This window comes from Tyto alba, unplaced genomic scaffold (genome assembly GCF_018691265.1).
Source record: "Tyto alba isolate M040663 unplaced genomic scaffold, T.alba_DEE_v4.0 Super-Scaffold_14, whole genome shotgun sequence".
NCBI classification, from domain to species: domain Eukaryota; kingdom Metazoa; phylum Chordata; class Aves; order Strigiformes; family Tytonidae; genus Tyto; species Tyto alba.
This window is the reverse complement of record NW_024881276.1, coordinates 798025-1086382: the sequence shown is the minus strand read 5'-3', so window position 1 is coordinate 1086382 and position 288358 is coordinate 798025. Positions and strand designations below refer to the sequence as shown.

The 288358-nt window shown below is 45.1% G+C and overlaps 1 protein-coding gene and 1 long non-coding RNA gene across 2 annotated transcripts; both read left to right on the top strand.

Annotated features, from left to right (window-relative positions):
• The first annotated feature begins 120793 nt into the window (after positions 1 to 120793).
• LOC116959008 lies at positions 120794 to 124670 on the top strand. Its single transcript, XR_004405596.1, has 2 exons — positions 120794 to 120991; positions 124243 to 124670. It is a non-coding gene; the product is annotated as an uncharacterized LOC116959008 (long non-coding RNA).
• Positions 124671 to 156509: 31839 nt separating this feature from the next.
• Positions 156510 to 279124, top strand: ATP10A (ATPase phospholipid transporting 10A (putative)). The gene is made up of 21 exons (XM_032982462.2): positions 156510 to 157053; positions 200750 to 200954; positions 223282 to 223367; positions 229949 to 230055; positions 230155 to 230286; positions 234856 to 234989; positions 236526 to 236778; positions 248599 to 248816; positions 250335 to 250529; positions 251942 to 252503; positions 257975 to 258078; positions 258250 to 258376; positions 260410 to 260594; positions 261973 to 262294; positions 264196 to 264272; positions 268078 to 268203; positions 272541 to 272741; positions 276334 to 276414; positions 276506 to 276610; positions 276938 to 277125; positions 277823 to 279124. Exons 1-21 carry the CDS (start codon positions 156611 to 156613, stop codon positions 278529 to 278531), a joined length of 4560 nt encoding a protein of 1519 aa, XP_032838353.2. The 5' UTR covers positions 156510 to 156610; the 3' UTR covers positions 278532 to 279124.
• Positions 279125 to 288358: the final 9234 nt, after the last annotated feature.

Below are 288358 nucleotides of genomic sequence, written 5' to 3'. Positions count from 1 at the left end.
AGTGGAAACAAAAGCGTTTACATAATATTGTATCAATGTCACGTGTGAATATTTTTTGGGTGTTTGCTACTCTGTATGATACTGAACTCATGAATCTTTTAAAGCTCCTTCCTTTCGGTCTCCTTATTTGCCTGATAAATTTATTATAGCATTACTCACTAGCAGCCAAAAATACTGTAGTAAGCCTATTGTAGGTTTTTATAGCTACAATCACTCTTCTACAAAATTTTATTCTTGATAATAAGAGTAGCTGTAGTTTTTGACAATTAAAGGCTGTACTGGATGCATATCTTCCCTTTACAGCGCTATTGATTCCAGTGTGTCGTTGGTAGTTCTGCGTACCATTTCTCCTTCAGTTTGTCTTTTTTTCTGTCTTTAGGCTCTGCCACCTCTACCTGACGCTGTCTTTTCCAGCTCAACTCTGAAAGAGTTTGCATCTGCCAGCAACAGGGGCAAGGTTTACGAGCTTGGTAGGATCTGACTTAGGAAAGTCCTTGAATTTCAAACATCTTTTTGGAGAGGCGACAAATTCCTTGTCCCCTTGGAACTGCCTATATGAATTTACTCATTCATAATGGGCTGGTTTTAGACAATTAATTCTGAGGGAACATTTCATACACCATATATTATGAGTGCAGACAAGTGGTCAGATACCGATGAGAGAAAACAAAGGCTTTTGCTTCTGTACATCAACTCTCTGATCATTCTCATATAAGCTGGGACAAAACCTCTTTCTGTTGTGCCCCAGAGGATGCTGTGCCCCTATATCCTTGCTTAGAATTTCCCCTGTGACTTTAACCCTGCATTGCCTGCCTTACCTGTTTCTGCAGAGCAGGAGCAGTTACGAGCTTGCCAAGGACAATTCTGTGTGACGACCTGCTGTCTCTTTCCACTGCTTTCCAAGACCTGCAGATAAAAGACCAGGCTCATTTTAATATCTTTATACAATTCTTGCTAATCAAGAGAACTACATTTTTTACGTACAGGTTGTTTGCTGCTATTGGACCGTGCTTTTACTCTTAAATGTTCCTGCTTGCCTTCGGTATCTGAGATAACAGTTACCAACTGAATTCATTAACCATTTACCTTGTCTTGAAATAAAAATTGTTGACAGGCCTCCACGATATTCATGAAAAGCAGTGTTTATGAGTGAACTTTAAAGGTTCAAACCCTAAAAATGCAAAGTATACCATTCGATGAAATTATTTTTAGTCTTTTACACTTCAAGTGTCACTCTCAATGGTAATTTATTTCTACAGTCTTCTCTTCATATAGCAACGCTGTGGTAAACAGGATAAATTTGTCTCCCATAAACCTTACAGTTCCTGTTCATTTATATTCTTTTTTTAGGAGATGGAAGAGAGTGGAGGGAACATTACATTGGCACAACTCCACCAGAAGCTCAAGAATTAGTTACAAATATTTTCTACTTTCCAGTAGTCACCTGTTCCATTTTTTGAGTCCCTCGGACTGTGTCATAAGTCATAGTGATCATGAGGGAGCCATATGTCATCAGAAGAAAAAGGGAGGTAAACATGCATCATCTGCGTACAAATAAGCTGAACTTCTTTCTAGATAGACAGTCCAGTAATAAAAAAAAAAAAAAACAAAACAAAACAAAACAAAACCACAGTCCGAACCTTTAAACCAAAATGCTGTTATCCCATTTATGATCTCCCCTTTTCCCATTTTGCTTATTCTAAAGAGGGATTATTGATCCTTTACTCAGGGGAAGAGTCTCTTCTCAGCAGAGAAGGAAATTTAAATTTAACTTTACATTTAAAAAAATAACTTAGCTTAATACTGAAAATGTAACATTTCTCTAGTTGTAGAGAATAATGTCAGTGTCACTGGACCCTTTGAACTTAATATATACCCCTTGGATTAGGCCACTTCACAACCCTGTTTTATTGTACATGAGAATTTAGCTCTGTTACTTTTAAAATAAGAGAACAGCATATTGTATATAGCTCCATAACGATTAATGATGTATTTCCTCCATCATGATTAATGATTGAGGAAAGTGATTCTATTTAGTCAAGTGTGATATTTAAATACATTTAAAATCAGAAATACATAAACAATCACCCATTTCTTGGTCTCTTATAACCAAACTCCAGGACAGAAAACTGATCCAGCTGATGAAATTCCAAGTGCTGCTTTTATTTTGAATGGAGGTGAAGAATGTCTTCTGGCAAAGATTGCATCTCAGTGCTGCTGCTTGAGCCTTTGTTCATGGGAATGGAAAGAACATCAAGCACACTTGGTTTCTGGCTGATCCTGATACTTAAATGAGGTTCTGCTGCAGACCCCTTGGTTGAACAAAATGAAGCAGAGCTTTTTTTACAGCTAAGTACTGTGCTGTACTGCCAAGAGGCACCTATCATAGTAAGAGGACATTTCTGGTCCATCTCTAGGATATATTTTATGGATGAATTATTATCTTGAAACCCAGCCTGCTTTAACAATTATGTATAAAATTGACTTTCTATTTACCTGGCTTGTAACTTTCAAGAGCATTTTCCAACTTGAACATCATTTTGAAGTGGCACAACGGTACTATGCACAGTTGTGTACAGCAATTACTCATGGTCCCAACATGTACAAGGTTTTCCATAATTTTCATGTATTTCTTACAAAGCATGATAAAGATTTTTGTAGGATAAAGACATTAAGAGAGATTTGATATAAAAGATCAATTTCAGATGAAGACCATGCAGTTGTTACAGAAGCGTGTGGGGAAGAGGAAGGAAAAAGGCAAAGGTTCAACAAACACTGGAAAGTTGTTCCTTGCTCAGTCTGCCACTCCTCTTACTTACACTGATGTAACTGAAGTAGGAGAAGCCAAGAGTCAAGTCTATAATGCCATATTGGAATATATTTTGAAATGCAAGCACACTGCTTGCTTCTCTAAGATCCTGCAAAGATGTTAACGTGTGTTTGTGCCAACAGCAGGACTAGTCCAGCCATCCACACAGGACCAGCTAAATGTAGTTCAAATTTGCACTGTATGCCTTTATTTTCCAGCATGTCTTCTTTTTATAAAACCTAATGTTACAGTTGTCATGGTTTGAGCTCAGAGGGCAATAGAGCACCACTCAGCTGCTCACTCCCCTTTCTGCCCCCAGCACTGAGAAGGAGAAAATAAGTAAAGTCTTGGGAATCAAGATAGGACAGGGAGGGATAAATGACCCATTACAGTCATGAACAAAAGGCAGACTCATTAGGGGAAGAAAAAAAGAACATAAATTTATTACAGACACTAACAACAACACCTAACAGACAGAGTAGGACAGTGAGAAGCGTTACCACATCTTGAGAACACCTTCCCCCCACCCCTCCCTTCTTCCCGGGCTCAGCTCTGCTCCCGATATCTCTACCTCCGCCCCCCGTGGCGCAGGGGCAGGGAATGGGGGGTGCAGTCAGTGCTGCCGCTTCTGCCATCTTTGGTGGGGGGAGCTTCTGGAACTTCTCCCCCTGCTCCATCGTGGTCCCCCTCTCACAGCAGACAGTCCTCCACAAACTTTCTCCAGCTGGAGTCCCTTTCTGGCATTGGACATCAACTTTTCTCCAACTGGATTCCCTCCCACGGCTGCAGCCCTTCCCGAGCTGCTCCAGCGTGGGACTCCCCCGCATGCTGCAATCCTCCCAGCACTGAATTACAGCAGCGGAGCTGCCTTTTCCCACGAGACCCCGGCCTTCTTCAGGCCCAGATACCTTGATCATCCAGGTGAAAAGCACAGGCCATAAATCAGTGTCTGCTCCACTGCAGATCTCCATGGGTGGCGGGGGGGGGCCGCCCTGCCGTCTCCCCACAGGATACAGGGGGGTCTCTGCTCCGGCACACCTCCCCCCTCCTTTCTTCCTCCGTTCCTCCACTGACCTTGGTGTTCACGCAGCTGCAGCAACTCCTCCTCACCAGTCCCACTCCTCCTCACCATGTCCCTTCTTAAATACGTTCTGGCAGAGGCGCAGCTGATGGGCTCAGTTTTGGTGCAGAGGTGGAGCTGACTTGGAGCTGGGGGAGCTTTGAGAAGCTTCTCACAGGGGGCCACCCCGATAGCCCCCTCCCCTGCCACCAAAAAACAACATCACCACTCACTCAAACCCAGGGCACAGAACGTATGAAAACAAATTCATAAGATGGCAGGTTTCTTGAAAGTACCTATTCTTCATTATTGAGTAACCATCAATCCCAAATGCACAAAGAAGCTGGAGACAAGAGGAGGGGGAGGAGCGATAGTCAGAAGCAGTGGAAAGAAAGAGAAAAACAACTTCAATGGACTGAAGCAGTTTTGTGTATTTCCCTTCACTGGAGGTCTGCATTCACAAGAACCATTGTCAAAAACACACTGGAGGATTAAAACTTCACATTTCCACAAATATTTTGTGTATGTATGGTGCAGCAGAATACTTCCAGAAAAACCTGAACCCAGAAAAAAACAAATCTAGATGGAAGGCCTTGGTGGAATGGAATGGTGAAATACAAGAGCAGGCAGGGGACTTAAGCAATCACATGGAGATTTTCAGGCAGTCATAAAGCTCAACTTGTAGGGCATGAGATGGTGTGGGTGCTACACGCTAATTAATTGCTCTTGCAAAAATCATCTTTTCCAGCTAGGTACAGCAGAGTCCAGAAATTTCTGAGAAGGGTATAGACTTATTACATGCAAATATTCGGGGCACTTTAAGAACGAAAGCAATCATATTTCAATGATTGCACAAAAAGACCCTGGGCCACTTTTTGTTCCCTAATACCCTCATCTAGGGCAAAATAGGCATATGATATTATATAGAGAATCTCTGCATTGGCTTTAGTATACCTTCAGACTTTTCTGTTGGACCAAGATTGATTGTCTGTTTACAAGTTATAAGACAAGTAAATATACTGCAGATCACATGTGGGTTAAGATTATAGAGGCAGCTACAGCAGCTGATGAATTATTTTTTGTAGTGGAGAGCAATACACGATGCAATCCAAGAGCATTATTCATAATGTATTAATATGTAAGTCTTAAAAGTGAGCTAGCAAAAGATTTACTGGCTGAAGCCGCTCTACTGCTACAGCATGAGACAGCTTCCAGAGCAGCTTTTGTAAACACAATAAATGGTAGAGGAGTCAATATTGACTGATGGGGTTCAACACATTCAGTTTCAAAAGGATGTGGAATACTGAAAAAATTGTTTGGCTTAACAAATAAGTAGTGAAAGCTTCTCTAGACACACAACAAATAAAAGAACTTAATTGCCAACCTGGTTGTATATATATACAGAGTGCTGGGCTTTGAATTTCCTTCAGTAATGTTTTAGTAACATGCCTATGTTTTAAAAGGCACATAATGATCTTGCTTTCACTGGTTTTATTTAGTTTCTGGGCCAATCTGACACTGCTGGCTTTAATTCTTGAACAGTGTTCATTTGTTTCCAGAGGTTACATAAAATGCTACATATATGCATTTCAAAATAAATAGTATTAATTAAAATGCCAGTTTCATCTATAATTTAACAGTGGTTCATATTAAATTAATATGCCAGGGCTATACACACTTTTAATAAGAACATTAGGAGTGAAAAATTCTTTATTTTAACATGTCACTGTTCCTTTACCAGCTTCACTGAAATCAAAGAGGATCTTTCAGTGAGTAATTTCTCAACATTATGAGTTTGCAATCTACCTTGAATCAGTACTCACTTTTAAATAATAGGGTATCAGGAATCTCTGGACTCATTTATGGTCTAAGCACTGAATGACTCGTACAATTCTTCTGATATTACGCCAAGGGAAATTTAAAGAAGAAGAATAAGTAAGTAGTTTAGAAAACGATGCTATAAGGACAAGTTGCAAGCTCTTACTCAGTTTTGGTTAACTGGTGAAGAAGCTGGGCTAAGGAAAAGGAACTGGTGCTATTTGGTCCATTGGTTATATTTCATTTCAACTATGTCTATACTATCAAGTAACTACGCTAAGGACCACTCTCGGGCATCGAGGTCAAGCGGCACAGAAGAGCCCGGGTGCACACTATTAACGCTCTTCGTTCCCAAATTACAGTGGCTGCACGCAAACCACCCTCCTGGAGTTGTTGCTTGGCCGTGCTGTGACCCGAGCTGTGCCCAGGAATTTGACCCAGGCTGTGTCAGTACTACGCGTCTCGTTCCGGGGCCTGGAGGTGTTTTCTGGCACCAGTTAATTTGCTAACGTGGAACTGGCTTCGTAGACCAGAGAAAGCAAAGAAGGAAACATACTGTTCAGAAGGCTCTTCTCACCACTCCTCACTCTGTCACTCCATCAATGATGGTCAGGACCTCCAGTTTCAGCCCTTCACCAAATTAGGCCCCAGGAAGCCAATCCCCCCAGCCTGTATCTGTGTGCCTCACTTTTCTGAAGGTGCAGGAGGTTGAAGCCTACATGGAAATGGGCACCTAAATATCTTGGAAGGACCAAACCAAGTTCATTAACGTGACTAGTTGCACAACAAAATTAATGAAGCAGGAGGATTGTGATCAGCACAACTCCTGAGCAACACTGAAATGAAAATAAACATTTTAAGGCCAGACAAGACGATGAGAACATGCATTTTGTTATCCTGAAATGGATTTGCCTGTGTTGCTTTTTGCTGAAGGCCTTCAAACAGGTAGTGGGTACAACTCTAACAGTGTTTATAACTTACAAAGTCACCAGGTACCTACTTCACACATACAGAACATTTTGTGTGTGAGGACTGCAGAGAAGTTTTCCAGATCTCCTATAATGTGCTTACATACATTTTTGGAAAAAAGAGGAGAAAAAAAAGGTTCCAACTGTGAGTTTTATAATGAAGTGAAGAGCCTCTTCTGCTTTCACTCAGCTGTATAATGAGATGATCCTGTGTCTAATCACAGCAGAAGAATGAAATGTACCTATGTCCTGTTATGTAAGATACTTTATGGCTGATCAGATATGTGAAAACAGCAAAATTCGCTTTCATCTGTTAGAATAAGCCATTGCTCATATACGTATGAACTTATTCCTCAGTATTTTGTAGACTGATGAACGTTCAATTATTAGGCAGATGTTATTGCGTTCCACCTTTGAACAAAATCATCCCTAAGGGCTACAAAATGTTTGCACTTCAGCTTTTGTTCATTTTTTCTTCAAGCTTTTCAAATAGTTCTGTGAAGACTGCTAGCTTATTCGAGTAGTAAACAGTCTTACTCATGATTTCAAGCTTATTTTTTATGTATATATATTACAGACCATATAATTTTCTCAATTATATAAGAACCAATTCATTAAGTTCAGTAAGATTGCACTAGTGAAGCCAGAGATATTTCTGTAAATATACTCCTACAATTAAATGCTCCCAGAACTGCTGCAGCTTAGGGACACTCAGATATCCTCCAGTGGATTATGAAAAAACAAATACTTAAACAAAATACTTTGTAAAGCGCACCAAAAAAAAAATATTTTTTTTTTTTTTTCACAAAATTTAGTATTTAAGTGATGTGAACAAAAACCTTTCAAAGAGAAAACAGGTAAGTCCTGTATCAGCAGGCGATGCTATTAAGTTAATGCAGTTAAGTGCAGGCATTAGTGAGACACCACAATGTGAGAGCTACAGCAGACACAGTATAAATCACTATTTTAACGGTATGAAATTAGTTATAAACTGACAACATGTCACATAACGTGCTTTTGCATATCTAACATTTTTGCAGATTGATTACATGAATGAGTGAAAATAATGATAATAAATGAAATTCATACTCACTTGAAATTTTATATTTTTAACAGAAAGTCAAGACAAACATTTCATTTCCTATGTCTTTAAAAACTGAGTTCTTGACAAAATAAGTTTGACAGCTATGAAAGAAGTCATTGTCCTCATTATTATTGGTTTGCTGGATGACACCATGGTACCCTAGGACACTTTACAAGAGGTTTTAAGATGTGACAGACAATGACCCCAATTACTTCCTATCTAAACAGTCGAGAGGAAATATACCAATGAAAAGCAAAGGATGGAAGTAGAAATAAAATAATATAAATAAAAATAAAGGAATGGGGTAGAAATAACATTTATAATAGTGGTGACTGGTGTATCTGGAAAGGTTTGAAAGAAGGAAACGACAGCAAGGTGGATTTAACGCTACTAGAGCAAAAAAGGACCTCTTCCCTGGTACGCAGTGAAATGGAGGGGTGAGGAAAGGAGGCCAAAAAATCGCCAAGAATTCAAGAAGACTGGCTGGACACGAGGGCAAAGCAGGGAGGGAGCAGCCAGGTGCGGAGGCGGCTGGCCTGGGGCTCACGTGAGGGACCCCCTAAATAACTCCTGCCTGCCGCGCCTGCGGTGCTGCGAGTGGGGGGCTGAAGCAGAGAGCCCCCGCGGACCCCCCCCCAGCATCAGCTGAAGCAGAGAGCCCCCGCGGACCCCCCCCCCAGCATCAGCTGAAGCAGAGAGCCCCCGCGGACCCCCCCCCAGCATCAGCTGAAGCAGAGAGCCCCCGCGGACCCCCCCCCAGCATCAGCTGGCCGGCGGCTCCGCCAGCCTGCTCTGTCCTACGGCAAAGGCTTGCGAAGGCAAACGGCGAGGAGGAACGGTGGTTCCTCTTCACCTGGCAGGCCCTGTGCAGCTCGCCCTCCTGCCACGATGTACGCCGGGCATTTCTGAAAAGCTTCCGAACACTTGGTAACAGCTAAACACAGAGAACCTGGTTTGATAGTGAGCAGGACTCGAAAGGTGGCCAGCTTGATGTGACTTCTACACTTCCCTACAAATAAAACTGGCTATTGTCATGAGTGGAGGAAACAATATCTGTCCGGTAATTGAGACATATCTGGAAGGACAGAGAGGGAGGCGAGAGAGGGAAGAGGAGACACCAAACTTAATCATCTTTGTAAAAGAAAATCATTTAGAAGCCTATATAAATGATTCTTAATCGTTAATAACCTCAGCCTCTCAAATAATACGCAAAAGTCTCATGCGTAATTGTAAGAGTACAAATCTCACATAGAAATCTCATTTCACTATCTCTGCACTGCAATGTATCTGTAGGCCTGTGAGGCTTTTAATAGCTGTACCTTATAAAAAAGCAAATTAATCTCCATTTTGCAGCTAAAGAGAGTTGAATTTTAGCAACAATTTGCTCATTAGTTCTGCACTGCGGCCTGCCTCTGCCCTCCCTGTGAATTTTTATTGCTGTGGTATTTATTTGGTGATAATTATCTCATCTCTACCTACACTAACCTGTCAGAGAGAGTGCTAGCTTTTCTTTACTGATTTGTAATTCTACCACACAGCCCATCGGCAGCTTGTTTTCTGATTACTGCAGGCAGTATGCTCTTCTGGTAGCAGCTGTTAATATTTGCCCCTGCTTTATTAAGCAACAAGTACTTGTTGTTTGCCCATAATAATGTGGAGCTAATAATGTCATCCCAGGCTGCTTCCTGGGAAATTATGTTCTCCCTGTTCCCTCTCTTTATTTGTCTAACATCAGCCAGGTAGTTAACCAGCTATTTAACATATCCATCATCTTGACAAGTCACAGGAACAGAGAAGGCCCAGCAGATGTGACAAGAGGGATTCCAAGAAGCAAAGATTGCATTAAAAACTCTCTGGCGGGGTTCACAACCCAAAACCAGGAGGGAGATCCAAGTACCGGGGGGAAGTCATGGCTCCTGCTAAGCGAAGAGATGTTGACATCACGGTACAGCCGAGACCCTGGGTGTGCAGGACTCCTTTTAGACTGGTATATTCCAAGATCTATCTCTCGGGGACAACGTTTTGAGAGGGACAGTGCCAGGCTAAGCAATTTGTTATTTTCTTTTAGGATTGCAAAAGGCTGAGAGGGAAAATTTTACGGAAATTTATCAAATATTGGCAAGCTACCAGTTCCTTTTTAAGACTTGGAGGGGATTTTTTACCTCTTTCTTGATCAATGCAATTTTTTGGACTTTTGGAAGATCTCAGCCCAGGTCACAGAGAAAAACTTAGTTTTCTTTGAGATACCAATGACTGATAAAGGAATAGTGCTAGTAGCTGCAGACAGAATTTCATCTCTACTTATTCATTCACAGCTGCTGTTATCACCTTTGAAGAGTATTTTTACCAGAAGTTTCAAACTGCTGATTTTTAAACATATGTTCACACTCCAGATGTCTGCAGATGAGGGGTTTCAAGCTAAGCTACTGCGATTGTTTCTAAACATCTTTCTTTCTAAGAGGCAGAAACTTTTCAAGTTACACTCTTCAAACCTATTTTTTAAAGTTATGCTTCGTTATCATTTCAGTCAGTGGAACTGATGCAAGTGTTGATTTGAAAATACTTAATGCTGGGAATTTCACAGCTGTCTTCTGGCTGAATGTCCCATTTCTTTCTCTTCCTCACCCTGTCTGCCCTCCAGTCCAGGAGGAACTAGTCCAGATAATGATTTATACAGAGGTTAAAATCTGTTTGTGTTCATTTTTATTTTTAAATTTTACACATCTTTTTACACATTTTTAAGTTTTAGGTGTTCAAATGCCAAGATTTTAAAGAAGAAAATTGGTTTTTAAAATTGTACCCTCTTTCTTTCATGAAGGAATTACAGCATGGATAAATCCATTACATTAATCTTAGTGTATATTTCTGAAGTGGCCTTAAGCACCTTTCACATCACAACCTTTCATTTACCTTCCTTTTTGGAATATGGCAGAAAACCCTCAGAAGCATGAAAGACACCTGTGAAAGCTATGAAAATAAAGTTCGTCAGAAACAGAAAATAGGAAAATGAAAGAAAAGTTACTTTTTGTACTTGTCTTCTAGTAATGAATGACGTTTGTTGGAAGGAAAGTGTCAGTTCTAGAAGGAAATGAACAACCAGGTCAAGAGACTTTTTCCCAAATGCAATTAGGTAATAATTTCAAACTGAGTTGCTCTCTTCAGTAGAAAGCTGAAAGTTTGGAATACATAGAGAAACTCGAGAAAGCTCATGAAAAATGAGTGGCCCTCTCTTTCACTCTATCCCAGCCAAAACCAACACAACTTGGTAGAAAATTTGCTTCTGATGTCCACTTCTGTAGTGTCAGTCCCTAGAGATGTGACTGCAGGAAAATTGAAAGTGATGTGACTGCCTAAAAATAATTGATAGCCAAAGGCTGACTGCTGAGTTTATTAAAGTGTTGAGATCCAAGCATATCCTGCAGTCATACTCAACATTTAGGAGAATACCAGCTTCCTATCTCAAAATCCTATCTTAACATATCCCATTCAGAAAATCTTGTCTTAAATATAAGGAGTTTTGGACAAGTAGAAATCAACACTTTGCGTTTGAAATAGTGGCAGCATAAAGCTGGTAAGTCTGAAGAGAGATTCTGCAAAGCTGCAGAGGTTTATAGCCAGAAGCAGTGGGATATAATTAGAGCAAGAAGAGTTAAGCTGCACATCACAGAAGATCTATTAGACTGAGACATGGATTCCTGTGGGAATCGGTGGAAGATCTACTGTCTGGGAGACTTGGTACTGGAATTAACTAAACTTGAATCCTCTAAGAAATGCCTTTTATTGTAGGGAATGAAGAATTAGAAAGGCTTTGGACTAGATGACTGAATAAGCCTTTGTAATATCTCATTGAAATACTTATACAAAATAGCCCATAGAAGGAATGAGGAAAGGAAAGAAAGGACAAAGGAGAAAGCCCATGGTTGAAAAGTGGAATCTCTCATCTAACATTTCCAGACTTGGTGTAAAGATGTGCCAGTGGGGTATTTACCTTTGTCCTAGGTAGACTAATAAAAGGTTTTCCTTATTGCACACTAGCAAAGGACAGGTCCCTCCAGATGAGTTTGCTTCCTCAACATCTTACAAGGAAATTAAGGAATTTAATGTTCTGCTGCTCCACTTTCTTCTGTTGTATTACATGATCTCCGGGACTGCAACATACCTTGAGGTATTTCTAGCACTCATTAATAAGAGTTCTTAAAATAGGGTCTAGAGCCAGCATTTTCATCACATTCCTTCAAGTGTCACGCTAAATACTCACTAAATAATTAATTCAGCAGTTGGCATCGTGTCACAAGTTGTTATGAATATGCAACAAAATATTGCCAAAGCAGTAATTTGGATTTTAAAATCTCACTGTAAACATTTCTGAAAATAGAAGTCTTTATGCAACGAATAGGAATACAAAAAAGTGCAAGGACTGTAACTGTGAATGTGTGTCTGTTACACCACTATGCCCGAGGGGGTGTGTCACTCAAAATATTCTTAATGATCTTAAAATGTAGAAAAGGTTATCTGCATATTTTTTTTTTTTTTTTGTGTTACAGCCGTCTATATGTCTATGGGCTCAACTGACCAGCCTTTCTAAAACAGGCATTTGTTCACAACACTGGCAAAGTTTTCCTGGGAGCATTAGGTAGAAGGAGATTTACAGGTAATCTACAACAAGGACCCCAAAATATTTGAACCTTAAATTGTGCTGGGTCTTATTTCAGGATCTAAGGCCTAATCTTCTGTTCATGCACCTTATGAAACCATCAGATTTTGAAATGTATGTGTATCACTTGAGCTCTAGAAACTGCAACTTCTAGAGATTGGGAGGTAAGGCAGATGAAAGGCACATAGAAGCCTTATCAGACAGAAAATTGGTTCAAGCTGAGGAACTGTCATCTCTACAGTCTAATTTCATAGACCTTCAACACACTTGTGAGGGCAGCCTTTTACAAAAGCCTCACGTGACTCTTTTTTTTTTTTTTTTTTTTTTTTTTTCCCCTCACTCAACATTTAATAAAGTTTTTGTTCTTGAGCTCCTTGGCTCAGATTCCCCACCCCACTTATGTTTGGGCATCTAATTTGACTCCTCCGTGTCGGATCCAGGCTCCCAGTATTGCCAGTTAAAAGAAATTATCTCCTTCAGAAGCTATTCAGCACTTGGGAACTGCTTCACCCTCCGGTGAGCCTGTGTGAATGCCCATCTTATTTTGGCCATGCCATAAGCCAAGGGAAATTAACTCAGAGATTAAATTAATTCTTCTCCCTCCCTCTGCTCTTGCTGTGTGTATTTTTTGTGAGATTCTGAGTACCATTGTACCGCTTGGCAAATGTGTCCTCTTAACTAAGAACAGAAAGACTGTGAAGACAATATATAGGATGTTGCATTTCCCCTGGAAATGTCCTCAAGTCACTGTAGAGCGTCTGAGATGTGAAACCTGAAGTAAAGCAGATAGTCCTGCAGAGATCTGAGCCATCATTCCTGGCAAATATTGCAAAACCTGATATGGCTTGGTTCATTCTAAGTGAGTATTTTGATGAGACTTGGGTAACATGTTGGAAGGTGATGTGATGTGAGTAGCATCCAGAGAGAGACATAGCAGCTCTCTCTGGTGACAAAGCTCCCAAACAGGTTCTCTGAAATGCTCAAGACCTGTTTAACCAGCTACGAAGTGGTACAGCCTGGTACTGGAAAGCTAACAAAGATTTCTCAGGAGATACACGCAGTCAGGAGCACTTTATATTTCCAATAAGCTAAAGTCTTGCAGTACTCTTGTCTATTAGCAGACCAAAACAGGTTCATAGAAACCCTTTTCCTTGTCTTTTTCCCTCCATGTTAAACCGCCATCATGAGGTGGGACATTGGTAAGGAAGAGAGTGCCCTAGTGGGATTTCATGACTGTCCAGCCAAGAGGTAGAAGTCAACCCTCTTCCTTTTCAGGCTTGAATTCAAAGTGCTTCAAGCAAAGACAGAGTCCACAGACTGCAGAAAATAAAGCAGAACCTCTAAACAACCTGAGCTAATTGGCCTCTGCCATCACTGTTCTCCTCATCTCCTCCTCACACTCCTTTGTGACATCTTCTCCTGGGTTAGGTGTAAGACAGGCTGTCCTCAATCCTTTCCCGGTTGACTTATCTACAAGAGGCAGTGAGACAGTTGGGGCTGATGATGATTACAGCCTGCATTGCTGTTTTTATCCTGAGCTCTTGGTCCTTCACATAGCAGCTTTGCTCTTTACCCTTCAGTGGATGGCAGGTGGGCCTCACAGGGGTTCTGTTTGCACTGGGTTGCCAGTAGCCTTCAAAGACCCTGCTGTGCTGTTTATGCTTAAAAAGAGGTGTTATGGCTTTATATATACTGTGCTGAGGTGTCCTGGGCCTCTCCCCACCTCTTCCAGGAAGGCTGGTTTCTGTCGACACCAAGAAGAGCCCAGGGGAACCAGGAAACAATGGGAAATTGAAGCAGCAGTCACTTCTTAAGAATAACCCAATTTAGGCAAATAATTGCACTTGGAAGCAGCCTGTGGCTACAAACAGCAATATCCAAATGAAGGGCTCTGCAATAGTGAATGGTTTTATTGCAGGGAGGAAATGCAAGGGGGCAGCGGGGCAGGCAGGTGGGAGGGTGCCTCAGCTTTGGGAGCCTCCACGGAGGGCTTGTGCCGTTAGCCAAGGCCGGTTAGCCACTGTGGCACAAAGGGAGGACACCCCTCAGCATTAATATCTGCTCAACTCACCATCTCAATGAGACAGACTGCAGCAATGTTGAGTCTATGCCCCTCCCGTGGCTTTTCACTTCCTTTCTAGAACTGTGTCTAGAGAGGGAAGTAACATATATGAACCCTAATTCTCTATTTATTTTCTTAATAGTATAAAGATGAGAGGTCTTTAGACAAACAATGTGAGAAGGAAAACAGAGTAAGAAATAAATTTGACCTGCATTTCTCATATTCCATCTCCTTCCCACTATGAAAACAGCTGTTAGTTGTTTCGAAAATTCGGATAAATGGTGCAGTAATTTATCTTTTTTTTTTAATCCACTATGCAAGCTAGCTATGAAACAGATGTAGAATATTGAGCTATATTTAGACGAGGTGTGAATGTTTGTTCTAAAATTATTATCCCTCCTCTTCTGGTATGTAGCAATCAGAAACAAATGATACATTTTACCAGATATGAAATTCTAATTAAAGGAAGCAGGAAAGGGGTCAGTTAACAAATACATCAAAGTGCTTCATGCAAATTTGTTTTCTCTCCCTGACAAGAGTGTTAGACATTAATTTATGCCGATGTTAAATGATTTGTATAAAAATCTTCCTTCATGCATTGTGGACAAATAAAAGATGCTTTTGAGGTTGTTGGGTTTTGTTTGTTGTTTTGCTGTTTTTTTGAGTTAGTTTGTTTGGGTGGGTTTTTTTTCAAAATTAATCCTATTTTAGTCAACTTTCCATGACATTCATTGTTTGCAATATGTCAGTGCCTAAATCCAGCCCACAGATCACAACCCATCATGCTGGGTGCTGTCAACGTTAGGATGGTTCCTGACCCATTACTTTATGTTTTGCAATTTGACTAGCCAGGCTGTTTCCTTGACTGTTTAGACAGGGGAGAACAGAAATTCGGGGGGTGGGAAACGCCTCCATTTTGATCAGCAGAATAGACTAATGTCTTTATTCATCCCAACTCCCCGGTGCTGAGGAAAGGCAGCAGGATGTGAAAGTCACAAAAATTGCAGAGGACATGAGCAGAATCACTTCCTTGTTACTTCCAGAAGAAAGCAAGAAAGCATTTTCCAGAAGCACCAGGAGTGAGATTCTCTTCCCACGGATCTTAAGCTGTGGGATGGACCGGACCCTAGGAGGACAGAAATCCAGCTCTGCAGGACCCACTTACGTTTTCAAACACAGAAGCCTTCCTTTCATGCTGCACCAGGAATCTCCTTCAGTCCACAAATGAGCAGAGCGCATCAATCATTACTGCACTGGCACTCACAGATTTGCTCAATAAAAACGGACCGCCGAATCAAGGCCCGAGCATCTTCAGTACTTCCCTTCGTAACTTTTAATGTTTTTCTCTTTCTTTTCAAGCTTTGTTCATGCAGAGAAGTTTTTTTCCATTTAAGGTGAGCTTTTCAGGGCCACTAGCATGCTGGGTATCAAGACACAGAACTTCTGCCTGTCTTTGTCCTGCCCAGGTCCTCCCTGTTCCCGCAGCAATATTAGCTTGAGCGGTCGTGGTTAGTGCAAGGAGTGAGCTAAGCTAGGTAGAAGGGCTGTGCATTTCAGTAGTGACTGATGCATGTTTTAAACGCTGAATGTGAGCTCCACCCTGGTTAGTAACAACATTTCCAGTGATTTGAGCTGGGCTGTGATTTCAGATCTAGTGTTGATATCCAGCTCCCGAAAAAGAGATTGTTAACTCTTCCTATGAACCCAGGAAGACTTGGAGAAGTACAGTACTTTCCCTTCCACTGCTGTGTAACGTCTCTACAGTGAACTTTTGCACAGTACCACCAGCAGCATTATAACCAAAATAAGGTTCACTGACACCTTTTCTAGTTGTCTATAAAATTCAGACCTGTTGTGGTTGCTTATCTTGTGAATGTAACTATAAATTCAAGGCTCCTACAAGGAATTAGAAGTTACAAATTATACCATTTACCTAAGCTACTCTTTCAAAGCTCTGTGATTTGTGGACCGTGGGTGCTTGATGGGGGCACCCGCATTTTTTTGGAGATTGTGCAGATTATGCAGTATAAATAGATAGTTCAATAATATTGTGGTCATTTGGAAGAACTCTAGTCACGAAACACCTGCTTCTCCCTGCTTCCAGGCGGTTTTGCAGATGTCTAAAATGGAAATATTTGTAGCTTGGAATTTTTCAAAACCAAGATAATTTTTCCACCAGAAAATGTTGATTCACTTAATGATTCTTTCTACAGAAATGTGACATACAGGACAAAAATACGTCAGAGATCATTCCTAGGTCCAGTATGATGAACAAACACTGAATGCTTTTGATAAAAAAGTAGTAGTCCCAATTCAGAAACTGCAAGATTTTGTTCCATAACCTAGTGTTGCAGAAAAGGTTAAATATAATTATTTAATATATAACCTACTGTTAGCAAGAGCCTTAGTGACCAGATTATTGCCAATTGCTTCTACCCATCAAAAGTTCCCAGAACAAAAACCCATGACAGACTTTTGACATATTACGTAAGCAAAATATATTGGTTTTTTTTCCAGTCCAGTGCTAGTTAGCTTGGAACAAAGAGCTGATTTTGATGCCTTTGGACAAGACATGAAAGAAAAGCCTTCATCAAGAATACCAGTCAAGAGAGGGGCTGGAAGTACTCAGGAAATGCCAGAAAGGGGTCCAGCCTGGTTTTACTTTAGGCAAAAGAAAACAAAAACTATTGCTATCATCTCAAATAAAATAATAATAATTCAGGCGTGCAACGTAAAATTCAGATTTCTTACTCTGTCATATTATGATGTCTTTGGTCCCCAGGAACTGGACCCGAACGCCCAAGCAGCTCAGATGATGTTTCCAAGTACCCAATCTACCAGCCATTCTCTGTATATCTTCAGAAAAAAGTGTGAATCTCTCTAACCTTTTTCTGCTGACCTTACACCTTTCTTTCTTGGGAATAGTGACCTCCAACATTTCAGTCTCACTCAGCTAAATTACATGCCATATAGTTTCTCATTCATTTCCACCTTGTCACTCAGACTAAAATCAGAGCAGCCATTTTGCTGGTAGCTTCTTTTCCCCAGGTTTTGGATGCAAAAGTACTTCTGTAGTTCTCTATTATTGTTTTCAGATAACAAAATCACCACAGAAGTGTTTCATAATAGAGACGGGATTGTATTTGAGAGCTACACGGGAAAACACTCTTGTTGGATGTTGTCCATACTACATAAAACTGAAAATCCAGGATAATAAAATGAAGCAGAGATAAACAAAGTTCTAAATAGAAAATTGTTCAAATTATAAGTAAAAATGACTTATCCTCATGTCTCAAGTCAGAATAATTACAGAAATATGACGATTTTTGAAAGGAACATTGTATAAAGTTGCAGCATACTGGAAGTCAAGTGTAATAGAAAATTGATTTGATAAGACTAGCTCTGTTTAATAACTGCATGGCCTTTGAATCAGTCGTCCATATATTGATTTTCATGAAGACCAGCTGAAGGAAATGAATACAGATATTATTAGAATAACAGTTTTAAGCAACTGCAGTCACCTCGTTTCTGCAACATTATCTTTTAATTATATTTGAACTATATGACAAACAGAGAAGAACTTGAGAGGCTTATTAAAAGAGATAACCTGTGCTACAGATACAATAGTTGATTGTTGAGGTCCATAGTGTAATGTAAATATTGATGCCCTGGTATGGGTATCTTTGCATCGGCACAAGCAATTAAATTAGTACTTCCAAAAAAGTTGCTTTCCTTGCAAGAAGTTTGTTTTTCCTCAGCTAGGGTGTGGTAACCAGCTATCTTCCTTGGCTGTGGAACGGTGAAGTGGTTTACTGTTGATTAGCTAGTGTCACAACATCCATTTTGCTTACCACACAACTTTAATGTGCTTCAAAATGCAAAATGTTGCACGTCACAGATGGTTGCAATCTGATATTCCACTAACAGCTCCATTAAGACTCTTGTTGATTTAAATACTCCATATTACTTTATGTCCCAGTGGACTCTGAAGGCCAGCATGGTCACCTGCTACATCTCAGCTAGGGAACAGTGTCTTCCAACTATGGGGCTGCATCTTGGTTACTTTTGAGCATGTCCCTAATACACTGAGACTTCAGTTATTCTTCCTAAATGACAAAGAAAGCTCAACCAGTGACACAATGAAATTGTAGAATTAACCCCTGTCAGAAACCACCTTGGAATCAATCCAAAGGCTTGCTAACCTTAGAGAACTTCAGTGTGGTCCTAACCAAACACAGAAAACTGTTCGTCACTCAAAAAAAAAAAAAAAAAAAAAAAAAAAAAAAACAACAGGGGGGAACCCTACTCTACAACAATTTAAGTAATTCTTCCCATTGCACCATGGTTCAGCATTACCTTGCTAGCCTCCAAAACCAGAAATAAGCAGGATGTCATCAGGAAAAGGATTATCTCAGACAGATAAGTAGGTTTTCTTCAAAAATTAAAACATTTTTTTCTTTCCCTAATCAGTCTTATGTATTTCATGCATTATTATTTGGTTAGTTTCTTTTAATATAACTTTTGATTAAACAAGGAAATGCCCTTCTGTGGCTTAATACAATGCTTCATAATTTTGTGTATTACTGGCTAATTACAATAAAGCTATTGTGGATCTTAAACCTGTATATGAAATTATTTACAGATCAAAAGCATGCAAACTGTACTGTCTAAGTGCAGTGCATCTTCATTTAGCTTTACTTACACTTTTGTTTCATGAAAACTGACTGAAAAATGTGGGCTCACAAGCTGCTGCACTGGATATGTCATTGTTGTGCAACTCTCCAAAATAGGAGAGACTCGAAACCCTTAAACCAGGCTGCTGCTGAATTAAGTTCTCCTCACTTTGGGGATATTTTTTTTTTTTTTTTTTTTTTCCCCCTGTAATTTATGTATCTACTTCTACTGCATTTGCTAAAGTCATTAAATATTTAATTTGTATCTGATTCTTCTCCCATGGCTGGAGTTCATCAGCTACCCTTATTTGGAGTAGGGTAGTAATGCTAACATATGACAAACATTTAAAGGAACACTCCTGTAGCCTTGTTACTGGAATGTGAGTCATTATTAACAAATGGTAAGGCCAGTTTCCATTCTGATTAAATGTCATTTGGGCTCAATTACGTGATACTAAGATGAACAGGTCATTAAGTTCGCTACTGTATTGATTCTAGTTTTAGCTGAGCTCTGTTCGGTTTTTATTTGAGTTCATTTGCTTTGGCTTGAACTTTGACTGTGTTATTTGATCGAAAGTTAACTTCCATGGAGATTATTGAGAGGATGAGGCCTTATACTCCTGCATACATCCCTGATTGTGCAACATCTGTTTGTTAAACAGAACATCTTTAACAAGGTACAAAAATATCACATTGTATTGCCTGGAACTGCCACCATTGCATGCTAGAGTGTTTGGCAATTGAATGCAAATTGCAATCCAAATCCTTTCTTCAGCTAGCTTTCTCAGACAAGAAGATTCTTACATGAACTACATAATTTTTTACCATGGAGAGGAGCAGTGCTTCTGGGAAGGTGGGCCTGTCATGATTTTGACTTCAGAACTCTTCACCTTCTCTCTAAATGGAGGAAAAGACTGACTGGTTGAGATAGTTACACACATTGTCTGTCCCATCACCATGAAACATGACTGTTGATGATGTAGGGTCCCGATAGGAATGTATAAAGAAACACTTGCCAAATAAATCACTCAGTGGCCATCTGAAATTCCCTCTTCAACACTGCATTGACAGGCTGGGTACAAACCTGCAACGCACAAGAAAACACGTTGGCCATGTGAATCTCTTCAACACTTTGCAGGCAAGTTATCATACCCTTGGACTTGTGCAAGAAGTGCCAGCATCCTCTGATAAAGACCAGAAGACTTAAGCTGTCCTTATCATCTTTGTCTAACCTAGAAGGTACTAGAAATCAACCAAACGTTTGCCTTCAAAAAATCACGGACCCTAATGATTGCAAGAAGGGTTAAGGACTACATGGGTTATTCTTGGATGGTACTAGAGGTAGAGACAGACGAGCCATTCCCAATCTGGTTTACTGTAGTGGTGCCACTTGCAAGAAAAAATTCAAGACTAGCAGAAGAAGAGACATGCGGGAATGTGATGCTGTCACTGTTGGTTGGCCGTGCTGCTGGGACATGAAGCTGAAGTTTTTCAGACAGCAAAGAAAGGGAAACGATTGCCCCCAATTTCTCTATTAGCCTGCTGTAGAGATTGCTAGTTCAATTATTAAACAGATATGTGAAAAGAGGTTCTCCCTTTTTAAACTGAAAAAACGGACGGAACCAGCCACACGCTCTCCCTTCACCTCATTTGGTACTTTGAATAAAAGAATACAGCTACTGCCTCTGTGTGTCCGTGCTTTCCATCCAGGGCCAGCAAAGCTACCTAACTCCCAGAGAGGACCAGAGATTTCATCTTTTTCCTTAGTGTTTCCTACCGGCTACTGCCCACTTGCCATGCTGTCTGCAGGCCTGCCACAGAAAGCTTGCTGCCTGTATTTCTTCTGGCATCTCCCCTTGCATGGCACAGGCATGTGTGGCATGCCATCCATGGGAGTGGGATGCACTGCAGCTCCTGAGCATCATCACACCCCTCTTTCAAGACTCCAGGTGTTTTGTTTTTTTTTTTTGTGTCTAACTCTAAGGCTTCATACCTGGAGGCAATATTTACTGAACAATATCCAGAAGCAATTCTGTCTAAAAGTGATGCTTATGTTGATACCACCAGAGATTATGGGATTGCATAGAGATTTACCTTTGTAGATGAAAATCAGACTTTGTATGTTTGGCAGCTTACAGAAAGGGAGGGAGAATAGGGAAAGTGAGCAAGCGCTGACAACAGCCTAAAAAGTATGTTCCAGTCAAGGGGCAAACCTAAGCAAGTCAGATATGGAAAGGAACCTCTCACAGTTTTCTGTCGCTATTTCAGAGAGATATCACTTCAGGTGATTCACTGGAGCAAGACAAAAGTACCTGCCTGATTTTCAGGACTCTACAGTTTCCAAGTCCCTTTTCTCTCACCCTACTGCATGTTTTTCCTCTTTCCCAGGGAGAACTAGAGCAGCATGTAATGAGCCACGTTTCTCATCTACTACTAGCCCTAGGAACCCTATCGATCTCATCAGTGTTAAATTAGCCTTGATAGCAATATGGTATTTTAGACCCTACTAAGCTGCAATGGTACCACTTCCTAAGCAAGCCATTGGCTTTGTTTCAAATGAACGCAGCAACTGATTAATCAATACTGAAAGGTTATCAAAGTCTTCCTCCTGATAGCAGGCTTTCACAACATCCAAGGCCTTTTTTTTCTCTGTTATACAAAAACCAAGGGATTTTTTAGTGCTTTTACTGCCTTCTCCTGGAGCCTTGTTTTTTCCCTCTGGAAGTCCACCCTGTTCCAACGCAGCCTCCTGGCTCCAGTGGAACTTCCCCATTCCTGCACCCAGATGGATCCCAAGCTGGTCCAGATCCCCCAGGAAAACCATAGAAGGCTAACTGCTTCCTAGGGTCTCACTCAAATATCTACGTATGATTGGCACGTACAAAAAATTCCCCACTGCCTGAGGGGGTCTCAGTCTCCAGGTACCTGCTTGCCTGCTTCCAGAGAGCAGACTAATGAGGCATAAAACCCCCTGGGGACCTGCCAAAGTAAACAGGGCCATGGCATACTCCCACCATCTACCGGGTGTACTCAAAAATTTATTAGGTTGTGTCATAAAAACAGACTTGCAAAAGGAGCAGGGAGGCCCAAGGTTGTGAGGGGGAGCCCCATTAAGCACCCGGGGGGCCAGTGGAGTCCCCTGTCCTGGCTCCTTCTGTGAGTTACGGGGAGCAGCCACCCCACGGCCTGGGTAAGACTGGCCGAGGTGATTCCATGGCTCTGCTGGGGCACTTGGCAGATGGGGAGGGGCTGCCTGCAGGTACGGGACTGGATCGAGCATCTTGGATGGGATGTTTAGAGGAGGGAAGAAAGGTGGTGAAAGAGAGGGTTCAAAGGGTACTGGGGAGGAAGAAGCATAGGGAAACAGAGGGAAAATGGGATAAAGGGGGCTGATGGCATGTCAGTGCTAGTCAGTCCATGTGTCCAGACATGCCTCTTCAGGCCAGCACAGCCTCCCCTGTCTCATTAAACTGTGTTTCTGCACCCTGGGTGCGGTCTCTGCATTTCTTTTTTTTAATGAAGCCTCTGTTTTAACACCTAACTCTCCCTCTGTGATGAGGGATTTGTGAATCATGCCGGCAAAGTGTGTGCCTGCAAAAGTGACTTTGCTTTCAGCTGTGCATGGGTTCAGTCCCCTTCAGATGGGAGAAATAAGCTTTTTCCAGTTTACATGGCCCATATTATGCTTTTCCTTTGACTCACTTTTAGGGAAACCAGCTTGTCTCCATCAGGTGTAGAAGCAGCACTGTGATTGCAGCCCCCTCCCTTGGGCATGCGAATTTGGAGGGAGAGGGAGGGGTGGCTGCCCAGATTGCTCATACACCCTCACCCACAAGATACACTATGTATAAATACCCCTGGCTAGAATGCCATCCTGTCATTACCATATAACTTTGCTACAAGATTTTCTTTCCTACAAAATTTTATTTGCTACGAGGGTGTCACGGTTTAACCCCAGCCAGCAACTGAGCACCATGCACCTGATGGCTCACTCCTCTGTGCTCCCAGTGGGATGGGGAGGAGACTCGAAAAAAAATTCACTTGTTGAGATAAGAATGATTTAACAACTAAAATAAAATACAATAATAACAATAATAATAAAATATAATAATAATAATGATGAAAATGAATATAATAAAAAAGAGCAGGAGAAATAAACCCCAGAAAAGCCAAGTGATGCACAAGGCAATTGCTCACCACCTGCTGACTGATGCCTGAGCAGCAATCCACCCTCCCAGCCAACTCCCCCCAGTTTATATCCTGAACGTGTCACCGTATGGGACGGAATATCCCTTCGGGTAGCTCAGCCCAGCTGCCCTGGCCGGGCTCCCTCCCAGCCTCTCGTGCAGCTCCTCGCTGGCAGAGCACGGGAAACTGAAACGTCCTCAACTTAAGGCAAGCGCAGCTCGGCGACGGCTAAAGCATCGGTGTGTTATCACCGTTATTCTCACACCAAATCCCAAACACAGCACTGGACCAGCTACTGGGAAGAACATTAACTCTGTCCCAGCTGAAACCAAGACAATGTCCACCCCTTTTTCTATACCATTTATGTCATGCCCAGGTCCCACACTTTTCAGTACATTCCAGGTAATCACCGCCACTTTTCTAATATATACGTACATATATCACTCCTGCAGCCCATGGGCCATCCCTACAAAATTTCTCCCGGGTTCGGTCAGTCCCTGGCTTTGGGCTCCATCAGCCATAGCTGCCTGCCTGGGCAGGAGGGACGGTGCAAAGTCCACTCGGCCGACGGAACAGGATCCGGCTTTGGGGCAGGGGCGGGTGACGCTGGGCTCAGCGGGAGGACGGTGCGTGGGGCTGGGTCGCTGCATGCTGAGGTCAGCTCTGGTTCCATCACTACTTCACTGCGCTCGGATTTGCCAGAGTTCATTCTTCATTAATCTAAGTGATTCTTATTGGAATGCCATTGATACGGCATATAACAATTACAGTGATGATGACATACAGTGGCAGGGTTATATAGCAATTAACACCATACAATTTGATTTATTGACTATTCTCACCGAAAATCAAATCCCCTTGAGGCACATATTGGACTTCCCTACCCTTCCGCATCACCCACCAACTGCACCTTAGTGCACAGACTGGTTTTCCTAGCATTGATCTTTAATTCCCATTCAGACAGGTCACCTTTATAAACCATCAGCCTAGTAGTCATGACATTTTGTCAGAGCCACAGCATACACTATAGTCCTTACACAAGTAAAGCTCCCTTTCATTTCAGCAAGAGTTTTACCTGAATATGAAAGACAGTGTCATCTTTGGCTCTGATTTAAGAGAAGAGTAAGTTTTATAGTCTACTAAATCCCTTTCTAGGTTAAAATAACTTGATTGCAATTCTAATAAACGCTTTATTATGAAGGCTGGAAATTTAACATCCATGCCAAGTAGACAAAATTGAACTAAATTTGCACAGAATAAATGCCTTCAGCATTACAGTTAGCTTTTAACACAGAAAATGTATTCTAGGAAATTCAGGTTATCATTGGCACATAGTAAGTGCCTTGGAGGTGGAATTATCCCTAGCGTACCCTTACTATAAGGCTATTTTAGGTCACTGTTGCTGAAATCAGCTCAAGGTCCTCTCCAACAGGTTTTTGGAGAAGGGATTTTTTTTTCATTTGTTTGGGCATCAGGGCACAAAATCAATAACAAACCTGAGGAACATATATTTGCAATTCCAAAGTCCAAAGCCTGGGATTTCACACTCAGGTGTTCCCTTTCTCTGAGAAAGATAGCTCTCTGCACTGCCCTCCCTCCTCTCACACTTCTGAGAGACATTTTTGGCACCAAAAGGCCTTCACAGTAGCTACCGTGGTTGCCAAAGGCAAGGAAGAAACTCAGTGAAGTTTCATACAGAAGTCTCAAGACCTGTTCAAGAGAGCACCCAAAGGGACCCAGGAGAAAGTTCTGCCTTAGGAGGAGGACAGGACAGAGACACCATCCTTGTGCCTGGCATGAGGGCTACGGCCACGGAAGTGGCATTGCCAATATAAAGCCGAAAAATGCCTGAGAATAAAAAGACATCTGCAGCAAAAGTAAAGATGAAAATATGGTGGTGGGTTTTTTCTTTCACACAGGTCTTAGCTTGAAAACCGTGGAAGAGACAATCAAAATATTAATTCCATCATATTTGAAGAGTCTCTGATACTGTTGGCCCATTTTCTACTTTTTGCTGGTGGAATCGTAAGGCAAAGGCAGGATGTCACAAATGTACTTCTGTTGCAAAGCTTTTTCATCCGAGTTCCTCATCTTCTGTTATGCAGTGATTTAGAAGAATTTTTATGGAGGAAGAAACGTAACTAGTTTATAAGATTCCTAGCTAAGGTAATAAAGTGGATTTGAGGTGAGCCACCACAGTCCTTCTTTGCTCCCCTATGTGACAGATGTTTTTGAGCAGTGTAGACTTATTATGCACATTAGGGGGAAGGGGAGGCTTTGGATACTGGAAGGTTACAGACACTGGAAGGCTACAGAGTAAAAGAGGATATCCTGAGAAATGTCAGAAAGTGGAAAACAGAAAGAGAAGGATTCCCAATGCTACTTACCTTCAAGATGGAAATCCTCTGCAGATTTTCAGCCAAAAGGAAAGAATGAAAATGAGAGAGAAAAGGAGAGAGAAAGACGGGGAAAGATAAAGCGCTGCACTAATCCTCTCAAAAAAACCCTCAAACAAACAAAGAAAAAAACCCCAACAAAACCAAAAAAGCAATACAATTATCCTTCTCTGAAAATTTTAATATTACTAAATTTGTTTGTATCATTATCTGTGATTTTAATATGTCTTTCAGCTGATTCAAATTGAATATTATCACTATCCTTATGGGACTCTCCTCCACCTTGCCACATAAAGAGGATTGGTGAGAAAGAAGCTAGTCAACGCACTACCGAAACAAAAGTGCTCCAGGGTGAAAACATTCCTGATTTTCTCTATTGACACGCAGCCACTGGAGAAAGAGAACATGCACAGCAACAGTGCAATTCCAGGGCAGGCATTGCCTTGGTGTCCCGGACGCAGCATCCTTTCAGATATCCACTCAAGTTACCTGCACCAGCCCTGCGAAACCAGCAGAAATATCAGTCTGCTGCAGACTAAAATACTCTTGCAGCCTTTAGCTTTTCCTGTAATAAGAGCATCATCGAATAGACTGACATTCGAGGAGGTGTATGAGCAGTAATATCTTGTAACTCTTCCAGCTAAACACTCCTCCACCTCTCTGAAACTATTAGTTTAGTTACTCAGCTGAGCGGGTTGCTAAACTGTCTTGCCAGCCAGCCTCCCTCAAATGCTTAATGAGCCCAAAGGAAAGTCTGGTGGGCACAGACACCTCGCTGACTGCCTGTGGAGGGCAGTGGAAGGAAAGCCCCAGATCACTCACAACAGTAGATGCTGGATCACCTTCGCATCGTGAGACACTAAAACAGGAGCTATCAGCCATATTACACTGGTGCCTGTTAACTCTCTTCTTGGAGTGAGCAAGGCTTGCTTAATGAACAGAAATATGTCTAGCTGACATATTTATAGCTTGGGCTCTCAAGTCATTTGTGACAGTGATAGCCCCAGCAGACCCCTGGAGCACTGTTTGCTATTATTCTGGAAACTCTAACACTGCCCATGGTTAAATGACAACGTGCCTGCTTGACCACTTTATATCATCCAGCACTGACAGTGATTTGCTGGAGTCAGATAGTGATGCTAGCCTGTTTTTTTTTCCCCACTGATAGGGCTACTTATCTGCCTGACCTGGAAACAAAGGGAGAAAACTAAGTCCAAGAAGATACCTTTTCCCATCAAATACACCTGCAGTCACAGCTGGTTCAGATCCAGATGGCTATGCAGACCCAACACAGAGTGTTGGGAAAACCGAGCTCTCACTGAGGGGTTGTGAGATCCACAGCTACAGAGATTTTTCCATCTTAGACCTACAGTTGCATGACCTCCTTAGTAGGGAGAATATCCTTTTGAAATGCACTCTGCCATATACCCAGCAGGGCTATGGCTATAAAGCATGACAAGAATGAATGCTAGTTCATACTTGGGTACCCACATTCAGGACAGTCCTAGTGGAAATAACCAGGTGGGTATGAATTTCAAGGCAACAAGTGGCTGTCTTGAGAGAGCAAGCTGAGAAGAGGGTTAATAACTATGGAGGTATTTTATCTGAAATGTCAATAACGTAGGTAGTCTCTGAAACGTAAACACTCATCTTGTGTGGCTTAAAAATAACAATAAGCATATAGTTAATGTGAAGAATAATTGTAACAATGCACTGTCTATATTCTTAGTTATGCCCTGACAATAAAAGCATTGTACATAAGAGTAAGCCACGCCTTACATCACCATTGCAGCTAATGGTGAGGAATAGAAAATCTTTTACTCTATGACAAGAGTAAGGATGGGAACTGCTGAACAGAAATGCTGCACAATACGTTTCTGTACGTCAGTGTAGCTGTGGCAGCTGTTTAGCAAAGGGATTAGACAAACCCAAGCTTCTGGATGAGGTTGGCTGCAAAGTGTCAGAAAGTGTGCTGAAGCAACCGGCCTCCCACCCACTCGTCCACCCCTGGGGTTTTCTGAACAGAGGACCATTGTGCAGGAGATACTTACGTTCAACCTAATAATCTGGAGCAACAGTTCCATTTGCGTTTTGTCCTTGAGAAGTGATACAATAAACTGTAAACAAGGTAAACACCCTTCCTCAAGAATATGTTATTCGGACATCATATCCAAATGAATAAAGCATTGCTGAAAGGCAGAAGCAATACTACTGCTGAATTAGTGCTGGATGCTCTTTTGTTAAATTGTATACAATCAAAGCAAGGTGCCACATTGCCAACTAACTGTCTGGAGGTCGATTTTTAGATTCACAGATGAGCTAATGCATTTGTGGCAGTGATCATAAAGGGAGGAGTTCACCTTGCATTAGCCTTGACTCATAACTATAAATTCACAATGCTTCTAGAAATAGATGTCCTATTTCTTGTCATTGATCTGCAAGCCATAATTTAAACATTTACATGTCCTAATGTTGAGCCTTCCAGTTGCCCGAAACTTGTCTCTCTAGGGAATGCTTACCACAAGGACAGGGACTGTAAAAATAAGAGCATCTTCAATAAAATCTGGGAGCCTTTGGCATCCTAGAGTATATCAAATGTCTATAAGTCAATGAGAATCAAAATTGAATGACAAAAGGCTATTGATAAGGGTCAAATGAGAACATAACAGAAGAAAAACAAATGTATGTTAGATTATAGTGTTGGTGGGCAACAGAAAGAAGTGAAAGAATTCTGCATGACTATTAAGCAAAAAAGCTGAAGAAATTACTATAAAATTAACTAATGCATTGTCTTGTCTTTCAGTAAAACTAACATTGTTACTGTAGAGTCATTCATCAATAGAAAAATCAGAGAAATGTTGTTCCACTTGAAGTAATGTTGTTTCCCTGAAACCGATATTTTAAAAAAAATATGTATGGGAAACAAGTGAGTCACCGGTTACAAAAATATGTATTCATCCAGGTGAATTGAAGTACGTAGCAAATCCAAAGGAAGTGGTTTCAAGGCAGTAGCATGACTGAATAGCTATCATTTGTAGAGGAGAGGGGAGAGTGCATAGATTAATTTCCAGACATGTTTGCAATACTTCCTAAGTGCACACGCAAACTTCTTGCCTGTTTCTTGTGGAGTGCTCCCTTTCCTAGAGTGTGGAAATTGCTGTTAGATAACTAATTAAACCAGTGCAGTATGTCCAAACATCCAAGCAAGATGTCCAAATATCAATGTGATTATTGAAGTGTTTTGAATTCTATCATTTTTAATAGAACTATTACAGACATCAGGTCAAAAAACTGAAGGAACAAGGAGCATGAGAAATTCTGCAAGCAGTGTACTGAAGTATTTTAGTGAGCTTTAAATCTCATATTTTTTTATACCAACCTGAATACTTACTGCTTCTTATAGGTTTTGGTTTTGGTTTTTTTTTTGTTTTTTTTTGTTTTTTTGTTTATATAATCTGCAGTATAATTGTGTTGAGTTCTGCTGAGGCCTTGTCGTAGTTTGGGCCTGGTCAGCAGCCAACCACAATGCAGCAGCTCTCTCTCCCTTTCCCTCCAGCAATGAGAAGGGACAGAGAGCCAGGCTTGGGGTTCAAGATAGGACTGGGATGGGGAAAAATCCCCCTTTATGATCACGAGCAAAAGGCAGACTCGTTAGGGGAATTAAAAAAGAACATACATTTATTACAGACACTAACAACACATAACAGAGTAGGACAGTGAGAAGCATTGCCACATCTTGAGAACACCTTCCCCCCACCCCTCCCTTCTTCCCGGGCTCAGCTCTGCTCCCGATATCTCTACCTCCTCCCCCAGTGGCGCAGGGGCAGGGAATGGGGGGTGCAGGCAGTGCTGCCACTTCCTTCATCTTCGGTGGGGGGAGCTTCTGGAACTTCTTCCCCCTGCTCCATCGTGGTCCCCCTCTCACAGGAGACAGTCCTCCACAAACTTTTTCCAACTGGAGTCCCTCCCACGGGCCGCAGCGTTCCCCACACTGCTCCGTCATGGGTCACTAACTTCCTCCGACTGGATTCCCTCCCACGGCTGCAGCCCTTCCCGAGCTGCTCCGGCGTGGGACTCCCCCGCATGCTGCAATCCTCCCAGCGCTGAATTACAGCAGTGGGGCTGCCTTTTCCCATGAGACCCCGGCCTTCTTCAGGCACAGAACCTTGATCAGATGAGCAGGAGCCACAGGCCATAAATCAATGTCTGCTCCACCGTAGCTCTCCATGGGTGGCAGGGGGAGCCACCCTGCCATCTCCCCACAGGATACAGGGGGGTCTCTGCTCCGGCACACCTCCCCCCTCCTTTCTTCCTCCATTCCTCCACTGACCTTGGTGTTCACACAGCTGCCCCAACTCCTCCTCACAAGTCCCACTGCCCGTCACCACGTCCCTTCTTAAATACGTTATCGCAGAGGCGCAGCCGATTGGCTCAATTTCCCAAACAGAAGTGGAGCTGACTTGGAGCTGGGGGAGCTTCGAGAAGCTTCTCACAGGGGGATGCCCCAATAGCCCCCTCCCCTGCCACCAAAAAACTCCACCACTCACTCAACCCAGGACAGGCCTTTAACTGAGGCAAAAAAACAGATAACGATAGAATTTTTAAAAGCGTCGTGAAATACAATAAGATTTTGTGGTCTTTCATCATGAGGCCATTTATGAACATCAGTGCTGCAGGCTTAATGCCTACCTGACTTCATTTTTTTAGTTTGTGTTTTGTAGTAGTGGCAAATCAATAGAACAAACCTCTCTGCCTTCTTGTTCAGATATAACTGGAGTCTAGCAATTTGACCTGTAAGCCCTTAATAACCTGTAAATTTTAACCAAATTACTTATTAATGGTTTCTGGTTTACTGCTTCTTTCACACAGTCTTTTACACAGAAAAAAATTATGAAGTGTCCATGTATGCCACGGTGCATCAATTGTCTGCATGGCCTGAGTCTACATTTAAATACCTCTCGTGCTCTCTTCAGGTGTACATGCATACCTGAATTTATTGTGTTCAAATTCTCTGATATACTGAGTAATAACTGCACTATTTCTGTATTGGAGGAAGGAATAATTCACCATGGATGCTCTTACCTCCCAGACAGACCTTCTCCAGGGGTGACTCCCTTGGTGGTGGCCCTGGGGAGTCCTGCAGACTGGGGGACCTGCAGGATCATGCTCTTGTCCTTCCTTGTCCCCACACCCGGGCTCCATCTAATGAAAGCTCAAACTCAAGAAACCTGGGGAGCTTCAAGGCTCTCGATTTTATCTGCATGCCCTGGGGCCAGGAAACCCCACCCAGGGCTGGGAAGAGCTCCCAAGCCCCAGAGCTCAGAAACACCTGTGTCCATATTTCCTAACAAAGGTTTATGACCTCAGCGTGGTATTAAGAGAAACAGAGTGGTTTCAGTCCTTTCTAATTAATCAATTAATCAATAGAAAAAGGGAAATTTCTGAGCATGTCTGTTAGCTGTAAGGAAAGAAAACTTCAGTTATTACTTGAAGATGTCTTTGTCCTATATATTTGAGTATCATGTCTTTCTGCAGGAAAAGCTCGATCCTGTTTTATAAAAACTTGTGAGCACTTTTCTATTGATTTGGATTTCCTAAAGCATAAATTCCTGTCTGGGACTGCTGAAAATATTCTGCAGTAGACACCTGAAGATTAAGTTGCCCTGACATGGACTTTATATGAGTTGCAGATGTTTAGAACTTCTTTAAAACCAAAATGTGGAGTTCTGTGTCTCTTCCGATTTCCCTTTTCTGGCACTGCAACTAATAAAGCTCTTCTTATTCTACTTTGACTTGTAACTCTCCAGACACCTGTATCAATCTTTTAAAACTGTGACTTCAGTGTTTTATCTAATAATTCATAATGCAGGGAAAAAGCTCTGTTTTTATCAGTTTTGAGTTTACCACCTTTTATTTCATTGACAGTCCTTGTTTCTTCATGAGACCAAGAAGAGAAAAGCTATTATCCATCTTCCTTAGACTATAATTATTTCAAACATATTTATAATTCCTTCTCTTGACTGGCTTCAGGACTAGGTGAGGTGGCTCAGTGCCTTCTCTCATCATGTGCTGAAAGTCTTCAAGCTGTTCCATGACATCCTGAGGCAACCTTGTACAGTGCTGAATCACACTCACAGGAAGGCTTTTTTTTCCCCTGTATCCAAGTGAAGTTTCCCTTACTACAACCTGTGACCACCACTTCTTGTCCTTGCACCTTAGGAAAGCACCCGTCTCTCTTTTCCTGCAAGCCCCCTTTACAAAGTAAAGGAAGGCAGTTAGACTCCTATTTTTTTTTCCCTTCTATTTTCCAGGCTGACCAAGCCCAGGCCCCTCTGTCACCCACTCCTCATGTGCTCCATGGCCACTGCCGTGGTACTCCACACACTCTCTTCTGCTTATTGATGTCTTTCTTGCATGGGGAAGGCAAAAGCTGGGCACAATATCCCCCACACAACCCCACAAATGCCAACCAGAAGGGAATAAATGCTTGCTGGCTATGTTCTTGATATTACAGCCCAGTCTGCAGTAGTCTTCACCACAATGCTCACTCATGTTCATCCTGCTGCATACCAGGTTCTCCTGGGTCTTCTTGGGCAAAGCTGCTCCCTAGCCCCTTGCCCCCTTGCCTGCACTGTTGCATGGGGTTTTCCTCTCCCAGGCGCAGGATTTTGTATTTTAACCTGTTGAATTTCATGGCTTCTTTCAGCCCATTCCTCCACCCTGTTGAAGTTTTTGTGAATGGCAGCTCTACTCAGGGGCACATCAAGCTCCCCCTCCAGTGTGGTGCCACCTGCTAGCTCAGTGGGTGCCTGCTCCTTCCCAGGGCCCACTTTGTTCATGGAGATGGTCAGCACTCAGCCTCAGTATCAACCGCCGTTAACTGGCCCATAACGGCTTCCAGCTCCTGACAGAAATATCTTCCAGTTTTGGTATCAGAGGTCTAATATTCAGACAATTCGTTCTTTGTAAATTAACAGCGTGCACAAAGGAGGACTACCTTGACAGCTTATTCAGGTACATCTGAGACACTATGGCATTGATATACATAGATCCAGCCTAGCTTTGGATGCCTTCAGCAGTGTGTTCTCCTCCCAGCTTCACCTGGGAGAAAATTCTGTGGTTTAGAAGTCACTGTTGAAAATTTTTATTTGTCTTGCCTCCTCTTTTGCTTAATGTTCATTAGTTTTGCCTTGTGTCACCCTAAATATTTAATTTTCCCCATTGTTTGCACCTTCGAATTTACATTCAGTTACACAGATCCTCAAAGCCAAATGTATTCAAAATACAGCTCCGTGCTCAAGGAATGCAAGAATATACTAAGAATAAAGAATGAAACTTCAGTAGCTTCTGATATATTTTTTGGCTCAGTGCTGACAAGGTCTGAAACAAAGTTCAAGGATCTTTCAAACGTACTAGCTGCATATTCAAAGTAAAGTTCTGCTATAACCACACAGCAGCTTATATTGCAAAACCGTATTCCACAACCATAAACAATTTCCACTTTTAGACAGATGTAAATTTATGTTTAAGGGATCCTTCTAGAAATAACACATAATTAGCTATGAAATTCATGCTCTACTTCAGAAACAGAAGGCTTCTTTCCTTAAAGGCTACTCAGTAGCTCATATTAAATGCACAATACATTGCTTATTTAAATGAAGACAGAACACACCCCACTTGCACACATTTAGCTAAACTTCACCAACTTTGAGGGTTTTTTTGGAAAACCACGATGTCTCATGATTTCACTGTGACCAATTAGGATGACAACCTCCAACTTGGCTTTGCCATTTAATAAACAAATCTGACGTTTAAGTGTTCCCAGACCTCAACATGCTCTGAAACTAACCATGGCCAGAAGCAGCTAGTATTCAAAAACGTAGAGCCCAAACCCACCAAAATGAATTACTTTTGGACAAATAATACAGAAGCAAAGTTTCAGTTTTTATCCTTTCCAATCATGGTAGGCTTCTAACTACAACAACTGTTACTCTCTGGGGAGATATAAGCACTACCTTATTAATGACAATTAAATCCCATTCTACAAAGGGAATGCAGAAAAATAGAAGCAGGCTCAGTTCTAAAAGCATACAATGCTGCTGCAAAAACAGTGATGGGATTCCTAAGGCACTCGCTTTTGTACAACAGTCAGGAAGACACAGGTATGCTACTGCAGGACTACCCACCAAGGCTCGGGAATTGATAGGAAGGTTTGGGGCTCACGTTCCTGCTAACGCTTCATACCTGTTAAGAGCGAGGAAGCCAAACATCAAATCGGGGTTAAGAGCAACACTGAATCCAAAGGACCCCTAGCAATAAAAGTGGCCCAGAAATCCAGGCAGTGCATATTATAATCAAGGGACTCACAACCCAGAAAGCCAACCAAATCCCAGGCTGCGTCAGAAGCATGACCAGGTGATTCTCGTCCTCTGCTCCGCTCTGCTCTGGGGCCCCAACATAGGAAGGACATGGACCCGTTGGAGCAGGTCCAGAGGAGGCCACGATGATGATCAAGGGGGCTGGAGCAGCTCCCCTGGGAGGCCAGGCTGAGAGAGTTGGGGTTGTTCAACCTGGAGAAGAGAAGGCTCCGGGGGGACCTTCGAGCGGCCTCCCAGGGCTTAAAGGGGGGACAGGGGAGGGGGGGAGGGACTCTGGGTCAGGGGGTGGGGATGGGACGAGGGGTGACGGGTTTAAACTGCCAGAGGGGAGATTTAGATGAGCTCTAAGGCAGAAATCGTTCCTTGTGCGGGGGGTGAGGTGCTGGCCCCGGGTGCCCAGAGCAGCTGTGGCTGCCCCCTCCCTGGAAGGGTTCAAGGCCAGGTTGGACGGGGCTGGGAGCCCCCTGGGCTGGGGGAAAGGGGCCCTGCCCGGGGCAGGGGGGGTGGGACTAGGTGATCTTGAAGGTCCCTTCCAACCCAAACCAGTCTGTGATTCTATGAAGATGATTACTGCAGCATTTTAGCTCAGATAAAAACACCCGGGCAGGGTGCACGCCTTACATACGTTTATGTCAACTTGACAAAGGCCACTGCAAGTGAAAATTCTGCAGCAAATGCTATTCTTCCACCTTCAGGCACTGGTCATGTTGTTGCAGGGAGTTGTTTCCTCCTAAGGAGCTTTGAAAAGGAGTTTTCAGGAGATGCTTGAAGTCAGGTGGTTTCCTTTCTCCATAAACTCCTATCCGGAAAGGGAGTCGTCAATCAGATCCTTTTGGATTGTTAAATTTTCCTTCAAATCCGGTAGTTTCTGTTACTGTCAGTGACTATGTAGCTCAGGGCGTGAGGATACACACAGAGACAAGGAAACACCCGTATTACACTGTCCCTTTTGCTGCAGCTGGTGGGTGAACCTGGGAAGTGCTGGCACAAAGCTGAATTCCCTAAAACATACCTCATAGTCAGCTGCTAAGGGACTTGCAAGAAACTGTTCCAAAAGGGCTACACCACACCACATGAGTGCTTGGCACTCTAATTTTTTTGTCTCTGTTTTCGTTCCATGTCCTCTAGCAAAACTGGATGGAACTGCACTGTTTATTTCCAGGGTGGGTTTACCAGACAGACAGGAAAAAAAATGGTCAGAATGAATCACACCAATGGCTCATCTCATCACTCCTGGCTCCCCACAGAAAGATCTGCTTCATCTGAGGACATTAATCATAGTTCTGCGCTCTCAACACATCCATTTTAGGTGAGAGAAAATACTAATCTAAAATATATTTTTTGCTACCTGGCAATAAATTCTCTCTGTTTTTACTGTTATACCGTTGGTCTCCTTCACAGTTTATGATATGATTTGATTTAGAGTATTCATAATGTCGCTAAATAGACTTGCAGCTCTGACCTATAAATATTGAGGTATGTGACTTCATTTATAAATGGAGTTGGAAATGAGAGCAAATTGGATAAAGTGTTGTGGGCTACAGGAGGTGTGAACTGAAGGGCTATCAGTCTGCCTTCCTAATCTAATCTTAACATTTATCACTCCGCTGGTCCCCTCCCTTCACAATATCTGCATTGCAAAGCTTTTAGATTGTTAATGTTTCCCCTGAATTGTTATATTGTCCCTTTATTCACTATTCAAGGCGATGGGGAGGTGTGAAGAATGTAAATGCTGACCAATGTCAAAAAACTTACCATTCATTTGAATGGGGAGAAGAAAGCCACACATCAAACAGTACTTTCAGTGACTTATTTCAAACTCTGTCCAGAAAGTTCTTACTTTCAGTCAAGATTTATTTATACTACAGTGTATGTTCCCATCAAAAGCAAGAGGAACATCTTTATTTCCCAGAAAAGGCCGTGGCATTTATCACTTTCAGAAGTAACTTCATACTACGGTGGTGACCATCCCTTGCCTGGTATTAGTAAGGGCCCCAAAATATTTAAGAAATGAACAGGAGAAAAGAATGACAAAAAATTCTGGCCTTACTGGATTTTAATGCCCGTTTTAAAAATCTGTGGGGACAAACATTATATGATGATGTGAAGGGTTGTAAAAGTTTTCCTGCTCCTGACCTAAGAAATGTCACTAATGAGTAATGTAACCATCTCAAACTTATAATAAAATTTTTACAGCAACCCATACCATTATAGGTTCCTTTTAGCTACATATTTTCTGTAGTTCTTCAAACCATCTGCCAACACTGAGGTTCTAGAAAAGGTGGCCTTATAGAAATTGGGTACCATTTAGCAATCTTACGCCAGCAGCTACTGACTGGAAGAAATCATTTCACACACTGGGCAGGCAGCTCAGAAACATCTTTGCTCTCTTAAACACTGGTACTTGAGAGGATTGACTCAAATCACCACCATCCCTGGCAGACCTTTTAACCTCTCTCTTCTCTGGCTCTGCCATGCCCCAAGAGTAACAAGATCATCAGATGCCGAATGGAAGTTACTGCTCCATTGAAATGGAAACCTGCAGCAGAGAAAGTTCATTTTTGATCCAGGTCACAAAGCACACTTGAGGATGGCTTTCAACACTGAGCTAACAGAGCCCGTGGGTCTCAAATAGCCTGCAAAGCATTTGTTGACACACAGCCATAAGCCAGGCCAGAGCTAAGAAATATGTGGACGAGAACATGCTACCTAAGTAATTTGGAAACTAACCTTCCCTGTCTTCTTTCCCATAGTGTCATTCCTTTTTGGAGAATCCATTAAAGCCTCAGAGGAAGTGAGGAGGGAACAAAATGTTACAAGCCTCTTTGACTTGTCTTGGGCTTCTCTCTTGTCAAAATTAAGTTAGACAGATGTATAGAAAGCAATTCTTAGGTCTGGCTTTCCAAAGATTTTCGGTAGTTACTATTTTTCCTTTGAATGACACTTCAGAATGTACTGTTCTCTGTTTTTTGGGTGCCATGTGAATCAAGGGCTGTATTTTCTGATTGAGTTCTGAGCTAGAGCTGCCCAGCGTTCCCATGCTGTGCTCAGGACTCTCCCAGTTCTCATCCATTTCTCTTTTTGCCCCCATTTCTTCCAGACCTCTTGTGCCAGCTGAGAGCAACTTACTACTTTTATAAAACTATAAAGCATAAAGTGAATAAAAAAGGAGAAAAAAAAAAAAAAAAAGAAGTAAAATAATAGTCAAGATGAAGTACAACCAAGGAGAATGTTATCAATTATTGTTTACAATATAGCTATTAAATGGGAGCTGGTCAGCTAGCCCAGCCAAGGCTAACAAAATTTTCTCCTCTCTCTAGGCCAATGCCTGGGGTCAGAGGGACACTAATCTATTGGATTTTCTGGTCTAGTAAAAAAGAGTAGTGTGTGGGCAGCAGCAATCAGAGGCACCACTGACGGAGAGACACTGATGTACAGCTCCAGGGGTTTCCTAACTCTTCCTATCTGGGGTTAAGGAACTTGGATTTAAACCCAGCAGAACTCTCTGAATTGCAAAGAAATACAAAAGCGGCACTGTTGAACACCCTCTCTCTGACATTGAATAAATAATGCACTGTTTTGAATTGCCTTCCCTTAGAGAACAAGCCCAGGTGAGCCCACAAGGGTCAGACAGATGAGGAGCTGGGACCCTGGCAGTGGTGAAGTTCCCCATCAAGGGGCATAAATAACAAGATCTTCCACAAAAGAGTGTTCCTGGAATGAAAGGGTCAGAGCCGTAGTTCAGACTTTTCCTATCTCTTTGAAATGTCTTCATCTTAAACAACATCGTCAAGTACCTCTGGCTACCAGTGCTTTTTGAAAATAACTTTATTTTAGTAGTAAATGAAATCATATGCATAAATAAAGGAGAGATTGGCCCATCTCACTCAAATGCATAGGGACTGTCCAAAATGAGAACTGTAGTATTTCAAATATGAGCTAAATTTAGACTGGATTAAAGAAACTCAAATAAGACGCTTGCACTGTCTTGAGAGTTATTTACTTCAGTGGTGCTTAAATAACTCATAAACAGGGTAAGTGAGGAATGGGAAATCACCATAAAATTGAAAGATGATACACACACACACTGCTTAAACCAGCCCAAATTTGTGTTTATAGATGGAGATTTAATAATTTAGGTTTCTGACACATTTTAACATTTAACACCAGGAAAAGCCTCTGCTATGCCAATTACCTGCCTTCGATTTTTACAGTTAGTTACTGTGCAGAGCTAACAGTGGGGTCTGTATCTGTAAAGGCTCTGTTTTCCCTTCTGACAAGAAAACTGTGATAGAAACAAAATCTATCTACAATTTGTATGTGTGTGTTGTGACACTACCTAAGCACCTCGTGAAGAAAAACATTATTTAAAATCTGGGCTGCTATATTTACAGCGATCCATGTCCTCTCAATCCCCTGTTAATCCCCCACACCCTGTTTATGTCTGCACAGGTGGTCAACCTTTCACAGCACCCCAAAGGAATACACCTCCTCAGCTTTTAAATGGATGAAATCAACCAAAAAAAAAAAAGCCTTTCCAGCTTAAACAAAAATAAAAATCACGAGCGGAGCACAATGAGAACTTCATGTCTTGTGGAATATAATTACAACTGTCAGGAGCCTCCTGCCGTGTTCACGGGATTTGAACGTTCATTATATAACATCGCTACTTAAAACCCAAGGGACTGGCTGTGCCAGTGCAGCAGTGAGTGAAAACGTGTTGCATGGCGTGTACATGTAAAGAAATGTGCCTGTATTTATAACAACAAAAGAAAATTAAGGTGAAAGGAAGGGAGAGGAGGTAGAAGTCTGGCAAGTCATAAAACCAGATGTCTTGGTGGGACGGCTTGTACGAATGGCAGCTGCCCCTTCATCTCCCTGTGAAAGCCTGGACACTGGTGGGCGAGGGATGAGAGAGGCCGTGGACATCCCTTAAGGAAGGACCTGAAGGATTTTGTCAGGAGGTACCGAGCTCTACGTGACCTGGCAGTTTTAGGACACCTGTCTTCCCCAAGCAAGATACTCTGGTGCACCTGAGATCTGTCCCCGGGGCTGGCAGAACAAGAATAACATTATACAAACAGGGCTTGCTCATCTTGCGTAAGAATTAGAGCTGGCACATGGTTGCAGCTGGGACTCCTTGTTGGCTGCACCTACATTACAAAATTTGTTTACTCTTGTAAATGATCTTCAGTTCCTGGCCAAGTGATGTGGAGTGACTCAAAGCAGAGTGCCTTGGAGTCCCCTCCAGAGCAGAGCAGCCAGGGCCACGTTGCAAAGCACATAGCCCAGGCTCACTCCTGGGCTGCACAGGGTATCGTTTTAGCCATCAGGCACAGGTAATTTTTTCTGTGCTGTCTACTGCAGGTGCAAATTTCTGGAATAACATGGGCTGTCCTTCAGCCCACGTTAGCATGGAATACTGGGGAGGCAATGTAAGTCCTGGGGCACGGTACAAGAACAGGCGGGTTTTTGGATGTGCAAAAATTGCTATGGTAGCGTTGAAGTAGGTTGGACAGAGGGACACAAGTCTGGGACTGACTCTTCCATGGTGCCTACTGGGAGTAGTACCTGGGCTGGACTTCCCTCAATAGCAAACCCAGGTTTTTGTTTTCATTTGTTATTATTAATGGGAACACATCAGCTCATTCCAAAAGAGAGTTCCCATGAGCAAATTAACATTTCTGCAGCATGAGTAATTACGGGATCCGTTCACCCCTGGGTGAACTGAGGAACTAAAGTATTAGATAGTGCAGAGGTACCAGTGATCCCGATTTGGCTCCAATAATATATTTACTACATCTTTCAATTACATTTGGGAGTATTTAAATGTTCAGTTAACTGTTTCTTGTCTGGTAATCTTGTTGAAGTAGGAGACAAAGGATTTTCACACACATATGTAGAGTTGTTTTCAGAGAAAGACAATAAGAAAAAGTCCCTGTAAAATCAGAGAGTGAGTAGCTGTGCCCTCCCTGTCTGGGCTCTCCAGTGGCTTTCTAATTGTCCAGACCAGGACACAACATAGATCTCATCCAGCTCTCAGCAAAAAAACCTCTAGTTCATTGTTTAGTTGAGATCCTTTAATAAGGAATCGGGACGGAGCACTGAGACTGGGGAAGGAGGAGGGCTCTGATGCAGTAGCAATAGCATTTTCCACCAGAGGGAAGTCCTTGAAACAGTTTCCTATTAATCAAGGCATGCAATAACTTCTGTGATATGATGTAAGAATAATTTCCCTCTTTAGTATGTTTTTGGCTAACGTAATCTTTATTACTATCTGTTTTTATTAGCCCAGATATTTGTTACTCTGAAACCAGGAAATGTTGGGTCAATTTATGAAACAGAAGACCATTACTCCTTTTTTTTCTCTGGTATCATATAACATGCCTTACCATGTTCATCTTGGTTCACCTTCCTGATCTCTTGAACCACATACAAATTGTTCTGTTTTTGAATAATAATATAATTAGCCTGGGTTAGCTCTCAGGTTAAATGAGTTAGTAAAGATAGAACAAAAACAGAAAAAAGGTTAATAAACTGGTTAATAAAAATAGTTTCAGAAAGAAAAAACTTCCTATTACATCTAACTAAAAGCAGTAAAAAATTGTTCTGTGATACATAGGCTGAGAGATGTGCCAACCGTTTAATGGTTTCCAGACTGCTCTATCCATGTTATACACTTTGCTGAAAGAGCTGTACTGAAAATGGGGGAGGAACAATATAAAAAAGAAGAGGGTGTTTAGGAGCAACATACAGCCATACCTGTGCTCTGAAGGAGTCTGTGCATGACAATTGCTGCACACTAGCCTCCTGAGAAATCTTCAAAGATCCCCCACACAAAGATCTCCTGTTTGTCTGTGGCACAGACAACATCTTCAGTTGTATAATTAGAGAGCAACATGCTGGCAAAGAGTCTGTGTAATCTATATAACAATAACATCAAGAAAAAAAGTCAACATTCTGGGGACTATGCCAGTGATCAGGGCACTATAATTGCTATAATTAAAAGCAAGGCAAATATTGAAGGGAAAGTAGGTCACTCTTCAGGCTGGTGTATCCCTGATGCAAATGGAAACGAGATAAAGAAGGTTGTGTAATGTGATCTAAAGCAGACAAAAACTCTGTTGTTCCGAGGTTGCTAGAGACCCTTCATTAAATGCCTTCGATTTTCACATGCCCTCCCAGCAGGCGACGTTTTCATAAACAGAGTGAAGCCATCGCAGTCTAGTGTAAGGACTGTCAGAGGAGTCTGTCATGAAATCCAGTGAGCAGAGCATAATTAAGACCTATTTTATAGAAGAGTGATTTCAAGGAGGCTACAGTACTGCGTAGTTCAGAGACGATGAACTTAAGTGCTGGTGTTTTTTCTGACAGTAGCTTTAGACACTGAACTTCAACGCACGCGGCTTGGCACTGTCAGAGACATGGAGGCTCCGGTCAGTATTTAACATCTGTATGAGCCACCTGAGAACTGGTTTCTGAGGAAGGGACAAGGCACTGTAACAAGAAAACAGAAGGAAGTTTCCCCGCACCATTTCCAGCACCACCCCAGCGGTGGCAGGGGGGTGGCCCTGCCTTGCCGGCCATTGCTGCCCCCCTTCTCTGCTCACCTCCCTCACTGGCTTCTCCCCTTGCCCAGGACTCGCCCAGCTTTTACAAAAAATACTCATCAAAAGGAGTGGTTCGTTCACAGGAAGAGTGGTTAGAGATTGCCGTGGCCTTACTGTTCAGCTCATGTAATTTCCATCTTCTTTTCCCCCCTCTATCTTCTCCAACAACTATCTCACCACCTGACTTCCCTCCCCAAAGTAAATTTACTTTTTGTCTGATCCCTACGGGCACGTAATTTCCCCCCGTGCGCTAACACCGAAGCGTATAAATGCTGGTGGACCCAGACATTCTCGCCGTGATGTCCCCTGTGCCGTGAGGCTCCCTTCTCCTTCCAGGCTTCTGGGTGACCCCTCTTCCCCACTGCCATACCCTGGGCTCCGGGCTGCACACCGAGCACCGAGTGGGCACCCTGCCCTCCCCCCGTGACAGACTTTACCAAGCAGTGCATGGGAAGCGCCTGCATGCATTGCAATGAAAAAGAATATTAAAAATCATAAAGACGTTTGCAATACTTATTTTATCTTTCCAGTAAAAAAACTCAACTTTTCAAAAATCTTTATGTTTACCTGCTTCCCCATGCCACTGCAAAATTAATCCTAGACCAAATTCAGGGTTACAAGAATTTTGCAGTAAGAGAGGGTATACTTAAGTCTAAATTGAATTAATTTGAAGGAATTAGCTACCTGGGATCTCCGTTCCTCTTAACTGTAAAGATTTATAGATAACCTTCGACACTGTCTCTGTATTTTAAATAGTTTGTATATTTATAATTTACTTAACAAGGTGATAGGAGTGACAAGCAAGTTTCAAAGCATACAGATGTTTTACCTTCATAAATAGAACAGGAAAGCAATTTCTCTGGATCTCTGTGAAACAATGGACTTGATTTAGTTAGCATCTCGTAATGAAACCATTCAGGTAATCAATTCAAATTAAGGTATGAAGTTTCTTGGGTAAACGACCAGATTTTTAACCTTAATGATGGCAGAGTTTGGGGGTTTTCTTTTTCCTGCTATCAAACTCAAATTATTAGTGTCCAAGGTAAAAGCCACAAGTGTGTTTCATACTGAGAAATGTATTAATGTCCATAATTAAACACAGAAACCAAGTAGCACAATGTGAGTGAGCTGGAAAGTTGGTTAAAATTTAGAGATATACTGCAAGGACAAATTGATCCTACTAAGCTTTTTCCTAAAGGTCTGTTCGCTGTGATTTGGCTTGACACGCTGAACTGACAGGAACGTGTGAAGGTATGGAAAGAACTGACAATTCCAATTATTTTGACTACACCTGTGGAAATTATACGCGTTGCAATGCCCTACAGTAAAAGGCATCCAGAGGTAGAACTTGAAAGTGCTAGCTCGGCGTGCCGGGTTAGCCTTGGCTGGCTGCCGGGTGCCCGTGCAGCCGCTCTCTCAGTCCAGCTCTTCACCAGGGCAGGGTCAGGACGAAGGGTACCCCCACCTGCTGCAGCGTGGGGTCCTCCCCAGGCTGCACTGTGAGTATCTGCTCCAGCACGTCCTCCGCGGGCTGCAGGGGAACCTCCTCCTCTCACCTCGGTGTCTGCAGGGCTATTTCATTCCCATCCTATATTCCTGTCAGCTACAGTGCAATGGCTTGCGTGAACATCCGTGTTTCCTCTGGCAGTCACGCACCGCCTGCTTATCTCTTGCTTGTGGCTTAGAAGTCTAAAATACATCATCTTCTGCTGTTTTTCATAATCATTTCTGACTCTGGTGAGCATTTAGGACAAATTGGTTTGACTGTGGGAATAACTCTCCTTACAAATCATCTTCCCTAGTAAATCTCATAAATCTTGGAGTGAAATGGACACTGATGGAATGATAGTCTCTGCAAGAATTACTATCCAGAAATGTTACTACTCCAGACATGAAAATTTAGTTGTTTTCACTGCTTACAGTTATACCGACTGATTAAAGCTGGGAAAAAAAATGAAGACCGATGGATTGAAATGGGATCGTGTAAGAGGACAGTCACAGGACACCAAATCTGATGTCCTTCATTGCTCTGCTCCCAGAATCTCACAGGTCCCATGCAAAGCCTGAGAACCTGTGCTGGAACTAGAAAGTACCTCCAAGAGACCGAGAATATATCTATATCCTTTGCCAAATGGTTTTGTGGTAATTGTACCCCACCTTCCTAATCACACCTATTTAAATTCCATGAGCTGCAATAAGTCTTTGTTTCTCAGTATGTCTTTTCTATTAGTGTATGATGTTCCAGCACAGGTATTTCAGCAGGTGATTAAGTTGCCTCATAGTGTCCTTTTTAGTGTCTAAGCGCATATCATTTGTCCATATTTTGATTCATTCTTGTAACTTACCTCTGAATGATATATTATTTTTCAGTATCTTTGTTAACTTAGAAACACAAAGAATGACAACAGAAAATTGTTTGGTTTAGGGACTTCAAAGTGATAGTCATGACAATAAATTCAGCACTAACGTTTTTGAGGACCAGTCAATATCAACTATGTCTGAGCACCCGGGGAGCTGCAGTGCAGAGCACAGCAGTGAATCACTGAAGAGTTTTTTCTAAGGCAGTTTATGTAGGATAATTTTAGCACAAGACCAGCTTGCCTCTGAATTAAAGAATGAGGTATTTGTAGAAAGTTTGACAATGCCTTCATGATACAAGGTGGTAGGCAGGCATATTGATGCTCCTTCCAAATTCAGGTGCAAAGGCATCAGCCTGCTGGTAAAGGCTCGGGTAGATTTAGCAGCTTCTGAAGTCCACCAGTTGATTTTACGACACATAAATTTGGCATCATACAAATGAATTTGCTGCTTGAGGAGACAGCAGGGAGTGCAACCTAGAGGAAGAACTCACAAGGGAAAGTAAATAAGGAATCACTGAGAAGGGATGAGGAGATACCTGAGGCCTCAAGACAGAGTTGTCAGGACTGATCTAGCTATTTGCTAAAATTGAAAGGTAAGAGCTGTGTTAAGTGTACATGTCCCACATTGCAGTAAGCATTTAGCAGGTCAGGACCGCCCAGGAATGGCAGGTCTGTCTGGAATGAAAATACGAACAAACATAGTCAAGGTGCAAGCCTTTCCAAGGCTGATGCTTACAAACATTAAAATTGCAGATCTGAGGAGGCCTGTCAGATACAAGATCCCATTCACTTGACTAGTCCAACAAGAACATCTGTCTGTTTGGCTAAATGGATTTGTATTTTCTAAATAACAACCTACAAAGTCTGACTCTTTTTTAATGTGCTTTTCACATCATATTAGTCATTTATCAGTAGTCCTGGCTAACCGGGGAGGTCCCAGTTGACTGGAGGTTAGCAAATGTGACCCCTTTCTACAAGAAGGGCCAGCAGGAGGATCTGGGGAACTACAGGTCTGTCAGTCTGACCTTGGTGCCAGGGAAGGTTATGGAGCAGACTGCCTTGAGTGCCATCACAAGGCACGTACAGGACACGCAGGTGATCAGGCCCAGTCAGCATGGGTCTATGAAAGGCAGGTCCTGCTTGACTAACCTGCTCTCCTTCTATGACAAGGTGACCTGCTTAGTGGATTAGGGAAAGGCTATGGATGTTGTCTACTTAGACTTCAGTAAAGCCTTTGACACCGTTTCCCACAGCATTCTCCTGGAGAAACTGGTGGCTCATGGCTTGGACGGGCACAAGCTTTTCTGGGTGAAAAATAGGCTGGATGGCCGGGTCCAAAGAGTTGTGGTGAATGGAGTTAAATCTAATCGGTAGATGGTCACGGGTGGTGTTCCCCAGGGCTCAGTATTGAGGCCAGCTCTGTTTAATATCTTTGTCAATGATCTGGATGAGGGGATCAAATGCACCTTCAGTAAGTTTGCAGATGACATCAAGTTGAGGGGGGCTGTTGATCTGCTTGAGGGTAGGAAGGCTCTACGGAGGGAGCTGGACAGGCTGGATTGATAGGTCAAGGTCAGTTCTATGAGGTTCAACAAGGCCAAGTACCAGGTCCTCCACTCGGGTCACAACAACTCCAGGCAACACTACAGGCTTGGGGAAGAGTGGCTGGAAAACTTCCTGGCAGAAAAGAATCTGGGGGTGTTGGTCAACAGCCGGCTGAATATGAGCCAGCAGCGTGCCCAGGTGGACAAGAGGCCAAGAGTATCCCGGCGTGTATCCGAAATAGTGCGGCCAGCAGGACCGGGGAAGGGATTGTCCCCCTGTATTCAGCACTAGTGAGGTCGCACCTCAAATACTGTGTTCAGTTTTGGGCCACTCACTGCAAGAAAGACACTGAGGTGCTGGAGCATGTCCAAAGAAGGGCAACAAAACTGGTGAAGGATCTAGAACATAAGTTCTGTGAGGAGCAGCTGAGGGAACTGGGGTGGTTTAGCCTGGAGAAAAGGAGGCTGAGGGGAGACCTGATCTCTCGCTACAACTACCTGAAAGGAGGTTGCAGTGAGGTGGGTGTCAGTCTCTTCTCCCAAGTAACAGGAGATAGAGCAAGAGGAAACGGCCTCAGGTTGCACCAGGAGAAGTTTAGATTGGATATTAGGAAAAATTTCTTCAACAAAAAAGTTGTCAAGCACTGAAACAGGCTGCTCAGGGAAGTGCTTGAGTCACCATCCCTTAAGGTATTTAAAAGACACGTAGATGTGGTGGTTAGGGACAAGGTTTAATGATGAACTTGGCAGTGCTAGGTGAACAGTTGGACTTGATCTTAAAAGTCTGACGGACTTTTAATAGAATCATAAATGATTCTATGATTCTATAATTCCATGATTTATAGGCATTTTTTTTTCTGGAGAGAAGCTGGGGAGAGGAGATGAACTCCTGAGTCATTCTATGGAGATATATGTATAATCATTGCATTTGAGAACCAGACTTGAAGGTTTTCAGTTTCAGTAAAATATTTTTCATATTCTAAGGTTAAATGACAACACTTCTTTCCCTAATAGTGCTCTCTAAAAATCAGTCCTTGGAACAAAATATTCGATTTTTGCATGAATAAGTCTTCTATCATCCTATTCTGGCGATAACCAACACCTTCTACAAAAACACGACAGACAAAGCAGAATCAGTAGACATAGTGCATACTGCAGTGAGCCCTGTTGCAGCCACACCCGTGCCTTGACCTGTTCCTTGATGTCCCTGACCTGCGGCCTTAACTTCCCAGCCTGACCTCAGACTTGCCTTGTCACTATGACTTGTTTGGTGACCTGACCTGTATCCGTGTTGCCAGACCTGCTTTTCTCCCCCTGCTTGTGCCTGAGGCCATGGTGCAGCTCCTGATTCCCCTTCCCATGAGGAGCAGCTGCCCTTGCTGCTCCCTGGTTTTGAATAGCTGATGTCTATCTGCTCTTTCTGCTCGGAATTACTTTAACAGTAAGGTATCCAGCTTCTGTAGGCATTCTTAAAGAATAAGGCAGATCAAATGGAGAGAGTCTAGAAAGGAGTTACAAAATTATCGTAGGTCAAGAGAACCACACTGGCAGGAAGAATTGAAGGAAATAGAGTTTTTTAGTTTAAGGATAAGAGGAGTCAGAGGAGCAGCCTAAGTCTCTTTAAAGGACTGTGCAAACAGGAGGAGAATATTCTGTCTATACATGTGATGGATGGGATAAGACCTTAGTAGCAGTAAGAAAAATACCATTTAGATTTGCTAAAAAGTTATCTAATGATAATGAGAGCAACGGAGTAGAAAAAGTGGCCTGAGAAGACAGTGGAGTTTCCATTTCTGTGGCTTAGATAAATAGTCATCGTGAACACTGAACACATATTTGGTCCTGCCTTGGGATGGCAATGGATTATGCCATCCTCCAAGGTCCGTCCTAGGATGTAAAACCTTCAGTTCCATCACTGAGGACTGATGTTCTGAATCCAAGTCATTTCTTGTAGTCCACAGCTCAGTGCTCAGCTTCCACACCATCCCACCTCTCAACAAGCTTTCTTTTACATTCTTCTGCTTCTTACTGTTTGGTCCTCAATGAAACCCTGACATTCTGAAGACCGCTTGTGTACAAGTGATCTTTTTCTCTTCCAATTAAACCTGATGTGAATTTATTGAGCATATTACCCTATCCTTCTTCAGACAGGGGAAAAGCAAGTTGAAAATATCCCTGAGGGGAAGAATACTGAACAATTTCATAAGAATTACACCGCTTTTCAACTGAAAAGTAACATGCTAGGTGAAATAGGCCTGGTAACTTCTGTATATTTGAAGGCACAGTCCCTGCATCTCCCATTTTCTGACAGCTCCATATACAGTAGTAGCTGCACCTATCACAATATTTTCAGTGCATCCTGTGATGTGTGACAAACTGATTAATAGTATATACAAGCTGTTTTGGCTGTCAGTGACTGAGACATAATCAGGGTTGTCTTATGGCCTCTTTTAGCTGATTATCTTGGTGGAAGCAGCCATAGCAAAGGCACAAATCCTTCTCGGGGAGCAGCCTTCTGCCTTCCCAGCAGAAGATGCTGCTCTTCACCACCACGCTCCATCACACCACCTAGTGAAGCATGGGGGCAGATTTCTCTGTATCAGTGTCTTCCTAGGTAGCCCAACTATTTAGAGTCTGATCTTTGAGTTTTTGCTCAAAGGAAGCAAAGACTCCAGAACAAAAACCCTTTAATTCTAATAGCTGAAGAGCTAGGTTTGTTCCACTTTAAGCAGGATTTACTGTGGAAAAAGAATTCACAGCACATAGAGCTCCAGAGAGCTATAATTCAAAACAAGCAAGAAATGTACAAGTAAAAACTTGCTTCACACAAAGGCAGCAAGCCATGCAATACCTTCAGTGGGTTTTCTGCATAAAAAGAAACCTTTCAATGATTTCTTGTCTGGTTAAAAATCATTTTCAGCACATATTGGCAATAATGTTTCTTTTCTGAGCTCTACCACTAAGGGCTATTCCCCAGAATGGAATCATTCAGAAGAGTGATGAATTCTTTCCCTGATCTCTGGTTTGAAAATCTGAAGAAAACAAAGTAAAATGTATTGGAAGATACATGTCTTCTGAATTTGAAGCATCAGTACTGCTTCCTCTTTTCTTTCTTTCTTTTCTTTCAAAACACATCAGACCTACTCCCATTTAGCTTCTTCTAGTTTAAGTTGGAGGGTTTTTTTCAAAGTCTATTACAAAATAAATGTTCAGTTTTTTACAATTAGCAGAGAACACTGGCCAGTTGCCCAAGTAAGTAATCAACATGAAACTTTTATCAAGACATATTGCAAAAGATATAAACTATTATCTGCCAGATTCTGTCACTAGCTTTAAGGTGATAAGACGAAATTTCAGCCACATATCAGTTTCTTGCTGCTAAACTCTGTCTCATTTGAGAATATGATAACTAACATTAAATCATATTTTGAGAGTCCAGAAAGAAAATGTTTTACAAATGCTAATGTCTTCACAAAAGTAAGTACTGTACAGTTATCTTCACTTATTGCTACCCTATCCTTCAGATGAGCAAAAAAAGAGTTCTGGTTTAATCGCACAGCAACAGAGCCAGAAATAGACACAGATAGTGACATCTGTGTCACAATTTCTCAGCTAGTCTGAAAATTTCCAACAAGTGCATAGTACTGTAAGTGGTTCCCTGCTTGCTAACTCGATGCTAGACCACTTTTGATTGAAGCAAATTTCAGGTGCTTAATAACATCTAATTCATCTCCTTTGGTCAATTTTCTGTGTTTCCCTAGCAATCCAGGATATTAAGGATCTCTTTATCACCCTCCACAGGAGCATTCAGTCCCTTGATTTACTTTCAGCTTATGGAAAAAAGGGAACACTTGCTCTTTCTCTTTAATTGTGTGTGTGTGTGTGTGTGTGTGTGTGTGTGGAGACCCCTCAACTTAGAGCCACATGAATTTCTTACCACCCCCCCAAAACTGGGAGTGACAGTAGGTCACAAGCAGCCTGAACGTGGCATTTTCTGTACCACAGTTTTGATTTCTGTCTTTTTGTCTTACTCAAGAAATAAGTTTTCTACTAGATCCTTCTTATTGGCTTCTTCTTTTGTACAATGGGCCTTACAAGAAGGAGAATTCATTAATGCCATTAGATGCATCCTGTAAGGCTCCCTGACAAGCTGTAAGTAGGTAGTCCAAGGATGCATGGTTATATAGTCCTTAGAAAGGATGCCAGGTGCTTCCTTTAGCTTTGGGTCACTTCTCAGTCCTCCATCTGCTCCAAAACAATTGCTGTATCTAAGAGGCACACTGAGGACTTAGATGTATGGATAGTCTAGTTATTTGTTGGCTCTTTGGATCTATGACAAGTTTTGAACATTTATTGCATATAAATTCTTGTTATTTTCTCCCAAAAAAAGAAGTTGTTAGAATTTTTTAGCAGGCGATACTCTATATCATAGCGTGTCAGCACATCTGTGCCGATAGTCAGACAAAAAGAAAACATTCAAAGAAAAATACCTGAATGCTTAATTCCCCTCTTCAAACCTCCTTGTGGCACTGTGCACTCAAATTCTGCTCCTCCCCTGAGCCACTGCTCTACTCCCTGATGAGAAATCATATTTTGTTTGGATCGCAGACTTTTTTTCCTCAAGGTGCGCCAAGGTCACTGGCTTACACGTCAGTAGCTGGTGACAGCAGTGTGCCCACCGGCTCCCGAGGATCGCAGCTCTTCGTGCTCTCCGCTGCTCAAACTCACACGTGCCCACGGGACCTGGAGGAACAACGTTCAGCGGAATATCTGGGGCTGTGTTGGACAATACATGGTCTAATCTCAACGCTGTGGTACACTGGCTTCCCTAGGAGGCTTTCTTAATGCAGTCTTGCTGCTCGATAACACGCCGGTGGCTGCAGCGCGCTTAGCTCACTGGGAACGTGGCAAAGCAAAACCCTCTGAAAACAAACACCGGTCACCGCTGACGGGGAGAGGAAAGAGCCAGCAAGCACGGACCGTGCTGGCGGTCGGGCAGGATGGGTCGGGCAGCCCCTTCTGCCTCAAAGGCATCGGCAGCCCCCCCACTAACTAGGATGCAAACGCTGCCTGGCCCATCCAGCTGGGGAGCGGGTGGTGGCCAAAGCCTGTCTACACCGTTCGGATGCTCTCAGTGGGGACAGCATCCGACACCTTCTGTGCGCCAGATGAAGGGGGCAGCTGCTCCAAGCGTGACTCCCAAAGAAATTAGGGTCTTTTCTTTCTGAGGAGACCGGCAGTGCCATAATGGCATCACCCCCCGAATGTTTTCATCTGATGAACACAAAAAAAAATAAAGAAAAAAAGGAGGACAGGGCTATTCCGTAACGCCGCTGCTCGTTACAACCATGTTTTGAATCAATGTATCACAGCAGGATATTGCCTCCATAATATATTGCATCAATACATCAACAAAGCAATGTAAGTCTGATACTGCACTGTGCCATAAATCATCCTCCCATCACCAGCTGCGGAATTTATTGATTAGCAGGATGAATATCTGGGAGGAGAAACATGCAAGTCTCAGGATGTTCTCGCCTAGTGCTTAAGGAATATGAGAAAAACAAACTTCTAATTTCCTTTTAGAGGAGCATGTGTTGCACCTGGGAGAGAGGAGCAGTCTCAGAGCTTTCTTCCCCCGGTGCCCCGTGTGCTGCCATCTCTGCAGAGCAGCGTTTCCCATCCCCATGGCAACAGGAGGATGAACACAATTTGGTTCTCCACAGACGACCCTCTCCATAAAGCTGCCCAGGGGTTGTTTGTTTTTGGTTTTTTTTTTTTTTTTCTTGGCTTCCCACAATCCAGATGAGTACGAGTATTCAAGTGCGTTTTGGCGGCACGTTTGAAGGAGCGCCCGTCCTGCCTCCTGAGGCCGGTCGGGAGGGCAGGGGAGCCCCCAAACCCGGGCCAGGGCTGGGGGGCTGCCTGTGCCGAGGCTCCTCGCGCTGGCACCCAGCTGAATCCGTGCTGGGGGCTGGGAGGGGTCAGAGCTCCTTTTGCACCTTTCCTGCCCTCTTTCCTCCCCTCACTTCCAGACACAAAATCTTATCGACAAGCCACCCATCACTTTCCTTCCACCCTCCAGAAGTCCCACTGCAGGACATGAAGCAACTATGATTTTTCCTATGAAGCAGTGAGGATACCTGCCTGCAGCCTCTTCTGCCAGTCCACCTAACAACATCTTCTCCCTGGATATTTCACCCCTCTTGTCTGATCCGGGGCCTGGAGGGGATAATGATTTCCATTAGGTCTGGAAGGAAACAGAACAAAAACTGCAAATCTTGGATGCTGCTCTCTAAATATGTCTCGATAGACTAAATTAAACAAACGTGATCATTGAACTCCTGACTGGCAGGAGATGATGGATCCAATGGTCAGTCTCTGCCATATGTGAATGATAAAACCAGTGCTGTGGGAGAAAAAGGAGAGACACTTTGTGGTGCAGGAAGGAAGCGGGTAAGGCAGATTCCAGACCGCTGCTACGCTACAGGGAGATGGACCTTCCTGGTGGAAACGCTGGGCTCTGGTACTACAACATCGTCCTCGAGACCTTTTTAAACACACAAGTAAATCTTTAAAAACAAAAGCTCCGAGGAAGAAGCCTTAATCAGCATGTTATTCAGAGATCCTCTTAACTCTTCGCGTGACCACAGACAGTTCTAATGCGCAGTACTTCCTCCCTGGACTGCCAGTGTCTACACAACCGTTCACAGAAACGCCGTGGTCTTTCGTTCAAGAAGAGAGGGTGGGTGCCAAGCATCAGGTGGACGGCTGCGGCCAAACAGCTGGTGATTAAAATCCTTCAGAAACATGAGTTCCGAGTAAAGAAGAGTCAGGCATGGTTGCTCCAAAACTCCACTTTCCTCTAGGTGAAGCCAAGTCTTAAGACTATTTTTCAGAAGATTGGAGAAGGTTGGAACAGGATATCAGTAAATCAGCCATTAGGTGGATTAAGAAAATTTAGTGGATTAACAAAGGAGGTTATTAGTGTGAAATAAAAAGACAGTTAAGAGAAATTTATACAAAATATCTGTTCTGAAGCAGCTTTAGGTGCAGGAAGCCCTTTACTATAAGCAAAAAGAACACAAAAGAAAAAGTCTAAAGAGTCCATGAATAAAATATGAATAATAAAATATGAAAAAAAAGTCAACATAGGAGCAAATAAATCCCAAACCAGTTTGTGATTATTATGTCCCTGGTAACTAACAAACAGCAAAAATAATTAAATTATTAAAGTACATGTTTTCATTGAAATAACTGAAAGCAAAATCTTACTAATTAATTTTCAAAATAATTTGTGCTTTTATATTTATTTTCAAAATTATCAATCTAAAGATTTTATGTAGTTTGACTTTTTTAATATTTAAAGCTCATAATATTTTCATTGACCAAAATGTACTGGAGGAGACATAACTCTGATACTCTTTATTTTTGGCAACAAAATATTTGGTCCTTTTATGTTCTCTTGAAATTTAAATATAATTTGAAATGGCACGAATTGAATATATTTCATGGTCTTCTTTTATGTATTTGAATAGTTTCAATTATTAAATTTACTAAATGGCCATAATATACTTCCTTACAGGAAGTACTTTTTCATGCTAATTCCCTGATTTCTGCAGCACAGTACATGTTCCCAGCAAGGAAGAGGAAGTTACAGCAGCTTCTACCATCGTGCTGCTTTGTTCTTATTCAAGTATTTTCATTCCAGAGTCACAAAATCCATCAGCAGGTGCAAGTGGACGTTGCTTGAGGGTCTCAGTAATCACCTAGTTCCATTTCCTACTCGTGTGCCTTTGCAGAGCACAGATGAACAATAAATAAGCGTAGCCCACCTCTCATCCTCCAACCCTGGGTCTGGCCTGCGGCTCTAGCCCAACCTGTGAAGCTAAACCTGATCGGCGTTGGCGTCATCCCTCAGGGGACAGCAAGGGCTTTTGACAAGACTCCTCCATCTGCTTAATCTTCACATGCACTTCCCAGGAAATGGATGCAGCATTGCAGTATGCTGGTCACACCAAAGATGGTTTTAGTTCATGAGTTACGACCGCTTCCCAGTTCCCCTCCGGATGCACGTGTGCCATGTAAAACACGTTTTTCACTCATTCAGTCCATGACTGATTAACTTATTGGAGAATTGGACCATGACTTTTCAACAACTCTGCAAACATGCAAGCAGATAATGTATATTCTTTTTATCCTTTTCTATTCAGTTTGATGAATGAAGTTGTCCCCGTGCTCCCTGTGAGGGATCCTCACCACTTCACACGACTGGTGTGTGTGCAGAGTCAGTATTTCACGCTGCTGCCCCAGCCAACGCCTCCCATTATGGAAAAAAACAGAAGAAAGGCTGATGTCTGCTCTCCATTCCAGGTCCATTTTTCCTTTCTGACTGTTTGCCAGAGGAGAAGGGAACATTATGACTTTTCTAACTACTCCAGACTACCTGGATACCCTGTTGTCTTCAGAGCAAATATCCTTGAAAAAATGGAACTTCAGCTAAACTGCTGCTGCTGAGGGGCTCACAGGCTGCTGGTTTGGCTACACATAATCTTGACTATTTTTATCTCTTCTCTCTTGAGCTAAACCTGCAGCTTCCCACTAACACATCAGACAGTAAATATGTTACCTCAGATTTTATCAGAATATGTGCAATTGAGTGGGAGGACAGGAGGAATGTGCAGGAGTTGGTCCTGTTGCTTTACGTATGGTCTCTGGATTTTGTTTCATTTCATATTATTTTGGAGTTCCACGGGTTAAAAATAAGCTAAGCCATTGCCTGCTCTGCAAATCTGAAAGCAGCTTTAGTATAGTCAAGACTAGTGGTACCTCCTGTGAGATTTAACTTCTTCTTCAATTTACATCCCATAGTTTGACCAGAATAAATAAAAAAGACCCTTTAAGTGGTTTTCTGACTGCAACCACTTCTGCTTTTTCTTTTCATTAAAGTTGCGGATTTATGTATTTTCTTCCCAGCAATTTAATCTCGGTAGGACTTAACATTTTACCTTCACTATTCTACAGCACAGGAAGTACTGTCACTGCTTAAGAGCTAAAAATGATAATTCTATAGCAGCCCCCAGCCATTATTATTTTCACTGGAATGGAGTTTTCATTTTTGTTGCCTTCTGAGATACGAGTTATTTCTCTAAATATGTATGCCTGCACACATTGTCTCAGGAAAACAAAACAAAACAGAACTGTTCAGATCTGACAGTGTAACTCAAAGGTGTTAGTAGATTTGTTAACAACATGTTTCTAATCATCAATATGTATTAGAGCCATGACATTGATTTTAGCTGAAAACTTGGCTTATCAATGAATTTCCACATTTATATATACGTGATAAAAGCTGTCAGTAGAAATTCCTGTCAATATTTCAAAGTTGTTTCTCCAGGTGTAAACACAGAGGTGATCTCGTCCACTCCCACTGGTGTTACTGGGGTACCCAAAGGCCTGTTGTACCAGTTGTTTGCAATCATCCAGGGCAACTAATCTCACCTAACTCTGGTCACCTAGAAGCCATTCTGGACCTGAACAATGTCTCAATAGTCTCATGAGTGAGGATCACTAGTTAATAATGGGAAAGAAACCCTGTGGAAGTGTCTCTCTCTCCCTCCAATGACAACAGAAAGGGTCTAGACACCACTTTAGATACTTTATGTTTAAACAATATAAATAAAACAAGATTATGAAAACTGGGAACCAGTCACCCAGATGTTGTCATTAATGAACTGTATTTCTAAATCCCGAGCATTCTGTCTTCCCCCCTCTGAAATCAGTAGAAATTTTGTTCTGGTTTCAGTTGAGATAATGGGATGTTACTCTAATTAAAAGTGAAAACCTGAAAACTCTTGCCTTCCCTTGTTTCATTTGTTGTTAGGGTTATGTCTGGAAAAGAGTATTCAAGTACAAAATTCAGGACCAGTTTTTAGACAATAAGGTGTCTTCAGTATAGGTATTTATGTGTGAGTTGGTGTTTAAGCTCTTGTTACAGTCAGTGGACAACAGATTAATACCTCTTAAACAAAACAAGACTAACACTGGTGTCACCTGAATACCTGAGTAATTGTCCAGTCTAGATAATGGGAAGATTCAGTTGCCTAAATATCAGTGCTATATTAGGCATATTCAGCTACTGCTTCAAAAATGGCTGGACCCCCCAGAAGTTCTAGATGCCTTTGATACCCCAAAGCACCTCATATGGCAACAGGTGACACATTTAGGTAAAGAAGTCCCACAGCATTGACTTGGGCACCTTTGGCTGTGCTGGAAGCTTGGGGGCGTATTGACACCCATACGCAGACACCTGAACTTTGATGCCTGTAAAGTGGAACAGAAGTGCATCCCATTTTATATGCATAATACTACGCCTTATCATTAAAACTTGGGTTCACCTTTATTTCACAGCTGCCTTTAGCCTCCCAATGTTTCACTTCTACGCTTGCTTCTTAACCAGTGCCACCCATAACCCTCCAGAAGGATGTGTCAGGTCTCCTCCCAAGGACGTGACCGCTGGCAGGCTAATTTGTCAGGGAGTGGCTAGTGGAACCAATCAAGCAAATCCATCCTGATGATTTGTAAGCTCAGAGGGCTGGCTGGGGTAGATTTATAGACCTCAAACTTCAGCCCAGCACAGATCAGAAAGAAGAAAATGGGAAAGCATTATACATGTTATATCTCCCAGCAAGGATGTTGAAACAAATAAGTAAAGGAACTCACAGAAACTTTTTTTCCCCCACAAGCCTGTTTCAGAATATAGAATGCTTCAGATGTTAAAAATATGGTTTCCTTCTTGTCACTGTGATAACATTAGCTTTAGGTTGATTCCTGCTGCTGTGTGACAGCTGGTGCAGACGTCAGTTGGAATGCACAGAACAGAAGTTTGTCCTATAAGTTTAAGCTAACCAATCACTCATCTTGCTATAAAACCTAACCCGGTCATCTCCCATGTGATATCTGGCCACTGGAATGTTAAAGCCACTGCAGCAGCATCTTGGCTAATTGTATCCATCAATAAAAACAGATTCCACACGAAACGGCATCAATTAAACCTATGAAACTACAAGAAAGGCATCACTTTTAATGCATCATTTATCACAACAACCTGGTGTTCTTTTCTTCCACAATTTTTAGAACTCCTGTTGCCATAACAACCAGATCCAGCCTTTACACAGTGTGGGCCAAATCCTGCCCTTGGTGACACAGAAGAAAATTCCGAATACCTTTCCTGAAATGCCTGGAATAACAGTGATGTAAATACAGAATAACAGAGGCAGAATGGGACCCACTATCTCCTTTGTATAATCATTTTCTTCTCCTTCGCCTTGTCAGGAAGACAAGATGTTTTTCTCTTCTACTCTGAGTAAGCTCATAATGTAGTGGAATAATCAGACATAACGACAGGTTAAACCACAAAGGAGTGTTACATCCTAAATACAATACTAACTTAAATTTTAAATTTGTATATTAACAGATATTTAAAATGCCCAAGGAAAGAGCAAGTCTGAGATAGGAATAAATTCCCTCTATTCAGAGACTATAGCTAAATCATATAATATAATGAATATCTTGCCTAGTAAGAAGACATAATGAAGCATAAATTCAGACATGTTTGGCTAAACAGAAGGTCTACTCTCACAGAAAGAAATGCACAGGAGGGTCCTGGGTCTCACTACCTAGAGCAAGGCTCCATGCAGACAAACCCTGTCTATTTGCATGGAAAATAGACATCATCAAAGACATCATCATAAAATGTTCTCCGACTTGATGCTCTTCCCAAGGAAATAAGCAGGAATTCGCTGCCACATCAAGGTCTATATATACAGATCACTACAACCAAAGAAAGCAGAGTCCAGAAGGGGAGTGTACAGCTATTCTGTCTGAATGGTTCTATAGAAGTGTTTTCCAGACTGCCAACCAGATAACATTTTAATTAATTATAATAGCAATCAGAAATTCAGTTGAACAAGTGCTTTGGAAATCGCAAAAGAAAAATCTGGTAGAGTCATGCTCTAACGACAGCTTTAACCTCCATTCCTGCTACAAAACCCAATGAAGCCACCAGGTGAATTCTGTAGGTAGGCTGGAGAGAGGGATATGCAGAATTTAAAAGGCAAGGAATTCTTTACATGCAGTCCGCACATCTAACCAACCTGAAAAATTCTATACAGCAGAGATACATTTCCCCTATTAAACTCAAAAAGGACAGAGCTGCCATCCTTGACAATAACTCTTCACATTTTAAGACTTTCTCTGGATGAAAGGATAGACAAAGATCTACAAAACCTAGCAGCAGAAGGGAGGTGACTTGCTACATTCAGAGCAATCTTAGAATAATGTCATTGTAGAAATGACTTTTGCAAGCAAACCTAATAGCAGGCATTACTAGTGCTCAGACGTGACTCTGGAGATTGATGCATCAACATTGCACGGAGGCAGTACAAGAGCCTCAGAAAAACAGATTAGCAAGGTTTGTTACCCAATGAAAATGCAAGATTATAAAGTAAAAAAATGTGCCTGGCCAGGACATTAAGAGGTCAATTACTTTGTCTATCTGCCTAAAGGCAGGATCATCTGTAACTACATCATTCCAGATAGCTTTTTATTCAGCTCCCATTTAAAGACTTTCAATAAAATAGGCTTCAAAATTTCCAACCACTCAATTTTGATGGCTCGTTATCTTTATCGTCAGAAGGCTCTATGGTGCTTTGGAGGGTGTGGTTCCATCACGGACAGGTATTACTGCATTATCTTTACTGAAAACTCAGGCATTAAGAGCAGTGAGACCATATCAACACAGGGAGCACTGGACAAGCTTTGACTGGATGTCCATTAGTATCAGCAGAAGGCCACTACAGTTTTGCTGGGATTTATTAAAACCAGTTGATCTGCTGTGAGTATTTTGCTCTCACTGCCTCTCTTCTTTCTTCAGGTCGATTTGGAATCAACTTGCAGGTGAGTGACCGGTGCTGTACTGCACAGTGTGTAAACTACGAGGAAGCAGGCAGAATAGTAAGATGAAATAGTTATCTCATGTTTCATGGCAGATTAATTTCTCTGAGTCTGTGCAATGATTTTCACTGTATTGTACCACAAGGGGGAAAATGGATAATTTCACAGAAGGTGAGCCTAGATTGGGATCCCTCCTTCGAAACATTAAAAGAGGGACGTTAAAAGGAAACAACCAAGCACATAATCAAATTTGATACGGGTACTGGACTAGACGTGAACCATCTCCCACAGCAAGCCCAGTCCTTCAAAGCAAAATCTGAATATCAAAACAACAGTGGAAGACCAACAACTTTTCAATAGTCGAAGAAAATGCCTAATTAATGGCACATTGCTGGCATTAACACGGGGATAAGGCCCCATTGGCAGCAAAATCTATTCTTGGCATCTTACACCTGCATAGTTATAGTGCCCATACTCCTGCCTGATGGACAATTTTACCAGACCCAAAACAGATGTGCAAAGAGTGAACATAAATGGCAGTGAGTGGAAAGATGATGATTCAAGATAGTTTGCTACAGAAGCAGCTGTTGGTAGAATCTTCATGACAGGCATGAGAAACACAAGGTCTGCACTTGACATTGCTGATAAAAGATGGAAAATAGAAACACCACTGGCGAAGAAAGAAGCCACAGAACCTGTTGAAGAAATGGAGAAAACATCTCACAGAGGAAATATAAAGACTAAATCCATCTTAAAAACCTAACAGCAGGCTGAAATTCCTAGGTTAGGGGTTCTGATATCTGAAGTTCCCTACATACTCAATGGGGGCAAGGGGAGGGGCATCACCTCTGCAAGGCAACACAGACCTCACAAGCCTTAAACCATCACCTGCAGGTACCTCCCCCCTTTCCTTTCATCTAGCAAAGAGGTGAGGAACCTCTCAACATCAGCATCTCTGTTTCAGGGGGGTACGCTCAGGAACAGAGTCAAACCTGCATCACTGAGCAAAAGCACTGGTGTTATTAGCGCAAGTACTTTCAGAGGAAGAAAATAGGAAGTGCAACAGGGTTCTCCAAATGGACCAGAAAGACATCACGTAGACTGGGGGGCAAGAGGGTGATTCACTGCTTGACCAAGCTACCAAAGGCTTCTTAGTCCAAAAGCATCAGAGGAGCCAATTCCCTAGTGCTTGCCGAGTGTAACAGTGCCGTGACACCGTTCTTCGTTAGTCATTAGGCACTGCTGTAATAAATGTGATGAAGGGAATCTTTACTTTATAACGCTTTTAAAACCAAACCAGAAGCCAAATATGAGTCATTACATTCTGTACAGCAGCAGAGAGTAAAATGGTGTGACCTATAGATTAAAGAAAATCATCAGATTGGAAAAAAAAAAAAAATAGAAAAGATATCTAGAAGGGATTTCAAGACATCCTTTTGTCTGCCTTCCCTTCCCAAGTCAAGATCTGCTTCTTCTTTTGAAGTTTCTTAAAAACGTTTATCTAACACCTACTCTTAAAGACTACTACTAATGAAGATTTCACAGCCTCTGGAGACAAACTATTTCCCAATTTAATTTCAAATTCCCCTGCAGGAATTTAAAATGGTTCCTTCTAGCCCTAAGATCTATACACATTTCCCTCTTTCTAGTCCCCTTCTTTTGAACCCAGCTTCCTAGTTCAAGGAACGCAGATCTGAATTCAATAATATACTAATTTATACTCTTCACAGCCCTTCTGAAATCAGTTGCCTCTAACAGTGCCAAACTCAGAATGTAATTAAACCTGTAAGATTCTATCTTAACACTGAAATAAAGATATCATTTCATACAGACCTGTTCTTTATGCCCATCTTGATATCTGCTATGTAATTCTGTTACAATTTGTCCACTACATTTTATAATGTCAAATGATTTATAATCTTCTATCTCTGAAATCTAAGCCTTCAGTAATTTTCTGTTACAACAGACTTTCTCTTCCATATTTTTTTTTTTTTTTTTTAACACAAAATGACTTTCAGCTGAACTTCTTTATATGGCCATCTGCGTAATTACTATGACTCTTACTGAACCAGCAGCTTGCAAATTATTAATTGGATTCTGCTCCTCCTGGTATCATTGGGAGTTCTGCCACTGACTTCAATGGAAGCAGGACTAGACCCCCTGCAAGAGCCTTATTATTGGATAACTCAAATCTCTGGTGAGAATTGACATTGTTGTATTGTCAACAGCTTGTTTCCTTTTTTTTTTTTTAATTTAGAATCTCTTAATAGGCTTAACCAGCCACTTTGTTTTGTGTGATGATTCTGTATCTCTGAATGCAATTTTCTATGATTAAATAGGAAATGTTTCCTTCCTTAGTTGACATACAACAAGAATGGCAAGCAGCTTCTGAGCAAAAGGACAAATACCAACTTGTATGCTGCAAAAGAATCTTTTCACGTGCCAGGGATTTCTGGGTGAAGAAGGAAATATTTTAAGTGAGGGACTGCATGGAGGGAGGTGTGAGGAAGAGGGAATTCAGCATGGGAACGGGGAGTTCCAGAAGAATTAACCCACTCTATTTCCCTTTCAGGTTTGTGGCTCAGAAAGAAGCAAAAGGGATTCCATAAGGCTGCACCGACTGTCCCTGCTCTGGGCAGGCGCCAGCTTCGCAGGTCTGTTCTCCTGACGCCTGCGTGACTCAGCGCGGTGCCGTTGGCTAAAACACCGGACGGGGACGGACAACCAAAGGCCGGTGAGCAGGAGACGTTTGCTCCCCGAGCTGAAGTGCAGATCCTTCACAGGCACCAGGTGAGGAGCCCCCACGCGCATTTTGCTGAGATAGCCCTTGGCTCAGCTCCCACCCGCCTTGAGTTGCTCTGGCTGTTCTCCTCATCGAGTGAATCAGGTTTAGGTCTTCTGCCCTAAAAGACAAGCCAGCCTTCATCTCTTCCATCGGAACAGAGGAGCGGGCAGGAGAGAGCTCTCGCTACGCCACAGCTGCAGCTGCCTGAGGAGGGGGGATGCTACGGCCCTCGTGGACGGAGGGGATCTCGGTCGGCTCCACAGCAGCAAGCTGCAGACCTCCAGATGAGATTCAATGGCAGGCAATAATGCTCAATTTGTCTTTCAAAATCCAAAGAAATTTTTTTTCTTTGGACTGGGCTCAGGTTTCCCCCTGTGACGGGCACTGAATAACAAGAGAAATTATATTTGCTGGTTTAAGGGCTCTGGGGTGCCTAGTCAATTTTTTCTATTTTCTTTTTTTTTTCTTTTCTTTTCCAATGTTACCTTATTTTTAACTTGATTCACACCAGTGGAAAACATGCTCCAGAACAATGCCATATCCAGTTTTCATTGTTTTCAGCCACTCACATACTGGCCAAATAGGTTCTAAATCATCCATATGCTACCTCACTTTTCATCCATAATTTACTCTCAATAGATTCAGGAATACTTGCTCCAGTCATTTCTCTGGCAGTGATCTGGCAAGTGTTTCAAAATCATTCATAGTCATCATTTATTCTTATTACAAACAGGGAAGAAAGTTAACAATAGCTCAGATCTGGAAATTCTTTAAACCAGCCTGTTAGGCTTTTTTGCTCTTACTTTGTTCTTCTTTGAAACAGACACATTCTGCTATTCATGACACAAGAAAATAACTGTCCCACCGGTCTTGCAACACATAAAAAACTGGAATTCTACATCCCCCTGCTGGAAAGATATTTTGAGTACGCATAAGGCATTACACCACCACCTGATCCTTAACCTGGCAGTTTGGAAAGCAAAACCGACTGATATGTATTGAATTCCTCCACTTTCTCAGATCAGTTACTGAGGAGTCCACCTACAGGAATGCCTTTTACAGAACCAGACCATTTTTACTTAAAAAGACATACTTGTCATGCAACAGAGCACAGGAATGCTTCAGATTCTGTTAGGTAGAATCTAAAAAAATAATGCATTTACAGGGTAAGAAAAATAGTTAAAAATCAGAGCTACCAAATTAGGGTGATAAAATTGCCTTCCAAATATTTTTGATGGAAGAAAACTCCTGTTAAGTGGATCCCATATGCTCAATTAAAATTAATTTTATAAAGAAGTATTTTTAAATGGCTGTCTGTTAAAAGAATAAGAAAGCTGCGTGGTTGCAGCATTTTTCCCCAAAGATACTGCTGCTGTAATGCGTTATGTTACTGGTTGTGTTAGGCTAGTTGCGACATCCATCAAGATCAATGTGTTTACGTGCATACGTGGTGACATGGTTTGAAGTGGTATATTGTAGGTATAAAATCCTGATCAAACTTATCTACAATAAATCCTTATGCGGTAATTGTATTGCTTTGTTCCTTATTAAAATTGGAGCTGCTGCCTGAAAGCACGCAAGCATTTAATTTTGTCACATAATTCCCTCAATTTCAGGCCATGGTAAGTAACACTTTTGGTACCCGTCAGCTGTCAGTTCCTGTTAGAGCATCTAGCTACTACATGGTTCAGCCGTAGCTGCCTGGCAATTAATGCTGTATGCTGTGAATTCATCACCCCAAAAATGGCAGAGGAAATTGAAAAGTAAGGATTCTGTATGAACTAACTCAACCTGAAAAATATTCCTGAAAGCTTTATCAGTGCGCGGGCTTCTGTTGGAGGGGAGCACAGAGCACGGTCTGCAGGCAAGTGCCTTGGAGGATGGGAGATGCGTCCTCTCCGACCAGGTGAAGAGAGACCTCTGCAGGTGTTTGGGTTTTTTCAGTCCAAAGACCTTTGGAAGTTATTCCCCGGAACTCTCAAGCAAAAGATGTGCCCCGTGTTCAGCTGCCAAGTCAGAGGAGGTGGGGGAAGACCCTGCCCGTGCTTCTGAGTGGGCCCGTGCTGCCCACCCCAGGGCCCCCCCCCGGGGCTGCCACGGTGCTGCCCTGGGCCCCCGTCTGCCCTGGGAAGGTGTGAGCAAGTTGCCCCCCACCCCAGAAGCCAGAAGGGTGGGAAGCCATGCTCTCCCAACATCTACGGGGCTGTGCCTTCCCGGGGCAGGGCGTGCTCGGCGCTGCGACGAAGCTAATTAAAGGCCAGATGGGCTTCCAGAGGGCCAGCTTCGTTACACTTCTCTGTGAGGCATAGTGGCACTCGTTGCTTATTATTATAACTGTTTTGAAGTATGCACAAAGGCCCCAGAGGCAGCAAAAATAGAAAGAAGCACCCATTCCTACGGTTTTGCAGCACCTAATTTCTTCTTCTAATTCTTCTTCTAATTCTTCTTCTAATTCTTCTTCTAATTCTTCTTCTAATTCTTCTTCTAATTCTTCTTCTAATTCTTCTTCTAATTCTTCTTCTTCTGATGATGATGATGATGAGGAGGAGGAGGAGGAGAAGGAGGCGGAGGAGGAGGAGGAGGAGGAGGAGCATAATCTGTTTCCACAGCCAGCAGCCCCTACTGACAATACCCTTTGCTGCTTGAACAGCTCAGTAGGGTGTAACCTTGACGCAGCTCTTTTTGCATATTTTGTAAAGCCTGCTGTCTTCCTGCAAAGCTGATGTTCATTGACAGAACTAAAGGCAGCCTGATGGAAAGCATGAACATCATTTACAACGGTACTGTCTGCACCAGTCTTCAAGGTGTTCTTCTCTCACAGGCATCAACAAGACTTGCATTTCTAAAAGTGCTGGCAAGTAAATGAGACATGTAAAAGAAGAGAAATATTAAATGGTATTTCTCTGGCAGGAATACTAAAGACAGTGGTGGAAAGTAGAGATAAAATCTGCTGACCCTTTACAGAGCTTCTGCAATCTGGGTGCAAGAACAGAGCCTGTGAGAATGCCATCAGCCTCCTTTCTAAATTTCCCCAAGATTGTTGGGTTTAAATCTATATGTGCCAATATTTTTCCAGAACTAAACGGGTCACGGATGCTACAGAAAGTTATGGCCAAATTAGGAGCAGCGTTTACTTTTCATAATAACTACTTGTGCCCTGTAAGATCAGTGTTCTGAAGTTTCTCATGCACAAACAGGATCGATGGGTTGCTGTTGGACACTTTTCAGTCATTGAGAGCAAAAACATTTATTGATGGAACCACATACTGGAGACTATTGAAAACCAAATGTACTGTTGCAGAGAGAAAAGATGAAAACACAGTACTCCAGGGAAAACACAAATTAAGAAAAAATGAAAACAAATAAACTCTGAATTATTAAAACTAAGAATACCAAAAGCAAAGGGTTTTCTTTTTGTTAAATCTGGTTTTCTCTTTGGCATCTCCATAGGCTCCACAGTGTTGCTATTCCTGTACACACACAGTGCCCTTGATGATACTTGGAATTGCCTTATACATTTTTTTTTTTTACGTTATTGCCAGCTGTCTAGGATGTGGCTGTGTTGGATAGGAATTCACTAGACCCTTGTTAAAACTCACAGCCCAAGCATTAATGTCTGGCCTTGAACAAGCTGTCCAACCAGTCCTCTGTTCAGCAGCTCAGCTCTAAAACCAAACGAGCAATTCTGCCCTGCCCTTGGTTGGTTTCTGTTTTCTTTTGTCAGCTGAAGCTTTTAGGAAGGGTATTATGAGCACTTAGATAAAGTTCCTTGTAAACTTCCCACAAATTTAAATACCAATTAGTAAACAAGTAATAAGATAATTACATTAGTATACTCCCTGGTCATGGTGCTTATTCGCAGGTATGCCATACTATGTAGCACCATGTTCTCACAGGTTATTTTATTTTTTAATGAGTTTGGCTAGGTAAATCACTCTGCTACGCCGTCACGAATCACAAAATCAACTGGAGAAAGCCAGATGTGCTCCTGTGTAGAGTCAGGTCTAGAAAGAAGATGGGGGCTCACGCACGTGGACCCGAGGGGCTGACCCCGGGGACCTGCAGGCACAGGCGTCCCCTGGAGCAGCTCCAGTTACAGCACTAGGAGAGGTACACCACGCAGCAGTGCCCTATGGACTGTCTGTAATCACATGCCATACGTCACTGGAGAAGGTGTGATAGCATCTTTTTTATTTCATCTCATTCAGAAAATGCCAGTTTCCAGTCTGCTTAGGCTTGCTGCTTCTTTGTTGTGCTGCGTCTGGATTTCCTACCTCATTCTCTCAGGACGTTTTTCAAGTGAGACTGTGCACTAAGCCAGTGTCGGTGTGAAGTGCATGAATCTCATGGGATTTGCATAGACGTTGCGCCGCCAGACACCGCCTGTGTTTTCGGGGCTGGGAAAGCTAAATCAAAACAGCCACCGCAGCGCACTGTGCTGATAAGCATGGATAGAGCACATTTCACAGTCAAATTTTGCGTGGCTGCATTCCTTCTCAAGGGGGTTGAACGTGTCGTTTTTAGCAAGGGGCTGCTGATTTGGGTCCGTTAGCCCCACCTGAGTGCTAACAAACTGCTGTGCTGGCCCGTGCTGCTGCCCCGGAGGTGTCTGGGGACAGGCGTCGCGCTGGGGGTAGGTGCTGTGAGGAGGTGACAGGGGAGCTGGGTCCACAGCTCCTGCTGAGGCTTTTACAGCACAGCGTGAGGACCACGTCTCCCAGGCTGTTGTTTCCACCAGCCCAATGGTAGGCTGCTGGAGGGTTTGAAACTGCTCCCTCATGACAGAGAATACTGCACCCTGTGTCCCCATCTGTCTATGCATGGCGTCCTCGCAAGCAGCAGGGTTTTGATCCTCTTGCATATTTTGTCGTGCAGCAACACTTCTCCAAGCCAATGTGTTGACCAGTGGGTGTTTATAACGATGTAATTGTTCATCATTCACGTAGCTTGGTAATCAACTGTACACTTGGAATTCTATTACCCGATATTCATTCAAGCCCACCCTTTCCATTCATTTAAATGAAATGCTTGAATTCATACTCCAAACCTTTATATTCCTGTACTTTTTGATTTAGTTGCTAAAGGTCAGCAATAAAGTTTCCAGCATCAGTAGTGATCTAAATATAGACCCCTACATTTGAGAGTGGCGTTCATGAAAAACCTACTTAAGTGCTTAAGTACTTGAGAGACCAAGGACATCAAAGTTTTGCACGGCTTGAGATGTTGTGGTTGGGCTGAGCATCAGCCTCAACACCTGCTTGAAACTGAAGCTTACGTGGGACACATGCATTGGCCTCCTAGTGCCTATATGTCCTGAGATGCTCACTCCAGCAGACACGTAAATTATGTCCAACCATTCTGATAATGTGACATTCAGTCCCTTACATTAACTGGTGAGCACTTCAGCTAACAGGAGTTACCCTGAATCTGTTTCTCTGTAATTCAAATATATCATCGGTCAGCTATCAGCTAGCTGACTGTTTATTTAAATGAATTATATACTATGATACCCCAATATTTATTCACACCCCTAAAATCTGCTCCTTCAGAGGAGTTCAGCAATAACATGAAAGCTGTCATAATTAACCAAGGGAGTCAACAGCTAACAGCGTACCTTGTCCCAGAAAGCCATTTCACAAAAAGTACCCTATCCTGTGCAAACATACTCAGGTTTCTATTTCCTGCAGGGATTTAGTAATGAGCTGCATTTATAGATATCCCTTATATGGTTGTATAAGACTATAATTTGCAAAGTCTGTGTTTTTCAAGGGTTTTATAGTTCCAGTTTTTGAGGAAAATGTCATCTACTGCAGCTAAATGATATGTTTAAAATCCAATTAAGTATCAGCCTGGCCATATTGTCTCGTCCAAACCACAGTGAGGAGCAGAATTAATGCTTAAGCAGATATCATATTATTATGTAAAGGATCAGAGGTCTGTACCTGTTAAAGCCCACAAGTATAAAAGCATCTGCAGTGGCTAGAAGTGTTGTGCATTTGCATTCTAACTAAAGACCTGAAACTCCTTCAACTGCAGCGTGGATAACCTCTGTTATACTGACACAAAGCATGTGGGAACACTGTGCCATTTAAATAACCCATGCTCATACCTGTAATCCTTTAGGTTTACTGTCACACCTAGAGTGATAACTATAACAAGAAAAATTCCTTAGATCTTATGCATTTCGTGTCTCACGTCAAAGTGGATCAGTCTGTCTGTCTGTCTACCTACCGATTGCTGTACCTATATGTCATGTTTGAAGGACCCAGTAAACAGAACAAAACAGCTTGATGCCTACAGCCAGCTCTCTGCTACCTAACGTTCACAGTAGAAATGTGAATCAGAACTGCAGCCCTAAGAAGGGGGGAGAACCTGAACACAGGATTATGCCTGGTCCTAAGAAAAGGCAAAAAAAACCTCCAAGGGCAAGGATATTCTAGCCTGATCCCTCAGCCTCAGCCAGGAGCAGGAAAGACCCAGCTCTGGGAAATCCCCAGCACGTGCCCATCCTGGGGCAGGTTGCAGCAGCCAGTTTGGGCTGACCTGGAAAGACATGGCAATGTTGGAGCAGCCCTTAAATTAAGCATAAACCGAATAACTTTGCTGTGTTTTTTTGTATCTTTATTCCACAGTTGCAAATTGGTGCTTTCAAATTAAAAAAGTCCTTTTATCTCTCAATCTCGCTTAATGCTAAATCTGACCGTGACTAGTGTAACACTGGCTTGACATGACACTCCCTCCCACTTGTCGCAAACATTATTTCAAAGTGAAGAAGGGTGTCTCTGGCCCACTAAACTGTGAGATTCTCAAAATTGTCTGTCATTACCAACCCCTGAAATGCAGATGCCAGCAAATTTTGAAAAAGTGTCTTTCTTGGCAAGAGTCAGCTTGAATCTCTTAAGAAAACGGCAAGATAATGAAATAATAAGATATGTGAGTCTTTTTGAGATGAACCTATGGACGTCCAGACCCTCACAACTCTTACTTCCCTGGTCGTGTCAAGGTTTAACCCCAGCTGGCAGCTAAGCCCCAGCCAACCACTCACTCACTCCTCCCCCAGAAAACTCATGGGTGGCGATAAAGGCAGTTTAATAAGTAAAGCACAAGCCTCATCCACAAATAAAGCAAAACAAGGGATTCCTTCCTCTTCCCCCAGTTTTATTGCTGAGCATGACAACACACGGTGTGGGCTATCCCTTGGGTCAGTGGGGGTCAGCCATCCCGGCTGTGTCCCCTCCCAAATTCTTGTGCCCCCCCGGCCTCCTCGCTGCTGGGGGGGTGTGAGAAGCAGAAAAGGCCTTGACTCTGTGTAAGCACTGCTCATCAATAATTAAAATATCCCTGAATTATCAACGGTTTCCAGTACAAATCCAAAACGTAGCCCCATCCCAGCTACTACGAAGAAAATTAACTCTATCCCCAGCCAAAACCAGCACAACTAGATGTGATTTTTTTATAAAACTCATAGAAACAAAACTATGTTTGAGACACAGATCCCTCCCTCAAATGAGGTAAATGTGCATGGACACACAGATCTGCATAATTTTTGTTTCCTGGGGAAACCGGGATGTAAAACATAGGAGGAAAAAACAGAGAAGGGAAAAAAAAAAAAAAAAAAAAAAAAAAAAAAAAAAGCAAAGTAGCATCTTCTTTTTGCATAGACATGTAGCTGGTACTGAAATGTAGTGGAAGATGGCCACACTCAACACCTTCATCAACAAACACGGGACTGGATCCATTCAATTCACCGGGCTCCGGAGAAGAGAAACTCTCTGCTCCTCCTTCCCCCTGGAAATTTAACCAAGACTGGGAAGCTCAAAGAACCACAGAGCACATAAAAGAAAAGCAGCTTTTTAATGAAATTCTTCCTTGGGGCGTTACTTTTTTACCTGCATTCCCAAGGTAATTAGATGTATTTGATCACTGCCTGCGTGCCTGCGCCTCTCCTTGCATCCCAAACATTTTCTGAACCTTTTGGTCAACTTCAAACAAATCAAATCTGATTAAAAAATCCCCAAAGCTCCACGGAAACAGGTGGCGAAGGGGGACCCCCCTGAGGTCCTTCCTGAAGAATAGCAGCAGCTGGCAGAGTGGGTGATGAGCGACACTCTGCTCACCTTCAGGGGATTTCTTTGTGGGAGCACCATGATTCCAACCTGCTGCACCTCGCACCTTCTCGGGCATCTCCTTGACCAGCCAGGGGAAGGAGGGCTGCAGAAAATCAGCCTCTGGTTCTGCCACTTCTAACTCATTCCTATCCTGGTGCTTCATATTTCCTTATTACCATATTTTTTTTTGCCTGGACTATGTTTATCTCTAGCTGTAACCATTTGTTTCCAATCCCCTGGTTCTTTAAATAAGGCTGCCTAAATGTATTACTGTCATTTTTGCTATTATTACATCATTTAATATTTTTTTGTTGTTGTTATGCCAGTTGCAGGCATAGCTCTAGCCACTATATGACTGCTTCATTTGAAGTATAAATGTACCTAAAACAGTTTCTCTTTTCTCTTCTGGGGCTTATGAATTTCTTCTAAATTATGAATGCTTCCACCCTGTTTTTAATTTAAGATGTATTTCACTATCTGAATAGCTTTTTCAGTTTTCTGTCAGCTGTATCATACGGGAGTTCTGAAGTCTTACAGAGTTTATCCAAGGCTTAGTTTAGCAAGCTGTTTTGGCTATCCTTATACAAAAGTCAATGGTCAATGGAAAAATTCCTTGTTCGGTGGCTCCCACATTCAGAAAGAATTACACGCTTTTGGGCAAGGGGAAACTTTTTACTCTGAATAATATGGCACGTGTAAAGAATGTTTTTAATAAGCTTAGAAACTCATGTGATTTTCCTTTGGAAACATGAAGACGTTTCTGCAGCGGAAATATGACAGGGCTGCAGCACATGTCAGGCAAGAGGATCCACAACATTTCAAATGAGGATTTCTAGAGAGAAGCCTTGGCAGAGTGGTTCCAGGTATGAGTGTGTTATTGTCTCCCGCTGTAAAGAGGAAAGGAAAGACTTAGTAAGGTAGCAAAATCCAGGAGTATCCCCAAGATGGAGCGCCAATGCAGTCATTTTGTGGCAGGGCAAGGGTCTGGCCTCCCTGTGCACACAGGCATGTGTCTCGCTCTGTATTCTACTGAAGGGAAGTGCCTCAACTGAACGAAGCCAGAGCTGAATTTTCCTCACAATTCTGCTTTTCTCCTAAATCTCCTGTGCTTAACTGTGCAACTACTTCTTAGTAAAATGCAATAGTTAAGGAGAATAATTTGATTTATACCTGTCCTACTTTGGACTCAAATACACATCTCGTTATTCAAATATCCCCTGCTCAAGCTGAGGTATGACTGGGAAGGAAGCAATGCTGACTATATGGCTCCACAGTTACATCTGCTTCTCATGAGCATCTAGTGGCAATGAACTGTTATTAATGTTATTATGTATTTTGTAGTTGCCAGAAGCATGCTGGATGCGAAGCTCTACATAACAAGGTGTATAGGAATGAAGTGGCTTTAGAAAAGGCTTCCCTGTTGGCTGCATCTTCTCAGGAAAGGCTCTTTTTCTTCATCTCTCGCTTCAATCTGTGTTAACAGCCAACGACTATTCCCGTCATTCTCAGGATGCCAAAACCGTCCCAACCCTGGAATCCTCTACTGTGATGCCACATGGCTGGGCCACCAACACCAAACATTAAGTGTTTCAGGAGAGAAATCCCCCTGCTCCTCCCCTCTGTTCGTGCTTTCCTCACATAAAATCCACAGTCTTTCCAGCGCTCTTTTTTATCATCAAGAGCAAGAAGTACAGACTGCAGAGACAATCTTTATGATACTAAAGTCTTCTCTGTAAAGCCTTCAGTGGTTTCATGCTTGTGATGAACGGCCTTTAACGTGTTACTGGGTCTTCAGAGATATTTAGGATACCCCATTGGCCCCTGAAGAGAAAAGGTGACAGTAAATGCCAATTTTCTTCTGGTTTTATTTCATATCCAGTGGACTATGAACTGGCTTGGAGTTAATGAAACATGCTGGAGTATTGTACAAATCAAGCTGCCTATGCAGAAATAGGACATGTACACCTTTCTTTTCCTAACAAATTCATAAGCTAAAAGCTTTTGGGTCTGTAATGTGTTTGTGTGGATCAAATGATCCATTGAAATGAAAAAGAGGAAGATAGCCAATTCATTCAATAATAGTTTGGAAGCAGAGGCTGGTACTCGGATTTGAAAGCTGGTGTATTAGTCTAGAGTTGCAGAACTGAAGACATTAACAGGTGTCCAATGTGACACCAAAGTCCTACAAAGGACATAAGATTGAATTTTTCTCTATTTTTCTCGTGATTGTAAATGGTTACAGGCAAACAAAGGCACTCACATTCCTTTATTCTCTTGTGCGTTAACTCTTTGTGAGTGAACGTATACAAACAAGAAGGACTCTGAGCCAATGTTTTGACAGTTTCATCATTACTTCAGTGGCATGAATCTGCTGGAGAGAAATAATGATGGTACCCTCATCAAATTTTGAAAACATCTATCTTCCTTTTAAGCTTTGAACAGGAAAACATGTTGTTCAGACAAGAGTCCGTAATCGCCATCAACACCACGATTTCACCTTTTTTTGAAACAAGAGCAAGCAGCAAGAGAAAGAACTCCAAATAAATTTAATAGTAGAGTCCAGCGATGTGTCTCATCATGGAGCCTGGATTAATTCAGTTTGTTAACCACCTCAGCAAGCAGTTTGGAGTCACGGCAAGCGAGACGGCAGCACCAAGTACAGCAGTGCTTTCGGGTGAGCAGCAGTGGAGGCTACTAATGGCATCAGAAAGCACAAGGGCTCTGCAACGAGACTGCTGCAGGTGGTGGCGGAGGGGTGAGGGCAAAGCAACAGCTTGCCCCGTTCCTGGGAAACTGCTTGCTTTGAGGACCAGAAGATTTAAGAGCAGACAGTTTATCTTTGTACAATGCTTCATGATTAAGACAGAACAAGTGATTTTGAGATGAATAGCGCACTTGATTAATTTAGCTCTTTTTCCTGTTCAGAGAATACCCAGAAACAGCTCACAATTACCTCTGATTTATTCATTGTTGGAATTTACATGGCACATCTTGTTACAAGTCTTTTCAGACCTCTTTGGACCGATTCAATATGAAATTAAGACCACTTTGGTTAGCCGAGACTAGTTCCAAATCACACTGGATGGCTGTTGTCCCCCCTGAGTGGATTAGCATGACGCGTAATCAAGAGAAGGGTTTACAGAAAATCTTGCAGGAGTCCACGCTTTCAAAGAGCTGTGTAAAAAACGCCGCGTCCCGAGCTGCTACCTTATCCCTCCCGCTGCTCCCCCAGGGGGGCACTGCCCGGTGCCCACCAAAGGGACCTCTCTGTAGCCAGCACCTAGCAGCAGCAGTCACAAAAGGATCTTTGTCCTTCAGTGGAAATCACCTCTTCTTCAGGAAGTCCCCAGCAGCTTCTGCACAGCAGACACCACGTAAGGATGCTTGCGCGCTTGCAGAGCAGTTTTCCAGTCTCTAATTGCAGTCGCTGTGCCCAGACTAGAGCGTTCCGGGTGTTTTCAAGCTCTTAGGTCCAGGCTAGCCAGCCAAAGTGGGGTGAAATGAAATGGTCCTTGGTTGGGATGAACGGAAGATGGGATTCGGGAAGGATGCTGCTGCATGCACCCGCAGCTAAGCCTAGGTGCACTCTGTAAGACTTCCTCAGTAAACATCGATGTTTAAGAACAGAATATTAAGCTTAGTTTAGATTGCCAAGGCATAGAAATTCCACTGAAAAATCAAAATAAAGTTATGAAAGGAAAAAAAACATTTAATGCGTTTTAAAAGTCATATTTGATTATCAAGCTCTTCTGAGTGTGCAGCTTAAATTTAAATATTATAATGTGAGATGAAAGAAGTTAATTGGAGTGAGAGTCCTGTGGCAGGACGTATTGTCAGAATGTGAATGGCTCATCTAATTATTTCTTTACTTGTAACACGGACAGAAAATCTGACAAAGTTGGAGCATAATTTTGAGGATCATGTTTTACAGATACTAGGCAACCTGGATTCTGTCACCTCCATTTGTGTTTTGGTACAACCGTGGCCAGAAATTCCCATTTCTTTCCATTTGGAACTTTATTAGTTTCAGCCTCTTGCCATTGATTCAGTGGATGAATGATCTCTACAGCACCAGCAATCAATTCTTCGCGAAGGTACTACCACACTTGATCAAATCACCTCTCAAACTACTCTTTAAAAAAAAAAAAAAAAAAAATTATTAAATCCCTTTCTGTGGGAAGCAGACTTTCTAGATTACTGGATTATTTTCAGTGATATTTCCTATCCCCTCTCTGAACTCCTGCCTCCTTCTTTGCCAAAAGGTAAACACCAAACTTGTTTAAATAGTAAGACCATTTTTTCCTCAGTACCACAGATAGAGATAATTCCATTTTTTTCAGTCAGAAGGAATTCAGCTGAGTGAAATTTTCCTTCTTTTTGAAAATCCATAGGTTAAAAGTCACCAGTGCATCAAGGTTTAAATGCTGAAAAAACTGAGAAATTAATCAAAAAAATTGAATGTTGCTATAATTATAAAAATGGGTCTTGATTTACTAAGAGAAGGAAACGAAAAAGCAGGAAATCTTGTGAGCTGATACTGATCCCAGTTTCCTAGACAGATTTTCAGCAGCAAAGAACTGATATTTCTCATCTCACTCAGTAAGTAATCCTGCTGCCTCCAGAGGGACTCCTTTCTGTCCTAAGAAAAACTGTGTCAGCTCCCAAATGTTCTCCAAGCATTTGTCACCAAAGGGTAAACTAAGGACAGAGATCTTGCTGTAAATTACTTTTTTCTCTCTTTAGTGGATTTAAATGAGATGTTTATTATCGCCTTAACGTTCTTGCAGTGGTTTAGTTCTGTATAATAGCAGAGCCAGTATTAAGTTAATTAAAAGAGCTATAATGTCTGAAAGAAGTCAGCAGGTTTCTATGGGTTGCTGATCAAAGGGAAAGTGGTTATTTTTTAATGGTGTTTTTCCTTTGGTCTTTTATATACAGTATGTCTCTGTTATCACCTACGATGTTTGCCATGATGACAAAATTAGATAAAACCAATCACTCGAATTAAAATTAGGTTGGAAATAGAGTTCGCAAAAAAAAAAAAAAAAGGCAAATTATCAACTTAAGAACATCAGAACGGTAATTTATAAAAGCCACCGCAGGTCAGTGTAGAGCCATAATATTCTGTAGTCACACCACCTCAGTGACCTAGGTTAAAAATGAGTAATGAAGGACAGAAATTATGTGGATCAGTAATGTTCTTTCACTTGAGTGGTAGTGATGTGTTGATGTAATAATGCAATTCGAGTCGGTGAGATGAAGCTGCGGCTATACAGCGCTTGGAAATGCAGGGAGTTGTGTGCCAGGGATATCCCCCGACCAGCTGCTGAGCTTATGTGCGCACAGATATCTTTAATGTCCTGGTCGGCGAGCTATTCGACTCTGACCATACACTTACTTTACTTCCACATAATTGCTTTTTGCTTGTGTGTCTAAAGAATGGCAGCGCTCACGATGATCTATATTCTGAGGGAAAATGAAGCAACATTTCTATTCTTCTCCATAATGCCTTAACAAACTTGTTTTAAAGTATATATACACTGGAAATATCTTCATACTCTGAAAGTTTCAGATCACATAACTGTTTTTTTTCCTATGCTTTCAACAACCCTTCCTGTTCAAGCGTGACAGGATTTGTGAAGTAGAGGGACTTTTTGTGGGGCAGAGGGAAAGAGAAGTTTGTAATTTTTCATACATATAAACAATGGACATAAAGAAGAGTGAGATATGGCTAATACAAAGAAAAAAGAGATTTTATTAGCTTCCTGTAATCTTTCCTGTGAATAAATGTATTGTATTAAGAAGATACCATTAATGTGTATCCTATGGTAAACTACAGAAAGAAAAAAGAGTATTCTGAATTTTCATTTTCATCTCTAAAACATAGATACGTCATTGTGTCTGTCTCACCTACAAACTCGAGGATATTATCCCTTTTACACAAGTGTTTTAGTAAACACCTAGGACATTTCTGACAAAGTACTTTTTGCTGCTTCAGGTAAACTAAAACTTTTGTAGAGAGATCTTAATTTGAAAAGTTTTCAATGGGAAGATTCTGAGGTCAAACTGGTCACAGAAAGAGAGAAAACATTGTTTTAAATCTACAAATCTGACTTCTTTGATCTAAGAAAAGACATTTCAGCACAAGCCATGTTTTGAAAACACTCTGGATGTTTACTGGGTTTCTGATAAGAAGTGAAGACAAATATGAAAGTATGAAAGGTCAGAGCAAGAAAGAATTATCAGCCTCCATGCACTTTTTATTTTTATTCACTAACAATTAGAAAGTGTTTTGCTGCTAAAACCCCTCAGCGATAAGCATTCTTGATGGGACATTCTGACTGAGAGGGAGAGCCAAAAAGTGATAAATTTGACACAAATATTACACGAATCTTTCATATTTTCTGTAAAGAACATGAGGCAACTTGGTTTCCAGCACAGTCATCTTCAAATGTAAACCCATTTTAAGTCAGAGTGTGAGAAGCAGAAATTAGGCAGTAAGAGATTTTGTGAAAAATTTTTCCCAGTAAATGTAGCCCTATTTTTCAGTGATGGAACCTGGAAATTTAGGCTGATTTTTGCTAACCAACTCAGTTTCCACAAGTATTCACAAAACTGCTTATGTAATTGTTTATGTCCTTGCACACTGTTCACTTTGTTCATTACTCACACGCTGAGACGGGCACTAAATGATATAAATGTCTCATTGACTAGGATACTTCTCAAAAAGCTAAAAAAAAATATGATTTTCAATAAAAAGGAATAACAAATATGCTTAGGGAACATATTCCCTTCCCTGCATGATTATCCTTGATGGCAAGGGAAAATGGGTTTCATATCAAAAGCAAACCAAATACCTGTGACGAAGATAATTTTAGAAAGCACTTGGAAATAACAAATATTTAATCTGGAGGAAAGAAGAAGATCTTAAGAATTCATAAATATTCTTAAAGTTGGTACTGGTATCTTTAATGAGTTTAGATTGGTTAATTTGTTTCAGACTTTGCACTGAGTAGGCACACTGAATGCAATAACACCTTGTGCCTGGAGCATACTGACTGAATAAAAACCCAGGCTCCTGCCACGGACAACACAGTCTTGAGCACACCTTAAAGCTTTTGGCTGCATCAGGCAGAAAAACACATACAGAAAAGGAGCTGTTCTGGAGTAATTTATGAACACTGTATTTCGATCTACATAAAAGAGTGTTCACTGCAAGAGTACATGAGGGCTGTCGGGAGAATCAGACAGTGAGATAAAGAGAATGGCTAGAAGTAAGGCACGACTCCAGCAAACGTTTGTGGGCTTTTAAATCACTGACTTTAAAATTTTTACTTCCTCAGCAGGCAGCCTGCATTAACAGTGTGTCCAGAAAGACCAAATTTTGTGAATTCATTGTCAGGGAAGGAACTCTACTATGGCCAGTAAAGGGTCTCAGGCAAAAGAAGCTGTTCAGAGAAACAGGGTGAAGAAAGATAGTGGCTTATGCTTCAGAAAATTAGCTGTTATTTGCAGAATCTCTGGATATTTATCAGTTCTCTAGAATCATACACATAGAATAAAGTACTTAGTAACCATCTAAAATCCTCTTTCTAGTTGCTTGCCTTCAGTGCCAGCATGGCTAAGGCATGCACCGCTCTGCGGCTCAGAGTAGCGTCACGTGAACCTCCCCAGTGCAATAACGACACACTGCCTGTCCCACAGAGCCTCAGAGGAGCCAGAAAAACAGTTACCCTGGGCCACAGATACTGGACTATCAAGATGAATGGGGTATTTCTGCAAAATTGAAAAATTTCTGCTCAAGAACTGTTCTTGAGATTAGAATTGAGCCTCACAACTTTATTTATTTGAAGAATTGCAAAAGTGATAAAAGTAGCATTACTGAAAAAAAGGATAAGGAACTTTCCATCCAAAGCTGCTGAATTCTCTCCTCTGTTTGCAAGCAACTAACTCTCCTCTATAGCTAAGAGAAGTGACATTTTGATACCGTCCCTTATGTCACTAGTGGGAACATAGCCAGGGGCAGAATGGAAAATGGTTGCCTAATTTAAAGTTCCCAATAGCTAATAATGAATAAGTGCTCCATTTGTTTTACCAAGGTACTTTCTGGAAAATGTCCATCCCTTTCAGTCAAACTGCACACAGAGATCCATGCAACAAATATCATTGCCTTTGCTATCAAATATGTAAGGAAAATCCCCTCCATGAAGCTTTCTTTAAGAGTAGTACTTCTGTCGTTGTATAGGCTGTATTATATCCACGCTTCCCAGCAATGACTGGAATAGACAATTCTTTTTCGACCGTCCTGATTAGAGCCAGGGAAACAATATGTGATTAACATCCCTCACGAGCTGGTAGCAGTGTGAAAAGCAGAAATTGCGGAAGCCAGGTCACACAGAGGTCTCGGTGACAGAGAGGTGAAGCAGACCTAAAATCTTCAGCATATGCTGCTGCAGTCCAATTACGGTGCATTTTGCTACTAAACTCGAAACAAAAATTGTAGGCTGTGACAGGAGAACATGGCTAGGAAAAAAACCCTCAGGAAATGTAAACCTTGCAAAGTGTACTGAGGAAAGTGCAGAGGAGAGCATGCCTTGGCATGCATAATAATAAATAGAAAGATGCCACCACACAAGGAAACGCACACTGAAACCTTTCCCAACCTGTTACCTGGCATCTGAAACATCACCTTCCTGGGCCCAGTTATGACAGTGCTGAGCACTGATGCACTGGAGGATTAATTTTACTTTATGGAGACTTTGATGGGATTGCTCATATGTGGGACCAAAACTAGAGCATTAGATCACTTAAGAGCAATCTCTGGATCAGAAGAAAAGATCTTTGCAGGTTCGGGTCCAATTTGTAGACTAAGCAGGGCATGTTTATAAAAAGAGCAGAATGTTTTCCACCCTGCAGAAAGAAGGTGTAGTTTTTCTGCAAGTTAAACAAGTGAAATGCCTCTTACAGCAGCTTCTGATCAGCTTTCAGAAGCAGCTGTTATTCAAACAAGGTGCATTGGGAATTTGGCTCCTTCTGTATTTCTCTTCTCCACACCCATGTTTTAAGGCTTTTGCACAAGAAATTCATTGTGCTGTATGCTGCCACAGTAGCATCCATAGAACATTTGGAAGCAGCTTTTGTGGTGAACGACTGCAGTTAGATGCGTAAGCTCTGGAATGTACTGCCTGTCATTATTTTGAATATAGCAATAGGCAAAGTTAGAAAGCAGGCAGCTGAATACTGCAGTTCACCGGGGTATAACCTAGATAGGCTCACCCCTATATCCAGGAGCTACTGGGAGCCTTTGGGTTGGATGGAAAACCTCTTCTTTCACTTTCATGACTTTTTAGGCACTTGTAAGTTGCTACTCACAGTGGCACTTGTTGCTGTCTTGAGTCTCCTAGAAGCCATCAGTATAATTTTAGTGCTCACCACATACAACCTTATATCCAGAGTAGCCTGTCTGCACTCAAAGGAGCAGAGAAGGCTGCAGGGGTGGATGGATAAAGTAACTAAAAATAAACCCTTTCACTACATGGAGGAGAGATTGCCGTAGCTCCCTTGCCCTCCCTTTCACCAGCGTTTGCTGCTGAAATGTTGCATTCGTGTCAGAGATTCAGTGCCAAGCCGAGCATTTGCCACCTATATAGGAGCTTAAAATAGCACAGAGGCTGGCAGAAATACCTTGAAGGCTGTCAGAGGGGTGGTTTTCTGATATATTATACTCTGTTGTGGGAAGCTTTTATTTATTTAGAATGATATAAGCACCCTGGGGAGGGATATGGTTTAGATTTACTCTGCTCTCACCCAACCGCAGTGTGTCTGAAATGCAAAGTAGCACTGAGCTCTCCCCAAGGGTCTAGAAATGGTGTGGCTCTATTGAATGATAGATTTTTAGCAGTTCTCCTGCATGGATCTCACTTGGTTGATGTAATGTTGATTAAAGCAAGCACGTTTCCTCTACAGCACTCTCATTCATCCCTCCATAGCCACTTACTGCAGAGACCATGCAGGCTTTTAATTATTTTACTAAACATAGAACATTTTTCTTGGAAGTGCATCATGAAATTTTAATGACTGCGCTTTTAATTCCAACAGAAAGACCTCAAATAGCAGCTAAGATCACGTGAAATTCCACATAGGCTTCAGCTTTCCTTCCACAGCCCCAAGGAGCAGACGGGAGCCCCAGCGTTACACGTAGTAGCACTTTTATTCCCCTCTAGTCATAAACCCCAAGGCTTTTCTTTCCACGCAGGGAGGCAGAGCCTGCTTTCTGATGCTGCCATTGCCATGGGCACCCCATCGCACTGCCTTCAGCTCAGGCACAGCCACAAAAGAAACATGTCTGTACAACGAGGCACTTAGACTCATAGTCAAGATTACAAGGGAGGATCTTCTCTGCTCACACCCTGACGACCCGCTAGCCCTCCTCCCCAAACAAAAGAGCACTATGAAGGTCCATAATGGATTTTTTTTGCCACGTACAGAAATGTCAGACACTGTTCCAAAGTGTGCTGGTGAACTACATTGTACCCAGCGTAGGATACCATAGCTAGGAATTTATGTTCTCACTGTGAATTTGCCACCGACAGGCAGGTGCTTATAGGGCCAACTGGGCAGTCGTGGTCTGCAAATAGAGATCTCAGTTATTCCACGACCATCCTTTGCAATGCACTTCACTTTACTGATAAGAAAAGGCCTAAAGATTAAGATTTTAATTCTAATATGGATTATTAGTTATCATTTACTATCCAACAGTAGGTAAGGTATGACTGTATTTATCTGACATAGAATCATACCAGTCACTTTCTGTAACTATTCTATAAAACACATAGAAAAATCTTCTAATTTATTTCAGTTCTACTATCAGACATTTTTTCACAGCCTTGATTTTTCTTTCCTTTTTTTCTTTCTCTTCACAATATTTTCCTTCCCCTTACGCTCTGGAACAGGCTGCACCAAAATAATGATCCATTCCAGCACTGGAAGTGATTGCACTTCAGTGCATGACTGAGGAACAACCTTCATTGCTCAGAAACTGGTGTTGTGCAGGAATAGAAGGGCAAAATAAAAAAGGAGGGAGGAAGGGAGGAAGGGAGGAAGGGAGGAAGGATTTTCCCTGGGTAAATTCATCTCAAAGCTGGACTCGTTCTCTGTCAGCAAATTTTGCTTCAGTAAATCAAGAAATCAAACTCAGAAAGGTTTTCACAAAGATGATCCAGCATATTAAGTTTTTGCAGTGCTTGTTGGGAGGATGCACTTGTGAAGATGCAATAAATGAGCTGAATTATAGACAGACCTTGATAGAAATTTAAGAATAAAAAACAATGTGAAAAATAGAAATCTGAGAATTCATACTTTGCATTATTAAGCAATGAAAATTAGGATGCCCTTGCATCATTCCTAGGCAGCTTAACCTTTTATTGCTAATAAATGATCATTTATAAAGAATTTTGACGGGGACACAGATAACAGTTTAATCATTTTGATGAGAAGCCAAGATTATTCATCTTCAAAGTGTTAAAATATCAGCATACACTACTACTAATGAACCTTGTTAATCACTAACATCCCTCAAGTATAAGGGGAATAACACTTTTCCTAAGAGCCTGCAAAAGAATTGAGAAAAAAAGCGGGTGGGATTTTTTTAGGTTAGACCTTTTATAACTAACTTTATTCATATTTTAATGAGTAATGTGTGAATAAGAAGATTTTTAAGTTAACAAATGAATATTTAAAGAAAAGAGAACAGAATAAATTTGTCAATCAAAAGTCCTCCAAACCCAGGTACATGCTCCAGGCGTGATCTTGAAAACATTTATGCACATGAGTAACTCGTGACTCATGAGTCATCCCGGTAAAGTCAGGGGTACTAAATTAACCTTTTATGAGAAACACATGTTGGGATGACAGTTTCTATTCCACTCAGGGCAGTGGAAAGGATAAAGGTCTGCAAGGTATGGGCTTAATATAAGGTCGTCACCTAGGCTCTCTCTCCAGGGAAAGTTGGAGGGGCTGGGGGCTGCTCTGTGGGAAGGGCCCGGGGATGGTGGCTGGCAGCAAGCTGAGCATGAGCCTGTGCTGTGCCCTGGCACCGAGGCACCAACAGCTCCTGTGGGTGTGAACAGGGGCACGGCACACAGGCCAGGGAAAAGGGTCACTGCTCCCTTCATGGTATCCATCAAGCCATATTTTGGGTCCTGCGTCGAGTTTTGGGGTCCTGCGGTGCAGGAAAGACACGGGCAAACTGGAGGGAGCTTTTGGAAGACCCCTAAGGCAATGGGGGTCTTGGCATGTGGGGAGAGGAAAGGGGAGCTGGGCTGGTTCAGCTTGGAGGAGATGGCTTCAGGGGCACCTTACAACCCCCCAGAGCCTACGAGGGGTCACCGAGGAGCTGGAGATGGTTTACTCACACTGGTGCAGTGTGGGAGAATGAGGTACAAATGCGCATAAGTGAAATGAGAGAGTTTCAGACTGGATATAAAGAAAACCTTTTCCCCCAAGAGGACAGTCGGACAGTGGAGTAGGTTGTCCAGAGAAGCCGTTGTCTCCCTCTCTGGAGGTTTTCAAGACCCAACTGGAAAAAATCCCTGAGTAGCCTACTCTGATCCAACAGCTTACCCTGTTCTGAGCACGAAGTTGGACCAGGTCACCTCCCCTAGCTCATTTTCAACATGATCCTACATTCCCATGAATTACCCACTGTTGCTGAAATCATGTGAATGTTGAATTCCCTCATTCCTTATGCTTGGCTGTTACTAGTGAATAAATGGTTCCTTTACTCCTATTTTTCCCCATAAATTGTTAGATCCTAATGAAGTTTCCCAGACCTACTGACTACCATGCAGCCTAGCCTTGATCCTTCCATAGTAAAAAGCACTTACCATGAGTTACTGCTATTACATTTTAAGTCAAGGATGTTGCTGCCCTGGCATGTCACATCAACTGCAAAACAACATAAACTTAATCAGCAGATCGTTCTGTCTAAGAATCAATTAAGCTTACTTCATCAGCTAACTCACTTTTTTAATTTTACAAGTAAAATACCATGATAAAATGATTATACACATCACCATGTTAAGCTCTGTGTGTGTGACCCCTAATACAATACTTTCATACTGATGACTAATTTGGCAGGAAAATGCACCAGGCACATTTGTCGAGAGTGGAGGAAATTGGGATATATGAATTAAGAATCCCTTTTCTTTGCTTTTTTGCACGGTCCCTCTTACACAGGCACCCCAAACACAGGCTGTTTTCAGTTACCTAGGGAATTTATCTACCAAGGTCTCACTCCTGTGGGCTAAACTCCGACATCCATTATCATTCTAAGAAAATCCCACCTTAGAGTCCCTTAGGTATCAGAACTGTCTGCAGACATGAGCATCTCCATAAGGGTCTAACTAGAAACAAGAAATGGTCTTGGTTAGGAAACCTTATAGCCAGCCTGGCTGGGGCACCATGGCAGGATTTTGGCTCCTGTAGGCTGGGAATGGGAATGGGCAAGGGCTGTAATGGGAAATGGTTATATTTTACATGCAAGGTGAACAATGATTCCGCTTCCTCTGTCCACTTTTTAAAAGCAAAATGGTCACTGAGGCTTTCTGAGGAAGGCCAGATTTTGTGTGTGCACTTGTGGTACCACGTGAGCTCCCACACAGGATTTGTGCCCTGCCGAGTGCCTGCTCCTCGTAGAGTTTAGGCAGGAGAGATTAACATATGCACCCTAACTAGGAGAGCGTATTCAAACCTGAAACGCTCAGACTGGGGGACTTTGGCTTTGAAGTCAGAGGGAGATGTCCAATGAGTTTCAGCAGCTCTGAGGTGACTATGGAGTAAGCCATTCTTATAAAGATTCTGGGGTTTTATATCCTCTTAAATACTCATGCTTTCTAGATCTGGCCCTAAGTCCATTAAAGATGTTTGCAGCAGATCTTGGGGAGGGAAGACATATTTTTGCAAAAACAAGCAAAAAAAAAAAAAAAAGAAGGAAAAGCTTGCTTTCTGAGAAAAATGCTGGAGAAAAATCTTCAGCTATTTTCCTGAAGAAAAGGTCAAGCTCAAGCAGGAAAAGATCAGAAGGAGTTTTCAGCTGGTATCTTAGTAGTTACAAATCCTCTTGTTTCTCTTGCAAGATGCTAGCAACCATCGCAAACTGCTTCTTCCAAGTCAGACGGGCGAGAAGAATTACAAAAGAGGACAGATTTAACCAGATTTCACCCATCCTGGAGAGATAGGAAAATCCTGTGCACCTCTGTTTTGGATACCATCAGAAGTGAAGAGAGGGACTGGTAACTAAGGAGAGAGGAGAAGAGAGATATGTTCAGACTATTTCTTCTTACAGGATTGGTATCATCTGTGCTTTCCAGCTTTCTCTTGCAGTCATGTTAGGAAAGAAGGAGCTCTAGAACCAGATGTTCCAACATCATAAAGTCAGATAAAATAGATTGCTTTCCCACTGCAAATCTCCTTATCCACAGAGTAATTTAATATCTACAAAAGTTAATGAAATCTGAAGTAATATTTGACATACGTTTTTAAAATCAAGGTGAGGGAGTATCTTGCTGACCAAGTCTTTGTTCTGTGGTTAACTGCCCATGACTATCCTTTGGAGACCATTCAAGAAGCTTTTCTGTGTAGCCTTCCCAGCGCAGACCCATATTAAATGAAGGATTATAATCCTGTCTCAGTAGATGATAGGGAATACCCAGACTTGTTGGCTGGCCGGTTATCTCTCTGGTCATTCTCAAAACCCTTAAAAGCAACCATAGTAATAATATGGACTCATCTCCCTCTAATATGATGTTGACTCCGAGGTTTATCTTTACTAAATGACACAAATACAACTGTCCTAAGATAGTTATGAAGCTGGACATGATGAAGGGTGGACAAAGAGTAGCTGTCTGTGCCAAATCTGAGTAAGTCAGGTGAGTGGAAGAACATTTTTTGAAGGATTTCCAAGCCCGGTGTAGGCTCCTCTTTCTAAGTGCACACCACATGTAGTCAGGTCAGGCTATACTCCTTTAGCGTCCTGGGTGGTTCCCTGTTGCTGTATGTTCACACCCCGGTGCCCACTCAGTCACCTGCTGAGGCCTACAGTCCTCTTTTGTTTCCATCCCCACGATGATATGACCTTACCCATCATCAGAAGTTGTTTGATACGCACTAGAGGATGACCTGCCCCCCGCTAGCAACGCGACATGTTTAGGTCTACAACCTTATTCATTAGGAAGTTTGACATGCAAGTGCATGTCCTCAGCCACCTTAAGTACCCCAGAGTTTCTCAAAGAGAATGGCATCGTATTTAATATGGCTAGCAGTACCTTTGATGTGATCCCTAGCTTAGGCCTACGTTGTGTTCAAGCTCAGTTAAAGCCTCAGAATGACATCCTTAGCCAGTTGTTTTTGCGGTGTGATGGAACGCTACAATAATGATGAAGGCCATATAAAAGACAGTACTTTTGCAGAGGTCAAAACAGTAGAAACAAATAATTTTGGGAGCTAAGGAATATGACTTTTCTTACCAGCTTCTGCCTGCATGATTGAAAATATATTCTCCAGAGTGTTTGCAACATTTCTTGGGTTATTAGGGGATGATGAGGCATGTGTTACCCTTGAACAACATGAAGAATCCTCAGTGGGCTTTCTACCGTGGAAACTCAACCTTTTCAAGGTTGCAACCAGTCTGCAGCCAAAAAAAGAGTGTAAGTCATAAGTCTCTTGCAAAAGCAGGGCCTTCTGAGAACATTAAGGAAACACAAGGGCAAGGTTTTCTTTAAGGAAACTCAGGAACTGTCTTGGTATCTTCGCTAAGAAATACCTTTCCTCTGGAGAAATCCCAGTATTGTAAGTTAGAACAACCCAAAGCTAAATATTTGCCCTGACATCAGATGCAGAGCTGAGAGTGATGAGCTCTATAAATACAGAAGAAGGTTCTTCACATTGCCCTCCTGGATATGCTCCCTAGGTGCTTCATGTTGTAGCAGTTTTCATCTGCTAAAGATATGTCCTAACATTTAGAAATGAACAAATGTAGCTGAAATAAGGCTTCCTGAATAGCTTCAGAAGTTGTAGAATATAGTACCTGACTGAAGTTGCACAAAAGCTTTAAAATTTCATACATTGTTCTCACTTTTCTGTGTCTATTCTTTAGCCAAAGAGCTTGATAGAGTTAATCCACGTGGCATTTCTGATGTTCATGAGCATCTTTTTTCAATACCTTTAACCCATTGTCTTCTTTCTCATGTAATTTTTTCAGAAATAAACAAATCTCTATGTTGGTTTTTGGTTTTGCTTTCTCCTTCATGCTATATATGTAAAGGAGGGAAATATTTTTTTTTCATTAAATATAAAATAGTTAAAAACGTAAAACTGATAATACAGAGTCTGTAAACAGACACTAAACCGGTAAGTTCACCTTCAGCCCAGGAAGATGCTATTTAGCAATTAACTGCAAAATTGTTTGTAAGCTGATTTGTGACTTGTACATTTCAGTTCAGCCCCAACAGAAATTCCTTTCAAAGAGCCAAGGAAACAGATTCCTCCTGTCTAATTCCACCACATCTTCATCAGCATCTGGTCTCCAGCACTATCTGCCGGGGTCATACTTTGAGCACAGCTGCCCAAAACGCAGCCTGTGTGGAGGCAGTGTGCAACAAATCTCTTGGAAAGGTCATTCTTTAAATATTTCTCATGTAAACCCGCCCTGTTCTTCTTCTTCTCCTCCCCAACTTTACAGCAAGTATACATTTAAACAAAAAATATAAAGAAAAGCAATGGGCTGAAGTTCCAGAAGAAGACAAACCTATAGAAAACCGTTGACTCCGAGGCTCTTGCTCTAAAAGAGCAATCCTTAATGATGCAGCACATGCACAGAGAATTAAAAGACTGGAATCTTGCAAAGCTGACTTAGCTAAGAGCAGCCTCAAGCCTTGATCAGCACATACAGGCCTCTTGGTTCCCGGTGACTGTGGGAACAAGTGCAGCAACTGGAGTTTAGTGAAGCATAGAGGAGGGCCGACCGCATCCGAATTCTCTGCTTGCATGTGCCTGCAAAGGCCAGAGCAGCACGAGAGGCTTCCCATCCACCTCGAATGCTGTTCAGATATCAGGTGATCCTGCTCCTGGTGGCTGTTCTCATTCTAGAGCTACATTTTAGCAGTAATAAAGCACAAAGCTGCCGCTTTATCCTTCAGAATCAGGCAGAAGCAGGAAAAAGAAAAGTCTCCATCACTGTCCTTGTAGCATACATTTTGGAGACAATGTGAAGAAAAAGGTCAGTCTAGATAAGGAATAAAGATTCCACATCTAAATCATATTTTTAAGCTGAAAAGCTCTGCCTCCCTAGATAGTTATAACATTCTTACCACAAAGCAGAATAAAATTGTATCAAGGTCAACTGCATAGAGTGGGTTTAAATGATAAGTCTCATTTCTCACTCAAGTTTTTTGAAGTTTGAAGGTGTCATTTATGCTTGTGTTGTAATGAGCAATAAAGATTGAAATGATTGAAAATTACATGATTATCACTGTAATTTAGCACTCGGATAATGAAGACTTGAACTGTTGTCTGTACTGCCATAATGTAGTAAGCAGGTGTCCCTACCGAATACAATTTACATTTGTAAGAAACTGGGTTAGTAGTAAAGGTTAATCCTCTGCCATATAAACATTTGATCTTGCAATGATCTCATTAACCTCCTTCATATGCAAAGATTAGGAATAAGCAGCAAGCAAAATGCTAACTTTATTTAAAATTGCAGAGCTGTGAGTACCCAACATTTTTTTTATTCTTCCATGCAAGGGCAGAGGTTTAAAGGCTTCCTCCACTTCCTCCACAAGGTGACCCAGCCCAAAATCTCACAGGTTTTGTTAATATATTAAAACAAAGTTGCAATCAGCAGTTCTGTGAAGAAATATTTTTTTTTTTTTTTTTTTTTAGAAAGGAAAGTTTTCATCTCTGTTGACTTGGTTTGAATCCTGTCCTGGCTACAAGAGTGAAGAGTGAAGTTTGCAGATTCCTCTGAGTGCAGATTCCTCTGCAGCACACTCTCTCACCAAGAATTTCCATGGGACTCATCCCACAGCCAATAACTGAACCTCCCAGCACTGTGGGTAGATCCTCCCTTTGCTGATCCTAAGGGTGAAACTGTCATGCCGGGTTTAATTATGTTAACCTGAAGTTAGCTAGAAGTTTCCAATACTCATGTCTTCTCGTCAATGAGACCTACCTGCTTTACAACGGATGGGCTCTGCATAGCTAAACTGTTGTGAGCTTTTTAACCCTGCAAGACCTCAGTGAAAAATAAATGCAGCCAACAGACTCAGCTGCAAAAGCCAACCCAGTGCTGAATGCAGTAGCTTAGCCATCTGCGTGTGTGATTACAGACTTACTGCTTCCAGGCAGAGGGGAGGCCACAAGATCACAGACTAATTTAGTTTAGAAGGGTCTCCTGAAGGTCATCTGGTCCAGCCCCTCCTCAAATCAGGGGGCAGATCAAAGTCAGAGCAGGTTGCCCGGTACCTGTTGCCTCTGTGATGGCTTTCCATGGCAGGGAATCGTATCGAGGGATGGGTGGTGTGACAGTGGAGAAGTGACACTGAGAATTATGGTGGACGATGACTGGGAAGGACGGTTCTGCATTTCTGTACCCTACGTTGCCTGGCGGTCTGTCTCCATAAGGACCCTAAAGGAAGCTGGCACTAATTTATTTGCATTTACTTTAAACACCAGCAAACTTTTTTGGCGTGTTCCCGAGGAGGTCAGCTTCATTATTTCAGCAGTAGACCGTCCCAGGTAAAACAAGTGACAACAGTTGCTACAGGATGAATTTAAAAACAGCAAATCATTTCTACCCTGGTAATGGATTAACCCATAAACCAATACTATGGTTGTTTTCTGAATCATGGATCTAAATATTTTAGTCAGGAAAAAAAAGTATAAATTAGGTAACATGCACCTGTCTTTTACAGATTACCTGAATCAGCTTTTATGGTATGAAAATATAAGCTATTTGCAAAAGAGGTTTTACGTCTTCTATGAGTTTGTGCAGCACCTCGCACAACAGAGCTGCCGCCAGTAATAAAAGCCAGAAATAAACAAACGCTGGAGCTCTTGCACATCTCTTCTACGCTCTCTCACCTTTGTGTTCCAGTAAAAAATAGCTACCATAAGCTATTTTGAAATCATCTAACTGCCTTCGAAGCCTGCTCGGACCCGACGGAGGTGATCAAGGCGAGTTGCCGGTTCACCAGGGAGTCCCTGAGCACTTCCAGAAAGGAGTGGCCTTGCCGGCACGCAGGGGTTTGGCGGTGCTGCCCGCCTCTCTGCAGGGGAGGAGATGCCCCTCCGGACAGGCAGTCCTTTTTGGTTGTGCTCTGCCTTCATCCGTAACGTTGGCTGAAGCATATTTAATGTGCCGCTGGTGCTCAAAGATGGAAATCTGCAATTAGGCTCGTTTAACGACAATTATTACCACGGAGCATGGTGACCGTGTGGATAGAAGTCCTTACCATTGCTATGGCCTCACCAAATGACTCACGTTTATTTCTCTGTTATGGCAGCAGAAATGGCAAAAAAGTAAATGTCTGTACATTTTAATGGGCTTGGCGTAGACAGCAATATATTCACACTTGCATCTAGCTAATGTGCACTTGCTAGACTGCACACTTTATAATCTGCAACAGAAGTTGGCAGCCTCTCCCCACCTCTCAGCTAAGATTTAATGGAAGGTACTGCAGTCTCCTATTAATAGCATCATTTCTCCCAGCTACAGCGCATGGGCTAGCTAGCATACCATGAAGAATTGCCTTAGTACAGCATCTAGAAAACATAGCATTGTCATAAACAGCAAATCAGGGATGACAACATAAATGAGCTGATCACACCTTTTGACTGATTGCACATTTCCATTTGCTTATCTACTTGTTAATTTGCAAATTTAATTATTTTCAAAAGAGTTTCTAATCATTACTGCAAATTAGTGAGCTACTGTTGCATTACACATTGTTAGACCAATCTGATGAGCAGGAACAGATTTAAATAGCAAGCAATAGTAGAAAATTAAAATGAAAAAAGGAATAGAAGTTCTTATAACAAGCGTAAGACTACTGTAGGTTTTCTCATCATTAAAAAAAAAAAAAAAATGGCAGGAATAGCCTACACTTCAAGATCTCTTCTGAAGGAATGGATGCCCATCTGATAAATATTTGTCACCCACCCTTGCCTTTGCTCCCCCAAAAAGCAGGGAATAATATATCCTATGGTGAATGTCAATGCTGACATAATCTGTAGCACTTCTTAGGTTGGGAATCATGTCTTGGATCCTGTCTTCCCTGGTTGTCCAGCCTGTGGTCCTCTGTCGGTGATGCCATGCCAGGTGTTTAAGGAAACATTGGTCAAATCAAAGCCTTGTCAAGAGCCAGTGGTTCTTGGTAATACATCATCCAGGCTGTAAAAATCCCGGCAGTGTTCTGCGACAGAAATGATGGTCACATCGTGAGGGCCGGCTCTGAGGTAGAAGGTGGGTCCCCGACCCCCTTGGCCAACCCAGGAGACAGGCAGCCCTGCTGCGTGCCAGCGGGGGCGAGGAGGGCAGGAGTCCTCGGTGCATGGTTTGGGGGGTGCCAGGGCAGAGCCACCGTCAGCCCGAGACGAACCAGGCAGCCGCCCCGAATTGCCAGTGGAAACCGTGCTGCTGCTCCCCTGGGGCAGGCACTGTTTTTTTTCAAAGGATTTTACAACGTGCCCAAAGAAAAATTTGTACTTTTTCCCCTCCTTTCTCATTTTAAATGGAGTTTGCAGGTAAGCACGGGTCAAAGAAAGAAGAACAAGCTTTCGGATCAAATTCAGCAGATGATTCAAAAAATTGATTTTTAAAGTTACAAAAATAGACATAAGGTCTCTTAAAAACAGAAGCTCTGGGTGTCCTTTTGTTCTTTTATCATCTACTCTATTTGACTGGACCAATAGCAGAAACACTTGAAGGAAGGCTATCCAGAAAGGAAATTTTTATTAAAATATTTGTTCTTACGGTGAGTGCCAATAGGGCTGAGCTGGGAATCATTAAATTTAGCAGCCACATTGTACGGCGTGGAGAGAAACTCAAAGGCAGACAAGAGACAGCCATGCACAGGGCTGAGCTGAGCTGAACACATCTGAATCTCAGTCCACAGTCCATCCTGCACTATATTTAAAACGCTTTCCCACTGGGTCCTACCTTGGCCACATCCTGACTTGGTCACGAGGCAGGCTCATGAAAACAAATGTGGTCTCTGAACCAGGGAATCATGCTCTGTCCCAGCAAGGGTTTTATCAGGGAAGTGGTTGGGAGAACCTGATTTACATTGCTGCATTCTCTTCCTGCCAAGCAAGGAGGAAGGAGCCCCATCAGGGCAAACTGCTGATTTACTCCTCTACCACCAGGTTTGTGTTGATGGGGCTCCATCAGTGGCCTCAGGCTGCTGGAGTTGAGGGGGCTGCCCTTGGTAGAAAATGCTTTGAGGACTGAATACTAGTAAAAAGCTTGTCTAGAAACAGATTATCACTTCCCCATCTTGCAGAAAATAAAGACAAACTGAATTTAATTTCCTCTGTGAGAAAGGGATTAACCATCAGAGTTCACAGGTGTCCGGGTTCTCTGAGGCTGCAGACATGCTGCACTGGAAATATTTATTGGCAGGTTCAGTTAAAGTTAATCTGACTCCTCCACCAGATTCCCTGGAATTTTCTCGCATTCCCTCTTTTGGAGGAAGCAGCAGGTCAGCCTGGCTCCATGTGCAGGTTGCTTCTCAGCTCCAGAGCCCTTTCCAGCCGCGGGACTCCAACTTACATTCCCTTTCCTGCACATCACTCTTTTATGTTTCCTATCCTGCTTATCACACCGGATTAATGAAACGGGCTGATGCTGCAGGCTTTCCTGATGCAGGAAAGGATCCAGCCAGGGCACACCCAGCACCCAGTCTGCAGTGTCAAATCATGCCTGAAAACGTCTCTTGTTTTTATGCTATTGTTGGAGGCACTCTGGTACCTAAATTTAAGCACATAAGTGACTAAGAAAGGAGCCCAGTCTCACCTGGTTCATTATATAGTTAATAAAGGGCTATAGGTAACAAATTAGATGTCCTGACTAACCTATATATTTCTGCAGACTGTACAAAAAGCCATGGAAGTTGATGACCTAGTTGCTCACATCTAACATGTTAACACTAACATCGTCCTAATCTCATGCTGAGACCCCATATCATTCCTGACAGACTTTGATTTAATTTGGTTTTTAAGGCATCCTTCTATGGACAACCTCTATCTCCCTAAAAAGCATACTTTTTAGCATGGCTGTTACAGTACTTTAAAAAAAAAAAAAAAGAAAAAATCTCCTCTGCTGATGTTTAGCCCTTTTTTTTTTTTTTTGTCCAGTCTGTCCAGTCCACAGTTATTTTTTTTTTTTTTTTGCAGCTACATTCACATGGTTAGAGGCTGTTCTGCCATCCCCATTCAGTCTTTCTTAGACTGAAAAACACTCAGATTTCTTCAGTCTTTCTTCACACACCACATACATCACTTCCTTGACCTGATCAGTCTTGTCTCCCTCTAAATTAATTTTAATTTTTACCTTCAGTTTCCTTGAAAAGCCACACAAAGCCAGAATGCAGTCTGCTTTCTGAAACAGCTTTTCTGTCAGGAACAAGGGAAAAATCACCTCACGTGTTTTCCATATAGCATCGCCTGCTTATAAGCCCAGGGGAAGGCTCTAGGTTTCGCACAGCACTGTGATGCTGGTGAGGGGCATGCCCAGGCAGCAGCGTTTCGCTGCAATCTCCTTGCCTTCCCTGTAGCCCGTCCCGCTTTGCCTTCTGTTTGGGCAGAGAGGTGATTACGCTTACGGAGGTGCAGGATTTTTCACCTTTCCTTACCGAGTGGCATCCCACGTGTTTCACACCGGTTTGTTGCCTTGCTCAGCTCACCCCGAGTGCTCGGAACAGCCCCAACCTCCAGCGCGTTCGCTGTCCCCCTTCCCTTACCCCTTGCCCCCCCCCCCCCCCCCCCCCCCCCCCCCCCCCCCCCCCCCGGCAACGGGGCGGTGTTTGCCAGCTTGCCTCTCGTTCTCACATCTTTGTGACGTGATGGGAAACGTTAAATGGAACCAGCTCCAGGGCAGACCCTGCCCTGGGCACCGGGCATTTGTGCGAAATCTAAGCCTAAAGCTTAGACAGTCACATCAGACGGCCTCGGCAAGGCGGATGTTTTCAGAGAGGGATTCACCTGGCCCGTCCCCGGTTCCTCTCTCCAGACCTGTGAGCCCTCCCAGGGACGCGTGCTGCTCCCTCTTGATTTCAGAGGAGGCCAAGCGAGGGGCGAGGGGCTCTGCTTGTGACCCCCACGACAGCTCGCCCGTACAGTTCCTCCCCGCAGGACCCCCAGCCCCTTCTCCGCCGCGTCACCCAAGGCAAACCCAACCCCGGGCACACGGGCCCCCCGCCCACGCCCGCCTGCAGCAGCAGCACCTCTCCAAGGGCTTTTGGGGGGGTGGGCACCGGGGGCACAAGCCACGGCAGGTCGCGCAGCCTCCAATTTACATCCGCGGATGCGGGCGGCAGGCCAGGAAAAATGCTCCAGCCCGTAGGCTCTGCCATCCAGTGTGAGAAACTCAAGTGACCGCCAAAAGCCCCAACAGATCCCAGCTGGACGGTCTGTCACTGTCTCCCTTCCCTGGGGCCTTTTGCTGCTGGGGAAAACTCCTCCGGGCTGTGCCCAGGAGCTCCGGCCAGCGTGAAGCTACACCCCCCTCCCTGGAGCTCTGCCTTGTTATTTCTAATATCTTTTACCCTTGCTTTTATTTTTTCCCCCTTTCATGCCTCACAAGTTACCTGCTTCACCACTGGCTTGTAGCATGCCAGTGCTGCTATTAGGTAACTGTGTCTAATGACTCTCAGAAGCCTAAAAAGGCTTCCGAGAGGCCCCATTTTGGTTACAGAGATAAAGGGGCTGATCAGCTCTTCCGGAAAAATAAGATTTTGGGGGAAAAGCGGCTCTGTCAATGTTACTTTACAACTTGCTTCCTTTTTAAACAGAAATAAGCCTTTAAGTAAACTTGCAAGTTGACAGAGTGTGGTGCTTTCAGAGTTGTTTCTTTTATCAGTATTGAAGAAAATTGCTGAGTTTTTTTTTCCACAGACACAGAGGTTGCTTTTCCTAAAAACGTAGACATATTCTTCCACAAAGATGTAATTTCCAAGCTAAAAAATATAGGTACCAGCAAGGAATAAAAAATATAAATCATAATGCAAGGAGAACCAAGAGATTCATTATTTCTGCAATCCACATTTCTGATGAATACAATGCATACCTCTCTGAGCTACTATAGCTGTCTTTTTCCCTGGTAATTGTGGCATAATGCAAGCCTCTCCATCTGATAACAGAAATTAAGAGAACATTTCATTCAATTAGACATATGAAAAATTCATTTCCAAACCAAGCCACCACATGGACTGCAGCTTTTAGAGCCAGAGCCAGAGAGTGTGGGATCATCATTCTCCTTGCCTTTGCTCATTCAGTTTACATAAATTGTTTAAATACCAGTTGATCCTGGTCACTCTGCTGCTCCTCCCTGGAAGGACTTCCAGCAGAAGCACCACACACAGCAGAAGAGGAGGAAGGAGCCTGAATTAACCCGGGTTTTCTAACAAGGGCGGGGTTGCAGTGCTGTGCTGTGTATGCATCCCTGGGTCTCCTTCCCACTTTGGGCAGCCTCTCCTGTTGAAAACAGAAACTTTCCACAGCCCCACCTCAACAGGCATGTGAGGTGCAGCAGGCTGGTTTCGTCCACATAGCAGCTAAGCAGTCAAACCACTGAGGATGCACAACACAAGGAGGTGGGACAAATATTTTCCCCATTCACTCCTTCTGCCAACAGACATACAAAAAAAAAAAAAAAAAAAAAGCACTAAAAATGGAAATTTACCTGCTTTCTGGGTTGAGGCTTGCCAGCAGACATGTGCTGTGGAACAGGCTTTCCTGTCTTCAGGAGGTACCCCGATAGCAGTGCTCCACTCGCTCCTGGGAGGAGTAGGATCCTGTTTCCATAAACCAGACTAGCAACTGCCTGTGGGCTTGCCACTGATTTCCATGGAAGCAAGATCGTTCTCTACCGAAAGTATCTCTGCTCCGAGATTATTAGAGAAATCCTACTAATGAAGATTTCACTGCGGTGGTTTTGCTGTTACTGGTGTTAGTAATGATTTATTTTTGATTATTTTCTTAAAGTACTGAGTTATAGACAACATACAAACACAAAAGCTAAGTGGAAGGTTAAATGACCACTGGTAATTTTATCTGCTCCTCTTTCAAAAGGGCAGTGCTTGGAGGATCCTCCTGGTGGGGAAGAGATGAGGAGAAGAGGCAGGGTTTTGTTTTAATAAATTAAAAGGAGATGACAAAAAAAAAAAAAAAAAAAAAAAAGTATAGTCATTGATGGCTTGCTAGAGCGTAATCTCTAGAGATCCCTGTGTCACCGTGAAGGATCAGCCTTGAAGTTTAGCCTGAGTTAATCCATCTACAGGAACTGGTGAACACTCTCTTGATCTGTAACATTTATAGGCTTTGGAGAGGGAACAACATGGGGGAGAGATTTAAAGCCTCAGACGAGCAAAACCTTTCTGGTATATGCTTAAACTTGAGCATCCTCTTCTCTTTAGAAAAGTGACTGAGCATTTCCTTTTAATCTCACTGACATTTTCTAACTTTTGTTGTCTTCCACGGCGCCCACAGGTATTACTCGATGGCTTTCCTGAAGATTCTTTGCCCTTCCACATCACTTCTGACCCTGGGAGCTTCTGCTAGTTCCACCAGCTCCCGTTGCCATTCCACTTTCAGTATTTCTATTTATAGCTTTTTAGGTGAGACGCAAACATTAAATCATGTATTGATTGCTTTCTTCTCAGAATACTTTATTGTGAAATCTCAGATTCACTCCCTATAATTTTTCTAATGCATACAGCAAATCGTCCTTTCCACCAGTGATTTATTTCATATGATGTCATTAACGCGTCTCTAATACATGCCTCCTCGGCTGCATTTTTCCTGCTCTCTCTGAAGAGCAGCTCAGGGCACATCTCACCTCGCTGAAGGAACCTTAGGCTCCCTCCTGTGAGCAGGGAAGAACCGAGGCTCCTGAGCGCCCAGAAGCATTTCAGGAAGTTGGTTGACGTCTGAGTGAGTGCAGCGAGGGCCCCGCCGGCGCGTTTCTTGCCGAAAGGCGCGGGGCTGAGTGCTGCCACCTTAGGTGCTTGTCCCTCTGCCTCCTGCCCGCTTTGCCAGGACGGGGAACCGGCGGTCCCCGGTGGGGCCACCTGCCTGAGCACTTGCCCACTGGGGCCTCCCCAGCTCCCCTTCAGCCCGCGCGTCACAGCTATTGTACCCAAGCCGTACTTTCCACCCTTTGCTGTTTCGCACGAGAGCAATAGCATCATCAGTTTCCACGTCCAAAACCAAAGCAAAGCAAAAGGAAAGCCCCACGTTTCGGAGCAATAAAACTACCATGGTTACCCCAGCTTCACAAGTAATAATGAGTTCTGCTTTCCTATCTGTACCGTGAGCCAACACTACTGAAACATTCATCAAAAGGCGGGGGGGGGGGGGGGGGTTCTGCCCACCGGGATATTCCCCCCGGCTATGTACTTACCTTACAGATGCACCCAGAGGGCGCGTTCACTGGAGTGTCATTCGGTTTAAAGAGAACGCTGATGGGGGAGAAGCTGGCGAGAGAAAGGGGTGAGGGCAGTACCTTAATGAACTCCCCTAAATCAACGTGCACAACCATCTAGCCTCTTCGAAAGGGCAGCAAACGGCGCCCAGAAAAATAGCTCATTGCAAAAGAGACGTCTCTCTTTACAGCCGTGGTTATTGCTCTGGCTGCATGGGCATTGTGCGCAGTGTAGCTAGAGATAACATCTGACACTTCCTTTCTTTTCTGCTAAAGAAAGTGTATTCTAGTCAATGGTATTGATTTATTTCTTCCCTTGTTTAAATAGGAAATTGGCATTTAACCAAGATTTCCCCGTCAGCTCGGAGGTTAACTAATGAACTATTTTATTGCCATACTTTTCCTTGTAATATTTATTAGCAAGCTCTCCATTTCATTGTCCAGAATACACTTTCCTGTATTTCTGTCTCTTTTTATTACATTTGTTTTATTTTGCAGCGGTGAGCTGGTTATAGTTTTATTAAAAAACAATAATGACAAGACCCAGCACATTCCCAAATATGTATGAGTCTGTGGTGAATGTAGGAACCGTTTTTCTCCTTCTTTTAGAGCAGAAAAATTATGCTGCCACAAGAATTTCAGTAATTAATTGGTACGGGTGATTTTCACAAGCACGCTCCTGCTGTGAGACCTTTTGCTGCAGATTAACTTTTACATCCACTTCAGCCAAAAAATAACAACTAACAAGCAGTTCAATAACCTCTCTCCCCACTCCACCAAGCTCTTCCTGCCATCAAACCTCTTGTTTTTCTGCATCCAACCTTTGCAGGAAACTGGACCAGTTGTGAAGCGGTAAGACAAAACATGGCAGAGCACTGCTTCGAATTTTCTGTTTGTGTTTTAGGGAAAGCTTTCGGCACGTCCCCGCTGTTTCTGATGGGGATTACTGATTCGTAGCGGGACTTTGCAGTAAGAGGCTGGCTCATTTTTCCTGTGTGGGTAAAATTGCTTCCCGATATTTCTCAAAAGAGCCCAATGGGGGTTGCAGAGAGCTGGGAGCTGTCATTCGTGGGGATCTGCTGGCTGAGTGTCCTTGCTCTGGAGCGGTGCACGGCCCCCGCCCCACAGCCAGCTCCCACCCGGCGGGCTGGGGAGGTGCCCGGTGCCTCCCCCCTGGCTCAGCCCCGGCCCTCCCGGCTGCAGGACACGGGGCTGGGTGAGCCAGAGGGTAACCCACATCACTCCCAGACCACGTGCCCAAGGGGCAGGCAGACCCGCTCCTTCCGAGCACACTCAGAGCACACAGCCCAGATAAAATTCAGCTTTACCACAAACATTACAACATGATCTGCTCCTCTTTAAGGTTTGATCCGCCAGAGAGAGGTGGAGGCTCCTGGGTGCTATTTGGACAGGGTGTCCTTTTCCGGGCCTTGGAACTGAAGATTAAAACTCAAAAGTGTGGAGCAAGCAAACCCCAGAAGTCCAGAAAGGACTTGCAAATGAAAAAAACAGGACCAAAAAATCACTTTTAAAAACATACTGAGCCAGTCCTGTTACTTTGGAAGGGGCAGACCATGATTTTGGACCACCTCAAGGGAACACCAGTGACCTCCTGTTAACCATGGCAGGGAAGAGATGGTCTCTTGAGCTTCCCCCTCCGCACCAGCCCTGCCTGGACCATTCCCCATCCTTCCAGTGGAGCCAGGATTTCACCCATCCTCCCACAGTGTTTCTCTGCGGAGTCTTGTCTGTGCATTAACCAAAGGGCACACATTTATATGCAGGGAGAAGAAATCTCCGGTGTAGCTTCTAGCGGCACAGGCACTGATTGCTGATAAAAAAAAAAAAAAAAAAAAAAAAAAAACCTAAAAAAATCAGTTGAAAGATTTGGATAACGCTTCAGTGCTCCATGTATACTGTCAACAGGACATGTTTATGTAAATTTTTGTTTGAATACTTTCAATGTAGGTTGCTGTAGGCTGTTTTTTTTCCCTTACCATCCTTTTCTCTTTTCCTTTCTTTTCTCTTCCTTTCTTCTTTTTCACCTTAGTATGGTTTTACTTTTCTTGTCTGAACCTTGAGAACATAAAAGCCGTAGGAACAATACATGCTCTCAATTTTCCTCAAACGATGACTTGTAGATTCAGATTACAATACTCTCCTCCTCATATTCAGAAGCAAACCATAGACTGCCTGAACTACGGAAAGAGGAGAAGACACATCTGGCTCTGAGGTGGCCCCGCAGCAAGCGCGTCCGACACCAGAAGATCTCCTCTCCCATCAGCACAGTCGCTGTTCTGGCATCTCAGGCAGCACCAGGCTCAAGACAAGTGAAGGTAAATGGTTGGCCACACCAGCTGCAGTCCATCTACAGGAATCCTTGCCACATGATGCCACAGGTGCTAAACGCATCAGGACAAGTGCTCTGAGGACCACATGGACCAAGCATGCCGATTTTGGCTCACAGAGTTCCTAAGTCTTAGACTATTGGAGCCTGGGAGAGTACCGAGGATACATTTGCCTTGTTCTTATTTTCTTAGGCATCTGCTGTGGATCACAAAAAGGGCAGAATAGTGGGATAGACGGGTTATTCTTGTGGGCTTTTTTAATGTTTAGGAAGCCGGGAGAAAAGTAAGTGAGTCTTCAGAATGTGAAGTCTTGCAGCTCCTGGCGGCAGGACCATCAGGGCCGATGCTTGCCAAACTGCTCGCTGCACGGCCCAGCCAGAACCCGATCTCCTTGTAACGCCGCGTGGAGAATTGCAGGATGTTTCATTTTGATTCCAAATGTGAAAGAAAGCAAATATCAAACTCCTCCACAAAACAGAATTACCATTCTCCATGCAGCTGCATTAACTATTCATGACTTCACCGAGCGCAGAACTTGGTTTCACGTTCCTTTAGCGGGCTGCTTCCCAAATTGAACTAAATGTACCACGAGTGCTACAGAGCAGCGTGCCTGCACTGCCCAAATATTTTAATGGTGCATCTTCTGTTGCTAACGTCAACAGCACTTCCAGAGCAAGCCCAGCCTGGTATACCTGCCCTAGGGTCTGGCATCCCATACACCTACATCGTTATGAAACATAACTAACCATGAAAGACCCCCACACTGCATAAATGTACCCCATTTGACTGAGTAAATGAGACTGATCTGTGCTTTAAACAACATCTCAAGCATATCTGTAGTCTTAGAGGGTATCAGGACTGTCTCCTGGCTCACAAAACAGGCCAGGAAATGCCTCATCTTAAGTGGGTAAGAGCTTGTTTTCCAAGGACCATCCACAAGCAGCAGGTGCAGCAAAACAGGAGGAACCCTCTGAGAAATGAAAGGGAGCTGGAGACCTAGCTGGGACTTATTTTGATCTCGTCTGAATTGCTATCATTCAGCCCTTCTGCGAGACATTTTGCAGTCTCCCTTGTGTAAGGCAGACAGCTGCACCTCAAAAACATGTTGGTAAAAAAGAACGCTGTGTTTGAGAGATGCAAATTTTCAGCAAATCTTGTAAAAACAAAACTTTCCAAGATAAGAGACGGAAGTCTCCTGTCCAAGGTCCGTGCTGCAGAAGTCCAAGCTCTCAAGATGAACCTAGCAGTGTGTCAGAGGTATTACCAGGGAGTGTCTTACCCTCAGCATAAAATACCCATCCCTAACTCCCAGTCCCTGAATTCTTTGATGAGAATGGGAAGCAGGTAAGCCAAATAATCTGTTTTATAATACGTTAAAGGATGTTCATAGGAACGATTTCTAAACTACAGTGACCTAATGAAGATACTTTTTAGCAGTACCAACCTAGGAGATATCAGAACCATTTGCTTGGACCTAAAAGGCTTGGCTCTGTGCAGTGATGTTTATCTGACTCTCTTCATCCCCTTGGGCCTCTCTGGAAGGAGAACAGCTGGGACCCTAAGAGACTCTGTTTTCAAAAGCAAATTTCCTCTCCTTCTGTATGTAACACTAGCTCTGGTGTTTTATTACACTCTTCTCATTTGTCTTTTGAGGATCCATCTTCTTCCCCCTTCTTCACTTTAAAGCCTTTCCCTCTAATCCTGCTAGCAGAAGGTTATTTCCCCTCTGGATAAACTGGAGTGTCTCCAGCCCACACCAGCTTCTTTTTCTTGAGAAGCGTCACATCACATGAATCTAACATTTCTTCTGCCAAAAGTTTGTTTTCAAAATCCTGTCTGTTCCTTCATTGCACTCAGTAGCCACAGGACTCATAAGAAAGTCAGCGGCAGCCCTTTCCTCCAGTCTTATTCTGCCTGTGAGGCTGCTATTTGTGTCACCAGCAGTAGCTAATGAAAAGCAGACTTTCCTAGGTGGAACTCAAACTGTCCATCCTGATAGCCATGCCTTTTTTTGTTTTGTTTTGTTTTTTTTTTTTGTCATACAGGCAGTCTTGCCTAATTCAGAGTCACCTGTCAGAAGCAGCTGCTGTTTTGCCGGCTTCCAGATGGTGTCTCTCAGATTCTGGTAGCCTTACCTGTTTGCTGTCCTTCGTCCTCATCTCCAGCGTTTCTTCAGGGAGCAGCTAGAGGCAGAAAACAGCAGCTGTCCATTAGTTCTAGCTTCCTTCCCCAAAGTGGTGTATCTCTCCGTACAGGCCATGCTCATATCTCAAGCCTCTTCACGCAGGAACCTTTCAAGTCCAATACTCCCATTCTGCTCTTCTAATGAAAACGTGAATATTTGTACCCGAGTGTTTTCAGGCAGGGAAAAGCTGTCCTTAATCACACCAGAGCCACCGTTGTGCCTGTATTGACGGCACAAATGCACCTCCCCTCCTGACTCTGCTCTGCAGCCAGAGCGGGCAGGGCACAGCAGCGTGGACACCGGCGGGGCGTGTGAGCAAAGCTGTCAGACGGGGACGGGTGGCTGGGTGAACCTCACACAGGGACACTTGGGTTTAATCTCTCTCCCAGAGTGCTTGAAACTGCATGCTTTCAGTGGGGGTTTCAGGCGCAGACACCCTACGCCTGAAGTGTCACTTGGCACTTCCATACGGTGTCCAGCCCCTGTGCCTGGCTCCTGGCTGTGTCCTCCGAAGTAGACGGGCAGCTTTCTGCACGTAGTCTTCTGCAAAGGGCCCTAAACCCACTAAAATCAACGTTGCCCGAATAGCAGTTACAGACTCAAATCTAGACCTTAAGCACTGTGCTCCTTTTTGTGACTCACAGAGAAAGAGCGGACAGAGAGCAACTTATGTGTTCCCTTCTCCAGCACATACATGTCCTACAACAGTGGACGTATCACTGGTGCCTTTTGGTTTTTGCCCTGGCTTCTGCTGCTGCTGGCTGGCCTCTTTGCTCTTTGTCTGTAACTCGGTCCCTTTCTTTTTTCTAAAAGGGTTTCTCTATTACCCTGTCATTAAAATCCTACTGAACTTCCCTGTTGTGCATTAAGCAACGTGACTAATTTTAGCTAATTCCCAGTAGATATACAGGTCCATTTGTCCTAATTCTGTAAGAAAAAGACCACCTGATATTCTGACACCATCTAAATATGCCAAATACAGTGAAGAATGTGGATGACATTTAGTCACAGATCATTCAGCTCACATGCCTGAATTTTCCAGGACCTGACTCCCACACCTGCTAAACTCCTCTTTAAGTCGAATTTGTTTTGTTATCATTTTATTAGTTCTGGCCTTTCACATTCCAGAACAAGAGTTGAAGGCTAGACCCAGTTAAGACTCCTGCACCCCCTAAGCAAGAGCTGCTATTTCTCACTTCTCGGTGTCTTGCTCCCGGTGCCTGTAATCCGTGAGCAGGCGTTCACTGGGGTTGGTGGGCACCTTGAACCAGCAACTCAAAAATCCCACTGCATGTGCAGACCCAAAGGTAGAATCAGTTTTAGACCTTTTCACAGCTGGGCAGCTGCTAGGGGAGGGGAGACTGACCTAGGGAAAACTGAGCTTGTGTTAGGTACCTCAGTCGTCTCTTTTCTATCTAACTCATAGCTGAGAAATTCTGAAGAGTAGCAAAAACAAGGATAGAACTGAAATGGTGCCTCTTTATTTATTTTTTCCCAGAACTCATTTTGAGTTTAGGGGTTTGAGTCCCTCCCTGTTCCTGCTCCAGCTCTGTGAATGCAGAGGTTTGTATTCCTTCAGGTGCAACAGGAAATAAGTGCTGATATTTTCAGCCTTGTCGGTCTTTCAAGTCATAGAACATGTAATTCTACACTCCTGCAATATTATATTTGGCAAGGTCTAAAGCACCATCACAGCCCATAAACTACAAAGGAAAAAGAATTTGCAATTAGGCATTTCTGAAGACAGAACCCGACCGTGTATTTTGGAGTTGCCTGAATTTCACTGCCATGCTTTTTGAATATTCAGCATAAATTGAGGTCCATTTTAGAAAACTCTCTGCTCTATTTCACTTCTAATCATTTGGTGAGCTGGAACTAAAAGTAAAGTTTGCTGGAACTAAAAGTAAAGTTTGCTGCTGTTCCACAACAGCACACTGCACAATCCCCTCATCCTGGCTTAACCCTTCTGCAACCCCATTCTGTTTCCATTTCTATCACATTCTGGTCGTGATATATTTACTTCAAAATGAGCAACAGTCTTTTCCAGCAACATTTAATGAGTTTGCAAGCAACAAGATTTTCCTTTTTGAGGAGCAAACCTTTTCATCTTCAGCTATTTAGGGCACACTGTGGAGGATCCTCACTGAAAAACAGGCGGAGTGTTATGCAAATTTTTGATAAACAAAGCATACTTTGCTGACTTGGTTTAGAAAGGTTGATTAGAGTCACTAAGGAGGTTTGTTTCCAGCGTGAGACTTTTCCATAGCACGTGTTCCTTAGGGGGAGGGTGGTGACCCAAGCGCTAGGCTCTCCAGTCGCACGGGTTCCTATTCTGCCGCTGTACGTGGGTGCAGAGGGACCAGGGCTGGCTGTGTGGTCTGCAAACTCTCTGGGCCTGAGCCAGCTCTGCTCCAGAAGGTGGAAAGCCAGGTTAAGGTAGAGCTACATCCAAGCCAGGAAGACCTGCTGGGAGTTCTACTCTACCACTGCTGTCACCTCCTGGACCTGAGCTGGCTTGCAACGGCCTCGTCTGGTGCACGGCCAGAAGCGCCCAAGTCTTCCATGTCTCCCTCCCTCCGGAAAAAAAAAAACATAATCCATTGCAGGCTGAAAGAGTCTGCTGCAGAGGTCAAGCGATGATCAGCACTACGTGCAGAGGGCCCATTCTCATTTCTGACGAACACACGAGGAAACAGAAATGGTTTGTTTGCGTAGCCAGACTGCGCAGTGGAAACTCGTCTCTTGCTTCGCAGTGCAGCCCTTGCAGGCGTACGCTGCCCTGGGAAACGAGTGGGAAACAAGGGAAGCCCAGGCATCCCAGGCAGGAGAAGGAGGGAGCGGGTCACCACGGTCCGGCTACGTGGAGCCAAGGGCCTGCAGCCTTGCCACGATCGGTACGAGTGCGTGGGGCAGGGTGCCAGCAGGTAACGCCAGCGCCTGCCCTGAGCAGCAGCACCCGGCGGGAGAGCAGCAGGAGCCCCGGTTTCCCCAGGGAAAGAGCCTTGCCGTCTCAGAGCTGGCTGCAGCACCCCCCCTCCAGCTGCACAAAGCTGGCGATGGTCCCCCAAAGGATGGGTCCCAGCGACTCCACCTGGGCTTGCAACAGGGGAGGCTGGAGAGCAAAATGTGGCAGGGAATCCAAGGCTGGAGGAATACCTACCTGCCTATAAGAGTAGACAGCTGCCCAGGGGAGAACTGCAATTTAACCGAGTAAAATCCGGGTTATTCCCTCTTGACTAGTACATGTAGGCTGTAAAAACCCGTGGAGGAGATTTCTGCCAGGTGTCCCTGCACAGCACTCTGGCCTACAGCTGCCATCACGCTCGTGATGGGAAACCTCGGGCAGCTGAGCGGGGGGGCTGGCCTGCAGCTCTGCAGGGGGCTCTCGGGAAACAGCACCGTGCTCCCACCAAGCAAAGGGCAGTCCCTGGACGAGGACGTGGCTGCTGTGTCATGGGCGAGCTCTGCCGCCCTTCAGCGCTCGTACGCTTGTTGCCCAGTTTTCACCCAGCCAGAAGGAGCAGTGGCATGCACGCCCGGGCACGGGCTCTTTAGTTATAGGGCATTTAGCCCAAGCTTTGGTGAAAAGCACTGGCTGCATGACACATGGGCCAGAGCAATGACTGAACACAGCTGGAAAAGACCAGGTATCAAGTCCCTCTCCTGCTCTCTCAGGTACCTCTCCTGCAGCTCCTTCCAGGACTCATTTTAGGAGGGATTAGGGGTTTTGGTCTTCTCTTTTCCTTTGTGTATGGTGAAGACACACAGGCTAGCTTCCTCTGGTCTGCTCTTTTAACCCTCCCCTGCCCAGCACAGAAGCACTTCTAGCACCAGCGTGGCATCTCTCTTTCTCTCAGAGTTCCTCGTATTTAAACCTTGATGACCACGGCTGCATTCTATGTCCCACATAAGGTCATGCCAGAGCCCTGGATAATACATTCATAATTCCTTCACTCTTCAGCCAAACTGGGATGCCAATATTGTGTTCAAATTATTTTTCAGCTTTTACTATGACTCCTTCCTTTAGTTTTTATGCGGGAAGGTCATCAGAGACAGAGTTTTCTCTGAGATATTTTCACTACGTACAGTAATAATTCTGACTGGCCTGACTGGACAAGGTCACGGGCTTGGATGGTAACGCATTCTCAGAGCATGACTCCCAGGGTAGAAGAGAAGGGTGATTTTGTGGCCTAGGTGCTGAACAAAGGGGTTGCACTTGCACGTAGCTGAGCTGGGAAGTCCTTGGGGCGCCTGAAGCCACAGGGCACTGCTGAGGCCGCAGCCCATGCTCAGTGATCTCTGCCGGCAGCAGGACACCCGCTGCGCACTGCAGCGCCTACACCCCCCCTGGAAGCAAGCCTTGTGAGGGGCCTCGTGGGGAACACCCAGGCTCGGTGACCTTGATCGCTGGGTGGTGTCAGTGGGACGGCGGTGGTGTGGAAACCTGGCCACGGAGGCAGCGGCACTGGGGGGAGCCTGGGCGGCCACCGGGCCAGAGCAGGAGGGCAGGCGGGGTGACGGTGGCCGCTGGGCCAGCCCGGCAGGGACAGAGGTCCCCCTGCCAGCTGTGCTGCAGGCCTGCCGCCAACATCTGGGGGAGGCAACCGCAGTGAACTCCAGCTGTGAGCGAGCCAAAACACTCTCCCACAAACAGGGGAGAAGATGGTCACTGCCCTGAGTGCGAGCCAAGGCGGCGGGGAGGGGGCACAGCAGGGCGGTGGCCAACTGCAAACAGGCTTTCACCCTGAGCCATAGGTGTTTCTCTTCCTCCACAGAGGCTCATTTCATCCAGCTTTTTCTGACGTACTCAACTTCTTTAAAGTATTTGATTTTGTTGGTTTTGTTGTGGGCTTTTTTTTTTAAAAAAAAGGAACTATCGATATTATACCCAGCGGATGTACTAAACTTGCCTTCATTCTGCCTGTTTGTTGGAAAGGTGCAGCTGGGCAGTAGATAAAATTCCCCAGGTGGATTTCAGGAAAATGCTTTATTGAAAATAAAGAGGTAGACCTTCGGCATTAAAAAATGAGGAAAAAAAAAAAAATAATCAGTCACGGTTCTTTTAGCAGGGTTCCTACAAGACAGCAGAGATATTATTAGTAAAAGAAAAGTATCAGCAGAAAAATGTTCACAACCGAGTGCTGATGATTTAAGAGTAGTCAGGGATTCAGCAGACATTTTAATGTGCCAGCAGCAGAAGGCTTAAAAATAATAATAAAAAAAAAAAAAAAGTTTGTGATTTAAAGGGAAAGTTAACAGTGTTAAAACATGGGTTAGCATCTCACTTTCTCTCTTTGCTGCTGGGTCTGTCTGAACTGTGAAGTGCAGGAGCAGGGATTTTTCTTTTTTTTTTGTTGTTTTTCCTTTCCTTTTTGATGGAAAAGTTAGTCTAAGACTGAGCATGTACACAGTCACGGGTTGAATCCTACTTCCCCCTAGCCGCAGCTTTCCTGGCGGTGGTATTCCTGGCGGGGGGGGGGGGGGAGGTCAGGACAAGCTTCACACCGGGGTGCTCCTGCTCTCCCGGGGCTGGCGAGCAAAGGAAGCTGGACAAGCCCTCGGCTGTGCTTCCCTCGCCCGCGAGGCCTCAGCCCCAGACCCTCGTGGTTCAGCCCCACGCGGGGGCGCGACCGCTGCGCGGGCGGGCGGGGTGCGTGCGGGGCCGGGAGAGGCCAGCGGGCGCCTTGCGCCTCGCTGTCGCGGGGGTCTGAAGGTGGTGCCGTTTAAAATTGTTAAAAACGACCCCACCTCCCTCCCCACCATAACCCGCCCCGCGGGCTCCGCTGCTGCGGGACCGGCACCGGCACCGGCACCGGCACCGGCACCGTCCGAGCCGGCGCGTCGCTCGCGGGGCAGCGGGAGCGGTGGGTCACCCTGCGCTGTGACAAAAGCAGCGCCCCCTCCCCGCTCTCTGAAAGGGGGGGGGGGGGGGACACCGACGGGGAACATCAAGAGAAGGGCCAGCACCCGCTGTCGGGGCGTGAGCCCCGCCTGCCCTGGTTCAGCTGGAGGGGGCTGCACCCTTGCAGGAGGGGAGAGCGGCACATTTTAGCAGCTCTCAGCGGGTGTTTTCAGCATTACTCCTGGGTGTTTGCAAGTACGTGCGCTAAATCCTGAGGTACCCCTCTAACCGATGAGAAGTACCTGTAGACCGCAGACAAGGCGAGCCACAAAAGCAGAAGAGACAAACTAGCTTAGATAAAACTTCCAGAGTTGTAAAAGCTCAGCACACCTAGCAATGCCGATTTCTTTTGCAAAATTTCCCAGAGTCTGCCTGTCTCCCTCATCACCCAAAAGCAACTTTAAAGCCTGGTCTAATTCAATCCCTTCCGCGGGAACACTTCACCAGCGTGAAAATGATCTCCCGAAGAGCTCTAACCTGGCTCCTTGTTCTGGCCTTGGGACACAGCCAAGCCACGCAGCTGTACAGCACCCCTCACTTACCAGAGGTGCGAAGGGCAGGACAATTAAAGGATTCTCACAAATTTCAGAGCACAAATTTCCAGCCTCTTTCACTGGTGCTCTGTACCTTTAAACCACATTACCCCCGCTGCTGTGATTTTCTGCAGCCTTTTAGGGAGAGGGAAAGAGGAAAGAGCAGGAAGGATAAGTGGGGAAGGGAAAAGAAAGCAAAAACCCCAGCAACCTTTGGTATGAAAAGCCTGCCAGGCTGGGGGAAGAGAAAAAGAAAGAAGTGGAATGAGGAAGAGGACAGAAAACTCCAGCCAGGTGAGATAAGGAGACCCGGAGGTGAGCTCCAATGAAGGTGTGTCAAAATTTCAGGTGCTTTCTGGCATTTGTAAACTCATTTGCAGACAGGGTTTCAGTCTTTCTTTTCGGGACCTGTGGAAGAAATAATTTGCGGAGCAGACAGACATATTTGGTATCTATGACAAGGTTTCTCAAAGTCAGCTGAGATCAGGATCCCTCGGACTAGCACCGCAGCCCCCCGGCTCTGGATGTCCTGTTGGCATTTCCTACAATGACCTCAACACACCATACCTCCTCACTGATGGCAGGGGTAACCCCTCCCCACCCTGGAGCAATGGGGCTTCCCCTGCCAGCAAAACAAATTTAAGGATCTCCGATCCCCTACGCTTCCACCTAACCGTCCTCTTTTATACACTTTGCTGCCTTGCCTTTTGAACTCGTCCCCTCTATAGGCCCCCCGAGTGCTCGTAACCCAGCATCTGAGAAACAGCTGAGTAGCACAACCATAGCACTAATACTATTGCAGAAATCTGTTTGGTTTTTTTTGTTTTTTGTTTTGTTTTTTTTTTTTTAAATCTCACGGAAATCTTGATTAAGGCACGACTATCCTCTGAAGCAGACAACACTCCGGGTCCGATATGGACTGAGACATCGCACCAAGATACCGTATGGTATGATTATAAGTTTGTAATCAGTCAAATTAGTGCATCTTAAAAACTCGCCACCTGCCAACTGACCAAAAGCATTAGCTTATCATAATCCAAGTGCAAAGTAAAAATAGTTTAATTTAAGCTACCGACTTTGTCCCCTAAAATACCCTTCTTGATCTTGATCCCACAGACCTGGAATTAGCAATGCTGAAACTCACTGCTGAGCTAATTAATTGTGGAGGTGAACAAATTTTACAGCCATTAAGAACATCAGATCCTAACTCCTTGCGTGAGAACTATGAGGAGATGATGTGAAATATGCACTGACTTAACCAGTTATGTGATGGTGTGAAGCTGACACACAAGCACCTTCCACATGATGATGAATGAAGAAAATGTAGCTTGGATCTTGAAATTACCAGAGAAAAAAACCAGTTCTACTTCAGACCAGGAATTCAATTTTTCTGCACCTGGGAGAGAGCCAAACATGTTGCATTATCACTGAAAGTGCCTCTCTACAAACGTAGGAGGATTTTCAATTCACATACTTTTCTCCCAGTGACAGAGAAAGTCTCCAGAGGCCTGAGATTCAGAACTGGCTGCATTCCACTTATCTCCATCGCTCTCACTTACTGTTCTTGGTGGAAGGTTTTATTTTCTCTTCTTCCCACTGCCAGGTTGACCAAAAAGACTTTTTTGAGGCCTTTGTGGAGGAAGTGTACAGCACCCTGTTTTAAAACATCAAGACTATATGAATTCAGTGTAGCCAAAGGAATGGGCTACCAGTAAGGTATCTGATACGTCCCAAACTTTAATGGCAAAGGGCAAAATGTTCCCCTACCAAAATCTTAGGATTCATAGGAGTTCCCAGAAAGATCTTTTCTTGGCACGATGGTATTCATCATCTTTTTTATTAGTACCACTTCCCAGAAGGAATTCTAAAATAATTTCTAGTAAAAATGGTGAAGTGATATATCATGATGAGAGCAGGACGTTTATGTGGGAAAGCTCACCACATTCATAAAGGGTGGTCAGAAGAATATCATATACAGTCAAATTCAAAAATATGCCTTTTGAAGTGCAAATTTTATCCCTGCTACCCTCCTACCGTTAAAAAAAAAAAAAAAAAAAAAAAAAAAGAAAAATTCAGTATCCTGGGATACTTGGACAACGACAATATTTTGAGGAACATGGTAGACAACAAAATCACTACAAGCTTCAAGGGCAGCAGGGTGGCGAGGAGTATAGATAGATTTGGAGGCATGAACATTGATAACAAAAAGGAACAAGAAGGTGGTGTTCCCCTCTCAAAATACAGCATTGTAAGGCCATCCCAGGCTACCAACTGCCCTGCCAATAAATTACAAGCACCCTGTGCTATCCGCCAGCACTCAGGATGGCTGGCATGAAATAGTTTATCTCCATGCCCGTAAACTATCTTAATTTCTAAACCACAGTGGCTGCAGATGAGCTGCCTGCTGGGAAGGGCTGCTGGCTTGTGCTCATCCCAAACTGTGCTCAGACATTGTCTGGCCTGAGCCGATCTTCCTCACTGATCCAGCCAAAACCACACCAGAGCCTGTGCTAACAATTTAACACCAGGGGCAATCAAGTTTAAGCGCTCAGAAACGTTTCCCGTTTCATTTACTGTTCCAGCTGTAGCCAGAGTGTCTAGCCTCGATAGATGCATTGGGAGGATGATGTTGAAAAATGGGAAAAGGCTCAGAAGAGGGCCACAAAAGCAATTTATTGTCTATAAAACTTAGATGCTCAAACCCCTCGATTTATTAACTTTATTTAAGGGACTTAAAGATGTTGATCATAATCTACAAGAACCAATATAGGAAAAGCAAGAGCCCTATAGACAACTACCTATATTCCGGGAGTTTAAAAACATGCTGATATCCAGGAGCTAGACAAACTCAAGCTGAAATAACACGGCACATTTTTAAGCTTTAGGAGAATTAACTATGGAACAAATTAACAGGTGCTCTGATGGATTCTTCATCATGTGTGATCCTAAATTTAATTTGTTCCTAAAAAATACCTTGTGGATACAACAGATGCTTGGGCACTCATAAGGAAAGAGTATCTGAGTTTCTTTGACTTGTATTATTCAAAAAGCTAGTCTAGATTATTGTACTGGTACCTTCTGGTCTTGAATCTATGATTTGATGAAAAAGTGGGCAGACTTCCTGCTAGATCTATTTAAAAAAAAAAAAAAAAAAACAAAAAACAAAAAAAACAACTAAAAACTTTACATGTGCAGCTATAATCCAATCCATGTAACCAAACAGGAGCAATTGAGGTAAAATTTACTTGTCCTTATTGATGCCAGCCACTAGCTGGAGTAAAACTGCTGTGAAAACCAGAAGCCATTCTTGACATGGTTGTGCAGAAACTACCTGGTCTTATTGATATGAACGTGTTGCATCTGCCCTTTCTAACTGTCTGAAGAAAGGAAGATCTACTCTGCCGGGCACCTACGCTTCTCTGAGAGCACTGGAATTTCCATGCCAAGGAATTTTGCAGAATTTTTGCCCAAGAGATGCTTGCATACCCCAACCCAAACATAGCGTGAGTTAATTGGCACGCTCTACTTTGCTCTCGGATATTAAAATACAATCACGATCCATAATATTGTTGTATAAGCACAACAGTAGCTGAATTTGGGAAAAGGTTTCTGCTCGGGTAAGAAACTGGTGACGCAGACAGACGGGTTTCCTTACCACATCAACTTACTCACGAGGCACGGGTACAGAGGAGGGTTCACTGGGAGGACTGAGAGGAGCAGAGCTACTACCCAGCCCGTTATTGCGCAGTGGTTGTCTTGCCCCTAACACGAAGGGAAACAACCGGAGAGCCTGTTGGCCCCATGACCGCCTCCGATTTCTTAAGTAGCAGTGGGAATAAAGCTACAGGCACCCAGTGTTGTCCTTTCCCAGGCCCTCAGCCCTGGCCCATGAGACAACCCGTGGTGACAGCAAAGGGAAGAGCCCACACGCTCGCCTCTCCCACGTCTCGGGGCAGGCGGGGAGATGTGGGCATATGCTGCGCTGCCCAGGTGCTCCCCTTCTGGGGACACCACCACCAAAAGCAGGGGTCTCTCAGAGCCGTGGCAGGGTCCCATCCGGACTCCCAGCAAAGCAAAATCATTCTTGCTAGCTCCCACGCAGTGCCTGAAGCCTTGGCTTTAGATCTCTGGGCTCATTTGGGTCACCAGGCTGCAAGCTAGCCCCCGGCGCCAGCACCGCTGGCAAACAGTGGGTCCACAAGAAAAAGTCATTTGCAGCTGAATTTTGCCACGCTGAGACACTGGCTGAATGTGCTATGGGCCTACTTGTTTTAAAGAGATCTGTAATCTTTTCTTCCCAATTCCTTAATAGCAGACACTGAGATAATGTTACAAACTAAGTGCCGATCTCCAAAGTCATCTGGAGAGGCAAAATGGAAATGTGAATGAATAACAGCTGAAAACAGGTTAGCAAAAAGAAGTTTGCTTGGTGCATTCCAGATGAGAGTCTGGAAGAAATGCAGTTCGTATCCAAAAACCTCAAGATCTAAGCCCAGCAACAGAATGCAGAAGGCAGCAGCAGAAACATGGAGATCCCTCTTTCACGTAGGAAAAGTGAGAGAAGAAAGCCTCCGGACAAGATCTGGATGAGAGATTTACAACACTTGTAGTAACACTGCAGTCAGTGGATTAAAGGAGTGCAACTTCAGCTGTGTTTCCTCTGCAAGGAAAGGTGACAGCACACACAGGGAGAGGCGGCCAAGGCCCTCCCAGTTATGCAGCAATAAAGCTATCTATCTAGTCAAAAGGTACTTTTCCTCACAGTAAAGAAATTGCCTTCATTAGAGTCTTTGCTGAGAAGAGAGTTAGCTCATTGCCAGACACACATCTCTTTACACAGACAAATCATTTCTCCCACTACCCAAATTGCCTCCACACCAGGAGCTAGCTGTATATGTCAAGATCCTGCCTGCAAATCTTGGAACACAGAAACAAGGGTGTGGAAGGGGAGAGAAATCCCTGCAAATCTTGTGGGTTTGGAATGGTTGGGTTATATTAATTTGGTTATTGGGATTCCTCAGCTCTATCAGTGATACGGCCTCCTGGCTCTGCGTGCTTCTCGAGTACGTACCCTCTGCTCAGCACTTCACAACGATGACCAACACCCCCTGGAGACTGAAAGGACTTTAATGCTGTAAACAGCTTTTTAATAATGAGATTCTTCTGAATGTTTGCACTTTCTATTGGTGGAAGGTGTCAGGTTAATGATTCATTCAGAATAACAAAAAGCCACCTCAGGTGACAGATTTTCATCCCCTTATTGCTGTAGCTGTTATTGCACAGAACTAGCCTAGGATTTATCTCCACAAGTATTTATTATTTTTGTAGTTGAATGTAATCTGCTCAGTAATTAAATATCTTATCTGATGCACAGAGACATTGTACACTTCATCTTGCGTGATTTATACTGTATAGGTTGTCTTAATTTTGTCTCTTATTCCTTTTTCTTATTGCAGTAGGTGTCTCAGGATTGCCCGATGCCTTCTAATGCTCTACAACGGAGCAAATTATTTCTGTTATTTTCTAAATAGTTATTTAGATAAAATAAAATATATACTGAACAATATAAGGAATTAAGCTCTCAGCATTAACTCAGTGTGAAATGGTTGATATTTACTAGTGCCACAACCTGCTTCCTAGGGATTTCATGCACCCAGATGCGGTCTCCTAATCTACTCTTCTCGGTAAACAGCCATTAAAGCGCCCTAATCCCAAGCGGCACAGTAGAAATAAATAGAAATTTTGCAGCATGTTTTTAAAGGCGATTTTAGTGTAAGCTCCTAACGCCTGTCAAATCCAACTGGAAAACAATATCATGTGCCAGTCGAGAAACAAGCTGCACCCGGCGGGGCAGCGTGAGCCAGCGCCAGAGGAGCCTCAGCTCTTCCCTTGGGAGCCCAGCACCGGCGCCGAGCTCCGCAGCTCCCTCCAAGGGTATTTCACCCGCATGGGGCGGCGCAAATCGGGGGGCAGACCCCTCCGGACCCTCACCCCTCTCCAGGATGCGTTGCACCCATTTCAAAGTGTCAGCCCCCCTCCCCGGCTTCTCCGGCTCCCCTTTCGCGAGGCCACCCGCCACCGCTGCTGCCTGTTTTGCCGCAGGCGTGACAAAACCCCCCCCCGTGGCCCCGTGAGCCCCGTCCCACGGCCCCGCAGCCCCCCCCCCCCCAGCCCGCAGCAGCCCCCAGCGCTCCGGCAGCGCCGGCACGGCCTCGGCCCCAGCCTGGGGAGAAGGGGTTCGCATGTTGGTGGCACCCGAGGGAATTCCAAGTCAAGGTCACCTCAACCGTTCGAACGGGATTTTGGGGCCTCAAGCAGGCTGGTGAATATCTGCGTGCTTGAGGCTGAGATTGTTTATTGGCTTAAGCATCTTTCCCAAGAGAACTGGATAAAGAAACTTGGATTGGGCCATACGCTCTTGGACTGTGCAACATTTTATTTTATTCATTTATTGTATTCATAAATAAAAATGCCTCGTTAACTGCCCAGATGAATTTCCGCTGCAATTATGTTTACCTTTTATTATATATTTTAATATAGAAAAACCAGTAAGCACTGACATAAAATATTGCACTCTGTTGAACTCTCTGTGTTTATCTAAAGTAATTTTTCCAAAGTCCTCCTCTGTGAAGCCTTAAAACATTCAACTTTATTCCTCTTCAGAAGCAAATCAGATTTCAAAATCTTCAGCAGACTGGAACATCCATCCTTCTAACTACTAGTAATATAAATTCTGCAAATACAGGACTATTATTCATCACAGAGCTCTCTTAGCCCTGCAGAAATGAAGGAAATAAATTATAAACACACACACATAAAGCAACCCCATGTCTTAAAAGGTCTGTGAGTACATGAGATAATATCATAGGCTTAGAACCATTCAGGGAGAAGATGCTACTTGCACACATAGATGTTTCTGGCTGGTACCTCGAGAACAACAGGACAAGAAAGTGGGATGGGAGCTAAATTTTCCCCAGATCTCGGGATAACCTCTTCTGAGTATTTCTAGCATTGTTGTAGACATGATCAGTTAAAGACAGGAGAGAGGCAACGCTTGTGGGGAGGGATAATCTGTTGGACCTCTTGCTATTAGCTCACCTGGTTTGCTGGGACAGTGTCCTCAGGAAAACCAGCCGGTGACTCTTCCTGGGTGCCGGTTTCCAAGCGTGAGAGCGCGAATCTCTGTTATGCTCCTTCTACAGACAGGGACTGGGCTGGGGGGAGGCAACTTGCTGAAGCTGCTGCAGCGAGTCCCTGGAAGGGCTGTCGGCACCCAGACCTCCCTCCCGCCTGCTGGGTTAGCAGAAGCCTTTGCTGACGTCCTTTTAAAATCAAAATTTAGGGCCTCGTTCCTTCACGTAGTGACAGACGCGCTCAATCGCTGCCATGGGGGCGGTCCCATTAAAGCCAAGATTCATACCTGCGTGCTTCATGCTGAACGTCTTTTCCAGAGAAGCCCCAAACCAGCCGAGACATCATAATCCAAGTTGAAGAGACCGTGCCCGGAGCAGTGTCCCTGACTGGGGACACCTCCTGCCATCCCTCTGCTGCCGTGGGACCTGCTCCCCGGGGGATCTGCTGGCCGGCTCTGAAGAACTGCCTCTGGCCAAATTGATGTTACTTGGGGGTTCCCCTCTCCTGGCTGTTTGAAAAGCTCTAAAAAAAGCTGGAAGTGCTATCGTGCCAGGGCTCCACCGGACAAGAGGAGAGGGGGATCTGCCCTCCCCTGGCCAGGGCGGACAGAAGCCCCACCTCAGCAGCTCTGGAGCCCCCGACAAACGTAGCGACCACTGAAGCTTTGGGTAAGGGTCACGGGAGCCGTGGATTTGAATGTGGTGACGGTATGTGCTTGAACACAGGGCTGTCTGCATCTCTTTTTCTTCTAGGAAGCTATTTCCCGCGTAGGCTGCTATTTAAAATAACTGATAGAGATTTTAGGCCTAAAGAGCTGTGTTTTTTTACTTAAATCTAAAGATATGCAGTACACCATTAAATGACGGCTAATGGAGAAGTAGAAAAACAACACACATTTCAAGGCATCTGCTGTGTGCTATCAGTGATTATCTTTCAGACTTAGACATTATGAGTCAAATTTTCCTCAGTTGAACCTGACTGGTAGTTAATGAAACTGCAACCATTTTGGTCATGTAAGTCTAAATGCATTCACGAAGCTCAGATATTGAGGTGCAAAGTCTTCTCTGGCTATGAGCCTCCCCGGGGCAAACACAGCTACATTTCTTCATATGTGAGTAGGAAGGAATTGATGGCTAAAATTCAGATGGACACAAGCTTTGCTACCTTATCCCCCAAAGTGTACAGGAATCTTTTCAGCCACTGGATAAAACAGTACAGAAGAGATTTCTATTCATTTTATTTCTTTACAGACTCAGGATAGCAGAGCTAAATTCACGAGTCAAATCCACCAACCCATTTCCACTCTTTTTCTTTCTAAGTTATATTTTCTGACAGTTTTAAATTTTTATACAAATAAAACTCACCTGAAACCGGGAGTTGTATTCATTTTGGACTCTTTTTTTTTTATGCCAAATCCACTGATTTAAAGCAGTTTGGGTACAGCTTTATTAGCATTCTGTGAATTACTTTGTTGTGCATCAAACTGCAGAAAGAACCGTCTGAAGGATGCATTAATAATAATAAAGTTGATGGTGTGATGTGATAGTACAAGGTGGTTTAAGCAGTGTTGTTTGGGGTAATTATAATTAGTGTTAGCCATTTAAAGGTCCCAGCGTGCGTTTTGTAAGAGTAGAAATGTTAACCCCAGTGTCTTGGCCAGTTTCCAGCATAAGCAATTACATCCTTCCCACCGTAGTTAACAATCCCTTGTTGCTTCAATTAGATATGGTATTCTTCAGTTTCTCTCCGAGAGCTGTTGAGTTGCGTTACCGGCGCTGTTATAGGGCTGTTGCGTTCCAGCTGAGAGGTCCCAGTGTTTTAGTTATAAATTAAGTGTTCCCTGCTTGTAAAAGGCTTCTGTAGAGTAGTCTCGGAGCACTGCATAAATCAATAATCAGCAGACGCACTTGATATTGTACACGGACTGGAGGGCAGAAAAAAAAAAAAAAAAAAAAACAAACAGAAGGGAGGAATGGTACTGGCAGAAGGATAACACCAGGATATGAATAAAACATGCTCACCTATCCCCACGCAGGGTATACTGTGGGGGGGAAAGGGCAAAGGCAGTAACAGTGGGCTTGGTCCTGGAGCAGGTAAACAAATAAAGTCCAGAAAAACTGATTTAGCATTGAATCAGTCACACGGTTTCCAAAGGGAGTTTACTCCAGCTAATTTTAGGCATGGAAATAAGTCCCCGGATTCCCTCTGTAATGAGTGACAGAGAGAAGAGAGTTTCACAAAGCAACATGACCAACACCAATTCCTTGTGTTTCTACAAGATTGCTTGAATTTTTTGATTTCTTGCATGGGTAGTTACAACCTTGATATCATGGTTAAAAGTCCCTCATAGCTGCAGTTAGGTAAGATGTTCCTCAATTTCCAAAGAACTGAAGAAATCTTCCCACAACCTAAGCAACTCTTGAGTACCCATTCTATGTCCCAGGGGTGTTTTATAGCAAAACAATAATGTGACTACATCCCAAGAGGTCTCTAGACAGACAACTGTTAGGTATAGCCAGGAGAAGATTGAGTAGAAAGGACGAGGCATGAGGGACAAAATGTCAACAAATATCTCTGATTTGTGTTGGAAACCTGGATCACTCAATTGAATAACCTGAACTCCTGTCCTCTGTCCATCTTTCTTTTGCTTTTCTACTTGTTCTTTTTTTGTGTGTAATATTAGAATTCCATAAACAGAAACGTGCAGATGTGGTTTTGGACTATATGTAGCAGGCGGAGAGGAACACTACCAGCACTTCATCTGTGAGGTCTAGCCTATTGCTGGCGGGGTGGTGGCAAAGGAGTCGTAAGAGGTGGGTCTTTTCCATTTTCATAAAATGTCATGTTGTTGCAGGAAAGCTACTGGTATGCCTATCAAACCATCCCCATCCTCACTACCTGGTTCTTACCTGGCTCTTTTCCCCTAATACTTCACACCCCCACCTGGATAGCTCCTCCTTCCCCTTGTCCTCACAAAAGCCACGTGGTTAAGTGTCTTCTCTTGAGTCAGAGTTGAAGGGTAAGAAATTGAGCTTTAGGTATAGGAGCTTGAGCTTCATCTTGTTGTTTCCTCTCAATAGAAACACTACTCAGGGGATTTCTGAATGGGTAGGATTCAGCTGAGGTGTACTTGACGTGCATGGGACTGTGGCACGGCCCCCCCAGCCCATGAGGGGCACTCCTGCCGTGTTCAGCTGGAGCCTTCAGACAGACCTACAGGGATACAGGTTCACAAAACAGGTTCCTGTTGACCTCACAAGACAGGCAGTGGGGTCCCAACGCAGCACTAGATGTCACTCTGAAATACAAATTGTCCAAATTTAAACTCATTAGCTCAACTTCCGTTCAGGACAATCCCCTTTAACACATTTTGTGTGTTTTGAAGACTTCTTCAATAATTCTACTTTTTTCATCTTCCTGAAACTTCTTAGGGCTCTTCAGTGAATTACAGACCAGGATTTGTGACCCGATGAACAGACTACATCATCTATGACCATACACTGCTGATAGGTGATCTCATTTTCAGTTGGGCCTTACACGTGCCTTCTACCTCAGCTACTGGGAATGACCCATTAAACAGCCCTGTCTTATGATCCAAGTGTAAGCCATTGCCCCAACCATTCATTTCGAATTATAACCCAATTGGAAGGAAAAACTGCTACAGGGGACAGACAGATCTGAAAAAACGAACAGTGTCATCCAGAGAAAGGAACGCAAGTGATGGAGAGCAAAGCTCCGGTTTATTTGTACCTTTCAGTGATGCAGACAAGATGAAAATGGTTTGCAATAGGCTTGCTTCATCCTCTCCTTCTTAGAGGAATAACTGTGTCTTAGAAATCTTTTCTCCTTCATTCCTGTAGCAAAAATAAGGGTTTATTCGGGACCTGAGGAAGATGGAGGCAGGCGTTAATGCAGAAAGAACAGGACACTGATTGTCACATATACCAGAAGCCCATTTGTCTATTCATTCCAGTATTTGTAACTTCAGTACTTACAGGAAAGACAAATCCCTATGCCCTGCTCAATAGAGTGTTGAATGGTGTGGAATAAATGATAGCTATCCTGTACAACTCTAGAGATATCTTCTCCAAACGGTACTTAATCTATACCCAGCAGGAAAAGAAGATAAATTTATGTTAAAATTAGATAACATAGATAACATTAGCAAAAAAAAAAAAAAAAAAAAAAAAAAAAAAAAAAAAAAAGTAGAGAAATCAGCTGGCAAAGAGCACAGGAAGGGAATATGGAAATGAATAGTATGAAACCTGTTGCCCATCCTTTCTGTAGGACTGTAATGGCCACAGGTGGTTATTGTGCCTGTAACTGAGCAGTCTCCTCTTTGGAAAAGCACAGGCAGGGTCCTGCTGCCTCCTAAGCCCACTGACCTGTCTAGGTGGTGATCCAGCTCCACCTCAAGAAACAGAGAAACAACCGACATTCCTGGTGTAGTACCTGATGCTGCAGCAAACAGTGGTGAGTAGGAGAAGGATTTTACGTGGTATTTTCTTTGAGCTTGGCCGAAAGTTAAAACTCAGGATCAGGGAAGTGTTAGGGATGATGATGAACCCCTCTGAAGCTGAGGAAACAGATGAGCTGTGTCATACTCAGATATGTAGTTGTTCACAATTTTCTGTGCCGTTAGGTAATAAATACATAGGAAGGGGCTGTGTCTACCCCGGAAAACTTCTGTGAATTAGGGATAAATTACATCAGCATCATTCCATTCAATAACAAATAAGAAGCACATTTAACACTTAGACAGCAGAATGGTAAGGGATGCAACTGGGGAAAAATCCTTCTATTTTTGAAAGGAAAAAAAGTGATGTTCATATTACCATTCAGGCATCCCACACAGACAAAACTCCAATAAATCGCGGACCTGATTCTGCAGGTCCCATGTCTCAGGCCCCAGCAGCCCTAGTGCCAGAGCTGTACGTTGCTGGATCGCTCAGCAGAGCTGGCTCAGGCTGCACTGATGTGGCTGGTTTGCACGAGGTCGCAGCCAAATCAGCAAGAGGATGCAACCTTGTCATTTTACAGCAGCGTAAGGCAGAGCTGGGCCACTTGCTGTCCCACGCTGCACCTAGCCTCCTCCCCTGCAACCTCATACACTGCCAGAGCTCTTCCTCTTCCAAGGACTTTTGGGGTGCCTGTCTGGTTCTGAGCGTGTACTTGATCATCGGATGAGACGGAGGGTCAGAGAGGACCTGAATCCCCACTGCCTCACCTGGATCCCCTTCACCTGGACAACACCCCTCAGCAATATCTAAGACACCAGGGGAAGAAGACAGCCAGTGGGATTTCAGCAGATGGGACCAACTGTCTCTGTACCAGCAAGTACCACCGAGGTCTGGGGAAGCTCTGGCTAATTACTTTAAGGGACGTTCACTGGGGCTGTTGCTTATAACTCTGAACTGTGCAGGAACGAGAAGGAAGCAATAACAGTCTTTCTGCATATCCTGCCTTTCTTGCTATGTTCAGATGCACCTTCTTTTGTTCCAGGCCCTCTGCAATCCTTGATATCTCATCCTTGGAAATAATCATCTCAACACTGTTTAAGTACAAGCAGGATTTAATGAAAAGTAAGTGCAAACCACAGGAAAAAAAAAAAATGAAAAAAAAGAAAGCACTTTGCACCTGGAAAACACGGGGAACAGAGAGCAGTGGGGGAGAAAGGAGGGGGACAGCTTAGCAGCTAGGAGTAGAACTCCTTCTGTGACTGGAGAGAACGATTAAAGGTGTGAGGGATATCAGGTGCTGAAGAGACAGGGGCTGACTTCCCCATGCCTCCACCACCTGGAGCATCTGCCAATGCCCACCCCACTTCGCGAGCGTGGCGTACAGCAGCAAGAGCAGAAACCTCTGCTCCGAGCTGAGAATAGCACTCGGGCAGAGCATGGTCCCCATGGCCAGCCAGGCAGCTCCCGCTTCCCCCAGTAAAGTGGCCGCGGGGCCACCACACAGCAGCCGGCCTCCAGGACGCCGTGCACACCTGGACCTTGCTGTCTGGTTTCAGCCACAGGTTTCTGTTCTCCTCAAGCGAGAAAACTAAAGCAGTCACCATCCTGCCCCCAGCTGTGTGCCTCCCCTGGGCTATTTTAGGATGATCTCTGCTAGCGTATCTCTGTCGCCTGGGCTAGCTCTGCGGGCAGCTGCCTTTCTGCAAAGGTCCCACTGCACCGTGCCTCTGGTTCACCAGCTGTGGGTACGTGTGGGAGACAGACAGGCGACACGCACCGGCCGCCCCGGGATGCTTGGGGCCAGTCGGGGCCCCAGCACGGGCAGAGCTGGTCTCCAGACCGGCTCTCCTGGGACCAAGGCTCTGGACAACGGGGCAGGAGAAGAACTTAGCAGGGAAGCCCGTCCGCCTCCAGGCCAGCACAGGCAGCAACACGGCACTGTGCTGAGCTCCTGTGCAACGGTGTGACCGGTGATACGTGAAGGATTAAGAGGGTTAAGTAGAGGCCCAGGCTAGTTTCACTTCACCAAAGCCTTTTTCTGGTCAAACCATCGTCGTTGCTGTGGCTGTATGTACAAGAGACACACGCCTGTTTGTCTGTATATATGTAGGTGTTTTAATTGCTGCTATGTGCCTCTCGCAACACCAGGCAAAGGAACATCTCTGGGACCAGGGAGCAGCTGGATTTCCCGGGAACCTGAGGCTAGAGGGCCAAACGGACTTTCCCAGGAGATGTCGGGGACCAGCAGCTGGAATGGGCCTGGGAAATCCCTCCAGACAGGTAAGAAGGTACAGGTGTACCTGTTTTGGGGCAGAAGAGCACTGTTGTGAACGTCCTGGCTCTGGTCAGAGACCAGAAGCTGTAGACAGGAGCAGATGAAGAAGTAGCAGAGTTATCAGTGCTGCACTGTACTTAAAGTGTTCAAAAGAGGGTGGAGAAAACATGGGAAACGAGCCTCTCACCCGGGCTGGTGGCTCTGTCCTCAGTTTTAGGACCTTCCTGTGGACACCTGGGAACTAGGGAGACACCCAACCATTCTCCTCAAGGGCCCTCTCTTCCTCAAGGCTCTGGTCCTTATTCTTGGATTTCCCCTTTTTGGGGGATCAGGTGGACCAGCTCTGTTCTGAGCCACCCCTGTGCTCAGGAACCAACCCGTCCTCATCTTTCAGGCTGCAGCCAGGCTTTCTGTAGTACAGGCAAGCTTTCCTTCCTCTGATGCCAGACTGGCCACTGACAACCCCAGCACTCTTGTAGGTCCTCTAAGGAGAGCTGGACTTGTCTTTGTGCTATTCCCTCCCTACCCCTGCTGAAGCATCTCTGAAACAAGGGTTCAGAAAGTGGCATCTTGCTGCAAAGCAGCCTTCCTACCCAGAGCCCTGGCAGGACTAATACTAATACCTCTATCTCTATCCAGCCTGGACTCCACTGGGCAAGACTGGATCAGGAAGACAAGAATGTTCTATAATATGGGGTGGGATGGTTTGCATTGGCAACAAGGTGCTGTTGCACCAGGTACTTTGGAAAATCCAAAGTCTTCCAGTGGTGCAGAAGTCTAATATAAGACAGGGGGTCTCATTCAAAGAAAGGCAACCAAGGAAAGGCACATTTCAGACATCATCTGCACAGCAAGATTCAGTGCATGCAGCTGTAGCTGATGAAAGCCCAGTGGATGCAAAGAGCAAAACAGCAAAAAAGAAAGTGGAAGCACATGGCACAAAACCTGCAACAACGGGCGGGCATAATCCTGGGTGGCAACAAGAAAGAAAGGCAGAAGCTGTTGCAATAACTGTGGATGTTTGGATTTGGACAGGCAATACTGATCCAGTGTAATGTCTACTGACAGAAAGTTAATCCATCCCAACGTTTTGAACACATTTGGAACTGGCAGAAGGAGTTTATACGCAACTGGCATTTTGTATTGTAGGTTCAATGCGTTTTTCACTGAGTACTAGATGTGTTTGAGTTTTAACACATCATCAGACCACATTCTCACACTGTTGAAATATTCATATATACATACATATGTATGTACACGTATATAAAACAGGAGGCATCCCCAACCCAGAAGTCAGTGGCCTCTGTAGCCAGATACTGCAGCTGCCTGGAAATGCTTAGCAATTATCAGTAGCTGGAAATATCCTCTCCCAGAAAAACAAGCAAACCTACACTCTGCAAGGTAAAAAACCCCACGGTGGAAATCAGTTTGAAGGAATGCTTTTTAATAAAAGCCTTGTAGGCTACAATAAAATACCTGGAGTCTTTGTTAGAAGGCCCCAGGTAGATGGTTTTCAGCTGGCTACTGCAAGGGAATGTGGAAAGCACTAGCAATTATGATGCTGGAGAACCAACACCAACTTTCTGTACTTTGGATGGTAAGTCTGAATTGCAGAAACACAGGCAGCTACACCAAGAAGAACGAAAGTATTTGATTTTATCTTTGTTGTATGCATTATATTTTGTCAGATTTCAAGACTGTTTGGGAAAAAGATTGATTTGTTCGACCTGGATTCTCTGCCTCCATGTAGATGTGTCGTTTATTTTTCCACAGACAGACATGGGGTTTTGTCCATTTCTGCCTCTTGCTGTGATCCTGATGTGCAATGCGTGCACTCCACCCTGAGTCTGAGCTCAAGCTGTTCTAGGCTAAAGAAAATATGGAGCAGAAGGAGTTGCTGAGGAGGCCACTACAGATGACTGAGGGAGTACAAGGGCATGAAGATGGTCATTTATTTATGATGAAAGTTTTCAAGCTTGATTTGTGGACACTCAAATGTTTTCACGTGAGAGGTTTCAGAGCCTTGTAAATCGAATGCAAGAATCCTCACAGTATGCTGGCTTAGTCTGCTTTGACAGATCCCTGAGAAGCAGGTTGCAGGTTCCCAGAGACACCTTGACCACAGATAGAAAACTTCTGCTCTACAGTACATCTTCATTACACCTAAGTGGGACCAGGTGAGAGGGAAGGGAACATGCACACTGCCAAGTCAGTGCAGGTTCCCACGGGCCCAACGGCAGGGCAGCTGGGTTAGCTGCAAGACCGGTGGCTGGCTGTCGTGGGCTCTCCCGGACAGCCTTGCATGCTGCGTAGGCTGAAGCAGAATTTGACTCAAGGGAGGATCTTTTGTGTGTAGATGGGACGGCGTTTGGGGCAGATTCCCTACTGAAATGAAACCCTGGTGCTTGGCAAGTACTGCTTTTTATTAGGCTGATGCGGTCGTTGCCTACTCTTCTCTTTCACATTTTCTTTTACTAGAAACCTACTGAGAGGTCGGGGTGAAACTTTTCCAGGTCTCTGACACCAGTGATTGTGGTTTCATGTAGCCTGTGTTTCTCTTCTCTTCTGGTGATGGAATGCAATCCAACTTCTATGTCACTTCTTCAGCGAAGCTGAGAAAATGATGCATTCAGTAAAATTCATTCCCCAAGTAGTGCAGTTGACAGGATCATGACCCTAAATTTATTCATTAGCTTAAATTGTCAACAATTTTCTGTAGCAATTGATTTCTTGGCCCTCAAAAGCGGTCAGAAACTGTCAACATATGCAATGTGAGGTTAGCACTTACTGAATTAAAGCAGTTATGCTTCCAGAGGGTTTCTTCTTTCTCCTGTGCAGAAGGTGTCCACTGGTTTGAGAGAGACTTGTTGTGGCTTATCATCAACTCCAGCTGTAACGAGATCGTTCTGCCACGAAATGGGAAAACCAGTAGAACCAGAAGTGTTCTCAAAGCAGAGAGATTATTTTCAAGTCTAAGTCATTGATGGGATGACCTTTAGTTCATAACAAAGCATCACAACGGGAACTGTGAGTCTGAAATCTAAAATTCCAAGATTCGTATGTGGCGACTTAAAACAGAAAGCAAGAAACACGAGTCCACTAGGACCTTACATGTAGGGGTGTCTGCAGGTGAACAGCTGATGAGAATATCACCAGGTTTTTCAAGACACTTGGTAACGACTACCCTTCTTTAGACACGAGAGCTGTCAGACAAAAAATCCCTTTGTTTGAAACTCACGCCTCTTCTTTTTTCCAGTCTCAGCCCCATGTGCATATCAGACAAGGGAAAAACGGACATTGCAGGTGTCAGGATCTACAACGAGACCAGTGGGACAGCGTCCAGTTTCCCTTAGAAGGCCTTCAAAATCCAGAGCAATACACCCAGACGTTTTCCTCAAGCCTAAGTTAGTTTGGGCCTGGTTAATTCGACAGGCACCATTCACCTCGTTTCCTCAACTTGCTGGGGAGCTGTGTTCATCCTCTTCTAGCCGTTCTCCTGAATTCCTCTGCTCTCTGAAGTGCAGCGCTGGTGCAGACAGAGCATGAATACAAATGTGGGAGCCTTTTCTGCAGCTCAAATCTGTTCTTCCTCAGGCTGTGGAATCATTTCATATATGGCAATAATAGGCTGCAAACACTGCATGTACTCTGACAGCTGTAAAACCACGTTTCAGAGATACAAAATTTTTGTCATTCATATATCTTTTCCCTCCTCCTACATACACACGTCTTGCCTTTTGATAGCAAAATGAGGCCTTCAGTCTATATAAAAGCATCGCTCACTAATGCTCTCTGGCAGGATAGCATATGACACGTATTTAGCAAGCACACACGCATCCACTCTCCTGGTGCAGAGCAAATCAGGATTCTCAGGCAGGGATAAGGTTAAATTACTCTAATGGAAAAGTGAAAACCATCTAAAAGAGAACTAATCTAAAGTGATGGTTTGTCTCTCGCACGGTGAGAGTGATATTTAATTGCTGCACACAGAACTGCATGCTTTTCTGATCCAATAAAAGGAATAACTTCCTTCTGACCAGAAAAACTTAGAAGCCCTTCCTCAGGCAAGACTCCCACTGAAGCAGACAGTTGCAGAGGGAAGATCTGGCCCTCACTGCATGAGGCAAATAACCCATCTAATTCTCTAAGCAAGACAAACACACATGAAGCAAGCCTCTCTCCAAGACTTAGTTGTTCTCTTAAATTTCTAGAAATGATGATGCTTTGACGTCATGTCATAGTAGGGCATAAAGATATGCAGATTTCTGAGCAGTGGTCATGCTTGATGCTGGAAATAAATAGGAGAGCATTATAAAACACCCACCTCATTGCTAACAGCTCCTCTGTATTTTTAAAGAGAGCATCTACCCATTTTGTTTCAGTTCTGACTATACTGTTAATGAATTGATAGACAGTGAAAGAACATCCATCATCTCTAAAAAAAAAAAAAGTGCTTTGCACATAACACCTCCTTGCACAAAACGTCTTTGATTTGTAGATCAAACTGATCAAGTTGCACCTATCCCTGCCTTGAGGGCAGTGCTCACTTCAGGACATAGCTTGGGTAAAATATTAGGATGCAACCCTGTGCAAAAGTAAATACACAGGACTACATGGTTCTCTTCAAATTAAGGTTTTTGAACACGTAAATATGTAGCAGATCTCACACAACCTCACTGTGCTCTCTTATGGGTGTAAGAAACAAACCCCTTTAAAAAAGTAAGTTTCCACAGTTACAGACATGAAAAGAATATACAGAAAAAGGAATGAGCTTCACTGATTCTACGTAACAAGAGATGAGCAGCTGGGGGTTACTAGGGGTAAGACTGATAACCGGAGAACACTTGTTTTAGCTCATCTTTATGAATCAATGAGTGGCATCACCCACATACTCGCACAGAGCTTGATGCATAGAAGTACGTATGCCACAAATATCAGTGAAACACTCAATTTAATGTATTTCTTCAGCTCATGAGAACCGGCAGGGTGTGGGGACTCGAGTTGTCCTGGGACACCCAAGCATTTTACATATGGTCAGAGATGGATGGTTCATCTGAGCTATGCTAAACCATAACATTACAGTTGATGAATTCATTTCAGGTTTTCTCCACTTCTACATGAGATAAGACATTAAAAAGCTAACTTTTCCATTACATTTCTGGATGCATTAGAAGTCTTAAATGTAAAAATTTGCACTACTTAGCCTGTAAGTGCCTAATCATTAGAACAGACAGCTATGGCAGGAGCAGCCATCTAAATGAAGCTGCTGGCAGGGAAGGAAAAGGAAGCTGCATCAGAAATTCTCTCTATCATCCTTCTACAGGAAGGGTGTTTCAAAGTAGGGTTTTTTTCTTTCATCTCAGAGAAAATTAAGGTTCATTTGCCCAAATGCTTCATCCTTCACCACAGGCAGGACACTGTTTCTCCCAGTCCCAAGACTCTATGCTTGCTTGTTCGTCCTCAGATGCTCAGGTCACACTATCACCCAGCCAACAGGCTTCCTGGTAAATCAACTCCTTACAATAACTTGCTGAAATACACAAACCCAGAGACCAACCTGGAAGAAATACTGAATATTCTGCCCTGTAATACCCACAAGGAACAGAAATTTTGTTACAGCGGCACGGGAATAACTGCCCTTAGGAACTCTAAACTTGCTGTAAAAGTATTGCAGGATAAAGCTGCGCCAGACTTGTTACCCTAAGGATTTAGCACTCCTATTAAATTATCCAGTAATTTAATCCAACCACCTGGAGCGAATGCTGGGACTTGTTCTGAACATCTGGGGCGGACCCAGGTTCAGGACCTGACTTGCATCCAGACTCGAAGCGCTGGGGTTAGCCCCCACGGGAGTGCCTGGCTGTGCCCGCAGCGGCAAAATGCACCGCTCTCTGCACCCGGGGGGGGTGAGCGAAGGCGTCCCTTGGAGAGGTGAATACAGAAAATCCGGTCCCAAAGTGAGCAGCAAGAGTTAGGAATGAGGAAAGGGCAGCAGCATCACGCCCCGTGCACACCGGTGCCCCCCCACCACCCCGGGAAGGCGAGCCAGGTCCCCCGCAGTCCCTGCCCCCAGGCTGGGCTGGCTGCTTTGGTGGGTGCCCGTGGCCACCCCAGCCCCGTGGGGTCTGACCCCTGCCTCTCGCACCCCATCCCCACAGCCTCCCTTCGCAGGCAACCGGCACTTGAGGTTAGGGGTTATCAGCCCCTACAGCCTGCTGAATCACGCCTCGAAGGCGTTTTCTCTCGCCCCCCCCCGTGGGCCTGTCTGCAGACTTTATGCCTTGCATGTCAGTGACACGGGTCTCGCCAGTAAAACCTTGCCAGTAATGCATGGATGGGGACGGGCTCCGGTCCGGGGGGGTCTGGAGGGGAACGGGGGGCAAGGCTGCCTGCCTGGAGAGAGGGGAAAGCTCTCCACCTCCTCCCTACCCGCCACAGAGGGCTGGTACCTGAGCCACACCAGGGTCTGCGGGCTCATTTTAGCTCGGACTTGGAATATGACAAAGAACAACTTCATCCCCCGGCCCCTGTCAGGGTCCCCCGTAGAGCATTAGCAGGTGGAGGTAGGGTGAAGAAGAGCTGTGGGAAAGCCAGCAGAGATTGCTGGAGTGGCTGTGCAGCCTTCTGTGGGAGAGCGGGGAGAAAATAATGCACGAAGATTTCCCAGCAGATAACAAAGGCGATCTGGCTACAAAAAGGTCCAGTTCCCACCCAGGAAAGGCATTTTACCGCTGTCGGTAGTTTCACCAGCACTCCACAGATGCAAGCTGCTGACGGATATGAACATGGGCAGAACCAGAGCCCTCCTCCCTTTCACAAACTGAACCGTACGCACGTTGTCATATGCTTATTTTGTCAGGGTTTGCAAGAACTTGGCCAGTACCAAGAAACGTTTGGCAGCAGATTTGTCTTCTGCACTCTGCATTGGGTCCCAGTTCCTCTACAAGATTCCTTTTTTCTTGCCTTTTTCAGCGCAACATCATCCTTAATTTAGGCAAAGAGGTTTTATAAGGAAAGAGAGGCTTTATCTGTCAATCTCGATGAAACCAGTGCCCTCAGAGCGGGGCATGTGAAGGGGGCAAAGCAGTGGGACAGGAAGGCAAGGCGGTTCCCCACCCCCACAGAGGCACGGCGGGGGGGGCAGGGAGGATTGAGGGGGTGATACTTAAAAGTCCCATTGCTCCATCCCTGTGGGAAACTGCTCAGCTGCCACAGGCACTCCTGCTCCCCGTTTGTGACAAACGGAGGGTCTCAGGCTGTTTCCTTGCACCAAGGTGCACCGCTGCAAGGCGCAGGGCAGAGGCAAGCTGGGGTCTGCCAAAAAAGCTGAAGGCACTAGCCAGTGCTGAGGCTGTGCCAGCCCTAAAAAAGAACCATCCCTGAGTGATGCTCCTAGATCTGGCTTCCCCAAAAGTCACGCCCCTGCTTGGCTAAGCCTTCCCCTGTGCAGGCACCTTCTAGTTCCTCATCAACTTTTATTTTAATGCACGGAGGTTTTTCACACGTGCTTTTAAATAAAACATTTATGACTGTATATAAGCAATCCATGTCAGGTGCCTGGTAGACCGGAACAACTCCTTTGTTGCTTTTTAAAAAAATATTAAAGCAGCAGCTCTAATGGAGCTGATTATCATAAATGCTCAGGCCTTAAAATCCTGACTAAAACACTTGGCAATTCAGCAGCACACATTATGTCATTCTATGGTCTGATTATTTTATTGGGGTTTTGTTTCATTCTAGAGAAACTGTTCTTTGAACTGTAGATAATTTTATCCAATCTGTTATTTACTGCAAGTGCAGTCTCTAGACCCAGATAAAGTCTGTCTGATACTTATTACTGGTTTCATTTGCACTTGCATATTAATACCTTGGGGACTCACTTGAAATTTTTCTTAGTAGGATATTTGCACTGATACTGCTCAGCTTAAAATTGAAAAAGTGTTTGTGATTAAACATCCTGCCTCCTGAACCACTTCCCCTGGAATAAAGTTCAAAGATCCTTAATGAGACACTAACACAGCAAAAGGTTGTAAAATACTCCAGTCGAGGGTTATGAATGGAGACTGTTACCAAATCAGCGTCTCCATAATTAAAGGCAACAGCTGTGCCTTGTGTTTGCATACCAACTTAAGATAAATAAATATTTCTGTGGAGAATGACTCTTGTTCCGCTTGCCTGTGTCACTCTCCCGGGCGCCGGGTCCTTCCCTCTCCTCTCAGCCAGCCTTGCACCTCCCCTTCTTGCCCTCAGCTGGGCGGTGTTTCAAGCAGCTGCCCAGCACCAGGAAAGTCTTTGAGCAGACACCAAGAAGGGGTAGGAAAGCCAGCGCTCTTCAGACAGAGAGGGGAGAAGGACATTACTAGAACATAAGGACCAGACAACAGCTATGCAAGCTTCTGCTCTCAGGAGGGGGTTGGCTTCATCTAAATTAATCCTTCCAGAAGTTGCTGCCTTCTCTAACGCGGTCGGCTGGCATCCCTCTGCAGCCCGGGGGGAGAGACAAGGCACAGCTGGAGAAAGATTCCTCTGCAATCAGTGCCTAAGACTGGCGGGGAGATTCCCCGCTCCAGAGGTGTTTATCGCTCCCCACTGATTTGGAAGAAGCCTTGCTTTAAGTGGCCCGGGGTATGACTGCGGACACCACACTGGGAGCATCCCTGTCGTCACCCTGAGGTGCCCTTCCAGTGCCTCTGATGTGTGACAGGTGCCATACAGGCGACGCATGACGTGGGACAGGTCCAACCATCCTCCTCAGAGGGTCGTGAGAGAGCGGAGGGAGGAGGAAGGCTGGTCATTGAAACAGCATGCACTGAATTAAAGCGGCAGCACTGTGCTTCAGACCTGTGCAGGTCGCAAAAGTCCCTTTGCCAGCAGCCTACTTCGAGACCTAAGGAAGCCAATGGGCATGCAACCACACTGCTGTAGTCTTCTCGTGCAGCCATGGGTTCAGCACGGGATGTGAATTCGCTTACAGTCGACGCCGTAAAGGCCAACGGGAAAATAAATTGCCCATTGTTTCCGCACCAGTTTGCATCTCCCTTGCTCGGGACGGTGTCCCTGCAGCTGAAGGAACGGAAAGAGAAGAAGCATCCAGACAGCAATGCCTGCTTTTCTTCTGCAAAGCACTGCCCACTCTTCCCCCAGCTGCCAGAGCAATTTCTCACCTCCCTCGTGCTGCGTCGCTCGGGGTGAGCTTCGGCAGCCCCCTGCGAGACAGGTGGAAGCCGCCGGTCAGGGTGGCCATCCCCCCCCCCTCCCCTGCTCATCGGAGCACGGGCCTCGCAACAGGCTGTGGACCCCCCCCTTCTTCTGACTGCGGGTCGGGGGGCTGCCCAGCTGCAGCTCAGGCCTGAAGCATGAGCTGAGTGAGGAACAAGCTCCCCCTGCCTGCTGGCCCACGGGGTGCAGTGCTCCCGCCAAAGCCAACCCTACCAAACCCCACGGCCCCAGGAGTGGGCTGGCACGCTCAGCGAGGGCATCCCTCTCTCTGTCAGCCTGGCAGGGCTCCAGAGTTCAGCCCGGACCGGGTTTACACACACAGGGGCCGGGCCGACCTCCCTAGGAGGGGGTGGGGGTAAGGCTGAGGCTGCTGCCAGAATTTCGGCACGAGTGGAAGCGCCTTGAACGTGTCAGCAAGCCTGGCAGCACCCCACGGCTGCCCGTGGCCAGGCAGAGCCCCGGGAGCTTCCCGAGTGGAGCGGGAAGCCCTCGCCCCAGCGTGCCTGGCAAGAGACCGCGGTGCGCACAGGCAACACGGCCCGGGGCGCAGGGCACTGGAAGCCACCCTGGGCCACCCCAACGCCCATTTGTGCCCGCGGCTCCTTCTCCAGAAGGACACTGCTTGTGGCACAGCCCTTTACATTCAGGACAGGCAGAAGGAAAATTTCTCTTCCAAACTGCCCAAAGGCTTGAAAAGGGGTCGCTCTGGCCATCTAACCATTTGGGAGCTGGAGAGCTGACGAGCAGAGCTATCTCCTCCCACCCAGTTGTTGTCATGGGGCTGCAGAGGGAGAGTGTTGTGTGACATCCTGACCTATTGTCCCATAAAAGCAAAGTTCCCCACAAATTAACCCGCTGCCCCTTCGTGAAAAGTCAGTGCCATCAGTGTAAACCAAGAAGAAATACAGACTGATTTTCTCAGCATCAAGTTTTCTCAGAGAACAACTTGAGAAAACGTTGAGGTTTTTATTCAGTAGTCCTGATAGGCATGTGCTGATGAGTCTAAAACATGCTTCTCCATTGAAACCCTTCTGTGAAGGAGCTTTTTATTCTCAAGAGTTTGCAGCTCATAACAATTTGAAGGAAAAAAAAAAAAAAAAAAGATTTGGCGCTTTACAACCAGATTGTTGTAATCATTAGGGGATCTCTGAGCCCCAGGGACACCAATGGTTTGGAAGCAGGGGTGAGTGCACAAATAATCCTAGTTGACTGAGCAACCTCCAGGCTTCCCGCACTGTTTATGGCATCGTCACCGGTGCTTCCTTTGCCCAGGGAATTACTGAGACTCAAGGAGTTGCATCCCCTGTTCCTGCACCAGCTGAGATGATTTTTCCCAGTGAACTGCAGGGCGAATTTCCTCTCTTCCTGCGAAAGACCAGACACGTTCCAAGGGCTGCCTTTGTCCCCCCCGCCGCCCCCAGCAAACCACCCAAGCATCAGCAGTGCTTGGACTTATGCCTGCAGTCCCAGCACAAGCCGCACAGTTTGGCAGTGATGAATGAGGATACTTAGCTGCAGGTACACGTGTGTGTGTGTGGACGGGGCAGCCGGCAGCTCTGCGTACGCTTACGTTGCCCAGTGAAGTTCAGCACAGAGATCCTTTGGCACGACACAGCCAGCATGAATAAGTTTTTTTGCATGGTGCTGTGCTGCGCCAGAAAGACATCGCTTGGGGTAGTCTTGGCTGCTCATCTCCGTGTGGCACTATACAGTGTACACTTGCTGTCAGGCATGCCTTCGCATCTCTGCCGAGCCCAGATGCTCTCACTACAGGCTTGAACAGATATTTTTATACAGTTCTGGGATGTGTAAAGTTCCTCGTCTCAGCTCCTCCGCCGCCCAGAATCCAAAGAAGAGCTGAAGAAACACAAAGGGGCATGGAGTCAAAATGCCTGTAGCATCAGCTGCAGTGCTTACCCTACAGACCTGATTTAGGAAGCCACCGTGGAGCCTGCGTGCTGTTACTTTTTTTTTTTTCAGGGAACAGAAAAGTCTGAAGAATGCAGATGTTTTCCAGTATAACCGGCTCTTCAGTGCCCAGCGTGGACCAGAGCTGCACGGAGACAGTGGAGTCGCCAGTGGGTGAAGCACAGGTTTGGACCTCGAAGGGAGGAGCCGGGGTTCTGTCCTTGGCTTTGCTGGTATGCAACAGAGGTCAAGCCCTGGATTCCCTCTGGCTCAGTACCTTGCCAGTCAAATATGGGTGACCGCATTTTTTTTAGGCGCCACTCTTCCACAGGCGGTTGCGAACAGCCTCGCCCAGGACCAAGTTAATGTGCTAGCTCTGTTCCGGGAGAGGGACCACCCTGGTGAAGCCCCTAGAAAGCTCCTCGCTGGTTTGGGGGGGAGGCTGCTCAGCTGAGGCCGGGGGCAAGGCCACGGCCTGCCGCAGCTGGACACGGAGGTGGGGAGAGCATCAGTCCCCCTTCTTCCCCTCCTCTCACCCCATTCTGCCATTAGTACGTGCCTGAATGTTGAGGGTCTGGATCTGCTGGGATTTGGGGGGTGGGCTTAGGGGAATCTGGGCTTTGGGCTCCTGCCCCTTGGTTGGCTGCTGAAGGCGGATGCAGAAGTACGGGATTCTCTGTGGCACGTCAGACGGCGCTGCAAGCCTTTGCTTGGACAGCTGTCACTGGAGGTTGACAATCTGGCAAGGACAGACTTGCATAAACTTCCATATTGTGGTTAAGGCTGCGATGTATTAGCAAAGCTAGATGTTCTCATCTAGCTGGCTTCGGCTTTGCTTACATCTCCCAGATTACACAGATGGCACTGACTTGCAATCTGCTCCAGGCTGTATCTGTGAGTGAGCTCCCAGAGTGGTACCTGTAGAGATCCCTGATGACTTTGGCATCTTTGATCACCAGGTGCCATCACCTGTCTGCCCTCCCCTGAGCAGGGATGCCTTGCCAGGACAGTTGGGTTTGTTTCTTGGAGATCCCAAAAGGCCATCAGGGATGCATCCACATCTAAAATTTTGAAAGCTGACTAAGATGCTCAGCCAAACAAACACCATTCATTTCAGCTGGGAGCTGCTATTAAATCCCCAATTCACAGTGAACACTCAGGCCAGCTTAAGTGACAAATTAATCAGAAATATACATTAACCTACTAGGCTCCTAAAATGTTACACGGCTGCTTTTTTACTATAACAGGTCTCTGCATCTTCAGATAATTGTGTTGGAAGAAATACACTGAGTCCACACTTGCAGTGCCCAGCTTATGTTTCCACTCTTGGAAAATGATGGCTGTGTTTTAAATGCACACAAACGCACACATATAAATAATATACTTATATATATATATTTATACCCTGTCTAAAATGGGTTCATCCTGAATTGTAACAGAACTCATTCTAAAATGCTGCACCATAAAAAAGCAATCTCTAAGCAGACAGAGCTATAGAAGTAAACCCTACAGACGTTTTGGAGATCAGGTGGCACCGATGTGCACAAGTTAAAACTTTATGTAATATGCATCATCAGAGGAGTGGGAATAAAAACATGAGCGACATCCGTAGTTTAAAGATAATGGTGTGTTATTCTTTGATTTTTAACAAAGTAAAGAACCAGTGCCCACACAGGCAGAATGGAAAATTGATGCACTAACTTCTGGTTTCAGAAATAATTGTCTTCTCAAACAGTGCCAAAGACTTAGACATGTAAGTACTGGGAATAGTTGTATATATGTGTATGGAGTAAGAAGAATTAATGGGCATTGCTTTTACCATGTGCAGGATTAGAATCTATATGGCAAGTCTAGCAAAAACAAAAAGAAAGATTTAAACCATCAATTTGGAGCGGATTTGTTGTTTTGGTACTTTTTAAGGTAAGGAAAAGATCATGAACTGAAAGCTGGGGCTCAACACAATTTAAAAAGCTCTGACCCTCTTCTCCAGAGCCATTTTGGGCAGCTCAGTAATCCCCCGCCAGGCCCCAGGCAAATGGCATTGGCCATTTTACCCAACAGGTGACACCTGAATCCTTGTGGGGATTCAAGTGAGCTGCCAAAACCCCAGAGAAGGAGCCCCTTAGGGCCTGACTTGACGAGGCACCTCATTTCGTGGAGTAGCTGCTTTGGTCCCCAAGATTCACCCTGCACACTTCTGCAGGGCGCACGGCTACTCAGCACAGGGGAACAGACCGCATCGCTCTGGCACTTGCCTGGATTCCCCCTTCTCCCACGCGGTCACAACTATCAGAGAACCACACGTACCCAGTTTGCAGGAGCTGTGATGCCACACGCCGTGAGTAACACGCGGCCTTTCCACTACGGGTTCAAAGATGCTCGTGCCTGCCACTGTCAGGATCTCACTCTGATCCCAAGCACTGTACCGTTGCCTTCAGTTGCACGTTTTCTCACTCAAGTCTGCATGTGGGACACGGTTCGGTGCCGCGATGATGTTCCTGAACGGGACTAGCAGAGAACTCAGAATTATTTATCTATCATTAAAAAAAAAAAAAGGCGACTGAAACAGCGATGAAGTATTTTCCACAGTTTGGCTTCCCACTGCAGACCAACTCGGCAGCAACATTCGTTTCTCGCCGAGTTTCTGTGGTTCGTTTTATTTTTTTTAGCTTAATGGGTAACCGGGCGGAGGAGGGTGCAGAACAGAGCTGTGGTGTCTGAATGAATCACAGGCTCAGAGATGAGGCTGTTATCCCGTACTGTTTCCTCCCGAGCCAGGCCTCTGCCGCAACAAACTGACGCCCTCACCTTCAATCCGGGACGCTTCAGTCACTCCCGTGAAGGCGCAATCCCAGCTAGAAATTTCCCAGAGGGATTTCTGTGGCGCTGATATATTCATTTATGTTTCTTTGTAGCCAGACCCCTCAGCAGAAAATCCACAAGCAAGGAGGAGGGTGGCTTGCAAGCTGCGAGCCAGAGCCAGGTGCTTCTGCGGCAGGCGGAGTGAGAGGGCAGCCGGCATCCCCACCACCAAAGGCAGCGACAAGGCAGGAGCTGGTTTTAGCGTTCGGAAAAGACAGCTCCTGAACTTGATAAGCACACAGGGCAAGCGGGCTGAACGGCAGAAAATCTGCTCTTAGATGGTGTTCATTTTCACCCCAGCTATTCCTTCACTACGCTAGCTGCAGAAAGCCTCTTACACCAATGGGTATTTCCACTTACCCTATTTCCAGAGTTTTTCTACATGCAATCTCCATAGATTTACTTGGACATTAGCAGTTACCTTCTTTTATCACCCAATGGCCATGGATCTGCAGATCTTGCCATTGGCAGCTTATTGCCAAATGCATTTGAGTCTGTTTGACCCCGGCCGGTTTGATCCACAGTTTACTTCCGATCTACTTCACTGCTAGTTTGGTTATCGATACCAGAAACCGCTCTAAGTCATGGAGACTTGCCTTAAAGGAAGGCACAAACACAGTATCACACCACCCAGCTGAAACACTATTGAGCTACTGACTCGGTTCAGCTCAGAGAGTTTAAGATCAGAGCGGAAAATTCTATTCTTTCTTTCAGGCCCCGTTCTGGCTAAAATAACGTTGCATTAAAGCACTTAACGTTCCCTTCCACGCTGAAGGGAACCACCCCGTTCACTGCCTCCCTGTGTGGCTTCACTTCAAGCTACACAATTTTGCTCTTCCTTGTTTGCTTTGGAAACTTGTTGGCAGGAGGCCGTCTCCGACTGGACGTGGCATCTGGAGCTCAGGCCTCGAGTCAGCGCGCTTGGCTCGCGCCGCTCTGGATGAAAAGGGCAGCTCAGTCAAAGCAGGTATTTTCTTACCCAGTTCCCAGCACCACGATGGCAGCCTCCTTCTCCTTTTGTTCCAAACATATCCTTAAACGACGCGTCTTCAGATTCCTGTGAGGATCCCAAAGGGAGAGGCAGTTAAACCCAGCTTCTTTACCAAGCTCCAGAACTTAATGCAAAACACTCAGATTTGATGACACGCAGCAGCTGTGCTTTTTTTAGGCCGTACTCTTGATTTTTCATTCCATCTCTAGTAACTGAACTACAATTAAAGAGAAAAATGCCAAGAATCTAGAAACAATGTTCTTTCAGAACGTATTCCTGTCTATTCTTTTTCAGCCTGGCTTCTAAAGGAAACAAGATTTCTGCAAGCTTCTTGTATCTGGGCGTTTGGTCCTGGCATATCCCCTTGTTCATTATCACCACCGCTCATTCTTGAACCACTTAGCTAATTTCAATCAAGTTTGATATGAAAATCAAAACCACAGTGATACTAAGACCCAAACAGTTTTAGGGGAATAGGCTACCAATTAAAGGGAGAGATCGTTAAGAACATACCTGTCAAAAGGAGGGCCCCGGCATCAGTTCAACCCACCAATCATCAGAAACTGCATGTGATAAAAGACATTCTGAATAGCCCACCTGAGAGGAAAAAACTCAGATCACCACTGCTACCCTACTAGACACCTGAGAATCCAGCCACAGGACACAAGTCCTTAGGTGCAGCACGCTTCGCTGCCTGTTCTGCAGCCAGTTGCTTGTCTGAAAGCAAGCATTAAGAACATTTCTCATTCCTTTCATCCGTGTGACTCCTCTGACCTCGCTGGATTCCAGCATCTGCATCTATCCTTCTCTCTTTCAGGCTCATTTCTCTACCTGATGCCAGCTGATAATGGTTAGGCGGGTAGCAAACCAGATAACGCTCATTTCTTTCCCCAGTAAGGGCAGGTGGAGCCTTTCCCATTTAATTTCTTTTTGCAGGCTTTTTCTAAAACAGCACCCCTTTTGGAGGAAAAAAAAAAAAAATTAAATGTTCAGGAAAGTATTTCCTTTACATTTAGTTTTTCCCCACACATTTTTAATTATTTCTGAGTACCCCCCTTTTCAGTTGAGGCTTGCTTTGTTACCATCTTCTGTCCTCTTGCACGTTCTTTGGCTGCATTTCATGCCTGTTATTTACATCTTGACTTCAAACCAATGCATCTGTCCTGTGTTTAATTCCTGGGAAAGTCCAGTGCCACATCTGATCTTCCCATTGAAGGATTTAATTTCTGGGCAGCAGCTTGTTCACTGGACCTCAGGGGTGCACCTACATTAGCACTTCAGACCCCAAGTGTGCTTTAGGAGCTAATCTCCCGGCCATCCCCACCAGCCATCCCTTCCTTGCCATATCACCATGGTCTCTGATGAGCATGCAGACTGTGGGACAAAGCTAGAACCAGTCCAATGTCAAAATCCCCTGCAGTGTGCCCTGGGTGGGTGTAATTTCCTCCGGACCAACTGTTTTGCTCTACAGATGCGTTTTAACACCACCTTTGGCAGTGATGAGTAGACACCATTGAACACAAGAGGAGAAATTGCCCAGAATCTCTGAGGAGCGTTTCCATAATTTCAGTGCATCAGTGTTTATACCTAACCCAAGTGCACCCTCAGCACTTTTTCTCTGCTCATTTGATTTGTTTGCTGTACATGAGGGTGAGTTTCCTGCTGCCTGAGCCCATTTCGTGACTAATTGCTTTCTGAGTTCAAGTTCATTAATAACAGTCAGATTTTAGATTAATGCAGCTGAATGAATGGGACCCAGTCGGGCTTGGAGGGTTAAAGCTACATTGCCTCCAGGGGAGTAAAATACAGAAAGCAAAATACCAGGGACAGTGTTCAAAACTGAAGTTAGCTCTGCAGTTTGGGAATGTAAAAATGGCACCCTTGTTGCATATATCGAATTGACTGACTGCATAAAAGGTTGGGCTGGGCTCTGTTGTCTGCTTGATCTTGCAGCAACTGGGATGATCACACATGCAGTGAGTTACACAAAATTATTAAAAATGGACTGTCAGAAGGCCAAGCTATGATACCCGTACACTGCTTTCTGTTATACTTGTGATGCATCGAGACCTAAATTCTCTTTACTTCACTGTTAGTGATTCTGACACTCTTTGGACTACAGTGATACCTAAGTGGACAAAACCAATCTCAGTAATCTCTCTGGGTATTCTTGTTTTTGATTTGTCAGTGCTGTGATATTTCCATGTAATGATATTAATGAAGTTACAAGGCTGAAGGCAAGATATGAAGAGACAGCAGTATTATTCAGTGCCACTGCACCGAAAAACAGCTCCTAAAACCACTTACCGTGATTCCTTCTCTGAGGTTTATTCTGTTTTAGATGGAACTAGAGTCTGTAAATAACAATTCAGCATATCAAATTAATGACATTGAAAGGAATTACAGAAGCATCTGGGTTACACATTCATCTAACCATATATGAGTTCCCCTTAAATGGCACTTTATGTTTTTGGAAATTGAATTAGACACAATCTCATAGTGTACATTAGCAGGAATTAAATACTGAACTAGTTCCAGAGAAGCTACATCCCCAACATGCCCCCCAAATCATTTTATTGATGAGCATGAAGCAGTTTATGTAGGCTCAACAATAGCCCATGCGTCTTTATTGAGATGAGTGGATTTTACATGGGAAATAAATCACAATTATAGCCAACATGAATGCTCATCATTCTCTGACCTTGTCAGCCTGACCTCCCCAGGGGCCCACGAGGTTAGTTCTGGGTTGCCACTGAGATTCACATAATGTAAAAACCAGACAGGAAAGATTTTTTTTTTTTTTTTTTTTTTTTTTTCCTGGCTTCAATCACGACAGCATACAGCTATGGACTGTGAGCCAGGGCAATAGCTGCGAGACAGAAACGCTCACCACAGGTCCTTCTCCCCGCAGCCGTGCCTGCTCGCTGTGGAGCTTATGGCACCCTGGCACAGAGCTGCTATAATTAGCTTCCACTGACTTGGAGAACTTACTTTCTGTTGTGTTTTTTTTTTTTTGGTTGGTTGCTTTGGGGGTGGTGTTGTGTTTTTGTTTTGTTTTGTTTTTTTTTTTCCAGAAACCATCCATGTAGTCTATGTTTACAACCCTTGATATCCACCAGGCAAGGAGCACGGAAGGGCAAGAAGAACGCAGCAGCTGGCCTCCCCTCCTGCTTTCCACCCCAGTATACTGGTGTCATTCTCACCACCACCATGCTCCAAAGTGTAAAAAGTTACAACTCAGTTTGGTAAGCCTGTGAACAAACTGAAGCGAGCGCCTGGCTCCCAGCAGACGACGGCCACCGAGAGAAGGGACGTGACCTTTTCTGTCCGGACACCCCCCTGGGCATTACTAACACCTCCTTACATTGAAGCCCCCTGTGCCTCCATTCTGGTTTATTCATTTGCATCAGTCTGGATTACAAGCAGACGACCACTGCAAGGAAATACTTACGCTGGGAAAAGAAAGGGCACAAGGAAAAAGGTGCTTCAGTCAAGGTGTGCTAGTCAAGGCGTTAACTGAAGTGAACTGGAACTGGAAGGTAACGAGAAGCATCTGGCATTTAATGTAGCCACAGTGATTTTGTAATTAAAGGAAAACAGCTACTGTGCTGAGGCTGTAAATATCAAGGCACTCTGGCCTACTTATCGTTCTAAATCTCAGACTATTGCCAAGCTGGCAAAGCTATATGGACTTTAACGATAACAAAACAGCTTGTGTCAGCATCCACTGACTTTGGTAGAGGTGTCTGACGGAAGCAGAGGTGTGTTGCAGCGCAGCATCTGTACCTTGGGCAGGAGGAGTTACAGGCATGGTAGAAGAAAAGACAAACACTGATTTGTTTGCCCTGGCCGTGCCCTGCGAGAATATGAGAGCTTGAGGGCGTCCTAAGTGCAACGGTTTGTTCCTTGAAGGACACTTCTTCCTCCTAGCGTTTCAAGTGTGGACATAAAATATTTGAAGGAAGAGGGAATTCTAATAATGTCCTGTCAGACGTATTTTTAAACCAATGTGGTTAATAATTCTGCTGTTTATGCCAGTCTAAAGGAATCCAAATCAACACCAGGTTATAAGTAGCCATTAGCTGTCTGGCAGCTCTTCCTCCCAAACCTCATTGTGGGAATCTGCTCCAAAGGGGGCCATTCATGCTACGCTGCCTCTTACACGGACTGCCCTGAATTTTAAATGTTTCGTTCTCCTTTGTATGCCTCCACATTGCAGCCAACATCTTTCACAAAAATGGCTATACTCCTGCATTATCAAAGCAGATCCTGGGTGATGTACTGGAGGAATCGTTAGCTCTGCCCACTCTCGTCAGTGGATTAGGTTCGTACATACATGTCTCCTGGTGGCATTTCTCTGCAAAAGCAGCTTTCTGAATGTTTTTTTCCCTGTCTCTGTATGGACCACCACTGCTGTACACGTCTCTGTTCTCACTGTTGTGTGTTAAATAACCATGTCCATTACATTATTACTAGCACTACTTTGAAGTCAGTGGTCCACATGCACACAGGAGGTGCAAAAGGTGAAAAAAAAAAAAAAAAAAAAGCGGAACCTTTTTGCCTGAAGTGTTTGTGGAGCTTTCTCTGGACCACTGTGTGAGCTGAGATTCCCTATGGACTTTTGCTGGGTGCTCAGCTGGCCTCTGTGCTGTCCTGTCTGCTCTCTCCTGACGTTTGCAGGTGACAAACCACTGGTCTGCGTGCACCAGAAACCGACTTGAGGTTGTGGCTGCCTGATGCTCTGAGCCTTCTGCTGCTCCACGCGCTGCCTCCAGTACAAAGACAGCTGAAAACCGTTTCGTAGGGCTTAGGTATCAGGTCAGACATAGCTACCTGGGCTGTTCCCACCCCACCTTGTCCCCCGTGCTTGTCACCGCTCCCCCGGTGAGCGAGGCTGGTTAGCAAAGCACCGAGGGCTCCCCTGATGCATCAAGGCAAAGGTGGCTGCTGGGTGGGGGGCTGAGTTCCACGGCTGGGCTTCACACTGGAGCCCACGCACCCTGCTCAGCCACCTCTGCTTTGGGGCAGGCGACCTGCAGCAGAGGAGCAGGGGCAAGCGGCCGGGGAGGAAGGAGCAGCACAAATGTCACAGCCGAGTGCCACGTACGAGCGCCAGCGGCCACGGGCTCCAGCGGTAGCTACATTTTCATATCAGCCTCTCGGGTTGGTGCAAGGCGGTCCTGAAACACAGACTAGAGGTTCCAAAGAAGACCAAGGACCCTTTGTGCGACATGCTGTTACGCTCACCCGCTGCGAGAGGGGGTTCCCAAGCCAGGCAACACCTAAGGAGCTAATTAGGAAACCAGATGAAGTGGAGAACTGGATGGAGCCGGGAGATGACCCGACCACGGGCAGACCCTGTCACTAGCGACAGAGCAAGGACATGCATCCCTGGAATGATCCACGGTGACAACAAGGAACAAAACTCTAATAAATTGCTCTACAAAACCTCCTCCACTGCGGTGTGCGGGTGGTGTTAGGTTTAGAGACTGAAAGGCAGAGTCCCCATTTGGCCTACAGAGCAGGCACAGGTTAGAAACAGACTTACTGGAAACTCCCCTGGCTGGAATCATTCAACCATTACCCTGAGACTCCTTTTCTTGGGGAAGGCCATGCTGTATCCTGCCGTCCTTGAGATAGGCAGGGAGCTTGCAGAGCTCTTGTTGAAAGTGAGGCAGCCTATAAATCGAGCAAGGATTTAATTTTTGTAATTCTGCATGCATATAACTCACCTGGTCACTAAATTGATTTTTTAAAATCCCCTGCATTTTTTCGAATGAAGGAAATGTTTGAAAGGAAATCTCAGAAAACAAGGCATTTTTATTATGAGATATGCCACACTGGATGCTAGAAAGAGAAGAAAGCTGCACTTTCACTTCTTAGTCTAAGGTCATTTGCTAATTCTATTCTAAATGCCATTTATGTTGACTTTTAGCTTTTGACAGAAAACTAGAGAGAAACTTTAAATATTCACTATAAATTATTGTTCTCTACATTACTGGTTTTCAAAATAATGTGTATTTGTGGGGATTTATTTCTAGCAGCAGATTCAACTATGACTTAACAAATGTGCATAAGCAGTCTTTCTTGGACTAAAATAATCAAGCGGTATGCAAGAGCTAATCTTCAAAAACCTATCAGAAGTATATTGAATTGTCCAAACTTGTAAACAATGGTATACTAGTAAAAATGGAAACACTTTTTATTACTGAAATCTTAAAAAAAAAAAAAAAAAACAAACCAGAAACAGCCTGCCACGGCAGACACGGGCAATGAGGACGAATGAACTGTGTGGCTGGACAGAGTGCACATCTTCTATTACGGAGAGTTATTTTAAATGGAAAACAGACAATTTAGACTAATTTTGTCCCTGGTATAAATCTATTAGCATTAATGGTGTTGTGACTGCTTGTACCAAACCCAAATTTGCCAATGTCTCTTAAAGACAGAACCATTTCACTGTGTTTTTTAAGGCTCTTAGTTGAGCTAGCTGCTTTAGGAAGAAGAGGTATGTAAGTACAAGCTGCTGGGGGCTTTTTCTTCAGGAGAGGGGGGACAAAGTGAACTCTCTGAGTTCAGGAGAAACAGGGACCATGAGAGAGAAAAGGCAGCCAGGTCCTTGCAGCCTTCGGGGAGAAGCAAACTGCCTCGTGGCCTGGGCTGGGTCCATGCGGATGGGTGAGGTGTCCGTGGTAGATGGCAAAACGAGGGAGCTGGGAGGGAGAAATGGGGGAGAAAAAGAGACTGTCGGGGGAAGGCTGAGTGCGTTCAGATCTAGCGGCCGTGCCTGCAGCCCGTGGGGCCGGGGTACCCGTGCAGCAGGAGCTGGATATCTAGGGAACAGGGCAAAGCCCTTCCCTTCTGGACCAAGGCCGAGAAGCTCTTTGGCCAGGCTGTGCCGGCGGAAATACAAAAAACAGGTCGGCGCCTGGGCATATCCGAGGAAAGTTCCCTGTTGAGCACAATAAGGAGGAAAAAGAAAAGTTAATACAAGCTCTTCCTTCTCCGTGAAGAGGAAAAAAAAAAAAAAAAAAAAAAAAATCAACCCAAAGTCAGATAATCAGTTTCTGAATTTGGCACTTGCTAAGGCTGCAGAATCGGTGCTGCTTTTGGGGGGTATACACCCAGTTTCCTAAGAGCACGGGAGAGTGAGGAGGGAAGACTCTCAGAAAGAGGAATGTCATTTTTGAACAAATACCTTTCAGCTTGACTACAGGTCCTTCAAATTGTGGCTGGCTGGTTTGGATGTTAATGATTCGGACATTTCTAGGACTTTCTCCTCAGATTTCAGGAGTTTTGTCCGGCCTGTCACAAAATTAAGAATCTGGGTATGTAGAAAAAAATATGTTGGTGTGGATGAATGTTTCATTTTTAGTAATGGCAATGGAAGACCTTCAGTTAATGAACCCTTCTGAAATAGCTCTGTAACGGCCCCCTCAGCCACATGGTTGTTAGTGGGCAGTCTGCTCTCCTTAGCAAAAGACTGCAGGCTCTGCAGCATTTCGCTGGAGGTAACTACATAAACTCCAAAGTTTGTCTCCAACATCGGATGACAGTAATTCTGACAGATTTTCACAATTAAGCAAAGCCATCTCAGAGAACCCAGTGATAAACTCCCATTTAGATAGCAGCAACACCAGATTTCTTGCATCTGCACATTTTTCCAGTCTTGTGAGGAAATGATGTCTGGAATAAGATAAGTGCATTACCCATCATGCTGCTTACATGTTTTTCCTATTCCTTTTCCTATGCCTGGCTTCTGTCATAGGTAGCTTGACCAGCGATAAAGGACATTTATAGCACAGTACTTTTCCAAGGTAGATTTTGGCTACAGTTTTGCCTCCAGCCACACTGCCTGCATTCAGACACTTTGCACGACGCTGAAGCAGACGAAGTGGTTTAAGACTATGAGACTAGTAAATGGCACTAGACAGGTCTAAAGTGTATTGTTTTTAAGCGGCTCACTGCTCAGAATGAAAAATGACACTGGGTATTCAAGTGTGAGCCAAAATAAATCCATTTTTAAATGGTGATGTTTCTCACTGAATAAAAATTGAAGGACCATACTCTGACAAGGGAGTACAGCCACCTACTTATGGCATGTCAGGGTAGCAATAAGTGACTCACCCACCCACCTACGCTCCAAGGACACCAGGGCCTGATGTCTCTATCACAAAGTTGTCACAACACTGAATTTAGACAAACAGTTTTTCCTACTGCCCACAGTCTGTACAGTACTCGCTGCTTGTTCACTTTTCCAGGTCACCAACCCCTAAAATATCTCAAGGTGAAAAGGAGTGGGAGCGATATTACACAAACACTTCCCTTTATTAGTAAGCTTGTGCTAATATTTACTTTACAATCTGTTTGTTGATAAATGCTAATTAAATACCAACTCAAAGCTTTATTTTGACCCTCTCTTGAGGTCTTCTGGACTTCTTAATTTGTGGGGCAATGAACAAATCCCACCTAATGTTTTCTGTAAAGTGATTAAAACCACCAGTAGGGGAAAAAAGAGGATTTTATACAGTGGGAAGAAAGTGAAGAGAAACATCTGGAGCAGAGAGATTATGAGAGTTCCCAGCTGTGCCATCAATTTGTTGATGATGTGAAAATGAAGCACAGCAGTGGATTTTTCATGTGAGGGGCAATGAGCTGCAGAGGATATTCCATCTGCAAAGACAGTCAGGAACTGGTTTGTCTGACAAGACATCAGCCAGGGCTTCCTGAGCTTTCTTTACCCTTTGAGGAGTAGGCATCTGCTAGGGGCTAGCAGTACTACATAATTTTGCTGTGTGGTGCATGGACGTGGCAATGAGGGTGAATGCTGTCTGCAGGTAAGAAAAATTACTTCCTTGGTTCGCTGTGGGGGCAAAGAAAGCTAGTCAGGTAGAGAAGAGAATATAAAGGGGGGAGATAAAAACAGTGGGTTAAATGGGAGTGTGGAAGGACAAAATTCCAGCCTCGGAACCTGCTTGTATAATAATAAATCAAATGGGCTGGGGCCTGACCTCTGCAGGCTATTAGGACAGCACTGGTCCCATTTAAAGAGCAAAGCTGTTTCCTTCATAATCCCCTCCCAAATACCTGGTACACAGTGTGCTCCAAACCACTGGCCAGACGTTGTCTGAAAGACTGGCAGGTGGCACAGACCAAAACAATATTTGGGACCAAAAACTGAGCTAAAATTTAAGCATTCCAGATGATTATATGCCGGTACTTGTGCCCAAGGTTTGTTTCTGCTTTGCTTTCAAACGTGGAGGAGTCCTGTCCCAAGGATTGCACGTGGGGCCTTTACCCACGGAGGAGCTTGAGGTGGAGGGGAACGATTTGACTGAACTCCGTGCTATCCGCATAGTCGCTCCATCTGTTTTGTCAGTCAAACTGAGTCGCTTGATATTTAAATAAAATAGTCTCATATAAGTTCCCAGTCTCCCAGAAGAACCTCAAGGCTTCAAGCACACTTGCTAAAAGGCAGGATCTCAGCCCCTGCAACCAGTCACCACTGTGCCATGGAAATAGCTGAACCCCGTTCACAAAGCATCCTTCAATTTCTGGGTTCTTAGATATTTAGGCAGAAGTGATGTTAATTCCTCGGTATACCAGCACAAGTGTAACCCCCCAGGGTCAGCCTGCATGCACAGCAGAACCACAAACTCCTCTGTCCCTTCGACAGGGTGAGACAGCTTTTCCTTCCCAAATTAGCTGCCCTGTGGGGAATGAACTCTTAACACTGACGGGTGACTATTCAGACACGGTTACTGATCATTTCGATAACAACAGCCACGGGTGGTGGAACTGCAGCTCAGGCCCGGGTGCTGCCTCTTGCCACGCTCCCCCCTCATCGGCAGGGCCTGAACTTTGGGAGCTGGGCAGGCATGAGGTGGCTCTCACTGGTTTTAGGCAGGGAACAAAGAAGTGTTGTAGGGTTTGAACTAGTTTGTTCAGCGAAAGGCAGGTGATAACAAATAATAATCCTTAAACCCCCAGATACTCCGACTGTGTTATTATTTGAGAATTTCAGTTTTCATATTAAAACTAAAGCAGGAATTTAGTCCTGATTGCCTGAAAATGAGTCACAACGCTCCATATACCAGATGGCAAATCAAAAAGACCCAAATGTACTATTTTTCTTCTGTACGTTACAGGGGCTTAGGAAACAAAAAGGTTCATTCTTACATGCCCAGCATTAGCAGTCTGATACAAAAATGTTCATATCTAGGTAATACAAAGGTAATTTTCTGACTGCAGACATGAGGTAGTAGAAATGTATGGAGAATGTTAGAGTAAAAATCAAACTGCACAGAATAAATGGTGGCGAGGCGAGATACACGGTCTTGGATATGTTTGAGAGGAATGATACAAGGCAAAGCAGGACAACAACTGAGGAAGTGGGCAGAGAGAGAGCCAAGGCCATGGTGTGAGTTTAGGAGATAATCTTATTGACATTGACCTCTGGAGTGCAGACAGCCAAATTTACGCTATGGATGCTGTATGAGGTAGCTTGGTATTGATAGGCTACACTCCAGCAAAGTGTTCATATTCTAGTTGGACGTTAGACTGGGAAAATCCACTTCTGCTGAAAGAGCATACTGCAGCCCTTTTGAGGAAAAAGAAAGAAAAAAAAAATCAATCATCCTGTAAAAGAGCACTTCTGCTGATATGTCTTAATCCATACCGGGGGTTTGTGCTGGCACAGCTATGCTGGTTGCAGATCACACTTCAGCACTCCCCTGACTGATGTACGTGCGTTGCAACAGCTCGTCATGCTGATCCAGCCAAGGTCTGTGCTAGAGGAGAGGGAGGGAGTCATCGGACCAGGCAAGGAGGGTCAGAGAGCAGAAGAGGAGAGAGGTTTTTGCATTGCAACCAAGCAGAGAGTGAGTAATAGCGGAAAGAAAATCAGCATATTGAGAATAAACAGTACTCACCACAGTTTATTGGCTGGACTTCGAATTCCAGTCATATAAACTTGGAGATTTTTTTGTTTAAAGAAGTCTTTGTTTTTCATTGCTGTGTTAGCTGTCTGGTGTTTTGTTGAAAGAGAATTATAAGATACATCCTTTCTTAATATGAAGATATATTAGCTTGTAAACTTGAAAAGCAGCCTGTGGTTGCTGAATGCATGGGTCTTTAAAAATCATGGGCTAGTGCTCCATTACATGTAAAAATTGCTTTATTTTGATCAAAACATTGTGTTGCCATTGCAGTTCTCCTCCACCCTTTGAATTTAGTATGCTGGCTGCTCTTCAGATTTCTTGTAACTACTGTTGATACACCACCCTTTCACTGGCATTCCTTCCGGTTTCCCACGTATTCTTTATTTAAAACATTAGTTATCTCAGGTCCAATGCTTTTCTTGCAAGGCATACAGGAGCTTGAGTTGCGGTGTGAAATTACTGCTGTGGCTTAATGAATGTAACTGATTTAACAGAGGCAAGCAACACCCTACTGAAATCTCTCAGATTACAATATCCTTACTACACACTGTACTACGTTTTTATATACCATGCAGAGATAGATTCAGCGTGGGTATGCACAAACTGTGTGTATACATACAATGGGTGCATGTAGGTGTGTTTACATCGTGTGCATACAGTGGGTGTTGTACAGTACATGTAGCCTACTTACGGTCACTCTCAGTCACGCAGGGATTAGTAGTGTTACCTGATAATATAAAACCACAGACAATAAAAACCTGTTTAGACTGAGGCCAGCAGGGAAGACTGGAGTAAGGAAAGAAGCGTGGATGGTTGACACTGCTGACAAAGCAGAAGTAGCAATTTCCCAAGCCAGTAAGGCAGCACAGCACCATGGAATTACTGTTCATGGGGAACCGGTTGGAAGTTTCAGCTTCTGGACAACAGAGGGGGAAGAAATACACATTTTTTTCCACCACCAAGAGTTACTTCCAGATCAGAAGAATGCCAGCACTCATTTTCTGATTTTCCAAACATGGGAAAAGCTAGTCAATTACAAAAAGCCTCCCTTCCCATTTTAATATAGAGTCTTTGGTGTACGAGCTTCTATTTATTGCATTAGTGAATGTTGAATTAGAAATCATCTTTCAGTGGTTTCTGTGGCATGCATTCCCGACTGGTACCTGGTAGCTGTATCTGATGCTTATATAGACTCCATTGCCATGCAGCCTTGCCTAGCTACTGCTTGCTACACAAGAGAGAGGTCTAAAGAACAGTAAGATGAATCGCTATACCTAGAGAATACCAGTTTCACTATTACACCTGAGAAACCCCAAACCTGAGTGTGTCTGAATCTTTATAGGTTTTTAAACTGTTGAGAAATTCTAGGGATCTCTTGAACTGACTTCAGTAGAAGCCATATGAGGTCTATTTATCCTTGTAGAAACACTTGGTTAGATGCTGTTATTAAAAGCAGGTCTCCACTGAAGTTCATTAGATTTAGTAGGCCAAAAGCATGACCTATTTCTTATGGTCAGAGGCAAATAATATAAACACGGACAATAAGTTTGAAATATATCACAGTGGTCTTCAAGTATGTGGTCTCGTAACAGTTTGTGCTTGGAATTTTTAAGGGAGTAGGAAACAACTGTATGGTTGGTTCTTGGCTTTCAGCACTGAATTTAGGCATAGGTATTAAAAGCAGGAGGAGTCAGGAGCTTGTGTTGCTCCATCAAAAAAATTTTTCTGCTTTTCATGATATTATTTTGTAGATAGTCTGAACCGGTCACGAACCCACTCCTTTATCTGTATTCTTCAGGAAGCAAGTTACGAAAATACTTCATTAATTTGGCAGTTTCTCTGCTAATACGAGCAGACACCTTCAGCAGCCTGCAAGCTGCCTGAGCCACCAGAAGGGCCCCAGCTACCCGGGATGAGTGACGAGGGGTCGGGCATCCCGGACCCCAGGGCACTGCCTGTGGCTGGGGCAAGTGGAGGAGCAGATTGGGCAAGCCTCCCCCTAAGCAGTATATCACAAGCCTCCTGACAAACCCAGCAGGTACCACAGAGAATGCTGCCTTAATTTCAGGAAAAGCTCTTCAGGCTATTAGGTTTCAGACAAAGCAGTCAGGCTCAATGAACCAGATTTTCTTCTGATCAGTTCTACTTACAGATGAGTTCCCCAAAGGCCAGAAAGTCACCCTTTCACTCTCCTGCTGTTGAGGTTTTTTCTTCCTTTTCTTTTCAAATCTCGTTGTTTACAGCCCATTTACACCATTTGGTACTAAGCCTGGCCATTCTGAGTCAGCGCTGGGCAGGAGACAATCAGTCAGTGCTGCCCTAGACCTGCAGCAGGCTGAAAGGGGCACTCCCCCTTCCCAGAAGGAGAAAGAGCCAGCAAACACCTCTTTTCTCTATCTTCCCGGCATCGGAGCTGAATGGGAGTCTTGTTTTCACCCTGCAGAGTCACCAAATCCAAAGGCAAATCTGGCCGTAGGGAGTAGCCAGCAAACAAACCGTGTGGTAATAGCGGTTTGCACAACTTTCTCTTCAAGCAATCCTGACTAACAACCAAAGAGCAGAGGAGCCCCAACTTCCCTTTGTTAATTCTCCAGCGAAAGCATAGCTCCCCTCGGACAAATCCTTGTCAAAACTCATTCAAGCAGCTCCAATTAGCCTTTCTGAGATAAGTTTTTAAGAAACCTAGATATAGTAAAATGTAAGCATGATGGGTCATTAAATATCTCTTAATTTGAAGAGACACACAATTTGGCATTCAGGAACAATATCCTGAGAGTATTTTCTTTTTAGAGAGATGTGAAACTGAGGTTTTGACTCCATGTGTACAGGAAATCTTACAGAAGCTTCTATATAAGTAGAATCATTGCCAAGCACTTGGTGTTAAAAATTACCAGGATTTAAAAAAAATCACAGAATTGCTTTAAGAATCACAGGGTTTTCAAAAACATAAATGTATGTCTTTTTATATTCTCCCATTTATTTTCTGCTTCTGGGGCTCCCACTTTCAAGCTTTTTCCAACCACGGTTTCTTGCCTTAGCGAGCTAAGATCGTTGCAAGATCCCATTATACAAGGATACGCAGTTTTAAGAACGGCAACAAATATTGTGAGACTCACCATAAAATAGCAAGAGTTGGCAGTGCCGCAGTAAGGATATTAACTCTCGTGTCCTCCCAAACTGCAGTTTCTACAAATAGCGTCTGTCTGCTTTTACTCCTGCAGTTAATTACATAGATTTTCCTGCATTTCCTCTTCCGCAGTGTCGCTGCGAATCAGTATGTTAGCTGATGGGCTGAAGCAATTCTTATGGACGTTCCTCAGTAAACACCTTCACCATTAAGCGTTAATATAAAAAAAAAAGTACTTCTGCAAGTGGGGAGATTAAGTGGGTAAGGAGCTGCCTCTGCTTTCCCACTGCAGAATAGGGCAACTTGTCACCGTGTATTATATTTTTTTTGGCAAGTGTGCCAGGCACAGCTGAGTAGATCATGACACGGCTGGGGTTTCTCTTTCACGCATCTCCTATCGTGTGTGCCCCATCCGGTTTAACCTTGTCCTTCACAGTGGAGAGCTGGTGGTTCTCTGCTCTGGACGGGCTTGGGCAGAACATTAAGGGGGAAATTTACATCACCCAGCTTTGGATACCACCAGGGAAACACCTTCCTCTGCACTAGGCACTTATGGCTTCTCCTACAGCCAGTGGACAGTGGGAAGTGCTTTTGAGTTCGGTCTTCACCTGACCTGTTCACCTACTGACCCACTTTAGGGTGTTCTTGGAGCCCTAGAAGTGCCGGTCTCTCTCCACCAATTGCAATGGCAATTTTTCAGTTATTTGAGATCGTTAGAGGAAAGTTACAGATTTTCAAGCTCTAAATGCTGATCAGTGGCTCTATACGGTTAGTCCACACAATTCAAATATTACTGGTCATTTGTTATCTGCAGAGTGGTATTTTCAACAGGTATCATGCCTATAAGCTAACTACAGCTACATGAATGCTTTATTTCTTTACTTTCCAGCCTCTGCTACACCTCGACTAGCTTCTTATCTAGTTTATTATACAGTAGTACAGATTTCCAAATCCTTTGTCACCAGTCCCTGCAGCTCCACAGGGCCCAGGCAGCTCATTTGCCAGGGGTGTGCATGCAGACAGGGTCATAGAGCGGACGTGGCTGTTCAGGTGGTGGAGGAAAGGACGTGGCAACCCTCTGCTTTCTGGGCAGGCTTCTTTCCCCACAAGACACGGACCAAAGGCACGTATTCCACGGTGCTGAGGCCTCCAGACACAACCTCTGGGTGAATCTCAGATCAGGCTGAAGAGCTGGGTCAGGCTCCTGGTGCGGTGAAGCAAGAGGTCCTCCAGCACGTAGCTGGCAGGATGCGAGATGCAGGTGTCCTCCAGGCACACTAGATGGGAAAAAAACATTTCAGTGAATTACATGCCGAATGTGAGAGGCTTGCTAGGTCCCCGTAACACCGCTCTCCCTTCCGAAGGGCAGAGGCTGTTCCTGGGTAATGTCTTACCATTGCACTGAAAAGGTCTAGCAGGGCTGCTCGGGCCCCGCCTGAGATCCGCCTCCCGTAACGCTGCAACACCGAGCACCCCTCTTTGTCTTCCACACCTGGCTCCTGCTCACCTTGGGACCCCAGTCTCCCCTCTCTGGCTGTTGAGAAACTAGGGAAAGGGATTTGGAAGCTGGTTGTGGCACATATGTATACATGCCTCTGCGCACGCCCGCGTGTGTCTGTGTATCTCCTGCAGAATGGAAGGAAATGAGGAATGATGCCATTTTGGCTGTTGTCTCTCCTCATCCGATTCTGGCATTTTTAGCAGGCTGTTCACACTGAAAGCCTCTTGCCTTCTTTCTGCTAGTTCAAAACATGTATGCTTGTCCCCTTTATGGAGAGCCAGATGGGATATGTCTCATCTGCAAAGGGCAGAACAGATTTTGTCTGATGTGTGGTACCGTGTCTTTACAGCTATTTTTATAGTTCTTAAAGTCCCAGAATCTGACAGAGGCCTCTGGGTGGTTCCATAATATTAAGCATATTAATATTAAAATAAATCCCTTGGAACAAACGTGATTCTTTACGAGAATCAGGGGTAATCTGATAGATGTTTCTGGCAATATCCAACATGAGAAATCTTTGTCTTAGGATAACATAAACATTACAGAAGTGGCCTAGTCAACTAGACAATGTGTTAAAATCAGATTTGCTTCACTTTCTGATGGTAGAAGTTAATTTTTAGAATGGAATAATGATAACTCCAAGCACTCAAAACCCATGACAAATCAAATAATCAGTTATTATATCTGTAATATATTTGGGATCCTTTCTCTCTGCCTATGGGGTTTTCATCCTGAGAGTTCACGTGGATGCCATTTTCAGACAGTTCCACACAACCATCGGGCCAAAGGCATTTTTTGGTCGATGTTATGATTCTCACATACCCACAAAACCCCGAACCATTAAAAAATACTTCAAATATAATCAGAGACGATGACTCTGAGAAGAGGAAAAATATGGATACCTCATCTCTAAGAAACCAGCCTACTCACATAATAAGAACTCAGTAATGATTTCAAGCTGTAGGGTGTATGGCATCTAAAAGGCCAAGTTAATACAGTTTCTTGGGCTGAACAATCCCATAGTTCCTCTTAACCTTGAAAATAGTGTCATAACTGAAGACTCAGCTTTTAATGGCCTACGCTATCAATGATGAGCTCATTAGGCATTATTATCAGCCTAACGGATGCTTAGACTCCCTCTCTTTTTCAGATTTAGTCCTCGATCTCAAGAAAATCTGTACAGTCGAAGAAAAAAAGTCAGGCATTGGGGAAAAGCTCTGGGGAGGGCTTGACATTCAAGAGATCCCGGGCATCAGAGGCTGGATTCGGGTTAATGGCAGGAGAAATCATAGAGTGCAGATACCCAACAAAAAGCAGAGCAGCTTGGCCAGTGAAATGAAGGACAGTCAGAAGCCGCCGCATGACGATGAAGGAAGAGCTCTGCCCGGGGCAGAGACATCAATGGATGGCAGGGACTGTTCAATCAGAGCACAGAGTAATCCTCAGACATTCCTCAGGTTTAGTGCTTTGCTTCAATGACCCTGAGAAATAGGAAAGGGCCCACATTTTAGTTCAGGTTATCCAGTAAATCTAGTCCTTGGCTCCTGAGGTTTTTCTAGTTAACTCACATTTCTAGAGGGTGATACCTTGTAGGGACCATGAGTCATCAGGACTGATTTGAAAGCCTTCTACCTTCTTTCTTCCAGAAGACCTCATAAAAAGGAAATTTTTACTTAGTTTTACTTAGAAAGGGAAAGACTAAATTCTTGGGAGTGTCTACACTGACGAAACCTTTGGCTAGCAAAGCCTGGCAAACACTAGATTTTATAGGCTTTTTAAAGTAAGTCTAACTCTTGTTTTTATTTATCATGGATTACATGTCCTCAGGTTTTAATATGAATATAAATGCATTCTTCGTGTGACTGAGAGGTTGTTACAGTCAATGGAAAAATTTTCACTGCCTTGTGATACTCTAGCTTGCCTATATGAATAAAAAAGCAGCTTACTAGCAACAGAGAAAGTCCCAGTCTATGATGTAAGAACAAGAGTTTTTCAGCTCTTGACCAGTGGGGTGTTGCATACTTTCTACTCTTTTTTTATGGTGAAGCTTTGCAAGGGTGGCCCTTGACTTTGGTGTGCTCATTAAACTGTTTTGAAATTAAAGATTTGCCAGACAAACACAGGAGTCTTCAGAGGCTCCCACCCAACTGTTATCTTTCTGCTGCTGTATCTATCTGTAAAACTCAGCTATGTGAGCTAGGAATTACGTAAGAACTTTCAGCTTCTGTTTAGTATCTTTAAACTAAGTTTCTCTCCTGTTACTCCTTTGTAGAAGAAAGCTTCTGAATGTGAACCCTGAGCACTCCAAAACAGAATGCAAGTAAAACAGGTTTTAAAATAGAGCCCACTGACTTATAGACCGTTTCTCATAGGTGTGGGGTTGTAACTGACCATTTTTGGATATCTGGTGTCATAGGTTCAGGCAATACCACTAAGTATAAGCACGATTCATCCCAGGTTAGGCTCTCCAAACCTGCCAACACACAGGTGTTTTCCTTAAACAAGTAGCTCAAGGGTTATGTGATCAATTGTCTTTTCTTACCTTGGCTTGAGCACTGCGATTGGAAGTTTAATGTTACTACATATCCAACCCTTAAATTCACTTTCAGTTACTGTTCGCTGGATCTGCAGTGCAAAACCTGATCTACGCACCGTTTCTTATACAGCATCTGAGTGTGGTGAATTCACCCGTTTCTCAGCGGCTCAGCAGCTGGCTCCCTTCCCTTCCCAGCACAGGCTCCCACTACCTGGCAGCATTGCTGTCTGCACCATCCTGCTGCTCAGACATGCCGTACCCGAGCTGCTCCTGAGGCACCTGGCACTGGTAACGGCAGGAACAGTTTGCTCTAAGCGGTGATGTGCTTTGACATCAGAAAAGAGCAAAGACTACTGTTGCTTCCCCTGTAACTACCAGCCGTTGTGTAAACAAGATAGAGGGCCGTCCAGAGAGAAGATGAAGCCTGAACAGTGCTTGAGCTCCTGGGGACCAGGGGTGAAGCAGAGCCCCACAAAACAGTGGGTCTCAGAGGCTAGTGGGCAAGTGGCATAAGTCCAGAAACCCTCTTTTTGGAGTATCTGCAGCTGCCTGTAAGGAGCCCTTGGGTGAGCGAAGCCTGGTTTCTGGGAACACAAAATGCATCAGGACCAAGGGTCACACCACAAAATGCATTGTGCTACAGTTTAGACACAGCCTGGAGTGACCTGTGGCAGCTTTTTACGCTGCCTGAGGAATCCCATATTCAAAAGGTCTGCTCTGAAATCCCAACCTAAAGTGATGCTGCAAAGTCTCATGTCATGCCCAGTAGCAAGAACCTTCATTATTCTCATATTATTTGTTCTTTAACCACCGGCATACATTTACTTGCTTGTGACTTTAGACTAAGTCTTTCAATCTGGATTATTCTCTCTCCTGTATTTCAAGTCTACGTATCTATCACGCTTTCTGTCTTCACCCACACCTGCATCTCTCTCCCCAAAGCATGGCACGCAGAACGCAGAGCACGAGGTAGGCATTTTCCATCCCTCGCTGGAAAGACCTACCACGAGGGAACAGAAAAATCCACATACAACCCAACACACGCTACAGCACATCTCCACCTGGATGTGCGCGGGGTCGGTGGCGTGCAACGCTTTCCACCAGACACCTCATTTTTGGTTGTCACCTTCGGGGTTTGTCCCCAGCACCACGAGTGCCACTGGCTGAACCGGGGCCCCGGGTAGAAGCGGGGTGTCGGGAGACGTTGTGCTGCACCGCCCGTGCTGAGCGAAGAGGCACCTGCAATCGTGGCACAGGGTTTTGGTCAGAAAGTGGAGTGCTGTGACACGAGCCTGCTGATAAAAACTCCCGCCGGCCGCTGCTCGTGGACCTTGGATAGAGGCCTGTGAGGGTGATACTCGCAAACTGAGATTAGAAAATACGTATTTGTGGAATAGAATTATTCAGATCAATTTCAGATGTTTTTAATCATTTAACAGTTACGCTGCAGAACAAATACTGATCTTTTGAGGAATAGTTGGAATAACTGTAGGGTGAGGGACTCATAAATCACCTTATGGGAGACGGTTTGGCCTTGTGGTGGCAGGTGCAAAGAAACGTAAAGAAGCTGCAAATTAGCAACAAAGCAGAGCAGGCCGGCCTGGCAGGACGAGGTGGACGTGAGCACAGGGCTGAGTTTGCGCCGAAGCGAGGGTCAGCTGGCGAGCACGGTGAGGAAGACTACGAGCCTTCCTCCGGAGACCCCCGACGACCACCCGAAGGCTCCGGCTGCCGGGCGCAGGAGGCATTAACTCGTGCTAAAAGAGTTCCCGGGAAAGTTCTGAATATGACACGAAGGCGGTGAACGTGTGGGATTAAGGTCGTGCAGACGCCGGTTGATTTCGTTCTCACGCGCACTCATTAGGAGGAGCTCTCCCCTGGGTGTCCGGCGCTGCCATAAAGAACGCCTGCTTTCCAAAACTCCCAAATTGAGACTTAGAGAGTGAATTAATTACCGCTTTCCGGTAACGCGGGAGCCGCGAACGCCTCACCGGCAATGCTCTCCTCTCCCGCTCCAGCCGCCTGCCGCTCCCCCCTCAGCCCCACACGCCGCCGCCCGCCAGGGGAGCGGGGGGGGGAGCGGGCCGGGGGGGGGGGGGTGGCCGCCCCGGGGCTGCCGGCGAGCGGGGCCGGGCCCGGTTGGCGCGGAAGCGCCGCGGCCCCGTTTCCCGCCCGCGGCCCCCCCCCCCCCCCCCCCTTCCCGCCCCCGCCATGGCGCACGGGACGGCGGCCGCCGCATCCCCCCCGCGGCCTGGGCCGGCCCGCCGGCGGGACGGGGCGAGGCCCGCGGGAGGAGGGCTCGGCTCGCCGCCTGCCCACGTCCCCTCCCCGGCCGAGGAGGAGGAGGAGGAGGAGGAGGAGGAGGAGGAAGCGAGCGAGGTCCCGCCAGAGCGGTTAGGAGAGGGTTTGCGAGAGCCCTCCTCCCCCCCCCCCCGGAGGGGAAGAGGGACGGAGAGCCGTGGCGGGCGGCGGGGGAGGAGGAGGAGGAGGAGGAGGATGATAACTTAGGGCCGTGCCGGGCGGTGGGGAGGGCGGCAGCGATGTCCCAGGGCACGGCAGGAGGAGAGGGAGCGCCCCAGGTGCTGCCGGAGGGGAAGGAGAGGCAGAGGAAGAGGAGGCGGAGGAAGAAGAAGGAGAGTAGGACGCGGCTGGTGCGCTCCAGCTTGCTGTTACCTGAGGCCGAGGTGGAGAAGTCCAAGAGGACGGTCCTGGCCAGCAACCGCCTCAAGACCACCAAGTACACGGCGCTCTCCTTCCTGCCCAAGAACCTCTTCGAGCAGTTCCACCGCCTGGCCAACGTCTACTTTGTGTTCATCGCGCTCCTCAACTTCGTGCCGGCCGTCAACGCCTTCCAGCCGGAGCTGGCCTTGGCCCCCGTGCTCTTCATCTTGGCGGTCACCGCCATCAAGGACCTGTGGGAGGATTACAGCCGCTACCGCTCCGACAAGGAGATCAACCACATGGAGTGCCTGGTGTACAGCAGGTGAGGTGGGGACGGGGACAGGATTGGGGAAAGGGATGGGGATGGGGACGGGATTGGGGATGGGGACGGGATTGGGGATGGGGACAGGGAGGGGGCCAGGATTGGGGATGGGGACGGGGATGGGGACGGGGATGGGGACAGGATTGGGGATGGGGACGGGGATGGGGATGGGGACAGGATTGGGGAAAGGGATGGGGATGGGGATGGGGACGGGGACAGGATTGGGGAAAGGGATGGGGATGGGGCCAGGATTGGGGATGGGGACAGGATTGGGGACGGGGATGGGGATGGGGATGGGGACAGGATTGGGGAAAGGGATGGGGATGGGGATGGGGACGGGGACAGGATTGGGGAAAGGGATGGGGATGGGGCCAGGATTGGGGATGGGGATGGGGACGGGGACGGGGATGGGGACAGGATTGGGGATGGGGACGGGGATGGGGATGGGGACAGGATTGGGGAAAGGGATGGGGATGGGGACAGGATTGGGGATGGGGACAGGATTGGGGACGGGGATGGGGATGGGGACAGGATTGGGGACAGGATTGGGGATGGGGACAGGGATGGGGACAGGATTGGGGATGGGGACAGGATTGGGGACGGGGATGGGGATGGGGACAGGGATGGGGACGGGGATGGGGACAGGATTGGGGACGGGGATGGGGATGGGGACAGGGATGGGGACAGGATTGGGGACGGGGACAGGGATGGGGACAGGGATGGGGACAGGATTGGGGACGGGGATGGGGATGGGGACAGGATTGGGGACAGGGATGGGGACAGGATTGGGGATGGGGATGGGGACAGGATTGGGGATGGGGATGGGGACAGGATTGGGGATGGGGACGGGGATGGGGACAGGATTGGGGATGGGGATGGGGATGGGGACAGGATTGGGGACGGGGATGAGGATGGGGATGGGAACAGAACTGTGGATGGGGATGGGGAGCACCGCGGTGGCAGCCGGCGGTGGGGCCCCGCCGGGCGTGAGGGCTCGGGCGAGCGGAGGTGTGGAAGCAGGGCAGCGAGCAGGTCGGTTGCGGAGGGCTTCCATTTCCACTCCAAGCGCAAAGAAACTTCCAGTTGCCCCTGGAGCTGGTGTATCCCATCTCTTTACTCAGAACTGCGGGAGTTCCTACAGTCCCGTACCTTCGGGGGAAAGCGAATCTGCTCTGGTCAGTGGGTTCCCCCAGTAAATCACTGATTTATGAGTAAGCAACTTTTTTTATTAAGTCTGCGCATATGCTTCAGGCTTGTTAGTGTTTTATGCTTTAAAGGAAGGACAGTGCGTGGAAAAGTGAATGCAAGCGTCGCAAGCAGTGTGTGATTTGCAAGCCTTTGTGTGAACGCTTCCCAGTGTGAGCGGCCAGTTACACCAGTGTATAGTTTCGGGCATTAATCTGGTTATAGCAACATGAGACCTCGCTCGAGCAATCTCTTAAGTCTTTGCTGAGTGAAGGAAGGATAGAGGCTGGAGGCTACTGCCTTTGAGTTAGGTCTGTGAGGTTTCATGACATGCAAAGTAGTGAGCCTAAGCAATGTTTGCTTTTCTAAAGGGGGAGACGGTCTTTCCACTGAACATTTACTTTTAAGCAAATGCTTTTTATTTATCATCTCAAGTGCCATCATTCTCTGTGACTTTGCTACTCCCTAGTGCTTGTGAATGGAGCATTAGGTCATTTATCTCCCTCAGAATTCATTTTTTTTTTTTTTTTTAAATAATCTGGGCTATAAATGTAGAGCACAGCTTTGGTATCTGTAAATCAGACTGAAATGATTTTTGCACCAACATTTATGTGCTCAGAATCCAGCTTTAGAGAATTTTTGATTTGCTTTTCTCTTAGTGACGGATAGTCATCTCAGTAGCTAAGGCTAAGGTTTTATGGGGACTGAGAGAAGAATATATTTTCCGAGAGAGCAGGTTTCTGTTTCTGATGCTTCTAAGTCTAACAGAAACGAAACACGTGCCAAGAAGCTTACACTCTGATTCCACAGGCTGTCTGGGAGGGGTCCTCTGGGCTGACGTAAGCACCAAGGCAGAGAGCAACTCTCCTATTGCAAGAAAGGGATCTGGAAAAAAATAATTAAAAAAAAAAAAAGCTAAAAAGAACTCAGAATAGGCTGCATTTTCAACATCAGCAGACTCATCTTGTTACTTCACAGATTTAAATCACACAAGAAACCTCACCCTGGGATATTCCTTCGCCAGTAGATAAGCGTGCATGGGAACACAATTAAAACGGTTTTATTTCTGTAAGCTAAACTGAAAATAATCTAGCCAAACCACACACACAGGCATCGCTAACCTACGGCTGTGCCTTGCGCCTTGCTTGCCTGTGATTGTCCTTGTCTCTGAACAGGTCTGGCATTGAGGGAGATGGGTGGCAGGAGGGCTGGTAAGGGACTATTCTTGCAGCAAAGTAAAATAGTGCTAATGAGGACGGTTAATCTAGCCTTTACCAAACAAAATCAGTTTAGAAATAAGCTCTCGTGTCTCCTAGTTTGAAAAGAAAGGAGAAGTACCTTTTGCAGAAGCTGTGCAAATTATTAACAAATACCAGTACTGGTATATTAATTCTGGAATGTTTTTCCCCCCTGCAATTTTCCATATCCCCCTCTGCTGTCAAAAATTAGACCCGACTATGAGAAGAGGTGTACCTCTGGTGTTAATGTCACTGGTGCTCTTTTGGGAGTCCCAGCTAAGTGCATTGCCCTTTGTGATCCTTGTGCCATTCCAGAGTAAAAGTCAGAATTGTTCCTTTTACTGTAGAGTTTAGATTACTGTCGAGTGACGCTTGCACAGTCTGGGGAGTAGTTTACCTTTGCCTTTGTGTCAAAGGCACGTGTTAGCCTAATCCCAGTGGGGCAGCGAATGTGCAATTTTAGAAGCTCCGTCACCTATTTAGGCCTAGCTTTCTGGCCGGGAGCAGAGCTGAACCACGCGTCCTTACAGCCCACTGCAGAAGCCTGGTCCCTGGCAGCAGCTCACTTATTTCCACCTTCCAGCAGTCCCTAGGAAAAGCTTCCTTCCCACAACTAAAAAATCAAAACAGGAGGTTAAAATAATTTGCTTATATATTCTTAATCTGCCCACTTTTTCTTCTTTTTTAGCCTTTTTAAAACTTCATCGAGTCACTGCTCGAACATCCTCCAGCCCCAGTGAGTGAGGTGGGACTAGAAGCTTGCTATTTTTGGAGATAAAAACTAAGATGCTCGTTAACTTGAGTGACAGGGAACCAAGATTGAGAGATTTGTATCAAGGTCATGAAAGTTGCTGGGTGTGAGTTCAGAAGAGCTATTTGCTCAGAAAGGTGTCAGGCCAGGAGAAACACGGGTGATTGGACATGACTTCACTTTGTTTCCTTAGTCTCTTCCTTTGTTTCTGGAAAATTGTTGAAGTATAAACGTCACTTTAGGAAGTGGTAAATGGCAGCTTTTCTCCCCACAACCGTTTTATGCCGATCACTTTATAAGTTTTACCACCTCTGGACTGAGCCAGACTCTCTCTCTCTCCCCCCACCCCCCGGCTCTGCCACTTCCTTGTGGTGTCACGCAGGCAGCCTTTGATGCAAACGCTGTCCTCGATGAGAGGTGCCTCTGTAGGTAGGGCAGCTTCATGAACACAGCCGCAGTCGTGTGCTCCCCTAGGGCTGCCGGAGAGCAGCGACTCAGCTCCTGCTGGCCAGGACTTTGTAGCTCTGAAAGAGGCCTTCTGCAAGACGTGCGTCCGAGTGCCAGGGCGGTCCTCTGTGCCACGATGGGCTCCGTTCCTGCCGGCCTCCCGCCGAGCTGCAAGAGAGCCGCCTCAAACATGGACCACAGTGTTCAAACACGGGCTACAACAAATGACAGAAAACTGTAACAGTCAGCAACTTCGGACAGGGACTTTTGCTTCACAGTAGCAGAGAAAAGCCCTCTATCTCCTGTTATATTCTGTTTGGGGGCCATCAAATGGGATCCTGTGTCTTGTGTCGTATATCCTCCATGTGCTGCTTTCCTGGCTGCTGAAGTACCCATCCCCTGTTAGACACAAGCAGCAATTAATGATGCAAGATCTACAGGACAGAGAGAAGGCAGAGCCTACTGCTGCTCGGCCCGGCTCAGCAGGAAAAGGTTCAGCAGCATGCAAGCTGTGTCCACTGCGAGGTCCTCTGGAGCAGCCCGCACAGGCCGACCACGTCAGTAATTTGATCTGGGGGAAAATACTGTTCTCCTGCTACGCTGGCTGCCTGACAGCTGGTGCGCAGGCTGGGCCTTCCTCCTCCCGCCTGCCCAGTGCTGTGGACTCAGATGACCCACTCGCATACAGCCACGACCGAATCGGTGACTCAGTGGCTCCTCGTTGGCAACGCTTACCAGACGATAGAACGGCAAAGGATGATGCAACCTAAAGTAAAAAGCTGAAGAGAGATGCAGCTTGTTTTCTCAGAAAGGCGACAGCTCTTGTTTAGAAATTCTGGATGTTTTGGAGAGTCCCTCAAAAGATACTGCTTTCTAGAGTCGGATGGTGGAAAGGGAAAAGACCTGATTCTCAGAATAAATTGAAAGAAGCTGTTGAGCTTGAGTTGGCAACATCTGTCAAGGAATGAAACACGCTGGAGAACTGCAGACTTGTGTTGTTCTGTGATGGGGTTTGCAGGTCGGCCTGTAAGAACAGCCAGGGCCTTGACAGACCAAGAGGGAAGGTTTCTTAGCCAGGAGAAGTTAATAGGGCCTCTCTCTGGAGGCCTTTAAGGACACCTTTCCTGTTTGACAATACAGAGGGAATTAGGCGCTTACTTTAAGGAGGACAGTTTTACAGGTCACCTGGAATTTAGATTCTGTGCAGGTGCTTAAGTTAGGAATGCTGGATCACAGCAAAAACTCTTTCTTAGTTGGTTTAAATGGAGGGAGGTTACAAAGGCGTTAGAGTCCAGCCTGAAGAATATTGTTTTGTGTGCATAACCTTTACAAACCTGTGATCATCTTAGTCTCCGCTCTTTGTTCCTCTTCCTCATTTCCATCAGCCAGGAGCGGACATTGAAGACTGGAGATTACAAATTCACAGTTTTCACAGTGAAATCTTGTTTGGCTGGTTACTTTTCCACATTGTTATCTTGGACTTGGAGGATGGGAGGGTGATTTTTTTGTTTGCAGTTACTGAACTCCAGTGCTCGCCAGATCTGGCTGGAGTTGTGGATTGCACATGTAAAGGTTTGCTCCAAATAATTCCAGGATGCACACATTGCTGCCACTGTTAAATATCTGACAGAAAGAAATTTGTCAGTGGAGCAGAAGTGTTAAAACTCTTCTAGGCAGGGGCTTTGTTTTTGGTGTGTTGTTACAAAGTATAGTATACGTTTACATGGTATGTAAGTAAAAGATGAATAGTGATAACTACAATCACAACAAATAATGGCACTCGTCCAGCAGGGAATTACATTTTGTTACTGACTCAGTGCTGTGTTGGTGAAATAATCTCTGCTAACGTTTTTCTAGGAGCCTTATGTTCAAAACCAAAGGGTTTTGCTTTTTAAACATACTCTCTAACTCTTGCTGTGTCCATTGAAGAATGTTGCTAAAGAGTGTAATGGTCTCTGCATACTGATCAGAGAGTGATAACTGCTTCTTCTGTCAACCTGTGACTTAGAAAATCCATGACAAATTGGAATTTACGGCTGGATATTTGTCTCCCCTGAAGTGTGGAAAATGTTTAATGGGGCACTCAGGCAGCTATCAAAGCAGACTGTTCTACATTAAATGTTAATTTCTTTCTGCAAAACTCAAGAGGAGGAGAGAAGAGAGTTTGATGTGGGCAGTGTGTTTCATATAGTTTCCAAAATACACTCCACTTCTTCCTCCCCTCTTTTAACCTGCTGGTGAAAGCAATTCCAGCCTTGGAGAAAAAAGATGCAGCAGTGTTACCAAATCCTCACAAGGGCACAGCAGGTCCCACTCGCGGCCTCTAAAATAGCCACATGATGACCCTTACTACAACCACTTTTTAGGTGCCTTATTTTACTGGCAACGCCAGGCTCTGGAGGGGGTTGGGTTGTGATTATCTCCCACTACTACCCACATAGACCAGAGTAGCTTCTTGTCCCTAAATGTGCTGGCAGGATGAGGCATTTCTCACCAGAAGAAATAAGCTTGTCTCATCCCTTCCAGAGCACAAATGTCACTAGATGTGATTAAAAAGGAGACTACCTGGGATTACTCAGTTTCCTCTGTGAGTGAGCTTGGTGCACAGAAAGCTGAAAGCAGAAAGTAGCGGTCTGAGTCTGTTGGTGAAGTCAGTGTTCCCTCCTTAAGTTTCAGAGAGGTGTGACTGTTCATCTTGCTATGTCTTTGTCCTTCACTTCTGTTTGGGCTGGGCTGGTAGTGAGGAAACTCACTGGGAGATGTAGTAGAGGCTCTTTTGTTACACTGTTAGGGAGCAATTTCATGCTGCTCCTTAGTTTATCCTAGTAGTAAGGGATGTCTGTATTAATCTTCTGAGATTTAACCAGCTGCATTGCACATGAGAGCCCATCTGTCTGTCCCACTATGTGTATGCAGTTTATTTGCTATTCAGTGTAGGGCAAATTTTCTAAGTGCCTGAGCTTCACTACTGGAAAAGAAAAATGCTTGCCTCTTATTACTAAGCCCTTACATTTGTATAGGATGTCATGAGAGCAGTTGTAGGCTGTTTCACATGCCTCTGGCTAACTGCCAAAGAAGATGCTGTTAATCTCCATTGAAAGACTTAGTGATGCCCCCAGATTAATTTCTGCAGATACGTGCTGCACCCTGGAGAGACACCGTAACTTGTGCTAAGCAGACCACAACCCAGAAATATAGACCTTGTGCACAGATTTACTTGCTCTCGTGTGTCAGTATTATCCTGGGACTGTGATTATTGCTAGAGGTGGCCAAAAGAATAATTGATCTGCTTGACTTGGTCAGAATACATTTCCAAAGGGGAAAGAATTGCACGTATTGTTCAACTCTGCCTGATACGGTGATTCCAGATCCCACCTTCTGTGTGTCATCTAGTCAGCAGAAATGAAAACCAGAATTGAAAACCCTGACAACCATACTATAGATCAGTGTTTTATGGAACTGATTATTAGCTAGCATGGCATAACTTAGCCAGGGCATTCCTCCTGCTAGCAGGCCAGTCCTCCAGAAGTACTTATTAGAGTAGTGCTCTCAAGATCTGCCTGGAATGCCTTACTTTTAGTATGGAAGTGCTGGAGGACTCCAGGGAATGAAAGAGACTTAAATGGCTTCTTGTTGTTTTCCCACCTCCTTCTGACTAAAGTTGACTGATAAGATGAAAACAGAGAAAGGAGGAGGGTCCCTGCCACTGGGCAGGATTTATTCAGACACCTCCTCCAGGCTTACACAGCCCTTATGGAGGGGCAGGCTGCCGGCCTTGACACAGCAGCGGCAGAGGTCCGAGTGCCAAGTCCCCCCTTGCCATGTAATGCAGCCTGCTCCCCATTTGCAGAGTGGTGGCTCTGCCCAAGAGCAGCCCAAGGGGTGCCTCTCCTCTCCCCCTGCAACACGAGGCCTTTTGGGTGCGTGCTGCTTCTGAGCATACACACGGTGAGGGCAATGCAGCTGGCAAGCCAAATGCACAGCATCGGGGTTATGCCCAATTTGCAAGATTTACGCTGTGTGGGCATGGTTTCGGCAACCACATATATTGAGAGCAATTAAGTTCATGAAAAGCAGAACAGTTTTGTTTCACTTCACATAGCTGGGGTGGTGAACCAGTTTCCACGGCTTACCTTCAGCCTCTCTGTGTTCACTTGGGAGTTGGAACTAACACAGCTGTGTTAGTGGCCAGTCATGTTTGCAGCCAGGAGGGTTCCACTGCAGAATCGTGATCCAAACCCTGCTGCTCCCCTGCAGCAGTACACTCTGCCCCACCTTGTCTCACCAGGACGTGGAAGCAGGACCGTGGGAGTCTCCACGCTGTGGGCCAGGGAGAGTGCCTTTCAGTGAAGGGCATGATCGTAAAGCGAGGAGCTGACCTGATGCTAAAAGCCAGGACACTGACCTCTTACTGATGAATTGGTGTAGGTTTGGGCAGCAGCTTCCTCTGACGTATGTCAAGCACAAAAGTTGGCCCATGCTCTAAATGTAACCGCAGCGCAAAGGTGTGAAAGCCGTTGACAGCTTTTCCTAGGTAGGTGCATGTGGTGGTGTGGATGGGAGATGAGGTGCAAAGGGCTTGACAGGGGCATCCCGTCCCAGGAGCCTGAGTGGACCTAATACTGAGCTCAACCGAGGAAATGTGCTCATACAAATATCTCTTTGATTCAGAAAGATTTGGTAAAGCAAGCCTCAGATTTGGTGTGAGGAAGATGATCGGCATTTCTGAATGAGTTGGCTTAATCTCTGCCGTGTGTCCAGGAAGTGGGAATGGGCAGGGGGGTTCAAACTGAGAGCATATAGTGCCTGCAAGATGCGAGCTGAGAGGAACAGCTTTCTCACTTTTACTATTTCTAGGACATAGTGACACAGCCTGCCCACAGAAAGCCGCTAGCCACCCAGCTAACAGGGCGTGCTGTTCTGTGGCCTGCTGAGGATATCTAACCCTTACGAGCGCGCAAACCACCACCTAGTTCTTTGCTCCAACAGGAGCAATGTTTTATTCTGTTTCGAGACTGTTTCAGGTGAACATCTCTGCCATGGTCAGCCTACATCCTTAAGGCCACATTGCTCAAAGGACAGTCTTGAACTGGCAAAGCAGCTGTTTTCAGGGACACGGCTTGCATTTTAGGGGTGGGAAACATCTGCCATCTCATCAGCTCTTTTAATACAATTTTATTCTTGCCCGATCGCGGTTTCTCTAGAGTGACAAAAAGGCCAATCTCTCCAGTGCAGCAGCCAACATTTGCATCGTGCCCAGTCATTTCATAAACCCAGACTCTGTTGGAGATGTGGTACAAGAGGCATGGAGGTCACTTGTTTTGGTTTTATGTTCTGGTTGCCTGGAAATACTGACCTACTTCAAGGAAGAGTTTAAATGTTTGACTGACAGCTGTGCTCCAGTTCTTCTGTATCTGTTCTGCTATTGTGTTAACACTGAGGGTGTGAACACTATCGCAAAATATTTGGTATTTCTGTAGTTTTGATGGAGGTTTTAGTTTTGAGCATCTGGAGTGAAAGAGACAGTCCGTTATGAAGTGACAGCATTTGTAGCCACAGATCTTTTACCTTTGTATGTTATCTTATGCTTGCTAGGCCTTTTCTGGGTTGCATAGCCATATTCCTATATGCTTGTCCCTTGTCTGTTCCCCTTCCTGCCTTCTAGTAACCTGAATACGTCTGTTTTGGCTATTTTAGCTGATTTTGTTTGCTCGCTAAGGAAGTCATTGGTCAAGTTCTTGTGAAACCTCCCAAAATATTGAGGCCAACACACAAAGTGCTGAACAGTGGTCACCCAAATACAACTGTGAGCATGTTCAGGATCTCTCAAAATCCAGACATGAAGTAAGATGCCCCAGAAGAGATGCTGGTGGACAAATTTTAGCAAGCAGATTTAGCAGCCAAACCCTTAAAGATGCAGAAAGTTGATTAAGTGCATTAGAAAGACGTAATCTGTTTTGGGCAAAAGTAGATTGTAAGAAATCAAATCTAATCCACCTAAGTCTGATCTTGCAGTTTTAGTGCATTATTTTTGTGTGGACTCACACTTATATTTGGGGGTTCAGATGCTTTCTATATTTTCTTTTTCTCCCTTTTTAGAATTCCCATGTTCTCGTTGTCAGCTGCCCCTTGCTATACTTCCCTCTGCTGCACACCTGCAAAGCTGTGAAGAAAAAGCTCAATCTTACACAGTTTACTAGAATAAAGACATATATTGTTTTCATCTGCATGCTTGAGAGCATTTTGATCTTCCTTCCTTCACTATCATGCGTTCATACTTTATCAGAGAAGCTTGGATAGTGGTACCTGTCCCCTGATAGATTGATTAGCGACTTACCTCTTCTGCACGTGCCATTAGTTGTGGCTGGTTGTAGCTGGCTGGCAGGGAACCCTCTCAAGTGCTACTTAGGCTCTCTCTGAGGTATTTCCTCTCAGGGTATTTCCTGGAGGAGTTTGTCAGGTTCTTTCTGGGACATGAGGTGAGATTTATTTCATGTTGCTTTTAGCTAAGAGGTGATGTGTCCAGTTCGACCGAGTCATTTATACTTGTGCCACAATCAGTGGAGAGCACTGAATGGTGGGGGGGGGGGGGGGGGGGGGGGGGTGAGAGGGGAGGGGGAAATCCTTCCAGTTTATTTGAAACACTTACCTTAGGTTGGTCGGAATCAGGAGGTCCTTACCTCTCTCTAGTGATGGTACAGGTGAAGCTGAGCTAGGTGACTTGCTTATACAGCTGAGTTGAGGTAAGATGAATTTTATTGGCAAACTCAGAGGGGGTAGATTTGAATTCCTGTTCATGCTGCATATGATTTTTGGACTGTAGAAGAGTAGCCTGTCCTGCTCAATATATTTAATGATTTATTTAAGAACTATGCTTCGAGAATCACAGGTACAAGGATGTTCACCTGTCAGGTGAAGGGGATAACTCAATATCCACTGTTTTGTCTCCCGCCACATTCTGCCTTAGGCATTAGCCATTAACTTATTGTTCATACGTGCAAAATGTATTTATATTCTTTATCTCAGTGCTGAGAAACAATGTAAGAGATGAGTTGTTATCCATAAATATTTTTTTTCTTTAAATAACTGATTACATTTTTATTTCTGTGGAGTTTTTCAGGCTGCTCACATAATGTGATGAAACTTGGTATTTTGGGATGTTATTTGCTCTTTAAGCTCAGATGCAGCCTTTAGGGAGGGGTGTTGAAACATAAGGTAAGAGGTTCCTAATTCTGCTTTCTTCCGTTTGTCTGGGTATACCGAAATATTAGGTCAACTAAAACCACTTTACAAGCCGTGTCTCTTAAAATGCAGAGGGCAGTTGGGTGCTTGACATAATCATGGCTCTTACAAGAGTGGAAGTGGGGCTTCACAGTCAGGCATCTCACCAATATCACAAATGGTCCTTGGGCTTATGTTGTATGTCCGGTAGGAACATACGTTAAAACCTGCAAATGATGTTGCTAGGTGATCAGGGATTGAATCAGAGGGATCAATGGTGAAATTATTCTGCTAATTTTGAGTATCACTGATTGACCCTTGGTTGCCAATTTCTGTGCTGGACTTTGCGGTGAGTACATACGGGAGCACGGGCACAGGCAGACATACCATGTAGCCATATATGAGGTACAGGACCATAAGATGTCATGCTGCTGTTTGTTACCTTGAAAGTCCTAATTCCTGTTCATCTGATGGCAGCATTTCACACTCCGCTCTTCCTGATTTTTCAGGCTCAAATGTACTCACTCCTATCAGGTTTTTCTTACATATGTCTCTCATTTATTTTCAGTGCAATTCCCAGTGTCCGTCTGCTTTTTGTGGTGGGATCATGGCTGTGTGTGGGAGCTCCTATTTCTGTCAGATACTGTGGGAGCTTTCCAAAATGCAAGTTCAACAGAAAAGCTGCACCACAGCTGAGCCAACTATCAGTCTAGTAGTGCTGGTGTTTAATCTCATAGAATCACAGGATACCAGGTTGGAAGGGACCTCAAGAATCGTCTGGTCCAACTGTTCTTGGCAGAAGCAGAGTCTAGACAAGATGGCCCAGCACCCTGTCCTGGAAAAAGTGTCCGATGTTGGGGAATAATAACCATTTTCCAGGAGGCCAGTTTAAAGTCTGTAACAACCCTTGTCATGAACTGAACAATCCATGATACCCCTTCAGTTTGAGGAATACCACAGTGGTCTCCGGTTTTGAAGTTCTACCATGTTACATAATAAACTTGACTTATTAGCAGTGAAACAGCTTTTCTTCCTGGAGTGGGACATCTGCCAGCCCATGCCAGGAAAATATGTGTAAGACCATTAAGACCCATCTGCCAAAGAATATTGCAGCATAGGATCCCCAGCCTGACAGTGTGTCACTATACGTGGAGTTAACAAAGCTGGCGCTGGAATATAGTCTGAGATGAAGAGCCCACAACCAGTGGATTTTGTGTATTTGCCAAGTGTTTGGTTGTTGATGTGTTGGTTTTTTTTTTTTTTTTTTATTTTGGAGGGGTTTTTTGTGTTTGGTTTTTCTTCCAGGTAGTAAGCCGGGTAGAAATTATCAGTTATTACTCCAGTTTCAGAATTGTTAGAGAATCAGTCTGATCATTAGTAATCTCACTAAAGATTCTCACTAAAGCTCACGAGAAAACTTAACTGTAAAACATTTGTTTCTTTTTCAAACAGAAGTACTGAAGAAGAATCTAGCATGGTAAAGACAGAAATAGTGTCTTTGAAGCACATACAGTGTCTCTAACTTTTAAAGCCTTTGTTCAGCATTTTAGTGTAAGATTTCTGTAAAATTCCCCATGGTTATTCTAAATTCAATCCTCCTTGGAATGCAGGGAGCAGAAGAGGAGGAGGAGAGTTCCTGAGTTTATTTTCAATGGCATTTGGTTTGGCTTGGAGGATTTTTATAATGCTAATTTGCTCCTTGCATATTAATTCATGTTCTTCCTCTGCTGCTCCTAAATTGGAAACTTTCCATTTTACATCTGGCAATCTTGTCCTCAGTTGTTTAACCTTTATGCTTTATCACTAGAAATAGCTGTTTAGCGCGGTGAATCCAGCCTCTTAGTTGTAATAACATTCCCTTCAGCTGTCCTATCTGGCAACTTCTGGAAAGGTTTTTGGGTGTTTGTTTTTTTTTTGTTTCATTTTTTAACCACTATCCCCATTTACAGAAAGCATGCCTGAGTTGATGGTGCTGCACTTTATCAAAAAGTTTTAAGCAAGACAAATACGATGCATGTTCTTGACCACTGGAAGAAAGTTTAGAAGCACAACCACAGGCACAGGAGTGGTTAAGAGCAATGGTGCATTGCCTCAGCTAGTCAAGCAGTATTCAGACTAGATGCTGACACGGTTGCTGATCGTTTGGGAGCAGAGTTCTTACTCTTCCAGTTACTGAATATACATCCAGATGTCCAACCGTGGGATGTCTCTTCATCCATGTCTAACTCTTTTCTGACCTGCTTTTGTAACTCATTAGTTCCAGTTAGATTCCACAGCAGTTTGTTCCACAGAGGTCATACACAATATGAAAATATCATCTGCAAAGGAGGGGTACCCAGTCAGTGTTCCCTGTACCATTTATTACTGTGCTACACACCTGTATATATTTAGCAGGAGCTCTAAGGTGGTATGCAGCACACAGTGAGAAACAATACCCAGTGTATTTAGAGAGCTTAGCCTGTTCATCTTTTTGCCCAAGTATAACTCAAACAAGAGGCAAAGCCCAGAAAAAGAGAGATTTTTTTTTTTTTTTTTTTTTTTTTTTAAGTGTGACTTCCTACACAGTTGGTACGAATGCCAGTCCTTAAAACTCTCAGCTGTAAAAAGTGTGTTTGTATGGCACATGTTCAGCATGAAGCAGGGCTGGCCCAGCTGGTGTCTCTAAACACCTTCAGAGCACCGTGCAGAGGTGGTTGCTGCTCTGGAAGCAATATGGGCCATTACTGCTGTGCTGTCTCTTAGCAGGGCTTGTCGGCTTGAACACGGCCAAGTCCACATGACTAACAGTTTTTTGTTTGTGGATGGGGCACAGCTGGTGGGAGTTTGGGACCCTACACCCTGCTCTAATTCATTGTCCTTAGACTGAAAAAGGCCGGTAAGAATGTTCAGTAAATGCAGATGCAGATTGCATGACTACACTTAATTTTGGGGGGGGGGTTATTTCAGTTTAACTGTGACCAAATGGATGGTGGACCGTGATTCTCATTACTGGCAGTTAATGCAGCAGTGTGTCCTGAGAAGCTTTGGATGAGGAAGTAAATTGCAAAAAAATAGAAACCTGTCAAAACACCTTTTTTATTTTAAGACACGGGTATACAATAGGTGTGATTTACTGCATCAACACAGATCAAATTACCAGAAGACTCATGATTCAGGGTTGAAAAGCAAGTTAAACAAGCTGGATATAGGCTTAAGATACTCAAGTGAAGCCCATGTAAACAAGTGCTACTGCAAGTTGTTATCCTTCTAACGTATTTCCGCCATCTGAATCCATTTTTACTGACAGCTTAAGTGGAAAAGCTGGTTTTGAATTCTTAGGAAGGCAGCACAACATTCTTACGAGTTTTCCAAAGCTTCAAAAAAGTAACCTGTCAGTGCCACAGCAGCATAGGCAGTTCATGTTTCAGAGTAATGTTTGCCCTGCCCGAAGTCAGCGGGATAAATCTCTTTGAGCCATGAGTTTTCCCTTAGCTTTCTGAAATAAGACCATTTTTGCAAGCCAGGCCTTCCTTTGGTCGACCTGATGCCCTCTGAACGGCAGGCAGGGTCACCTTCCACGGCCTTAAACTTCACTGGCTTTCATACTTGACGTCTGTCTGCGTCTGTCCCTGCCGTTGCGGGTGATCCTGGTGGTCTGCGTAGGGAACTCGGGCCAGGAGGTCGGCGTTGGCAGTGTGGCAGGCTGGCGTGTCAGGGTGGGCAGAGCCCAACGCAGCGTTACTCAGATTCATGTCTCCGAGCTGTTCAGCAAAGCTTATTAGCTCGTCTGCGTGAGGTGCGTCATGCTTCGTTCCGGCCGTACTGCTTTGAGAGGAAAGCTGGCTGAACAGCAGTTAGTTCAAGTGTCTCCAGCTTGAGTTCCAAGATTATTTTGCATCTCAGCGGATTCTGTGAGCCTGGTTTGCATACACGTTCTAATCAAGAAGAAATATTGAGGATAACATGTTTACCGCTGTAGATGGCAGCATCAGATGTTCAGTCCTTGGACTGGGAAAGTATTAAAAAAGATGATTGGGATCTTAGTAAGTCTTAAAAGGTATACGAGTGGAGTTATAGCTGTTTCTCTGTAAGGAAGCAGAGGGCATTTTGTAAACATCAGTCAGTTTGCTTTTACAACAGGGTGGGTACAAGGAAAAAAGGGCCAGGCTGACAGTTTTGCTGTCTTGTCAAGAGAAGGTGTGACTTCACACTTGGCACGTTAGCAGTTTGTGTGCTGGGACAGCTGTCTATTTTGCATAGCCGTGGTGTTTACCAAGAAACCTCTGAATAATAGACAACAAACAGCCACTGAGTGGGTAGCCATTACAAAAGCAGAGGTCGGCCTTTCTCTCCATCTTGTCCGCAGATTGATGGCCAAAATAACCACAGTGTTTTCATGGTGCTGAAAGCAGGCAATGCACAATAGCCAAGAAAGTGGAAATCCAGTCTTTTCACCATGACTTGGGATTATGCTTTGGCCAGCTCGAACTTTTGGTCCCGGTTTCACATTTCCAGGAGAGGTGCTTTACATCTGAAGTTGGGCTTTGAACTCTCCTGGCAGAGAGAGGGCTGGTGGTTGACAGAGACATGAGCCTGCAGAGGTGGTGCAAGCAGTCCTTAGCTCAGCGTGCTGGGAGGGGGAAGATCAGAGCCAGAATTCATGCATCAGTAGCACTGGCTCCGTCTCCCGTTTCAAGTTATTAAAATAACAATTTACTGGCTTTTTAAAAGGCGTTTGCCTAAACGTTCTGCAATGCCCATAACAATTTTAGGTGCTGGGAAGTAAATATTTTTCTTCTACCAATGTGTTTTGGTTTTTTTTTTTCCCACTTGGCAAGCACTGCTATTTGGGGGTTTTGTGTTTTGGTTATTCTTCTACAACATTTATGATAAAGTACAAATTAGCTTTACTACCAACACCTTGCAGATACACATACACAAACTACTTGAACTTGCCAAAACAAGTTACTTTTTGCATCAGCATTCTTGAGTTTGTTTTCTGTTTGCATGTTTTCAGAACAAGAGTGCTTCTTACAAGCTGATGTGGACAAAACATTATATCTGCAAGATCGACAAACTAATGGGTTTTTAGTTAGTACTGTAGAGGTCAGCTATGGGAGAGACAGATGGAGAAAAATAGGCAAAATTTGATTATTAGAAGGCCACTTAAGATAAGACCAATGTTGAGATAAATTAAAATAAGGCAAAAGACGAATGTGGACCTGACCTCTGATGTCAGAAAAATTAACTGTTAGTGCTTATAAGTGGGCCTGGAGCCCTGTGAGTACACTAGGGTTCCGTGATGGTTTTGATTTATGTCCAGCCCTTGATTTCTTTTTTTTTTTTTTTGATGGACACTTTTCTATATCATGACAGACTCATTTTGCTTCACGAGCACGTGAGCTCTCCCTGCAGCAAGATGGGGACATCGCCTGTAAGATAAAGTCTCAAGGCAAGCTATACCCTCCCAAGTCAGGTCTTTAAGGGCATTGGTGAATGACGATGTGCTTGCTGTACCCTTCCCATTCACCCAGAGCACTGTTAAGGCTCCCACCTCCCCCCTTTTTCCTGTTTGTGTTTGGTCGGGTGTCTTGGTGAATTGCTGAAAGGCCTTCACGCCTTTGGGGAGGGAGGATAGCATTGAACCTTAAACACTCAGATCTCCCCTCTGGTCCTCGGGGGATCCTGAGCAAGCTGCGTAACCCTTTCTGTGCGTCAAAGTCATAGTCTACGAAATGGGAACAGCATGATTTATCTCACAGGCTTCTTGAGGTTTGAACTGGGACTTTTAAAAGAAGTCTTTGCTGGGATTTGATTCCTCTGAAAACTGAATGGGAGTTCAGTGCCTTGATTTTCTCATTTCAGGGATTTTCAAAGCAGCTATCTTATGTGGAAAAGCTTGATTTTAATTTTTTTTTTCCTTTGGGTTTTTGGGTTATTAGTAATCTGATTTCAAAATCTCTTTAAATGGTGTGACATACAGATTATGGGAAAAGTACAGGCCCAGTTACAAAGCAATCTGCATCTACCATCTGTAAGGAGCTGATCAGTCCCAACACTACTGTGGTAAATGGATTATAATTACCCTACTTCTCCCACAGTTCTCAGGGAAACTCTGAAATAAAAAAGATTTTAAAAGAGTGTTGTCAAGCACCCCAGAAAAAAGGTAGGCATTTAGTTAAGACAAAGCAAAACATTTGGAGGTGCCATGTGCAGAAATAGCCACTTTCAGAAATGCCTCTTTACTGAAAAAATGTTACTGCACAATAACAGTTGCCAGCTGGTAGAGGTGGAAGAATTTAGAAGGAAAGGAACAGCACAGAATAAAAATGTATGTACAGTAACAAATTATGGGCAGAAAGAGAGAATATTTCAAGTTCTCTATCATGTTCCTTAGCTACAAATAATCCTGTGAAATATTTGTTCCAAAGGTCAAATAAAAAAAGACTTCAAAGCAAAAAAGGGTAATACTGAAGCTGTCTCCAGCAGGTTTATGCCGAAAATATTTCGAAAAGTGAGAAACTTTTCTTGTGCAACAGTCTCGCAGGTTTTTACTGTAGGTAATGAGGAGTTCTGAAAACACCTAGGCATGAGGATCACTTACGTCATCAGACTAAAAACAGGGTGTGTGTTTTTTGGAAAACTTGTTGGGAGGAAATGCTGATAAGCAAGGGAAACATTAAGTTCAATTCTCTGTTCATTTACCTTCCTTAGGACTGGACTATGCAAGGGTTTTAAACTAAAAGATTTAGATTGCACATTAAGAAGAAATCCTTCCCTGTGCGGGGGGTGAGGCGCTGGCCCCGGGTGCCCAGAGCAGCTGTGGGTGCCCCCTCCCTGGGAGGGTTCAAGGCCAGGTTGGATGGGGCTGGGAGCACCCTGGTCTAATGAAAAATGTGCTTGCCCCTGGCTCCAGGGAGGGCTGGACTAGATAATCTCTGAAGGTCCCTTCCAGCCTAAACTATTCCGTGATTCTGTGCAGCAGAATGACTTCCACATGAATATCTGATCAGAGGGAAATCTGAGATTCCCAGAAAGGGTGAGCGTAAGCCATTAATTATCCTCTAATTCCACCAGCCAGACTGCCTTCAAAATGCTGAAGTTGTTTGGTGTTCTCTGAAACCATCTAGAGCAGCAAGAGATTTGTCTTGCTTGGCTTCAGCTATTTGGATATTAGGCATTCAGTCGCACCAAAGTCTCAGACCTCACTAGCCTTAGCAGAAAGAGGGGCGTCTCCAGAGAGCTGCTGGTCCCATCCATTTTCTGCTGGAAAGAATTGCCCACCACAAGAGCTCTCCATCTGCTCTGGAGGTGTCTGGGCAAATAGAGCACATGAGATCCCTCACATACGGGCGGCTGAAATACGGTGAAACGAAAACCTTGTCTCACCTGGAGGTTGGATGTGGATGGGCGTAAAGGTGGTCTTAACACGCAAGTGTTTTACCTTTGTACTGATAATAGGAAAATTGAATCATACTAACAGATCCATCACCTGCTTGTTTGACTTCGTTGTGAACACCAAACTTTGTTATAAATTTTAGCCTACACGTTACGAACTTTTGGGCCTAATTACTGCTGTTCTGTTGCTTTGTACAAGCCGGGGCTGTGCTCTCTCTGAAGCAGCTCTTCTCATCGTGCGGTGTGTATCTCTGAGCTGCTCATCAGCGCCAAATCCCACGCGCCACTATGGGCCCAATTTTGTCAGAACTCCTGTAGTTTTGTTAGCGCACCTGCTGTTTTCCTAACAACTGTCATGCTTCATTTCTCAGCGGAGAGGCTTTGCTTTTCCTGTCAGGTGTGACTGAAGCTAGCAACCCCAGCAGCAAGCCCGAAGGGCAGCCCCAGGCGGTCCCCGGCCCCGTGCCCGCTTGGTGCCAAGGGCGCCCGCTAACGCCAGCCTCTCGGTGCCGGTGGATGGAGCCTGTCTGCCTCTGCCACCACGCTCACCCTGGAAACACAGGCTTGCAAAAGCTGCGGGCGTATCTGAGTCCACTCAAATCTACTGCCAAAAGAAAAAATGTTAGGTTAACCCTTTACAGTATCCTTTAAAAAAATTGTCGTGGGAGATCTTCTTATACTTCCCGAATAGCAATCAGGTTTTCTTATGTAAACTGGCATGCCAAAATGCTATTTCTAGTCATCCGTAATTAATTTATACATTTAGAAATAGTCAGTGCTAAAGTCTTTCTGGTGAAGACTTCAGTGATGCTACAGAAAGCGTTCCCCTATCAGATATATAGGCATTTAAAATGTTTTTCCAGTTTCAGTAGCATTGACGTCTCTGCAGAGTGGTATCCTCCATAAAATGGGGAAATGTCTGAAAACGTCACGTCCTTCTAAGACTCTGCCCAGTGCTCCTGCTGTCTTCTATACCTCTATAATAATTTTGTAAACATTAGGCTAATTCAAGCCATACAAGTGTTCTGATTTATGTAGAAGGGAAAGAGAGATTGCCGAAGAGCTGATAGAGATATATTGTTTTGTGAATAAATATGGAAATGGAGAATTTACATCCAGTGTGGCTTTCACGAGAGTCTTCTGGTTATAGTGGCACATCTGTTTGCCTCTTGCCAAGTCTTCAGTTTTCTCCTTCTGTTTTGCTCTTCACGGGGCGGGGCGGGGGGCAGAAAGGAGGACACGTTTATAAATAAGATGGGAAAAGAAGGAGCCGTTTTGTTTTTCAGAACAGAATATGCATGTTGTTTACTGACACACAAAAAAATGAGCCACATGTACAAGATTTAAACTTTAAAAGTGAAGCATGTCTTTGCTACCAGGCCTGTAGAAGAGCTTTGGACTGTAGCAGTTCGGGTGTAGGAGTGAGTGCTGGGACTCGGCAGTGTGGATGTCTGTTCCCTTCCCCAGCTCTGACAGTCTGCCAATGTGCTCGTGGACATTTTCTCCTGAAATGCACCCAGCAGTAGTTTTCCACCTGCATCTACAAATCCCGGGAAATGCGGGAGGCATTACGCATAGGTTCTGTGAAAGGTAAAAACAAGCTTATTGTCAGTAGGCTTAAAGTGCTGGATCTGTACCTCACTAGAAAAACGCTTGCACGTAAACAATAAGGCAAACCTCAAAAATCTCTGCTGTCTTGTAAAGTGAAACGGTCAATGTTCTGTTGTCCAGTGTTCGGGGCTGAAGCCTGTTTCAAACTGCAAAGACTGAGATACAGTTTGCTTATTTGAACCTATCCAGCTCAGCTAGTTTGATCCATCTCAGCTGAGTTGTTGCCCCAGCACCTTTTTGCTCAATTTTGGAAGATTACAAATACAGCAAGTGGACAAAATCTAATTTAGTGCACTCTGCTGAACAAAAAAAAAAGAAAAAAAAAGGTTCTCAGTCATTCTGTTATCACACTTATTGCTGTCACCCCAGTGTTTCTTTCCACACCGCACAATGATGAACAAAAGAGGTTTTTCATCTTTCTTTAGGGTGAGAAGCTGTAAGTTTGTTCTATAAATACAACCTGAGCAGACTTGCAAGAAGGGCTGAGGTGCTTGTTTTCTTTAAGGAGGGCTATGCAGCATGCCTCAAATAGAGAGATCCTTACTCAGCAGGTAAGGATGATGAGGAAAGCCTCTTTCCTCCCAAGAGTACTTAATTGCTTTCTCTTGAGGGAAAAAAAAAGTCACCAAGCAAACAAACAGAAAATGGAATTGTTCCAACAATCTGTAAAAGTTTTATTTTCACAATGTGCTTCATTCTCATTACAACTTTTGAGGAATAACAGTGATAGTCAGAGATTCCTCAGATGGGAAGTGATTAGGGTGTGAATTGCTGTAGAAAAGCCCTATTTCCAGTAATAACACGGCAGGTGTTTTAAAAGAAAGCTGCTGTCATCTTTCAGATTGCAGAGGCATCCCAGTAATTCTAAGAATCACAATCCACAAATGCCTAGTTTCACTATTTCTTTCCCAATTAAGGGGAGAAAAAAGGTGTGAAGAATCTGAATTTTGATTGAAATTCTCCTACAAATTAGCAGCTTCTTATGTCTGGTCTGTCACTAGGAATAAGAAGGTCATTTACATGTAGTTTCAGGACCTCCGTGCTGGAGCATAATGGTGCTAGCATTGATGGGTGCTCCAGGTACAAAAACATATGCTTTGATCAAATCCTAAAAAAATGTAAAGGCATTGGGCCCTGGAAAACAGATTACAGTTAGTGATACCAGGATAATTGCTGTCTGATAATTACGTTGTCCTCATGGCACAGATGCAACTTCTTTAAAAGATTTCTGCATTGTGCTGCTGTTCGAGGCACAAAATCTTGTCTTAAAGATTTCATCTGAATGCAAATCCCCCACATCCCTTTCGAAGTTGTCCCGATGGTACAATGAAAAACTTGCACATCATTTTCCATCTGAACTTTGTTTAGGTTTAGTTCTTAGCCATTGAATCTTGTTCTTTCCTTGCCTGATCACCTCTCTCAGAAAGCCTTGCCCTGTGTAGCTGTTAACAAATTTCTCAGCCTTCTCTTTCTTAATTAATTAAATTGACCCATGGTATAGAACCCCAGTATTATCAGTGTCATTCACAGGGATAATTCAAGATTTGGATAGATTTTCCTCTTACATAGTTGTACCGTAACTACTAAGTTTATAAATCAAAGCTCTTCATTTAAATGTTAATCCATTCTTGACAACCCAAATTATGAATAGCATCAGAAGAATCTAGGATCTTCTTCTACTTGGACCAAATAGCACAAGTCCCATTATTTCTAACGGATGCAAAATTTGTTCCCTCTTTTTGCATGGTAAATATATAGGAATCAGAAGTAATGTGGACAGTTAGAGTAAATAAAATTAATCTATTTGTCATATTTTCAGACCATGGATTACATGTTGCTTTATTACTTTAGCACAGTATCCCAGTTTTCAGTACTTGCTAAGGACTATATTTTGCCTTTCGTTTTCATGCAAATCAGCTGTTAATACAGGGGGAAATTTGCAGTGTCAAAGACACTGCAAGATATTCTGAGCACGGTGAGAATCAAACCCATTCCCAGCCATTCTAGCATAGGAGCATAGGGGTTAGTTCAGAGCCTTTTGTTTGGCAGAAATCTGAACATACCAGAGACCTGTTCCAAAGCATACAGAAATCACTGCAAAAAACCTCACTGACTTCAGTGAGTTTGGGTTAAAGCACTGGGACTTTCCTGAACGGAAAAAAAGTGGCAAATATTTCTAATTGTACGTAATTTTAAAGCAGACCGCTTTGTTCTCCAAAATCACTTTTAAGGAGCTGCTAGAGACCAAAATCATATATCATTTCATTAGTTTGATGCCTAGGATATTTTTTTTCCTGCTTACTGTATTTAGCTGATGGAAAAATAAAAAGGTGTTTTCTTACAAGCTTACCCCAGATTGATCACAGATAAATTAAAGAGCTTTGATGTGGCCAGCAAAGCATACTTACTGATCTAATAACAAATACAAGTGTTCTTGGAAAAAAACTCTCGGGTGTGTACTGAAATTTCGTGTTTGTTTTTCTCCCCTTTTTTGAATAATAAAAAAATGAAACCCATTTATTTTTTTTCAGGAATGTTTCCTCTAGCTGATTGTTCTGTTTCAGCTAAGCACACACTCTATGGAAGAAAGGATAAACAAGGACAGCTTTGTACTTGGTCCAGAACAAGAGACCCGACGTTCAAAATTTATCATAAAAGCTGCTGAGAATTTAGCCTGAGTTTCGTTGCTGTTGCTTGGCTGTTGTTGCATCTAAGGCTTACTGATACCAGCCCTTTTTGCTCTTACAGATGCCAATATTAAGAAAGAATATACAGAAATTAGAAAATTCTCTTGTTTGTCCTAAAATTCAAGGGTAAAAGGTCAAATTTCCATTCCTCTGGTCGTTGTTAGCCTTCCTTCTTTAGAGGGGGGAGCTGTGAATTTGGGCGATGCCTGATGATAAGCTCCTGTGTGCTCCTTCAGCTGACCGTGTGCTGGTGCGTTTTCAAATCGCTGGTGCTCATCATGCTGAAAATAAGGACCCTTGCTTATGCACTGGAGAGCCGTAGGTGTCAGTGCCCTGCTGAGCTCGTGGGGACAGAAACTTGCCTGCCAGTGGGAGCACAGGGCTGCGTAGGGTTCTCCATCCTGCCGGGGTCTTGATTTGCAGGAACTCTGTTACTGCGTGGCCGAGGTGCAGCTGGCTCCCCAGGGCCTGTCCCTGCCTACTGTACCTTCCCCTCGTCCTTAGAAATCCCAGTCTTCCCGGCCTTAGTTTTTCATGGACAGGTTTATACCTGCTTGGTCTTCTCCAAGGACTTCCCTCCTGGTTAAACAGCCATTCTCTTCCTCTCATGTTTGCTCTCGTGGAAGCAATCGAGCCACTCTCTCAGCTTTGTTTTGTACACCAAGAAAACCAAGCAGAGGTGGGTGAAAAGGAATGTCTCTTTGATTTACCTTTAGATCATTTTAAAAACTGAAAATTAAACCAAAAGCTTTTTGATGGACACAAAAAGATCTTTTTTTTTTTCCTACAGTTTAATCACTAAAAACCGTGAAGCTGTTCTTCATTCTGAATGAAACACTTTGAAATTCTAAAATCATTCAGGAACAACAGTTTGAAACAAAAATTGTTGGAAACCAAAACTTCTGACAGTGGCAATCTGTCTGCCATCAAGCATCTTTAAGATTCACTGCTTGATGTGGAATAGCTCTCCCTTTAGCTCTTCCTTCTGAATTAATCCCTGTTGCCCTTCTCTAACAGTTCGACACCCGTTCTCTGGGCTCTGTCCCGAGCCCAGGCGACAGGGCCCTGTGCCCTGGGAATGCTCCTCTCCCTGCCTTTGACACACCAGCCTTCTGGAGCCCTGGGCTTTGGAAGGACAAGGCCTCTCTAGTATTCAACTTCTAATAAATTATCGGTTGTTTCTGAGGATGCAAATTCCTGTTTTCCAGTGGTTGTCCCATTTGGAGTTTCTGGGGTTTAGTTTGTTCCAGTGGTTATTTTTATTAGGGAAATAACTTACCTTAAAATGTGTGTTGTGCCCAGCTGCTGAGTTAACACAGACTGGTTCTATTGAAAACTCGAAGCCCAAGGGTGCTTTTTTGTTCTTTTGGTGTTTCTTTTTTTTTTTATTCCCCTGAAGCTAAGTAGATTTCTGTCGTGGCTGACTCCAGAACTCCTAATGAGAACCAGAACAGAACAAAGTTGTTGGGAGACACATAAACCTAATATTAGTTTTGAAGGAGTAAATATTTATCCAGGGCGAAGGAGATGACTTATTTAAAGACTTGACCTAATTTATTATTTAGGAAAACCACCTTTTGGTACCCACCCTGCTGCAGCCAAGAATTGTCCTTCTTTTTCCTAGGGAATATTACAGTTTAAGAAATGAACCACACAACCCAGAATATACTGGCAGGGACAGTCTCCCAGAATGGAAGTACTCATTAAACTCATTTATCCTTCTAACAGCCCATTCTGAAGGTACTGCAGTGCATTAGGGTCAAAGCTGGGCCGCTGAGAGGTCGCGGCCCTGGCAGGCAGTCGCTGTAGCGGGGGGCACTCCGGCCGGGCTGGGGTTTGTGCTACCTGTATCACAGGCTGCTTGCCCGGGGGAGGCACTCGGCAGTGCTGCGAGCCTCGTTTTTAAGCCACGTGCCAAGTAAACCCCCCAGAAAATAAGTCCTACAGAGTGTGAAGGGGTCAGGGAGGTTGTTTGTGCTTTCCTCATTCCATACTCAGTTAAGGTAAAATACTGAATGAGTCAGGGGGTCATAAACACGGTAGAGTTTCTTATTTGAGGTTGACTGATTTTTTAAATGTTTGGTCCTGCACAGACTAGTAACAATAGGGAAGGCTTCATATTTGCTGGTAGCGATTGAAGTGTCAAATAGTTTGTGGTCCTAGCTTAGTGGGCAGTGGACAGGCCACCACAATTATTGGCAACCGTGATGCTTTCTGAGCCGGGCGGGCTTGGACAGGCTTGGAGAAAAAACTGCTTTGCTCCAGCAGAAACATCCTCTCTGACATAGAGCAGGGGACAGCGATGTGGTTACACGTCCTGTTCTGGCTGCAGCTGAGCCCGGCAGATGCCGTTACCCCCCAGGACCCTCTCCCACCCCCTCAGCTGCTCAGCTTAACTGCTTTTAAGGTCTCATCCCGGTTCAGTTCGGTCGAATTGATCCAGATGAGCTCCAGCACTTCCAACAGTGAGATTCTTTTGTTTGGTTGTTTGGTTGGTTGGTTGTTTTTCAACTGGCCTGACCCCAGAAGCAGCCAGGCCAGCGGTGGCAGCGATCCCTCCCCTCCGAGGGGGAGGCAGTGGTGAGCGGTCCGCGGTGAGCTGCCGGGGGTAACCGTGCAGCCAGGCCCAGGTGCCCTCAGCCCGGGGGAGGCCGTTGGGGGATCTTCCGAGAGCAGCTCAGGGAAAACCACCACTGGCTCTGCTGTGCTGGTGCTGGGGACAGGCCACGGGGCTGTCCAGCAGCCTTCGCCGCCTTCAAGTGTGAATAAAACACAGGTTTCTGGCAGCCCGTGTGGCTGGAGTGGCGCCTGCACGCAACACAAGTAGGACGCTAATAGTACACTAGTAGTCCCAGGCTGGTAGTCTGTCAGTGTATTTGCTGCCCAGATGTAAAACACCTGATGGATTTTAATTCTTTTGCTCTGTCGGTGCCCCTTTGTACCACACTGAACGTGCTTTCCCCCCTCTCACGTCGCAGCTCCCAGTATTTGTAAGGTTATCACATCTCTGCAGATGATTTGAATGCACTGTACAACATAGTTATTTTTATATTTCCTCATAAAGACCTCTCCATGTTTGTGTTCTCTGAACTCTGCCCAGATTCTCATCCCTTTCGTTCCACCGTTGAGGTCCCTGGCAATATTTCAAACTGCAGAGTGGTAAGAGGAGTAGAAATCCTTGCTACATGATGGGATCCTCTCTGTGTTTAGCTACAGATTGTGCTGACCTTCAGCTGTTGTGTTTCAGGATAGCATTGCCATCCACACCCTCATCTAGCGTGAGTGGGACTCGTGCTTCAGTGCGTTCTCACGTCCTAATCTCTGTGTCATCTAGACCTGTGAGTTGACCAGAGGATATCACAGCCCTCCTCCAGCCATGCTCTGCAAGCCCACGCTTATGTGTTCTGTTTAGTAGCTCATTTTGTTTCTTCTTCATACACATAATTTCCGGAGAGTTTTCAAGAGAAGTCTTCTTCAGTGCTGCTCACAGTGATGCGAAGTCTTACACTTAATCTGATTATTTGGCACCTTCCTGCAAGCACTGAATCAGGAATCCCTCTCTGAAATGAGGAGCTGTTCTAAAAACCGACTGATACAGCCTAGCGCTAATAAAACCATCAATTTAATTTAACCTGGCTATGCGTGTGTAATAAAGCAGGTAGGAGATTACTCGCCCCAGTAGGTCCTGTACTCTGTGTATCTGACGTGTGTAGTTTACCATGGGGCGTACCACTGCCTACAGATCATTAGCTCTGATGGTGAATAAAACTGGAGTTAATCAAGCGCTCCTCTGTGACTCTCTCTCGCTACTCCATATGCTGTCGTTTATTATTAACCTATGTCAACAGCCCTTCAAGTAATTTATAAGCCATATTACATTGCCCTTTACACCTGATGCTATTAAAAAGAACATTTCCAGAAAGCTTTCGTGAAATACTATATTGATGACAGCACTAACCGTCAGAATTTTATGTACTCTCTTTTCTCTTTGTACTTTTAATCGCATTTAGAGTTGCGTCCTTGTAGGTGTTTTTCTGCAGCTGTTTATTGCCAGAGAGGCCAGCCAAAAATCTGCAGATGTCATCAGTGAGAATTCTGACATGTAACTCTCTGAGAGTTCTGTGATTCTTTTGTCATTGTTATTCGTGCTGGTGCTTAATGTATTTCTTCATTTATTATACTGTCACCCTAAAAATATGATTGCAAGCTTTGAAACTCATGGTAGCCAATTCTTTTTTTAAAGTTAATTAAAAAAAAAAAAAATGAGGATTTTGGACATATCAGTATAATCCCGTTACACTAGTGGCAAAATCAAGACTAATGTCTCTCTCATCATGTCACTCAATTAAGAAACCACCATAATAATCCACGTCTTTCCATGAACTCCAGAGTTTCTCATAGACTGCAACAGAATATTTTTTTAGTTAAAAATTGGCTAAATACTATCAAATATTAATCAGTACAATAGAATCAGTAGTTTTATTTACAGAGAGTTATTCCTCCATATAAAGACATGTACAGTGACCTTGGGAAGTGATCTACTTTAGGCATAGAGACGCATTAGCAGTTAAAGCAGTCACAGTCCCCAGTCAGTTATATCTGTTCTCATTTTTCCACTAACCTATTTTAGAAAATTATAAAAACATATGATTCTGCTTGAAGAAAGGAGTGCATGTCTTTGTATAAAAAGGAGCTATAGGTTTTTACCGTAAAGGAATCAGAGAATTCACCTCCACAGATTGTAGACATTAATGGACTTTAACTTTGGCTAATTTCTTAGATTTGCTCAAAGCGATTGATTGTTAGAGAAACACCTTTTTGTATTTTCTGATCTATATGCAGTAGGTTATGTTACACCAGGAGTAATAGATGTCGTGATACTTAGAGAACGTATTCCATCTTCTGTTGAAATACGTGCATTCTGCCTGTCCTGAGGCCTTAAGACAAGGATCCACTGAAAGCAAAATGACAGCGACGTTGTTAAAATGTCCCAGTTTTATTGAGATAGGGAGGTAATAACACTTGGGGAGAATATGCAAACCAACTACCTGCTTCTGCAGATTTCTTAAAAGTGAGATTACATGTTTTTAAGATACTTTATTTCAGTGGTTTATGATCTGGCAACTTTGATTGCTTTCTACTATTTCATACTTTTTTCCCTTTAGGAAACAAGGAGTCATCTTTGTTTGTTTTCTCTGGATTTCAGATGGCAATGGTGTTGGTCTCACACCAAACACAGCTCGCCTTGGTTTAGGCTGACCAGTCAGTTCTGACTGACGTTTGACACAGCAGTTGTGTAAGTTTGGAGGTGGTAGGGGCTGGAACTGAGGCGCCCTCAGCTTCAGTGCCTTGTTGGACAGATTCACAGCCCGTGGTAAACTAGGATTGCCTCACTCCTACGCCCCTATTTAAAACCTTTCACTGTGAAGCTGTACCGTGCATGCTAGCTCGAATAAATAATCGCTTGATATAAACAGGTTTTGAAGTCTAGCCTGGGTTTCCATGGCTTGAAATGTCTTGTAATGCTTTGCTGGGGAACTGCTGAGTCCTGAGCACCCGAATCCAGCTAAACACGGGATAACTTGAGTGATAGCTGTCAACAGACAGAGCTCTGCTGAGGTCAGTGTTGAAGTTTAAGGTCGTTAAACTGGATGCAGAATACTCATATTAAATCATTTGAGGCATACGGGCAGTCGTATAGGCTGTAGAAACCTGTTTGCTACAGAACGCCACCCTTTCTCATGGTTCATTGGACAGTCTCCAGAGATTAAATATTCACATCATGAATGTGTCATAGTAAACTGTATGTTAAAAATTAATATGTATGTGACAGATGCTTTTACCCTTGCAGAACATGGTGGTTTCCATTTATTTTTCGAATCTGTCAGGTTGGATTTTTTGAAGGCATGCTCTGTAGTCACAGGAAGATTATGGAGCTTCCTACAGCATTGCCTCTCAGATTAAGACCACGTCACTGTCTCTGCTGTGTCCTGTTCTATGAGAAGATGAAGGAAAATGATTCTCTGTACATAGGGTTTTCAAACAAGGCTTTGGGCCAATAGCATTTTTTTTCCTCATCTTAAACAAAAAATGACTGAAGATGCCTTCCTGTCCTCCGTAGAACATTCTGCTTATTTTTATGCAGAATAAATGAATGTAAGTCCAGTAATGTCAAGGAAACGTATTTGTTTGGATTACACTAGGAAAAAAAAAAAATCCAATATTTAGTTTAACCCTGAAGAACGTATGCCTCTTTCTCACACCACTCTCTTGCTCTAATATCACAGCTCATCTCGCAGAGTGGGTCAGGGGTTCTGAAAGTGCCAGGGGTGTATGGCTTTTGTCTCCAGACAGACGGAGCTGTGGGCAGCACGCAGGCCAGCAGCACGCTGACGGAGTGACCTGCTGCATGTTGGGAGGCGTCTAGACTGAATTTCTGTCCTGGTGACATGAGTAGCTCTTGACATATGTTTACAGAAGAGCTGGATTGTTATGAGGATAGGCGGGAAAGCATTTTCAGAATTTGTACTATGCGTTTACAAAGCAGCTTGGTCTAAATTAGTGCCTGCAGATAAAAGATTATTTTCCTTTGATGAGTAAGACCCACATCACAGGGGGATTGCAACCATGACTTTCAGTTTTAGGAGTTTTACAAGCCGGGGTGTCCGGCTCACAAAGAATTCTCCTTAGCTGACCTCACAGTTACAGAACTAAATGCAATCTATTTAATACCTGGAAAAGTGTTATATCCATTAGAGAAGTCCTAAAAAAAGATACAACTCAATCATGAGGTGCCAACAAAAAAGATCACCATCCACAGAGGTGTAAATAAAGAGGAGGAAGGTGCTTTTGAGAGGATTTAGCTTTCAACTGGAAGAGGAGCCATTGGGTTCAAAGTCATTAATTGCTGAGGATAGAGAAGGAAAGTGATTGTAGTGAACCCGGTGTGGGAAGAGGGATGTAGGCAAGACTGGAAACGAGTGTCTTGATGCCACAAGAGTTTGGCATTAGGGAGAGAAAGAAGGGTTGAAGATGTGTTGGTTTTTTATGACGGGGAGAGGATGAGTGAAAAATAACCCTCAGTTCTGGGTTTGAGTAATAGAGATGGAAATGGTGATGTACAAGGGAGAGAGAAAAGTCTGCAAAGGAAGTTTAAGAACTGGACTTGGAATGTGTTAAAATTCAGCTCATTTTGAAGACCTTTGTGCTCTCTAAAAAGCTGCGATTCAAATTTTTAAATTTCTTTTTCAATTTCTCAGACTTGTGGAGGAAGGTTTCAGGATAAAAAAAGTATTTTGTTAGGTCTGCAACTTTTATCTGCAGGGCTAGGTTGGTTTAATTTGGAATAGCAAGTTGAGAGATCAGATTGAAGTTCAGTTTTCAAACTGATGTTCCTCCCTGTCTTAAGTTACCTTCTGCCTAGAGGTTGTGACACAAACGTTTGTGTCTTGGTATATGCCAGGCTGCTGAATGCTGCTTTTTCTGCCTGCAACGAGGGTGGCCTGCCACCTGCTGAGGTGTTTCAGATCTCATGAGCTCTTTTAGGCTGTTTGTTCGCCTCCCAGGATTCAAACCCTTCCAATAAATAGTCTCTTTGTAATTGCTTGCTCTAAGCTTAGTTTCTGGGCATTTCAAAAGCAGAGCTGTTTGCAGCCAGTCACTTTCTTCTTTTGGCTGCAGTAAAGACTTTTTTTTTTTTTTTTCCCCCTAGGGTATTGAATTTCAATGTTTTATCATTTTTCCCCCAAGGAAAGTATGAATGTGAACTACAGAGAAGTTTTCTGTCTGGAGTTTGGCCAGGAAGAGTGCTTTTCCGCCTGACTTTAGACATATATTTAGGTACCTTGCTAAATTTTGGCCGAGATTTGAGCCTGGTTTTGGAGTTCAGTGAACAGTAAGTAAAAATCGTGCACAAAAATTTTTTTTCTAATTGTGAGAATAGTATCTGCAAATCAGTTATTTAGTAATTGCCAAGAAAGGGTAAGCCTGGTGAGGTAGCCGTTTCATGTAAAAAAGATCAAAGCACAATATCCATTCCTATTAGTTGGCCTGCTTAGATTTTAAATTCTTCAAAATGTGTTAAAAAATACTTTCCGTGAAATAGTGTTCACAAGTTACACTATTTCTTTATAATAGGACAATAGTGAAAAAAGAGTTTATATTTGCAAGTGTGCATGTTTTTATTTAACTACGTACAAATGTGTGCATATCTGACAACCACAAACGCTTAAAAATACTCAGGTTATAACTGCCTCAGTGGTTTTTAAAAACTGTGGATAATTATGGAAATTATTATGGAAAGATATACTTTGTTGTGCAAACGTATTGGCTAGTAAACTGATGGAAACAGGCTATCAAAAATTATATCGATGGTGTGTCATTCTTTATAGATTGCCCTTTTTATTGATGATAGTTCAGGAGTTGTGGAGAAGTGGCAAAGATGACTTACTTCCCAGCAGTGCTCTTTAATTACAAGGTCTTTGAATAACTGTGTTAACAGGTAGAGATGTACTGTGTTGGGTGACTGTATCTCATAATTCCATTGGGCTGACTATAATTCAGTCATTTTGATTGTATGTCAGTGGGGCAGGAAAGGAGTGCATTGATCTCTGAAAACAAAAGTATTATTCTATCTTAGTATTTCATACTCGGCTACACTCATTGAGGGGCTCCAGTAAGTCTGGAATATTAACAAGATGAAGACCACTATCTTTAATTCAGGGGAAGCAACAGATAGTGTGAAAACAGGGGCTCTCCGTGTAAACAAATTGACATTGAAACCATTAAATGAATCCTTACCCTGAATTTCTTATATGTAGGTACCAACAGTAGTCAAGTTGTTGAACTACTCAGATGTTACTAAAGGCGTCCCACATTTCCTTTAAATAGTAGAATTTTGTATTTTGTGGTTCTCACTTCTTCAGTATCGATCTCTATTATTTACTTTCACCAAGAATTTTGAATATAAAATTTGCATCTGTAGACGTACTTGTTTTGACTCAAAGCTTCAAAGATTCATGTCACTGCATATGATTTGCAATGAGTTTGGTCTTCTAATCCTCCTCTGATGGAAGTGAGGAACATTTTTATATTCTGTGAATTTCTGTAGAACAGCCTTATATAAGGTTGAATTCAAACTGCATCAGGACCGAGAGCATCACAAATTGAGGCTCCCGCACAGCCTGGTTTCAGTCTAATGCAGGATCCAACCCAGTGTGTGTGCTCGGTCATCAGCATTGGGAAGGGCCCCCAGGTCTCAGTTTAGATGTGGCCTTATCAATCTTCATTAAGAGAGCAGTATTGGGAAATACCTTGTTGTTATTTTATACCAGACTTTTAGAGATTTTCGTATTTTTATTTCGTTTTGAGAACACTATGGTAATGTAAACATCTCTTAGTACTAAGATATAGCGTGAGGCTGTTTGCTTTTCCTCACATTAGTATTCTTGTCTTGTTGGAGCAAGCAGTGATCCAGGAATGTAAAGACAGGCTATATAACCCGTGAGAGCAGATAAATGTAGAGAAATTGAGTACATACAGCCTAAGATAAGTCACTATGTTTAAAATTTCAACTGTGCTCTTCAGATCAGCCCGAAGTACAACTTCAGGCCCATTCTCCTGTCAGCTACGTGGAAGAATTCGGATTCTTCTGGGTTGTAATGTCTTTTACTGCTCCTTCATTCTTGGGGACGTCCTGATGCTGGAGATACATGTTTACGCTTCAGATGAGGGTCTCCCCAGAGATTTGTACTGATTCTGCTTCTCGCAAAGCGACTTTGTAGATCCAAACTAAAAACGACAGGCAGTTCTTCCGCTCTGGCTACCAGTACGAGCCCTAGTGAGAGCACTGCAGCCACCTCCAGCTCTTTAGTGTTTGATTCAGTTACTGTGATAGGGATGGCTCTTCTGGCAGTCTCATAGCTCTTGTCTTTAAGAAAGTGCGTGCAGAAGTAGCAACAAAGAAGAGATAATCGTAGTAAACACTAAAAAAAGGCTTTAAATAAAACGATCTTTATGTTCTTGTTTCAAGTCCTTAGCTGACCCTTCTGTTCCTCCAGATTGGGAAGAAACCTAATTTTACCCCAGAATTGCTGACCTCCTTTCTGCTGAACCATAGCCAGTTAGGAAGACATAAGTGTGATGAGGCACGAGCACTGGCTCACAAGTCAAGTGCTGTCTCACCCCACTGGGAATTTGTGTCAGGGCATAGAACAGCAGGTCATGCTGGTGACAGGGCTCTAAAGGCAGCGTGCAGCATCTGATCAACAAAAATTTGGCAGATACTACTGTGATACACGTTTTGGCTGACTTCTGAATACTCTGGGGCCTCTGTTCTTTGCAAGTCGGCATTCAGAGTAAGGTCAGTGTTTCTGTACAGCACCTGCCAAACCTTTCTTCCATCACCGCCACAAAAGCACGCAGGTGTGTCTGGTTTGCTTTGCCTGCTAGCCAGCAGGCATCCCCAACTGCCGGGTGGAACTGCTCACTTTGTTGTACCTGCTTGGGGCTGCCTGGTGCAGACACCTGCCTGAATAGATGTGGAGATAGACGACAGTTTTATCCAGGGGAGCACCTCGAATCTCTATTTGTACCTCTCAGTGTCAACAGAAGTGTGCCTGAGTCTGAGCTTTCCCTGTTTATGCAGCCTCCATTGAATGGATGTTCACAGGCAGAGAGGAAAGTAATTCCATCGTAACTCTAGAGTTCAATCAAATTCATAAGATTTGAAAATGAGTACAACGAGACGTGGTTCCAATATCCTTGCAAATCAGAAACCCACATATTACGCAGTTTCACATTTTAGTTTCAGAGTAGAAAGAATTGTTAACATGTTCTGCAAATACATAGTAGCATCCAACTTTGTTTTCTTCTGCAAGATTCTTCTAATAATATTACAGCCAAAAGGTTTTTTTTTTGTGTTTATTTTTTTAATGGTTACCAGTTCTTTAAGCAGTTTAGTTTTGTGTAGCACTGGAAGTAGCAAAGTCTGGTCTATGGGACAAAGCTATTTTCTAGAATTGTAGCCAGAAGAAATTTAGAGGCAGCAACATGCAAATCATCATCTCAGTTGTTCCAAATGCAAGCGTTGCACCCTGGGACCCACTGAGATCTCAGCTGGTATTCAGATAGGGTAAATATTTTTCCTATCCTCAACCCGAACTTCGGATTGTCCAGATGAGAACAGCTGAGAACATCCAGATAAGATGGTTGTCATGGGTGGATGTTACCCAGACAAGAACAGAAATGGAAGGAAAATGCAGAACTTGATAATTTTCAGGAGGGACTGGAGAAAATAAAACACTTATACTTCAGTCTGAGATGTTGATGTTGCCTCTTCAACGTGAAAGTGGTGAGTTAGTAATATTCTTTTCACTAATTGTCTTGTTAACATAAAATAGGTGAACTGTGTTAACTTCTGGGGTGCTTTTTGAGCAGTGATTACGTAACACGTAAGCTTTAGATCTTTAAAGGAGGTGTGCTTGTCTGGCACTGTTATGTGGAGGAAAAGAGTCGCCCAAACTGAGTATCAGTGAGCAACACCATCAGGACTGTGCACATAATTAACAGTAATTACCTTTCCTGAAAAAATTCCTTCAACTGTTACATGTCTAGCTAAAAGAATTGGAATGATTTTTCTAATAAAAACTGTTGCACTTAGGAAGCACCTTTCTTTGGTAGGTCTTTGCAAATGTTTTTTTTTTTTTTGTGTATACATAGTGAATATATTAATGCATTTTTATGGCCTGGGTGAGGTAATCCTGAGATCAAATCAGGCAGGTGTGTAGAACCAGAGGAATGAGAAGGAAAAAAGTTTCCATTGAAGTGTCTGAATCTGTTAAAGAGTGCAATTTTCCTCATTAATTCTGCAGGGCTGTACTAAATTTATCTCTTAAAATGTACTGCTAAGGTATGCAGCGCTCCCTCAGAACGTTCACCTGATTGCACTGGCTTAAATGCAGTGGGAGAGCACCAAATGGAGGATTCAGTCCACTGGATTTATGCATCTAGCCCACACCTGAATTTCAGACACTCAGACAGTTTTCATAAGCGTCCTCATGGCATTAATTATTGGTTTAGAGAACAAGGACCCTGGAAGTCTTCTACACAGAGCTCATGTCTTACCACAGTTGGGCACCTAAGATCTCCCTTGGAAGAATTCCTGCTTTTTCTGTAATTGTTTAGGAAGCAGGCACAGATGCAGACGATTTGTGTCGTTATACATCTGTTATTTGAGTGGGTTCCCTTCGGGCAGGGTACTGTTTCCTCCTTCGATGTTTGCAGAGCACCAAGCTCAGCTGAACCTTTTTGCAGTGGCTTGGAGCAACACTGTAATGTAAATGTTCATTCTTAGTATCTATGATGGCTCTGAAATTCAGGATTAAATCCTGACCCAGCTGTGGGCACTCTGCTGAGATAGCCCTCTCCTTCGCCTGTGTGTTTCTTTGCTCACGGTACCAGTGGGCGGTGGTGTCAGCTGCAAGGGTTCTGTTTGCTGGTACTCGGGAGGAGACAGCTGAAGATGAGTACTGGTCGCGTTATTTTGTTCCGAGGAGAAGTTCTCATCTCGCAAACTCTCAGAAGCTTTAGTATGGAGGTGACTGGCGCCTGGGGTTTAATGTCTGGGGGACTGGTTGCAAATTACACCCGGGCTGTTCTTCGCCTTCTCCTACCCCCTTGTGTGATACCCATTCGGGAAGCCTCACTCCTATTACCTGTCCATCCGGCTAAGTATAAGCAACTGAGAGTCTTCTCTCCCAGTATAGGTGTTTATCAGAAGAGAGATAGGAGTTTATTAGCGTTTTTGGCAGTAAACATAGGAGTGTCGAGAATCATACCACTTAAAAAAGAAAAAAAAAAAAATATAATAGATGTCTCTCTGAAACAGTCTTAGAGTTTTAAAATCAAGTTTTGGAAGACAGCCTTTTCCTTCTTCAGTTTGTGTAAGATTTCGTTACATGTTCGGCTTTTATGTTTTGTGTTGTTATCGCAACAACAAGTTTCTTGGCTGAAAAATCATTTATTCCGGGTAGCAAATGTTTCATTAGAGTGAACAATAGTGAGGTTTCTTTCAACATGAGGTATAATGGCGATAACACTGCCAAGAGAAGTTAAATTATTACTTCCATGTTACAAACCTGAATCGTTGAGGTTTCCCGGGTACATTTTTTTTTCTCATAGCAAGTTTGACTTGTAACAGAAAAATTAGCAGTTTTCAGAAAGTGTGAATGCAATAAAGACACCTTTATGCCTCATCACTGCCATACACACACATTCGCTTCTAGAAACTGTAACATACATTTGCACTTGCTAATGCTCCCCTCCAAAAAAAAAAAAAAATAAAATTTGAAGTCGATGAAAACGATAAAACTTTTAAATGCCCTTAAAGTGATGTGAAGATGAAGGGATCTGTTTAGAAACTCTGGTCATGGAGAGATTTTGTTCTCTTCAGCGTTTCTCAAGAACACACTCTGTTAATCTGTTTTGTCTGATTAATATCACATTCAGAGCCTCTTCATGATTTATTTTCATGGAAACAGATGTTATCATTTGTGGTGGAATGGAGACATATTCTGGGCATTATGTAACCTCCTTTGGCATTAACTTATGCTACATGTTTTTCCTTCATTCTGCCACAACACTGTAATTGTACCCAAATGGTTCTCGGCATGTTTCCATAGATACTTAGCGTGTTCAGACCTTGTTAATATATGCCTTTCTCTCACAGATAGCTCTTGTTTTTAAACTCGGGGATCTGCCACACCTGTAGTTTTCAGATCGTAACCGGCGCCGGTCACAGCGGCGCAGTTTTGTGCGCGTGTTTCAGTGCTGTCCACCCGACCCGCTTCCGTCGCCCGTGACGAGTTGCGCGACATCTCTGCTTGGCACTGAGGGTGTTACTGGAGCGCTCTGGGCTGGGGTGGTGGGAACCCTCTCCCCCCGTCTGCCGGAGGGCCGGGGGGAGAGCTGGGGGATTGAAGCCGGGGGCTCCCGCCCCGGGGGGGAAGGAAAGGACGGACAGTTTGGGGAGACCTGCCGAGATACAGCTCGGTGCTGGAGCCTCCCTGCAGGCTGGTCGGCCTGATGTGACTCTCCTGCGTTTGCGGTACAGTTCGAGGTGCTTCTTCAGGAGTTGCTGCTCTGCTTGGGCCCTGCCAGTTGGCCTCCAGGTTTCTTTAGCTAGCTTGGCCCTAAGCAGAAGGCTTTTCGTGACACTTGTAGCCGGCTGATTTGAACGTGTTTTATGGCGCTGGGAGCAGAGGTGTACCTGACGCGGTCTTTTGCACCACCCCACTCTATTTCTGCCTCCTGAGATGGAAAGGAAGGACCTGGCTGACATCAAGAACAGCTCCAAAGTATGCCTTGTACATACACAACAACTCTTTGACCTGTCTTTTGTGGAGGGCTTTTCCTCTCCCACCGACTTCATTTCTTGCTGTGTTTCTTTTAAAGTCTACTGGTTCAGTGACCAACCTCAGCTGGCAGGGGAGGCAAAGGAGTCTGATTTCTTTTGAAGTGAAGACGATTGTTACTTCAAAAACAGGTCAGCGGGTGGGCTTGGACTGGGAAACAACACTTCATTTGGATGTTTTGAGAGGCTTAAAAACCTCTGGGTCTCGGCCACAACCTGTGTAGAATGTGGTATGCTGTGTAAGCCAGACTGAACGCTCCAGGAGATAGAAGGAGGTAACATCCTTTATCTTTTGCTAAATGTATTTTACAAGTCCTACTGAGATGAATATAGGAACCTAGGTTGGGGCCAAGCTAGGGCAGTGTTCTGTAGAAGCATAGGTGCCCCGACCACTCACTGAGATTGGTGGAGCAAATCTGTGTCAGCCATTCGCATTCATTAACTGCAACTTTTGTCAGGAGAAGTGTAGGAAGTAAAAAATTATTACCTAGTAAGCTCATCTTCTCAATTTAACCTATTACATTTCTAGTATGCAGGCCATGCGCAAGTGGAACAGATTACATCTGCATGGCCTTCCCATTTCCTTGCCAAGTATTGCCTGTGATATTTTCCCCAGAGTTAAAAAAAAAAAAAAAAAGAGAGAGAGAGAAGAGGGAAGATTCCTCTTAAATTTCGTGTATGTGTACTTTTATTTTCTACCTTTAAGGCATTTTGAATAATTCCTTATCATACCAAAACAGTTAAAAGCCATTCAAAAGAAGGGAGCAGTTATTTTTGTAATCTTTAATTAGAGACAGTTTGAAATCTTCAGCCTTTTGTTGATACAAACTGATGTCTACATGGCCAGAAAAGCAAAATTATGGGCATGATCTTTATCAGCTCACGCTGCAAAGGAGACTAGAAGAGGGAAAAGAATGGTTAATAGGAAAAGAGAATTTAATTTCTGAATTTCTTTGTTTCTCAATTTAAAACTGACATTTAAAGAAAAAATATCATCCATATTCTTCATTGTGTTTAGTTTTTGCTGTTAAGCAAAGCCAGTCTCAAATTTGGCACGAACCTGCAGGCTAGCCTGCTTTAAAACACAGCGGAGGCCAAATACATGCAGTAGGTAGACTAACACAAATTTTTAATAGCAATTAAAGTAATTTTCTCTATGTTCATACACTTGAAAGGGTGTTGCAGACTTTCCCTTGCATGTTCAAAAGGACATTTGCTGGGATAATCACATTTCATTGTTGCAAAAGACCATTAACCTCTAGAGGAGTTTGACTCCTGCCAGGGCCACATTTGCTGCTGGCTAACAGCGGTGCTGGTGGTGGTTCGGCTGTGCCAGCTGATTTTTCAGCCATCCATCTTTAGATTTCAGCCAATGTCTACCTGTAAAGACACGCTCGGAAAACTGAAAGCGCTGGCGAGTTCTGCTTCTGACTGTGACAGAGAGAAGCATGAAGATTTACGTGACTATGGGTTTAAACCACAGCTAACAGTTACATTCTTTGCATGCAAATGTGTTGATAAAGATTAGGAAGTGTGCAGGAGGGTGAACTTTTTTAATTCGTGAGCCCGACACAGCACATTACCGATAGCTGGCCAGAGCTGTCTGAAATTAATAGTCCAGCATGGTGATTTAACAAAAGCAACAAACGTAGCCATCTGTTCCTTTTGCAGAATGGCAGTAGTTCATGACAGCCTATTGTTCTGGAGGACTTTTAGCTAGCTCTCCGGGTTTGATAGATGAGAATTAGTATCTCTGACCTCTTCCTGTGGTTCATCATGGTTTGCAGCTTTGGTTTCTTGCAGTTTATTATAGGTGCTAAAATATATCTACAGTCTTGTGATAAGTGAGGACAGGTAGAACTGGAGTTGTGAGATTTTAGCTTCTGGGCTCGATACCCATGCCAGGGTTTCCTGCGTCCTGCAGCTGTGGGCAGGGGCCGCTAACTGAGGTGCTGCCTCCCAGTCCCGTGTTCCTGACAAAACCCTTTGAGCCCTTCAACAAAATACTCGAGGAGGTTGGATGATGTTTACTTAAATTTGCCAAAAGCTTTTGTTGGAGAGCTCCTTGCAAGCAGTGCCTAAAGCCCTGTGATGAGACTGCAGAGGACTGCCACTGAACACACAGTAGTGATGGAGTCAGGACAAGGCAAGGATCATTAATTTCTCAGCTGGGCAATTATGAAAGAAAAAACAGCAAAATTTGCAGGTGATTTTACGACATCAGGGACCAGAGACAGGAAGGCCTTTCAGAAGCACCTACAAGGTAAGTGGACAGACAGGACCCTACCAGGAAAAATTGTGCTGACTGTTTCATGAGTATCATAGAATCACAGAGTCACAGGATGGTTTGGGTTGGGAGGGACCTTTAAAGGTCATCTAGTCCAACCCCCCTGCAATGAGCAGGGGCATCTTCAGCTGGGTCAGATTGCTCAGAGCCCGTCCAGCCTGACCTGGGATGTTTCCAGGGAGGGGGCATCTACCACCTCTCCGGGCAACCTGTGCCAGTGTTTCACCACCCACATCATAAACAATTTCTTCCTTATATCTAGTCTGAATCTGTCCTCCTTTAATTTAATTTTCCTGTTGCTACAGGCCCTACTAAAAAGTCTATCCCCATCTTTCTTACAGGCCCCCTTCAAGTACTGAAAGGCTACAATAAGGTCTCCCCAGAGCCTTCTCTCTTCCAGGCTGACCAACCCCAACTCTCTCAGTCTGTTCTCGTGGGAGAGGTGTTCCATCCCTCTAATGGTTTTCGTGGTCCTGCTCTGGACACACTCCATCAGGTCCATGTCTTTCTTACACTGGGGGCCCCGGAGCTGGCCCCAGCACTGCAGGGGGGTCTCACGAGAGCGGGGCAGAGGGGCAGAATCCCCTCCCTGGCCCTGCTGGCCACACTTCTCTTGCTGCAGCCCAGGGCACGGGTGGCATTCTGGGCTTTGAGCACACATTGCCAGGTCGTGTCCAGCTTTTCATCCACCGTGTAAGGAGCAAGCCCCACAGTGCTGCATTTTGTGGATGTTCTGTAAGAGCGTGGGTCTCCATTACCTAAATGCCTGCAGGTGCAAGGAGGCTGCCCCTGGGACCTGGTGTTCATTCCAGTCCTCTGTGTCAAACTGTCGGTGTCCTCCAAGCCTGGCCATGACTGTGAAAAGCTCAGCTGAAGCATCTGCTCAAATGTTATGTTTGCTCTGAAGTTGAAAAACACACTGCGCCATTTGAAAACACCACCAAACATATCATGGTGCACATATGCCCACCCGTGAATATACCGTGTGTGATTCAGGTTTTCTGTCACAGCAGGCCAGTGCAATGTACATCATCAGAGATGTGGAAGGGGCCCCTTCGGAAGAGGGTCTGAAAGAATAATGTCTGTGAGGACACACTGAGGCAAAACTGCCCTGAACTTCAAATAAAATTTAATTTAAGCATTCGCATATGCCACACAAAGGAGAGCTTAAATTTTAAAGACAGCCTTTCTCTTACGAGATGTGTGGCTTTCCTAGCTCTCTCTACCATGTAACTTCTGGAATTTCCTAGCACGACATAACAGCAAGAATAAACATTTAGTAGGTGATTGGGTGACAAGTCCTGTGTCTGCAGAAGTCAATGGCAAATTTCTATCAGCGGGGTCACTTGGTGTGTTTGCCCTGGCTAGAGGTATGACCGTGGTCTCGAGGTGAGCTGCTCTGCGGGTTAAGCGTAGGCTGAGCGTGTTGAAGGAAGGCTCCTAAAGGTCTGATGTATTTGTAACGTACCTGGTATCTGAACTGCCCCATCTGAAGACAGTATCATGCCGTACTCTTCACCGAGTACTTGCAGTGAGCACTCCCTGGCTGCAGTGTGACAAGTGAGTTCAAAGCTGTGCTAGAAGACATAAAGCGACCCTGGCTGAAGAGGATTAGGGAGTAATTTTCCCTGCAGAGAGTCATTTTCCATCTTCGACTGGCCCTTGTTAGCAGAGAGATGATCAAGTGGGATACTGGGCCAAATTGTTCTTGTGCGTCTGACGAAGGGGCTCTGCCCTGGGGCCCTGGTGCACGGGCAGGAGGTCTCGCATTCGCAGATTCACTGAATCACAGAACGTTTTGGGTCGGGAGGGACCTTTAACGGTGAGCTAGTCCGACCCCCCTGCCATGGGCAGGGAGATCCTTCCCTGCATCGGGATGCTCAGAGCCCTGTCCAGCATGACCTCAAGCGCTGCCGGTGATGGGGCATCCACAGCCTCTCCGGGCAGCCAGTTCCAGTGTACCGCTACCCTCATCATAAAAAATGTCTTCCTCGGGCCTCATCAAAACCTACCCTCTTTCAGTTTAAAACCATTACCCCTTCTCCTTTCACTGCAGGCCCTGGTAAAAAGTTTCTGTCCTTCTCTACATTGAAAGGCTGCGATGAGGTCTCCCTGCAGCCTCCTCTTCTCCCGGCTGAAAAACTTCCTTTATCCCAGCAGAGCCATTTGGCCTTGTATTGCTCAACATCCACCCTTCCTGCCACAGTGTATACAGTTGTGGCAGTTGCTAAGCATGCGGGAGATGAGGAAATGCTAAAATAGCAATTCTTTGCAAACAATAGAAGTTAAATAAAAAACTGTGGTGCTTATAGCATAGTATGGGACTAGTTACTATTTTTAGCCTGATCGTACTGCTTCTATACTGCTGCTCATTATACATGCATTTGAACATCACCCAGTTTCACAGTTAAATTGAAAAGGATGAAGAGCAATGGGCACATGTGAAGGGATTTGGAGTTACAGGTTGCATGTCTAACAAACCCCCCAGACCCGCGGTGCGGTGATTTGTGCCGTGTTACGGCACGCTGGGTTTCAAGGCAGTTCATACTCATTAGCAGGAAAAGTTAAATGTTGGTTTCAGCCGGAGTGTGAAGGGTAATTGCAGTATCTAGTACGTATATTACCTGCCCTTGTTAGACTATCATGTTTTATACTTGGCTCTTACTAATCCTTTTCAGTCTTTATCGAAATAGAAATCACAGCCCTAATTTTCATTCCTCCCTTTATAAATTGGATGTTAGGAAAGGACAGTGAAGAAATTCTGGGAGGTAAAACCTGATCTGATACTTCCTTGTTGTGCTACCTGACACATTATTGTTCGGGATTTAGGCTAAATACAGGAATAAAAAGCCAATTAAGTTACTAATTCCTGTAACACCGGTGAAGACACGACAAGGCTGGATTAGGCATGGCACGGCTACCAGTAATGCCAAAGTAACAACATTGGCAGGACTTGCATGTTGCCACTCGCTTACAAATCTATTCTTGTTACTACTGAAAGTGATGTATTTTAAAATAATATACTTTAAGGAACATAAGATAGCTGCCACTCGCCACCCCCCCCGTCAGACACCCATTCTGCCAGTTAAAGTGCTGTCACAGGAGCCTCTCTGGTGACAGTGACAGTGCTGACAGCCATCCAGAACTCACATGGCAAAAGGCCTGCTGACAGCTTAGAAAAGTGTCAGAATAGCAGCTTCCCATTTTCAGAAGGTATTTTACCAAGTTAATATTGTGGCTGTTTTGAAATGAGTTTCTTTCCAAAACACAGCAGAAGAAAGCAATTTAAACAGATGCCAAGAGAGCACGTGAGTCTGTGTGTGTCATGAAACTAAACCCTTGAATTTTAGCTACAATTAAATAAGCAATCACCTGTTCCTTTTTCCCCTTCTTCTCAAGAAAAAGTTAAAAAATGAAAAAATAGCAAACTAGCACGACCTTTAGAACTAGAGCGGTTTAGTGGCTATGTCTAAATGAACAACATACACATCAGTGTTTCGGGTGGGTAAGTTTTTGAACTGACAAAGAGATTACACTCCAAAATAAAAGGTTCAGCATAACTAAGCAGAAATCAGGTATGTAACAGACGGCGCTGTGGATAGAACAAAAATGCTGCAGAAATATTTATAAGAAATGACAGTGTCCTTTCCCAGAAAACCAGTTGGGACCACATTTTCCCACGTGACACGTCCTTGTAATTCCATGTTTAGTGATGAATAGTGGAAATTCCTTTCAGTTGGGGATTTTTGGCTCCTCCATCCAAATATCACGTACAGCACTGTACAAAGTTTCTCCCTGTTGGAAAGAGGGAACGAGAGGAAGCTCTCTGAGGGCTCATCAGAGGGTGGTAGGTGATGGAGGAAGTCCAGGAGCTGTGCCAGGAGGTGTCCTGCACCCAAGGAACGCTCTGAGGGCTCATCAGAGGGTGGTAGGTGATGGAGGCAGTTCAGGAGCTGTGCCAGGAGGTGTCCTGCACCCAAGGAACTCTCTGAGGGTGCATCAGAGGGTGGTAGGTAATGGAGGAAGTTCAGGAGCTGTGCCAGGCAGGTGTCCTGCACCCAAACCTGTTCTCAGTTCCACCCGTGCCCTGAAAACGACTCCTTTTTAGCCAGCACAGAGAGCTGTCCCCCCTCCTCCAGGAGGCCAGACGGATGGCTGGGAGCATGGAGGGAGGGAAAGGAAAGCCTGTGAAGCTCCTGCTTAGCCAGATCTAACAGCAGCATGCTGTCCTCTGGGCCTTAAAAGACCGGCTCAGGAACTCAGCCCTGGTTGTGGGTCAGTGGGACGTGGCCCCCGGGCGCTCTGCCTCGCCTCTGCCAGGCGTAACCTGGGAGTACCCGAGGGCCTTGGAAGGCACTGTGCTCCTGCTACAGGTCAGCTCTTCCTGGAAGCACCCCAGGCTCTGCTTTTTTTTTTTTTTGTTTGATATATGTCATGTAAACGTGCTTTGGTTTTTGTTTTTTTTTTTTTTTTAATCTCCAGAAATGAGAAGAAATATATAAGCAGATACTGGAAAGAAGTGAAAGTGGGAGACTTTGTGCAGCTTCGCTGTAATGAAATTATACCTGCTGACATACTGCTGCTCTCCTCGAGTGATCCCGACGGACTGTGCCATATCGAAACCGCTAACCTGGATGGTGAAACTAACTTAAAGCAAAGACAGGTGGTGAGGAGGTTCTTAGAGCTGGTAAGTCACCGTTCCTCACTTTCCTTTAAGATAAGAATTTTTTTTCAGGTAAGTGAACTGCTCACTGATCTACTCCACACCAGCTAAATCTGCTTGCTCTAGTAGTGCTAATGAATTACTGTTATGGTTGTCATTAAAATACTAGCACTTGCCAACAGCTGACCTCATCACAGCATCAGAAGTTTTACCATAATTTTTCCCTGAATTTGAATAGGAATTACTTGGGGCAATTGTGTGCGGTTGGAAAATGTTGGGGTTTTTTAATGGCTTCTATTGTCGCTTGGTTTTTGAAAACACATTTGAACTGCCCAGTGAGAAGATACTTAAACATAAACAAGTACTTTTCCTGCCCGAAAACCAGATCAGTTTCAATTAGGAATTTTGCCTGAAACTGGCTGTTGCAGAATATCCCTCCAGCACTTGGAGCATTGAGGCTTGTAAGCTTTAAAGGGACAGCATGCATGCATTTGGGAGGTGCCTGTGCTGAAAAATGGTTTTACTGCCCTCTCACTGTGCTTATCTCTCCCCGACAGCACTATTTTAAAACAAAACAAAATGCAGATCAGTTACTGTCAGCAGAATTACAGGAAATTACCTGAAGTTCTACTTGCTTTAATAATCTTACTGAAATAGTATTTATTTGTATGCCCTCCTCTCCCCTCTCGCCAGCTAACCCGTTTCCTGTATTTTGTCAGGAAAAAAATAAATTCTTTTCTAGAACTCGGCTACATCTTTCTTCCTAGTAGCTCTTCTCGTTTGCGGGATTTTGCAAACAATGGGAGCTGCTGCCCTTGCCACTGTCATCAAAGGGAACTACAGAAGCCTGTAGTCATATTGAGATAGAGCAGCATTAATGAAGTTGCAGTCCAGGCGATGGGATAAAAATCAATGTGTCTTGCAAATAATTCTTTATGGTAAAAAGAGCCTTTCTCCGAATAGGATGTAAAAACATGAGATAAAGACTTGTTTAATCATCAGTGATTTCCACATAGGATTTAGACGTGACATGGAAGCTACCGCCACATCAAGAAACTTAATCAGCTACAGGCCAAATGTTTGAAAAACTCCGATTGTTTCAAAGAAGCTAATTGAATTGCTTCTCAAAAGTCCCATCCTGTTCCCACTGAGAGGAAATTTCTGCCAGTGGGTAGAGCTCCAGGGGGTTACTCAGCTGATGTGTCCCAGCTCTCTGCCAGCACAGGCTTCCCGCCTGACCTCAGGCACGTTACGTGGGGCGAAACCTCCGGATTGCAGATAGGCTACTGGGTGGAGGAGTGCTTGCGTGTCTGTGGGGCAGGTTACAGGCTAAGGGCCCGTCCCAGCGCCGTCTCCAAGGAGGACCCGGGAAGGCACCAGTGCTCCCGCTCACCCGCAGCAGATGGTTGGGTTTCGGCGATCCAAGACCCTTTCTGACGCGCAGCAGGAGGGTGTGGGTAAACACAGGGCAAGGAATCGATGTGTCCGAGTACAGATCGTCACCAGAGTGGCTCTCGAGAGCCTCGCTGCCTGGAGGAGTCCCTCAGAGCGCCTCCGGATCGCCGGCTTGCTGGCGGCAGGCGCGGCGGCTGATGGAAGCTGTCGGGCTGCGGGGGGAGCGGCCGATCCTACAGGCTCCCCCGCTCCTGGGGGCTGTGACGCCTGGACCTGTGCCTGGGCCCCACGGGGTCACCCTTCTGTCTTTAACCAGCGAAGGAACGCAGGCATTATTACAGGAGGGAGACCGGGGCGGGGGGGGGGGGGGGGGGGTACCCCTGCAGTCACGTCTGGCCTGCTTGCTGCAGGTTAAGTCGCTGATCCAAACCAGGCAGCTGAAGGCTCGAGGTCTGGGGTTTGTACAGGCTGGTAAGACCTGGAACCTTTCAACTGGTGTGTGGAAATGAGCAGCAGTGCCATTTCCTCCTCAAACAGGTTAAAGATTACCAGGGACTGAACGGGGCCCCAGGAGGGAAAAAGGTTGAGAGAATAGTGCCTGCCTAGGGAAGCAAAGCTTGGTTTATGGGCCAAGCGACTCAGCACATCAGGGTACACACGGCATTGCTTGCTCAACATACCCTGCTTCACTGGGGGAATCAGTTATCATACAGACACCTAGGTCAGCCCTGTAGGCACCTAACGCACTTGGCATTTTCAGCCCACCCTCCTTCTGTGGCTTAGTTCTCTGTATTATAAGATGATAATGGAACTTTGCTACCTCAGAGGTATGTTCCAAAATATGTGGATAAGTAATTTTTAAAAACAAATTTTAGATCACAAATACCTAGCTATAGTAGCAGTGAGGTCCATAATAAATTGTCAAGGGCTAAACTGGGGTCAATGACAGAAAGCTCATTCATTCCAATGAAAACAGGACTGGGCCCCAAGAAGCCAAGTATTAGAAAGAGAGCCTGTAAGAAAACCACATGTGACTACCTCCCCTCTCTTAAAATAGCTGAGAGGGCAGGAAATATCCAAGCCCGGGTTCCTGCATCAACTGAGTTGTAGGCAAAGTGCACACCTGCAAGTACCGAGTCCTCAGCAGCTGCGGTATCACAGAGCCTCTCTGTAACAGCATCCCATAACTCATCCAGCAGAATATTTGCCATCCTCCTTAAAATCCTGGCCAGAAACCTGTCCGAGCACACTGTTAATTCATGCAGCATCAGTTTAGCTTCCTCACCACACCAGCAGAGGTAGGCTCTTGGCGATTCTTGGAAGTGGAGCCCTGCTGGGTGACGGTCAGCAGTGGGATCGCGCAAGCTGCTTGGCAGATGCTGTGTGAGCAGTAGGCCTGCGGCCAGGCAGCACGGAACAGCAAGGTGATGCCCGTTTTTTGGGGTGAAGTTCAGTTCCTATCGGGGTATGTCTTCGTTTGCCACAGCTGGAGAGAGCTTCTTGGTAGGGCTCATAAAGCACTTTGGAAGACCGAAGTTTTCGTGCACCAAATGCTGATCATCCTTTTGCCCAACCTCAGAGAAGTTCATCCCCAGCTCTCTTACAGGACCCGCACCCCGACCTGTTCACGCCTTGGACAGGAATGCTTTTACATTTTTATATTACCATTGTACTCAGCAGAACAACTCTCAGTTGTGTTTATAGCTGTTCGGTTCTGTGTCTTTCTGCAGCCCTGTTGTTCAAGCAGGAAAACAAACAAATAGATTATGTAGTTCTGACCCTCTCTTTCCCACACTGCTAAACTCTTCCCCCACCCCCCTTACAGAATGACGTGCCTGGTCATGTGGCTTATCATAGGACAAGAAACACAGATTTTTTGGAAGCTTCTCCTTAAAGTATCAGCTGTCCCTATCTGTCTTTGAATAGTGTCTCTGTAGCAGCATCTCAAGCATTTAAAAGAGGCTGTGTTACAAAGCTTAGCCTTTCTGTGTTTCTGTTACCAGCTAACTGGTAGCTTCCGAGCGTGTGTCCATGAAGGATAGCTATTCCTATTCCCGTCACTGCTGGGCATGGGCGAGGGGCAGGGGTGGAGGTGGGGAGAGCTGTTTTAAGCCACTGCTGTGCTTTTCCTTATCGAGTCCCTGCCCTGTGCCCACCGGGCAGTTTGCGGTCGGCGGGTCCGTGCTGAGCACCTTGCTGCGGGCAGCCCGGTTGCCGGTGGGGAGTGGCTGAAGCGGGGCGTGCGCCGGGCAGCCCTCCTCTTTCCAGATGCCCTTGCAGAGGGCAGCCAGCCCAGTGCTGTTAGGCTGGGTGCAGCTGCCCTCTGGCACGGCAGCCGTGCTGCCAGCGTGCTCGGGAGGATGTCTGTCCGTCCCTCTTCAGCATTAGCAGCGTATAAGCTCCGTAGTCCCGGAGAGTAAAAGGTCGTACAGTTTCCCCCTTCCAAACCTTTGCTCAGAAAAGTACCGTTCCGATCCCTTTTTAGCCTGGCTCTTGAAGCAGCAGTAAGCAATTATAGAAGCTGTTCTGTATCCTTGTCTCCAGTGCTTTGCAGGCATTATATTATCTAAACATGCGCTCAGAAGATCCAAGATCAGCGTTTGTGGGCTTGGACTGGACCTCTCCGCTTGTGAATGCCAAGAAACTGTTTTCCTTTATAGTGCAAGTGACCAGAAATACTGCTTATTTTAGGGCTGCTTTAATTTGTCTGAGTAATTTATAGTAGACCGGGAACACGCTGCTTGTTAGCTTTGTGTGTTTGTTAATGAATGTGACCTGTCTGACGTAAACCTGTACTTTCTGTACGTGATTCCACACCCTATCAGTGCACAAGCTGGGAGAAGAGTCACCGGTCCGTTCCTCTGTGGCTTGTATGTCTGAAGATACCGGTCTGAATGTGTACCTTGTTGTTTTACACTCAAAATAGGCAGTCAAGAAAAAAAGAAAATCACTCAGTGACTAGGTTAAAAAAGAAAAAAGGAAACAGGAGATTTTTCAAAGGCCTTGACATTTTTTTTCCTGTGGGACTTTAAATACTGTGATCTCGCTATCCGAATATTACAGTGACAGGATGTGTTAGAAATGTTTAAAATAGTCAGAAATGTACTTCTGCCTGCTCTGTCTTTAAAGCCAAGAGGATAGTGGACTGTCTTCTCACTGAAACATGGGTCAGACCCATGTGTGCAGCATGACATGCTGGCGAGTGCAGCCAGGAGAAAGTACTGTGCTAAATCCCACTGCGAGTGCTCTGACAGTGTTAGCAGTGACCAGTAAGCATCTCCTGGGGGAAAACAACGACAAAAAAAACAGTGTTTCTTGGTATTCCACCAGTTTTCTTCTAATTTCTAACCCACCCTTGCTGCTGCCGGGTCACAGCAGCCATTTCTGGTGCGCTGGATCTAACAGAAGACACAGTAAGTAGGAGGAATCAATGTGTTTTCTGTGCTACCCTGCAGGCTGCTGTGCCACCACACCCGCCGCAGTTGCTGATGGAATGTTTTCCGTCCATCTGAGACATCGTGTCAGCCGCTCCTCAGAGAGTGGATAAGCAGATACATCTTGGACTGTGAGAGCTCAAAACTCCCTTTCAGGTTTCATAAACTTGATTTAGGATATTTTGATAGTATGAATCTAGACTCATGAAAAACATTTACATTTCCTTGCTCCACTGTTTTTACTCAGTATGCCTTTTAACAAGATCCACAAAGAGTCACTGTGGATTCTGGAGCAGCTTATGGTTTATTAACCACTGGCCATGTCCTGGATGTTTATGTGGAAAGCGCCAGTTCATCTGAAAGCTAAGCTAAACCCAGCAGCTGCCATCCCCTGTGAGAAGGTGCGTGTATCCCTCTGAGAGCTGGTGGAGGTAGGAGATGCATTTTTTCTTTTTTCTTCATTTTCTCCTAAGAGTAGACCTTTGTTCAAAACAAGCTGGTACTAACACGATTAAGCAGGTTTAGATAAGCCTTTGTGGCTGCTCATTTACCTTGTCTATAAAGCACATTTGAATTTGGTGTCTGCCTGTTTGGGAGAGTTCATTTGCATGCAGAGTAGCACCAAAATAACTCATCGGTCTGATTTCCTCACAGGTCAGTATGTGAACCCTTCTGGAATATGTATAAACTCAGATCCTGTGTGTACTGCAGGCACGTTTGCTCATCTGTGCCAGCCTGGAAGCTGGGCTGAGCTGACAGATCCAGCTTTCATTCCAGCCCTACCTGTTCTTGCACAGTGCTGGAAGCATCCTGGGTACAGCTGGGCTTAGAGGAACAGCCCCACAGCTCCCTGTTCCAAGCGTGGAGCCATTTAACCCATCTCCTTCTTGCCCTGTGAGTCCTAGGCAGAGCCTGGTCCAGCATAGAGGAGAAGTTTGCTTTCGAGAAGGGCTGCACTGTAAGCCTGGCTGCTGGGGGCTCCAGGCTGCTCTCCGTAATAGGTACTTTGGGAAGGGCAACTCATGCTACTTGCATGAAAACAACTCACAGGACAGCCTTGGTGTCTCAGTGCAGATGTTCCTTGTTGCAGGTATTCTCCCTCAAAAAAATATTTCTAAAAAGAGGAAATAAAGCACTTTTCAATTTCTGGGTTAGCCTAAACTGAGCTAAATTTTCTTGTGCAGCCATCTGCATTGGTTAAACTAGCCCGATTTGAGAGAACGGCTGAAGTTAAACCAGCCCAACTCCCAGGCAGACCAGTAGTTTTCAACTCACCTGCCGATACGAGATTCTTATCTCAAAGACTCTGACTGAGTCTTCTAAAGCAACACAGGAATGGGCATAGCTATAGGCTCCCGCTTGCTCCTTGTCCCACTGATACCCTCAGGCTAGCAGCCACCTGAAATTAGTGGGAACAGCACACGGTTAAGTGGATGTGAGCTAATCAGCACGTTCAGTGTTGTCTAGACTGTAAGTATTTTAACAGGGTAGAATCAGGCCACGAGAGCTGTCAATGTCTCTCTAGCATCTTTTGGGGGTTATCCCCTGTGCCCTTCTTTTTTGCAGTATTTTGAGAAGGTTCACAAGGCTAGGAAAAGTGGCTCGAAAATTCCAGATATGCACATGTTAAAACAGCAGATTAGTGCTCCATCCCACACATGTTGCCAAAATTAGATTTCCCTGAGGGAAAAGAGAGTAAAAAAAAAAAAAAAAATAACCAAACAAGCAAAAGAAAACAATGTTTTTCCCTATGCACTACCAGAATATTAAATTGTGAAGTATTTTTTTGAGTGTTACAGTTCAGCTGAAGACTTTAGGGAAGCAAGTCTTGTAAGAAGCCTTGGGTTGGTCAGTGCCAAAGGCGAGCATGTCTCACCCCCCGAAGACCTGTCAGAGGTCATGCCTTGAGCGTTCGGTCGACTTTGGTTGAGCGTCGAACTGCTATGAAAAGGTCTGCACCTATATGGTGTCTCTTTTTGGACGGTGCCGTGTTCAGAGATGACCTGTGTGCAAACTGTGGGCATGTCTAGCTAAAGAGGAAGCAGCTACTGTCTCGCTTAATGGAGAAGCACACGCAGAGCAGCTGCGTGCGGAGCGGCCCGGTCAGAGCAGGACCCGGGTCAGTGCTGTGGCACGCCCTCGTGCGAGCTAAAAGGCCTAAAAGAAGGCTGAGAACGGTTTTTTACTCTGCCAGTCCAAGTGCCATTTTACCGTGGCATTTAGTCAGCTGTCTCACGCTGGGAGGTAGGGGGAATAAAAACCACAAGAATGATGGTTCGCTTCCTCCTTGGTGGTCACCTTTGAGCAAGGTTATCAGCTCTTTCTAGTTTCCATTGTGCAGGTGTCCAGGCCGCAGATTTGACTGTCGAGAGAGCTTCATTAGAGGGACAAAGAATTTGAATAACTGTAAGAGAAAATTTGGGGTATCTTAATCTAAGAATTTGGGGCGGGGCAGGGTGCGGGCGTGGAAGAAAAGTCCAGTTCTGAAGGGGATGAGTCACTGACTTTTACCCTTGGCATTGGCTGTTTGTTTTGGTGTTTAAATATAGGTTAAAGGGTCTAAACTGATGAATCTAGGTTTGCATGTCCTGGCTGCAGAGGACCTCCCATCCCTAGGGTAATCCTTCCAGCACCGGTGGAACAGCGGTAAATCCATGTAAGGCAATGTACTGTGCCAGTGCTTGTGCTGTGTCTGACCTCTAGAGAGGCAGGACATTGCATTCTCTGTTTCGATAGTCCAGCTTCTCTCTGTTCTGACGTTTCTCTGAAAAAGCATTAGAAAACAAGAGAGCATTTCAGGTCCATAGAGAAAAGAAAATGCTATGCTGCTTTTCTGTTATAGAGAAGTAAACATTTACGTTTAAAACAAGTTAAGAAAAGACTTACCAATTAGTTTGTGGGTGGTTTATTTGTTTGTTTGGTTTTTTTTCTTTTTCTTTTTTTTTTTTTTTGGTCATGCCTTTTCTGCTCTCCTAGCCTAATTCAGTTTTGCTGAACAAAAGTGTATTTCTGGAACTGTTTATTCCTTAGCCATACATTGGCCTGTCAGCTGGCAACAGGAAATATCTGGAATGTCTGTTCTCAGAATGAGATTCTGTAGTATAATGTTGAGAACTCCTGATTTTAGAGCCAGGATTTTTGAGGTGGAAACACATCATGCTACTCCTCTCTCTGATACCACAACCCCAGTTGGCAGGATCAGTGGTCGGGAAAGGATGAAAAGGCCTTCTTCTCCAGAGCTGGAGGGTTCACAGTATTAAGCTCCATGTAACCCCAGCTATGATGGCATGGTCTCGCTTTCCTTTGGAAGCACTGAGGTGGAAAAGGCGTCTGCTTTTCTGCCAGAAAAGGCAGAGCAACAGAATGAGGAACTCCTGTATTTATCTCAGCATCCAGGATGTGAACCTTCATCCCACTTCTCTTTTCTCCACCTGCTAACCTCCAAGTCTTTTACACGTTTTAGTACCGATAAGGCCACGGATGCCAGTGGAAATTTGCATTAAAATGTTACTTACATGGGAAGTGGCTGGCCATATGTCTCAAAACTGATATTTCAATGAATTCATTAAAATTTCCATTCATTGGTTTATCCTCAGGTTCATACGTTCAAGCTCTGCTATGACTCTGTGATGGTCAGACACTTTACATATGCATATATTCTTGTGGGAGAGAAAGCTATGATTGTCCTGTGGGTACGTGACTGGAGAAGATACTGTTCTCCCCACATAAATACAGTGCTTATGCTTCCATTTGTTTCTGAATTAAAAACGTCGGTAGTGCCTGGAGATTTATAGGCAGCAGTGCTAATACACTAATTCAGCTTTCTTAATGACACAGTAATGGACTGGTTTGCATCAAAGCAGGGAACACAGCCTTTTGGCTTCTGAGAGAAAGAGAATTTGATGTTTAACACACAACATGGATAGAAAGCATGTATAAGTTTTTATAACTGTTTACCAGCCTCTACTTAACTTTTCCAAGCTTGTTTGCTTATCATATTTTTGGCCTAACTTGATTAAATACCAGATGCAAAACCATGCCCCAGAAGGCTAAGTATACTCATAGACCTGTAGAGCAAGGTGGCCTGTCTGGCTGAGATCACAGGGATCTGACATGCAGGCTGTTGCAGTGTAACAGGAAGGGATAAAAATTACTTTCTCCTGCTACTAACTACATGGAGGTGAGTCTTGTCAACTCGTAAGAAATAAAAAGCAGTGGAGGATCTCCTGGTGCTCCACAGGAAGCTGCTTCAGCAATCTTTGATTGAGGTAGATAGCTGATAATGACATGAAAGAAAAATCGCACAAACTATTTTATTTATTGACGTTCCCCCTGTTGGTCTTATTCCTGACATTTGTCCTCGCTGATTGCACTTACACATCTCACATTTATTGAATTCTTATAATAAGTATTTGCATAAGAATCACAGAATCATGCAGTAGTTTGGGTTGGAAGGGAACCTTTAAGCACCATCTAATCCAATACCCCCGCCACAGGCAGGGACATCTTTCACTAGATCAAGTTGCTCAAAGCCTTGTCCAACCTGGCTTTGAACACTTCAGTGACAGGGCATCCACAACTTCTCTGGGCAACCTGTTCTAGTATCTTACCACCCTCATAGTGAAAAATTAATCCTTATATCCAATCTAAATCTACTCCCAGTTTAAAACTGTTGCCCCTTGTCCTGTCACTGCAGGCCTCGGTAAGGTCTCTCTCCATCTCCCTTACAAACCCCTTTCATTTATTGAAAGGCCTCAGTGAAGTCTCCCCAGGTCCTTCTTTTCTCCAGCTCTCTCAGCCTGTCTTCACGACAGAGGTGCTCCAGCCCCTCTGATCATCTTTGTGACCCTCCTCTGGAGCCGTTTTAACCACATCCATGTCTTTCTTGTACTGGAGCCCCCAGAACTGGACGGAGTACTTCAGGTGGGGTCCCACCAGAGCAGAGTAGAGGGGCAGAATCACCTCCACTGACCTGCTGGCCACGCTGCTTTTGATGCAGCTCAAGGTATGGTTGGCTTTCTGCACTGCAAGCACACATTGCCGGCTCGTGTCCAATTTTTTATCCACCAGTATCCCCAAATCCTACTCCACAGGCCTGCTCTCAATCCTTTCATCCCCCCAGTCTGTATTGATACTGGGGATTGCCCTGATGCAGGTGCAAGACCTTGAACTCGGCCTCGTTGGACTTGATGAAGCTCACATGCGTCCGTTCCTCAAGCATGCCAAGGTCACTCTGGGTGGCATCCCTTCCATCAGGCGTATCAACTGCACCACTCAGCTTGGTGTCACCTTCAAACCTGCTGAGGGCGCGCTCAGTCCCACTGTCTACGGCGCTGAAAATAGTGCTGGTTCCAGTCCGGACCCTCGAAGGACACCACTCCTTACTGGTTTCCACTTGGACATCAAACCATTGACTGTAACTCTTTGGACATGGCCATCCAGCCAATTCCTTATCCATCTAACGTCAAACCTAGATATCTCCGCTTTAGCAGCAAGAATTTTGAGGAGAAATTGTCGTGGTTTAGGCCTGGTTGGCAGCCAACCACAGTGCAGCAGCTCTCTCTCCCTTCCCCTCCGGCAATGAGAAGGGACAGAGAGCCAGGCTTGGGGTTCAAGATAGGACTGGGATGGGGGAAAATCCCCCTTTATGATCACGAGCAAAAGGCAGACTCGTTAGGGGAAGAAAAAAAGAACATACATTTATTACAGACACTAACAACACGTAACAGAGTAGGACAGTGAGAAGCATTGCCACATCTTGAGAACACCTTCCCCCCACCCCTCCCTCCTTCCCGGGCTCAGCTCTGCTCCCGATATCTCTACCTCCTCCCCCAGTGGCGCAGGGGCAGGGAATGGGGGGTGCAGTCAGTGCTGCCACTTCCTTCATGTTCGGTGAGGGGAGTGTCCGGAACTTGTTCCTCCTGCTCCATCGTGGTCCCCCTCTCACAGGAGACAGTCCTCCACAAACTTTCTCCGACATGAGTCCCTCCCACGGGCCACAGCGTTCCCCACACTGCTCCGTCATGGGTCACCAACTTCCTCCGACTGGATTCCCTCCCACGGCTGCAGCCCTTCCCGAGCTGCTCCGGCGTGGGACTCCCCCGCATGCTGCAATCCTCCCAGCGCTGAATTACAGCAGCGGGGCTGCCTTTTCCCATGAGACCCCGGCCTTCTTCAGGCACAGAACCTTGATCAGATGAGCAGGAACAACAGGCCATAAATCAATGTCTGCTCCACCGTAGATCTCCATGGGTGGCAGGGGGGGGCCGCCCTGCCGTCTCCCCACAGGATACAGGGGGGTCTCTGCTCCGGCACACCTCCCCCCTCCTTTCTTCCTCCGTTCCTCCACTGACCTTGGTGTTCACGCAGCTGCAGCAACTCCTCCTCACAAGTCCGACTGCCCGTCACCACGTCCCTTCTTAAATACGTTATCGCAGAGGCGCAGCCGATTGGCTCAATTTCCCAAACAGAAGTGGAGCTGACGTGGAGCTGGGGGAGCTTCGAGAAGCTTCTCACAGGGGGCCGCCCCGATAGCCCCCTCCCCTGCCACCGAAAAACTCCACCACTCACTCACCCCAGGACAGAAATGTATCAAAAGCCTTGCAGAAGTCCAAGCAGATTACATCTGCCCAGAAGATAAGGTGGCTTGTGAGGGAAGCCCGCACAAGAGTAATGGACTCGGTTGTTCTGCTGTACTCCCACTAAACGGGTCCCATTCGTGCGTGTTTTCGTTCCACACTTGACTGAACGGAGTGTACCGATTGCCAAAGACAAGGCGGTGCGGGAGCTCTGTGAGCGCTGCGTGTGCCTGAAGCGGGAGGCTGGCGAGGGTGCTGGAGAGGGAAGCGGACCTCGGTCCCTGCCCCGGCGGTACATGGGCATCTCCCTCAGCCCACCTGGCCGCTCTGCTGTCCCCTTTTGGAACTGGCAAGGCCACCGTGAGTTTCTTCTCTTAAGTTCTATGCAACCAGCTGGTGTCTGTAAAAGTTCACCGTTGAGTTTGTGAGAAGGTGTTTTTTCACTTTGCGGCTGGAGTCTTCAGCACGCGATTGAAAAGGGACTCGCTCAGTAAAACAGACAGTAGGTGAGAATAGACGGGCCAGAGTTCTGCAGCCATCCCAACTTCCCCCGTGTACCGTGCGTGCCAACCGCAGGCCTGCTGCCCCCAGACCAACTGCTGATCTTCACAGCTGCCCCTCAGCCGCCCCGCAGGGCTATGACAGAAAACAGAAACAGCTGGGATTGCGCAGAGAAGGTGCCCTCTGAATGCCGCGTTTGCCTAAGGAGGGTTAGCAGGGCAGGCGTGTGATGGTGAATGGGGATAGAAGACACAACTCCAAGCGAAGGCGGCATGCCACTGTCCAGCTCAGGGTGGTTTTACTCAGCTATACAGCCTTCTCGCGCTGGAGATGCCCATGGAGAGGCTGACAGATCTGTGACAGTGCTGATATGAATGCTGCCCTGCAGTATTCGGAATAAAAGGTGTCTTTTCACTAGGACTGCATCTTTCCCTCTCTGCTCTCCTGCAGCTGGCAGGGCCCGGAGTCTCTCAGTTCCTTGGGCTGTTGCTGGAGAATCCTAGAAACGTTTCTTAAACATAATGCCTTGCAAGGTAAAGCTCCTTTTATCTCCATTCCCTGTCTTCAGATTGACATGGGCTTATCACGCTGTGGTGGTGAACTGCATCCTGACACTACACCTGCTACACTTAGGTTTCACTGTTCATAAGGAAAACCCTTCATTACCAGCCACCCTCTCTCCTGTCAGGGCTCGGATGTTCTGGTTTTTATTTGTGGAATGATGTAAGAGGTGCTTGGCATTTCCCTCTTCTGGTTGAAGGGTCTTAGTCCTTGCCATTCCCATTTCTACTGGCAGAACTTCATCCCACAAGAAGTCAAACTGGCCAGCGGCCCAGACTAGAGCAAGAGTAGGCCAAGGTATATTCCAAAACTGACCTGAGCTGTTGTGCTACTAAATTAAAATGACTGTGCAATGCTTCTGCCACTAATCAAGTGCAGTTTTCTTCCAGCAGTTACGAAATGCAGCAGAAAGACTGTTAGAAATGCCTCCAGAAAGGGGAAAGCACTGGAGAGTGGGGAGGGTTGCATCCTACCAAGTGTCTGGTCTGTGAGCGTGAAGCGAAAAGCCTCAGAAGGAGCCGTGCGGGTTGAGCCCGTGGGAGGCTCGGCCTGGGGGTTTAGTTGGAGCACTGAGCTAATGCTGAGGGTGGTTCTTCCAGACTGTGAACCCATTCATTTATTTCAGCGGCTGGAATTTGGAAGAGGCAGAAGCCGCTTTCTCAGTTGTCCAGGTCTGGGTCTGACGTTCTCTGTTCCCTTACCGCTCTCCAGCGCCGCTCTACTCCCTGCTCCAGTGCGTTCACACCGCTGTCATTCTGGGTGCATGGCTAAGGGTGGCCCTCATCCCGAGGGATGTGAGAGCTTGCATGTCTGTATTTTCAGCATTGCTGACATTTTGGGGGGTACTCGTGTCCCATGATTGACTAATACCAGTTTCTTCAGCTGTCTGTCGTGGAATTATTGAGGTCTTCCTTGGCCTTGCAAGCAGCACGTTTCTTTTCCTGCAGGCAGGCTGGGTACTGCGCTGTTCCCTCATGCTATTTTCTACAAAGTGAAAAACTTCTTACTTAGGTCAGCCAGAGGAAGATCGGTCCCCTAACATCCACCTGGCTTGCTCAGCTGTTCCAATGTTTCTGAATACTTACCGTCTCTGTTCCATTTAAACAAACAGTACTGAAAAAAATCCAATTATAATTGTAGTTGTCAATGTGGAAAACAAAGCTATTAAATTCTGATGTACGACTGGATCTGTTTAGTTCCTAAATGGCATAGATCAAACTTTCTTCCTTTTCTCATGAATTAGTGACACAGATAAATTCTGCCAGAGAGACTAATGCAGTTTAGACATTAAAACATGTCACTCTTTTAGTATATAAACAGTCTGAATGCCTTGGGTACATAAAATCAATATGTAAGTCCAGTGGCACACTAATAAAAGGTCAGATTAATTTTATATGCTAAATGCAGGGTACTGCTATATAAAGCAATAATAGGATGGACCAATGCATTAGGAGGATGCATTCTTATTGCTGTTAAAAGCTTTTAAACTGGAAAGCGGCTTTTCTGGCTGAGGCGGATTTTTGTCTATTAAATATTTCCTTGGAGTTGTCCCCACGACTCCCTTTTTGTTTCCTCCAGGCGCCCACGCCAAACCAAATCCCAGAGCCCTCGTGCGGCGATTGCAGTGCAGGGAGAGGGCCGGGTCCGGCCCCGGCAGAGCCAGCAAGCCCAGAGTGCCAAGCGGCTCGCTGTCCCTGGCACCCAGGGGTGTCCTGGGGCGCCCGTGCTGTCCTGTTGGAAGGAAGGATTCGGCATGGAACTGGGGTTTTGTTGTGGTTTGGGCCTGATCGGCAACCAACCCCCGCGGCTAATCACCCTCCCTTCCCCCTCCCCACCTGGGAATGGGGGAGGGATTAGAGGGGCGAAGGGAGACTTGCAGGCTGAGATAAGAACAGTTTAATAATGGCAATAAAATAAGAACAATAACGGTGATGGGGAAAACAAAAAGAGATATATAGACAGGTGATGTACAGCGTAATTGCTCACCACCCGCTAACCAATATCCAAGTTCCTGGCCAGCGACCCTGAGATACCAAGATCCCACAATCGCAATCCCGGAAGCGATAGAGCTCCTTCCCCACCACCCCTCCTTTATATAGTGAGCACGACGTTCCATGATATGGAATATTTCACTGGCCAGTTTGGGTCAGGTGCTGTGGCCGTGCTCCCTCCCTGCTCCCCGTGCCCTTGCGCACGGGCAGGACACGGGCAGTCGGAGAGTCCTTGAAGTCTCGGCAGCAGCTGAAAACATCAGTGTGCTATCAGCATTCTTCCCATACCAAACCCAAAGCTAAATCCAAAACACAGCACTCATCTAGTCCCTGAAAAGGAATATTAACTCTATTTCAGCCCAAACTAAGACAGGTTTCTGCAGGACGGAAGTAGGGCAGGTGAATAAAGGAAAGCATCTTAGTAGCGATGCATTATTAATATCACTAGCAGGCCGTTAAATCACCCGTACAACACACGTTTTATCGAGGGGGATGTGCTGTTTGAGCACTGTAGCTCTCTCACTCGCCCATCTGGCAGAGCAGCATGCTTTGCCTCTCGGACTAGGAGAGTTTTGTGAGGTTGCCAGCAGAGTCGGAAAGGTTGGCGTTTCACTGTAGGGTTTCCGAGTGCTCTTACCGCTGAAGCTCCAGAGTCGTGTTGGAGAGAGAGAAATTCAGTTTCCTTTTTTTTTGTGACAGATTTCTACAGTTCCTTCATCCATCTCTCTGTTGGTTTCCCACTTTGTAGAGGCGTTGTAGCATTTCCTTCCACTGAACACTTTGCCTTTTTAGGATATAGGTTTTTCAGTGGGCGATACATCAGTAGTCACCTGAGAGATAAGGGACAGTGATTTATTTTAAGGAAAATTTTAAAGAAAGCACCCTTCCATTATGTTTTCTTCTCCTGTGTACATTTGTGCTTCCCCCCAGAGACACAGCTCAATTTTTGCAGGCATAAGTTACTGTTTTAAATTGAACTCTTTGCCAGGTTTAATATGTGGAGCATTGTTAAAGCCCAGTCACAGAACCCTTTACATCTGCAATTTAACTTTAATTTGAAATTCAACTCTGAAGGAATCAATACTTAGCAGGTTTTTGCAATCTGACTAAGTCTGCTTACACGAGGAAGATCAGGCTTTCCATTGCTACATCTAGAGTAAGAATGAATTTTCCTAAGTTTTAAGAAACTGGGAGAAGTGGGAATTATGGATAGGATGTTCAACATTTTCCTAGCAAGAAGATTCCTGAAGAAATTAAATATATATTCTGTGAAATACCTGAGTACATAACATACCTAATATAAGTGTCACTGTGTGTCCTTTTGACAAGTTTCAAACTTTCAGAAATACCTATGAGTTCCTAAAAAGTCAGCAGTTTCTACAGAGGAAGGCAGTGAACTAAGGTTATTTTGACAAAATCAAAATGTGATGTCAGATATTTGAGGAAAGGCAGTTTGTTCGTATTGAAGTAAATCCTCTCTTTTTTTTTTTCTTGTTTGTTTTTTTCTTTTTTTCATTTTGATATGACATAATATGGCAGAAGAGTGAAGCAAGAAGTGGTCTTCACTCCTCTGATGTATCTTGTGCATCGTTCCGTACATGCAGAAACCTTCAAGACCTGTTTTCAGTATTATATTGGTAAGAAAGTGTTCTTAACACTAGAGTGAAGTGGATAACTTTCGGTCACTGAAGGCTTCTGAATGCAGGGTACGGCCCCCCCCCAGAGTGGGGATATACCTGATTGCATTCACGGTTGACAAGATCATGTATTTCCTCATTTCTGCCTTTCCGGAGCTCTCAAACCGTGCGGGAAGAAGGGACTGAAACCTCTGCTTCTCATCTTTCAAGACCTTGTTGTGACTTACCCCCCGAAAAGGAATCGCGCTGTGCCGCGGTGCTGACGGCAGCAGGTTCCTGGTGCTGGGCCAGCGGCCCTGCGGCCCTTCAGGCAGCGCGTGCCAGCCAGCCGGCCCTGCCCTGCCCTCGCCACAGCAAAGGCAGCCGGCCGTTATTTGCTGGCTTTACTCTTCGGAGTAACTTGGGTCCTGTTGCCAGCGGGCAGGCAGCCCAGCCTGGGAGCCCCCTGGTAGAGCGGGGTGGCAGCGTGACGCTGGTGCGAGATTCAAACCCAGCGCGCCTCTGAAACACCCGCAGAGAGCCGGATTGGTGCCCGCAGGGGTGATGCTTGCGTCCATGCTTACCGCGGCAAAAGAAAAGCAGGGGCAATACTGAAGGTTTGGAAGCTGTTGTGGTTTGGGCCTGGTTGGCAGCCAACCACAATGCAGCAGCATTCTCTCCCTTCCCCTCCGGCAATGAGAAGGGACAGAGAGCCAGGCTTGGGGTTCAAGATAGGACTGGGATGGGGGAAAATCCCCCTTTATGATCACGAGCAAGAGGCAGACTCGTTAGGGGAAGAAAAAAAAGAACATACATTTATTAGAGACACTAACAACACATAACAGAGTAGGACAGTGAGAAGCATTGCCACATCTTGAGAACACCTTCCCCCCACCCCTCCCTTCTTCCCGGGCTCAGCTCTGCTCCCGATATCTCTACCTCCTCCCCCAGGGGCGCAGGGGCAGGGAATGGGGGGTGCAGTCAGCGCTGCCACTTCCTTCATGTTCGGTGAGGGGAGTGTCCGAAACTTATTCCCCCTGCTCCATCATGGTCCCCCTCTCACAGGAGACAGTCCTCCACAAACTTTCTCCGACTTGAGTCCCTCCCACGGGCCGCAGCGTTCCCCACACTGCTCCGTCATGGGTCACTAACTTCCTCCGACTGGATTCCCTCCCACGGCTGCAGCCCTTCCCGAGCTGCTCCGGCGTGGGACTCCCCCGCATGCTGCAATCCTCCCAGCACTGAATTACAGCAGTGGGGCTGCCTTTTCCCACGAGACCCCGGCCTTCTTCGGGCACAGACCCTTGATCAGATGAGCAGGAGCAACAGGCCATAAATCAATGTCTGCTCCACCGTATCCCTCCATGGGTGGCAGGGGGGGGCCGCCCTGCCGTCTCCCCACAGGATACAGGGGGGTCTCTGCTCCGGCACACCTCCCCCCTCCTTTCTTCCTCCGTTCCTCCACTGACCTTGGTGTTCATGCAGCTGCAGCAACTCCTCCTCACCAGTCCCACTGCTCCTCACCACGTCCCTTCTTAAATACGTTATCGCAGAGGTGCAGCCGATTGGCTCAATTTCCCAAACAGAAGTGGAGCTGACGTGGAGCTGGGGAGCTTCGAGAAGCTTCTCACAGGGGGCCGCCCCGATAGCCCCCTCCCCTGCCACCAAAAAACTCCACCACTCACTCACCCCAGGACAGAAGCGAATGAAAGGACTGATCTGTTAGAGCCTGCAAGTGCTCCGGTAGTGTGGACGGCACGGGCAGAGGGATTTACACCAGCCCCTTTTGCTCAGGGCAAAGGGAAACAAGGATTCAGTTTCCTTTTCAGCTTCAGGGAAGCCAAATCTGAGTTTCTTGACCGGTAGATACCATGTATCTCTCATGCTGTTGCTATTTCACTGTTTCAAAGAGAATTCCGGATTGATTGGCCTGGAGGGAGAGGAGCACCGGGGGGAATAAGGTTGTGTGCAGCCTTAGGGTGTCAATGCAGAAGTAAAAACTTTTGAGTTTCGGTTGCTCGTTCTTTTTTTTCTGTTAAAACAATTGAATGTGGCTGACTTTGCCTAGACTTTGACAGACGTGGCACTCACATTTACATTTTTCAAAGTCGGCACTCTGCTGAAACGAGTAAAATCATTTGTGACCCTTCTTTTAGATTTCTTGTTTCTCCGAGTGACCCCCTTTCAAGCACAGTGTTTCTGTAACGTCTTAACAATGACCAGTCTGTGATCCAAATTAAGCACTACCTAGTAGTAGAACGCAAGCAAGATACTTTCCCTTACTTTACAGGGACTTATCCTTAGAATTGGTCATGGCAAGTGAAGTAGACACTGTAGCAAAAGGAGAACAAGTTATTTAACAGAAATACATGACTGACATGAACAGAATTTCGCCCTGGCCTTTGCCATCCATCAGTTTTGTGAAATATGCTGGCGAACTTACTTGCAGTCAGTGAATCTCTCCCAGGTTTGTAGCAACCAGAAAGTGAGTTGCTCAGATCAGTGGTGCACAAGGCACAAGTCTGGGACACATGCAGAGGTACCACGTAAGAAATACGATACGTACATTCAGAAAAGAAAAAAAAACGCCTCCGGCTGCCTTTTGTGAGTGACCTGTCCTTGTTGATGTGCACTGGGAGACCATGAGAACACCAGATAAGTCAAGTTTGTGGGACCATTAGGCACTGGAAGGCTTCGATTCAGATTGCAGTCTGTCTGGGCGTGGAGCTTTTCACCCCTCTTGAGGCTGGGGACAGCTCTAACGCCCAGCAGCAATGGAAGTGGGAAGTAAGACACTGAAAATCAGGCACATGGTGTAACTGCTGCACAAAGGCCAGGGGAAATGCTAACTCTGACCATATTTTAATCTTGGTTTCTGTGTCTTAACAGTGATGCAGAAATGCACTATAAGAGAAAAATTAAATGTAATGGTGAAGAGCTTAATTTTTTTCATGGACTTTTACCCAGAAAACAGCCCAAGTCATGATTTGTGCACCGTAAAAGCAACACTTTCGAGTTTAACTTTTGCCTAGCTGCAGCTTTGCTTAGCTGTTAATACGTGAGAACATCATCACCGTTTGTTTCATTTGCTGCTGAAGTGTGGCCATCAGCATAAAAAAGGAACAAAACTTTGATCATTGTGAACTCTTACGTTAACTTTGTGCTTTTTTATAACCACGGAGCGCAGTCACGCACAGGCCGTGCTTAATGTATTTGTTCATTGTTGTGGTTTGGGCCTGATCGGCAGCCAACCACCGCAGCTAGTCATTTACCAAAAGGCATTTTCACATCAAAACAGTGTCATCAGCTGTAACGTGCCCTGTATATCTATGCTTCAGTTTCACAGGGAAAAGATGGAGCTATTTGACTTATTAATAAACCAAAGAGCTTTCGCTATAAATCAGAATTCAACAGCGTTGTTTCCTTACGTAAACTACGATTCTAATGGGAATTTCTCTCCTCCCAGATATTACCTGGTGAAGGACCATAATCACATATTTCAAGTTAATTGTAACACAACACAAATATACAGACAGTTAGATTTAATAATAAAGGACTTTTAGTTCCAAAACTGAGTCATAAATGAAAGAACCCAAGAAACAAAGATGGGAGATAGACTATTGTTGCATGGCAGTGATGGAGAAGTCAGGTCGGTTTAGTTCTTTCTGACCCTGACAAGGTTTCTTTTTGTGAAGGCTTTCACTCTAGATTTTAAGGAGATTTTTTTCTTCTTATTTATAAAGTTTCGGGCTTTTCTGGCAGGCTTTCTTAGCAGAAAGGGAATTCTGCAAAGGAAAGTCTGCAAACTTCCAATTGCTTTGGAAGTTAATGTGTCTGTACAGCACTGAAACTGTGCTCTCTCTGCTGAGTTCAGCAGCCAGAGAAAACCTGCATTTTTGTGTGTTGGGGTTTATTACTGGGTGTCTCTAGGATTCCCTCAGGGGCATTCATCAAAGGTGCAAAGATTTCTTTCTTTTCTTTTTTAAGACCACTGAATGAAAATTTGTGCTAAACTAACTATTATATATAGTATGTTATCAGAAAAGGACAAGAAATGTTTACGTTTCCAGTCTTTTCCCTCTAATTTACAAGTGCAATTTAAGCTACAGTGGTGACTCTTCTTCAGCACAATCCTTAGGCAGACCAGACAGCATATTACTGAAACACCTTGAGCAATGTCTGTACATTATTTTTCCTGTACATTTTTTTTTTTTTTTTTTCCTGCCAGGGAACATACCAGGTCAAGGAAGTAAAAGATCACGTTGTAGGTCAGCAGAGCAGGTGTTACATAGAGAACATGGGCCTTCCCAGCACAACAAGCTTTGGTGTGACTTAGTAGAGCTTCACCTTCTCCAACAAGCTCAAGTAAAGCCGTCTGCCAGGTGGTACTGGCTGCTAGGGTAGTGTCTGGGATGTGAACCTTTGCTGGGGCACGGACACGGGCAGGCTGTGTACAGTTTAGGAGCTGTAGTAACAGATTTCAGGTGGCAAGGCCTGAAAGCTTCATGGCACGTGTTGTAGCCAGTGATTCCTTCCTTGGGACTGCTGGTGTCTGTACCTGTCCGAAGTGAGCAGCCGGGGAGCAAGGGCCAAAGGAGGTGAGCGTGTGGCTTTACATCTGCTCCGTTCTACAGCCTAATGATGTCTTAGATACCTCTGCAGAACTGGGTACTTCTGAGCATTCCCAGCTTCAGTCACCTAGAGAAACTTAGGGCTGACCACGAGAAATAGCTAATGAGCTGGATTCCCAACAGTAGCTGGTGCTGAGAAGATCATCTGGATTTCTCTCTAAGGCTCAGGTACTTGACTGCCCACTTTGATGTAATGTAGGGAGTCTGATTCTCAGCAGAGCAATCTTATTCTTTGCTCAGAGCTCTCCTTTGCTTTACTCCTTTTTGTCCCTCTTGTTTACAAGCTGAATTCTGCATGTAAAAGTGATTCTTTCCCCCAGTGGGCTGTAGCTGTCTCTAAGTGACAGCCCATCTTCACGGTTCTCTTTATGATCTCTTGCTCCTTGAAAACACAGGAAAAGTTTCCAAAAGTGTCAGGCGTGGGTGGTTTGAATTACCTCCTGTATGCTGCAAGTCTGTCTTTCTTCCAGGTGTAACTGGTGGGAAAATGAAGGAGGGCGTTGATGGTGATGCTGACATATCCTCTAGTTTATTTAATCTCTTATTTAAAATCCAGTTTCTTTGACCTCTTCTGATGAGAGTCAATATGAAAAAAAAAAAAAAGAGACACTTGAGTGTTTCAGAGAATCTGGCAATAAGATTGTGTCTGGCCTTTGTTACTGATTCTGTCAGGTGTTCCCACAGTGTGCTCTAAAAAGTAGTGATTGGGGTCTACAGCTGCTCAGCAAAACCATTATAAAACATAACACTTGCAGTGTTATCGCTATTGAAAGCTTAATAATATGATAATTCACAATTGGTTCTTTCATTCAAATGGTGTGCAAAGCAGTTTTCTAAAGGCAGTCCTCCTTGATGGAGACAAACAGCCTTCTCAGCAGCACCAGGACATATATCTCTGATTTCACTTGCGTAGTTTGCTTGGTCTGGAAAATAAGTGAAAACCTTGATTTTTATTTAACAAAGTCAAGCAAATATGCTGTGATAGGATGTTTTTCCTCAGACACAACAAGGTGCTAACTACAGGTAAACATATACAGTCAGCAAAAATACCAGCTTCAGACTGATGAGCTAGAGAATCAAGGTTTTTAAGTGTTAATTAGGAAAAAGTTGCTCTGCTATATGTGTGTAATTTACTATAGTACATTAATTTATCTATGCTGGCATAAAGCAATTAAAAGTCTCACTAGTATTTCAAAAGCTCATATTAGCTTTTTCATAATTGGCAGTATATTGACTTATGTTGTCCTGGGTTTTCAGCAGATTCACTGAACATGAAGTATAGCGATACTATTGAATATTTTGAGCCTTCCCAGATAAATTTCATTTTTCCACTCCAGTCCAAATTTGTTTGACTTCTAGACTTGGCATTTTTTATCTAAGGCTTTTAGAAACTTGCATTCTTCCACTTGCAGAATAAAAAAAGTCATCCTTCTAAGGGAGAGTTTGGAAGGCATCTAAGGAATTTTGCTGCCCATGTTCCTTTGATTTTCAATGCCAGCGGTCCGTGTCATTCACTTGATTATTTTTGGTAGAAAAAAAAAAAAAAACCTGGACTGTAATATATTATGAAAGCTAGAAAATAAATAATTTTGGCTATGATTCGCAAGTCTTTGCCCTTAGTAATTAACACTTTTACTATTCCAGGACTCAGAATTTGACCCCTTGAAGTTCACCAGTGTCATTGAATGTGAGAAGCCAAACAATGACTTAAGTAGGTTCCGAGGTTACATGTGAGTATTCCATCCAATATCCTTCAGTATACACTCCTTTTGTCTAATGTGGAATAAAATAAATGCTGGTTTGTTTTGGCCTGTGTTCTGTAAGTTGCATCATCGTGACATTTAAATAGGGCTGCATATTTAAGGCTCTTTTAGAGGATCCTCACTTCAGGGTGAAACGGGAGCCTCACGTTTCCATTCCTTAGGGTGGATTGAGTCGTCAGCTTTGATCAGCTTGCACTCCAGAAAGGAATGAACGGCGCAGTGCGCTTACAGACACTTCTTCCTTTCCTTCTCCCTTCCCTTCCCTCCGTGGATCAAAAAAGCCCATCTGGAAATGGGAGGAAGTAGAAGACCGGTCCAGGAGAGCCAACAGGCGAGCACAATCTGTTGTACGCTGCTTTTATGAAGACGGGTCTGTTTGATGTCTCTTCCAGTATGAGTGTCGTTGAGGAAAATCAGAAGGCAAAACTGGTATTTCTCCAGCTACGGAGGTATTCCTGTCCTCTCGTTCAGACAAAATCCAACAGTTGGCTCACACGATGGGCATGCTTGTACATTAGCACACAGAATGACCTACGGCCACTGGACTCGATTCTAAGCAAAGCAAAGTGCATTAACAGGGTGCTTCTCCCTGGCCGGTCAGTCCTGCTCAGAAGCAAATGTTCTGGCAGGTGCAAAGCGCTTTGCTTCGAACGTAGCCAGGACTGCAGGGTGCAGGCATGCCGATCGTGGGGACGTAGAAGGTGCACTCTTGCATGGCTTATTTTTCTCCAGTCTGTAACCACATGGGGAGTGAGAGCCCAGGGTATTTAATTTGTGTCTAAACTTTAATGAAGAGAGTTCAAGAGACACAATTTCTGTTTAGAATACAATGATTTATCACCCCTATTAATTAGGAGTGATAAACAGTATTGAATTGCGTAAATGGCACAAGGTAAATTGCTGGAGCTCGGGGAGTTTTTTATAGGGATGCTGTTTACCACCTCAGCTACTACTCTCAGATGTCACAGATTGTGTAGGATGTACTGTCAACTGGTGTAAATCAGGACAGTTTTTTTCAAACTGCGTGAAGTTGTCGTGTGGGAAAACGTGTTTCTTTCTTTCTCATCACAAAGCCCTACAGTTCATTTAAAGACAAAGGTTTAGGATTAGATATTACTGCACGAGGGTGTGTAACTGTCTACATCAATAGAGAGCCTGCTTTCCTGCAAAAATGACATTTTGAGATATGGAAATGGAACGTTTGGCAGCTTTTCTAGCACACTTCAGATGTGTGAATCTTAGTCCCCAATTTATTGAGCAGAGGTTGAATACTGTAGAAGCTATCCATAAATTTGTCTTTCGTTATCTATTTACTCATGTACTCCATGTGGAAAATGTCTGTAGCATGCAAGTTACAGAACCATTTGGACTACGTAGCAGAAAACATGGCAGTACCTTTTGGAAGGCTGTTGTTCAATTTTGATTCTATCTAATCTTCTTTATATTTTAATGTTTTACAAATGATGTGAATATCTTTTGACACAACGAAAAGCCAAGGCATCAGTTTTGAATCTGGCAGAAAGCATCAGGTGTATTTCCAGGTCTCACAAGCTATGGCTGCAAGCGATTTACAGCTAAAGGACCGTGGGGTGTTTGAAGTAAAGAGCAGGGACCAACCTCTCAACAAATAAACTCTCAGTCTCCCCATTTATCATTTATCAAGGCAGAAGGCTTTTTCTCTCCTCTTTTTAGATTTCCTTCACTGGTGTCATGAAATCCTGGCTCTATTTCAAATCCTACAATAGCCAGGTGAATAGTAATTAGCACATCTGAATTAAAACACGTCACTGCCATGCCTAGCTCCGATCGTAACTCTTGTCCAAAAGTCGTCACTGCTTGAAAGAAGGGTTCAGATAGCTCCCAGCTGATAAGGGCTCAACTGAGAATAAATGTGACTGAGATATTTAAATAGGGATGCTATGAAATAATAGACTTCCAAGGGATCTGTATGTAGAACTGTGCTGAGGCACTACTGTCAAAGTTTGCTTGAGGTTACCTAGTAGGTTTGCAGTTTTGATTAAGATGATTTACTTCTGTTGGAAATATGACGAGCTCCTTCGGTTCTAATGTCTGTGCTGACAGGTCTTTCGGGGAGTAGAAATATTTGTGTGTGTGTGTTGTAAACAGGTAAAAATTCTGTTCCCCACAGTTATTCTGAAGTGCGACCACTATAGGTAACCAATGTAGCACAGGCAGGCCAGGGTAAAAGGAGACATGAAAATAAAAAATCACAAAAATACTGTAAAATACACTGATATGGGCCTGGCCCTATCATGTATCTGCAAAAGTGTAGCATGGACTTTACGACATACGGTTTCTTCAGTTATATTGGCACAATCTGCATTGAACACCCTTTGGGTGTGCAGACAGGCAGGCAGACTACCAGTTCTACTCAGGTGCTTGCTTTATTACTGTTTTGCAGTTTCTGTACCCTCAGATATCCCAAGTACATTTCCTCATTTTTATTTCCCCTAGAAGAAGTCTTCTGTGTAAGAAGAGTAGAATAAAACCTACCGTGCCACCTGCCTATATCAGTCTAGGCAGATTATGTACAGTATGCATGGCAGACATTCAAAAATCCCATGCCAGGTTCCAAAAATAACAAAATTGGCTTCAAAAATCTTGTTTCTAGCTTTTTGTGTGTGTATGGACAAGGGAAAAGAAGTAGTAGTTGTCATTCTGGCTTTTTAGCTTTTCTCTGAAAGTAAAACTTTTATTATTAGACAAGAACAGGAAACTTTATCAGATCATAGCAAAATAAGTATAGCAAGGGATTATGATAATAATAAGAAGAATACATATGTGTATTTCTATTTCAAAGCTTGTCATAAGATAACAAAACCAAATTAAAATAAAACGTTACAATTTTTTAAGAAAAAAAAAGTATAAATCTACAAGTGATGTCTCTTTAGTATGCTATAATGACACCACCTCTCCTGGAGGGGAAAAAAAAAAAAAAAAAAAAGTAAATTTCATCAGAATTGAGAGTCAAGAATTTTCTGGCGGGTGATGTGCACTGAGACTGTGTTTAAGATTGTTGAATATTTTCTTTGGGAGTGTCAAGCCTTGGAAAGCAATGCCATTTGCTTTGTAAGATACTTGAGAACCCAGAAAGTGCAAGAAAGCGCTCTCTTTTGAAAACGGTTTTGATCTGTCACCATGTTACTTAATGCTGGAAACCACGTAGCAAGGAGAAATACAATAGAAGGCTGAACTGAGCTAGCCTCAGGCTTATTTTTTGCGTTGGGGTGCGAAGCCGGGAGGCTTGTTCCCACACAAACCCTTCCAGCGTGCTGCAGGGAGGAGGTGGCTGACCGCAGCTGCTCTGCCCCTGCCCTCTGCTCTGTGGTGGGCGTGTGCTGCAGATGCCCGGGGGCTGCATATCTGCCGTGTCGTCTTGGGAGAAATTGCAGAGGAAAAGAGCAGAGCACCTGCACCTGCCAGGGCGTTTGGGCCTCGCGTTCCAGGCGGCGGAGCGGCTTCAGCCGGCCGCTCTTTTCAATACTGACAGGGAAAAGTTTCCTTCTACGGCTCCAAGGTTACACTGGCCTGAATGCAGAAAGGGGACAAACAGACTGTTCAGCCTTTGTAACAAGCTTAAGGTTTCTGACTCTGCAGGACTAGAAACGGGATCTAAGCCATCTCTCCGCCCGGACGTAAAGTTACAGCCTTGGCAGGTTTGCTGTCAAAGTGAGCAGTTTTATCTAACTCTAGTTTTCCTTATTTTGAAATCCAGACCTGTATGTCTGTGATTTTTTCTTCCTTTTACCATCAGTGCCCAATTGCCTTACATGTATGTTCTGTTAGTCACTGGGAGTGAGTGCAAACAAGAGGGAAACAGTGAGTTTCCTCCGGCCCCTGCCAGCTTCTTTCTCCCAGATCTTGATTTCATCCATGTTTTCTAAAGGTCTGGTGCACAACAGGTGAGTTGATGGGCTTCATTTGGATACGGAGAAGTAGAAAAGCAGTACCAAACACATACACATGAGTTGTGGTGGGAAGTCTCAGCCTGGGAGCGAGGGCGGTAGATTGAGGTCTCGGCCCCTCCAGGTTAACTTCAGATGTTGCACCATTGCTCCAGAGCCGTTGTGTAAGCTAAGATAGCAAGAACAAATATATAATTGTACAGAACAAATACACAAGTAATTGTACATAAAGGTTGACATGTGCAATATACCTGTCACAGTCCACTCGTACTGTGAAGTGTACAAAACTGATGGAGGCTATAAAATCATAAGCCAGAGCAATTACTTCTTAAGTAGGCTTACGTTTAAAAAGTCCCGTTTATTAACAGAAATCATAACTATCATTTGGAGACTTTATTGGAAATTCAAACTAACATCCTCATGATTTATGAGAAAGGCTAAGGTAGAATTCAACCTTAAAAAGCAGAGGAATGGCAGACTATTGGTAGTAGTGTAATTTCTACAGTATGGAGTCATTCAGAAGTTCCTGCCCACAGTTGAAGCCCAGACGAATTTGGGTAATCCCCCAGCTGGCAGTCAGTGCTCACACCTATTGGCACACTGCGCGAGGGCTCGGGGCAGCCCCCCGAGTTTGAAGCCCCTTTGACTAAAGGGGAGGCAGCGGGCAAAGGTTTGCTGCAGAGGACAGAAGCAAAACTTCTGTTCTTAGATCCAAGGCCGGCAAGGAGGATTGGCCGAGCAGGGGAGGTTGTCTCCTGATGAAAAAAAAAAAAACCAAAAACAAAAACAAAAACAAAACAACAAAAAACCCTTCATTTTTGTATCAGAGTCACAAACTTAATGTTAACTGCTTCTTTCCTTCTCCATTTGTTTCTGGTCTCTAGTCAGATGTTATCACTGCTGCAGCAACCTCATCTGTCAAACCCACCACTTTTTCTCCACCCCTCCAGTGAAAAACTAAGCATACCTGTTGAAACACCAATGCTTTAAATTTATATTTTTGAGCAGGGAGTAGGTATAATATATTATAATGAACCAAAAAGGACTGTGTATAAGTTTCTGCATATATAGACAGATATATTATTTATGGGTATATTCTACTCACTAAGAGCATTGACTAGAGACAACATAGTATAACCAGCATAACAGCATAACCTGCAAGTGGTCCCGCTAGACTGGGGAAGAGTACAAGGATTCACCAGTGTGCACCTTTTCTTCCTGCACATCTCAGGATATTTGATACAGTTCTTCAGGCCTGAGATCCTAGAAGCATGTGCTAAAGCTGGAATTCTGGTCCTCATTTAGAAAAAGAAAAGACTGTAACAGTCAGAGAAAAGCATGAAGGTATAACCCAGGTGTGAAGGCTTAGGAAATAGGAAGCAAATAAAAGGTGTTCCACCTTTTTCTAAAAGGCACAATTTTAAGCCGGCCTGCAGATTTTGGAGGACCCAGGATTTTAAATGCTCAAATCCAGGTAGCCATAAAATTCAACACTGCAACAGCACAATGTTGATCTCAGTATAGCATGTGTGCTTTTCCAGGATTTCTCTTGAACTTCCAACTTTCACTAGTTTTTTGATTGCAGTCCATTTTTTAGACTTTGGAAGTGTGACGGTTTTGGTACTCTGAAAGTGAAGGCAGAACATTTAAACGTTTCAGACTTCGCTTTAATCTTCTGTCAGGCATTGGGATACTGCATTTGATTAAGTTAAAATTTATTCATTGAAAAAAGGTTTTAAATTATTTTTTGGTTTGTCTTTTTTTACCTAATAAAACATTCTAATGCTATTTTTTAGTTGTTATTATTGTTTAGCATTTCCCTGGTGACTCTTAATTCTCATACGGCTGTTTTCTGTATTTGTCAGCTGAAATTTGAGTCAGTCCATACGCAGCAGACAATAAGTTGTAGTGAAAACATTACTTCATTCCATTTGTCTCATTTTGTTGTGCTAGTCAACAAGGGTGCAGGCCATTTTGTCTTTCTTGGAGAGCCAGTGAGACATTTCTGAAGGAAATTTCTCTCGTTTTCACTGACGAACACATGGAATTTTTCTCCTTTCTTTTTCACTGAACTTAACACGTGTTGTCCCTGGCACATCTTCCTTAGTATCACTGCTTCTGAAGCACAGTCCTTCCCCGGTTTCACCGTATTTCTGTCTAGGATTTCTTTGATGAGAACTTGTGAATAGTGGGTTAGTCATGCGCCCTACACTGGTGCTCCCGGGGGGGCTGGATTAACCGTGACTGCACCGTCCGGTCGCAGCGGCACAGAGAGTCCAGGGCGTGCTCAAAGCGTTAGACAGCCTGCACGCCCGCTCGAGATTTGCCCTGCATCTTCGCAGTGAGCGCTTGTCCAGTACGTTTGTATATCCAACAGCAGCTGGTGCTGCTCCAGCTGGACTCTGCATGTCTGGGATTCTTGGGTAGGTGTCCTCAGTTTTCCAGGTCTGCCCGAGAATCTCCCCAGGAAGAAGATCTAAGGAAATATTTCACCATCAGGTTGACAAAACTTCTTAAACTTTGAGGATGTTTCCTGGGCTTGTTACATTACAGAGTAGTATGATTTAACAAGCTGAATGTTGTGACATGCTGTGCTTTGTTCTGGTTTTAAATTTTCCGCAGTGTACATAAAAGTGGAAAAAAGGATGGACTGTTCAAAGAAAATCTTTTGTTACGTGGATGTACCATTAGAAATACAGAAGAGGTTGCAGGAATAGTAATCTATGCAGGTAAATCTGCTTTTCTGTCTGATGAGGCATACTGCCTTTTTATAGTTTCCTTAATAACAAAAATCCGCATGACATCATTTGATGTAATTGCTTCTGCAGGGCATGAGACCAAAGCTTTGTTAAATAATAATGGACCACGTTACAAACGCAGTAAGCTTGAAAGACAGATGAATGCTGATGTCCTTTGGTGCGTCCTCATACTTCTAATCATGTGTCTGTTTTCTGCCATTGGTAAGTGCTCTGTAAATTAGAAACTTAAGTATCAGAATCTCTTGGCTTAGCTTTGTCAAAAACATATGTATCTGCCAAAACATGAAATCCATAAAGCTGCCTCCATACTGTCTAATTTTTGTTGTGTTTTATGTGAAATCAAGATGTCCTGATACACACAAGCTCATCTAAATAGCTTCTTAGTATCAATCAAATAGATATATGCTGTTAGTACCAGTGATCTGAAGTCTTAGATTCTGCTACCCTTGATGATGTCCAAAAACCTCAAGTCCAAAAGTCTGCTTTGTAAGTAGTCCCCTCAGAATTACAGGTGGTAGAGTGTAACGTGCCATTAATCAGTCAACAAAGTAATTTCTGAGCAGGGAATAAGCATAATTAGCACAGTGCTATTCCCAAGTACTAATGATTAAATCAAGGGCACAGTGCACAACATTGAGGCACTGTCCCTAAGGCTGCAGCTTGAACATAGAAGAAATAAATAAAAGGCTAAATCTGCATAAATCCAAGTAGGACACTCTCTAGACCTCGTGGAGTGCTTAAAGGAAGTTCTGAGGTTCAGGTTAATGCTCTTCAGGCTTTTTTCTGTTCGTTTGTGAGAAAGAATTGAGTTTTACATTTGGCAGACAAAATGACTCTTTATACATGGCATATGAATTCCATATCCTTAATGCTCGTGTGTTCTGTAATGTTTGTGTGTGAGTCATATGGCATAAACATCAGAATGTTTCCTAACAACCGTGGTGTAGCTTAATAACAATCTTACGCCATTTTCATACGTCCCTGTGTGCCTTTTTCCAGGTATTGTTAAATGCTGCTTAAAGATGAGTATTGCCAGCTGTGAATCAGCCAGCATGTTTGCTCCCACTGAAGCCAGGGGGGGTTTTCTGTAGTGTCTCAGTGTCGGGCAGCCCCGTCCTCGGGGCTGAGGAGCCGTGGGAGGCTTGGAGGGCGTCCCGGCTGTCCCCTCTGCCGCTGCACCCGAGGTGAACGGAGTCAGGGGAGGCTCCTGGGGTGCAGGAACGGGAGCGGGAGTTGGTGGCAGGCAGTAGCCCCCCCGCAGGCCCTTCCCTTCCCTTCCCTTCCCTTCCCTTCCCTTCCCTTCCCTTCCCTTCCCTTCCCTTCCCTTCCCTTCCCTTCCCTTCCCTTCCCTTCCCTTCCCTTCCCTTCCCTTCCCTTCCCTTCCCTTCCCTTCCCTTCCCTTCCCTTCCCTTCCCTTCCCTTCCCTTCCCTTCCCTTCCCTTCCCTTCCCTTCCCTTCCCTTCCCTTCCCTTCCCTTCCCTTCCCTTCCCTTCCCTTCCCTTCCCTTCCCTTCCCTTCCCTTCCCTTCCCTTCCCTTCCCTTCCCTTCCCTTCCCTTCCCTTCCCTTCCCTTCCCTTCCCTTCCCTTCCCTTCCCTTCCCTTCCCTTCCCTTCCCTTCCCTTCCCTTCCCTTCCCTTCCCTTCCCTTCCCTTCCCTTCCCTTCCCTTCCCTTCCCTTCCCTTCCCTTCCCTTCCCTTCCCTTCCCTTCCCTTCCCTTCCCTTCCCTTCCCTTCCCTTCCCTTCCCTTCCCTTCCCTTCCCTTCCCTCTCCCTTCCCTTCCCTTCCCTTCCCTTCCCTTCCCTTCCCTTCCCTTCCCTTCCCTTCCTTCCCTTCCCTTCCCTTCCCTTCCCTTCCCTTCCCTTCCCTTCCCTTCCCTTCCCTTCCCTTCCCTTCCCTTCCCTTCCCTTCCCTTCCCTTCCCTTCCCTTCCCTTCCCTTCCCTTCCCTTCCCTTCCCTTCCCTTCCCTTCCCTTCCCTTCCCTTCCCTTCCCTTCCCTCCCTTCCCTTCCCTTCCCTTCCCTTCCTTCCCTTCCCTTCCCTTCCCTTCCCTTCCCTTCCCTTCCCTTCCCTTCCCTTCCCTTCCCTTCCCTTCCCTTCCCTTCCCTTCCCTTCCCTTCCCTTCCCTTCCCTTCCCTTCCCTTCCCTTCCCTTCCCTTCCCTTCCCTTCCCTTCCCTTCCCTTCCCTTCCCTTCCCTTCCCTTCCCTTCCCTTCCCTTCCCTTCCCTTCCCTTCCCTTCCCTTCCCTTCCCTTCCCTTCCCTTCCCTTCCCTTCCCTTCCCTTCCTTCCCTTCCCTTCCCTTCCCTTCCCTTCCCTTCCCTTCCCTTCCCTTCCCTTCCCTTCCCTTCCCTTCCCTTCCCTTCCCTTCCCTTCCCTTCCCTTCCCTTCCCTTCCCTTCCCTTCCCTTCCCTTCCCTTCCCTTCCCTTCCCTTCCCTTCCCTTCCCTTCCCTTCCCTTCCCTTCCCTTCCCTCTCCCCTTCCCTTCCCTTCCCTTCCCTTCCCTTCCCTTCCCTTCCCTTCCCTTCCCTTCCCTTCCCTTCCCTTCCCTTCCCTTCCCTTCCCTTCCCTTCCCTTCCCTTCCCTTCCCTTCCCTTCCCTTCCCTTCCCTTCCCTTCCCTTCCCTCTCCCCTTCCCTTCCCTTCCCTTCCCTTCCCTTCCCTTCCCTTCCCTTCCCTTCCCTTCCCTTCCCTTCCCTTCCCTTCCCTTCCCTTCCCTTCCCTTCCCTTCCCTTCCCTTCCCTTCCCTTCCCTTCCCTTCCCTTCCCTTCCCTTCCCTTCCCTTCCCTTCCCTTCCCTTCCCTTCCCTTCCCTTCCCTCTCCCTTCCCTTCCCTTCCCTTCCCTTCCCTTCCCTTCCCTTCCCTTCCCTTCCCTTCCCTTCCCTTCCCTTCCCTTCCCTTCCCTTCCCTTCCCTTCCCTTCCCTTCCCTTCCCTTCCCTTCCCTTCCCTTCCCTCTCCCCTTCCCTTCCCTTCCCTCCCCTCCCCTCCCCTTCCCTTCCCTTCCCTTCGGCAGCAGGGGGACAGGGCAGGCTGCTGGGGCTGGTAGCAACCAGAAACGGGAAGGGATTTGTGGGAGCCCCTGGAAACCAGAGGTGCCTGGCACTTCAAGACGCGCAGAGCCGTGTCCTGTAAGAGTGAGGCAATTTTTGTGCTTTCGGTCAAGAAGGTGGAAGTGGGGGTACAACACTTAGCTAATTCGTCGGAAAATCTCAGTCAGGATATTCATAAAACTAGTCCCGGTGTAGGTCATTCTGGGTGTGGGGCTTCCAGTTTTTGCCCTCAAGAGTAGGTATCAATAAAGACAGCGGTATGGCGATACGCTCCTGTTGGCTGAACAGGGACAACATAATTTGCTCACTTGGCTTAAGTGTGGTTTTTTCAATGCTGCGCGTATGTATCAAGACGTGAATGACCTTGTCAGATGTGGCTTACGAAAGATTAAAGTAGGCCTTTGTCCTTTTTTTCTCATTTCTAACATACAGTGAAGATAGTCTGAATGCTTCTTATCACGGGGGAATTCACCCTTGTTTTGAACCTTAAAAACATCGGGCACGTGTTCAGGTCTGGGGCCCCCGGCGTAAGAAAGACCCGGAGCTGCTCAAGCGGGGCCAGAGGAGCCACGGAGATGCTGGGGGGGCTGGAGCAGCTCCCCTGGGGGGCCGGGCTGAGAGAGTTGGGGGGGTTCAGCCTGGAGAAGAGAAGGCTCCGGGGGGACCTTCGAGCGGCCTCCCAGGGCTTAAAGGGGGGACAGGGGAGGTGGGGAGGGACTCTGGGTCAGGGGGTGGGGATGGGACCAGGGGGGACAGTTTTAAGCTGAAAGAGGGGAGATTTAGGTTAGATTTAAGGCAGAAATTGTTCTCTGTTTGGGGGGTGAGGCGCTGGCCCCGGGTGCCCAGAGCAGCTGTGGGTGCCCCCTCCCTGGAAGGGTTCAAGGCCAGGTTGGACGGGGCTGGGAGCCCCCTGGGCTGGGGGAAGGGGGCCCTGCCCGGGGCAGGGGGGCTGGAGCTGGGGGGGCTTTAAGGTCCCTTCCAACCCAAACCAGTCTGGGATTCTGTGATTCTATTACACCATTTTAGGTCTTTTAGGACTGCAAATCCTAGCGCTGTACTTAAAAAGGCAACTTTCTGTCTCTTTAACAAGAACGTCATTTTCCCAAAATAATAACAAACTTATCTTTATTTAGTTATCAGCATGATCAATTAAAAAAACATTTTGAGCAAGGCTTAGAATTTCTTCTGTTCTTAGTTCCTCGGCTCCTATGCTGTTGGCTCTGTTGATACTGTTATTTCATTACTTCTGTGGACACAGTGGGTAAGATTCACACAGTGACATTAAAGTCTCTTCTGACTCTATCAAGCTGAAACTAGTTCAGTGATAGCTGGCTAGTGATATACCTAGTGCAGTCAGTGGAGTTCCTTCATTTTAACACATCGAATATCACTGAAATTATTCATTCTGCAGAAGTTCTGTTTTCTCTGCTGATTACAGAAAGAGCCTAAACTACTAATTTAGCCCAGCCAGCTCACTTTAGTTGGATGAAGTTATGTGAAATGACCCTTGCATGCTGTACTTAAGGCCAGACAAACCCCTTTCTCAAACCCCAAATCCCAGGGCTGAAAAAAAAAAATTGGTTTGGGGCCTTTTTCAAGTGTCAGGCAGAATACTTGAAGACAAATGCCACTTTCCTACGTAACTCAACTCTGAGAATAAATTCATACCATGAGCATTTTTCCTTGCAGTTAATTTGCATTTTTCTCTCTTTCAACTCTTCTGCAGGTCACGGCCTATGGGTATGGCAATATGGTGAGAAGAAGAAACCAATTTTTGATGTTCCAGGGCCTGATGGCAAATATTTGTCTCCTGTTTTAGCTTCAGTGTATTTATTTCTGACAGTGATCATAGTCTTCCAGGTAATCAAATTGTACATGCTGTCACCTCTGTTCATAGTTTGTTGTAATAAAGCTATAAATGTGCGGTATGTGTAGTACCCCTTCTACTACGAAGTCATGTCAGAGGATAATCCAGCACTAAACAGAAGTACATTTAGTCACTTTAAATTTTAACTATAGGGTATGTGATTATATATAACCAGAAAGCTAAATTAAATGAAAGTGGTCTGCCCAATGGTAAATAGATGATAACTTCCCTGAAAAATAAACAAACTGATGCACACAGTAAGCTGTCAGAGCTCCCTTGGCATTGGAGAAGGTAATTCTCTGAGAACCTTCTCCCAAAGACTCGGGTATTTTATTTTATTTTATTTTATTTTATTTTATTTTATTTTATTTTATTTTATTTTATTTTATTTTATTTTATTTTATTTTATTTTATTTTATTTTATTTTATTTTATTTTATTTTATTTTATTTTATTGTACTTTTAAACAAGTAGGAAGAGATAGGATGCAATGGGCCCTGCTGGGAGAAAACGAGCTTTGTGCTTCATACGCACCAAGTGTGGAACACCACCTCAAAGGCTGTGGGTGTGCCTTTGGGTGGTGTGCTCCTATGAACATAAGTTGTATACTTCATTAACTGCTTTCCAAAGATGCTACTCTTAACAACTCCGTATCTCAGCTAGATAACAAACTCTGGTAAAAGTTTTTTGGTCCTGAAGAGAGATGAAAAAGGATGTTAAATTACTTTCTACTCTGAGGTATTGGTTATGATACTGGTTAAAAAAAAATCACCAACCTTTACCTGTAGTTTTTGTTTAAATAACCACATTTGACTCTTACATACATGCTGTAATTTACCCCTCAGATCTAACTCAGCAAGCTAAATAATATATACAGTCAGGGATTTCTGTCCTAAAAAATATCTGCAGAGAAAAACTCAGGTACAAGTTAGGTATTTTATGGAGTTTCACAATCATCAAGAAACAATTGAAAATCTTTTCTGGAGAAACTTCTCGCATCTCTTTCTTCAGCAATTAGAAAATGTGTTCTTCATTCCAGTAATCTGCGGTGCAACATCCAAGGCCAGAAAGATTGCTCCTGCTGAGAGGTTAACACTTCTCATTTTCTTTCTCATATTCCTGCAAAGTGAATTTGTAAACAGTCTATTATTTGTGCAGAATAAATTTATCCCATTTTTTCACATTTACAGGACTCTGGCTGTACTGTCTTGTTTTGGGTTATTTTTTTTCCATTTCCTTTCCCGGCTAGTTTCAGGCTCACTTTGTTAGCCTGACAAAGAGTTGCTTCTGTCCAAGTTTTGCTAATCACCCCTCTAGCCATAATGGTGCATTTCAGTGTACAGTTCACCGTAGGTTTTCCTCATCTTAACACAGTAAATAGACTCTTTTCAAACGTGATAATAGCTTTACAGTAGATGCTTAAAGTACATAGCCTCTTTATGTTCTAGCACCAAGTTAACAAGATTTTACTAGTTCATTGTATGCTTGCTTCTGTTTTCTCCTATTTCTCTTTATTTTTGTGTATTTTAGGTTATGATTCCAATTTCTTTGTATGTATCCATTGAAATAGTTAAAATCTGCCAAGTATACTTTATTCATCAAGACAAAGATTTGTATGATGAAGAAACAGACTCTCAACTGCAGTGCCGAGCCTTAAATATCACAGAAGACTTAGGTCAGGTGCAGTTTATCTTTTCAGACAAGACGGGGACACTTACTGAAAACAAGATGGTTTTCCGAAGGTGCACCGTTTCTGGAATTGAGTATTCCCATGATGACAACGGTGAGCTCATGGTCTTCTTTCCTTTCTAACAGTTGTACTTTGGGTAAGCTGAAGTAGATATAAAAATGACTGTAGTCTTAAATCAAAAGGAAAAGCAAAATAAATTGCATGTATCCACCCAGCAAACTCTGTGACAGCTGTTTTCGGATTAGTGTAATTTGATGGCTGCGTTCCGCTAGCAATGACATCCTTATCAAGGCAATTAAAGCTTCTGGCTTTATCTCCTGGTATGGCAGAGCGCTTGAGCACATGTCTAATTTGAGTAAATTGGAAAGTGCAGGTGCTATCACAATTGTTTGGTGTGATTGAAGTATACTATGTAAAGTATCACTTTCAAGCATACAGCCAGATTAGTGTCTGATTGAATACCTGGCATGAAATTAGCCTTTTGTGCTGGGAAATAACTGTAAACAAAGCTGCTGGGTTTCATGTTGACAAGAAACATAATCTGATCTAATAGCATATTTTATGTTACCTGTGTCAGAATCTTTTCAGTGCTCCTGTGTGACTGGTGTCTGTGTTAAGGTATCTTCACCTCTGTATAAACACTGCAGCTGAGAGCATATCCTCAAGTATCAGGTTCTTGAAACACTGAAAAGGCGCTCTGTCACAAGGAAATGTGAGGGTTGTCATCCCCGTGTCATCTCATCACCCTTTTAAAATTATGAAGCGATTTCCTGGTTTGTGACTTGTTTGTAACTTGTTGTACTTTCCTCTAACATCTTGTCGTTATCGGTTTTGACATAACAGATTTTGACTCTTCAAATCATACTCTGTCTGTATGCAGGAAAACATAGCTACAGTATTGCGTTCCTATTTGCAAAAAGTAAGTTTCTTAACCTACATAACATACCAAACTCACTGATTAGAAAGTTTTCTCAAACACCATAACAGTTCAGCTTATAAATAAGATACAGAATAAGAGGAATAATCAAAACAGACTGGAAATTCTAAAACATGACTTAGAGAGTTCATAATATTCCAAATTGGTAAAAAGATATTTTGAAGGTTGGGATCATGCAGGGATTGTCCTTTTTTCTCCCACTTCAAAGCAGTACTGAGACCTTACATTTAAGGCACTCTCTTCCAAGAAACTAGGTGTTTGGGTAGTGTTACTATCCCAGTGTCACAGAAAGAAGAAGTTAAAAAGGGAGAAGCTGTGACTTCCTGCCTCTCTACTGTAGGTAAAAAAGAGAGTAGTATTAGAATTAAGAGTATGTTTCTGGACTCCTAATTTTGCTTGTGACACTCCAATTATTCATTCCTTATTTCCTCTTCCTTGCCATTGATTGTCTGCTTGTTTATGCTCATTTCAGAGCGTACTCTGTTCCGTGCAGGAATGATGATGGTACTGCCAACTAAAACAGTGCAGAAAAGGTATTTTTATGAGCTCAGTATCATCAGCTGATATGTAGGCTGACCTCAGGCTCTTGAATTTGAATATTGAGTTTCAGATAATTTTTCTTGGAATATAATGTATTTAACAGAAATCTAAGTTTGTGCCTGCTTTCCTCTTACGATTTCAGATTACAATATAAATGTTAATGAAAGCAGAGTGAGTTCACTACAAACAGAGGTGTCAAATAAATATGGAAAATAAACTGATTCTTTTTTCAGTCATTCTTTTCACGTATGGCTATGTTTGGGCTTTCTTGTTACTCCAGTTAGTATAAAATTTCTGACAAATACAATTTTTAAATTGACACAGAATTTATGCCCAGTGTTTTATACACAGTATTTTATTCTCTTTTTTTGCCTCCTTTACAGAAAATAGGTCTTCTCTGTCATTCTGTATATAAATGATGATCATTTCTCTTGATTTTGTTCCCTATAATCAGGATTAATAACATAATAAAACCTGTTCTTCATTCAAGTCTTTTGTTAGCTCTGTGCTCTGATTGTCTAACCATCTCTTATCTTTCCTGCTGCTGAAACCGTTCCGTTTAGATACGGTAAAATGTCTGTCCAGCTCTTTCTGGTTTTAGGGAGCGCGTCAACAACATTTCATTGCTGCATGGTTACTTGCAGATGATTTGTCAGCCACTTTGCTATATCTTATACCAGAGTATCTGAATTCCCCTTGGAGGTTTTGGGGCATCTGTGATTACTGATGCCATCCTGCTCTGCACCTCGGGTTTTGCTGAAAATTTCATGAATAAGAAAATTCCAAAATCTTTCACGTGGCGAGTGATCTGAGACTGCCATATATGCAGGCAAACCACGTGAAATGAAATGCATCTGCCTTTTCTTATCTGTTTCAAAGATGATCTGTGTCTTTCTTATCTGAGTAATTTTTCAGGCGTAGTGGTTTGTTACTTGGAGTCAAACTCTGCGTAGTAGTTTAGATGAAGAAATGAGTTTAAAATTGTTGTACGCAGGTCAAGATTCAAAAGCTGTGAAGGTAACAGCTCATTTTCTACTGTAAAAGCAGATAGCTCAGGGTGGAAATATCCTTGTTCTGAGCTCTTTGGCCTAAGTTTGGTATTCTCCTGCGGCTGGGTAGCAGTCTCTGTTATTCCAGTTGCTTGACCCTTCTCATGATAAGATCCTGATTTCAGTTATGGATAGTTTTACAAAACTTAAACTATTTGATTCAAGTTTTCCATGCCAGATGTTTGCCTCGGGCAGGAATTCTGGGGGAGAAACTTCAGTCAGAACAGCTCCATTCAGCCACATCCAAGAACAAGGCTAAGACGTAACGCACTTTTTTCCCATGCTAAGAAGTTCTGGCAGATTTTCCTCTGAAGTCATCTAGAGGCCCTGTATTCTGGGGCTGGGCCATGCACACACACAGGGGGGACGTTAGGCCTACAGTGGCGGATTGAGGTCTGAAAATTCCTCACTTTGGAACCTCGATTTTCTGCTGAAGTATTTTTTTCTGCACAGTCTAGGACTGCCGCATATCTGTTAATTACTCAACCAACAGATTGTGCGTAGCCTTCACAAACTTTCCCTAGGCTGCATTATAAACTTTTCTCCCTAAAATTTGTTCACAGTTATGAGCAGCTACCCTATTCTTTCCTGTTCTACAGGGATTGTTGTGCTGCGTTTGTTCAGCATCGGATCGAAGTTCCTTCCTCTACTGCGCTAAGCAATGCGCATGACTTTCCTTATGTGTAGCTCTTTCCCCTTTTTCCTCCCCTTACGCATGCCGTGCACAGTCTGTTTGGGTTTGGGGGCTCCTTAAAAGGCGTGCGCTGTGCTGTGTTGGGTTTGGCATATTTGAGGTGCCATGTCTTTTTCTTGAGCGGTTGGAGCGACCTCATTGTCTTTGGAAAAGTGTCCCACAAAGCCGCGTAAATTCCCCATGTGAAAGGTGAACGTTATGATTACAAAGGAGAGTTCTGTTTTGCATCAGACGTGAACATGTTAATCATGGTTTTCATCACTGAGGCTTAGGTGGACCTTAGGCAGGGTTGAGGCGATTACATGCTTCTAAGATAAAAACCGAAACCCTGACCAAGACTTAATACTTTTTTAGGTAGTATAGGGAGCAAGGGGCAGTTTTCTTGAATTTGCTGAAGAAAACCCTTAACCTTTTCCTCCAGAATTCTCTGTTAGCTCCTAGTTTCTCGTGAGGCTGATGGCGCTTCACCGCGGAGTATTGCATTGTTTTAGTCTAGAGAAGAGGTGACAAAAACATGAATAATGGAGGCCAGTAAATTGCACCATCATGGGACTGAATCTCTTGGCCAACTGGAGATAGTACAAAGTATTACTCGTGGGTACTGCTGTGTGAGAGCTTAGCACCGAAGGGGGATCCAGGAACACTTGTGAAGGCTGTGAGAGAAAGTGTGAGTGTGGCTCATCAAGAGTTCCATGATGCAAGCTCTATCAAATATACATCATTGTTGAGGTCTCCTATAATATTTTGGTTATGGATTACGCACTGATCGGGATCAAACTACGAGATTTGCACTGGCCATTTGGGCCCTGTAGAGGCTGTGTTGGTAGGGATAGGATTCTTATTACCTAATTTTAGATATTTGTATGGAAGAGAGTCATCTAGTGACTTTACATTTACTGGAAAAATTTAAGCATTTGTGGGAAGTAATTCATCAGACCTGTTTTAAACATTTACATTTAATGTTGAAGATGTGCCTACTTCTCTATGGTTTAGAATTCTAAATGCGGGTGAAGAGAATTCCCACCTCACATCCGTGTGACCTGCGCTCTTAAATCTGTTCTGTTGTCTCCTTCAAAGGTTCATCTTGTTTTGCAGAGTATTAATCCAGGATCAGGGTATGTCATGGACCACTCCAAGTAGAAGAATGATTGTCCCATTCATAAATGTCCTGGGCATTTATGGAATGCCCATTGGCACTATACTCGAGTTAAATCCGAGAATTATCCTTCCAGTCAGTATCTCCTCCTAGCCCAAAAGAACGTTAGCACCAAAAAACCTGAAATTGTTTCCCTCTGTGTAAAATTACATTGCCATGCCATAGATCTTCCCTTCAGGCTAGTAGCCAGCTTCTAATAATTCTTGGAACTGGTCATGCCCCAAGCCTGTCTGCTAATCCCAGAGATAGCGGATGCCCCAAAGCTGACTGTGCTTCTGGAAGTCATTGTGTGATTTAGCTGCAACCACAAGTTACTCTTGGCCTGACGTTTGTCCTAGTTGTTTTCCAAATGCTGAACTAATTTCACTCTTGCCTATGAGGCGTGATCTCTGGGTTTTGAGTTTTAGTTTAGTGTGGAACTTTTGACAAAACACGAGTTGAATCTCCATGAATGCAACCACACAAATCTGAAAAATCTGAATTTTTCATTCTTTGTATTCCTCCCCCTTCCTTCCAATGTCTGTGAAGAAACCCCTAGACAACATAAGAATAAGAGAAGTTTATGGGGGTGAAGGCAGATGAGGAAAACCTCAGTGATTTTCTCTTGCCTCGCAAAATGTCTGAATCACTAAATCTGAAAAAGAAGGAGTTCCTTTCTGCTTTCTATTTTTTCTTGCTGAAGACTGGCCAGCAAATACTTTTCATAGGAAAGTGCATTGTATTAAAAAAACCTCTTGCTTAGTTTGCGGGGCTGTTTTGTAGAGGAACTTTCTTACTCTTTTTCCATGTAGTCAAGAGAACATAGACTGCACATTCCAGCCAGGTTGGAGAATTGAATTTACTATTTAAAAAAAAAAAAAAAAAAAAAAGGCATAAAAATCAGTAAAACCTTTTCCATAAATGCAGCTGTTGCTTCTAAAGGGACTTCTCATCTCCTGCCTTTACAGTTTGACGATCTTCAGAAATCAGGATGGTCCATTTAGGCCTTTCCCAGGAAGATCAAAACCTTTAGCAGAACTGGGTGCTTCAGACACTCCGTGTGGCTTGTTTGTAGTTTCTTTTTGTTATTACTTTTTGAAAAAATGTAATTGGTAACTGAGGAGAGAACCAGTGCCAGTGGATGTAGAACTCGGTACATTGGGAGTGCCCCATTTTAAATCCTATAGAAGACAGAATAACTCATATTTACAGACAGGTAATACTTTTTTTTCTAAGCATATACCTACACTCACAATTGCTCTGGAAAATCGCCAGAAAAGTAGGAATGATCTCCATTTCTAAGTGGTGTAAAGAGCTCTTAATGAAGGACTTCAGGTGATTCATTGTAAGCCCCTGGGGATGCCAGGAGGGGAGAGGAAGGGAAATCTTGGTATTTTCTAATCTCAAGGCTTGTCCTTATGGGGAAGTTCCTGCAAAGTAAATTAAGATTGTGTTGGCACACTTGTACAAATTTATAGCTTGCTAGCTGCTCAACTAATTCTTTATGTAGACACTAGAGTGCACTTCAAAGTGAAATAAGCTTGAATTCATAAAATAATAAGGAAGTAGGGTGGTGTGGTGGTGTGAGTAAGTACTGCACATCTAGATTTACTTTGTGATAGTTCAGTAACAGCCTTATTCAGTGGTTTGGGGGAAAATGGAATTATCCCATTGTGAAGTGAGGGCCCATGCGCTGACAGCTGAATTATTCTGGTTTGAGGGGCCTGCAGTTTTATTCTGCTTGAAGGGAAGTTCTTTAGAGTTGCCTGATCCCGCTTTTCGAGTTAGTGGAACATCTAGCTGTGTGTCAGCAGCATGTCTGTCAGCCTGCAAAATGGATGCCTCGTCGTAGAACATAGATAGGGTAAAAGGTAAAACAAAAATAAGCAAAACCGAAAAAAAAAAATAAATAAAAGGGGTTTTAAAATACAGTAATGTCTCTTCAAATACTTAGTATCTACTACAGGAGTTTTATTTCTAGCTTACTGTTGTGTTCTGAAGGATAGAAGAGAGTTCATGGAATAAGTAGTAATTATTGTTTCTTCATTGTGCAATAAATATAAAATGAACTGGAAGACAGTGAAATTTGACTTTCATGAATTACATGGCGGCGTTTCTCAAGGTTGTTTGTGTCTTCGCCCTTAATAAAAACTCTCTATCAGACAAAAGATCAAGGCCATCAATTTTCAGTGCTGAAACTGAAAAGCATCCCACAGCCACGTCTTTCAGGTTCTAATGTTCACAGGAAAAGGTTCTGCGTGGGAGGGGGCTGAGTGGGTGGAGAGAACAGAGTGTTCCCGAGGAAGCGCGCTGTGCGGCGCTGAGGCACTGTGAACCCTGGCCGTAACGTAGCGATTGACGCGCGTTTCATTAGTGCTTCAACATTCTTAATTCTTGCCGCGTACTACGTAGGACTGCACCTGGGAAAATGTTGAAAGGTGCTAAGGCCTGTTTTTTATTATCAAGCTTGCCTCGGTATAAACAGAAATAACACCCTTTGTATCAAAAGAATTACATTGGGCTTGGTTAAATGAGATTCTAGTTTTGTATCTACTTTCCCTTTTCCTCTTTTTTCTCAGTGGCAGGAACAATTAAATGAATGTGCTACAGTGAAAGCCTGTATAGGCAGCAAGAGATAGCTAATATTACATAGAGTAGGAAGAACCATGCTGTTGATATAATACTAATAAATAAGCAGAGCGCTGCATTAGGAAGCAGCTTTTGCTGTGTTGAATAAACAAAATAATTTTAGATGTAAGAAAGAAGGAAGAGCAATGAGAGATGCAGTATGCAAGCATAGCTGTATTGTGCATTAAATGCATTCTCTGCTTAACCATAGAGTTTTCATACATAGAATAAAATGATAATCAGTTCAGGGTCTTTGGAGTCACGTATTTCAAGATGTATTTTTAGAACAGAAGCTTAAATTAAGTATGATTATTTAAGAAAAAGTGTCCTTTTAAAAAAAAAAAAACCTCTGCTCAGAAGGGAGTTGGACCAACTGGGTAGCACATTTTGCAAAGCTGAAAAGAATAATTGTAGCCAGTCCTTCCCCTGTCAAGGAATATCACCTGCTAGGAGAAGAAGCGCAGCATTCTGTCAGTCTGCCATTCACTGCCCAAAGCCACAGCGCGGCGGATTTTCCCTGTGGCAAATGCAAGTGACTGTCCACACGTCACGCTAACGCTCCTTGAGACTGGGTTTGCTGCTGAGGGCTTTAGTGAAGATGAGGCACAAAAATGTGCTTCTTATGATCGATTTAAGTCTTGACTGTTGGTAAAATACAGCAAACCTTACTGGTGTGTCATTTCGAGCAATGCTTTTTCGACCTGGGGTTTGCATCACGTAACTAGGGGCCTGCAGGAGGTAACTGAGGCAGAGCTTGCACGGTCAGGCTGGGCACTGCCCTCCACAGGCCTCATCCCAGAATGTGCCCCCATCATCCCTCCCCAGATGGGCCCCCACCCCATCATCCCTCCCCAGATGGGCCCCCCACCCCATCATCCCTCCCCAGATGGGCCCCCACCCCATCATACCTCCCCAGATGGGCCCCCACCCCATCATATCTCCCCCGATGTGCCCCCCACCCCATCATCCCTCCCCAGATGTGCCCCCACCCCATCATTCCTCCCCAGATGGGCCCCCACCCCATCATCCCTCCCCAGATGGGCCCCCACCCCATCATCCCTCCCCAGATGTGCCCCCCACCCCATCATCCCTCCCCAGATGGGCCCCCACCCCATCATACCTCCCCAGATGGGCCCCCACCCCATCATATCTCCCCCGATGTGCCCCCCACCCCATCATCCCTCCCCAGATGTGCCCCCACCCCATCATTCCTCCCCAGATGGGCCCCCACCCCATCATCCCTCCCCAGATGGGCCCCCACCCCATCATCCCTCCCCAGATGTGCCCCCCACCCCATCATCCCTCCCCAGATGGGCCCCCACCCCATCATACCTCCCCAGATGGGCCCCCACCCCATCATATCTCCCCCGATGTGCCCCCCACCCCATCATCCCTCCCCAGATGTGCCCCCACCCCATCATTCCTCCCCAGATGGGCCCCCACCCCATCATCCCTCCCCAGATGGGCCCCCACCCCATCATCCCTCCCCAGATGTGCCCCCACCCCATCATACCTCCCCAGATGGGCCCCCACCCCATCATCCCTCCCCAGATGTGCCCCCCACCCCATCATCCCTCCCCAGATGTGCCCCCACCCCATCATCCCTCCCCAGATGGGCCCCCCACCCCATCATACCCCCCAGATGTGCCCCCCACCCCATCATCCCTCCCCAGACGGGCCCCCACCCCATCATCCCTCCCCAGATGTGCCCCCACCCCATCATCCCTCCCCAGATGGGCCCCCACCCCATCATACCCCCCAGATGTGCCCCCCACCCCATCATCCCTCCCCAGACGGGCCCCCACCCCATCATCCCTCCCCAGATGTGCCCCCACCCCATCATCCCTCCCCAGATGTGCCCCCCACCCCATCATACCTCCCCAGATGTGCCCCCCACCCCATCATCCCTCCCCAGATGGGCCCCCACCCCATCACACCCCACCAGTGCAGAGAAGCACGGCAGTCCCTCAGTGTGCGGCTCCACTGCGGTGCTTCAGGCACCCTCTTGAAGCGACACACCGTGATGTCGTCCTGGTTTCAGCCGGGACAGAGTTAATGTTCTTCCCAGTAGCTGGTCCAGTGCTGTGTTTGGGATTTGGTGTGAGAATAACGGTGATAACACACCGATGCTTTAGCCGTTGCCGAGCTGCGCTTGCCTTAAGTTGAGGACGTTTCAGTTTCCCGTGCTCTGCCAGCGAGGAGCTGCACGAGAGGCTGGGAGGGAGCCCGGCCAGGGCAGCTGGGCTGAGCTACCCGAAGGGATATTCCGTCCCATACGGTGACACGTTCAGGATATAAACTGGGGGGAGTTGGCTGGGAGGGTGGATTGCTGCTCAGGCATCAGTCAGCAGGTGGTGAGCAATTGCCTTGTGCATCACTTGGCTTTTCTGGGGTTTTATTTTCACTTTTTAAAAATCGTATCCCTTTTCATTACTATTATTATACTTTATTATTATTGTTATTAATTTAGTTTAGTTATTAAACTGTTAAATGTGCTTATTTCAACCCACAAGTTTTATTTTTCTTTCCAACTCTCCTTCCCATCCCACTGGGAGCGGGGAGGCGTGAGTGAGCGACCGCGTGGCGCTTAGCTGCTGGCCGGGGTTAAACCGTAACAGATGCCCACATGGCTTCTTCCTTCCTTCCTTCCTCTCATGCCTGGGTTTCCTTTGGAAGGAAACTGGGATGCTGGGGGGAACAGTGAGCAGCCTGGCTCACACCTCGATCAGTGCTTACGGCACGCTGCAGACCACTTTGGGCTCGCAGTGTAGGCACCTTCTGATACAGCCAAACCTATGCTCAGTTGAATTAAATTCACAGTCTAGGGCTCTGCGCCTCCACTGAGAAGCAGCGTAGAGTCTTACAGAGCAGAAGAAAGTGGGAATTAGCGGGCAAGAGCGATGGAAGGGGGTGAAGTGAACTTTATTTCCCTGCACCTCATTACCATGCAACAGCAGGGCCGAGGAGGCCAGCGACCTCCCCGAGTTTTTGAGTCTTCTGGGTTGTGTCATGCGAATGGAGGGCCGAGGCGGGCACTGAGAGCAGAGGGCAGCGGTGCTGTGCTGCCCTGTCTGCAGCGGGGCGGCTCGAGGAGCAGCTGCCCTGGCAGCGCGGCGCGTGCCGTCGCTCGGCCTCCTCCCCAGCCCGCAGCAGAGAGGGGCGCGAGTCGCTCCAAGCCGTGCTGACGAAGTGCAGCTCCTCCGTCCCCTCCGGTCAGTCTGCACCAGCCCCAGGGCCTGGGCTGCTGGGCTGTGTCTGAGCTGTGGGGCAGAAGTGACGGGCAGCGTGCCCTGTGGTCTCTTCGCCGCGCCTCGGTCCAGCGGGAGCCGGAGCGCAGCGCAGGGCCTTGCGTGCCCGGGCGTGCAGTTAGAGCAACGCCTGGCTGGGCGATCACAGCCGGGACTGGGAAGCCCTCCCAGCTCCCACAGCTCAGACAGAGCCTGTACGTGTTACAAACGGAGTTGCAAAACCCTCTGGTGTGCAATACCGAACCCATAGACCCCTCAGCGCGGACTCCGTGTGGTCTCATTTCAACTCCTCCGACGGCTCAAACGTGTTTGGAAGTTGCAGCGGATGGCAAGGGTGAGACTTCTCTTTGATCGTAAAGCCAGCGACATCAAAAGTGATCCCGTGCCAGACCCACTATATGTAATGCAAGATTTCTCTCAGGAAGCGTTTTGGAAGAATTGTTGCTGTTGTTGTTAAATGCCTGAATAATTAACTTACATGCCAGCGATTTATCATTTGGCATTAGGAAGATCTAATTTGTTACACCAGAGCACTGAGACAAAGCTGAGCCACAAGTATGTAACTTGTACTGTATATCTGGATAGTATGGGTTATTTTGGGAGTGCGATGAATAGTCTTTCAATGAATACTCAATGAAGGAATAAATAGACACCTGTTAGAGTGGCATGTGCCTGCCTAATTAATAACCCAGATTATTAAATGCCCGTGGTCTTTAGGAATGGAAAAATACGTTCTACATCAGCTAGAGCTAAACGGAGCCTGTCATTAGAGGGGCTGGATTCCACAGCTGTTTCACACCTCTTCTTTCTGTTTCCTTTTTAACTTCTTTATGTCAAACTGCCAGGCTTGGCTTCTAACATTAACTGTTGTAGCTGGATCCTTGACTGGGGAAGCAATCACCCAGAACACATCATTTGGAAAAGCTCTTTCATCCCGTGTAAGCGAGATACTGCTCCCTGCAGCAAACAGTGGTAGAAGCAAGTGTTGCCGCAGGGGAAGGCAACCTGGCTGTGATAGTGCATGCTGCCTTGTCCTGCTTGTGCTGTCCAGAGAGGAGGGGATGGACTCCAGGGTGGTTTTAGCACTAGGCTAGGAGTCAAGAATGTGGACTCACTCGCGTCTTCGTTCTGCAGCAGATGGCCCTGACTTTGAGCGAGGCTTTTACACTGTCTGTACCTCATCTCTGTATATAAAATAAGGGCAGCAGTGCTCTGTAGGTGCGTTCTTCTGAGGACCTGTCAGATGTCGTTTAACTGGTTCTGGGTAGATGGGACATTTTTGCTGGAATATACTTTCTGTGAAACTTCCATATTCTGTCGGGAAGGACAAGAACATTTTCTGGGTTGTTTATTTCCTTCTCAGAGACCGAATGACTTGGTTGGTTTCATCAGGCTGATCTGCGGAGGAGTCCTCAGGAATGCAGCGGGTTCCCAGGGGGTGCGGTGGGGGCAGGCAGTGATGCACCACGTTTCTGATCACATTGCCTGTATGCTCTGTTACGTGCTACCATTCGGTAGACTTTGCTACCTCCTGATGGATAATGGAATCATTCCTTATTAGCGTGAAAGCACGGTATGATCTTAAAACCACATCGCTTGAACTAAGTCACCATGTCCCTCTCCCTCTTTCTCAGCCGCGTTTAACATGCGCAACATTTCTCCCTCTGTACTTTTACCGATAGCCAAACGCTTAGCAATGTACCAAGAGCCTGATTCCGAGGAAGATGAGGCAGCCCCAAAAGGAGGAACTCTATCCCAGCGTGATAGCATCTGCAGCCATCAGAGCATCAAAGTCATCCACAGAAGCCAGAGCACCAAAACCCACCGGCGCACGGGTAGCAGAGCTGAAGCAAAACGAGCAAGCATTCTGTCCAAGCACACCGCCTTCAGTAGCCCAATGGTGAGACATGAGAGCTAAAGGCAGAGCGTCCTGTGTCTTTTAATAGAACAGTGTCCTGGGGGGGGGGGGAGAGGTAAAGGGACCTACAGCACGTTGTGCACCTCTTACGGACTTCGTGTCGGCATTCTTATTTCTGTAGCCCCAGCTGTTTGCACAGAAACACTCAGCTGTTGGCACAGAGCCTATCTAGTGACCTTCTGCCTAGGAGCAAGGTAAGGGCAACCTGAAACCGCTGGTTTAGTTATACCTTGATTTGGAAAAGAAAACATATGCCTGCCCTTTATCTACGGAAGCTGAGCGTAACGTAAGCTTTGAGATCAAGGATTTTAATTGCTCTGCGTACGCCTCTTCTCTTCTCTTTTGTCAGAGGATTTTACAGCTAACGAGTGCTGGGCTGGACACCGTGTATTCCAATTCTCAGACACTCTTGCTGTGCATCATAGCATAATTTTTAGTGTGAAACAAGGCTATCAGAGGAATGCATGTGTTGGATTTTAAGAAAATAAAAACCTTTACATTTCAAAATGTTGGTGAATTTCTGTCCTTACAACTCTGCATTGTTTAATTTATTTTATACTGTAGTAGTTCTGTGGCAGTTTTACGTGAGCTGAATGGTAATAAGGAAACAGGGAAGCCAAGTCTTGTCTACCTAGGGATTTTGCATTGTTGCAGTGTTGACACAAATTCACCCTGAAAACAAATTACAAATATAGACACCGAAAGATGCTGTCTGCACTGGTGGAACTTCTTGATTTCAGTCAAGAGTAAGCTCCTTTGGTACAATTCCAAGCTGCAGTTTTCACACTGGGGGTTCTGTGCTTGCTCAGTTTCATCAGCTGCTGAGCATCAGCAGATAAAATTCTGCTGAAGAAAGAGCCTTAGATCAGTTTTAATCTTTCGTATCCTTGCTTCCTCCTATCTTAAGAAATTCCAGAGTTTGCTTTGACAAGAAATAGACTAAATAAGTGGAAAGTACTGATGAAATAGAGTGGAAGGTGCTCTGTGTTTCAGTGTGAAAAACCACAGGAATTACCTTCAAACGTGTAGACGGTGGTTCTTCTCTAACGGACAATCCAAGACGGTTTCATTTCATTGTGCTGATGTAAGGCCAAGCTTTCAATGTCATTGCTGTCTAATTTTTCCACTCTTTTGGTCTCTGTAGTGTACCACCCTTTAGTAATAGATAGTAAATGTCTCGAATTAGACAGGAGAGAGGGAGGAGTATTGGTATGTAACTCGTGCCTGCTGCCCCCCCAAGTAGATGGCTGTTGCCTCTCTAAGTGTCTGTAGTGAAAGGTCGATGACACGGTTATTCCCACTTCCATTTCTGTCGGTAGGCTCCCTGTTAACTGTTTACTGTCTAGAATTGGTGTCTTACAGTCCTCTCCACCTCCACCCTGGTGTGTAAGGCCACCATAAAACTCTTGGTATTGACACTGCTTTGGATACTTGGGTTGCTTGTTGCTGCTTTGTAAATTTACAGCGTCACAAGTACTAATCACTGCTGTTTATTACTAGGAGAAGGACATCACACCTGACCCAAGATTGTTGGAAAAGGTGAATGAATGTGCAAAGCATCTGGAGGTCATGAGGAGCCACGAGCAGCCGTTATCCCATCTGAGTCCAGAACTATGTGACATTTTTGACTTCTTCATCGCTTTGACAATATGCAACACAGTTGTGGTTACTGCACCAAATCAGCCCCGGCAGAAGGTGGGTTAAAGAAACAGCGAAAGGGAGTTTAAGCCTCTTTTGCATTGATACTAATTTATCTGCTAAATTAGGGAAATTAGAACCTCCTCTTCTAGTGAGAAGCAACTAGAGGTAGTTGTGAGACCACCCGTCGAGCGGCTCTGTGATTGAAGGCGTTTAGTTACGCATTAGTCAAATAGATTATGTCAGCTCTTTCACTTACCTTCAAGGTGAGATGTGCTTTCATCAACAGCTTCAAGATACTTCTGAAACTCTCCTGTTTTCTTGTACTCTAACTTACTCCGTTAATAAATGTAAGTATGCGTGTAAATACGTGTGCAAACTGATTTGTAAATGTGCAAGACTTCCCAGGATATAATATAAGCTGTCTGTGAATGTTTTGTACGTATGGATTAAATTAAGAAAAGGCTGAGACATCTATAAAAAGCTTAAAAAGAAAATATACTCGAAAAACGTCACTTAAAACTTTCAAATTATGTAGACATGTCTTAAGCTGATTATGAGAAATAATGATCTTTACTGCTTAAATTCACCTAAATCAGTGTCACTGATGAATGAGAATTTCAAAAACAATTCCAAGGTGATCTGTAAAACAGAAGTACGATGAAATGCAGTGTTAAAGCTAGCCAGCAGCTGGAATTTCCATTCTGGAGAAAATTCTACGATTTGTTTCTGTTCCAGATTGGAATAAAAAGTGAACTAGTCTGCAAAATGACATATTTTGTGCCAGGGAAACATTTGGAAAATGCTCAACTCTGCTGTTTTAGGACCGCTACACTGTTACACAATAGTTTAATATATATTAGTATGAATATGCTATTGCTATTAATAACATCATATCTGTGAAAAAGATTTATGTAAACTGAGATGAGTGATAAAACCAAAGCAAAATGCTTTGATGCTGAAAGAGGAGGCAGTGGAAATTATTTATTTCAAGATGTTCCCATTGAGAATGTTGTCAACATTAGCATATTCTCATAAAACTTGTCTGATACCACACTCCTCTATAGAAAACTCTTGTATTTACTGCTTCATTTTTTCGCTACTTCTCCGAACATGCACAAGGCAAGGCAGTGCTTCCTGCTAACGGTGGCTTCCGCCCCGCGGCAGGGGTGGCGGTGCCACATTGCTAGGCTGTCCATTGGGCGTGTCTGAGGAGGTGAAATAAGAAAAAATGGGTTTAATACAAACAGACGTGCCTTCACACACAGGTACAACGGTGAGGTTCTAGTAAGTTTTTTTGCTGTTGAGTCCGTTTTGTCCGTTTCCTCTCTCAAAGCACAAATACCATTGCCTTTTGCTCTCAGAGATACTCTCTTTAATCGGGGCTGCTTAGGCTGAATATCGGTGTCAGAATTCTTGCACAGCTTCTCTTTGGGTTTTCTTTATCGGTTTGTATTTTACTTCTCAAGGTTAGAGACCGATTTGGACTGAAGTCCCCGGTAAAGACCATAGAAGACTTCATTCGGAGATTCGCTCCGAGCCGCCTGACCTCGGGGTCGAACAGCAGCAGTCCGTCCGGCCTAGCCGCCGGCAAACCAGCGCACAGGTTTGGGTTAAGTGCGCTTTCATCTCCGTCTGCGGCGAGCGCTTTGTTAAAGCTGGAGGAGGAGCTGGCGTACTCGGCGCAGGTGAATAACAACGGCTACAGCTCCCCGCAGGACAGGGCGGCGGGGGGGAGCGGGCCGGGGGGAGGAGAGCTGCGCTACGAGGCGGAGAGCCCGGACGAAGCCGCTCTCGTCTACGCGGCCAGGGCGTACAGCTGCTCGCTGGTCGGCAGGCTGGCTGACCAGGTCTCGGTGGAGCTGCCTCACCTGGGGACGCTGAGCTTCGGAGTACTGCACACGCTGGGCTTTGATCCCGTCAGGAAGCGGATGTCAGTCGTGGTCAGGCATCCTCTCACAGGCGAAATAAACGTTTACACCAAAGGAGCGGATTCGGTGATTATGGATCTTCTCCTGCCCTGCTCTTCAGGTACACCTCTTACTTACCTGTGCGGGACGGGGGCGTGGGGGGAAGGCGGTTCTGCTTCACTGCTGAAAAATTCGGCATTCCTTATTGCCTTCTCTGGGGAGGAGACCTGCTTGCTTTGGTCGTCAATATAGGGAAGGGTAGAACGGCAACCTTCTTTTACAACCCCTTGTTCTTACAGCAGATTTTCTGTTAGAAATTACTGGTTCCTTACCCTACAGGAACGAGTGAAATTAAATTTTCGTACAAGATCTTCTACCAGCAAGCTTTATTTTGAAGGAATTTCTTGAAACTCTGCCAAAGCAGTTTACACCTCGTCGGGAAAACCTGCCTGTCAGTGCAGGGATGTTTGAGTATTTTTTCTGAAAGCAAAGCGCTTCCCACTGCAGCTCACCCCTGTTTCATCAGTGAATCTTGACGTCCTCTTGCTGCGGTATGTTGGCATTTACGCTGGTTTGACTGGGACGCACCAAAGGGCACTGGGACTCAGTCAGCCAGCGCAGCAGGAAGGGTGAGGCAAAAGGAGGAGGGATACTCTTCGGATGGGAAACCCGGGCTCCAGATAGGTAACGGGCTGGCAGGGAAAAGCCACGTAGCTGTTTGGAACGCGGAGTGCTGCCCTCGGGCACGGAGACTTCTCCAGCACCCAGCCGTCACATGAAACGGGAACAACTTTAAATAGCTGCCAAGGGTAAGCAGCTGGATCCAGGAAGAACCCTGTAAGCTTTCAGAAGGTGCAGAAGACACCCGGGTTTCAGTTTGCATGAATCACTTTGCATCTAATTTACTGTCTTTTCAACACGGAATTTAATCTGGTGTTTAAAGGTTACCCCAGTATGAATGGACAGAGCCCAGAAGCGCTCGAGGTACTTCCCATGTTTCACCAGTGCCTTGGCTTTGTGGTTACACTGACATTAGTTGGAGTAAACAATTGTGAAAGGCTTACACTGTGTAATTTTAGTTTAATGAAATACAGAAAAATGTTGGCATTAGTTTTCTGTTTACAGCCATATAAATCAAAGCTGAGCCAAAAAAATTAAGAACAACTTGTCCTTAACTAACAACAAAGTATTCATGAATAATTTTCTAGTAAAGATCTGATATCACAGAAGGTACACAGAGCATCTGTGGAAATTTCTTTCCCTCCAGAGTACTAACAGAATTTGTAGTACTGAGAATTTCTAATAACATACCTAGAAAATAATCTTTGGAAATGAGTTCTCGGAATGAGAACTGAGCATTAAAAAGAAAATAAAAGATTATTTTATGCCAAGTCTTAAGTATTTTGTCACCGTATCACAGACTGTTTGAAGCTGCTGCGTTTGTTCATAGTAGACTCAATGGATCAAGGAATTTTCAGGCAAATTTCCTGCAGACCTAGGACCCATCTAGGTAAAAACAGTAAGGCTAGTTAGAAAACTAAACAACGGTGACATTACCAAAGGTGGTTTATGTCAGAGAAGGGGAAAAAGCCTTCCTGAAGGTCGCTGTTGGCAGTGATCAGATTCTGTAGCAGTGATTCTGCCGTCTTTACAGGCAAGCAAATTGAAGGTGGCTTTGAAATTGTGCCCTTCCTTTTTTTCATTTTTCAGCCCAAATTGAACTGTGAGTTTTAGTACGTTTTGCTTTGGCAGGCCCTAAGGTGCAGCCACTAGAACCTCGCAAGCAGTTTCCCTTGTTTTCTATCCCTCTAAGCCACTGCTGGCCTCGGTATTTCCGTATGTTTCAGTGGATCTGCCTGAAAAATGTTTGACATTTGTCTCGAGCAGGTTCGCTCCTGGAACTGAATCTGCAGTCTCGGGCTGCAGTGTCCTGGTGGCAGCGGGTATGCTGGGAATGGTTCCTTTTTCCTGTTACAGGGACATATTCCCCAGGTAGCGGGAGCCTCAGAATATTTATGCTGTGGCTGTTATCTCCCTTGCATACTCTGTTGGTGGCTCCAATCTGTCCCCTGGTGCTGGTGGAACGTGGGTGTGAGAGGAGATGTAATGCTGCGAAAATCCAGGCGTTTATCATCCCAAGGAATTGACCCATCAGTGAATCAACACGGCAGCTACGCCCAGCGCTCGCTCTTTGCTACCCGAGTGCCCCGGGGACACGTAACTCCTGCACCAGCCAGGCATGCATCTTGAGACTTTGTGGGACTTGTGCTCTTAGATTGAAAGACGAAGGCAGCACTGTGTCCCTGGCCCCCCCAACTCTGCCATCGCGTTGCATGGCTGGGTCCTACCAGACGCAGAGGTCCTGTTTGTTTGGGAGGCAGAGCAGCTTCAAACATGATGTGAGGAACAGCCAGAAGCCAGCGTGTTATGCTGTAGCTCCGGCTGTGTCTTACAGAAAATCAGAAATCACCATAAGCTTCAAAACAAGCTCCTTGAATTGACTCCATTCCTTCCGCCCGTGTATCTGGTTGAGGCCGTGAAGCCTGACGTTTTCTGATAGCATGCAGGCGGTTACAAAAGCCTTGAAGTGATGCCCGAGAGAGTTGGGGTTTTACTGCATCTCAAGAGTCACCGTGCTCATAAACGAGAAAGTTACTGTTTGAGTCAATAACCAAGCTGCATAGGAACCGTGGAGTGGACACAAGTCGCTGAGAAATCAGTGACTGGGCTGGCTTCCTGCAGCCTGCCCCTGTGAAAGGGAATGAAGCAAGCAGGTCGCCGCCGGCTCTCTGCCGGGGGGGGCTGGCCTGCCGGTGTTTGCTTCCGTGGGGCACCTGCTCACACTGTGCAGCGCAGGCCCTGCATCCGGGCTCAAAAGAATCTCCATGACTGGGTCCTGTCTGCCAGAGGCTCCTTCCCTCCTTGTAACTTCTGAGCACACGATGGACCTCGGGGCAGGACTGGCGATGCGCATGAAGGGCTGGAAGGGGTTTAGCTCTCCTCGGTTCGCTGGTGGAGGAGGGAGACGGAGCCTGCCGCGCTCGAATTGGGAATTCACACAGAAAACTGTGTGCACATCTCTACTTGTAGGGCGATTACTGTCGTTGTTCCTTGGAAGTGGTAAAAGCATTTGACACTGTGGTCACTGCATTAGTGCCCGTGGTTCTCAGACAGACCTGAAGGGATGAGCAACACTGAAAGTGCGAGGAACGACTTTTGGTGTGTCTAAGCACCTATTCAAGCTTGCACCAGTTGGAATCGGTGACTGAAACAGGCACTCCCATAAGGCAGTTTTGTGGGGGATAAGCAAGAAATATGGCGTTTCTCTCTAGAATAGCAATGTATCACCATATATTAGGAAGAGTGTTTGCCTGCTTTATTCTTCTAAAGTTAAAAAAGCTGACTCACTCATACAAGAAGCCTGCAAGAAGGTTTGCTGCAGTACTTCTCCCAGAAGAAAATTACACAGCCAAGTCACATATGTGAAAAAGATTATAATGCACAAATAGAAAAGAAGCTACATGAATCTGTGTTGGGTTGCCAGTTTAGGAAATGCACTTCTCCGCTTGATGTTGCAGCTGAATCTAGTTGTAAGCCGGTTTAATAGCTTCTGGAGGAACCTTGTGGTGTGTGTGTTGGAGCCACAGGCTATAGTGTAAGAAGGGGCTTTCCAATTGCAAATATTTGTAGGGATGTTCTTCCAGAATAACGTATCGGTATTGACGCTTTGAGAAAATCTATAGTGATAGCACAGGTAGCATTAATAGATAGCTGGACAGGCCCTACCAGAATATCCCTACCAGGATTCACCATATGACCTTACTCAGACACATCAATAAAACGAAGGAATGCCTGAGATCCCACAGTCTTTGTGGATTCCTTTAGGAATAGCTGGGTACGTACACTCCAAGCTTTACAGACCTAGAGAGACTAGGACATCTTTAAGGGTGGAAAATAGCTATACAGTGGGTAAAGTGTGCTGATATATGGCTGAGATAACAGGGACAAAAACCAGAATATTGGGATTCCAAGCTCCCGGCAACTTCCTACAACATTTGTACATGTTTGTGCTGGAGCTTCTGAACACCCAGTGAGACCCTGTGCTGCTGTATAAATATGAAAGTGCTGGGTGCTGTGTAAGTCTGTAGACAGACAGACAGAGGTGTATATGCCTGGTCACACACGGCAAGATCAAACTGGGTATGAATGCCCGCGGGGAAAATGGGAACTGGAAAGTATCAACAGTAAGATATTGTGTCATCTATTTTAGATACCTGTATTCAGTCAGGGCTGAGTGTAAGGGTCTAGTGCCTGTAGGATTCGGCATGGTCAGCTGAGAGAGGTGAGCACATCTAACAGTGAACTGAGATCATACGCAGTGGGTCTCTGCAGGCACTCCGAACTTCTGGGGGTGAGGGGCATTCACCTGACTCCGTGGCTGGTTGCTGTGCAAGGACCACTAACACAAGTGTTGCACTGAGGAACAGCTCCGAATACGGAATTATAATCCCGAAATGATTCTACACCCCAAAGTAACATGTAGACTTGAGGAAAAAATATTATATGACATCAGGGAATAGGAAAACCTGTCATAAGGTGCCAGTCATTCCCACTCAGTGGCTCCAAACTAAAAACTTCTCAGACTGTACATTTACTTTAGTACTTACTAACCCTGCGATTCATATTATTTAAGATTGCTGCTGCAGTACATTGTACGTGAACCTGTCTTGATCCTAGATGATAAAAATAGGCAAATCACCTGTTTGTAACTTTTGAAGACATGGTTTCAGGTAATGAAAAGGAACAAAACATGTTGCCATCATATTCGTTACTCTTTTTTGATCACAGTGTGAACACGTTGAACCAATCCCAGCTAAAGAGAGAAAAGGAACAGATGCTCTCTCCTGATTTTGAATTCTTACACATGACTTCAAGTGAAGAGTAAAGCTAAGTGGAAGTTTTGCTGCTGCATTCAAGGTAGAAGCTAGCTGTGAGGTCTGAACAAGTGTAAATTCTCTTCTAAATGAAATCACAGTCATACTCAGAACTTCGTGCACTGACTCAGGCCAACGGGTGGTGCCAATGCAGCAGTAACACAAGCACCTTCCTGCACGCAGGTGTACAAACCAGAGCACTGGTTCTGGTTCTTTCGAGGGATTGACCCTGGTTGAAAACTACGTTCTGTTTTTAAGTGTCGTTTCCCTGCACACGATGAGATGTGGAGAAGCAATTGCTAAGTGCTGTATTTGGCATCATACTTCTGTCTGACATTATTGTTTGCTGTGAAGAATATCCTGATTTCGTATTCAGGACAAACAAATACTCAAGGAATAAGAAAAATAAGGTTTTTCTAACATACATTCACAATGACTTTTGAAGAGAGAAGACAGAAAAGATAGAAGAAAAAAGACAAGATATTTTTTTCTATATTGAATGTTTCATTTGAGCTCCCCAGGAGACATCAGCAGCTCTTCAAAAGTATCAGTTATAAAGTACCAGTACAGTGAGTGCCGCAGACAAGTTTTTGTTCTCTGGGGCCATTCAGCTGCTGTTATTTTTCAATCACTAATTTCTTTTTTTATTCTTATCTAGATGACCCTCGGGGCAAACATCAAAAAAAAATCCAAACCAAAACCCAGAATTACCTTAACCTGTATGCTGTGGATGGGCTGCGGACCCTCTGTATTGCAAAAAGAGTAAGTAAATGCAGACGCTTCGTTTGCTTTTAAGGAGAGTCTTGACGAAGATTACTGAAGGCATTTATCAATTCATTGTTCTTGATTCATAACTTCTTTTTCATTTTATTCGGTAAAGTCTGAATGCCTTTGCATCTCACTGACTGTGCCCTCACATACTCTTTTTAATAGGTTCTTAGCAAGGAAGAGTATGCCTGTTGGTTAAAAAGTCATTTACAAGCAGAATCCTCTATTGAAAATCGTGAAGAACTTCTGTTTCAGTCAGCACTGCGGATAGAGAAGAATCTGCATCTGCTAGGTAATGGAATGAGAGCTGGACATGAAATTAAAATGTGTTAAAAATTCTGAAAGCTTGGCTATGAAATCCGTTCTTTCCCTTAAATGGTTTCTGACAGTAGAGAAATTGGCTTCTTTTGGACCTTGGCATGGCTGTCATGCGCAGCACCACAAAGGAATGGGCTATAATTAACAGAGCAGACATACCCTGGTTTCTTTGCTTCTGCCATCATTTTAGCACTGGTGAAACGAGTGGAGTAATACCAGGGAGGAATTTGACACAGTGTCATATATACTTCGTACTGATGCAGTTAAAAATCACTGTATGTAAAATGCATTTCGAGAACTGAGCCGTTCTCTTCCTCTGCTGAGTTGGGACGTTGAGAGCACTGAGATCCTAAAATGTGTGTATCTTCACTACCACTCCACCCATCCAACTGCTTTTTCCAGCAAGGAAACTGGGGCAGCCATAACACCGCTGGGGATAACAGCCGTCACCAACCGACAGCATGCCTGTCTCTGGGGCACAAGATCCACCTCGCCCAGCTTCTCATGTATCTGGAACAGATCTCTAAGGCTCCCCATGTAGCCAGTGGAGACAGAAAAAGGAAGTGCAGGTCATTTGCTCTTTTTTAGATACCCACTTCAGGATTCGATGAATCACACCCTTGAAGTGTCTTTCTCTCCTCTGACTTAACGGGGAGCACGGGGTGACTAATTCAGACCACATTAATCAGGAAGATCCCACCATGGTTCTGCCTGTTGGCTCTGGATGCACCCTGGGGGGAAAAAAAAAAAAAAAAATAAACAAAAACCAACCAAACCAAACCAAACAAAACAAAAGTGAAATTGAACTGTCAGACAAATAACTGACCTCTAGCCACTTATTTCTAGTAAACTACCCACTCAGTCATTCCACAAGAACTTTACACTGTGGTTTGTATCTTACAACGATCAGTTATGATGAGGTTGCAGGAATAAAAAAGTGAGTCTGCAGTAGGAATATCTTTTCCTTTGTACACTGTTGGGATAACAACGGCTTTCCCAGCACAGCCCTAAGAATGTGCTTCCACCCACATGACTGGTGCTCAGACTTCAGGTGGGCTCTATTGCTAAAATGCTTTTTTCAAGGAACAACCATAGGAATAATAAATAACTGAGGAAAGTCGACTTTGCTTTTCCTGTTGTGCCAGGTAACTTGCATGTCTGTTGTCTCCTCATTCTCTCGTAGTAAGGGCTTGCATTTCCTCACGCTGAGGCCCTACTGAAACTCAGTGGAGCACTGATGTGTCACTGGTGACACTGAACTTGGTCCTGAGTGGGTTTTGCTACAGGATTTGAAAATCTTGTCTGTGTCAACTGATTTATGAAAGCATAGGAAAGATATTCAGTGTCTTAAAAACAGGTAGAGAGATACACTGAACACATGAAAAAGCCACATTTTACTTTCACATCATGGCCAACGGATTTATGATTTATTCTCTGCTGTATCTCATTTGGCAGCCAGTGTCTTTCTGCAAGAGCAAAAAAACAGCAACAAGGCAGGAAAAGGTTTATGTCTGCAGCCTCATGTGGTGTTGCCAAGCTGCAGGCCTGCTGTCATTCCCCTTCAAAGGGAGAAATCTCCAGTGACCCAGACTTTTCTAGTTGAGGAAAGGCAGTTAAGACCCTTAAGACTGAAGCCGCCTCCTAGAAGCAACAATATCTTCTCTAGCAACATTCAGAAGAAATGGTGAAGATACAGAGCAGAGAGACAATAAGCAAAGATATATCAGCCTCTTAAGCCTCTGAGGCTAGAAGTGGCGTGAGACTGCTTTTGAAGTTTTGAATTCTGAATTTGTTGCTGACTGTTGATGCAGATGTTTACCCCAGCTACTTTCCGCTCCTCTTTCTTGATACCCAAAAAAGCTGCCCAGATCTTGCAACCATTGGTAATTTAGCTATTTCCCAATAAAAATGGCTCCGGGTTTTTTTTAAAAATCCAAGCTTCCAATTTCAGGTGAACCCTAAGTGTTCATTTAATGTGGAATTTTTTTGCTTTTTCTATTTGCTTAGGTGCAACTGGCATTGAAGACCGTTTACAAGACGGTGTTCCAGAAACCATTGCAAACTTGCGCAAAGCTGGGTTGCAGATTTGGGTTCTTACTGGAGACAAGCAAGAAACAGCTGTTAATATTGCATATGCCTGCAAGCTACTAGATCACGATGAAGAAATCATCACTTTGAATGCTGAATCACCAGTAAGCGGATCCAATACACACGTTTACTTATGAACTAGCTTTACTGTATTTTCAACTTGCACAATTGAAAGTTTGATGGCTTCTTTTTTTCCTTTCCCTCCTTTTTTTTTTTTTTTTTTTTTTTTCTTCTTTTCCTGCTTCATCCGTAATTTTCAGGTAGGACCTGTCTTTGAATACTTTCCAATCAATCATGCTTCTAAGTCATAGTGTCATTTATCATAAACTTACTGAAGCCGTGTAACTGTGTGTCATGGGCTCCACCATGAATGAAAATATGCCATAGCAGCAGAAATGCCTGGCTTTGCTATGCATTCTCAAAACATCCCTAGTTTTGTTTGTTGGCACTGATGGGTCTCCAGAAGCAACCTGTTATTAAACATGTGTTGAGGAAAAAACCCAATCGATTACCTATCAACAATTTCTGTTTTATTTTACACCAGTGAAATGTAGTATTTAGATAACTCAGTCATTCGTGTTTTCTCAGGTGGCTTTTTCTCTGGAGGTAGAAGCAATACTTAAATTTCGATGCTAACACTGAGAGTCAGAAAACCACATCTACAGTAATGGCTTGCTTCCTAACAGACCTTCTCTAATTCTTCTGAATTGCTGATCTGTCCTGTGCTCAACTTGTTGCAAGCAGACAGTCACAAAGAGTTTACTGATACGGTCTAACATACAAGGAACCAGACTGGTAGTGCTGTAGTCCTTTAATGGGGTGATAAAGTTGGACTTCAGAACAGCAGAGGAGAGGTAGGCCAGCAGTATCCAGCTCCAATTTCTTTCGAAAAGGAAGAAAAGATAACAGCATTTTCCGTTCTTGAGTGTATCAGCTGAACTGGTAAATTGATTTTCCATGATCTTTCTTTTTTGTCATAGTTTGCTATTAGACCAATAGCCTTTCATTGTAAATGTTCATATATTGTCAATAAGATCTTTTAGTTGAGTATGGCTAGGAGAGAGAATTCAGCTTAGCTAACCTTCCACGGGCCCCTAACAACGCCTGTCTCTTTGATCTGAGTTGGAGGCGTATACGTGGTGTATCATCACAGCGCTTAACTTGGTGGTGATACTGATTATATTATTTCCCAGCACTGTTACTCTGAGAAGGAGCTAAAAGAAATTAGTTTAGCATACAATACCGCATGTTAAAGAGGAATTAGATTTTAAGCCTTTCGAGTTCTCATTGGTGTCGTATCTTCTGCAAGAATTAAATGTGTTTAGCGTGAATAGAAAAGACGATTATTAGAAATTAAAACTTTAACGGTGAAGCAGATATAACGCATAACCCCTATTGCTTATGCCTAGATCTACAGCAAATACAAACGTCTGAATACACGTGCTTTTCTCTCAAGCATATTTATTTTGAATTTTTTTTCAGGAGACGTGTGCTGTCTTGCTGGAGCAGTGTCTGCAGTGCGTGGAGTCTAAATTCTCCAACTACACAATAGATGAAGCTACTGGAAACATGACTGTTGGCTTCACCCCTCTCTATCCACCCTCTTCCCCCGTGCTTTCCAGCTTGGGCCTGGTGATCGACGGAAGGACTCTAGCTTATGCCCTGGAACCTACACTAGAAGATAAATTTCTCGCGCTAGCCAAGCGGTGCCGTTCAGTACTGTGTTGTCGCTCTACCCCACTCCAAAAGAGCATGGTAGTGAAACTGGTCAGAGACAAACTCAAAGCAATGACACTGGCAATAGGTAAATATCTCACTTTAAACTAGTCTGCCTTGGTGTATACTGTGCCTTGAGAATTTGGGGGTTTTGACTTGCCGTAGGATCCTTCCAGCTGCCTCAGAACTCAAATAGCCTTTCAGATTTGTCTGAAAATGCGTCGGACAACTCGAACATATTTATTCAAAACCAAGATAGAACTCGGGAGTAGTAGTTGGGATTTCTTCCTACAGAAGGGAGGTAATCAGGGCCCAGGTGTGCTGTGAGGTTTTGGCGTGTCCGGACACAGCTGTGAAGAACTGGGTTAGCTGGTGCTGTGCAGAGCACCGTTTTGAAGTCACTGTGTTGCACAGAACAGCACTGTGTTCCGTGCCGTTGCATCCCGTCACGTTTAAACTCGAGGTCCTGTGCTGCCCGTCAGAAGTCGGCCGCACGTCATCGGATGTGAGTTGGCCCTGTCAGTGTAGAGAATGGATTTAAAACTGGCATCGTCCCAGCTAATCTCTCAGTCGGAGAGGGGGGAGATTTTGTCAGTTGCCCTGTTTTAAATCTGGCAGCGTCTTCCGCGTTTGCATGATTGTTACATAAGAAGAGTCAAACGGCCCTGCTTTTCCTGTCTCAAGTTTAGGCTCGCGTTGCATGAGAAGGTAGGACTGCAGCACAAACACACTAGCTTTCATCTACCTGCCTCGGTTAATCGTAGAAGCAACACACACGGGTTCTACCCACGAGAAGCTTCTACCCGGAGTGCATACAGTAATTGCCAGACTCCTGTGACATCTGCATCACCAACTGTGTGCTGACTGTAATAACCCTTGCGCTCACTATATTATATCTAGCTCAAACGTGCCTTCCTCATACTGAGTTTATATCTTTGGCTGACTGACTGGGGACGTAATCGTTTGCATCTGTTGTCAAAAACATCTGGCTGGTTAACGTGAATTATCCAGAATGCTTAAAAGCACTAGTGGAGACTGGGAAGCTCGTGTGTTCACTCTTTCTGAGCATCCCGAGCCCGTGAGTTGAACTCAAGCTCCTGCTCTGGCTTAAAAGCCTAGCTGGATACGTCCTTCCTTTTAGCCAAAAGGAGCTAACCTGGGGTTGTGTCACACAAAGATGTCAGGTGAGCAGGTACCACCCATATGTGCCAGCAGCAGGGCGACCGGGGGGGGACGTGACTGTACGCCCCGGCCACTGAAGTTTAAAACCAGGTGTCTTGCCATCAGCTAACACAGTTTGAGTTTCCACTAGAACACCGGCTGTACATGTAAGAGGTTAGGAAGTGGATACGTGTCCCATCCTGGTGTCCTCTCTGTGGCACCTATCACTTGTGGTACGCCTGGGGGCAAAGCAAGGGGTGGTGACTGTGCAGCCACTGCAGCTAAATCTGCTTGTGATGGGTGTATGAGAGACCTCGGACCGGTCAGCCCAAATCAAGAATTCACTGACTTTTTAAACTTAATTGTATTTTTTACTGTGTAGACATTCCCATTGGCTTTTGGCCTCCTTGCACATTTCATCCTTAGTCATACCTGATTGCAGGCAGACAGTTAATCAGGAAGCAGAAGCATTAGGAAGCATATTCTCAGCCTTCCAGTGTTCTAGTATTTGTGCAGTTCAGGTCAGATACTTGAACTTTAGGTCTTACTAAAAAGAGAAGGATTTGTTTTATTTTGACTTTTCCATGATTAAAAAAAAAAAAAAAAAAAAAAGTCTACAAAGATCAGAATGTCTTGACAGCTTTGCCAAGCTTTGAACCTTATATTCCAAAGATGGATCCTTTTCTCCCCCACATCTCCCAGCACTCTACACATCTCCCTTACTGCACTCAGCCAACACTCAGTAACAACTGGTTTTCCTTTGCTTTGCTGCTGCTAACTGTGCCTGGTCTACTAGTAGACAACAAAACTGTCTCTTGTCATCTTTAGGTGATGGGGCTAATGATGTCAGCATGATCCAAGTGGCGGATGTTGGTGTGGGGATCTCTGGTCAAGAAGGCATGCAGGTAATGTTGCTCTTTCACTGGAAAGCACTCCCCTGAAAGGGTGAGATAGGCACGTCCCGTATATCAGCTTGACCAAGGTGCCTTTGGGTAGCCAGCACAACAAGGGCGAAGGGGCACGCTGTGCTCAGGAGTGCCAGCCGCACGTCGTAGGGGTGCTTTCAGCTTGAGCTCGAGATTATGTTTCTTCTGAGATCTGTGGTGGGTTTAAGCATACCACCTTCTCAGAAAATTCAATTTATCAGATCCCTCTAAGCAATATGCTTTAAGAATTAATTTCTTAAATGCTGGTTTAAAGGAGGAAAAAAGCTCAGCTATGAAATATTTAGGAAATAGCGGTTCACCTTATGGTGGCTTTTATTCTCCTCTCCCCTTGGGTATACTTCTGTGGAGTAGCTGCTCAAGCCCATCCAGCTGATGCAGCTTATTTGCACGGTGCGGTGGTGACCCTCAGCCCAGCCACCCGCACATCTTGCTCACTCAGCCTGTGCAGACAGCAGAAGAGTGAAGAAAGAGAAAATTGCAGCCCTTTGCAGAACTACTGCTTCCTACACGCTATTCCACGTGTTGGTTTTCTTCCCATTTCCTGCCACGGGGAACGGCAAGATAAGGGGACTTGCCCTGTAGTCTTTTGGACGTGTCCAGCCTGTGGTTGCTGTATGTACCCCTGTTAGAAGAGGGGCTTCCCAAGCCCAAAAGAGAGGATGTGTGTGCATGGGGTGTGTTACCTGCTGTAGTACCTGTTGCCTCTGCTGCCTCCGCTGCTCGTGCAGCTCGGCGTTAGCACCAGCCGTGGCAGTAGGACGCAGGGACTGGGGAAGATACCTCATTGCCACAACCCACCCCCCTATTTGGGCTGGGTGCAGATGGATTGCGTGGGAAAATAGAGTAGCTGAGTGTACGTCAGAGCCCTTCAGAGAAGATGGGAAGCGTCTCCATCCCGAGGACCTGAGCAGATGAGCATGCTCCTTAACTTAGTTACCCGCGAGTGGGTCTCTCGCCCGCATTGCGTTTTTTGCCACACTGTCTGGATGTTTTGCTCAAAAGGGAAGAAGGGCCTCCCCTCCTTCACACAGTACGCAAGTTGGCTGTAGAATTTTATTCCGTGGGATTTCGTGAATGCTGTAATTTCTTTGGGTCAACACACAAATTTATGAAACAAAACTTTAACTGAGCTGTGAACTTGGACGTCAGCTTTGTGCATTTTCTGACGTGCAGATCACCAGAAGCTAGGACATTAATCTGGAAGAAAGTCAGTAGATGTTTTTCTTCTTTATTCATATACTCTTCCAAAGGCATCCTCTCCTGGCTGCTGAAGGGGGCTGGTTGCTAGGGAAGATGGGCTTCAGCCTGACCCAGCAGAGCCATTACACTTGTTCTCATTCTTGTAATCATCCGGTGGGTTCAGTCAGAGTAATCTCCAGGGCAAACGGATGTCCAGCAGCGCTCTCCAAACAGGCAGATCTCAGGCCTGCAGTCTATTAAAAATGCTCCTTCAAACACGTCAGCGACTGTAATTAGACTGGAAAGAAGCTACCACAAAAATATTCAGATATTCATTGTGCATGTGGCATCTCAGCCGGGTTTGTAAAGTCTGAGTCTGACTTTGATGGCCAGAGGAGGCAGGAGAAGAGGAAGGCCTGAATGAAGCTGTTACCAAGTGCATTTGTTTTTCCACGGCCTTCACCAGGCTCTAAGAGCTTTGTGTAACTTCTGCTCTATCACTCTGCAGGCAGCCCGGGCTCCAGAGAGCCCAGAGCAAACTGCTTTTGTGGGGTCCCCTCCAAGCCTATCAATTCAAAAAAGTCTGCCCCAAACAGCCTGGGTCTTACCATCGCTATGATCTTATCAGCTCCTGTCATCTGTGTATTAACTCAGATAATTTTTTTTCCTAATGCAAACACGCAATGCTCGTAGCATTTTTTTTTTTTTAATACTCCTCTCCCCATTGTGCCACTTTCGGTTGAGCTCATACACTTCACAATAACCAGTCCTCAAATGCCCTGGCTTTTGTGGCATATTCAGATCTGAAAACTATTTGCTCATTAACCCATTAAGCTACCTGTTTTTTTTTTCCTAAATGAAAGTTCAACAGAGTGGAAAATACTTAGAGATCCCTTCCTTTTCTGCAAGGTTCTAAGGCACCATGCAGGCCTCTTCACTATAAACAACTGTCAGAATCTTACACATGCAGGTACTCAGAAGGCGTTGAGCATTTCGATGTCTAAAACAGCAGTACTCGATGATTTATTTTCTTTCCACATTCTGTGGAAGCCTGTGGAGCATGAATCACTTCTTCCTGTGAAAAAAATAAAAATGTGAAAATCGAGGGGTTATTTTGAGACAAAATAAACATGTAAATGTAATCGGATAGCACTCTCTTCCTTGCTGTAATCAAAATGGAATAAAAAAAGAAAAAAATCCCAACACTTCTTACAATGTGTTGCGAAGTACAATGTTAGAAGCCCAAATGAAAAAAGCTAATAGGTTTGTTTTAGCATTGGACCAGGCTGAGATGGGGGGGAGGACAAGGAAGCAGACATAGCACAGTTCTGTTCTCCTCAAACCACGAGATTGCTGCATGTCTGCAAGACAAACGGGGCCGATCTGTGCAGGGAGGTTGTGACACGTGTATCTCAGTACCTGAGAAATCCCAGGGTGTGTCAACACATTAAAAAATGCCACAGTGCCTATATACACCCACTGCTTAAATTACAGTGCATTAGTACACCTTCTCTTGGATACCGTTTTAGAGTTTATTTTAATAGCTTCTGCGAGCATTTACTTGGGCAAACTGAGCCCTTTGGACGATTTACCAAGAAAGAAAGAGAATTAAGAAAAATTAAAAGGAAAGATGTTTCTCATTTTAAAAGACGGCTGAAATGTACCTTGCAGAGTGTGAGGAAGACGTTGGTCCTTTGGAGGTTTACATCTTTCCTCATGTTTTTGCTGATCTGTGGGAGCAAAGTTGATACCAAAATAGAAAATGAAACGTAAAATAATATTAAATGAAATCTTAGTGTGATTCTAGGGATTGGAAAATCATGAAACAACTGTGGCAACGCCGGCATTTACAAGAAGGTCCCTAGCTGGACAGTACCCTGAATTTTAGTCAGAAGTAGAGAGAACGTGGGTGATTCATTTTGTCAGTGTGATTTGGCAGTCTGCACAGTCCCAGAGGAGCCTCATCTGGTGCGATTTTTTTCATAGACAGTTTCAGAAAACATGCAGTTTTACAAATCCCTCAAAATACTGATGTCTCATGACAGCTAAGTAAACTTTATAAGCCAGGATTGCAACTGTAATTAAAACCAATATTTTTATTGTTTTGTCTTTTAAAGTCCGGTAATCACGATGCAACCCCCTTAATTGTGTTTTTCTTATTTTATTCTCTGAAAATTCGTTTTGCCCCGTAAGTAGCGTGTAGTTTGTCCAGAGGGACGTTACACCCGCCAAGATGTCCATACGCGGGGCCCTGAGCCTTCATGCTCGGGCAGCTGGAGCTGCCAGCCGCTCTCCCATCCCTCCTCTCGCTTTTTGCTGCTGCTCGTCACCATCTAGAGCACCGCCTGCCACCTCCTCCGGGTGAGGACCGGCTCACCTTGCTCGGTCTGCCAAGCTGCTGGGCTTGCGGACGGGTACTCCGCGTCAGGGCGGCAGCAGCTGCGTTTCAGACGCGCTGTGATGGATTTCATTCTCCATCGGCACGACTCCCATCGGCTGTACGAGTTGAGGAGGTGACCAGGTTCACTGTCGGTGTTGAAAGAGATGCTTTACGGTAACGATTGCAACTTTTCTTTCATTAAAGGCGGTGATGGCAAGCGATTTTGCAATCCCAAGGTTCCGGCATTTGGAGAAGCTCTTGCTTGTTCATGGCCACTGGTGTTACTCCCGGCTCGCCAACATGGTGCTGTATTTCTTCTACAAAAATGCAGTGAGTGTTTGACTTGGCAGCTTTATGCCACCACATGTTTCCAGGGTTTATTTTGTGCTAAGTGAGCATTAGGTCAGCCTTCAAATGGGTTATAAATAAGCCGCAAAGAAATTTGCAGAGTTGAAAGACGGCTGGCTGCCATTTGCAGAAACACAGGGCCCACTCCACAACAGCTACAGTGTGCTGCTGAATGTGCAAATTAGGTAACAGAAATAACAAGCGCTGCTTAAGAAAAGTTTCTTTATAGAGCAGTTTTGCAGAATTCAGCTGGCTAGACACAGGAGTCTTTAATGCCAAAGCCATCCAGCAGCGGTCCAAAGTAGCAGTTGAGTGTGTTTTCTCTTTCTGACCCTATCTCGTCATTGCTTATGAATCACTGTACGTATTCCCTAGTGACTTGGGCTAATTTGAGTCCTCTCTGTGTCTCGGATGCAGAGATCGGGAAGGTTTCTTCTGGATTTATCTTACTCCCAACTAACCAAAAATACTCATTAGAAAGTAAACACGCTGTAGTAAAGAACAGACTGCGGGTCTGCATTTCCTCCCTGGGGTATGGAACAAGAGTCAGTCCAGTACTGGGCGCTGAGCCAGCGGCAGCTTGACTCCTTGGCCCGAGGACAGGGCCTTGGCGTTGCTCTTGGAGTCCCAAGGTGACTGATTGAAAACTGCCTAGCAAGACAACCGAGGATTCCATCAGCTGCCTGGGCACCACTGGCAGGCACACGGATCCGCTCATTTGCAGCACCTACAAATCGCCTTAGGAGCACGGGAGGTGAAGAAGCAGGAAAAAGAGGAGTGCCAGAGCTTTCAGACCTCTCTTTGTTCCCAGAGGGCCGCACGTGAACTGTGAACAGGAGGCTGGATTTTATCCTCAGTCTCAGAAAAGAAGCAGCTCTCGACTTTGTAAAAACTGCTTGCCAAATTTAACCTAATCCTCAATTCTTTTAATCAGTAGCAACTTTTTAATACAGATTCCTCTTGGCCTGACTAATCCCCATCTGATCTTAATCTGAAGGTAGGTGTTTCATCAGGAGAAGATCTTAATTTGCACAACATTTTGAGCATCACAGAAATACCGAAGGGAGCTGAAGAATTAATAAAGAGTCTTTGTGCTCACACAAGCGTGTTAAAATACCGTCTGTGTTCTGATCAGAAACTGCATGCCAGCACCCTTCCAGACACAAAAGGAAGAAGGGACTTGGGCGGTCTGAACTCCTGTCTGAGTCAGAAATAGCAAGCGGATTTAAATAATGCTGCACTGAGTGGAGGGCCACCTGCTGAAGCACAGCAGTGAAGTATGCGCCGGTGTTCAGATGGGTGAGTTTTAAGGCCTGATCCTGAACGATGCTGAACATCTGTACTCCCACCCCCAGTGCTGTGTGTTCCCGGGATACCCTTCGCCTTGCGAACGTCGAATGTGAACTTCCAAGTGCATGCAGAGCCACTTTACATTAAAATAAAATAAAGAAGGAGTAATACACGTAAGACATTCCAGCCATCAGCAGCCAGAGATGTTGTTTATACATCTACATTTTTGTTCAGCTCTCGTAAAATCTTCCATTTCCTTTGGTGCAACTCCCCTTGATTACGCGTATTATTTTTTCATGCCATTTTTAGTAAGACATTTTCAGAAGCTGCTGCCTCAAGGCTAGAATATGACTGAAGAAATCTCTTTGTGTTGGCTCTGCTTTGGCAGCCTTGAGAGCTTTCTGAGCAATACGTGTTGCTGCTGACTCTAAAACTGTAGAGGGGTATCCAGCACATCGGCATGAATATGCCTGACAGTGCCTGCCCTTAAGGAAGGAAGATTCAGAAATGAAAGGTCTGAGCACCTGGTCCTTTTTGCAAGGAGACTATTCTGGATGATTCTCCACAGAGAACCGAGATAGCCGCACTGCAAATGTTCTTCAAGTTTTCTGTTTCCTCAGGTGGTTTCTTGCTCATATTATGAAATTTTCCATTCTCCACTAGAACCTACCTAACTCAAAGTGTAAACGCCAAATTGCTGCAAAAGCCATTTGGAAACTCAGACGACTTATCCAAGAAGATGTCTGGCTTGGTGGAGATAATAAAAATATAAGTAAAATACAAACTAAACCGTAGCATGACTGGAAATATCTGAGCTTGATGAAAAGGGATTTCATGTAAACAAAATGCTACCTGCCCAAGCATGCACTGCTTCTTCCCTTTACGCATTACCTCTGCAAGACCACACTGGACATTTTTTGACGTATACTTTTGACATACACTGAAAAATTCTGACTGGGGCCATATTCATAAAACAGTCTCATCTGGGGGAAAAAAAAATACTTAAATCTAATTCAATTTTTATGTAAATTTGTTTTGATTCTTTCAGGGGGGTAATGCACAGAAGCAAGAGGGAGCATTATATTTAAAATTAAACACTTGTTTAATCTGAAATAAAACTTCAGGGGGAAGAAAATCTGATTTAAGCTTGGTTACTGAAATGTCATTTATTTGTGCAGCTTTCTTTGACGGCATTGCTGAGACCCATACTAGAGGTGATAGGAAAATTTTCAGCTGACTGTTTTTTCATCAAACTACCCATTTTTTGCCAGAGCCAAACTGTTTCCAAGACACGTTAATTTTAGCAAGGCTCTAGAGAGTAAAATTTCTTAGGTCCAGGATTAGCTGGATTTTGTTTATTTCCAATGAGTGGGAGAAAAGTATCTACGTTCAGATATTTATTGCAATTCAGTTTTGAGAAAAGAGTCAGGAAGTTTTGCTGGGTTTTGGGTGCAGAAAGGGAATAAATTTCAAAATCTGTCCAACTTTTAAATGGAATTGGTATCTCCCAGCCAACTAAAGAGGGTGAGCTCCGGTAACTCGGTCTTGTTTTGGCGAGAGGAAGGCATTTTTCCTGAAATGTATTTACAGAAACATTTCGAGAGGTGATCCTTAAAAAAATATTACTATTTCACTTTTAATAGGTTAGTTTATAGTATGGGCTCACAAACAGTGAGACATATGTTGCTGCTGATACACAAGCCACTTCAACAGAGTATGCAAGCATGGCCTGAACATCTGTGTACAACATATATGTACACACACATATAGACGTTTACATACAGCAGGACTGACCCTCATTCTGTGGCAATTCCCCTTCACAGGACAGGCTTACTGTCCTTGTAGCAGCTTTCACTGACTAAGCAGACCAATGCTTTTTTTTTCCTCCCTTGTTTAAATTTCAACCACATTTTGGCATTCAGACAGAACAGATCTATAATTCCCTCTGTATATCTAAAAATGCTGAAGGGTTAACACACTCCAGCTGGCTGAAGGCTTTTGAGAACAGAATACAAAAAAGCAAGGAAATGAAAAGAGAAGTCATGTCATTTCCCTTCTTCATGGTTAAAATGGGGAAAGCCCTCGAGGGACAGTTACCAAGGTTTTTCTGGTTGTCTTCCGTTTAATGTTATTCACTTTACAAAGAATAATAAAAATTGCAGTTTTAGGAGGACCAAGCCTGGGAATTTATTTCCTTCCCTAGGATACTCCCTGCCTTTTTCTAGACCTCAAATTCCCCCTCACCAGGTGAGATCAGCACCTCTCCTGATCCCTAAAAACCTCTGGATTCTCTGTGCTGTAGAGATCGTAGAAGAAATGAGTTGTGTGGTTTGTCCCTTTTGGGGTGATTCCGACCCAACTCCGGGAGCAATCCCACTGCAGCTGTGCATGCCGCTGATTTCTTTATACAGCCAAAGAGTAAGGGAGACTGGGGAATCTTTACAGCACTGCTAATTTGCTGAATTTCAAAGCACAGAGAAAAATTAAGACAACTTTGCTAGACCTTAACCATTTGACCTCCCTTGCTACTGCTAGTCTCATGTTGGTCTTGCAAAAAATCTCTGCATTTACCTATTGTAGACCAGCAGAGCTTCCCAAAACATCTCAAGCCAGCAGAGGATACTATTATGGAAATGCTTATTCTTACAGTAGCAATGTGTTATGAGATCAGTACTCATAGACCTAGAGGTCAGTGATGGTTGGGAGAGCTTTTTTTAGTTAGTTAAATTGCACCTCAGAGTTTCACTCGAACTGAAAGTTAATTTTGTGAGAATTCATCCCTGACACCGGAGATCTGAGGTTCCAGCAGCACAAAGACTTGCAGCTGTGCCAGATGTTTGCAGCTAGCTAAGTGGTCTGAGCATCAGGAATAGCAAGTTAAAGGCTAGGTGTCCTTCGAAGGATTGCTCACGTGTTTAGCGTTCATAGATAAGTCTCTGCAGAACTGGAATCAGCATGGTTTCAGAACACAACAGGATGATGAACCTGCTTATCTTGTCATATTTACAGCATCGCTTGTTCTGTTTCAGATGTTTGTGGCCCTTCTCTTCTGGTACCAGTTCTACTGTGGGTTCTCTGGTTCATCGATGGTTGATCAGTGGTATCTCATCTTCTTTAATTTACTCTTCTCTTCTCTTCCACAACTGATTACTGGTGTGCTGGACAAGGATGTGCCAGCTGAAGTGTTAATTGCTGTACCTCAGCTTTATAAAAGTGGCCAGAATATGGAGGTAAAAACTTCTTGCTTTCTGTAATTTTTTTCCCTTAATGTCTTTAGTTTCAACTGAAAACCAACCCTGCTCCCAAAGGGCAGATGACTGATAAAAACAGTCTGAGAAGTCAGTATTATTATTTTGTGATTTTTCTCATCTGACTCAAAGTATCTAAATGCCAAAAGTACATTTAAAACAAACAAGCAAAACAAAAATCCTTACAGCTAGATTTTAAAATATGTAACAGGAGAGAAGGCTGGATGCTTTAAGTCAGCCTGAACTGAACACCTCCCTCTTGTTCCAGGTTCACAAAAACCCACAAAAGTAAAGCGGAATATACCTGGTAGACTAGTGCAGTCTTTCACGGAATAACCTCACAGTACTCACTCAAAACTTCAGGCTCCAGCCCTTTACAAACACTCAGAAGAGAAAGGTGCCTTTAGGAGTAAGCAGGGAGGTCGCTAGACTTCGACTCTGAGGGAGGTGGTCACCAGCAGGTGACAGATTTAGCTGAAATGTCTGTTGAAAACACCTTGTCCCCATCTGCTTGAATTGTACAATGAAAACAGAAGGAATGGCAGGAGGGATTCGAGCCAAACCGTTTCTGGTAATTACAGCTACAGTGTACTGTGGGAAAATCTTTCTGCTTGGCAAAACTATCCATACTGAGACACTGCTTCCACGGCAGACGCCTTTCTTCAGAGTGTCTGACATTGGGCCCTCTGAGAGGAGACAGCGAGTGGTTTTTGCTTCTAACTGTAAACCTACATTTGGTACCCCGTACCTCTGGTGACGTTGTAATACGCTGTCCTGGAAAGATGAAAGGAGAATTTTAGTGTAACTTACTTTTAGTGCTTTAGTCCAAATTCACTCTTTTTCACCCAGCTGTTGTTTTCCATTTTCTGTATTTCTTCTGTTCCAGTGCAATGCACTTTCAAGATCTGTAACATTAATCCCTTCCTTTCTTGCACATTTTGAAGGTGATAGAAATCTTGTAATGGCTGTGCTGGGTTTGTGTGTGGGGGGGGTTTGGTAGCGGGGGGGGGGGGTTTGGTAGCGGGGAGGGGGCTGCAGCGGTGGCCCCTGTGCGAAGCTTCTGGAAGCTCCCCAGCTCCCAGTCGGACCCAGCTGTGGCCAGGGCCGAGCCAGGTAGCGACGGTGGCTGCGCCTCTGCGATCAGGTGTCTAAGAAGGGGAACCTGGGCGGGGGCCGGGGGGGCCGGGCGAGGAGGAGTTGGGAGCAGGATGAACACCCAGGGCGGCGGAAGGAGGGAGAAGGGTGTGGAGGCAGTGCCCCGGAGCAGAGAGCCCTGTGTCCCGTGGGGAGACGGCAAAGCCACCTCCCCTGCCACCCATGGTGGTCCGTGGTGGAGCAGAGGCCGACCCGAGGCCTGAGGAGGAGCCCCCGCCAGGCCGGGCGGCTGCACTCCAAGGGGGCTGGGACTCTGAGGGGAGAAGCAGCCGCCGCTGCTGCAGTTGGGTGCTGGGAGGGCTGCACCACGCGGGGGGGACCCACGCCGGGGCAGTGTGGGGCGGCTGCACTCCAAGGGGGCTGGGACTCTGAGGGGAGAAGCAGCCCCCGCTGCTGCAGTTGGGTGCTGGGAGGGCTGCACCACGCGGGGGGGACCCACGCCGGGGCAGTGTGGGGCGGCTGCACTCCAAGGGGGCTGGGACTCTGAGGGGAGAAGCAGCCGCCGCTGCTGCAGTTGGGTGCTGGGAGGGCTGCACCACGCGAGGGGGACCCACGCCGGGACAGCGTGGGAATGGCTGCACTCCAAGGGGGCTGGGACTCTGAGGGGAGAAGCAGCCGCCGCTGCTGCAGTTGGGTGCTGGGAGGGCTGCACCACGCGGGGGGGACCCACGCCGGGGCAGCGTGGGGCGGCTGCACTCCAAGGGGGCTGGGACTCTGAGGGGAGAAGCAGCCGCCGCTGCTGCAGTTGGGTGCTGGGAGGGCTGCACCACGCGAGGGGGACCCACGCCGGGGCAGCGTGGGGCGGCTGCACTCCAAGGGGGCTGGGACTCTGAGGGGAGAAGCAGCCGCCGCTGCTGCAGTTGGGTGCTGGGAGGGCTGCACCACGCGGGGGGGACCCACGCCGGGGCAGCGTGGGAACGGCTGCGGCCCGTGGGGAGCAGTCCCTGAGGAGAAGGTTCCTGGAGGCCTGTCTGCAGCTGGGGGGGAGCCCCGGGGAGTAGGGCAGGGCTGGGCGGCGTTCCCCCCAGCTCCCGAGCAGGAAGGAGCCTTGGGCTGGCGGTGACCCCCATCCCCTGCCCCTGCACTGCTGGGGGAGAGGGGAGAGATGGGGAGCAGAGCTGGGCCCGGGGAGGAGGGAGGCGTGGGGGGAGGCGATTTTTAGATGTGGTGGCACTTCTCGCTGTCCCACCTTGTCTGTGAAGTGTTGTCTTTGGTAGCGTTCGAATTAAAGTGGTGTTCGTTCTCTTTTTGTCCCCTAACGGGTCTGTCTCTTGCCCGTGACCATGATGGGTGAGCCGTATCTGGATTCCTGAGCCGTTTTGCTTCGCATTCTCCTTCCCATCCCCGAGAGGGGAAGGTGGGAGTGAACGGCTGAGTGGTGCTCAGTTACCCTCTGGGCTCAAATTCTCTATAGAATTGTAGAATAATTCAGATGGCTCTGGAGGCCATCGGATCCAGATCCCTGCTCAGACCAGCTTCAAAGGTAGATGAGGTTGCTCAGGTCTTTATCTAGTCCAGTTCTGAATGTCTCCGACAATGGAGATTCCACAGTCTCTCTGAGCAACCTGTTCCAGTGCTTAACCACATCTTATTTCAGTAGGCCAAAGAACACTGTAATTCTTTCCAAGCACCTTTCAATTCCCATTTTTAGGATGAAATTGTATTCACCGTAGAGGGAAGGAACCCTGATGAACTCGGTGGTTGGAGATGTAGCCTGTATCCCAAAATTAAATAAATACTTTGCCATTTGCAAACTATTTTTCATTACGTCTAGGTCTTTCGTATGACTGTCCATACCCTTGCAATTGTATATTCCTTTAAACCAAAATGTGAGTTTCTTAGTGGGCAATTTTGTGCATACATACACAGACGCATGTATACATATATATGTATGTTTTATATATGTATTTATAACATAGTATTCATTGCTGCATGAATTACTACTGAAGAGCATTGTTGTGGATCTTCTTTTCTAAGTATGTGTGCATTTTATGTTTTCTCTCTTGTGAGTAAACACCCTGTGCTTGCATGTACATGATGTAAAACCCATTTACTCATGCGCTTACGCCTCGGAGAGCTCCTCCTCAAATTAGTGGTTTAACTGTAGTCCATAAAGTTGGGCACCTTCATAAATGTTTTCTGGACTAAGTGTCAGATTCAAATTACACCCTCTGCTAGGGAAAAAAAAGAAAAAGAGAGAAGCAGAAGATTCTCCTACCAGAACAGAGTGACTTGCAAGTAGACTGTTCATACTTAATCCCGGAGGGTTTCTAGCTGATTGGCAAAGTTACGAAGCTACTCGCACAAACCCTTAAAAGTCACCACTGGAAGATCCCCCTCAAAATGCCTCTCCCAGCAAATAGCATTTTCCTTAGGCTCTGATTTTCTTTATTTTTTTTTTTTTTTTTTAATGCCACAGGAGTACCAGCCACACATGTTTTGGATGAACATGATTGATGCTATGTATCAAAGCGTGGTTTGCTTCTTCATCCCCTATTTCGTAAGTGTTTGGTTTAAGCCGCTCTTATTTCAAGCATTTGAAGGGGAACTGGCAGCATGGCTTGGGCTGAATTCTGTCTCCTTCTTTACAGACTTACTACGATTCCGAGGTAGATATCTTCTCCTGGGGAACTCCCATCACCACAATAGCTCTCTTCACCATCATACTACATCTGGCTATTGAAACCAAAACCTGGGTAAGGTGCCCACAGCCTACACAGAAACTTGCTGGCGTATACGTAATTCTTAGTGCCATTCTTCAAAAGCAGAAGATGGTAGTTTCATTCCCTCAGCACGTTCTATTTTTAGCAAGCATTTTAAGCAAATATGAAAAAGGTTTTAAACTGTGATCTGCAAACAGCTTTGTAGCGTTGTATCTATAATAAGAATTTCTGAAAATACAAGGCTCTAGACTTTGTTGTGGATGGATTTGGCTCCAGAAATGAAGAGGTTTTAATTCAGAATCACAGCAATTTTCTCAGAATATGAAGAATCATTATTCTTTTGTTGTGCTTTTGTTCCAGACTTTTCTCCACTGGTCATCTTGCATCTTCAGTATCCTTTTATTTTTCTTTGTGGCTCTGGTTTACAATGCTTCCTGCCCAGTATGCCATCCTCCATCCAATCCCTACTGGACTATGGAAAGACTGATGGGAGACCCAATGTTCTATTTCACTTGCATTATATCACCAGTCGTTGCGCTGCTGCCCAGGTATTGTATCTTCTCCCGTATCTCTTCACATCTATGAAAGGACTTTACTCACATGGTTGGGAGGGGAAGAAACGTTTCTTTTTCCGCCCCCCCTCTTTCTTTTTGCCTTACCAGACGAGTCAATTTTTTTTCAGCAGCTGATTACACGAAGTCAGGTTGTCTGACCTCTTCTGTGCTCCTGACCACAGGAACAGACCACAGCTCCTGGCCATAGGCCATAGGAGTGGGATAATTGTAGACTGCTGGTCGAACCTCCTGGCCAGGCAGAGATTTGCTCCCCTGTGAGGTTTCCTGTGATGCTTCCAGATTCACCCCCTCCTCCCATAACATGCATAGTCCAGGAATCCCCACAGTGTGCTGTGGACTTCCTTGCCCGCTCACGGACGCAGGAGGCCTGCTCTGCAAACTGATCCACATTGCCTTTGATTCCTCATCAGGAAAGGTGAAAGACCGTGTGTAATCACAAGGTGGATCACTGGCTGGAGGCGCATGTTTGTTACACTGCTTGTTATTAATCAAAATATTAGCACAGCATTCAGAGCTTTTAATCTGCAAGCCTTCCTGGGTCAAACGTAAGAAAGGCACGTAAGCTCTCTTATTTTTCCGTGTCGTACTTTTGTCTCGGATATTTTCTCTAATAATATCTTGGGTACTTCCTTCTTCCAGTTGTTTTCACGTGCGCATTCTCCTCTTGCAGATTTCTGTACAGAACCCTTCAGGGAACACTATTCCCAACGCAGCTTCAGCTTGGCCGCCAGCTGAGTAAACTGTCCCCCGAGATTCGCGCCCAGCTGCTGAGCAGGTTGGATGTGAAGGAAGCAGTGCGTCAGACACAGCCCTTTGCACACAGCTGCCCGCCAGCCCTGGGCTCAGACGCCAGCGGTGGTTCCAAGGCTGGTAACCAAAGCACACCTTGGCCAGCAGCTCCTCAAACAAGTGAGTCATTTTTCCAAGAGCGCACCAAGGCAGAACATAAACCGGATCAGCCTGCGGCTGCCTCCCCGCCGGGTGCTGTGCTGTATGGGGAGAAGAAATGCCCCTCGTCAGCCAGTAGTGTGGAAAGGTCCGTGGGATTTCATGCAGCTAGGCACGGCGCTTCGGAGGTGGAGTCGTTGCCTGTGGGAGCGACCTTCCCCTGGAGCTCGGCAGTTGGCCAAGCTGACTTCAGTTTGTTGAAGTGGATCACATCGACCCCGCTGTTCAGTCGCATCGGGACCGTTCTGCAGGTGTCATCAAGCAGTTTACAAAGCGAAACACAGGGCAGCATGTGTGGGCTTGGCTCTTCTCTGCGTGTGGACTTCAGAGGCTTAAACGCGGAACAGCACTCAAACAACTTGCAGGACAAAATTAAAGGGACCCCAGCTGACCCTTGCAAAAGTGACAATTCCGAGACCACCTTTTTATGACATGGGCCTTAAATATATTTATATATTTTCTATTTGCACACATTTATAGTGAGATTACTCTATTTGTTTCCAAAGGTGAAACAGAAAATCAAAGGTACAGAATGATTATTTAAGAATGTTTAAATACAGTATATTGAAACAAGAGCTTTAAATATAAAAAGAAACACTTGAAAGTTCCATTTATATTGTTTTATTTTTTCATCTCATTTTGTAAGGAAATGCCGTCTCTTTATTTTTCAGACGCTTCTCTTTTATTCTGACACATACTGTAAAAGCAAAGGACCTATCTACCATATTCAAAAGGACTAGATTCAGCAGCAGTTACTGATATCATTGTAGGCCATCCAGTAATCGAGGAGGAAAAACCATGATGCTAAGTAGGCACTGTAATCAGTCCATCATCGCCTTGCCGGGGTGCTTTGTCACTGGAGCAAACCCTTAGGCAAGACTGTCGAGTTACGCCGCGCCTCTCTGTCGATGTTAACGGGATCTTACCACCGCATTAATAATACTGGTATTTTATAAGCGACACCATATTTTGATTTTGCAGCCGTAGCATTTTATGTGTCATAATAAAACAATAACTAAATGACCGTCCGTGTTGCAAAGCGACTTCCCGGTCCGGCATGGCTAGGAACTCAGCCCTGCCCTTCGAGCAGCTAGCGCTTGGCCGGTCCCGGCCGTGGATGGGGCTGTTCAACTCCTGAAGGAAAGCTGCTGCTCGTTGGCGAGGAAGGATTTGGTGGCCAAGAGCCGGGGGCGTTGTGTCGGCCGTGGGGTCCGAGCTGGGGGGGGGGCCCGTGGTCGTCTGTGCCGGAGCACGACCCGGAGGAGGCTGGTTGTGCTGAGGGAGCCGCTCCTGCTCGCCAGCCGGGGGGTGAAGGACGGGGGCGGTGGCCTTTTCTCGCGCACCGTCGCTGTTGTTTCAGCCAGGGTTGGGCCAAGCCCTCGGCCGTGGGGACGGGGCACGGCCAGCTGCGAGGCTGCTGTGCTGGCCGCGGGGGCGGGAGGCGAGCGGGGAGCTGCGCTGCTCTCCGAGGCTGGGCCCCAGCTGCCCCTCCACGGCTGCACGTGGCAAACCGCCGCTGCTGCCGGGGCGTGCGGCCGTGCCCCGGGGAGCCTGCTGGGCTCCTTCGTACCCGGTCACCGTGGCCGGGGCGGGGGGCTGGCTGCTGCGCTCCTTCGTCGCCTCCTCGCACGTTCTCGGGTGGCCTTCGCCTTGCTTGCGCTCTGTCCCGGGCCACCTCCCTCCCTCGGTGGCGCCCGCCACGTGTCACTTGCTAATCCACCCGGGATCTTCTCTCTCAAAGTTCCGTACGCTGGGCTCTCTCCCAAAGGCGGAGCTGGTAACACGAAACTAGAACGCCGCTGAAAGGAAGAGATGGAAGCGATCTAAATAAGAGCTGTCAGCCTGTAAACGACATCGCCCTCGTGAAACGTGTCACATCCACGTCTAGCTCAACCGCATTTGGGGACTGGAATTGACCAGGGAGAAGGCAAAGACACCAGGTGACTCACAGGATTTTCAGTCCCCTGTGAACAGTTTCAAGCGCACTAGTGATTTGGGACAAAAAAGTACCCGAAGCACGACCGCTCTCTAGCCGGGGACCGTGGGTTTATGTGCGCGGTGGAGGAAAGCACGCCTCCTGGCTTCCTTGCCCCACGACATTCCCCAGCTCTGTACCAGTCCCGATGGGAACGGGGCGGTGAGAGCGGGCACTGGCTTTCGGTGGAGGTAGGTGGGCACGGGCCCTGCGGGGGCAGCGGGAGCGGGGAGCCCGGGGGGGGGGTCCCGACACACAGCTCAGGGGCAGGGCAGAGTCCCCCGCCCGCGGGGCACGTTTCTGCTCGCTGGAAAGGGAGCCTGGGGGACCCCGGCCGGGGGGAGAAACCTCTGCAAGCCTCTGTGGTTGGGTGAGACAGCTCCGGGCTCCGACACCTCTGCCTGCTCTACCAGTCTTGATGGTAAGTGTTGGGACGGCTTTGCAGGTAGTTTTTTTGCAGGGTCAGCTGGCTGTAGCTAACACAGACTCTGTAAATAACTCACCTGCGTGGAGCTGCAGTGTCTTAATGGCAAGGAGGGAATCAAATGGCACTTTGAAGTGTGTAATCATTGCCAGCTAGTTAGAAACATTCCTCTGCTTGTTGAACAGGATCTCGCAGGAAGACACGGCCTCAGATAGCGGGTAGGCAGGGTTCACAGGTTTGCAAGACATTAAATTCAGCCCCAGAGTGTCGCGGGGTCCTAGCAGGAGCTTTGCTACGGGTTTCACGCGCCTGTGCCTTCTCTGAGTCCCTGCAGCAGCCCCGGCAGGCGGGGAGGGGTCTCCCCACCGTACTGAGGACTCTGCACCTTCCCGCGGCACGTTTGGGGTCCCGCCAGCCTGTGGGACACGCCTGGCACTGTCAGCAGAAAGCGCTGGAGCATCGCTGGGCTCCGGCTCCGAGCCGTAGTGCCTGATACTCTCACCGAAATGAGCCTGGCTTCATTCCTCAGTAGCCCTGCCTTCGTGGCGCAAGGCTGGGTTTAGCTGTGCTCCCAGTGTTCCCCAGGCTGTTGCTGTCGGTAAGGGATCAGAGGGCTCCTCTGGGACCGAGGGATGCTCACGTGCTGCCAGGCAGCGGTGTTAACTTGCCGCTGCAAGTGCGGGAGCAGGACATCTGTGTCAGGTGTTCGGGGAAACCGCAGCTCTAGATCCTCAGCTGCAACAGCCGTCGTAGCTCCGCCGGTGTCTGCAAGCCGACTCACCCCGCTGGCAATGAGGCCTCGCTAGCCGCTGTGTTCTGCTGCAAAAAGAACCCCGAACCTGAGAGCGGTATCTTGAAATGCCTAAAATGTAAACGCTCCGTTCATACTAAAAGGTGAAATATCTTACGGCAGCAATCCCGCAAACATGTATGCGTTTAATTTTGCATACACCAAATAATCCGCCTGGCCTTACCGGAGCGGTGACCCCAAAAGGATCGCCTGCGTTCTTGCAGGTGGATGGGAAGGTGTGCCCCACTGCGGCCAGCGCTACACAGCGGGATCCCTCGGGGCTCGGAACCGGGACGCCGGTAAGCAAGACGGCTCCGTTTCCTTTGGGGAGATAAATTGTAAAATGATATAAATGAAATGTAATTTAAACCACGGTTTGGAGACAAAAAAAAAAACACACACACACACACACACAAAAAAAAAAAAACTAAACAGATTTCACATTTGGAAAGAAAATATTAAGCAAAGTAATCCTTTTCATTTCAAATCAGAACTTCTCTCTTCAGCTGCCAGAAGACAAACACATCAAAGCGTGTTACTTGCTGGGCTGTGGGGCTTGTCAACATTTTGAAGCTGCTATTAATATGTGAAACATTTTTAACTAAACAAATACTAATGGCTTTTTGAAGCTGTATACGTTGATTTCAATAAAATAGAAATAAACTTCTAAAGTTATTCCTGTCGGTGCAGTCGAGCAGTTGTCATATCGGGCAAAACAAAGCTTTAAATTCATGAAGCCAACCTTCAAAAAGCATGCAACTGTTTATCAAAAGATTTCACGAGGCAATTAAAACAATACCCAGTTTCAGTCTATTACGAACAGCAGCCCCCTGTACAACTGTTCCAAATATTTGCATTAAACTCTGCAAGCACTTCTACATCTGCCCCACGTTGCTGGCTGAAATGGTCTGGCTGAAATTAATGACTGAGGAGAAAGGAGTTGTGAATTAAGCATCACAGCGTTCCGTATTTCTTATTTATGTGAAATAACTTCTCAGTGATTTATCCATTTTATAAATTTCTCTTGGATGCGTAGAGGTCTGAGCAACAGCCAGAACTCTTCTCTCAGGTTAGCGCTCTGAGCTCAGAAATTCTTATCTCCCACATAAGCCAGTGCATTGGAACTGGGCGTATGAACGTCAGAACAGGAACAAAACGACCCCCTGGTGCGTTTCCCAAGGATTTCCAGCTCCACCCCACTGCTCTGTGCAGCCGGACAGCCGCACACCTCTTTGCCACCCTCCTGCCTGGGCTGTGGAGCCACAGCCCTACCCCCGTGGCCGTTTGCTGTGGTTCTCGCCCGCTGGAAAGCTGGTGACAGTGCTCACGTCTCTCCAGGCTTATACATCCCCAACGCCGCAGGCTGATCCACACACAGCAGAGAAGGAGGCTCTGGGGAGGTTTGTCTGTTAAAGCTGCTACATCGGAGGGTTTTGCACGAGCACTGGTTGTGGCACGCCGAGATATCCAGCTCACGATAAACTCCATCAGAATTTCAGGTGGTTGAATCATCTGGGAGTGACAATTCCTGCCCTAATCATACAATCTGCAACAAAACCTCAACTAAAAGCAAAACGAAACAAAACAAATTAGCCTCCTGTTTTTGCAGCAGCTAGCTGTAGCTAGTTCTTGATTCAGAGTGATCAGCATCTCAGGCATTATTCAGTCCAGCATTATGTTTTCGTAGCTGAGTGCACGTGGCAGTTCAGAAGAATGCTGCTGACACAAGAGGCCAGGCACCGTGACGGAGCAGTAGCAGATACCGATCAAAGACGCTGGGGAAGCTGCTAGAGACAGGGCTGTGCAGGTGCGGCAAAGCAGGGCAGGAAAGGCGCTGCCAGATGCTATTGGGAAGTCCCAAGGCAGGCAGAGGGAGGAGGGGACCTTCAGAACTTTCCAACCACTTTGGTTTCGCAGCCCCCCCCCGCCGCACACCGGGCTGAGCCCGCACAGCTGTTCGCAGCGCTCAGGACAGCTCCGGGCTCTTCGTTGGCAACGGGGAAGCGAAGCAAGAGGTGACACGGCAGGGCAGCCCCTCCTGCTCCCTCAGGAATCTCCTGCGCCCCTGCACAGACTGGGGCTGGTTTTTCTCCCACGCTTTCCAACAAGAATCCTGGCCGTCGGGAAGCCCCTGGGATGGCTGCGCTTCCCGCAGTCGAAGGCGGTGTGGGGAGCCAGCTGCTGGCACCAGAAGCTGCCCCTGGAAGCACCCAGGCCCGGGGCCACAGCGCCAGGGGTGACAGCACCTTTGCCACCACCAGTAACTCCGTCGGTCACCGCGTGCTGCTGGCTGAGGCTCCTTCGCACTGAGGGAGACGCTGCATGGTCACAGCTCGCCTAGCGTCGGTTTAAACAAAGACAACAGCAAAATGCTTTTGCCCTGACTTAAGGGGTTCGTGCTAGGGAAAGATTTCCAAATCTAGTCTCTAGTTCTGGCCGCCCTGATTGAGACGAGAGCTTTCCAGCTGTCCTGGGCTGTGAAACCTTGCAGTGCATCACGCATTCAGAGGGATCTCTTGTGCTTTGCGTGCTTCAAAAGTTCCTGGAGTTGCCGGGGGAGCTGGCCACCCCCAAATCCCAAAATCTAGAATTAGAAGCCGCCACTGAAAACAGGAACTGTGCCACGAGGAATGTGCTTTATTCACATGGAAAAAGAGCAGTTAAAAGAAAGGACTTCAGGAAGGTTTTTCAGTATAGCTGCACGAGGAATTATCTCCATTTTGAGCAGCAGGTTCCATGTGGGTTTAAGGGTGGCTGTTTGCTCTGTGCACTAACGTCTCCCTTGGTACATGAAGTGCAGCACTACATAAACCCTTCCAAGAGGAGGTTTAGCATATCCTAGCCAGAGACAGCCAGGCCCTGCAGCCAGCTCTGCTGCTGGGAGGGCTGTAGCTGGGTCGGCTCTCAAGGTCCTGTTCCATCAGCTTGTCTTGCATACCACTGCCTGCCATGTGGCCTCCTGAAAGGTGTGACTAAACAAGAACCTTGTTAAAAGAGGATTAAAGACTTCACCGTTTAGCGTGGTCATTGGTGGTGCTGCAGCATGCGTGGTGCCTGCGTGGAAATACCTCGTCGTGAACCCAAAACGCTTGACAGAGCCTTTTGAGAGACTGGAAAAGGTGTCAGTGGAGACCTGGCACCAGGCAAATAAAAGCTGCTCAAAGAGGGCGGAGTGCCTGGTGCCCAGGGATTTGAACTCCTCTGTATCATCGGGGCAGTTGCCCCAGGCTGGTTCCAAAGCCGGTGCTGACCCAGAGCTGGAGCGAGGGGCCGCCGGCTCCGGCCCCGCAGCCCTGTGGGTGCTAAAACCTGGCACTGCACTGCTGTCCCGAGGGTTAGCAGTCCCCGGCCCCAAATTCCCAGTGGTGCATCGCCTGTGACTGGTCACTGTGCTCTCCAAAAGCTGTACATTTGAGTCTCCCATTTATTCCCAGATGGTCCGTTTTACGGGCGTGAAGGCACCGACCCACCCCTGCGGCCAGGCTTGCGGGGGTGCCGTTCCCACCTGTCCGCCTGCCCCCTCTTCCCTCCCCGAAATGCGAAGGCCACGAAGAGCCACCTGGACCTTCAGAAACCCAAACCACAGCAGAGATATTGTGCACCGTTTACGTGCCTGGAAACAAAAGACGAGTGCAGCCTCCGTGGCCCTTTTCTTAACGCAAACAGCCGCCGGTTTAAGTAACATCTTGGCAGATCTGTCCTTCACACCCTCCACAGCTGCCCACTGAAGGGAGTTCAGCAGCAGCTCTTGCCCTATTTACATGCAAATGCTCCAAAAATTGGGAGTGAGAAGGGGAATGTTGAGCTTTTCACCATAAAAACCTGAAAATTCAAAACGCTTTATTTTTTTTTTTTTTTAATCAAATTGCTGATGAAAATGTGGGGGTTATATTTACTAAAGCCCCAGATTTCCGACAAACTCTTTCAATCCGCCGTGTGCACTGTTAGGGCTGCATGAACCAATTTTATCCCGAGTGGGCTGGGTGTTCACAGTTTGTAAGATCCCTGTCATTTTTTCAGACACAATTAACTTCATAGCTAGTTTGTTTTGCTAAATCCTCAAGAACTCAATAAAACCACCAGAGCTGAAAGAGATTCAGTCTTCAGATCCCTGTAAGATGATAGAAATAGAAAGTTAGGGGTTGGAGTCATCCGGAAACCGAGGGCAAGGGATGATTCCATGGAAGGCACTGCAGGCAAAGGCTCCTCTTCCCTGGGTGCGTATGGAAATGACCGAGCTCAGCGAAGGTACCCAGAGCTGCAGTTCACCTGCACTTGTCTGCATTTTGAAGCTGGCGTGTGTGCGACTCTCAAACCCGGGCGGCAGCCCCTTCCCTCCGTTGAGTGTTGTTTGAACCAGCAGCCCAAGGCCCGCGGCACAAGAAAGCCGAGCTCTAGATTATTTGGTGCTAGAGAGGGAGAGAGATGCCAGCTTTTCTAGCGCTGTACCCCAGGTGCTTTTAGTGCACTGAGTTGGCTGCGGTTGTAGCCCACCGGCACCCACCCCTCGCCAGATAGCTCCTGCTCACCCCGGGCTGAAGTCAAGCGCTGTCCCCTTCCACGGGGCTTTGGGGGCACGTCCAATGCTGGGAGGTTTCAGCGGCCACCTCTGCCCCCACCTCCCCCCCCCAGGAAAGGGGTGATGGTGGCGGGGGAGGTCCCAGCCCTCTCCCAGCCTCTGGCAAATCTCCACCTTCCCCACTGCATGGGGCACCCACCCAGTGAAAATGGTGTTTCCTGGCAGCTGGACCCTTTCTGTGACCTCGTTCTCAGGGCTTGGCAGGAATCGGGGCCCTCGGCCAGCACGGGCTGGGACTGCCCACAGGTCCCCTTCGGCTCGGGTGTAAATGGGGTCCCTGGGGGAGCCGTCCGGGGCTCGCCCCCCCCGGAGCATCGTGCTGCAGGTGAGGGCTCTCCCCTCGGGTCGGGACGCCGCCCAAGGAACCTCCTGGGGGTTCCCACGGGCTGGGACGCTGCCTGAAGAAGTTCCCCGGGGTTGAGAGCTCTCCTTTCGTTGTTTTTAGGTGAGTGACTTAGCATTTTGGGTTGTCGTTAAACCCTGTGAGTGAGTGTGGCGATAGCTTTGTTCTCCTCCCATGGACATTTGAACCTGCCGTTTGCACGTTTGCGGAGTGCCGGTTAATTGTGTTGAAAATAAATTTTATTTTGCTTGTTGTCTGATTATTTGAGAGTTTCCACAGCAGGCACCTCCAGCCCCTGCACATCCCCCTCCAGGGGCAGCAGCACGAGCAGAGGAAGCCTATTTCCACACACATTTCCAAACAGGTGCCTACGGACCCTTCTCAGCTCCCTGTTCTCCTCCCAGTCTGATGTAACTCACCCTTCACTGAGACTCTGCTCCAGCCAGTTTTACTTCTCTGCCCAGCACTACCACAATTTCATCTCACGTACTGCAGCTGGGGTTCATTCTTTGTCCCAGAGGTCCGTTATAAAAATAAAATACCAATATCCCATTTTGGTAGGCAGGAGGGGGACTGAGAAGGCACAGCTCAGGGACACAAGTCCTCCTAAGGGAGGTGCTTTAGCACATAAATAATTTTGCAGGTATAGGTGCACCACCATTTCTTTCCGTCCCCTGCCACCACGGGATGGAGGGAGATGTCGATTAAAACAAAAAATAAAATAAAATCCAGCCTGTCCCCTTCTCTCCTCCACCACTGCTCTCTTCCCCTGCCTGGCAGCCCCGTGCCGGGGGCAGCTATTCAGCTCGTCATCCTCGTCCCTCCTCAAGGACGGGTCCGCAGGCAGCACAGCCCAGAGGTCACCCAGGGGGGCAGCTCTGCCCTGGGGGGCTGCTGGGGCGCACCGGCTGAGTTTTCAAAAGGAGAAAACTTATATTTTCCAGAGCAAGCAGAAGAAATCATCCAGACTTCTTGGGGTTTAAATAATAGGCTCTTGAACACTTCCTAGAGGTAATTCAGTGTTGTCTGCAGAGAGAAGCAACGTGTATTTTCTGTTGTTTATTGGGAGCATGACAAAAACAAGGAGAAATATGAGCGGCTGTATTACCATAGCACAGACTTTATTTTTTTTTTAAGCAACTGCTTAAAGTCCAAAAAAGCCCTGGTATCCCTCTGTGGCCGCCACTGACCTTCATTTCCATCCTCTTGTTACCTACAAACAGAAAGGGCTTCTGCACGGGGAGAAAGAAAAAAAAAAAAAAAAAGTTAATTAAAAGCAAAACTATATAATTTATTTGAAATCAATGTGGAGATTTTAAATCTGCAACGAGGTGCCATGAGAAGAAAGCTCAGCTTCAAGGGTCTCCGAGTAGGAAACCCACATTTTGCTCCTTACAAAACTAAAGAAGAAAGTGTGAACTAAAATCTGGAACATTTTCGATTATATTTGCTTCAAATTTATGTGAGGCTTATCCTTAAGAAACCCGTTTGAGACAAGTTTACAAAGACATTTTAAAAAGCCAGGATATTTTTAAAACACCATTAATCTGGAAAAATGCCCATACTGTATTGAAAATTGTTTTCCATGCCTCCCCAAAAAAAGCATGCAGACTGCTAGCTAACCCTATACCTAGTTACCACTTTTTCCCCCCGGCTTTCAAGGGGGTGGGTTTCTGGGGAAGCTGCCCCCACCCCAAGGGAGCGCAGGGGGGGCCGGGTGGTGCCTGGGCACGGCGGGTGTTTCTGGGTGTCGGGCGGTAACAGACCTCCAGAACAGACCAAGGCAAACTGGTGTGCTCCCCCCCCGCGATTAACGGCCTCTCGCGCAGGGCTGGCCTTCTCCAGAGCTTCCCCCCGGCAGCGCGGGCTCAGCAGCCGGGCTTCAGTGCCAGCAAAGGAGCCACACGTGAGCCACCGAAGAGGGGCAGTGGTGGGTATTCATTTTGTTCCTGGTGTTATAAAATAAAATGTTGGAGAATGGCTCAGAGACAAGGGTCCTGAGCCCACCGAGCAGTTGTACGATCAGAGCCTGCTCTGGCTGCTGATGCTGGGCCTCACTAGGGTTTGCCTGCAGCTGCTGATACAGGAGGAATGTCAAGGACGCTTCAGCCCTGTGTACCGTGTCGAAAACAGGTTAAGGGCAATTA

Coding starts and splice junctions, on each gene's coding strand:
- ATP10A (XM_032982462.2), top strand. CDS start 156,611: ATGTCCCAGGGCACGGCAGGAGGAGAGGGAGCGCCCCAGGTGCTGCCG. Junction 236,779..248,598: donor GTATTCCCATGATGACAACG/GTGAGCTCATGG, acceptor TTTTACCGATAG/CCAAACGCTTAGCAATGTAC. Junction 276,611..276,937: donor CTATTGAAACCAAAACCTGG/GTAAGGTGCCCA, acceptor CTTTTGTTCCAG/ACTTTTCTCCACTGGTCATC.